At 38.5% G+C, this 276,736-nt stretch overlaps 5 protein-coding genes and 1 long non-coding RNA gene across 6 annotated transcripts; 1 reads left to right on the forward strand and 5 right to left on the reverse strand.

Moving 5' to 3' along the window:
- Window positions 1-2,642: 2,642 nt before the first annotated feature.
- Window positions 2,643-4,279, reverse strand: LOC135785564 (C-C chemokine receptor type 3). The gene has a single exon (XM_065295015.2). It carries the CDS (start codon window positions 4,275-4,277, stop codon window positions 3,306-3,308), a length of 972 nt encoding a protein of 323 aa, XP_065151087.2. The 5' UTR covers window positions 4,278-4,279; the 3' UTR covers window positions 2,643-3,305.
- A 2,379-nt stretch (window positions 4,280-6,658) lies between these two features.
- LOC135785266 (uncharacterized) lies at window positions 6,659-133,930 on the reverse strand. Its single transcript, XM_073813123.1, has 29 exons — window positions 133,797-133,930; window positions 122,064-122,194; window positions 120,142-120,696; window positions 118,952-119,117; window positions 44,709-44,931; window positions 41,822-41,995; window positions 41,440-41,517; window positions 41,217-41,228; window positions 41,060-41,131; window positions 37,179-37,232; window positions 36,959-37,012; window positions 36,812-36,865; window positions 36,504-36,557; window positions 36,053-36,106; window positions 34,758-34,811; window positions 26,072-26,125; window positions 23,639-23,683; window positions 19,965-20,018; window positions 19,147-19,200; window positions 18,736-18,789; window positions 18,532-18,603; window positions 17,481-17,516; window positions 16,704-16,748; window positions 10,772-10,804; window positions 9,590-9,736; window positions 9,300-9,354; window positions 8,386-8,580; window positions 8,221-8,298; window positions 6,659-7,735 (listed from the first exon to the last, which is right to left on the reverse strand). Exons 2-29 carry the CDS (start codon window positions 122,143-122,145, stop codon window positions 7,593-7,595), a joined length of 2,751 nt encoding a protein of 916 aa, XP_073669224.1. The 5' UTR covers window positions 122,146-122,194; window positions 133,797-133,930; the 3' UTR covers window positions 6,659-7,592.
- LOC141281426 (uncharacterized) lies at window positions 62,973-65,904 on the reverse strand. Its single transcript, XR_012335751.1, has 5 exons — window positions 65,604-65,904; window positions 64,028-64,084; window positions 63,826-63,886; window positions 63,477-63,538; window positions 62,973-63,317 (listed from the first exon to the last, which is right to left on the reverse strand). It is a non-coding gene; the product is annotated as an uncharacterized lncRNA (long non-coding RNA).
- LOC135785269 (uncharacterized) lies at window positions 72,732-118,918 on the reverse strand. Its single transcript, XM_073813223.1, has 26 exons — window positions 118,890-118,918; window positions 118,512-118,734; window positions 117,754-117,927; window positions 115,800-115,877; window positions 115,349-115,360; window positions 115,174-115,263; window positions 114,442-114,495; window positions 114,217-114,270; window positions 114,070-114,123; window positions 113,762-113,815; window positions 112,040-112,093; window positions 110,745-110,798; window positions 96,512-96,565; window positions 92,306-92,350; window positions 83,828-83,881; window positions 83,014-83,067; window positions 82,809-82,862; window positions 82,609-82,680; window positions 81,769-81,804; window positions 80,979-81,023; window positions 79,223-79,255; window positions 77,680-77,826; window positions 77,401-77,455; window positions 76,480-76,674; window positions 76,315-76,392; window positions 72,732-74,325 (listed from the first exon to the last, which is right to left on the reverse strand). The coding sequence occupies exons 1-26, from the start codon at window positions 118,916-118,918 to the stop codon at window positions 74,183-74,185; spliced, it is 1,995 nt and encodes a 664-aa protein (XP_073669324.1). The 3' UTR covers window positions 72,732-74,182.
- A 14,033-nt stretch (window positions 133,931-147,963) lies between the features above and the next one.
- On the reverse strand, window positions 147,964-183,931 carry LOC135785270 (uncharacterized). Its single transcript, XM_073813176.1, has 28 exons — window positions 183,802-183,931; window positions 180,607-181,164; window positions 179,571-179,736; window positions 179,110-179,332; window positions 177,626-177,799; window positions 177,255-177,332; window positions 177,014-177,025; window positions 176,826-176,927; window positions 175,659-175,712; window positions 175,443-175,496; window positions 175,303-175,356; window positions 174,995-175,048; window positions 174,286-174,339; window positions 172,985-173,038; window positions 163,449-163,502; window positions 159,571-159,615; window positions 156,876-156,929; window positions 156,046-156,099; window positions 155,643-155,696; window positions 155,437-155,508; window positions 154,079-154,114; window positions 153,307-153,351; window positions 152,063-152,095; window positions 150,342-150,488; window positions 150,051-150,105; window positions 149,222-149,416; window positions 149,057-149,134; window positions 147,964-148,251 (listed from the first exon to the last, which is right to left on the reverse strand). Exons 1-28 carry the CDS (start codon window positions 183,881-183,883, stop codon window positions 148,061-148,063), a joined length of 2,832 nt encoding a protein of 943 aa, XP_073669277.1. The 5' UTR covers window positions 183,884-183,931; the 3' UTR covers window positions 147,964-148,060.
- A 34,964-nt stretch (window positions 183,932-218,895) lies between these two features.
- vopp1b (VOPP1 WW domain binding protein b) lies at window positions 218,896-269,216 on the forward strand. The gene is made up of 5 exons (XM_065294837.2): window positions 218,896-219,146; window positions 242,952-243,010; window positions 261,285-261,362; window positions 262,841-262,974; window positions 267,979-269,216. The coding sequence occupies exons 1-5, from the start codon at window positions 219,084-219,086 to the stop codon at window positions 268,185-268,187; spliced, it is 543 nt and encodes a 180-aa protein (XP_065150909.2). The 5' UTR covers window positions 218,896-219,083; the 3' UTR covers window positions 268,188-269,216.
- The last annotated feature ends 7,520 nt before the right edge of the window (window positions 269,217-276,736 follow it).

Here is a 276,736-nt window from a genome sequence, read left to right on the forward strand (position 1 = left end):
TATGATATTTATGATATTTTAAGTAAGTTATCTCCAAAAGCAGCTGACCTCAGTGATGTTTATGTAGATTTCATGCACATCAAAGATATGCAAATAAGTCATTGATATGCATTCAAAGATGACTACTTACAGTTTTTCTCTATTGCTAAAACACTATAACCAGGCTATTGAACTTAAATTTCAAAACCATAACGCCATTTTTCAAGAACCACAATAATTTTGTCGAACTATAAACACTACTCCCCCACTTTAACACATGAGTCAGATTTGGTGAACTGTTACTTCAAAACTCTACACACAAATCTCTACATTTCTCAGTGCCTACACAATCTGATCATATGGAAAGCACAAGCATTCAAAACTCTTCACTCAAGTCAGCACAGTTTAGGCTCAAATAGCAAACAATTACCAAGGTGGAAACACTAAAAGTCAAAAATGAACACGTATCAATTAGATCCTTTAATAGATAGATAAAAGGGCCTGAATCAGTTCACTAAGTTTGCCATTTGATGCAAATGCTTGATTCTGACATGTGTTTGTGGCATTTTGAATGCAGTATTGCATTTTAAAGGAGATGTGAGCTACTTTGCGTTTTGTGCAGTTTTGAGAATTGTGTGTAGAGTTTTGAAAAAAGGAGACTTAGTTTTGAAAATGTGTTTAAACAATTGGTAAAAACTGTAAATGAATAACAATGTGCTAATGCATACATTGATTGTGTCTTTTGTGGTCATGTGAAAAGGTTTTGAGGAGGAGAACCACAAGCAACTTACCAGTTTTGGATATATTGTTTTGAATTTATTACACCAGTGTGTAATACTGTGTTGTGGTGTGTGTGTGTTTTTGAAAGCTTGTGTGTGTGTTGTCTGAGGGAAAATGTTGGTTTTGCAGTAAGAGTGAATGATTTTGATTGTAGAGTTTCATTTTGACATGAAAATATGATGTTTGGAGTATTGTCTGAGACGTAATGGAATTGTGTTTACTGTTTTGAGAATATGGGGCTTAGTTTCAAGAAACCGAGAAAAACATTCATTTAGTCATGATCAGGGTCAGAAGAAGAATTTGAAGCAAAGAAGGCAGAGTTATTCATTTGTGCAATATCAACCAATGTAGCAATACAGCCCACAACACAGGAACTTAAAAATTATTGCCCAATACTTTCATACAAGGTTCTCTGACATTATACAATATTACACCCACGCTATTTTCTTCCTGATTTTTTTTTGTGTGAATAAAACAGACAAAGAACTTAATTTCTTGAATAGTCTTAATATGTTACACCACACAATGTGTACACCAAAAATGCATGCGTACATACAGTACAGTATGAATTAAAACGATATCAGACTGGTTTTCGAATATATACATTTATTAGATTCATTTAAAACGATTCATGTGACCCCGTGCTGGCAAAATGAGTTGTAATAAGCACATTTTCTAATTTTTTGTCAATCTCTATTAAAATAGCTCATTGATCATTACATCCATACCTTAAAATCACTGGTAAAACAAAAAGATTTAGCACACACAAAGTAAAAATTGTTTGATTGACATTGAGACAGACAGCTTTAAGATCAACTGTAATGCAAGGATCTAATATAATGTTAAAATTTTCAGTCTATTCCAGAGATGGGAGTGTCTGTTTCATGCATTTGGCCGTTGTAGAAGATCACATGCTCTGGATACACGTGTTTGTAATGTTTGATATTTTGCAAATGTAAAATTATTACAGAACATGTCATTTATTAATTTAACTTTAACAAATCAAAAGAACTTTTACAAATCCTACTAAAGTAGCCTACATATTTTAAATAACTGGCTGCTTATAAGAAACCCAAAGAAATTAAGAAATAATGATTAATAACAATTTATTACCTTTATTAATTAACATTACCATTCCGGAGTTAAACAAAATAAGGTTCAGTTACCTTATACTAATATTATAGTGGCCAGTCTTAACAGTGTTTAATATACAGCTCGTCTTGATTTAATTATTTTATTTTGCCGAATTGTAAAAAACATCCATATCTGAATGAATGGGACTCATGAAGTACAATATAAGCGCGTTAGAAAGACCTTACGGCAGATCACGTTGGCCAAAACAGGACAAGAACCGTGTTTGCAAAAGATATTGGTGGCAAACAAAGGCCATTTGCATCCGGACGGGATTAAATTTCTCAGAGAACCTCTAAGTTTGGCGAAAAACAGTAGGTAAATTAGCTTTGGAATTTTTACGGAGGTCGTCAGAGAAAAAGCAGACGGCCGATTTGGACGGGATTAAAGACACAGAGGACCTCTGAGAAGCACGATTTAAAACGATTTAAAACCCTGTAAAACTAATCCCATCCGAATAGGGCTTTAAAGTACTATTCGGACGGGATAAGTTTTACATGGGGTAAAGCAATTTTTTTCAGAGCTTCTCAGTGATTTTAGTCCTGTCCAAATGCTTCATGTCAGTAATCATTACGGACATTTGCGACTTTTAACTTCTGTAAAAAGGTCCGGAGAAATTGCCTCAGGTAATACTAATCCAGTGCGAATAGACCAGCTGTGAATATACACGTAAATTGCCGCGTTTGACATGTGACATGTCCTGTGGTAAAATAACATTACGCCATCTGTAAAACTAATCCCGTCCGAGGGCTTAAAACATTAACAGATTATATATGGGTGAATTCTTGTCAAAACTGATATTTTTAAAACTGTAATACTGTGTATTTGTATATATATCGGAGTTGCGAGCTTGTGCATGTTTCTGATCCATCAGTCAGCATGGGGAAGATCGTTTTGATATCTTATCATCAATAAACTCTTTTAACATCAATCAGGTCTCAAACTTTTTCTCTCTTTATAGCCATTTTAACCTCAACTCCGGCACTCTATTTACTAATACCTGCATGTTTTAAAACCAAAATGTCACATGCATGTGCACGCATCTTTGTATGAGATTAAGTAGGCTGACCATACGTGCCATTCTTCCCGGATGTGTCCTGGCCAGGTGTCGTATTTGTCAACCGCATACTTACATTTCAGTTAAATACATAAGACATTCAATCATAGTTTTTATCTTACATTTAAATGTAACGGTTACTTAACCTGAAATAATAAACCTCGATTACTTATGCGGTTGACAAATACGACTTCTGGAAGACGCTCTCGAAATCCTGGCCAGGATGCGCCAGGAAGAATGGCACGTATGGTCAGATGAAGCATTTAGGATGGTAAACCAAAGGCTCAATGTACTGTACTTATTTCTATGAAAACCTCAATTTTGACCAGAATCTTAAGGTCTGACTGAGGGATCTTCTTTAATGTAGTGTTCTGCTGCTCGCACTGGATGATTCATATTGCGTTAAACACAATATTTTATTCGCTAACAGTCGTCTCACATGGTTCTGAAACTTCTTCCCCAGAAAGGTGTAGAAAAAAGGGTTAATACAAAAGTATAAGCGGGCAATGTTGTTACTAATGCGCAATGGATATTCAATACTGTCATCACAGTCTTCAGCATCTTTGTTACTATTTATCATCATTAGGATATTATACGGGCTCCAGAATGCAAAAAACATCAAGACAATTATAAAAATAAGCCTCACCGTTCTGTGTTTACCTACTATTCGTGTGGAGATGACTGTTATTATTATCCTAGAGTAGCAATATACAAACACAGCCAACGGGAAGAGAAAAAAAAGCACAAATTGTTTGTAAAGTGCAAACACTTTCCAATGACGTTCGCTCTTGTCTTCACAATCCAATCCGTACAACTGATTTTCAACCACGGTGTAGTGGACAAAGACTTCGAGGCTCGCAACAAGACTAATGCACCAGACGATTACAGACAACAAAACAGCATAGCAGCTCCTGCGTTGTCTGCTGGCTACTACACAGTGGACCACAGCCAGGTAGCGATCAAATGTCATGAGAGTGAGGAAGAGGATGGAGCTGTAGAAACCGAGATAGAAGCAACCATTCACCAACTTGCAGAGTAGCTCACCGAAGATCCATTCATCGGAATGATAAACAGCTTGGAATGGGAGAGTGAAGGTAAAAATTATGTTGGAAGCTATCAGGTTGATGAGAAAGATATTTGTGACCGTGTTGAGCTTTTCAAACTTGTACATGATACACAAAACTATTCCATTGCCGACCAGGCTGATGATGAAGATGATGTAGTACAGGGGAGGAAGATACTTTTTGGAGAAATCATTTATGTCAGTGAAATCGCAAATAGTTGGGTATTCGTAGTTTGGTGTTGTAAGTGTTTCCATCCTGTTGGTCATCTATAACCTGCAAGATAAAACAGTTTTATAAATTAACATGAAACTGATTTAACTTATTTGTTCAAAGTTTTTTTTTCACTTACCCCAATGCACTTCTAGGAGCAGTAAAAATCTGATGTGTCTGCTGATGAAGTGTGAATCATATCTTAAAACAATCTCTTACTTCCTACTTGATGACCTTAACATTTACTTACCCACCCTTCTTTCAAATGTGTATTCATACAGCATAAGCATCTGTTTTCATGAAACCACAGACCAAACTCCAGCAAAAAGTTCAATTTTATTGTTTTGTTGTACAAAGCAATCATTATAGCAACCCACAGAGCTTAAATATGATACATTAGTCAAAACATCAAAATCATTAATAATAATATTATTTCCTAGAAGCAACTTTTTGATCAAGCAACTTTTTGATCAGCAACAAGATGAACAACATAAAGCTAATATTAGATTTTGTAATATATTAAATATGCCTTTTAGTTTGTAACTCATTCACCAATGACAACACAATCAATGTACAAAAAATGTGTATGAAAAATAAACCCAAAGCATATATTTAGCTATTATTTTAAAGATCAAGTTTGAAAATTGTATAAAGCTTTCTTTACAAAGCTTTCAGTTTCAAATTTTATACCTTACATACTTTTACAAAGTGTATTACATTACACTTTGTACAGAGACCGGACCATTTACATCCGTTTACGTTGCACAGGGTTCTGTACAGGTACTGTTTTCACACTGCCAAAAGACGATCTCCCGCAAATGTATGTTATTGTTAGATGAACGAGTGTTTTGGTGGCATGAAAGTAAATTTTTTCAACATATGTTTTTTTTCTGAGTTGGGTGTGAAAGATACCAAAACCAATGCTATGTCATATTAATCAGTGTCTTGTTGACTAAAACAAAGTTAAATTATCTTTGAGATTTAGAAGAGTTTCTGTTTTGAGTTTTGTGGTTACCATCATTCAGAAGAGTGGTGCTTGTGGATAGACAATAGGTGACATGATGGAAATCATGATGTAAGTAGTAATTGTGCTTATGCCAGCACTGAGACCTACTGATTCTCTTCTTACTTGCTCAACATAATGTGGCTGTTAAATGTGGAAAGTTAAGATAAAAAAACGATTGAATTAAACTTAATTTTAGTATGTAGAAATTAAACCATTAAATTGATCTGGTTGCACATAATTAATTTTAGTGTACAGAACATTCTAAATTCTACTCAAAATAGTTGAGCTACAATTATGAATATAATTAATCTGAAATTAAAAGTACACTCAACTTAAAAAATATATCTGGAGTTAGATACATTTATTATGTGCATCTTCTTGCCATAATAAAATTAAGTAAATTCAACATAATATTTTTTTTCAGTGAATTATAGACAGATATATAAACAATATCCACTTCAAGTATATAGACAAGATAGTATTGAAATACTTGCAAACTTAATTTTTAGCAAGTGTTACAACTAACCCCCTGCCTGTTGCAATTAAACCCACCTATGGGGTAAGTTGTAACGTTTGCCCTTCTGTCACGTTTGGTGTAATTGTCCAAGAATGGTAAGTACTAGAAACAAACTTTAAATGTTTATTTGTAGCAGAGATGTGTGTGTGTTGCTTGTGTAAAATTATAATGAATCAAACTCAAAAAAAATTAATGATTGAGCCAAAACCAAAAAGTGTTAGGTTGTGCTCCCCCCTACAGAAAAATAAATTCACAAGTCCCTGAATACACACTATGCAATAAATACTGTATAATGGGTCCTATTTCCATATTATTTGAAATATAACAAACATAAGAAATAATTGAGGAGTTCAGATGCAAACCCTATAAGTGCATCTGGCATGTTTTTTTTTTACCAGATTCTTATGTTTAGGTTCGGCAATTCCATTTCAATGCAATGTTAAGGTTATTAGTCAGAAATAAAAATACCCTATTTTCACAAATGTCACTTGAGTCATTTCATTGCTAGTCAACAAATTTGACTCTCTTTGAACTGCATGCAAGCAAAAACCTGGCAAAAACTTAAAAAAATCCACTTCTTTTGGCAAGACATAGTAAATAGTTGCAAAATCACTAAAGATGCAACTAGAAACAATGCAAATGATAAAAGTCAAAGTGTAAAAGTGAAGAAACTGAACAAGATAGATTTTTGTGTTACACATATTTTTATTAAATATACATGACTATGACCTCGTTAATATATAACTGCAAACATATTTTGTAATTTACCTTTGTAAAAAATAATACAATTACATTTTTTATTTTAAATTTTAGTTTTATTAAATGATTCAAAAGCAACAGACAGTACAAACTTGAATTGTTGAGAATAAAAAATTTTTTTGAACAAAATTAAATTAAATCAAATATATTTTTTTCAACATATACCACAATATTAGCAGAGGGACAACAATAACAAGTGTTTCTTTCGTCCCGACAGGATCTTCTCACATTTAAACTCGATTTACTTTTATTTTGAAAAACTCTGAGAAGTCAAACTTCAGGATGTGTTAGAGCACTAAATAACCTATGGATTGATCAGTACTCCAACACATGAAACGAAAAACACAACACGTTTATTAACATTATTTGATTAACATAAACTGTAATTATTCAGTTCAATAAGAAACTATGATTGTTGTTGAGACTTAGTTATTCAGTCTAAATCTTTCCAGACAAATCACAAGAAACCTCTACCTTCCTGCAAACAAATGGAAATGTCTAGATTTTTTCCATGTTATTTTTAATGCCTGCATTGAAGTAATAAATGAAATTCGTCAATTAACAGCCAAAATATGCACCACCTTATTTTTTTAGCGAATGTAAAGGGTTGGTGTTTTTTTGTTATTGCAAACTGCAAAAGTAATACAATGAAAGGTTTCAACATTAAGCTATTAAAAATTTTCGCTGTCTCTGATAATCGTTCACATCAATAGTGCAATTATTTGTTATTAATAAGTCATACCGATACATATGCATGTTCCTGACACATTTATGGCATATTACCATCCATTCACACATATTACCATACCAGACATATTTTACATCTATTCTAATTGTTGCCCAACCATATGTTGTGAAAGCAAACACTATTAAAAGTTTCTCTTCTTAAAATGTTAATACAATGTCGATAATTTTATCTGAAGACTGCTAATATAATACTGCATCATGTCAGTGCGCAGAAAAAAAGTCCAGAGGCATGTCAATCATTTCCTGTGGATTTACTGTGACGCTTCTGGTGATCTGCAAGCTGAGCCCATGTGTTTCTTGAGTGTGTGTTAGAAATCAGGCCCTTTACTGTAGGTTGTAGGCTTATGGGCAGATGGACGTGTCGCACACACCAGGTGACCCAGGAGAACCTTGCTGCCCTCGAACACCTGGCTTTCCGGATTGACCCGGTGGTCCTGTAGGACCTGGTATACCAATGCCATCACTACCGCGAGGACCCTGCATCCCTGTGGTTGTCCAAAGAAAATGCAAAAGTCTTAAAATAACAAAAATCTTTTATCACATGCTGAATATACATCTATGCAAAACAGATTTGTAAGATAAATATTACATTTTATTTAAATTGTTATTTTTAAATAAACTGTATATTGTAAATCTGTCTGTCGTTTGTAATTTATATTTTATGCATTTGGCAGACACTTTTATCCAAAGCAACTTCTAGTGCATTAAATATATACATTTTTTCAGCATGTTTGTTCCCTGCAAAGCTTTGAGCTGCTAACACAATGCTATTCTTTACCAATTAAGCTACAGAAACAGTAAAGTTATTGGAAATACAGAGGGTAAACAGAATCCGAATGTCCTAGTCTCAAACCCGTGCCCCTCGTGTGAGCTCAAGGGCTCTAATGTGTTTTGGCAGAGCCTCTTAACACCCATGCTCTTGAAAGCGAAACAGATGCCTCAGCTATCTTATATAATAATGGCACTGTACCTGTGTCTCCTAGAGGTCCTGGGTGTCCTGGCCTGCTCTCTCCTTTACTGCCCTTAATTCCAGGCAGACCTGTGTAACCTAAAAGAATGCCAATCACAGTATTGAATTAAAATTCAAAGCCAAAGTCCAATGCTTTCCACAACTCTTATCTTGCATCTTTGTCACCTTTGAGTCCTGGGGGCCCTTGGATACCTGGGGGTCCAGGGTAGCCCTGAGAGCCAGGTCTGCCGGAATGACCGGGAGGCCCACAGGAACCTTTAGGCCCTGGAGCTCCAGTTTGTCCCGGGGGTCCTTTAACAATTTCAGACGGAGCGATACAAAACTGTGGCACCATTTTCGGCAGTAGCTCGAGCAGCTGATCTGGAAAAAAGTTGGAGGTTATTGGACACTCCAAGACGCCATAGAATGCATTGAAAATTCATTGTTCCTTTTTGCCACATTTTTGTACAGTATGTTTCTGGAGAAGCCAACCGTGACCCTGTCTGTCCAGGCTTAAGTCTTATAATCCAATGAGTTTAGGTGTATCAAATTTTGACATTTAACATTAATTTCAATCTTTGACATGACCTCACTCGATCAATATTAAATAAATCGAGGTTATATTTCACAGGATGCTCTTTACATTATGTAAGATAATTTTATGTAGAAAACAGTAAGGCACAATAGCTGTTTTTTTTACAAACAGGTCAAAAAATGTTGGATTTTGCTATTATGGTTTCATTGTTAGGATGTTGTGTATACAGGCGGTAAGGCAGCTTATTAAGTTCTGAAGCAAAGCTTGTAAGTAGACCACAGGGAAAAAATACAATGATAAAAGAATGCATGATATGACCGCTTTAATACAAAACTGAAAAAAAGTAAAAGCTCAGCAAATGTATTTAAAAATAGCTACTTTATAGCCCACTTGGGTTTTATCAGCGATAACAGCTTTAATTGGTTGTCTCATAAAGCTTAGTTCTTTATGCATTAAATTTATAAAAATACATCTGACATCATATCAACGTTATATTATAAATAGAACAAGAGGAACTGCCATGGCCATTCACAAGTACTGACCTTGAACAAGGTCGTATACTTACTTCTCAAAACGTCCCCAAAGAGTTTAATCAAATACTCATCAGATGGAGGTTTACCCTGGAACACAGATTGAGTGACTCATTACATTGTGTCTGTACATGAAGAACACATTTAGCTTTTAAAGACAAGGTTTCGTAGATAATAGCAGAAGAAAGTCTGTGTAGACGAAATTGCGCAGTCTGTTCCTGTACTCTAGCCCCATCCCACACCACACTTTGTGTTTATTATTTGGATATTTGTTGTCAAAGAAAATACATGATGAGTATAATATAAATTTAATAGATGGACTTACAGGTTCTCCTTTATTGCCTATAGTGCCAGGTTGCCCCTTTGATCCATCAAGACCTGGATTCCCACATGGGCCAGTTGCGCCAGTGCGCCCCATGTCCCCCTTCTGTCCGTCTGTACCTGGTACTCCACGGTAACCTGGAATACCTTTCTAATAGATAAAAACATCTTTGAGATGAATGGATTCCAGTATGTGAGGTACATAAGATGTATTTAAAACTTTTCTAATGTAACTACTACAGTTTAGCCGAACTCAGTTATTACATTACATGACAACAATAAAGACCAAAAGAAAATTTACAAATACTTTTACGAATTAAACGCTTTACAATGTATCCCATATTTCATAGTAACCAAACAAACATTATGAAAAATAAAAGAAAAATTTATTTAATTTAATGCAACAACATTTATCTTTCTTAAAGCGATGATTCAGCCAAATATAAAAATTACCCTATAATGTACTCACCCTCAAGCTATCCGCTATACACATGTCCATCATCAACACATTTGGAGTTATTTAAGTAAATGGCCATGCTTTCCGTGCTTATAATGGGGGAAAACAGGAATCAGGAAACATCTGACTTTGAAGTCCAAAAGTGCATTCATCCTTCACAGAAGTAATCCACACGGCTCAAAGGGGTTAATAAATGTCTTTTGTGGGTAATCGATGCGATATTGTAAGAAAAAAATCCATATTTTAAACTTTACAAACTACAATAACTAGCTTATGATCACCACACGACGACGGGGTAACTTTGATATTTGGCTGGAGTATCGCTTTAAATACTTGATGGGTCCATGTTATATGTACACTGTACTGCATCTATATGCATAGTAAATATATTGCTTAGAATTAATTTTCTCTTTAGTAGTGAAATTCTGTGTTATTTTAAAGGTACTGTAAACAGTTTATTTGCATATGTCAGGTCTTACAAATGCATAAAATGACTGTCCTCTAGTTTACACAATAATATCCAGTTTTCCCCTGGGGTTTGACTCCATGCAACCAGCTTTGTATAACTGTCAAGTTGTCAAATGTAAATGCTTTGTGGCCATGCTTCAAAGGGCTTTCAAGCGCTCTGTCGTCCCCTGTTACTCTCTTAGCAGGCGGGGCCGATCTTGTTTCTCATGTAAAATACGGTGGAAGGGTTTAAATGTGATGGAGCTCTGCAATTTTACAAACCTCTCCTTTGCTACCTCCGGGTCCAACGTTGCCCTGGTTTAGAAAGAAATAGAGACAGCAGAAATAACTTTTATGACAATATTAGGGAGAAGAGACTACTTTAAACATAGTTGCTCAATAGTCACAGTGTGTGACAGGAGGAAAAGACAATGATTCCACTTCAAACTGATGCTCCCCCTGGCTAAAGGAAGACCCTGAAATGATTTTTAAATCCTGCATGTGTTTGCCAATGGACTAAAGATATAAAGCACATGGATGTCTAACTTTGAAGTTATTTATTATTCACAAAATCTTTAGGGATGATTATGCTTTAAGGGGCAAAGTGAGTTCAGGTTCGTATGCAAGCATTGTGGAGGGATCACTAAATAAAAGTAGACACTTTTTTGATGTAATCCATCGGAAAAAACATCCAGTGCGTAGTGAACACACACACGCGGAGCATTGGGCAGCTATCAATGCAGCGGCCGGGGAGCAATTGGGGAAAAGGTGCCTTGCTCAATGGCACCTCAGTCGCAACCTGTCGACCACATGACTCAATCCGGGAACTTTTGTGTTACAAACCCCGACTCTCTAACCATTAGGCTACAATTGTAGAACAGTCAATTCCAAAATAATTGCCACCCTTGGTAAATATAAGCAAGAGGGCCGTGAAAGTAAATCTGTTTTGTTTATCATTTTGATCTTATATTCAAACATTCGAATACGAAATATGTAAATATGAATGGGATTATGCTCCAGAACAATTTAAATCATAAGAATTTTTAGAGGTGCCGATAGTTACAGCCAAAGTTTTTTGAAAAACAAAATTTATTTTATAATGCGATTTCCCCAACTTTAATTTTTTCTAATGAATGTTGTATTTGTGTGTGGTTTTTATTTTTAATTATAGATCAGATGGATACCCAATGCAGATTTATTTTCACAGCTGTGTGCCAATTATTTTGGAGATGACCGTACATCATGTTGTGTTTCATGATGTACGGTCATGATGTACAACAGCAGAGCAAGGTGAAGAAATGATGAAATGCTGTCCTCCACAATGTCCCGTATCAAATTGATTCAAGTAAATTGGTGAACAAATGGTGCATACAGTAAACTGGTTCACATCTGGATTCAGTGATTCATTTTGTGCCTTTAGAGAAGTCGATGTGTGTCATTTAGCACCATTTTTATGCATCTCATTATGTTTTCGAACCAGATGTATAAACATCCAATGCTATCTCTCATATCAATTCGTATGTATTTTATGAGGTGGCTAATTCGTATTAATTTATACGACCACATTCATACATTTTTGTACGATTTGCCTTTGCCCCTGTGGCACTGGGGTTAGGGTTGGGGTTTCATTGTTGTTGTGTCACGGTAGGAAATCCACTGTTTCCACCGTGTCATGTGTGTGTGTGTTTGTTTGTTCACTCACCCCAGCCATGTGCTCGTTAGAGCATTTCCCTTCACCTGTGTGTTGATTGTCTCGCTCCAGCTGTTCATCATAACATCACCTCCATAAATACTCACCTGACTTTCTGTTCCCTGCTAGATTCTCACTTTGTGTTCGACACTGTGTTGTTTGGTTGTTCCGTGTTCTGTTGGATTACGTTTACAGTTGGATGTTTATTGTCGTCGTCGTCTTCGTGTGGATGTTCCCGTGTTCAGCCTGGATTTCACCACTGCTTACCACTCCACCAACGTCGCACTCAAACATCAACTTCCACCGTAGTCTTCGCCACCATTGCCAAAGACAAGAACACCGGACTGTTACTTCCGCATTGACTCTCAATACTCTCTCTCTCTGTTTATTTTTAATAAACATTGTTCAATTATTCCCCTGCAGTTGTTTCCACTCCTTACGTGTCATTACAGAAGAATCTGGCCAACATGGAAGCAGCGGGGGAACAACCCATTTAACCGTTGGAGGAGTTTCTCCAGCGATCGTTGGCTAGGATGGATCATCAGGACAAAGCAATCGACGATATGCGGAAGGCCGTCCATGCAATGGTGGCGAAAGTGTCCGAGCTCTCCCAGCGATCTCCACACACCACGCTACCCACTGCGCCACCCACGCCGCCCGCATCATCTTCACCTCCAGGGGGTAGTTCTTTTCCAGAACCCCGATTACCCATCCCAGATAAATATTCCGGTGAGCCCAAGTACTGCCATACATTTCTCTCACATTGCTGTCTTCACTTTGCCCAACAGCCCCGGTCATTCTTGCTCGAGGAAACTAAGGTCGCGTTCACGCTCTCACTCCTGACCGGCAAGGCTGCCCTCTGGGGGACGGCGGTGTGGGAGAACAAGGACATCTGCTGCTCCTCGTTCACCCTGCTATCCCAGGAGATGAGGAGGGTCTTCGATCGCTCCGTCGCCGGGAAGGAAGCCGCCCGTCTCCTCACGGAGCTTCGTCAGGGGGAGCGGTCGGTTTCGGACTATTCCATCGAGTTCCGGACCCTGGCGGGCTGGTGGATTTGGCGATACGGGTCGACGCTCGACTATCCATTGCCGCCCGTAGGAAGTCCTCCGCCACATCCCAGTCACGTACCGAGGTTTCCCATCTGTCCAGCGAATTGGCCATCCCCAGAGTCTCGCAAGGCCCTGCAGAGATTTCTGGGGTTCGCCAATTTTTACCGGCGCTTCATTCGCAATTACAGCCAACTAGCCGCACCTCTGACCGCCTTGACTTCCCCTAGTTTGACGTTCAGGTGGTCAGACGTGCCAAACTGAAAAGCTGCTTTGTTTCAGCTCCCATTCTCGTCACCCCTGATCGCTCACGTCAATTCATAGTGGAGGTTGACGCGTCAGAGGTGGGGGTAGGAGCAGTGCTTTCCCAGCGCGCATCCTAAGACGAAAAGGTTCATCCTTGCACGTATTTTTCTCACCGTTTATCTCCTGCGAAAGTTAATTATGACATTGGCAATCGAGAGTTGTTGGCTGTCAAGCTAGCACTGGAGGAATGGCGTCACTGGCTTGAGGGGTCGGGTGTACCTTTCATTGTTTGGACGGACCATAAGAATCTTGAGTACATTAGAACCGCCAAAAGACTCAACTCCAGGCAGGCTCGGTGGGCACTTTTTTTCGGACGTTTCGATTTCACATTATCTTACCGGCCGGGTTCCAAAAACATCAAACCCGATGCTTTATCCCGTCTTTTGAGCGTTCCAATCGCACTGCTACTCCTGAGCCCATTTTACCGGAGACCATCATTATCTCCGCGCTCAGATGGAAGGTCGAATCGAAGGTTTTGACAGCCTTAGAAGGGGTAACGCCCCCGGCTCTGTGCCCACCGAATCGTTTGTTTGTGCCGGAGAAGTTACGGTCTGACGTCCTCCAGTGGGGTCATTCTTCCAGTGTTGCTTGTCACCCAGGGGTTAGTAGAACTAGGTTCCTAGTCAAGCAACGATTTTGGTGGCCTGGTATGGCTCGTGACGTCCACGACTTCGTCTTGGCTTGTTCGGTTTGTGCCACTGGTAAGACTTTCAATCAACCTCCTGATGGGTTACTCTTACCGTTGTCTGTCCCTTCGAGACCCTGGTCCCATATATCGCTAGATTTCATTACCGCCCTCCCACCCTCTAAGGGTAATACGGTGATTTTAACCGTAGTGGACCGGTTCTCGAAGGCGACTCATTTCATTCCCTTGCCCAAATTACCATCAGCCAAGGAAACAGCGGTAGCTGTCATTGACCACGTCTTCCGGATACATGGCCTCCCGACAGACGTGGTCTCTGACAGGGGTCCCCAATTTGTGTCCAAATTTTGGCGAGAATTTTGTAAACTGCTAGGAGCAACTGTTAGTCTTTCATCCGGGTTCCATCCCCAGAGCAATGGTCAAACCAAACGAGCCAACCAGGATGTCGAAAGGGTGTTACGATGTTTGGTTTCCAAGAATCCTTCGTCCTGGTGTCAGCAGCTCTCAATTGTGGAGTACGCACACAATTCTCTGCCAGTGTCATCTACGGGCATGTCTCCATTTAAGTGTAGTTTAGGGTACCAACCACCTAATTTTGTCAGTACAGAATCCGAGGTGTTGGTACCCTCCGCACACGCACTAGTCCAGAGGGGTCACCGTACCTGGACCAGAGCTCGCAGAGCTTTGCTCCAGGCAAGGTCGCGCATCAAGGCCAAGGCCGATCGCCACCGGTCAAAGCCTCCCCGTTACGTCGTCGGTCAAAGAGTGTGGCTTTCAACCCAGAATATTCCGATGCGTTCCGTTTCGAATAAGCTTGCTCCCAAATTTATTGGCCCGTTTTCTGTTACCAAAATCATTAATCCGGTAACAGTGCGTCTGAGCCTTCCACCGGCATACAGGAGGGTTCATCCCGTCTTTCATGTTTCCAAAATTAAACCGGTGATTTCATCCCGTCTTAATCCGCCTGCCACGGTCCCCCCCCCGCCTCTTATCGTTAATGGGGAGACCACTTATTCGGTTAACCGTATTCTGGACTCCAGATGGAGGGGACGCGGATTTCAGTACTTACGGTCCGGGTTACGGTCCGGAGGAGAGAAGGTGGGTTCCTGCTCGGGACATACTGGATCACCGCCTTATCGATGACTACAATCGACAGGTAAAGCAGGCTGGGAACGTCAAGGGGCGTTCCTAGGGGAGGGGGTACTGTCACGGTAGGAAATCCACTGTATCCACCGTGTCATGTGTGTTTGTTTGTTCACTCACCCCAGCCATGTGCTCGTTAGAGCGATTCCCTTCACCTGTGTGTTGATTGTCTCGCTCCAGCTGTTCATCATTACATCACCTCCATAAATACTCACCTGACTTTCTGTTCCCTGCCAGATTCTCACTTTGTGTTCGACACTGTGTTGTTTGTTCCGTGTTCTGTTGGATCACGTTTACAGTTGGATGTTTATTGTCGTCGTCGTCTTCGTGTGGATGTTCCCGTGTTCAGCCTGGATTTCACCACTGCTCACCACTCCACCAACGTCGCACTCAAACATCAACTTCCACCGTAGTCTTCGCCACCATTGCCAAAGACAACAACACCAGACTGTTACTTCCGCAATTGACTCTCAATACTCTCTGTGTTTATTTTTAATAAACATTGTTCAATTATTCCCCTGTAGTTGTTTCCACTTCTTACGTGTCATTACATGTTGTTTTTGTTAATGATAATCGTACGTTTTTGCACAATAAACTTTGTATGAATTTATACGATTTAGCCAGCATCGTAAAATATGTACAAATTCTCATGAGAACAGGCTGAAATGTATGTGATTGTTAAAATAATAATAATGTAATATGAAAGCTTTTCTTACTTAAAAAAGTTAAAAATTAAAATGAGTAATATTTTCGGATGGTAGTGTGGCTATTTACCTTCTTTGGAAAAATAACTTCAGCAGTTACAAAATTGAAAGCCACTGTGCAGGAAAACTACAAATTATTATATTTTATCTTATTTACACCTTTTCTACGTTTGCGAGTGATGAAAGAGCTACTGTACAGTGTCGTTTTGTAAGTCAATGTCTGTGAGTCAGATTTCTATGAAGATGTGCTAAGCAGTAATTCCAAGAAATTAGGACCACATCCCCACCAAATTTACTTCATACTGTATTTCAGGAGAAGTGATGAAGAGAGAAGTTGAGGTTAAATCTCCATTCACTGAGCCAATACACATACTGGGTAACCGGTTTGAGTTTTATTTTGATCTTGATGACAAATTTGATCCATAACTCTAATATGATTATAAATTTAAGATTGCTTTATTGTTTTTTTCTCACTTTTGTGAGTCGCTTTGGATCTAAATGTAAAGTTAAAATACATTTTAATGGGTTAAGAAATTAAGAGTACTTGGAATTCTCATATCTAACTGTTTATCAGGAAAAATATACAGCAAAAAATAAATAAGCCTAACTATCAATGTTGACCTATTCGAGGGCAGTCCATAACAAGAGCCCCCTAATGGATGTAAGGTGTATGTGCACTTACTGAAGGACCAGGTGCAGCAGGTAACCCACTGTTGCCTTTCTGACCCTGCAAAGTTAAAGGTGTTTTGTGTTAGCTAGGGTGTCAAATGTTATCATTAGCATTCAATATCAACAGGAGGCTTTGGCATATAACTGAGCGTATAACTGAACTGAGATTGTCACGATAAAGTACACAAATCATAGCAGTAGCAGCTGGCCGTGTAGTTCAAACAAAGCAAAACTCATTAATATTCAGTTATTAAAGTGCTTATAGGCAGCGCTGTCTCTCTAAACAAACATGTTATGTTTACTGAAGCTATTAGCTAATAGCAGACATTGTTTAAGCTTTGTTTTGTATGTTGTTTCAGTCTTAGGGGCCGTTTAAAGAAGACACAATCTTGCATGCATCTGTGCTTTATTGAAATTAATGCTCTGTGTAAATTTGCACAGGATTGATGTTGCAAAATGCCTATTTTACTTGTTTATTTTACTTCATCTAGTTGCTGTATCAAGGTGAATGTCTCGTGTGTGATGGCCCAAACAATGTGCTTTTGATGCTTTGGAAACACACATTGCCGTAAGACAAAGCAAATATAGTTATAATATTTGTAGTATATAGCAACGTTATTTTATTTTTTACGGTTGGTAATTGTCTTGGATTTGAGATCTGAGATAGATTTAAATTTGAGTTGAAGTCAAATCCAAATCTTTAATGAATCATTTTTACAGTATATATCTCTGAACAGTTTTAAACGTTAAAGAGATCATAAAATGCACTGAAGGAAATTCTGGATTTTACCTGAATGCCTTTGCAACCAGCTACCCCTCTCCCTCCCTGAAAAATAAAACACATAGACATCAACTCAACCTTACTCCTCAGTAACAGAGGAAGATGATGTTATGCAGCATGTCAATCAAAGGCTAAGTGTCAGATATGAGCCGCAAAACCCACAGCTATAGATCAGATATTGTTCACACAAGCAGTTATTACCAAACATACTCAAACATATTAATAAAATGCATTTGTTACAAAAACATCCCTCCTGAATAAACCTGACATTATGTATATTCATATTCACAGGAACAATAGCATAGATCACACCTTACTGTTGATCTTAAAGCTTTCTGCCAAGATATTTGACTGTTATGCAGTGGCGGCCGGTGACTTCTTTTTTGATGTATGTAGCCGTCATGTGTGTGGTTCGTAATTTCAAAAATATGTGTTCGGTGCGTCGAGTGAACCTCATGTGCATCACGTGTCTTGTCAAAATAAGTGAAAATCTATCACATGTATGTCTTTAAACTAAAACTTTCCTAGTTAAAATGCAGACTATGTTTCAAAACACAGCTACCATCATAAAACTGGATTTTTCATTTGGGAATGATGTACCTCTCCAGATTATGAAGTCCAATATGATCAAACAGATGCTAAACATACATTAATGTATTCATCAGATGCTTTTATCTTATGAAAAATTCAAGGTAGCCTTAAACGTGTTTATAAGATGGTGTGTTCTCTTTGAATTAATGGCCTTGCCATTGTTAGCAATATATCTTGGTTAAAGGTGGGGTGCATGATTTTTGAAAAAAAAAAACACTTTGGAAAAGGGAGTCAGGCCGAGTACCAAAACACACTTGTAGCCAATCAGCAGTAAGGTGCGTGTCTACTAACCAACATCATTGCCTGGGTTGCGTATGTGTGGTGCGGGTCTATCAAAAGAAAGTCCAGATTCTTTTGGGGTAGGGGCGTGTTTGTTTAGGTGATTTCAAATGTAAACATTGGCTTTTAGAGATCATGCACCCTGCCTTTAACTTACTAAGCTTGCTATGTTTTCATTCATCAGAATTACCTTGTGTCCTTTAATTCCAGGAAGGCCCATAGGACCTTGATGTCCTGGAAACCCTAATTCACCCTGGTCACCCTGTAAGAGTCAGAATACATCAGAAATTAATCTTACCATTATCCTTATTTAATTTATGTAGGATATTAGTCGACAATTGTGTAAAAACTGTCAAATAAACCAATGAAAAGAACCATAAAACGTAACTATTACCTTTAGACCTGGAGCACCTGAAGAACCCGTACCTCCCTTATTACCTGCACAACCCTGAGCACAGACAGAAAAGTGTGTGAATTTAGAAACAAACGTGCACACGCATGCATAAAACAACAGACACGTTATATCTCTATTTTAACTCAACCAGAGGCACCCATTGGTTTCCAGAAACTGATAAAAGACTATTACTCACTTTAAACATTAATGAAACCTTAAAGAAAAAACTATAAGCTATTACAAAACCAGAAAGCTGGTGTGAAATGGTTTCTTAAGCATTCTTTCATAATCCATTTGATAAGAGCAGAATTCCAGGAAAAGAGCAAATGCAATCTCGGCCAAGCTATTCCCAAAAGAATCAGGTCGACGTATTAGCATAATTGCTAAAGGTGATGTTTGAATCAAACCAACCTTGGGGCCGACAGGTCCATCAGCTCCTGGGGGCCCTACGAGTCCTGGCGTGCCCTAAAGGATTTAAGCAGAAAGGATGCAGAATTAAATAACATCTGAGTGAAGTAGCGAAAACTGATAACATGGCCTCCTCTGTGGACTACAAATAGAGTTTCATCACAACCAGTGGAGATATGAAAAATAAACAAGGGTCACTTCACTATCAAAGTCTATGCCCTCCAAAGGATCACTTACAACACCTGTCGGGTTGTGTTTTGAATTTCTGCGTGATTATTGTTGTTGGTTGAATGTTAAATGGGGAACATCATCAGTCTTCACCTCGACTAACTGTTGCATCTGTTTATGTGCTATGTTTGAAAAAATAAATAAATAAATAAATAAATAACTTATTCAAGAAGATTTACAGTAAGTGAACGTGGATCCTTCATTTTAAACATTATCAAAAGTGTAATTTCCTTACCTCTGTGACTCTCAATATCTAATACACCACCAGGTGGCAGCAACACATCCTGTGAAAGATTACAGACAAAAGCCAGCCAAATATTTGTTTCTCACCAACAGAGGTCAGCCTAACATTGTTTACCCCCACTGCTCTGTTACACAGTTTCTGCACTGATCACTGGTTAACTTTTGACCTCTGTCCAAATTGCCCTTTTTCTTTTCTCACTCCATAGCTGCAGATCTGATGCGCGGCTCTACAGCTGCCCTGGATACGTTCCAATCCAATTTCTCTGAAGTATCCAATTTTACTGGGTCAGTTGACACAATAAGGAGGTAGAAAGGTAAGCTTGAAGTATCCCAGAGAGACGTTTACTCACTGAAGATCCTTTTGGTCCAGGTGAACCTTTAAGGCCGTGATATCCTCTTGGCCCCTAAAACCCCACAAGAGATGAGGTCGATAAAATCAGTGTAATGCATTGTGTTATGATTAAAGATACAATGTGTGTAGCCACAGCTTTATGTCTCTTACCTTTTGAAGAGTTGTTATGGGGTTGCTTGTGGTTTAACTTTGTGGTGTTTATTGTATTTATTTGATTGCTAAAGTGATTGTTTAATTAGTTATAGGCTACATTTTTGAGAATATGAATATGCTTATATATATTTTATATTGAAAGTGCTTATGGTGATTCATTGTTTTCTATATAAAATCATTGTAATCAGCGTAATAAAGATTAAGTCAAAATATAACCTTGATATCTTTAAAGGAAAAAAACACCGCTTTCATTATTTTACTATGTTCTTACCTCAACTTAGATGGATTAATATAGAGCTGCACGATTCTGTATAAAATGAGAATCACGATTATTTTGCTTAAAATAAAGATCACGGTTTTCTCACGATTGTCAAGAACTTTGTTAATTTTAAAGATGTACAATCCCTGAACATTAGTTTAACATTAGTTCCCTTTCAGTCGGTCACTACAACATCACGTCGTGACTGACGAATTGGGAACTCGCTTAGAGAGACGAAATTAGCTTTTTCGCTTCGAAAGCCGGCATTATCTGCTACTGAGAAGCTACTTTCTGCTCTTCTGGGAACGGTTGCTGAAGTTGGTTGACAAGCAGTACTACCACAGCGGACGCCGCAGTTCCACTGCTCTTCTTCATTATTTTGAGTTTCAGTGTGTGCGCTGCCTCTCCCTGTGCGCATCATCAGCTGAGCACCTATAGAGTGATTTCCCTAAAAGAGTAATACAGAGAGCTTTGTGTCTTGTTAAAGACAGCCACCCTCTCGTTTATTCGGAGATCAGCGTCCTTTTCAGGATAGCTTTTCGTCCGTGCGATCTTGGATGCGAGAAGTACAGGGGTTCCTGAGACAGTCACGAGCGCTGCACTCTGAGGCTGCGTTCGTGGGTTTTTTTTTGTTCTCTCTGTGAGAGCATGACCCTCTTGGATTGCGGAGACGACTGTCGTTTCTACGGGAACGACATCCGCGCCTTTGCAGTGCTGAACGCTGCCATGGTGCGGCTGCGAAGCGCTCGCAGGACGCTCTTTGCATCACTATGCTGAGCAGGTTGGGGGATGTGTCCTCCACCTCCCAGCCTCCTCGTCCTCAGCCGGTTGAGGTTCCGATGGAGACCGCAGAGTCGTTTTCTACGATTTCTGCCGAATCCATTGGACTTCCTTCTGATCCCGCCACTTCAGCAGCATCAGAGGGGGCCCCCTTTTCCCTCCGAGGCGGAGTTCGACCCGGAGATGGTGGCCGTGCCCGCTCGAGCGACGGAAGCGGTAGGGTTGGATTGGATTAACCCCCCTCCTCCTGAACCAGCCCGTCTGCATGATTGGTACTTCGGAGCTGCACGGGCCTCTCGGTCCTCACCTCCTGGGGCTTTCTTTCCCGACGGCATGAAGAGCTGACTCGAACATGGAATTCCAGCCATCTACGGCCATTCAGCCTCCACCCTTCACTTCCCTCGCTGATGGAGCCGCTAAGGGTTATGTCGGCATCCTTTCGGTGAGCGTGGGGTCGCGTCGCCACTGTGTCAGGCAGACGCTGCGCGAACACCGAGACTTAATGCTTCGGCATCTCGCTCGTTTAAGTCTGCGGGTCATCTGGGAAAAGAGCAAACTTTGCCCCGTGCAGAGGATCTCTTTTACTAGACTTGATCAATTTTTTGGCGTGTTTAACAGAAGCGCGCACCCAGTCAATCCGGACTTGCCTCGATTCATTTCGAGGGAAGAACGCGGTCCCTCTGAAACAATTTCAGAGGCTCCTGGGGCATATGGCAGCTGCCGCAGCTGTGACACCGCTCGGGCTGCTCCATATGAGACCGCTTCAACGTTGGCTTTACGATCGAGTCCCGAGGAGAGCGTGGCGCACTGGCATACACCGTGTAACCATTACACCTGCGTGTCAACGCCCCGCCGGCCCACGGCCCACTCCGGGAAGATCTTGGCCTGACCCTATTAGTTATCACTAAAGTGTGTCGTGGGTGAGTCGTGACTTTGCTGAATGTGTACACTTGATACTGTGCAGTGTTGTGCTGTGTATTTGTTGTCAGGAGCCATTACAGTGAGCTGGCCGTGAGAGCAGACGCCGTGCGGTGGGCGAAGTGCTATTTATACAGTACATCTGCTGTGCAGTGGTTGGTGTAGAGACTGGTGTGGCATCACGAGCCCCTGTCGTGGAGTTGGTGCAGTTGGTGGTGGATTATACTGAAGGCCCAGACCCTGGTGTGAGTAGTTCGAATGCTGATGTGTATGAGAAGGAAAGCACAGTGTGTGTAGAAGTGTAGTAACCTGTTTGTCACGGAGCCTCGTCAAGGGTGCGCCCCTGTCCAGATCTCTGGAGTTACACATACGGAGAGGAGAGGGAAGCGTTCGGCTCGTCGGTGACAGTATTCCACCCCCTCGTTGTGATTGAGGACTTGGAGGTAAAAACCACAAGAACCCATCTCACCACGGGAGGCCTGTGAGTAGATCTATCCACTGCACCCACACCTTAGGTTACAGCGCTGAGCCTCTAAAGAAGGAAGACGACTAAATAGTTACCTGTAAAAGTACTCACCACATTTACTGCTACTCACCACATTTACTGCTAGGTGATTTATCGCAAACGGTATCTAACACAATCACTGCAGCGCGAGCGGCGTCTACTAGACACGCGTAAACGCTTAAATAACCTGTTCGTCGTCTAGTGCTCTTGGCAACACGAAACCCCCGAGAATGCCCCATTAATGTCGTGCTTTTATACCTTCAGCACCGGTTGGAGTGTAGGCTGTCACCCTCCACCATTAAAGTTGCCGTTGCCGCCATATCTGCACATCACTCTCTAATAAACGGCAGTTTATTAGGTTTTTAAGAGGAGCTTGAAGGCTGAACCCTTTCACAGCCTCCCTCTATTCCTTCTTGGGACCTGTCCATGGTGCTGAAAGCCCTGCAGGAACCTCCATTTGAGCCTCTGCAGTCTGTGAGTCTGGAAGTTTTTGGTGGCTTCTAAATTCATCCCTGTTTGGAGCCATAGGAGTGAATGGAGATAGGCTAAATGCTGACACATTCACGAGGTGCTGTACAAAGTTTAAGTGCGTGCATTTAAATAAAGATAGGTATGTATTAATTTGTCTATGTTAAGGAACGAACATAGTAAAATATTGAAAAATGTTGGTGTTTTACTTTAATATTGACTGAGTAAAGTCATGTCAAAGATTGAAAACTTTGATGCTCCAATCTCATAATTAGATTATGAGACATTCCCTGGGATTTGTCACATATTATGACAATTGTCCTAAAAACAGGTTTACCCACCAACATCCAAATTTATAGAGCATTGTGCAAGCTAATCTAAGGTAATGGGTTTGATTCCTGAGTAACAAAGTGATTAAATGTTTAGCAAGACTGCACTGTAAGCCATTGAGGATCAAAGCTCCTGCCAAATGCATCAATGTAAATGCAATTTATTCTGTACACAGTAAAGCCCAAATCTCTGTTATTCTGGTTAAACTCGTGAACAACATGTGCATATTACCCACAATGTGTGAGAGTTCATACAGTACCTGTGGTCCGCATGGCCCCGCCACACCAGGAGGCCCATTGATACCCTGGAGAAGACAATATACATCATCGGCATGGTACACATACGTTTTGATTGACAGGACAAGTGGAGTTAATGACCTTGTGCTGTATTTTGTACACAAAGTGAGGTTCATGGCCCCATTGAAATGCCATCATTTATCATGTTCTTCTTCTCCAATTACTGTTATTACACCATTACCAAAATGCCAGTCAATTAATCCTATGCTTTGGCAAAGCTATAGCTCCTCAAATGGTAGCCTGCCAAGAACTAGACACAATTGACTTTCTGACATTCACACATTTTCACTGTCTGTTTTTCTAGTCTACTAAATGACTTTAATTGAGATCCATTAAGAACTTCCTCCACACATCTGCTACCTCTGAGGGTTTATTAAGTGGCAGTGATGCACCTCATATACTGTAATGCTACAGGAAACTTTTAAGAGTAAAGAGTGGAGAAACTGCACTTTGGGCTTAAATGTGTTATTTAAAGTCAGATTGAAGATCATGTTCGTTGTTAATCTTTTATGTTGATCTTTTCACAACCTTACGCCGGCATTCCTTCCTGTCACAAATTGAATAATATCTTCCCACACCAAGCCTAATACCCTGATGAGGACCTACTGTAAAGAAAGGCTACAATGTGTGTAACCAAAAAACATCTACGCCTGGGTGCGAAGTCTGATCGTTTCAGAGGCCATTTGTAGAAGAGGGGCATCGGAGCAGCTCTGCAACACACTAATCATTTCAACACCTTCTGCTGTTTGCCCAAATATTTACTATAAAGAGACAATCGGCTTTTTATTCTGAGAAACAGCGAACCGGATACACGTGGACTCATGTGTGAAAATCTCTATTCACAGGTTAATAAAGCACCTACAGCAGCTTGCTGAAAGACAAGCAGATGCGTGGAGGAAACATCAAGGGCCGTGTTTGATTCCAGCACCCCTACAGACTGATAAAACCAAGGGTTTAAAAAGACAAGAATAGTTGCACACCTTTGAAATGGAGATGCCTGTATATTACTCGGCGTTAATGAATAATTTGGCAGTGAGAGACCCCCATCGATTCTTCTTTTAAGGCTGAGTTACATCAAAAAGCAAGAATATTCAGACATCTTTAAAGTTTTTTAATTTGAGAGGCAACACACTGCATAAATGTAATTACATGAAAGATGAAAGATGTCAAACCTGATGAGAAAAAAATTTGGCACTTTAAAACCGAAGGATTAGTGGCAGGAAATGACTTATTAGCAAATCACAGTCAAGCTTTCAAGTACTGTGCAATATTGTCTAAATATGCTGATTGCCGACATAGTGATTTAGTCGAACCTGCTCATTATCTGCGAAGAATAGTTATCAACTTTTAACAATAGAAATTAGTAATTTAACTAGATGCTGTCATGTAGATATACATTCCTCAATAAAGGAACAGTTCGCAGAAAATCCTAACATGTATAATTTCAGTCATAAGACGTTCCAGAAGATAATGCACGTCATGAGTCATGGGGTGCTTTTATAAAACTTAAGACTGTACAGTATTTGTCATTTTGTTATTCATTCATAATGAAAATAGATACACAGAAAAATTAATTGTTTGCTCGTCGTGATTATTTGAGCTTCTCTGATGCTGCCAGCATATTTAAATAAAACGCAATGCTAGCATGCAGTGATTAGCAGTGTTAGCATTTTTTGGACTACAACAATAAAAACTTTGATATCATATATGCTTGAGGCATTGAAGGGGAGCAGTTGTTCATTTAAACTGGCAAGTCATACAGTGTTTTATTACTGTAAGTATGTGGGTAACATCAACAAGAAAACCAAGCTTGTATATTGTTGTTTTTTGCTCCCAGTTTCTATAACAACACTGCTGCTTTCACACGTTCTGCTTGATGTTAATTTGATATGCATCTCGTATGTTAAAATGTAATTACATAACTGTGTTTATGCATCTAACCAAACAGAAAATCAGTTTTTCTCTCATTTCTGTATATTCCTTTATATAAACCAAAGAAAGCTACAGTAGTAATGCTAACTGATTACAGATGCTCCAACATTGAGATTTTAGATAGAGTGTAATTAGCAGTGGCGGCCGATGACAAGTTTTAAATGGGAAAATAGCAGAGGACTATTTTCAGCTGCTGCATAATATCATTGCACCTGCTGCAGCCAGCAATGCTAATGGTCTAATCAGATTCAATGAATTATGCTAAGCTATGCTAAAAGTGGTACCGCCAGACCCGGAGATCACCTGAATTGATTCGAAAACGGTAAAAATAAAATATTTAACTCTAGGGGGGCTGGAAAATAAATAAAAAAAAAAACAGTGGAATGTCCCGTAAAGGGGTTTGTGTCCCAGCAAACATCTCAAACAAATGCAACCATAGAATATAAAAGGTAAAATTGACTCACTGGCACTCCTTTTTGTCCATCTGTACCTGGCAATCCAACATATCCCTTTTCTCCCTGAATAAGATAAACAAGAAATAAGTGATTTTCAGATTTTTAACTGTTTAAAGTTGTGGAACTCAGCATTGCTTTTAGAAGCGCCTTTATATCATACTCCATAAGAAATAAAAATGCAAAGCACTATGAGTGTAAATATAATAAAAAGTGTATATTTCACAGTACAGACAAGTGAAGTAGACAAGTGTACAGTCTCACTGGACACATAAAGTAAAGCAAAGAAAGCTAGCAAATTAGTAAATGAAACAATCCAAAATGTATATTATTCCATCATGAAACAACACTTTGTCCCATTTTCTTTGTACTCCTAGAATTTAGGCAATGCACAACACATTTTTATTGTAATTTGACTTTGTACATTATTAAAACTAATCCAGACACGTTTTACAAATATGCACTTCAGTATCTCATTCTAATTCGTAAATCATTAGAGAAAGAAATCATGTTTTTGTTGTTGTTCTTGTGGGAACCATTAGAGAAACTATAAATATGTTTGAAAAATGATCATCTAACATAAAATCAACCTAGCATGAAAATGAACTTGTGTTATTCTCGGTTCTGTCTTAAAATGAATTTAAATGTGCAGTATTAACTTTTTATAAATCCATACAACAAATAAAGTCATACAGCTTCATAATTGTAACATACATTTTTGTAGAATTTTTATTTAGTCTTGACTAATTATAAAAACAATGTTTAATTTGCTAACGTTTTCAGCAGAGCCGGTGCCAGACCATAACTAACAGGGGGGCACTTGGCTTCCAACGGGGGGGGGGCACGCAATAGCAACAATAACTTGCAAAAAAAGACATTAAAACAACAAATACAGTGCAAGCACACACTCATACAACTGGTACAGACTGTCAGCTCATTTCCTGTATAAAGTGCAAAAGACCACAAACTATGCCTAAAACTATTGAACTTTGACCGCGGCGTGAGCGCAAGCTGAGCTCCGCTGCGCTCGCGCTTTGCTCGACGCAACAACAAACCGCCCTCGCGCGGCGCAAGCCATTGAAATGAATGGGTTTCATAGCGCAGCGCACACGCGTCCTAGCTTTAAAAAAGCCGCTTTACCATAATCACGTCGTAATGCTGTTAACGGGCTATAGCCACACTTCACATTTAAGCTTACGTAATTTAAAACAACGCTAACTTACATTTAAAATAGCTAAAGACGGTGTGTACGAACATTAAACTTCCTTAAAACAGTGTCCTGTAGATTTGTAAATTCCACCTCGACCTCTAATCTCCGAGTTTGAGCCAGTCTGTGTTTGCATAAAGTCAGATGAAGCAGGCGGTGCTGGTTCGTTCTAAATGTTCTAATATCCATATTTTACACGATCCATAAAATGCAGCGAAAAAACACGTTGCTAGTATCAAGTCACAAATATGCTAAAGACGTAAAACGGGTGAGACGCGGCAATACAACCAGAGAAACTGGTCTATTTTAAATAAAGAAAACATATATCAACTATATTTTCCTCATTTGATTACATTACAAGTCATGAAACATTCAATGTTTAATTTATTTTAATTATTCTTGATATATATTAAATTAATAAAAACCTTTGTAGGGGGGCACAACAACCTGTTTGGGGGGGCACTGCCCGCGAAAATGTCCCCCTTGACGCCGGCCCTGGTTTTCAGGTCAAGCTTATGAATATTCCTGTCATTAAATGTACACTATAAAAAATGCACCATCAAGTTTAAACAATTTCGGGGCGGTTTGCCGTACAGGGATTATCTGAAGCCTTAGTTAAATTAAGATATTTAAATCAATTTTTAAAAGCATAATTTATAAATAAACATTACTGGTGTGCATCTTCAGTCACAACACTCGCACTGATATATTTTAAGATATGTCAGAGCAAGTTGTTTTCGATAAAGACAACACTATTTAAGTTAGTCTGGGAAACCACCTATTGATTTTGCAAGTCAGTTCAACCTAACTTTTTTAAGATTTGACATAACTTAGATACAGAAGTTGAAATTGTTTAACTTAAGTTTTTAAGTTAAAATAGCATAACAACTGTGCACTTTCCCCAAAAAAATTTGGGATATTTTTAAGCCATAGCTGGGTCAAAAAGGGATGAACCCAACCATTAGGTTATAATTTATATCAATAAAATATCATAATTAAATATCAATGTTGGCAGCGGGTTGCAAAAATTGGGAACTTTATGGTAAATTGGAAGAAAATTAAACTACTCAAATATAATTTAGCTTGAACTTCCAATGATGCTGATCATGATTCTCAGAAGGTTGAACAGTAATGGACTATCATTTTTAAAAGATAGATAATAGCTGGCTTAACCTAAAATGTATTTGAGAGTTTCATGTCACCATGAAGAAGACTTTGAGCTGGGCCATTTTGCTATATCACAGGTGAATTCAGGCATTATGTTCAAGTGTGAGTCGTGTACCCTTAAGCAAAGAAACAAAAAGCATCAAGCTCACTTACTAACACTTTGTCAAGCAGTTTGAAAGGCTGACCAGAAGGAGAAACTAGACTTTTCTAACGAGCTTGGTCTTCCAGGAGACATTTAAAAACATTTAAGCAAGGAAGTCTCTCATTATACAATGCACCGAGTCTGTTAAAGAAACAACATAAATGTGAACTGTCTTGGCATGTGTTACCGCTTCGAAATGGGCCAAACATCTCTAGGTGTGTTTGGCTACACGGATGTCTTTTATAGTGTGCTAACAATCACAGCACGGAGTTAGCATACGAGATGAACAATCCTGTCTGAACATAAAACCAGGCAGCCATACCATCAATGTACAGTACAGTATGTCTGGTGGTAATCCAAGCAGAAGGACTAACCAAGAAACTACTGACAGTCATGTATAGAGCATGTACTGTATAGCAACCATGTCTGTTGTCATGGTAACCTCTTCGGGTCAATGAATTGATGTTCACAAATGTGACACTGGACCACAACAAGTAGCACAGGTATATTTTGTAGCAATAGCTAACAATGCATCGTATGATGATCACCAGAAATCATTAGGATATTAAGATGTTGCATTTTTGTAAATTTCCATAAAATATATGTAAAAATTGATTTATCATTAGTAATATGATAAGGACTTTATTTTGAACATTTTAAAGGCGATTTTCTCAAATTTTTGAATTTTGTGCATCTTCGGATTCCAGCCATTCAATATTGTCCAATCCTAACAAACCCTTTTTATTGACCTTTATTAATGGTTTTGTGGTCAGTTGTGGTCAAATATGTGACCTCTTTAAAAAGGTCCTTATATGTACTATTAGCTAGTTCTTTGAGGTATACTATAAACTCAGAACTTTCAAACACTGTTTTCCTGCTAGGCTTCAATTGAAAGTGTCTTACTGTAAACATTTTTTCTATTTAAATAGTTTGACCTATTGATGAATGCCCTCCATTAAGTTATAAATAAAATGTTCCTTCTAACAGCTTCCCTTGATTCACCCTTCACTTGAACTTCCACAAGTGTCCTTATGTGTAAAGTCCTGTTTGCTTTTTCCTCCTTTTGCTAAATTCCTTGGCAACTTGGTTATTTTGACACGGAATGGTTTCCTGTGTATTAACATTCCTGTGGTCCGAAATGTTTAATTGCAAGGATTCAAACATTGATTTTGGCCAATGATTTAGTTCCATTCCATAAAACTGCTTGTCCAAAGAACCACTGTAAAAAAAAAAAGATTTTCCAAAACATCGCATCTTGTGTCTTAACCTTCCTGATGTCCGAAACTTTTAATTGCAAGGATTCATACATTTCATTGATTTTGGCCAATGATTTTGTTTCATTTCATAAAACTGGTTGTTCAAAGAACCACTGTAAAAAAAAAAATATATATATATATATATATATATATATATATATATTTTTTTTTTTTTTTTCTCCAAAACATCGCATCCTATGTCTTAACCTTCCTGATGTCCGACATTTTCAATTGCAAAGATTCATACATTGATTTTGGCCAATTTTTTTCTTCCATTTCATAACTCTGGTTGTACAATGAAGCACTGTGAAAACATTGCATCCCGTTGCTTAACATTTCTGATGTCCGAAACTTTTAATTGCAAGGATTTATACATTGATTTTGGCCAATGATGTTGTTCCATTTCATAACACTGGTTGTCCAAAGAACCACTGTAAAACTATTTTCCAAAGAATTACTAAAAATATACTCCTATAAATCTATCTTAGTGAAACATTTGTTTACATTTGTGGCAGAAACAATAATGGTTCAGTCTGCGACTGGCTCGATGGTTTTAAAGTGTATTTTATTGACAAGTCAATCATTCATCTATTTGTTCCTCACCTTTGATGTCTTCGCAGGTATGTTTAAACACACACATCTCTGATTCTGACAACCATATGGGGTAGACTAAACACGTCTGTACATTTAATAAAGCCCTATTGTGTTGATGCTATAAAATATAGCTGTTTATGCCTTCTCCTCAGCAGTCCAATGAAGTAAGATACACAGCTAAAATAATATATGCCTATCCAGAGCTGTGTGTTATAGCAAGATGTCTTTACTCATGCAGAAAACAAAATGGGTGCTTCTCCCCATCCTACTATGTAGTTCAAATGACTGGAGCATTATCTGATGTTTATCATTAAAGAGACATTTTGTTAGAGATGTTGTGAGCCTTCCTATTTATAGTTACTAGAATGTATAAAAGTGGACTATCAAAGTGTTACCCTGAGCACTTATAAAACTATCCATCTGGATATATAGTAGACTGAAAAGGGTAGGATAGAATAAAGTTATACATAAATATAACATTAATAATCTGATTGGTGGCAGAAAGTGCACTCTTTAGGGCGCAAACCTCAACGGGAATAACGGGAATTAAATGATGCACTGTCACAATACAGAAGAGCTGTGTCTGCGATCACTAATGATTGATTTATATGTTCTCATTATAGTTGCGAAAACTTTTATTGTAGTACTTATGCGCTTCGTAATGTGCTAAAAAAGACTGTCTGAGTGAAACCTAGCAACGCATCTCTCTAAAAGCAGCTGGTGAAGTCATTTTGTTCTTAAATCACAAATATATACTGTAAACCAAATATATACTGTACAATTTGACTATACTGCGTAAAACAATTGAAATTGTCTGTGGGCGTAGCTGTGAAGGATTTAATCTTAATAATGGGAGCCTTTAAAGTTTTGGTAGACAGCTGTGTGTAAATGAGGGCTTAATTATAATAAAACGTATGTGACCTTGGTATGTCTAAATTTTAAATGGTGCATATATTTAAGGGACAGGAAAGGAAGAGTCAGTAACTGTGTTTGAAGGTTATGTTAATGCAACCCTATGGCGTGTGTTTTGCCGTGTGCAATATGTGGGGTATATGATTTAAGTCTGAATGGGCTGAATGGGTCTGAATGTTTCTGAGAGGTAAAACCTCAGCAGTAAAACTAAAATGCCACATGAATGTTACCAGAAAAGACTGGTTATCTAGCAACTCTGTACAAGAGAACCGAGCATCATCAAGTTATACACAGAAGCTTTTGTGGTCTTGAAACAGTTTTGTAATCTGAAAAGGGAAGGTTTTTGACCTAGTTTTGGGTTATCAACAAACTTGTTTTTCTTAGGGGGTTGTTTTAAGGAAATACACCACAACGTAATTGTTAAAAATTTAAAAAAGTGAGAAGGCTTTTGTCTGCAAGCCTGAAGTGTTAAGACAAACTTTATAGTAGAACGCTATTAAACTCAACCAGAATGAGACAATTCGACGTTGACTGTGCAATAAAGACATTTGTAAGTAAATGTTGTTGCTGTATTTACGCAATGCTCTAGTTGAGCTACAGGAAACCTATTCAGGGTTTAACTAGATTTCAGAAACCACACACTTAACCACTGCTAGATAAAACACACATTTGTGTAGTTGGGTTTATGACTGAAACCCTGTTAGTTACTTGAAATTGCTCATGTGGGACGCACATGAATATCCCAGTGCATTGAGAAACATTGAGAAATACAGTATCTAAACTGTTTGAAAGAAGTTTTTGTTTACAAAAATGAAAACATTTAAACACCTGCCTGTACTTCATCTACTGTATATTAGGTGGGTCAAATTTTGCACACAGAAAATAAACAAGTGGCTTGAATAATTCCCAATGAAAATTATGCAACTTGGCATCATCTAACAAACTTCAACCCTACCCTGTTCAAACAGAACTAATAGTTATGACCACTTGTCAGCTCAATGGGAAAATGTGTTAACAGCTTCAGATATTTTTAGCAACAATTTCCTTTTTACATAAGTCCTTTCCATCAAATAAAAAAAGGGAGTAAAGCAAAGGAGATTATTGGGGTTGCATGCCAGGACGCGCAGACTAAAAAGCTGACAACACTGACACTGACTCTATGTTTGGAGAATTGAGGCTAGAAATCAATAGTGAAGATTTCACATGAACATCCAAAAACTACAGCTGGCACTATAAGCACAGACAAGCTGTCTGGCCAATGATGCATCTCTACGTGGGTGGAGCCCTTGATGGAAATAAATCTTATTCAATTTTAGTGATCTGAATGAAAACATTAAACGTTACATAATCACTACAACACCTACATCAATAAAAGCGCACCACATAGCAAAGCACTTGCTAATGCATCTTATATAAATAGGTTAGGCTGTTTGCAAAATTTGTTTTTGCTGAAGTGTGGTAAGCCAGGTGCGTAGGATAAAAAAATCAGGGCAGTAAATCATGACTGAGAAAAAGAAACATTTTCTGTTAAGGTTTTCTATTAATTTTGTTTTGGGTGTGTTTTATAGCATTAAACTAAATATAATTAATTACCGACACCATTACCAACAGAATCATGAGTTTTAAAGATGATTTCCAAAATGCATTGGCCAGGCAAACCAATAGTCGAACCATAAACTCATGCTTTAGTCAGTGTTGCTACAGTATGTGTTATTATGCACCAATGTGATCTTATGAGAATCTATGTCTAGATTTGCTTACATTTTAAACACATTTTCATTTTGTTAAGGGACAAATTTCTTATATAAATATCTGAATGATACCATTTGAAGAATACTTTAAACATGGTTTTTTTCTTCAATGGTTGGGACTTAGAAAGTGAAATATACACTTCGAACACAAGATGATGATTTCAGGCTGTTTCGTCTAATTTGCATAACAGGATGATTTGTCTCGCCTTATTGAGATTGCAAAACTTTACAGATGAAACATTTTCTGACCTTAACTTAGTGGGAAAATGATCCTGACATGTTCAAGTCAACACTGATTGTTTTGACGTGCGAACTTTATGTACATTTGACTTTACAAGATCTGTTTGGGTCGTGTAAACTAATAGGTAGTGCAATGTTCCTTGAAACTATATCATAGAAAAGTTTATTTATTGTCTTAGTGGTATTTAACACCAGATGAAATGTTGGGGAAATGCAGATAAAACCAAATTGGTTCAGAAAAGTAGATTGGTGGAAACTATTGGTGCATGCACATAATGTATGCATAAGACACTCTTAATAAGATATTATACAAAAACTTTATGGTAAATGCAAATCTGCAGACAATAAAGACTAGCACATGCTTTACATCAATAACAACAATTGCAAACTAGTTTAACAAAAGAGAGTCATTACAGCCATAAATGTCAACCCACACAGAAAAGACATTTATGGATTACAATTTAAATCCATTCGGTTTTATTATAATAACAGGAACGATTCAAAATTTGCAGAGATGCAACAAACTGCTGTAAATCATTATACCTTTTATAAGCTCGACTGCGGAGAGTGATATTGTGAAGGGATGCTGTGAGTCTTAAATCAAAATTTTTATGGCATTACATTGACCAAAAGCTCCTTGGTTGTGGTGCATTTTACAGCTTTCACTAAAATGCTTGAGCCATTTGGTCAGACTGCCGGCGAATGTGACATTTTTATTTGACTAAACAATTTCATTTGAATAATGCATCCTGCTTTATGTACGCTTAAATTAACAAAAAATGGAACATTTTTTATTATTTATACATAAACAATTTTGTTCATGTAGGGTTTTAATATATAGTTTCTGTATATTGCAGTAAATCAATAGAATATCAGTTTACTGTTTTTGATTTAGGGAACTTTAAAGGCGATTTTCTCAATATTTTGGTTTTTTGCACCCTCAGATTTCACATTTTCAAACAGTTGTATCTAAATATTGTCCTATATTCTAACAAAATACATCAATGGAAAGCTTATGTATTCAACTTTAAACAATTGACCCTTATGACTGTTTCTGTCGTCCAGGGTCACAATTTGAAAAAAACAAATTTATAGCTTTAGAGATATTTGAGGAAACTGCATCATAATTTTTTTTAAGTGTATAACTTCTGTAAAATAAGACAACTTTTATCAATTTATTCCACATTTTGTGGATAGATGACTCTTTTTATTTAGGCATTCCCAATTTTATTGATATGGAAAAGTGTAAGTAGTTGAGGAAATGAAATAAGTTTCAAGTAAGTTTCAGTACTGTTTATAACACAGAAAAACCCTGCTGTGAACCAAGAGGCATAGTGTCTTTATAAGAAAACTAACATGAGTTGGTCTTAAATTGCAAAGTAACTGTCTGAATTACAACTAATTAAAATACTTTTTAAAGTAGACTGACCTTTGGTCCCATGAAGCCAGGTGGTCCTTGACTGCCGGGGATTCCAGATTCCCCCTGAAGAAACATGACAGTATTTTAGGTCCCATTGGAGACTCTTTTGGAGTTTAAATGTCATTGATGTGAGGAAGAAGTTAAGGAGCTATTTAATTGGACTAATGAGCTAATTGAAGGGTTAGGATTTAACTAGTACTACCCTCGGTCATGCATACACACCACTTGACACCAGACACAGTGGGTCATGGGAAATAGTAGCAGTAATTCTGTTGAACATTCCAAAATTAACACAACTGTGTCACAAATACACTGGTCATGTTGAAATATTGAAGCTTCTCAATTGCTATGTTTACATGCACATAATTTTAACAATCCGACTGAATTTAATCCGATTGTAGGTTACGACAATATAGTTAACATGCACCCTAAACATTGCAATCTGATTAAAATGTTCATTTACATGTACATTCTATGTAATTCGAATCAAACGTCTGCACAAGTGAACAGCCAGGGTTGCCAGATTTGTGTATCAAAACCATCCCAATTGACATTCAAAACTAGCCCAAAAGCATCCCAATGACTATTTACAGCCCAAATACCAATAACTAATCAACATAATCCTTTCATCTGTAATCCGCAGAGAAAAACTATTGGTGGAAACAGTTAAAAAGTAGATGATTTGGCAACCCACACTGCGCACAGCATCTCTCGTTGAGTTCATGCTTTATCTCTGGATAAAAACAATTTTCGAAAGACACAATGCTATTTTTTTACTTCATGTTGCCTAATGTTTTAAAAGTACACATAAACGCTGCAGAATGTACATCGCGTGACCCCAGTAACCTTATTTTAATAATGCGTGTTGCCATTGCATGTGTGTGACGTGAATCATGTGTAAATATGAGGTAAATATAAGATGTGAACTTGAGAAAAATTGTTCTGTGCATGTGCACAATGTATTTTTGCATCCGATTGAGTTAACATGCATTCTTTTCTCCTGCTGATTGGATCACAGATCAGACTATGCCACCCCTTTCAAAACGATCCAAATTTGCATCCGTTCGACCTCAATCGTATTGATTAAGGTGTTTACATGAAGACTTTTTAATACGATTGAGCCATCAATAGGATTTCAAACGGATTAATTGGTTGCATGTAAACGTAGCTAGTGACACCTTTCTCATGTAGGTAACTTAGTGAATCTATGAAAAGCTATTAAAGAACCTGTAGTCTAGTCTAGTCACGTGTCTGGCCTGCGGTAACAAGGGCACACAATTTTGGCACATAATGTTTACTCTTACCTTTGGACCAGGCCCCCCGGGAGATCCTTGTCCACCTTTCTTCCCGTCCGCTCCCTATTAAACCACACAAATTAAAGAGCTGTTAATCACCATGAAAACTGTGTCATAAGGCACTGCAAGAGTTCATATTAGTATGTCAGAGGTACATATTGGTATCAAATGTAACATATCATGGAACATACTGTGTTAGTTTTTTTTAAAGGGTACTGCTTGGGACCAGGGGCAGAACCCTTGAGTCCCTCCACTTGCTAATTCTCAATATCTCTTACATCCATGCCTTTTTATAAATTGCTATTTTTCTTCTGTTATCTTTTTCTATGCAGGTCCAACCAACATCTGGTACAGTGACCATGCTTAAAAGAAACCATTGACACATTCAGGCCAAAAATTGGTACTGTGCACAGGCCTGGCAAAGGGATTGGAAATTGGCTCCAATTATTTGATGTCTTACCTTATGTCCTGACAGGCCTTGTTTCCCTGGCAACCCTTGTCCTCCACGTTCACCCTGGATAAATAAAATAGACTGAATATGACTTTCAATATTGGAAAAGACAAGCTCATTGAATTACATCCAGGAAGCAGTAATTACAGTAGGATGCTGAAAACACTGAGCTCCACCAGTGTGGCAAGAAGCTTTTTTTCTGCCAAACAAATGTTTTATCTAAATTTGAGAATGAGCAAACAGCATCTGCTCCATTCACAAAAAGAATCACTTTGTAAGAATGGGAGTCAATTTATTTATCCTGATACAAGACTTACTCTCAAACCTTTCAGCCCGCGTTCACCCTGTAGCCCTGGTGGACCCTTGTCACCCTGTGATAAAAAGAAAGCAGACCATACAGAGCTTTGCTCATGTAAAGATACAACAATATTGTTAAACAGCATTATAATGTAAGAACATATTACCTTCTGTCCAAGTTTGCCCGGCTCTCCTGGCTCTCCTATTTCACCAGGGAGCCCCTTTATTGAGAAGATGTATAAACTTCAGAACCTAATCATAGATCAGCTAAGGTTCAAACAATCTAAACGCAAGTACATCAATGCAAAGTTTTCCAACTTCACAGACTCAATTTTCCTGCTGTATGTAATGCCATGAAATATCCTGATATATATGGGGTTTACTCACAGTTCTACCATCTTGACCTGGAGGCCCTTCCTCTCCCTTCTCACCATAGGGACCCTGTCGAGAAGCCATCAGACTTTCATTGTAAATCAGTCCAGTTCACCTAGCCTGATCTCACCATAATTCCTACATATTTTACAAGTAGGCTAATTTGTACGATGTCGTACGAAGTTAATTACGTACAATTATCATAAAAAATAATAACGAAACTCCATCCCTAACCCCAACATCACAGGGGCAAAGGCAGGTATTAGCCACCTCGAAAAATACGCTCAAACTGTCATGAGATAGGGATGGTTCACCCCAGACATTAGCCCAAATTTTACTCAACCTCAAGCCTTCATTGGTGGATCTGACTTTCTTCTTTTAGCCAAACACAAACGACTTATATTAAAGAACCAATGAGTGTCTTACATCCCAACTTGATGTCGACATGCCAACATTTTTATGAGTTTACAATCAAATCTTTCATATTGATTGCTAAATACACTCAAAATATTAATAATTGTCTTTACAAACGTACCGTTTTACTTCAAAAGATACATATTAACCCACCAGAGTCATCAGATGGATTATTTGAAGAGTTTGGTTCCAAAACGCGCTAAACGCCATTTAAAAAAAAATGAGTTACTGTCAAAATCAGTATTATATCAGGTCAGTATTTAAAAGTAAATTCTTAATTTTACGCAAAATACAATATCCGCTGTGTTATTCTGTCATCTTTTCTCCTTTTTTTCCCCAAAATGCAATAAACGCCACTCCTCCTTTTCTACAGAATGCAATAAATCCGCTCAACAAATCACAGCGCACCATTCCACACATTGTAAACAAACAATGGCGTCGCGTTATGTATGGAATCCTAGTTTTCCTCATCTTGTACTTGTACAAAAACAAAATAATACATTAATGGCATTGATAAACCTGTGGTGGTTTGGTGTTACGGGAAAGAAATGTAAGCCATCAACATCTAATAATTTACGCGAGAGGCACTCAAGAGACGGAAAAATGCCTGCTGTTTCTTGTTCTTCCGATATCATCAAGCTTCTCTCATGCCAACACATTGACCCCAGAGGATCTAATGAAAATCTTTCCATTATTTTACTGAAGGTCGCAGAAAATCGAGCAGGACCAAAACATTTTACAGCTAATCGCTGCGAAAAAAGTTCAGCGACGACATCCCAAGGATGACAGCAGCAATGACAGTGTCCTTAATATGAAAAAGTAAGTGTTTTGATTAATGCCATTAATGTTTTTTTAATCAGTGTATACCACTAGTCTATAACTAAATCAATATAACATGAATGCACATTTATGTATTAATTCAATAGATTTATAGCATTGTGAAAAAAGCTTGTCCGGGATTTTCAAGTTATGGATTTGAATTTTTTATGTTTTTATAACCTAAAGATTTGAGGCCCTATTTAAACGATCTTAGCGCATTATCTAAAGCGCACAACGCAACGTCTAAATGGGCGTGTCCGAATCCACTTTTGCTAATTTAACGATGGGAAAAATGGTTTGGGCGTCGATCGCATGGTCGAAAAGGGTTGGTCCTTTTTTTAAGGAGTAATGGGAGTATTTTGGGCGTAACATGCAATTAATCAATGCGAGTCTCAGCTCTTATCCCTTTTAAAAGCCAGTTGCACTGGCGCTATGTCTAATCCCTATTTAGATGACGGACTTTGTAAACTGAAAAATTAAGCGGAGGAAGAAGATCCCCAGTTTAAGATTAATGTTAAATAATTGTGATGTTTTTCACTTGTATTGAAATTGTTATTTTTCATTAAAACCTTTAAAACCCGTTTTCTTTTAGTCACGGAAGTAAAAAAGCAGGCTTTTAATTGCTTTAAATGTATGGCTATCCAATATCATCAAAAAATTATTTAGAAGTATGTAAGAAAAGGTTTCTACTGTAAAAATACTTTATTTGTAACAAACAGGAGATAAAAATGTACGTCTCTCCGCACGTTTCAGCACTTGGAATGCGTCACAAGTTTTTTTTAAGCATTACTTAATGTTTCTCATCTCAACATATCCACAGGTACAGAGTCATCATATCAGGGCCGGCGTCAAGGGGGGGCATTCGCGGGCAGTGCCCCCCCGAACAGGTTGTTGTGCCCCCCCTAAAAAAGTTTTTTATTACTTTAATATATATCAATAATAATTAAAACAAATTAAACATTGAATGTTTCATGACTTGTAATGTAATCAAACAAGGAAAATATAGTTGATATATGTTTTCTTTAATTAAAATAGACCAGTTTCTCTGATTGGATGTATTGCCGCGTCTCACCCGTCTTACGTCTTTAGCATATTTGTGACTTGATACTAGCAACGTGTTTTTTCGCGGCATTTTATGGATCGTGTAAAATATGGATATTAGAACATTTAGAACGAATCAGCACCGCCTGCTTCATCTTCATGCAAACACAGACTGGCTCAAACTCAGAGATTAGAGGTCGAGGTGGAATTTACAAATCTACAGGACACTGTTTTAAGGAAGTTTAATGTTCTTACACGCCGTCTTCAGCTATTTCAAAGGTAAGTTAGCGTTGTTTTAAATTACGTAAGCTTAAATGTGAAGTGTGGCTGTAGACCGTTAACAGCATTACGACGTGATTATGGTAAAGCGGCTTTTTTAAAGCTAGGACGCGGTGTGCGCTGCGCTATGAAACCCATTCATTTCAATGGCTTGCGCCGCGCGAGGGCGGTTTGTTGTTGCGTCGAGAGCGCGAGCGCAGCGGAGCTCAGCTTGCGCTCACGCCGCGGTCGAAGTTCAATAGTTTTGCGCATAGTTTGTGGTCTTTTGCACTTTATACGGGAAATGAGCTGACAGTCTGTACCAGTTGTATGAGTGTGTGCTTGCTGTATTTGTTGTTTTAATGTCTTGTTTTTGCAAGTTATTGTTGCTATTGCGTGCCCCCCGTTGGAAGCCAAGTGCCCCCCTGTTAGTTATGGTCTGGCGCCGGCTCTGCATCATATACAATAAATCCGTGAGGTAGCATTTAAAAAAAATGAAATTTAAAAACAGATGCATTTTTTTAAAGCAAAGCATTTATTTACTTACCAGGCTACAGGTGAAGCAGCTCTTTACAACTTCTAACGTCTCATAATTAGTCCTCATTTATGTCCAAGAGACTCAATAATAATCTTTTACATTCAATCCTTTAATCTTTCATATTTAAAAGCGTTTTTGTGCTGCTGCGCATTCATGTATGTGATAATCGAAACCGCGTTGTCCTCCCGTTTATAGGCGCATATTACTAATGTGCTCTTTAAATAACAAAAAACATATGCGTAGTCTATTTTAGTTGCCTCAAAATAGCAACGCGCCAACAATGCGCCTGAACACACCTCGTTTTCAGACCAGAACACCTATGGGCACAAAAGGGGCCGCAAATGCATTTGCTATTTAAACAACATGGCGCTAAACGTGAAAATTATAATTGTGCAGGGTGGAAACTAGCAAAAGACACTTGAGTCGCGAATTGCGCTGCATTGCGCCGGGTGTAAGATAAAGCCCGCTATGTGAAAGTTTGTAACAGAAAATAGTGGTTTTTATCTTGTCACTTTCTTTGTATAGAGGTATAGAGTATATCTAGTTTGTCTATGAAATCATCTTGAATTTGGTGGTTACATGACATTTATTTATTTAATTTTTTGGGGGGCTATCCTTAGACAATATGGTTCAAATTGTTGCCTTGTTTTAGCCTAGATGCTGTGTTTGGACACCCATTAGATATCTATGCTGGGAAGTCATATACACCTAGGATGGCTTGAGGGTAAGTAAAATATAGGCTATTTTTATCTTTGATGAACTATTCCTTAATAGATGCTGTGTTTACAACTAAACAAGATTTTTAGTTATGGAGAACTTGATTGACCCTTGGTCCTTGAATTCCAGGTGGTCCTATCGGCCCAGGACATGCGTTAGGGGGCTGACAATTCGGAGGGCACTGCAGAGGGAAACAAACTACTGTTATGTGAACCTTATTGACATGACTGTTGATCCATGACAATAATATTAAAAATCTAACTCACCCTTTCATCATCCTGTAAAACAGCAAAAGGGATAGGAGAGAAACATTTAGACTCCAAAAACAAACATTTTTAGATACAAAAGTTTTATATGCAATACATGCATTTTTAGCTTTGGTTCAAGAGAATATTTTCCGCATTCATTTTCTTCATAGACATACTATACATATATTTATTACTTAATTGATTTCATTGATTATAGTGAAGAAATGATTGGATCGCCTACCATGCAGATGATCTCACATGCTGTCTCTCTCTCACATTGCTGTGGATCACAATAAAGTCTCAGTTTCTGGATTTCTATCTGCAAGGAATTAAAAAATAAAGAAAAAAAATCTAAACATAGCTCATAAATTGCAACACAAAGATAACTAAGCCATAACAATAGAATTACTCAATTGGCATATTGTGAAGGTGAAATTCCCACTATTATATTGTGAATGTGAAATTTGCGATATCTTGGAAGAAAAGCAAGACACGAATGCAATAGATCAGTGTGGTATCGTAAAAATAACCATACAAGATGATTTTGATTATTAATGCTGTAATTAATTTGGCATACAGCGATTCTTATGTGGTTAGTTAGCGATCTGGTCAATGCCACTTACAGAAAGTGTAGCATTAGACTCAAAGCGTTTGGAAATCTGAGTCTCCCCATTGATGTAGATGGGCACAACAGGTTCCAGAGCTTTGCCCTGAATCTGCTGGTCATCCAGGAAAAAGGTGACATTTTGGGGTCTAACCAGAACCTTCAACTGGTGCCAGCTTTCATCAAAAAGTTTCTGTAAGATTTCAGATAATGAGAATTTAGTACATGGTGCTACAGTATGATAAATGAGTTGTTGAACCTTAACTCTTTTCCTCGACATTGACGAGTTAACTTATCAATTAACTCTTTCCCCGCCAGCATTTTTAAAAAAGTTGCCAGCCAGCGGCATCATTTTTCATGATTTTCACAAAAGTTTAATACCTTCCAGAAAATGTTCTTCTTTATATATATATATATATATATATATATATATATATATATATATATAAACATACAATATATCAAATGAAAGAACAGACCCTCTGCTTTAAAAAAAAAAGTTTCATCCTACCTTCATTAGTACTTTTCATAGTACTTTTTATCACCTCTCAAATATGGGTAGGTTTCTTCAAAAAACACAAAATTTTGAGCAAAAAGCTGAGATAATTCCATTTTTGTGAAGGACTTTTGATAGAGATCAGATGCAGGGCGATCTTTAAAACACACACAGAGTTCTTTCTCTTTCACGTGAGGCGTTACTTCAGAGTTGTAAAAGTTGAGGACGTGCGCCACGTGATGGATAATAGCGGTATTGCGGAAAGCCGGAAATTCTCGTCATTGGCAGGGAAGCGTTTTCTCCTAATTGACGAGATAACTCGTCAACGGCGGGGAAAGAGTTAAGAGAAAACGCTTCCCTGGCAAAAGCGAGTATTTCCAACAATACCGTTATTATCTTCCTCAACGTATACAACCCGTAAATAATAACGCCTCACGTAAAAGAGATCAGATTCAGAGGGATCCTCAAAACACACACGGAGTTCTTACTCTATAAAAGTCCTTCACAAAAATTGAATTATCTCAGCTTTTTACTCAAAATTGGGTGTACCTACCCATATTTAAGAGATTACAACAAGAGTAATAATGAAGGTAGGATGAAACTTTGTTTTTTTTAAGGGCAGAGTCTGTACTTTACCTAGCCCCTAAGGTGACATTGGAGTTAAAAAATCTAAAGTTTAGTTTCATGTGCTCATGTGAAACTTTCATGTGCTCACGCTAAACCTTCATATGCAGATTTTTTTTTAAAGTTTGGTTGCGTGTGCACGTGAAACTTAACGCGATAGTTTCACCTGCACATGCGAAACTAAACCTTATTTAATTTTTCCTCCATGTCCCCTTAGGGGCTCCTTAGTTCTTTCATTAGATACATTGTATGTTTATATATTTAAAAAAGAACATTTTCTGAAAGGCGTTAAACTTTTTTTGAAAATCATGAAAAAATGCTGATGCTGGCTGGCAACTTTTGATTGTTTACTCACCCTTAACTCTTTCACCGCCATTGACGAGATATCTCGTCAATTAAGAGAAAACGCTTCCCCGCCAATGACGAGATTTCGCAACTTTTTAAACCCGGAAGTATTGCCCTATGGCAAGCTGCTGCATGTCCGTGTCTGTTTTAAAGATCACTCTGAATAGGATCTCTATGAAAAGTCCGTCACAAAAATTAAATTATCTCTGCTTTTTTCTCAAAATGTGGTGTTTTTGCAGAAACCTACCCATATTCAAAAGCTGATAATACAAAAGAACCACTGAAGGTAGGATGAAACGTTTTTTTTTTTTGTTTGTTTGTTTGAAAGCAGAGGGTCTGTTCTTTCATTTGGATATTGTATGTTTATATATTTAAAGAAGAACATTTTCTGGAAGGCATTAAACTTTGGTGAAAATCATGAAAAATGCTGGTGCTGGCTGGCAACTTTTTTTTAAACTCTGGCGGTGAAAGAGTTAAGTTGTTACAAACCTGTATAATATTCATTCTTCTGCTAAACACAAAGGAAGATATTTTGAACAATTTGACTTTCATAGTATTGTTTCCTTAAATGGAAGTCAATAGTGCTTCTGCTTTCTGCTTGATTACAAATAATCTGTTCAGCAGAACAAAGAAATGTGTACAGGTTTGGAACAACTTGAGTGTGAGGAGAGGATTACAATATTTTCATTTTTGGGTGAACTATCCCTTTAAGTTTTGGATGTCCCTCAATAAACTTCATAGATATATACACTAGATGTCGCCTTGGGGTTCTAACCATGCATCAAAACCGCAGCCATCTTGGAACAGAGGTCTTGTCATAGGAAGTAGCTAGGTAAATCTGTTATCTCTGCCTGTACTACGAATTCGTGGACAATGCTGGACTTTTGTGCTGTGTATGGATGTTAGGCCTACTAGCACTATGCATTATAGTTAGAAAAAGTAGATTTTCATAATATAAAAAAACTTTCATTTTTTTCTGGACTCAATGCTAAATACATGTCTGACTGTTGAAAACCAAAAGAAAACCAAGAAAATCGCATTCATGACGATTTATGGTGATTTTATTTCCGTTACACCATTGCCTACAATGGCGCTGATGCGGGGTTCCCCTGTTTCAAGATGGCGGCTCTATTTGACGCATTCGGTCCAATGAACTGCCATAGCCAAGGCGACATCTAGTCTACATATCTATGTATAAACTTTAGTGAGACTTAATTATGCGAGAAACAACCCACAACAACACACTTTTTTGGCATTATGAAAGTAAGAAAACATGAAAGTGATAAAGATGACCATTGCTGCAACATCAAAAGATGAAAAAACTCTTTTTATCACAAATATAGACAGAAGTAATGAGCTAATTTTTACATTCAGTCCTCCACACACTCTGGTCTCTGTAAGGAGCCTTGTTACGGTAGTGTACTGTGAAAGTTTTACAAACCTCAATGCCTCTATCAAAAGTAATGATCTGTTGGCCATTAAGCGTGTTGGTGGTTGTGAAGCTGACAGATTTTTCATTTCCACTTAGTGTGACAGCAGCTTGAACTTGTCCATCTTTAGACAGCACCCTCCACACATCAAACTTTTCTGTGTTTGAGGGTCCTCTCAACCTCAAAGTTGCCACAAACACATAGGATGGTGGAAGGCCTTCTGGAAAGATGTCCCTTTAAAACAATTTGCAAACCCCCATTAGTTGGATTATTACACGTATTGTATTATAAATTTAGCTCTATTGGGATTTATAGAGAAATCTTTATACACATTTCAATGAGTGACGATTTTCTTCTTACTGCCAAATGGCAAGTAATTACATATTAAATTGGTCTGCCTTAAAAATCATTCGGATGAACAAATTAGCATTCATTTTAAAACCGACCTTGTGTTTTCGGTAACATCAATGTTTTCGTCAAGCAGATAGGCTGTCTCGGACACTAATGAGCCCTGTATCTTCTTAGCCTTCTTATGGATCTTCATTCCCAACATCAGCTCAAAGCCTTTCTCATCCCGGGAAGCCACAGAAATACGTGTGGGACATACAGATTCTGGGTCAGGAGACAACGTCAATTATCAAGATGATCGTGGTACCACACAGAAACGGTGTCTCATTCATTTTCTAAATCTTGCCTCACATCTAATTGAATCAATATGTTATGTGACGGTGCTTTATGATAACCATGCCAACTTTTATAAAGAATGATTAAAAGCATATCTCAAAGCAAAAATCCCCCCGTGGTGCCGAATATGATTTATATTAAAGGACTCCGTCAATGAAAATATTTCCATTATTCGTGTTATTTCAATCTGTTATTTCTTTATCAATAAAAATGCTGGGTTATGGGTCAAAAGGGACGAGCCCAAACCCTTGGATAGTAATTTAACCTATTATGGGTTGTTTCAACCCAAAATGCTGAGTTGTTATAACCCATTGTTGGGTCAAATATAAATATTTTCTGGGTTAATTTATCCCAACGGCTAGGCTCATCCTTTTTTGACCTAATGCTGGGTTGAAAATAACCCAGCATTTTTTTTAAGTGTAACCTCGGTTTCATCGGATGCACACGCATTGTCACGGTCTAGCAAAACTTTCTATTTGCTCCAAATTTAATCTCATTGTCATCCAAGAGAAATAATCAAGATAATAAAGAGATCTCATCTGTGATTTTTTCCTTATATGATGAAACCACATTCCTGCTTCTCCTGACATATTAACACTTCCAAAAGTATTGTGGTTGGCAGTAGTCATATCAAATCTGTTTCCTGCTAACCATCCCCACTATTCCTCCCTGCCATGGTCTCATGCCGCTGGTTTGCCCCACGAGCTCTGTGGCTTTTCTTGTCACGGGGCATGAATGGAGTGCGGTAGTTTGGTGGATTCCCTGTTCTTTAATGCTCTTGCTCGCCAAACGCTGGCTTTAATGTGGTTAATGTTTATGGGGCCGGTCGCACGCATGCAGATCTTACCCTCGCACAGCTTTTGCTTCATGGCATAGTTCACCCAAAAATCAAGTTGTTACAAACCTGTATAAATGTCTTTGTTCTGTTAAATTATTTGTAAGCAAGCAGAAAACAGGAGCACTATTGACTTCTATAGTAAGAAAAAAATACTATGCAAGTCAATGGTGCTCAAAGACTGTTTGGGTTACAAACATTCCTCAAAATATCTTCCTTAGCGTTCAGCAGATCAAAGAAGTTTATACATTTTTGTAACAACCTGAGGGTAAGTGATGACAGAATTTTTATTTTTGGGTGAACTATCCCTTTAACACCAGATCAAAGTGTCAAATGGTGCATCAAAGAAACTCCTGTAATCGAACACAAGAAACATACAAGAAATAGCCCATACCAGCTCGAATATCATCATCCTCTCCCGCTTGTGAATAGGCGAGAAAGAGCAGTGCTGTAAAAGGCCTCAAAATCCACAACATTTTAAACTTAGGTTTTAGTCCTTTCCTCGAAGTGTCAGTCTTTAGAGCCCTGAAAAAACAAAAAAAAATAAGATATGTTTGTTTTGGATGCATAGCCTCATTTCAGTTTGTAATTATTTTAAATGGCTGAGAATCAGTTTGCTTACATGATTACTGAAAGATGGCGTTTTCATTTGATTATAGCTGTAATGTTATACAATCACTTAAGCTAATCAGATCAGTACAGACATTTGTACACAGGGTGTTAAGTTGGCTCCTCCGAAACAAAATCAAGTAATTACATCTGGGATTGAACATCTAGTATAATGTAAAATAACCACTGCTAAGTATTGCATGAGTAAATAACCACAAGTGAGGCTCTTGACCCATATTCTCAAATTAAACCTACTGTGGTACAAACTGGATAACAGTGTCCAACCAACAAAAACTGATGATTTTTGTAGATATCTATCATCAAATAATCACAAAGGTAGGCCTTACAATTGGTCATTGTTATAGACTTGATACAAAACCATTAAATGCAATATAACTGTAAATAACTGGAGTATGGAACCTTATAAAGTTAGAAAAAAACTAACAACTGCATATCAGTGCCCAGCCAACAACCATAACACGCTAGCATCATCTTAGGCTCACTTATATTTAACTTACAACTTTTACATTCCCCGATGGTTGTTAACATTTATGTCAACCAGAAGTGGTCTAAATAATATGCATTTAAATTGCATAAATAAAACTTTACATGTGTCTAGATATTGTGCTAGCATTTCATTGGCAGAGCAACAAACTCTCTTTAAGTTCACAGACTACGACTATTGCCTCTTTTATTCAACCTTGTAAAAGTCTCCTCGGTCAGAGGACCGTTTTGCACAGTACCGTACGACATGTGGTCTTATTTTCTCGCTTCGGTGATGTCGAATTTAGCGTAAAAAGCTGCTCAGCTGAACCACAAGCTGCAGCCAAACAAAATAACAGCGTAAGCAAAAAGCCAAAGAACACAACATGGAAATAAACATGGCATGCTGCCGTTTACGAGTAGGCGTTTTCTGAGATATGTCAATGCAGTACACAGCCACAGGTCTGTTGTGTACAGTATGTATTGTGCTGTATAAAAGTCTTATGCCACCATTAGATTTTGTTTTTGCAATGGTTTATTATGTTGGCTTGAGAAAGCCAACATACTGTTGTTGCACTTAAACTTATTATTATGTTGGCTTGAAAAAGCCAACATACTGTTATTGCTTTTAAACTTATTATTATTATTCTTTCTTCTCCTCCCAAAATTTCTGACACTAACTCGTCCTAGAGCTTTCAAGCTACATGCACCAAATTTTCCACAGACCTTCAGACTGGTCTGACTTAGTGTGCTATATCTTTTCTAACTGATGGGACCTTCCGAATTCCTAAACGGGGGGCTCGAACACCCCAAAATTTCCATTGACTTAACATTGAGACAAACTTTGACGGGTCATAGCTGTGAGTGAGAAACTTGTAGAAACTTGTGGCTTACCACATTTAAGGTGGCTGACAGGCTCTGTAAGAACATACATCACAATGGGGTGTAAGCTATACCCCTGGGGTGTAAGAGGCCCCCAAAATTTCCCATTGACTTATAATGGGGCAGGAAACATGCCCATATAAGGGAATAAAAGCGTCCCAGATGGAATATCTTTACTTTAGAGTGTCGTAGAGACATGGGGGTGGGCTCATTTTACTCAGTCATCCAATCAGTCTCTTAGGATCGCCCCAAAGCTATTTAGCCACGCCCCTAGCAACAATTTTGGGTACCCTAGCAACATCTCCCATAGACTACCATTATAAAAAGCCCAGATGGATATCTTTGCACCAGAGTGTCATAGAGACATAGGGGTGGGCTCATTTTACTCAGGCATCCAATCAGTCTTAATAGGATTCTTATTGAGGTGTTAAGCCACGCCCCTAGCAACCAAATATGAGCACCCTAGCAACATAATAAACAAAGCCTTATATCTTTGGATCTGAACATCATAGAGACATGGGGGTTGGGTCTTCGGGTCATGTTAGCTTCATGCTAGCTCCATGCTAAGTCATACTAGCTTCATGCTAGTTTCATGCTAGCTTTATGCTAATTTCATAATATAGCTTGCTAACTTCATGCTAAATCATGCTAGCTTCATGTTAAATCTTGTTAGCTTCACGCTAAATAGTGCTAGCTTCATGCTAATCATGCTAGCATCATGCTAATCATGCTAGCTTCACGTTAAATCATGCTAGCTTTATGCTAATCATGCTAACCTCATGTTTTCTTCATGCTAATCATGCTAGCCTCATGCTAGTTTCATGCTAATCATACTAGCATCATGCTAGCTTCATGCTAATCATGCTAACATCATGGTAGCTTCATGCTAATCATGCAAGAATCATGCTAGCTTCATGCTAATCATGCTAGCATCATGCTAGCTTCATGCTAATCATGCTAGCATCATGCTAACTTCATGCTAATCATGCTAGCATCATGCTAGCTTAATGCTAATCATGCTAGCATCATGCTAGCTTCATGCTAATCATGCTAGCATCATGCTAGCTTCATACTAATCATGCTAACTTCATGCTAGCTTCATGCTAATCATGCTAGCATCATGCTAGCTTCATGCTAATCATACTAGCTTCATGCTAATCATGTTAACATCATGCTAGCTTCATGCTAATCATGCTAGCTTCATGCTAATCATGCTAGCTTCATGCTAATCATGTTAGCATCATGCTAATCATGCTAATCATGCTAGCATCATGCTAGCTTCATGCTAATCATGCTAGCATCATGCTAATCATGCTAGCATCATACTAGCTTCATGCTAATCATGCTAGCATCATGCTAGCTTTATGTTAATCATGCTATCATCATGCTAGCCTCATGTTAAATTATGCTAGCTTCATGCTAGCTTCATGCTAAATCATGCTAGCTTCATGCTAAATCATGTTCGCTTCATGTTAAATCATGCTAGCTTTATCTTAAATCATGATAGCTTCATGCTAAGTTGTCAAACTCTACTCTCAGACTAGGCTTTCTCAAGCCAACATAAAGTTTGTTCCGACGAACTTTTCTATCTAGTTGACCATATATAATTATTTATCAGTCTCTTTATTAGAATACAAATAGAAAATACATGAAATTTGAAAAAATACAGAATAAAATGAAAGCTAAAGTGTCAGGTGTTTAGTGTGATTTCCTCTTGCACTTGATTAATAACAAGGCTCTTGATAGCAGGCTCTCTTAAACCTAAATAAAATTAAATCGTAATTACTGTATGTATGCATACAGTACAGTATATATATACACTGTAAAAAAAAATCCATAGAAATTACAGTGTTATTGCAGCTTGGTTGCCGGTAACTTACCGTAGATTTAAATTTATGTTATTTACTGGCAACATTTTGTTCAAAGTTAAATGAACATTAAACATTTAAAAGTCTTTGTCTTTACATAGTAAAACTAAAGTAACAGCATTAAGCAAAACATTCTGGGAAACAAAATCTGAAGCAAAAAACAGAAAAAAGTTGATGATGATTTCTGGTTCCCAGAATGCTTTGCATGAGGCTGTTATTGTATAGTTTTATTCTGTAAAGATAAAGACTTGTTAATATAAAAAAATTATTTAACTTTGAACAAACTCTTGCCAGTAAATATCATAAATTTAAATCTACGGTAAGTTACCGGCAACTAGGGATGTGCCCGAAGCCGAATACCTTATTCGGAAGGGCACGGATAATACCTTCAAAACGAATAATGAATTCATCCGAATAACACGAGCACGAGTAATGTGAATGTGAAGTGATTGAGTGCAATCTATAAAATGACATGAATGACATTTTCGGCGCAACCCTTATTTAGAAACGCGAGTTGTTTTGGAATTAGTTTAAAATCTTAAAAACGCTGTTAATATCAAACTTCTTTAAACCCAGCTGTAAAAAATGACCCTTTTATTTTTTTTTCGTTTCATTTAATTACACAAGACCAAAAAAGCTTGATAAAATGCTGCACTCTAATAATAAAATATTCGTTAATAACTCTGTGTCTCCGTGTGACTCCTGTAGATGATCTTTTAATTACTTCTAGTCGAAGCAAGCTTTATTGTCAATCTATAGGTGGATATAAAATAAATAAGTAAATAGTTAAAATATTAAAATAACATTTTAAAAGCAAAATTTTAACTCTAGATTACTATGACTTGAATTGCAATTAACATAAAAATAACGTAAGCAAATAACAACTAAAACATTTGAATTAAATGTATTGCTTAAAATAATGTTGCTTGTTTTGAACTAAGTCAAAACTGATTTTTAAATAACAGAGCATACTGTTATTTGAAGTTTTTAAACGAATATCTGATTATTTATTGATTTAGATGAAGATTAATGAGAAAGTTTTTTTAAACAATTCGTTATGTTCGTTCAAACGCTATATGGACATAGATAATAATGAGCTCAGCAAGTTTGTTGTAATGCTTATTATGCTTTCGTAAATTCTTGTCAAAACAGAGGTTTTTCAACTATTTTGTGTATATAGTGCCGCACTTGCGTGTCTGCGTTGCATTTCGGATCTGTCAGTCAGCGCGAGTTTGTCGATCTTAATACCTTTTTTACATAAATCAGTTCCCGAACTTATCTCCCTTAATAACTCTTTAAACATCAAGCAAGTCCTGCATTTTATTTTCAAATTCCTGCATGTTTTTAAACCGAAACCAAGATGTCAGACGTGTGGATGTATGAGTAGTATTAGGTTATATTTCACTCTCAGAAAACTTACAAATAACGATCATTTTAGATTTTTAATTATTTGAATCAATAGACGAGGGATTAATGTAGGCTACTTATTTTATTCTGAAAAAAATCTCACTTATTAAGACAGAATGGGTCTCATGGAACTGTGCTGACAGGCACAATAAACGTTTAAAGGTGATGTAGCCTACAGTTTTGTCAACGTGCTCTCAAGTTTGTAATTTTAATGCTACAATACAATGATGCATAGCACATAGGCACAAGCTGTATGAGGCTTTGAAAATGAGATGTTTGCTTTCTATGCGTATTAGTAATGAGAATCAAGTTATTTGTCTTTTTGATTAAAATTTTGTATTATTGTTATTAATAAATATTTAGTTATTTAAGTTATAATTATAATAAAAAGCAAAAATGCATTTAAAATGCCATTTTCGTGTAATATGACAAACTTCCAGTTTAAGACCCGCCCACTTCATGTTCCATCTGAATACAGATACAAATAATTTTGAGATTGTTACAGATACAAATACAGATACAAATACTGACTCTGCACACCCTTACCGGCAACCCAGCTGCAATAACACTGTAATTTCTACGGATTTTTTTTTTTTACAGTGCAGTACTATACATACAGAACAGACGTCAGCAGTACATGTGGCTGTGTACCGCATTGACATATCCAGCCTGATCTTACGAGAATGCGTACGTATTTTACGAGTTGGCTAATTCGTATGAATTCATACAAAGTTAATCGTGCAAAAACGTACGATTCTCATGAAAAAAACAACAACAACGAAACCAAACCCCTAGCCCCGCACCTAACGTCACAGGGTTCAAGGCAAATCGTGCAAAAAATTACTAAAGTGGTCGTGAGAATTAATACGAATTAGCAAACTCTTAAAATATGTACGAATTCTCGTGAGATAGCGTTGACATATCCCATAAAACATCAGTCAAGATAAAGTTACATGTGGCTTAGGTCTTGACCCATTCTCACCAAAAAGCGTACAAATGACACGCAGTGTGATTATCGTGCAATAGATACGCCAAATTCCGATTTTGCGTGCATATGATACGCCAGTCCTTCACATTCACTTTTATGGCGAATCGTTTTGTGACGTTTTATTTATTGTTTTCTCATTTGTTTTCTGTTTTTTTTACCATTTTCGCTTGGGTTTAGGGTTAGAACAACTTTTTGTAATATAAAAATGACATCCTAACCCAAAACCTAACTCTAACCCCAACTCCAAGCGACCATGGCTTAAATATAGATAAAAACTTAGAGAAACCTGCACTGTAAAAAAAAAATCTGTAGAAAAGACAATGTAATTGCAGCTGGGTTGCCGGTAATTTACCGTAGATTTAAATTTATGTTATTTACTGACAAGAGTTTGTTCAAAGTTAAATAAATTTTAAATATTAACAAGTTTTTATCTTTACAGAATAAAACTATACAATAACAGTCTCATGCAAAGAATTCTGGGAACCAGAAATCATTATCAACCTTTTTCTGGGTTTTGCCTCAGATTTTGTTTCCCAGAATGTTTTGCTTAATGCTGTTTTTTTAGTTTTACTCTGTAAAGACAAAGACTTGTAAATGTTAAATGTTCATTTAACTTTGAACAAAATGTTGCCAGTAAATAACATAAATTTAAATGTACGGTAAATTACCGGCAACCCAGCTGCAATTTCTACCGATTTTTTTTACAGTGTGTATATTAAATAACCTGCTTAAACAAATGTGAAATTTAACCCTAAACCCAAGCGAAAATGGTTTAAAAAACAGAAAACAAATGAGAAAACAATAAATAAAACGTCACGAAACGATTCGCCATATAAGTGAATGTGAAGGACTGGCGTATCATATGCACGCAAAATTGGAATTTGGCATATCTATTGCACGATAATCACACTGCGTGTCATTTGTACGCATCTTGGTGAGAACGGGTAGACATGACACTTGGTCTCTGGGCTTGGTCTTGACTCGGATATACTGGGACACTGCAAAATACTGACTTTTTCGTGAAAAAGCCATTTTGTTCTGTGTGAGTTGTTTACATTTTGTCACCGGACGGTAACGATAAATTTATGCTAATTCACTTGCGCAAATCACTTGCCTTTAATGGCATTAACTAATTTTGGATATTCCTTGTAATAAAAACTTTTGCAATTGTTTACATTTCACTGAATATATAAATATGCTTGTCCATTGTCGTTTCAAGTGTGCGTGCACTTGAAGTTCAAACAGATTTGGTTGGCTGTTAATGGTTTATCATTAGGTAGGGGAAAAATCACTCAGAAAGTGATCCCAACGATACCGTTCGTTGTATCTTTTTCATTATAGTCATGGTGTGAACTATGATAACTAAAAACTTTTAATATAAAACGATTTATATTTCAAAACTATATTTTTCACAGTTATAGTTATCGTTATAATGTGAACGGCCTTTTACAATGTTAAGTCAAGGCTGCAAAAGCTACATGCACCTGTCGTTGCACTACATGAAAATATGCGGTAGCAATATATGCGATGGCAGCTTGGCAAGTTAACCCACAAACGTAAAAGAAACAGCAACATCATGGGGTATGATTTAAGAAAACCAGCAATGATGGAAGTAAACGATGGAGTTTACGAACAACTATAAATTGGGCTTTAACATAAATATTTTGAGGTAAAACAAGCCTGACCAAGGCCATGGCTTTGTGAATGGCAAACAGAACACATCTGTGGAATCTGTGTTGGACTGTTGTGACGATATTTGTCAGCGCATGGCAACCGCTTTGACTGCAAAAACCGTGTCGACACAACGTGCCACCTGACAAGAAGAACATGGGCCATTTGAAGAAACTTCATGAGTATGCGAGGAATGTTTATTGCTAACTCTGCAAAAAGAAAGCAAAGTGCTTTTGTTCTGAAACTTTACAGGAAGTTTATATTGAAGAGAAAACCACCAGAAGCCCAGATCCCAAAACTGAGTGTTGTACCACATTAAACTGTCAATCACTGAAACCGGCTGAGGTACCTTGGGCACTCTTACATTGTTTGAATGTTCTGCCCATCAATTCTATCAAAAAACTATTCAAGAGAGATTTTTGTTTATTTACTAGATTCACATTCAAAATAAATTTTGTAGGTTACTAAATCCATTTTATCTATTTCATGCTTTAACTCCTACTTGGTGTCAGAATTCAGATCCAAAATAAACAAAAATATTTCAGGAATACATTTTCTTACAATCTACGTTCTATTTATTTACTCAAGATTCACATTTAGTTTCGAAATAAATCTAACTTCAACCAAAATCCATTGGTGAGGTAAAAACTACATCACCAGAAGCAATGGCTAACTGATTTGATAAGTAACAAGTTTAAGACACTGTTGTCTCTCCTGCGGCCATTGATTAGTCATCATTTTCATCAGTTAAGAGCTTGTGATTGTGGCACAGATGGGGAAGTCTTGGTGTTTGCCTTTACCAGATGTGCTGTGGTATAGCAAAAACCTGCATGCTGTTTAAGGAAAAGGCAGTTTTCACAAAGAATGATTTAATAAAAGTGTTAAATCATGTGTTTGACACGAGCCATATGCTAAAATGATTTCAAAAGTTAAGATACAAACTCTGTATTTGGGATATTTTAGCTATGGCTTTCTTTTAACATACTAATGTATTATTGCAGTATTAGGCAATTTGGTGGCAATACAACCCAAATGTGGCAGCCTCACGCTTCACAGCGCCCCCTAATTTGGGTTCAGTTTCTTTATTTTTACATTTTTAAATCAGACTTTTATCTTTTCTTATGTTTCTAGTTGCACCTTTTAGTCATTTTCCAACTGTTTACCATGTTTTTATTGCATGCACTTAGAGGGTTTTGCAGCGAACAAACAATTAAAGAGAAATATTAGGCAATTTAGGTGGCAGCCTAAGAAGTACCCAAAAGAAAGACAAAGAGATGTACATCTGTTTATATGACTGCTTTACCTCGACAAATAAATATTTCACTTGATATTGAAATTTTGAATGTCTTCAGTAGTATGGACCACTGTTAAAACAATACAAGACATATGTGTATATAGATGTAATATATATAACTCTAATAAAGTTTCCTTATGTGTGATATTTTAAAATGAATTATTTATTTCCATGAGTATGTTTACATGCCATCTAGTTAGATAAAATATTTAATATTTCTCATTCTTTGTCAGTTAGATAATTTCACACTTCCTGGTACTGTATTCAGTCTTAACCTTCATAAAAAATGGGGCAAATGTTATTTTTAATTAAATAAAATCAACATAAATACAATGTACATTTTAAAAAACCTGATGCATGTTTATAAACATGTTTTTTAAATTTCTAATTTTATAATGTTGACAAACCAATTTTGTCCCTGACACACATGAGGAGCTCAGATGCAAAAGCTACTAAATGTTACTTCCATCAAAAATGAGATTTTGATATTAACCGAATGCATTTGGCATGTATTATACATTCATCAAATACTTTAGCTTGAAATCCGCTTAATCCCACCTCACACTGAAAAAAATTATTCCTTTAATTTACTCAAATTTTTTTAAGTGGTTGCAATCAATTTATTTAAGCTACATTTAAACAAAAGTAGTTTATTTTATTTTACTTTACTAATCTTTTTTGTTTAAATGTAGCTTAAATAAATTGATTGCAACCACTTACCTTAAAACATTGAGTAAATTCAATGAATCATTTTTTCAGTGCAGGCCATTCAGAAATATCGGATTGTTGGCAAAATACATTGATTTTTCAGCAAAGTACTCAAAGTGTTGGGTCCCTTGTGAGTACTTGGACCTGAATACAACCAAAATGTGACAGCCACATGCTTAACAGCGCCCCCTAATTTGGGTTTAGTTGCTTCATTTTTACATTTTGAATTCAAACATTTATCATTTCTAGTGTTTCTAGTTGCACTTTTTAGTCATTTTGCAACTGTTTACCATGTTTTTATTGCATGCACTTGGATGGTGTTGCAGCGAAAGAACAATGAAATGACTAAAGTGACATTTGTAAAATATGTCATTTTAACTACTGACTAATAACCTTTTAATTGCCATTGAAGTGAGAATACTGCACATAAACATAAGAGCCTGATATGATGCACTTAGAGGGTTTTGCATCTGAACTCTTTATTCATAAAGTGTGTGAATTTATTTATACAATACAAATAAAAAATGGCACACTCTATATGGCTACTTTGATTATTTGTTTTCTACAGTATGTGACCAAGCTGAGCCAGATTAGTGGCTTTTTCCCATCTGGTGAGCATGGCCCTTAGCCACGGCCATTTTTTTGTTAGCAGTAAACAGACTGTTTAACCACAGACTTACTTACTCTAGAGATTACCGCACATGTATGAACTCTAAGGACAACATCCGGATGGAAAATTCTCACAGGGCCATTTAAAAAAGGCAACCGTTCCAATTACACAGATAGTTAGCAGCTCCTTAAACTTGCTCATTCAACCTGAACTGCTTAAACCAGGAACAAAAACACAGGAGCTTGAACACACGAGTATGATGCTGACACCTCCGCTTGCAATAAATATGTTCAGCTTTTAGATCATCTAAAAATACTCTAGCGTTACACTGGCATGAAGATAAACAAAATGTTCTCAGTGCAAATTTACTGTGAAAATGAAACATCTAAATATATAGCAGCATTCAGCACCAATTGTATGGATTTGAAACATGCAAGAAGGACAGCATTCATGCTCTGCATAGTAACAGGCACGTCACATTGAATTGATGAAAAATGTAGGCTTCAGTTTTTTCTAAAATATACAACATCATGAACCAAAATACATTGCTGTGTGTTAAATTACAGATCAACGCTCTCCACCCTTTGTAACTGAAGGTTTGCTCACTTCATAACTTATTGCCCTCATACTGTCCTTACAATGCTGCCAAAATGTGGTATGAAGTTTTATTGTATTAAGCAATCCAAATGCGCAGAGGCATCATGCCCATTGAAACTGAGGGCACGTGCCCCCTCGGTTTTTTGAGCCAAATGGATTTGCATGCAACCTCAAAATCAAAGAAGCGTCCATTATTCTGTTACTTGTATTTAAATCTGTTTATTATGCAAAATATTATTAATTCTGTGCTGCATCTGTGCAAACATCCTTTCAGAGATGTTTGCCGTTTTGATAGTATTTTCATCTGAAGACAGTGCAGTCGCAGACGTCATTAGCGTGAGCTGCATTTTGCTATCTGAGGAATTAAAACATGTAAGAAACGCTCACAACATTTCCAAACCCACGTACGGTAATGTGCAGTTAACTTCCACTGTGTAGAAAATGTATGGTTTAAAATGTGACCGTCTAGACATTATATTAGTAGATTTCTAGATTCATCTTGTTACAACGCCAAAGTTCGCCAGAGTTCACGCGGGTGCAGAATCACACATGCTCACATACGAGGTAAAATTTAATGCAAAAATCCGTTCCTCTAATAATTTTATGTAAACTTTTTTTTTTATTCATTATTGAACATTAAAATCAATCATGTGGCTATAGCTTATGTCATGTTCGTTGTTTATATACTTAAAAAAGTTGTTGTGCAAAATGCATTAATGACACAATTAAACAAGTCATTAAAAAAAACGTAAATAAACAAAACATGCCGTTTCACATGTAAATATGATACCAATATGTCATTATTCCGATTGAATAGTATTTGATATGAAAGTTTGTCAACACTTTTATTTTGGAGGTTTTTGCATGGAGGCGCTCAAATTGTTAGAAATGTAAGTGTCATTGAAAAGACTGAAAGCTTTATAATATTTTGTTTGATGTCTGTGTATGCACAAATTTCTGTGAGCTGTGCCCACTGTGCCCCCGTTAAAATTGGTGCATGACACCCCTGCAAATGTGCCTGCTTTTTATTGCCACATACATTTGTAATGATGCAAAATAGAAGATGAATGAGACAGATATTTCACTACTACTAGTACCTGTCCATTAGAGGGCGTCTTTATTGTCATGAAATCTTTTTATCAGCACATTTTGCATACATCAAGACTACTGCAGCTTATAGGTTTCATATATTTTATAACAAGTACAGTATAAAGTCAGGATATATAATATTAATCATATAGATAGGCCTATACACTGTAAAAAAATGCAGCATGAAGTAAAAACAACTTGGTTTTGCAAGTCAATTCAACATACGATTTAAGTTTTGACCTGTGATAAGTTGACATAACTTATAAAAACAAGTTGAAATTGTTTAACTTAATTTGTTAAGGATATATGTTGATTTGACAAAAATGCTGCATTTTTTTTAGCAAATATTGTGTATAAAGTACAACTTATTTAATTAGAAAATTAAAATGTGGGTGTTCTGAGATTACAAGATAATTTTTATTAAATATAGTTTTAATGTAATGTTTAATGCATTCCGTTTCATTACCCGAAATGAACATCTTGAAAAATTTTGTTTCTTACCTTAGTTTTGAAATTTGCTTGCAGAAAGTGATAGACTTGATTTGAGAATTCAACTTTATAAATGCTTACATTACTCAGATAAATTCTCTGTCCATTAAAGGAGCCATAGACCCTGTCAGCACTTATAGTTTAGAGCTAGTGACGTCAGAGAGACACACCTGCTTCCAGCTGCCCAAAATAACCAAGAGAAAATATATACTTTTTATTTTTTTTGTGTGTCTGTACAGGTATTGCATAAGAAGTTTTCTTTCTTTATTATGATTATTTTTATTTTGTACAGGAACACACATGGATAAGCCTTGAAATTATTAGAGCAGATTTATATATATTTAAAACCTAGAATTTACAGTATTTTATTAATCTGTACTATTAATATGTGTTATGTGTCATTCTTAATACCTTAAACCAAGTGGTTATAGCATCACTTGTATGACAAATATTGCTGTTCTCAATATAATATAAATACATAGTGCACATATATGTTAATTATTTAGTATTTGCTCAAGCAAAAAAATAATTTTAATAGACAAATAGTCTTTCAACTATGTTTATCTTCACTCTAAAAAATGCTGGTTTATTTTTAACCCATAATCAGTAAATATTGGACAGAACACATGCTAGGTTAAAATTACCCAATGTTGGGTTGTTTTTTTTGTAGCTATGGGTTGTAATCAATGTTTGGGGAAAGTGCTGGTTACTTTTAAAAGTAATGCATTTCTAAAAGTAATGCTCCCATAAAACAAGCTGTTTCTGCATTTCTAATGTTCATCTGGAGTACCTATAGAGTAGAATTACATCATTTATATCTCCGAAGAGTCTTCATTTTAATCAGATTTATAAAAGACAGATCAACTTGACCAATTCTTTCCAATAACGTATGAAAAAAATCAGAAGGCGGAGTTACTACTTTGGGATTAGCGAGTATGAGTCATGCAATACTATACAACACTGTTTAACTCATGATTAAATACATGTTTGTTTCATTTATATAATATGCACTTACGCACCTATTTTCAAAAAATATAACACAGAAGTCTTACTTACCGCATGCAACTCATGACCCAGTTGGGATTTTTCAATAAAATACAGCATTAAACAAACCAAAAAGGCAAAACTTCACTGCAACCCCGGATAAACAAACTATATCCATTGTTTCCATAAGGCTACGATGTCTGTAGAATTTGTTGTGCCTCCCTCTAGGTCCACAGCCTCCGCAACATCCGAGGGTGGGCCCCCTCCCTCTGAAGTGGATCCCGACGTCCTTCCTCCCTCTGGTCGGGTTGCGATGCCGGAGTTCGATCCTGAGATGGTGGCCGTGTTATCTCGAGCGGCGGAGATGGTAGGGTTAAAGTGGGTTAACCCCCCTCAGCCCGAACCGTCCCGTCTGGATAATTGGTTCTTCAGAGCTGCCAGGGCTTCACAGCCCTCTCCTCCAGTGCCTTTCTTCCCCAAGGTGCATGAGGAGCTGACTAGAACTTGGAAGTCCCCGTTTCAACCAGATTATGTCCGTTTCAGCCCTCCCCCCTCACCTCCCTCATCAGCGGAGCCGCTAAGGGTTACACGGGGATCCCTCCGGTGAAGCGAGGGGTCGCGATGCAGCTGTTTCAGGCCACCGCTGCCTCTTGGAAGGACCGCCCAACCTTCCCCTTCTGTGCTTGCAGACAGTCGTCCGGTTTAACGGGTGCTACCCAACCAGGCATGCAGAGAGGCGGCTTTGGCGTTGTTGCAGGTTCATCAAGCGAAGGCCTTGAGGGATCTGCACGAGGGAGGACATGATTCGCCTGTCCTCTCGGAGCTCCGGGCTGCCACTGATCTGGCTCTCCGTGCAACGAAGGTGACAGCGCAGGCGATTGGTCGTGCCATGTCCACACTGGTGGTCCAAGAACGCCACCTATGGGTATGTCTAGCGGACATATCGGACGCGGATAAGAACAAGTTCCTAGACACTCCAGTGTCCCAGACCGGTCTTTTCGGTGAGTCGGTGGAGTCCTTCGCCCAGCAGTTCTCTGCGGCTCAGAAGCAGACGGAAGCGATCGCTCAGATCATGCCCCGGCGCAAGCGACCTGCATCTCGCCCCCCAGCGCCGGCTGCACCGTCTGCTCCTCGCCGAGGGCACCCTGTGGCAGCTGCCCCTGTCCCCCCTCCCAGGACGTCATCCAGGAATCGGAGGGGGACCAGCCGTCGACAGCCCGCCCCGCCCGCTCAACTCGCTTCCCGTGGCAAACGGAGATCGACGCGTCCCTGAGATTCGGATGGGATCACTCTATTGGAGACGGTGAACGCACCGCTCCTTCCCCTGGAGGAGGGCCGGGTGGAGAATCTTTGGTTTCCTTTTGTTTCTGTTCCGCCGGCTTCTCAGCCGGCACACACAAAACGACAAAAAGAGTGCATTCCTATTCCTTCTCCAGGTCTCCAAAGGATCGAGAGAGACGTGAGCGGGCATTCACATGCTCATCCTCCCTCTCCTCTATCGCCAGTGGGTGTTTCTCGGAGTCTGCGCTCTCCGCTGAGGAGACCAGACGACCCTCACCCTCACCGGAGTCTGCGCTCTCCACTCAGGAGACCAGACGACCATCACCCTCAGCGGACTCAGATCAGTGTCACACACACACACTGTAGATGTTCGTGCTCTCACTGCACACGCACCGGCAGTCTCACCTGTTTCGCTTCGCTGCCCCACCGCTGGTACACCGGTAGTGCCGTTAATCCCTCTCGTGCGGTCTCTGGGTGCTTGGCTTCAGCTTCCCAACCCGTCTCGTTGGGTTTTACGCACGGTCCGCCTCGGTTACGAAATACAATTCAACCGGCACACACCCAAATTCTCAGGCATTCGTTTCACCACGGTGAAAGCGTCCGTTGCACATGTACTGCCTGCAGAAGTCGATGTCCTGCTGGGGAAGGACGCAATCGAGCCGGTCCCTCCAACCAAGATGAGGTCAGGGGTTTACAGCCTGTATTTCATAGTACCCAAAAAAAACGGTGGGCTACGTCTGATCTTGGATTTACGCATTCTGAACAGAGCTCTTCAGAAGAGATCCTTCAGGATGTTAACGCCGAAGCAAATATTTCAATCGATTCGCCCCCAAGATTGGTTTGCAGCAATAGACCTGAAAGACGCGTACTTTCATGTGTCCATTCGCTTTGCGTTCGAGGGGCAGGCATTTCAGTACCATGTTTTACCTTTCGTGCTGTCTCTCTCTCCCTGTGTGTTCACAAAAGAAATGGAGGCGGCGTTAAAGCCCCTGAGAGAGAGCGGCGTTTGCATTCTAGCTTACATCGACGATTGGCTTATAATAGCTCATTCTCGGCGCCAATGCAGCCGAGCTCCGCCTATGTATGCGCTCTATCAGAGCCCGTCTACATTCTGGCACTCTGCAGTTTTGTGTCAGGTTGACGCTGGTCCAGTCAGTGAGTGAGCAGCGACAGTGAGTATGGCAAGTGGTGGTGTTCCACAAGAGTTAAACGCTCCGGCGGCCTCTTTAAGATCGCAAGTTTGGCAAAACTTCAGTTTTCAAGTCAGTTACACACTGTTAACGATTTCCCTGTATTTTTACAGTACGGTACTGGCAGCACGGTTGCCAGTAAGTTACTGTATTTTGGTTTTACAGTACTGTACTGTAATACCATTTTACAGTACACAAACTAGTACTGTATAGTTACAAAGCAGTACTGTACTGTAATTTTACAATATTTTATTACAGTAGTCTATTTTTACAGTAATTTACTGTAATGTCTATATTGACCCATAAATACTATTTATTACTTATTACAGTTAATACAATAATATTATATAAAATAGCTAGAGATTTAGGTTTAAATCTATAGTTATTAATATGGTAAAAATGCTATCCTTGACATGACATAATGAATTAAAAGGCAATCCAAGCAATGTTTGTATCAAAATTTTATTTAAAAAACATTTAATCGAAACAAAACATATTTAAAACAAGATTTTAAACAATAATAAACATATAATCAAGTACCATAAAATAAAATCAACAAGTATAAACCAGTTTGGAGACCCCTGCTGTAACATAATAACTCTGGCAAATAGAACACTGTTCCATAGTTTGAAGTTTTCAGTTTAAAGTCCATCATCGACTAAAAGGTAACATTTCACTGTGGTAAAAAGAACACTGGCCCATAGTTTTAAATATTCTACTTGAATTTCATTGAACACTAAAAATAAATTAAAAATTAAACTGTGGCAGACAGACCACAGTGGCCTTTACTTTGAAGTCATCCATTCGAACTCAATCAGGGACTGCATGAAGCTGTTCACATGGGGGTTAATGGCCACAGCTTTTCTCTGCACCAAGTTCCTTGTCTTTTTGCTAGCTCCTTGTCTGGATGTGCACTTTTTCCCATCTTTGGAATTAATTCTATCCAGAAACCTGTTAGAAATGTCATAAACATTAAGTCAACAAATATAAGATAGAAAAAGATTCTTAAAAAATTAAACTCAGCCTTGAATTTACCCCTATTCTGAAACCTTTTGCTCTTATTCTACTGTTCCACACCTAATTACATAAAAATACAGAAGATTCACTTACCGCTGAACAAACTCTTTCCTCAATGGACAGCATCCACATGGATCATGTCATGATTGAATGTCCTGAACAGAAAGTACAATTGTTACTGATTTGGACACAACTTTTTATTCTGAAAACAAAATCTTTTGTCAATAAAGTCCAGGGACACCTCTACTAAATAAATACAATTATTAAATTAAATTTCTTATAACCAAAGTCTGAATATTTCTGTTTGTATATTTCTACATGGCAAACTAAGACAATTGTGTACATGTTGTGTATGGTCGTGTTACAGTGTTGTGTGTGGGAATTGTGAATGAGTGTATACATGGGTATTTAAAGAAACTGTAGTGGTAAAGTGCAAACTTACCGAACAATGTGCTTGGTGTGTGTCTGGTGTCACCCGTGTGCCTCCACATCTGCCTTAACTCCTGAAAAGTGCAATGACACTCATGTAAACTACAAATAAAAAGTGATCAGCACATTCCTGTGTACTTTTACATGTGACGTGAAAGCATTTAATATTGCAGTCAAAAAAATACATGACTTGTAACTGTACATCATGTACTTGCCTGGTGCCTTTAAAGATGATCCATCTTACCCAATCCGACTTACAAGCAATGGTAAGACTGTAAAAAAGACAAATGTTACAAAATCTGTTAGCCATAGAAATAAGTAGACATTGTAAAGGAAATGGTAAAAGAAAACTTAGTAACACTTTACTATAAGAGTTTATTCCTTAACATTTGGTAATGCCTTAGCTAATATGAACTAACAATGAACAATATATTTTACAACATTAATAATATTTGATAAGGTTCATTGTGCAGAGACAAAGTGATTGATTTAAAAATGTATTAAGTGTTTAAATCTAATATCATGCTATGCTAACAAATAAAACATTACTGTAAGTTTTAAGTCAGTTGTAAAACAAATATATTATATATATATATATATATATATATATTATATATATTAGTTGTTATATTATATATAAATATCTAAATAAGTCTTTTCTAATTATTATTCTATAACATCTTGTCTACAGAAAATCTCTGAAAATGTCTCGTTTAGTGCAGAAAATAGCGATTTATAGTGACAAGGTAAAAAGACTGTCCCTTTAATGTTTTACCCGGACGGCTGCGGTGTAACACTATTTCACGCAAAGATTTTTAACAAGTTAGTAGCTAGCTGCTCACTTTAAAGATAAACATGATCGCCTAAATCTGAGCAATCCTGGTGATGCCAGTTTCCTACACGATGTTATAATGGACTATTTTACATCCAGAGTTGAAGAATCAGATGACAGAGACGAGAAGACAAAGGTACGTAAATGCGGAGCCCATTCTCTTTTCGTGCATTGATTTGATGCGTTTTGGAAACTTATATATACAGCGTGTAATGCATCTGAAGTGGTGGAAACAATATGCCATAAAAATGTATTGGACAACTTACTGGGCGTGTAAAACGCTTAAGAGAAGATATTCTCTGCTTTTGTTGATACACCGTAATATAATAACAACAACAATAAGCGCGGCAATCCCTTTCGTTCATCTGATATTAAGATGAGCCCAGGTCTGAATTATATTTGGTCGAAGTTAAAGCTGCGATGAGTTCGATGCATGTATCCAGTTAAATATGAGGTTTCTTGTTTCACTTCTGTGGAGGAGGACTGCGGTACTACAGTATGATGTGTACGGCGTGTCAAGTCCTATCTGTTTACAACCACGAGTCAGCCTTGCCAAACAGTCGAACTTAATACTTTTCTCTGACGCTAACTGAACGGATGAAACGCCGAGATAAACGACCATTATGTTGGGACCGCAAGACCGCGCTGGCGGGTTGTCTTTGTCCATTTCGTTAAAAATAGTTTCATTGTCACCACACTTTCAACACAATATAAACTCACCAAACCGTCATAATTTAGTTAAAACAACCCTATATTCATTAAAAAAAGGTGTAAAGCGAGTTAAAGCAGCGGTAGACATCTGTGTGTAACGTTAGCTTACTTTCTGAGGGAGATTAAAACTTTGTTGGCGACCGTTTTTCTCTCTCATTGCACGTTTAAAACAATATTGTGACAAACTATTGACAACATTCTTAAACTAAAAATTAAGTTTTCATGAAACAGAAATATTTCAAACTTACCGAACTGACAGAAATCAATCGTCCTCCTTCAGCTGCAGCCAAGAGTTGTGCTCTCCCTCTGTCTGTGTGATATGACGTTGGCGCACTTTCTCTGATTATTGCAAGTACACCTGGCACATTACAGCAATGGCTACAGCAAGGTTACATCAAGACCAAAATATACTGTAACATTTTCCCGCTCAAACAAATTTACCCAGAATGCATTATGAACTGCAGTACTGTACTGTAATGTACACATACAGTATAGTACTGTGGATTTTTACAGTACAGTGCTGCTAAATCTACAGCGACATCTAACAGTGCAGTAGTACAGGCGAGAGAGTGGTAGAAAAGAAGAGGACTGTGCGTCGGCGTTGTTCAGCAGTTGTTGGGTATGTGAGTGTAAATACATCTAATCAGGGCTCTCAAGTCTCACGCATTCACCTTGAGACACACGCATTTCAGTCAGTTCACACGCTCACACGCCACACTTTGTATTTCTCACGCTGAGAAGTAGGAGATAAATTGTCCCGCTAATATACAATTAATGGACGAGGCGCAGGCATACGAGGGGCAGTTCTGTCGTTTTTCAGCTGCTTTTTTTAAGTGTGCTCAACTTTACGCAGTGCCATCAGCAACAGAGTACCCCGAGAAATCTTGCGGAGGAGGCTGATTTCAAATCGCTCTCGCGTTACTGATGTCATCCACTTGTCGTTTCTTGCAGCGCCTCGTAAAGTCGTACACACCTATTAATTCATCCTACAAGCCTATTTTTTTGTTCTTTAGTACATTAATATGAAATAAGGGCAACATGTAATTTTAAAATGTATTTAGGAAACACTTGTAATACATTTGAACCCATATTTGTATGAAAGATGAGTACAAGATTACTTAAAGTGGTATACATTTTTTCTAATACGAGATAGTATGTTAAATGCATTTCAGTTCATATTCATGACATCTCAAAATAACACCGATAAGGACACCTATGTTTTTAAGATTATCTTAAGTACTAAAAAAATTGCCTTCTTCATTTTTTTTTTTTTTTGCTTTTCCCTCTATTGTACCGAAAGTGAATCGAACCGTGACACCTGAACCGAGGTACGAACCGAACCGGGACTTCTGTGCCCCGTTCCACCCCTACCCTTTACTGTTATTTTAGTCATAAAAAGAGTGTGCCTTTAATGTTAATGATTAAAATGTAAATGATTTGGGGAAAAACTGGATAACACGATTACACATGCACATACACGCGCACACACACACACACACACACACACACACACACACACACACACAACTCAATTCAATGCATTATTTAGTGTTTTTGCAGAAGGCTACAACAAGGTGTCAAAGCAGTGTTGCCTTCAGAAGTGCCTTAAACATATCGGTCCAGCGGAAAGCAATACATATTTTATACAAGATCGCTTGAAATGCATATATAACTTTACAAACATACACAGGATAGTAATCTGACTTACGACAGCATTAGCGTGCAGCTCTTTGCACGAGCGAGCGAAAGAGAGACAGAGAGCGGCGCCATGATGCAGATGATTATATTTTAAATGCGAGGGATAGTTCGTTTGCCTATAAGCTCGCTTGAAATGCATAAAACTGAACAAATACATGAGGATTTGTGTTCGGACTTCGGACAGATGCAAGAGCTTGTGCACGTGAGAGAGGTGCACTGAGACAGACGTGGATGAGAGAGTGCATGTATCTTTGCGCTCACAGTGAACAGAATGTTGACAAAACTTACAAAATAACAGTTCTCCGGTCACATAAAAGTCATGTGAGAACTGCTCGGAACTGAGTGCTTAGCGTCAAATTTCTTATTTTTTTCGCTGACGAAAGCAGAGTCATGGAAAGCCGCTTCGCCATGGTTTCAGTGTTTTGGAGGTGGTCTGAAACGATGGGAGGGGCTGTGTCACCCAGATTTACTTCCCCTGGTCTGCATTTCCCCAGACATACGTTCGTTTCCCACACAAAAGCAGAATAAATATGTAAAATTCCACGAAATTCCGCGTTCATACTAGATTCTGTGTTAATTTGCCAATTCCGCGATTCCATCCGCGACTCCGTGATCGCTGAAATTATAGGGCCGTATTTAATGCACTGTAAGTTGCATGGATGAAAGTGTCTGTCAAACGCATTAATGTAAATAAGTTGATTTTGGGTGTATATCACCTAGAAACTGAAAATATATAACACATTTTACATATTCCTTAAATATTTATTTATTTATTCATATTTACTATTAAAAAGCAAAAGGGGCAGCATCCTTTCAAAAAGCACTCCTATATCTGCACCTAAATTGTACAGAGTAGGACCTTTAAAGACCACCAGATGTAGTTTTATGGTATGTACTGTAATGTTTGAGTTATTAAATAGCTTAATGGAACAGCCCTCACGGTTTCTCTGTATTTCTGCCATGTGGCTGTGGATAGTATCTTCCATCCTATATATTAACCCCAGCTGTATTAACATGCTGAGTGGGCTGATAGAAGTGAGAAGTTAATTATTCATGTTCAGATTCAAATATGCTGACTGACTCTCTTACACCGTTCAGCTTTTGGGGTTGCTAATCGAAATGGGGCTTTTCCAAGAACCGATAACCCAGGTCTCTTTATCTCAGAAAGACCAAAAACAGCACTTCCACACCAGCCAGACCTGTGAACTCTCAATGCAGCAAAGCATACATTTAAGGAAGTCTGATGTTAAATGACCTGTCATGCTTCAATGGCATCTGCCAGCAGACTTTCAAAAGGGCAACTCCACACTGCCATCTTCAGGCACATGTAATCAGAATTAACTATTAGACTGCTTTATATTTATGCTGCTTTTAGCAGACAACTCTTCAAATGAATATTAATGCAGTGAAGATATCTTAATGATCATTTAATTGTCACTCAGAAAGCCATTTATGTTTCATTATGTTTCGTGTCTTGCTGACATTACACAATTCTTCAGATTTGAAGACCTGAGAGGAGAGAGATGAAAGATCAATGCAACATTTGAGATGAAAACTTCACTATATGAGTGTAAATGAATACATTTTGTTAACATCTTACACAAAAGTTTAATAATAAATATGTATAATAATAAATTTGATGAATGGTGAATAAGTTTATAAATACAAAAAATATCATAATCTCATACTATACTCATACTAATATAAATTTTTAATGGATAAGGGCATAGAATTCACATCTGTTTTCTCCAGCCTGATACGAATTGCCATGAGATTACATCATTATTGTGATATGCAGTTCTTTTACATCGTGTTAATCATAATAACTGCATGTTGGATTAGAGATATAGTCAATACCATTTTAATAAGTACACCTGTGCACATAAAGAGTTTAACTCAGAGTTACATACTGGAACAGTGTAAGAAACAATTTACAAAATGTACAGAAAAACAAAGTAAACAAAAATTAAAGGCATGTGACTGGGTTGGATTGGGTAGTTTGTTAACCCTCTGGGGTCTAAGGGGTTTTTAGGGCCCTGGGGAAGTTTTGACATGCACTGACATTTGTGTCCTTTTAGTTGCTTAAAAACATAATAATGGCAAAAGTCTCATAACACTGTGTTCATCACAAACTGGGCTACAATATTATATGATCAACATGTATGTACATGTTTGTATTTTTGAGAGAAAAATGTTTATGCGTGGTTTTTGAAAAAGCAAAATGTTTAAGTCACTGATATAACTCCACAAAACTCATTCTAAACATGTTTTTCCAAGACTTTTCAAAACAGGATCTAGTAGTCTAGAGTTTTTTCTTCAAAATTATGTCAAAATCATTCGGCCTGCTCATTCACATAAAACAATATTGATTTACAATTTCTAAGACACTTAGAGTCATAGAACCCTTAGGGTAATTGACACATTGTCCCCACCCTTTTGCAAAACAGTTAACACGGATGTCATTCAAGCAGTCCAAACTTGTTTTAGCTATGGTTGGTAACCAAACAGAAACCATCTATTCTTAACTATTAGAAACTACTAGATCAGTATGAAATCATTGAAGCACCTGTTTGACACTCCTTCACACAAATCTTTAAATAGCAATCAGTCTGCAGGCCTTATAATAAAGGTGCAATGTCTGTGTTGTTCTTTGCCAGAATGGATGGAGGAGGTCTAAGGCTTTCCACCACTCTCGCCTTGTCAATGGGTGGTTTGGGGTATACCCATGATGATGCTGTTCCTCCCAGCACATATTCCTCATTTCTCAGTTCTTCATATATATATACTGTATATATTAATCTCAACCTCATTGGGGGCTGAAACTTAGGTAACCTCGAGAAAAAAAAGATAGAGATAGCGATGAGTTAGAAAAATACAGTAAAAGGTGCATAGTTAGGGCCCCGACACACATGGTTTTGCCTTGGGACCCCAAATCACTAAATCCGCCCCTGATGCTATTGGTTAAAAAGGCATTACATTAAACACTTGCCTATAAGACAAAGAATGTCATAAAGACTTTGAAGGATAAAAATCTGCTGCTTGAAAGTCTTTTAAGGCACCCACTGAGAAGAATGAAGTCAAAAAGCAGAAACTGTATGAATACTGCATTAACTGAAGGTAAAGTTGGCTACTGTATCCCACAGCTTAAATCCCATAATGCAAAGTGCTTAAAAGAGCACTGATCTAAAATTTTTTAAAGCTGTCTTGTCTTTTTTGATTTTACTGTAAATTTTGCCTCTATTGTGAATCAGGAAACCAGCGCTGTCAGTGGTACCCTCAGGGGTTTATTTTGCATTATACAATGTTGTACTGTTTGGGGTACAATATTATACCCCAAGGACTTTTAATTGTATGTTTTTGTATGACTCACTTTGTACAATACGGATACATAGGAATCTTGATATAAACCATAATACAGAAACCTAGAGAAACACCTACTGTAAATAATACGTTTGAAGCTGCTGTTAAATGTTATTTTTCGGATGTATACATGCACATAGGAATGACCTGGAATCAAACATTATGGTGACTCCTTAGTTTCTGCTCTTGAAAGAAAAGGAAAGTAAAAGAAGAAAAGACGATGGTGTGTGTGCAAGCGCTGTCTATTGACATTGCCTATGTTGTTTATAGTGGAATGTCCTGTCACAAAAATGTCTTGCACATGAACTGTTGAATGTGTACCATTCGTACGATCTCAAAAATTGGATTTTGTTTTTTAAGCAACAATTTTACCAGTTAAATTTTAGGTGTGCAAAACAGTAGGTCCTTAAGGTACAGTAGCCTTGTATTATGTTTTGTATACCTGTAGATGTACAAAACAGAACTTTAGGGTACCACCCCAGTGAAAGAAAAGGTAGTTTTGTACTTTTTTTCTAAAGGGAGCAGAAGGTTTTGGTTTACACTGCATGGCATCTGCTAAATTAATAAATGTAAATGTAATGTAAACAAGAATGGACTATATGTTTTGCTTTAAGCTTCATATCTGTATATGTCTAACCTTTTTGTGTTAATAAATGATAAAATAAATTTTAAAGGGTTGCTTGCTGAATAGCCTGGTTGAGTGTAAAATGTAATGCTTATTCTGCATTTGCATTGGTGGAGACAAATGCCTGCTTAAATAATTATATCCTCTAGATGGCAAACTTGATCCATAAATATCTTGAGCTGTGGAAATTAAATAATGAGGTTGATCAGCAATAAATAAACAAACATAATAATGAGAATAAATAAAATAACTTCATTCATTTGAAAACAATAATGTCAAGGATATCCTATATCATACAAATATATAAAATAGTCGGGTTTTAATACTGTGTAAGAATTCTTAATCTTTTTTTATTTCATTTCATTTAAGTACAGTAAGGACCATGATCATCATGAGATGCATAAAAGCTTTAATGGAAATATGTAAATTCGGAAAAAAAAAATGTTTTATAAACAGCATTTTAAACTGCATAATCATACTGTCTGTTGACTGTTACAAAATCTTTAAAACTATTTAATGAAATTCATTTTATTAGTAGTTTTATTAGTACTTACATGTGGAGGATGCATCTCTGCTATTTACAGTATATTCACAGGGGTCTGGCTTTCCAAAAACCCACTATGTTATTTATATGCCCGCAATGGTCTTTTAAATAGCCAAGGATACAGTATTCTGACAAAGTGTGCTATTTTAGCTATCTTCCTCTTTAGACAAACAAATTGCATGGCAATAGGTGAAATTACACTGGGCAATGAGCTACACTATTATAACTATTGACCATTACTGTTTCTGATTGTTAATCTGTTTGTGATTATTTCATAGTGGAAAATACTGATAGTATTATTTTAAAAAACTTTACCATTGGTTAAAGGCACTTTGTTGTACCTCTAATTTATACCAACAGGGGGCATTAGTGCACCTTTTCAAGTACTAAACTTAAGACATAGGTAATGTGCTGTGACTTTTATTGTATTGTATTTTATAGTTATTTGTGTATTTTTCAGCATTTGTTGGAGATGTTACTCATGTAACTTACATAATCATTAATTTATTTGCATTAATATAATTGCTATGCTAAATATCAAATATTATATTTGGATTATGAAAGATGTATTTGGCTTAAACAGAATCATCCGAGTGTGTCTGCCCTTACAACAGTGGTGTAATGTTTTTCTACTTGATTAGTAGTATTTGCATCACAACAATGGAGAATATACTTAGCATGAAAAGCAGGTAAAATGTAAATGCATCTAGAGAGTTCAGTTCCAATATCAGGCAGAGAGATGTAAAAATAATGTTTTTCTCTTTTTGAAATTATGTGAATGGATTGTAAATGTTCAGAATATGAAAAGGTAAATCCAGATGCAATAACTGGTTCAAAAATCATATGTTACTTATTTATACATGTTTAAACATTTTTATAAACATTTTGTAAATGCATTACACTGTACATACTTTACACTTACACATCTTCACACTTTCACACTCAAACTTAGATATCCAACTTCCACATCCACTATTTTTGTAATTTAGTAATTTGTTCCTGTGGTTTGTGTGCTTATTTTTTGACATTTAGGTTGGTAGAGGTTTCACAGAGTAAGAATTTCATTGTATAGTTCAACAGAGTGTTTAGTGATTGCAACATATGTAACAAGTACAAGTACATTTTACTTGAATCATCACGTCAAGAACATTTAAACGTAACTTAATTTATTGCTTCTTTGAAAAATATCCAACGTTTCAACATTACAATTCAGTCAATTTACAAAGCTGTTAGGTTTCGGATTTTCAGACTGTATTTTTCTTGAAGGTTACCAGTATTTACAGACCAAACGTACAATCTGTTTTATTTTATAAAACTTAGTTAATAATCTTGTGTATTGTTTACCTGTTCTCATAACTCTAGTTCACTGTATATATTTGTTCATGTTTTATACAGGAATAAGTCGATGCCTTAACTTTATGCCTTAACTCGTTCCCCACCATTGACGAATCAAGTTATCTTGTCAATTAAGAGAAAACATTTGCATAAAAAAAAAAAACGTGAGTCTGATCAATTTCTATGTTATCTGCAATACTGCGATTATCCAATTTATGAAAAAACTGAAGCCAAAATGTTATGTACTCATTTTAAACTCTGTGTATGTTTTGATAATCGTTCTGAATCTGATCTCTAATAAAATTTCTTCACAAAAATGTAATAATTTTAGCTTTTTGCTAAAACATTTGTATTAAAAAAAAAACAATCCATATTTAAGAGTTTATAATCAAAGAAAAAACGTTGATAGGACGAAAAGGTTTTTTTCCCGTTGGCTGCGGGGAAAGGCTTAAGGATTTGAAGCGAAGGTATTTGATAAAAGTAAAATCCATACTGTGAGCATTTATATTATTATCCCATGTTTGACGTAGGTGGTGTTTAGCGGCTCTTCAATTGTTGTTCTGGATCTAACCAACACTGTAATTATTCAGTTCAATAAGCAACTGTGATTGTTGTTGAGACTTAGTTATTCAGTCTAAATCTTTCCAGAAAAAATCACAAGGACTTCCTGCAAACAAATGGAAATGTCTAGATTTCTAGAGGCCATGCTATTTTTAATGCCTGTCATTGAAGTAATAAATAAAACTTGTTACTTCAATTAACTGCCAAAATACCTATATTTTTAGCAAATGTAAAGGTTTGGTACATTTTTGTTATTGCACACAAGGAACTGCAAAAGTAATACAATTAAAGGTTTCAACATTAAGCTATGATTCATTTGCGCTGTCTCTGATAATCAATTATGCAATTATTTGTTATTAATATGTCATACAATACATATGCATGTTCCTGACACATTTATGGCATATTACCATCCATTCACATATTACAATACCAGACATATTTTACATCTATTCTAAACATATGTTCTTAACGCAAACTCTATTAAAAGTTTCTCTTCTTGAAATGTTAATACAATGTTTATAATTTTATCTGAAGACTGCTAATATAATACTGCATCATGTCAGTGCGCAAATAAATGTCCTGAAGCACGTCAATCAATTCCTGTGGATTTACTGTGACGCTTCTGGTGACCTGCAAGCTGAGCCCATGTGTTTCCTGAGTGTGTGTGTTAGAAATCAGGCCCTTTTCTGTAGGTTGGAGGCTTATGGGCAGATGGACATGTCGCACACACCAGGTGACCCAGGAGAACCTTGCTTCCCTGGAAGACCTAGATTTCCGGATTGACCCGGTGGTCCTGTAGAACCTGGAATACCAATGCCATCACTACCATGAGGACCCTGGATCCCTGTGGTTGTCAAAAGAAGATGCAACAGTCTTAAATGGGACATTTCACAAGACTTTTTTGAGATGTCTAATAAATCTTTGGTGTCCCCAGAGTATATTAAGTTTTAGCTCAAAGAACCCCACAGATAATTTATTACAGCATGTTAAAATTGTGAGCAAAAATGTGGTATTTTGGGTGTGTCCTTTAAAATGCAAACGAGCTGACAAAGCACTAAATCTCAGTGCCGTGGTTGGATAGTGCAGATTAAGGAGTGGTATTATTCCCCATCTGACATCACAAGGGGAGCCAGATTTCAATTATCTATTTTTTCACATGCTTGAGAGAATGGTTTACCAAAACTAAGTTACTGGGTTGATCTTTTTCACATTTTCTAGGTTAATAGAAGCACTGGGGACCCATTTATAGCATTTAAGTCAGTTTTTCAAGATATGTCCCCTTTGAAATAACATAAGGGGCCCTATTTTAATGATCTGAAACGCAAGTGCGAAGCGCAACGCGCAAGTGAGTTTGTGGGCAGATCTTGGGCGCTGTTGCTATTTTCCCGGCGTGAGAAATAACTCTTGCGCCGGGCGCAAATCAATAAGGGGTTGGTCTGAAGTAGGTTCATTATTCATAGGTGTGGTTTGGGCGTAACGTCAAATAAACCAATCAGAACGCTAGCCAACATTCCCTTTAAATGCAAGGGCGCAAGTTCCATGGCGGGTTGCTATTATTATGACGGATTTACCAGGCGCACGCCAGGAGCGGTTCACAGCCGAGGAGACCGACGTCCTTGTACGGGGGAATCCCACGCTAGCCAGCATAAATCGGCCACGCCGTGTAAAGGGAGGTGGATCTGCCTCTACACAGACGCCAGCAGAGGACATCGCTGCGTCCACCCTCACCGCTGAAAGGGTTTGGGGGCTTTGAAATTGGACCCAAGAAACGCAAGCAAGGTCCAACCCCAAAGTACTCTTACAAATCAAGTTCATATACATTAAGGTTTCTTATGAAAACATTTTAATTATTATTTACATAAAATAAACGTAATACAGCCACACAACAAACTTATGAAAATATTTTAATCGTTATTTGCATGAGAATAAATAAAAACTATCACCACAATGCTCACCACTATGATTCCCCTTATCTCGTGTATTAATATTTTTAAGTGTAACAATTTATGATTTGCAAAAATAACTGTTGCATCTGTGTAGATTAGATAAGCAAAGTGTGCGCGCGTTGTGCAAGCTATACATTATGGTCACGCATGCGCCCTTAAAATAGCATAATGAACAACGCGCAACGCGCCACTGACTTTAAACTTTTTCTGGTCAGTGGCGCAATTGTTTTTTGAAACTGCAAAATAGCATCAGGGATGGTTTGCGCTGGAACACGCCTCTTTTTTTTGCGCTGAACCACCCAGGGAGCGCAAGTTCATTCCCTAGTTTGCCGACGTGCTTCTGTGACAGGAAAAACCCGCTGTGCACCGGGGCAAAATACGAATGATACATGCGTCACGGACAAAGTCAATTGCGCTGGGTGCAAGATAGAGCCCAAGATCTTTTATCACATGCCGAATATCCATCTACTGTATGCAAAACAGATTTGTAACATAAAAAAATAAATTTTTCTTTAAATTGTTATCTTTTAATAAACTGTATATTATAAATCTGTCTGTCGTATGTAATTTATATATTACATTTTATGCATTTGGCAGACACAAAAGCAACTTACAGGGCATCAAATGTATACAATTTTTTCAGGATGTGTGTTCCCTGTGAAGCTTTGAGCTGCTAATGCAATGCAATTCTCTACCAATTAAGCTACAGAAACAGTAAAGTTATTGGAAATACAGAGGGTAAACAGAATCCGAATGTCCTAGGCTCAAACCCGTGCCCCTTGTGTGAGCTCAAGGGCTCTAATGTGTTTTGACAGAGCCTCTTAACACCCATGTTCTTGAAAGCGAAACAGATGCCTCAGCTATCTTATATAATAATGGCACTGTACCTGTGTCTCCTGGAGGTCCTGGGTGTCCTAGCCTGCTATCACCTTTACTGCCCTTAAATCCAGGCAGACCTGTGTCTCCTAAACGAATGCCAATCACAGTATTGAATTAAAATTCAAAGCCAAAGTTCAATGCTTTGCACAACTCTTATCTTGCATCTTTGTCACCTTTGAGTCCTAGGGGCCCTTGGATACCCGAGGGTCCTGGGTAGCCCTGAGAGCCAGGTCTGCCGGAATGACCGGGAGGCCCACAGGAACCTTTAGGCCCTGGAGCTCCAGGCTGTCCCGGGGGTCCTTTAACAATTTCAGAGGGAGCGATACAAAACTGTGGCACCATTTTCGGCAGTAGCTGGAGCATCTGATCTGGAAAAAAAGTTGGAGGTTATTGGACACTCCAAGACGCCATAGAATGCACTGAAAATTCCTTGATCCTTTTTGCAAGAACTGATTTTAAGAAATTTTTGTATGTTTCTGGAGAAGGCAAAAGTGACCCTGTCAGTCCAGGCTAAAGTCTTATAATCCATGATGAGGTTAGATGCATCAAATTTTGATTTAACATTAATTTCAATCTTTGACATGACCTCACTTGATCAGTATTAAAGATATCAAGGTTATATTTTCACAGGATTATGTAGGATAATTTTACGTAGAAAACAGTCACAATAGCTGTTTTTTTTTACAAACAGGGTCAAAAAATGTTGGGTTTTGCTATTGTGGTTTCATTGTTAGGATGTTGTGTATACAGGCGGTAAGCCAGCTTATTAAATTCTGAAGCAAAGCTTGTAAGTAGACCACAGGAAAAAAATACAATGATAAAAGAATGTATGATATGACCCCTTTAATACAATACAAACTGAAAAAAAAGGGGAAAGCTCAGCAAATGTACTTAAAAGTAACTACTTTATAGCCCACTTGGGTTTTATCAGCGATAACAGCTTTAATTGGTTGTCTCATATCAAGCTTAGTTCTTTATGAATTAAATTTATAAAAATACATCTGACGTCATATCAACGTTATATTATAAATAGAACAACAGGAACTGCCATGGCCATTCACAAGTACCGACCTTAAACTAGGTAATATACTTACTTTTCAAAACGTCCTCACAGAGTTTAATCAAACGCTCATCGGATGGCGGTATACCCTGGAACACAAATCGAGTGATTCATTACATTGTGTCTGTACATGAAGCTTTTAAAGACAAGGTTTCGTAGATAATAGCAGAAGAAAGTCTGTGTAGGCAAAATTACGCAGTCTGTTCCTGTACTCTAGCCCCATCCCACACCAGACTTTGTGTTTATTATTTGGATATTTGTTGTCAAAGAAAATATATGATTAGTATATTATAAATTTACTAGATGGACTTACAGGTTCTCCTTTATTGCCTATAGTGCCAGGTTGCCCCTTTGATCCATCATGACCCCGATTCCCACATGGGCCAGTTGCGCCAGTGCGCCCCATGTCCCCCTTCTGTCCGTCTGTACCTGGTTCTCCACCGTCACCTGGAATACCTTTCTAATAGATAAAAACATCTTTGAGATGAATGGATTCCAGTATGCGAGGTACATAAGATGTATTTAAAACTTTTCTAATGTAACTACTACAGTTTATCCGAACTCAGTTATTACATTACATGACAACAATAAAGACCAATAGAAAATGTATAAATACTTTTACGAATTAAACATTTTACAATGTATCCGATATTTCATAATAACCAAACAATTTTTTTTGTGAAAAATAAAATTGTATTTAATTTAATGCAATGACATTCATCTTTCTTAAAGCGATACTCCAGCCAAAATATTAAAATTACCCTATAATGTACTCACCCTCAAGCTATCCGCTTGGCGTCAATATTTGACGACACTTGACCATGCGTCAATATGTTGACGCGGAGGGTATACCTTTCGCGTCATTTTTTGACGAACTGGGGACTTCAATACTATTACGTCCGTTGCATTCTCTTTCCTATTTTCTTACCATTTTCGCATCGGTTTAGGGTTAGATTTACATAATGACATCCCTACCCAAACCTAACTCTAACCCCAACGCCAGGTGACAACTGTTTAATTTCGCGTACCTAACTCTAACCCCAACGCCAGGTGACAACTGTTTAATTTCGCGTACACTGTTTAATTTTGCGTAATCTAATCCTAAACTGACGCGAAAATGGTAAGAAAATAGGAAAGAGAATGCAACGGACGTAATAGTATTGAAGTCCCCAGTTCGTCAAAAAATGACGCGAAAGGTATACCCTCCGCGTCAACATATTGACGCATGGTCAAGTGTCGTCAAATATTGACGCCATGGGGTGAGACTGTGTAGGCTATACACATGTCCATCATCAACACATTTGGAGTTATTTAAGTAAATGGCCATGCTTTTCCAAGCTTATAATGCGGGAAAACAGGAATCAGGTACAAACGTCTGACTTTAAAGTCCAAAAAGTGCATTCATCCTTCACAGAAGTAATCCACACGGCTTCAAGGGGTTAATAAAGGTATTTTGTGGGTAATCGATGCGTTATTGTAAGATAAAATCCATATTTTAAACTTTATAAACTATAATAACTAGCTTACGATCACCACACAACGATGGGGTAACTTTGATATTTGGCTGGAGTATCGATCTTACTTAATGGGTTGCTGTAATATGTACACTGTACTGCATCTATATGCATAGTAAATATATTGCATGGAAAATGTAATAAACGTGTGTTAATTTTCTCTTTAGTACTAAAATTCTGTGTTATTTTAAAAGTGCTGTAAACAGTTTATTTGCATATGTAAGGGCTTTCAAGCGCTCTGCCGTCCCCTGTTACTCCCTTAGCAGGCGGAGGCGATCTTGTTTCTCGTGTAAAATACGGTGGAATGGTTTAAATGTGATGAAGCTCTGCAATTTTACAAACCTCTCCTTTGCTACCTCCGGGTCCAACGTTGCCCTGGTTTAGAAAGAAATAGAGACAGCAGAAATAACTTTTATGACAATATTAGGGAAAAGACACTACTTTAAACATAGTGGCTCAATATTCACAGTGTGTGACAGGAGGGAAAGACAATGATTTCACTTCAAACTGATCCTCCCCCTGGCTAAAGGAAGACCCTGGAAATGATTTTTAAATCCTGCATGTGTTTGCCAATGGACTAAAGATATAAAGCACATGGTGATCCAGTGCTTAGTGAACACACACGCGGAGCATTGGGCAGCTATCAACGCAGCGGCCGTGGAGCAATTGGGGAAAAGATGCCTTGCTCAATGGCACCTCAGTCGCAACCTGTCGGCCACAGGACTCAATCCGGGAACTGTTGTGTTACAAACCCCGACTCTCTAACCATAAGGCCACAATTGTAGTACAGTCAACTCTAAAATAATCCCAACCTTGGTAAATATAAACAAAGAAGGCTGTGAAACTAAATCTGCATTGTTTATTGGTTTGATCTTATATTCAAACATTTGAATAAGAAAAATGTAAATATAAATGGGTTGTGTTGCAAGGTGAAGAAATGATGAAATGCTGTCCTCCACAATGTCCCGTATCAAATTGATTCAAGCAAATTGGTGAACAAATGGTGCATACAGTAAACTGGTTCACATCTGGACTCTTCGTGTTAATGAACCAGCTAAAAATGATTCAGTGATTCATTTTGTGCCTTTAGAGAAGTCAATGGGTGTCATTTAGCATCAGTTTTTTTATGCAGCTTATTATGTTTTCGACCCAGATGTATAAACGTCCAATGCTATCTCTCATGTCAATTCGTATGTATTTTACGAAGTGGCTAATTCGTATGAATTTATACGACCACATTCATACATTTTTGTACGATTTGCCTTTGCCCCTGTGGCGTTGGGGTTAGGGTTGGGGTTTCTTTTTGTTGTTGTTTTTATGATAATCGTACGTTTTTGCACAATTAACTTCGTATGAATTCATACGATTTGGCCAACATCGTAACATATGTACGAATTCTTGTTAATATGAAAGTTATAGCTCACTTAAATAGGTTAAAAGGTAAAGGTGTAGCGGATTTTCTCAAATTTTAGAAAAGAACTGCCTTCTCCACTTTTTAAAAAATGCAATTGCGCAACACTCCTGATTGACAACTAGGAGGAGCAATAGTCTTGATGATCCACCCGGAAAAAGAAAATTCTCCGGAATACCTTTAAGCTATTTTAGGATGATAGTGTGGCTATTTAACTTCTTTGAAAACTACAAATGATCTCATTTACAAATTTCTTAAGTTTGCAAGTGATGAAAGAGCTACAGACATTTTGTTAGTCAATGTCTGTGAGTCAGATTTCTATGAAGATGTGCTAAGCAGTAATTCCAAGAAATTAGGACCACATCCCCACCAAATTTACTTTATACTGTATTTCAGGAAAAGTGATGAAGAGAGAAGTTGAGGTTTAATCTCCCTTCACTGAGCCAATACACATACTGGGTAACCGGTTTGAGTTTTATTTTGATCTTGAGATGACAAATTTGATCCATAGCTTTATTACGATTATGAATTTAAGATGGTACATTTTAAATTAAAAAGTAGAATTGCTTCTTTGATTTTCTTCACTTTTGTGGGTTGCAGCAAAAAATAAATAGGCATAATTATTAATGTTGAGGGCAGTGCTATAACAAGAGCCCCCTAATGGATGTAAGGTGTATGTGCACTTACTGAAGGACCAGGTGCTGCAGGTGACCCACTGTTGCCTTTCAGACCCTGCAAAGTTAAAGGTGGTTTGTGTTAGCTAGGGTGTCAAATGTTATCATTAGCATTCAATATCAACAGGAGGTTTACTGAGCGTAACTAAACTGACTCAGTCGAGGTGATGCAACCCACAGAGATTGTCACGATAAAGTACACAAATCATAGCAGTAGCAGCTGGCCGTGTAGTTCAAACAAAGCAAAACTTAATATCATTAATATTCAGTTATTAAAGTGCTTATAGGCAGCGCTGTCTCACTATACAAACATGTTATGTTTACTGAAGCTATTAGCTAATAGCAGACATTGTTTAAGCTTTGTTTTGTATGTTGTTTCAGTCTTAGGGGCCGTTTAAAGAAGACACGATCTTGCATGCATCTGTGCTTTATTGAAATTATTGCTCTGTGTAAATTTGCACAGGATTGATGTTGAAAAATGCCTATTTTACTGTTTTTTTTACTTCATCTAGTTTGAGTTGCTGTATCAAGGTGAAGGCCCAAAAATGTGCTTTCGATGCTTTGGAAGCATATAGATTGCCGTTAGACAAAGCAAATATAGTTAAAATATTTGTATTATTTAGCAATGTTATTTTATCTTTAACGGTTGGTTAAGATTTGTCCCACATTTTCATGAGAGTAAATGTCTTAGATTTGAGATAGATTTAAATTTGAGTTGAAGTTGAAAATCATTTTAAATAGCTCTGAACATTTTTAAACATTAAAGAGATATAAAAAGCACTGAAGGAAATGCAGGGTTTTACCTGAATGCCTTTGCAACCAGCTACCCCTCTCCCTCCCTGTAAAAAAAAAACATATAAACATCAACTCACCCTTACTCCTCAGTAACAGAGGAAGATGATGTTATGTAGCATGTCAATCAAAGGCTAAGTGTCAGATATGAGCCACAAAACCCACAGCTATAGATCAGATATTGTTCACACAAGCAGTTATTACCAAACATACTCAAACATATTAATAAAATGCATTTTATTAAAAAAACATCCCTCCTGAATAAACCTGATATTATGTATATTCATATTCACAGGAACAATAGCATAGATCAGACCTTACTGTTGATCTTACAGCTTTCTGCCAAGATATTTGACTGTTATGCAACACCACCGAAAAATTACCCTAGTACTGTATTTTTATAGACTGAAATCTATCACATGTGGTTTTAATTAAACTAAAACTTTCCTAGTTAAAATGCAGACTATGTTTCAGATCACAGCTACCATCATAAAACTGGATTTTTTCATTTGGGAATTATGTACCTTTCCAGATTATGAAGTCCAGTATGATCAAACAGATGCTAAACATACATAAATTTATTCATCAGATGCTTTTATCCAAAAATTCAAGGAAGCATTATACGTGTATATAAGATGGTGTGTTCTCTTTGAATTAATGGCCTTGGCATTGTTAGCAATATATCTTAAACTTTAAGTCAGTTGGTTAAAGGCAGGGTGCATCAAAAGAAGGTCTATTGGAGTAGGGGTGTTTTTGTTTAGGTTATTGCAAATGTCAACATTGGTTTTCAGAGATCATGCACCCCACCTTTAATTTACTAAGCTTGTTATGTTTTCATTCATCAGAATTACCTTGTGTCCTTTAAATCCAGAAAGGCCCACAGGACCTTGAAGTCCTGGAAACCCTAATTCACCCTGGTCACCCTGTAAGAGTCAGAATACCTCAAAAAATATATATCATCATTATCCTAATTACATTTATGTAGGATATTAATTGACACTTGTGTAAAAACTGTCAAATAAACCAATGAAAAGAACCGTAAAACTATTACCTTTTGACCTGAAGCACCAGGAATACCCATACCTCCTTTATCACCTGCACAACCCTGAGCAGATAGACAAGTGTGTGAATTTAACGGCACACTCATGCATAAAACAATAGACCACATTATATTTCTCTATTTTAACTCAACCAGAGGCACCCATTGGTTTCTAGACACTGATAATTGCTAAAGGTGATGTTTGAATCAGACCAACCTTGGGGCCGACACGTCCAACAACACCACGGGGCCCTACGGGTCCCAGCGTGCCCTGGAGGATTTAAGAAGAAAGGATGCAGAATTAAATAACATCTGACTGAAGTAGCAAAAACTGATAACATGGCCTCCTCTGTGGACTACAAATAGAGTTTCATCACATCCAATTGAGATATGAGAAATAAACGGGGCTCACTTCACTACCTATGCACTCCAAAGGATCACTTACAACACCTGTCTTATTGTGTTTTAAATTTCTGGAGGTTTATTGTTGTTGGTTGAATATGTTGAATGGAGAACATCATCAGTCTACACCTTGATTATTAGATATAACTGTTGCATCTGTTTTATGTCCTATGTTTGAAACAAATTAATTAATTAATAACTTATTCAATAAGATTTAAGTGAATGTGAATCCTTCATTTTAAACATTTTCAAAAGTGTAATTTCCTTACCTCTATGACTCTCAATATCTAATACACCACCAGGTGGCAGCAACACATCCTGTGAAACAGATTACAGACAAAAGCCAGCCAAATATTTGTTTCTCACCAACAGAGGTCAGCCTAACATTGTTTACCCCCACTGCTCTGTTACACAGTTTCTGCACTGATCACTGGTTAACTTTTGACCTCTGTCCAAATTGCCGTTTTTCTTTTCTCACTCCATAGCTGCAGATCTGATGAGCGGCTCTACAGCTGCCCTGGATACGTTCCAATCCAATTTCTCTGAAGTATCCAATTTTACTGGGTCAGTTGACACAATAAGGAGGTAGAAAGGTAAGCTTGAAGTATCCCAGAGAGACGTTTACTCACTGAAGATCCTTTTGGTCCAGGTAAACCTTTTACGCCGAAAGGTCCTCTTAGCCCCTAAACCCCCACAAGAGATAAGATCGATAAAATCAGTGTAATGCATTGTGTTATGATTAAAGATACAATGTGTGTAGATATAGCTTTGTGTCTCTTACCTTTGTAGACTAGTTATAGGGTTGCTTGTTGTTTAACTTTGTGTTGTTTATTTTATTCATTTGATTGCTAATTTCATATTAATCATAAGTGATTGTTTAATTAGTTATGCTACATTTTTAAGAATTTGAATATACTTATATATATTTTATATTGAAAGTGCTTATGGTGATTCATTGTTTTCTATATAAAATCATTGTACATAATGTAAAAAATGAAGATAAAATATAACCTTGGTATCCTTAAAGGAAAACGTCTCGGTTACTTATATAACCCTCGTTCCCTGAAGGAAGGGAATGGAGACGTCACGTCGTGACTGACAAATTGTGAGCGCGCCTCGCGGGACCAACCTACTTCGAGAAACTACCAAACGCCAATGAACTTTGCGTGCAGGTATTTGCATCTGCCGACGCCGCCCCGCAGTTGAGTATTTAACGACTGGCAGGTGCAGCTACCAAATCACTATTTTTCGCTGCGAAAGCCGAGTATCAGTGCCTGGCAGGTAATCAGCAGTGGAACCGCAAACCGTGGTGACGGGACGTGACGTAGGGGACGCAATGTGGAGGCTTGAACCCAACACATAGTATCACAGGGATGCAGCTAGTGAGAGGCTGACAGCCGATGCTCCGCAACATCAGCCGCCAGGGCAGTGGAGGATGGTCAAAGAAAACATTCGCGTTTTTTTACCGTATGGCCTTCCATACTGGCACTACAGTGTAGCACCGGTACGGGGCTGCAAGCCAACATGCAAGCTGGTTCTCAGTGCTCCACCAGATGAGGAGAGAACAAGAGAGAAGACCAGCTCGACACGAACACTATAAAACCTAGTGAACATGTTAGGTATCGCGAAACCAGCAGCTCTGCAGATGTCTGTCAGAGAGGAACCACAAGCAAAAGCACTTCTGGAGGAGTGAGCTCTCAAATTAAAGCAACACCAAAGAGTTTTTTTTACCTTAAAATAACGTTTCCAAAAAAGTTTCAGTGGTTCATCCACTCAAAAAAGGGTGAATGGCACTTTCACATTCGCTTTGCAGCCCTCTATCGGCCAAAACCGCACTAAAGAAGTTTCCAACCGTCGGGTAGTGGTCCTGTAGTTCGAGTGACAACTACAAAAACTTGCTTTACGGCAGACCTACAATCCAATCAGAGCCAGCTATGCTGCAGTATTTACGACAGTTCTAATGAACTATTACGCGTCTAACCTGTAGGGGGAGCAAAGAGCAATAACTCTTTAGTGTTGCTTTAAAGGGTCATGGGGTGCCCTGCAGTTTATAAGCTAGGACCGGGCGTTTTTTCCCTTAAGGGGGCTTTTTCCCGCATAGGCCCTGTATGGACACCTCTAGGGGAGCCCTCGTCATTCGGGGTAGTCCCGCGGCAAGCCTATTCATCCACCTGAGCGCCTACCATATGTTATATGGGGCCCGCGGGAAGCCTATTCATCCCCCTGACCGCCTTTTTTCTTCATCTCGTCCACCAAGCGCCTACACGTCCCCCTGACCGTCGACCCTTCACCGTAGTCTTCCTCGCTCCCGCGGAAAGACTATTCGACAGCCTACGCGTCCCCCTGACCGCTTATTTTTCTTCATCTCGTCCAGGGAGCACCTATTCGTCCCCCTGACCCCCTAGCCTCACCGGAGTCTTCCTCATCCCGCGGAAAGCCTATTCGTCCCCCTGACCGCTTAGTTTCTTCATCTCGTCCAGGGAGCGCGGCTATTCATCCCCCTGACCCCTTAGCCTCGCCGGAGTCTTCCTCATCCAGCGGAAAGCCTATTCGTCCCCCTGACCGCTTATTTTTCTTCATCTCGTCCAGGGAGCGCCTATTCATCCCCGTGACCACCTAGCCTCACCGGAGTCTTCCTCGGTCCGCAGACGTCCTATTTCATCCCCCTGACCTCCTACCCATCCCCCACACTCCCGTCTACTGTCGAATAAGCGGCGGACGTACGGCGGCGTATCTAGGCGACCGTAGGTCGTGGGGCCTCGAGACGGGGCTCGTTTTTCTCTTCGCGAGCCACCGGCCCCGCATATAAAGTTCCGCGGGCCCCGTTAAGCGCTCGATCGGCCCCAAAAGCCAGCAACAGCCTATTTTCTTAGGCTGTTACAGGACGCCACGTTTCTCTAAGGTCGAAGGTCGCGGGAGCCTCCAGATTTGGGTCGGTGGCACCTGAGGGGCCCCCGAACTGGCCAATGAAATTTCGGCCCTCTGCGTCGTTCCTAAGTATGATTTTTTGCCTCTTATGCAAAAATTAAATTTTAGAAATTTTTTGCCATTCAAAAGGGTCTGGAGGGTTTAGGCTGACAGAGCACACGAGAGATGTCTTTGCAAGGGTCAAAATTTTTTCCCTGCGAACCAGGAAGTCACGCCCGTAACTTATTAGGCGGCACACGGAAAGCTCTATATCTTGGGGGTCGAAGGTCGCTGGGGGCCCGAAACTCGACACAGCGTATCGACTCGGGAACATGGGTCGGGGCCCGGTGTTCCGCGTCTCCTGGCCCTTCCGGAGTGCGTTTCGTGGCAAAAAAACGCTCCGCGAGCACATGGTGCTAGGGAGACCATGTGGTGCGGAGGTGTAAGAACGGATGACGAAAAACACTTTCTCGCGCCTGCCGTCCATCGAGGGCCGCGCAACGTAAACACGTGCGACGTTTGGGGCCCGTCGGGCCCTCGGGGGCCGTACGGGAGCCGCTTCCCGCACGGCGTCATATAAGTCAGGGGTGGATCCCGACCGTATCTTAATACGCGGCAGGCGGGAAACCTCCGTATTTCAGGGGTCACAAGGGGCACAGGGGCCCGAGGTCACAGGGGCCCGAAACACGGCTAGATTTCTCATCGCGAGCCACCGACCGCGTCTCAGAAGTTCCGCGTCCCCTCGGGTTCGTTAAGCGTTCGTCAGGCCCCAAAAGCCAGCAACAGCCTATATTTCTAGGCTGCTTTTGGACGCTCTGTTTCTCGGACGTCAAAGGTCGAGGGGCTTCGAAATTTGGGTCGGTGACACCTGGACGGACCCCTGAAGTTTCGGCCCCCTGCGTCTTTCCTAAGTATGGTTTTTTTCCTCTTAGGCAGAAATTAAAATTGTAGAAAATATGCCATTCAAAAGGGTCTAGAGGTTAGGATTAGGGTTAGAGAGACTTCTTTGCACGGGCCAAAATTTTTTCGCCTAGCTCCCAGGGAGCCGGAGCTCGGGTATGACGCCCCCAACTTACCTGTAACTTATTAGACCGCAGACGGACAGGCCTATATCTCAGGGGTCGAAGGTCGCAGGGGCCCGAAACTCGGCACGGTGTAACGGCGAGGGCCCACGGGTCAGGGCCCGGAGTCCCACGGCTCCAGGCCCCTCCCGACCCTGTTTTTTACCGTGAAGAAAAGGCCTTCACGAGCACATGGTCTCATAGAGGCCTATGTAAGGCAGAGAGACTTATGAAAAATTATAAAAAATACTTTTTTGCACCTCAGGGACGCGACTCCGGCGTACATCGTCGAGGGCCACACGACGCAACTTTCTGTAAAGTTTGGGGCCCTTCGGGCCCTCGGGTGCCGTACGGGAGCCTTGTCCGTTTGGCGTCAAACAAGTGGTCGGTGGGAGTTTCCTGTTTGGCAGGAAGGTTGCAGGCACGTCACACCGCCTAGGGCCCCAGAGTCGGGGCCCCGAGTTTCACAGCCCCAGGCGCGACGGGAAGTCCCACCTGTAACTTATTAGACGGCAGACAGACAGGCCAATATCTCAGAGGTCGAAGGTCGCAGGGGCCCGAAACTCGGCACGGCGTAACGGCGAGGGCCTCCGGTCTGGGGCCCAGAGTTCCACGGCTCCTGGCCCTTCCCGAGCTTGTTTGTTATTGGCTAATATTTTACAACTGGAGATGATTACTTAAAAAACTGTCCAAAACAGCATCCCACTCGTAACTTAAATGCCATCCCAGTCATGGCTTAATTTACTTGAAATTAACATCCCAGTCATGGCTTAAATAATCTGCAAATGTACATGATGTGCAAAAAAACCTTTAAGTCCAAAACAGCATCCCAGTCGTAACTTAAATGCCATCCCAGTCATGGCTTAATTTACTTGAAATTAACATCCCAGTCATAGCTTTTCAGCTTAAATTCCATAAGCTGTCATTGTACATCCCGACTGTAACTTAATCAAAAGGGCCTAAATAGGCTGTCATTGTACATCCCGACTGTAACTTATTTGACAGGGCCCAAATGGGCTGTTGCTGGACAAGCCGTTTTTAGCCTAATTATGCATAATTAAAATATGCAAATTACCCTATGACATAAGACACGCCTTCCTGTACGCGTGTGAACGAAAAAAACACCGTTGGAATTATGAATTATGACGAGTTAACCCTTTATTTAACACTGTCCATCAACAGCCTATTTGGGCCCTTGCGAATAATTTACAGCTGGGATATACACCGACAACCTAATGTGGTAGCGTCAAATAAGTTACGGTCGGGATGTCCAATGGCAACCTAATCGACCATGTCAAATAAGTTGCATTTGGGATATAAATCCCGGTCGTAACTTAAATTGCTTGTGAGTTTTTGCGTAAAATAGGTTGTGGTCGGGATGTCCAATGGCAACCTATTCAACCATGTCAGATAAGTTACATTTCGGATATAAATGTTAAATATCATCCCGACCGTCACTTATTTGATGTTGTCGAATAGGCTGTCGCTGTTTAGGCCTTCCGCGGGAGGGAAGGTGTCGATAGGTGGCGAACGGGACGCAGGGCCGTCGGTTAAGTTGCAGGCGGGCCCTTGCGAAAGCGCACCAAGGGGGACGATAGGCGCTCGGTGGACGTGCCGGCCGTCACCTAAACTGATCGGTCGCCTAAGCTGCGGCCGGGAGGCGGTGCGCCCCCCTGTGGCGACCGCACGCCACTGCGGCCACCCCTTGCCAAAAGCGCACCAAGGGGGACGATAGGCGTTACGTGGGATAACACCCCCCACCTAATCGACGACGTCGATTAAGCTAAGGCCGGGAGTGGTGGCGCCACCCCATGGCCGAGGCCCGAACTTCACCTTTTCTTGCGTTCCGGGGGCCGTTTTTGGAAATTCGCCACGGGACCCCCGTGGGGTCTCGGGCCCTGAAAATCTCTCCGCGTCGTGCCAGGGGTGGGGTACTACCCCCCTGCAGCGTTTTTATGGGCGGGGAAAAATCATCTAGGGGGCGGCGCACAGCGTCCAAGTCAAGCCTACCGTTCGCTGTCATTTAAGCAGTCCAGACTCCCCTGTGCGATTTCACTGTCCTTAGGCGAGAAGGTGCTTCCTCAGGGGAATCCGCCAGGGAGGGGCTGTCGCGAGGAGCATGAGTTCGGGAAACCAGTACCTGGTGGGCCAATAAGGAGCAACCAGTAAAATGTTCTCTCCGTCCTCCCTGAATTTTCCTAGTGAGCCCTGTGCCAGTGCATCCACGCCGAGTGAAACATCGGTTAGTGAATAAAGCAGGCAACAATGGGTTGTGTCTGGAGAGGCAAACAGATCTATTCGCGCTCTGCCAAAACGCTTCCAAATCACCTGAACCATCTGTGGGTGGGGTCGCCATTCGCCAGGGCGCGCTGCTCTTGAGAGCACGTTGGCCACTGTGTTGATTGACCCCGGGATGTGACTGGCACGAAGAGACCTCAGATTCTTCTGACTCCAAAAGAGGAGATGACAGGCGAGATGCGACAGGTGACAAGAGCGCAATCCGCCTTGGCGATTGATATAGGCAACGGTCGCAATGTTTTCAGTGCAAAGTAATACATCTTTTCCTCGTAGCTCTGAGACGAGATGAACGAGTGCTAGATATACAGCCCACAGCTCGCGGCAGTTGTGCCAGTGCAGTTTGGGTGCTGGCCACAACCCCCAGACAGCTAGCCCGTCGTACGTGGCCCCCCACCCCGTGTTGGAGGCATCTGTGTGTACTACAGCATGCCTGGAGACCTGTCTCAAGGGCACACCAGCCAGAAGAAACGCCAGTCTATCTATGGAGTGAAAGTGAGATGGCAGGCAGGTGTAATGGTCACACGGTCTGCGCCGCTGTGCCACGCTCTCCTCGGGATTTGGTCATGAAGCCAATGCTGTGAGTGGTGTCACAGCCATGGCTGCTGCCATATGCCATATCAGGGGGACAGCTGACTTGCCTTTGAGAGTTTTCAGACACATTAGGATAGACTGTACACACACTTCAGTTAGGGGCGCTGTTAATACGACTGAATCCAGTTCCATACCAAGAAAAGAGATCCTCTGCACAGGGCAAAGTTTGCTCTTCTCTCGGTTTGACCCAAAGACCCAAACGAGCGAGATGCCAAAGCGTTATCTCTCTGTGTTTGCACAGCATCTGCCGAGAGTGAGCTATTATAGGCCAATCGAGAGACAAGTCAGAATGCAAACACCGCTCTCTCTCAGGGGTTTTAACACCGCTTCCACTACCTTCGTGAAGACACGGGGAGAGAGAGACAGCCCGATGGTAAAACTTTGTCCTGATATGCCCTCCCCTCGAACGCAAAGCGGAGAAACGGCCTGTAGCGAGGGAGAATGGACACACGAAAGTACGTGTCTTTCAGGTCTATGGCTGCAAACCAATCTTGGGGTGAATACATTGAAAAATACTCTTTGGCAGTATCATCCTGAATGGCATTTTTAGAAGTGCACGGTTCAGTATACGCAAATCCAAGATCGGACGTAACCCACCGCTTTTTTTGGGTACTATGAAGTACGGGCTGTAACACTGACATCATCTCGGTTGGAAGAACCAGCTCTATTGCGTCCTTTGCCAGTAGGAAGGCATCTTTGCAAGCAGTACTTGTGCGTTGGCATCTTTCACCGCGGCTAAATGCATGCCCGAAAATGTGGGGAAGCTGGTCAAATTGAATCGTGTAACTGAGGCGGATCATGTGTAATAACCCATCAGAGTCTTAACCTTACGTACATGCAGCAACGCCATGGCGTGTAGTGTAGAGGGCGCCTCCCCGAAGGGGGAAGCAAATCCGAGTTAGCCTCAGAGACATACGGCCCACCTCCAATGCAATGACACGTATGGGGGGGACCAACATATACCGGAGGCGTCGTAGAACACGAGCCAACCATCTCCATCAGAACCGCCATGAAACGAGAGAATGGCTGTCTTTAATAAGACACAAATTCCACCCGTGTTGCTCTTTTAAAGGAAAAACACTCTTTAGCTGTGTTGAGTTGATGAAAGCGCGGAGGGGAGAGGCAACGCACACAATCAGACTCAAGTTCAAAGCTGAGAGAAAGAGGTGAAGATCTGCGAGCTTCCGCTGCAAAGAGCTGGATCGGAATCCTCAATCAACTAAGAGCCAGCAGCGTCTTCCCGAGCAAGTAAGAGAGCTTCTCAATAGCAGTTGATCTGCCGGCTTTCGAAGCGAAAAGTAGTGATTTGGAAGCTGCACCTGCCTCTCGTTAAATACTCAACCGGCGGGCCGGCGCTGGCAGATGCAAATACCTGCATGCCAAGTTTATTGGCGTTTTAGTAGTTTCTCGAAGTACATTGGTCCCAGAAGGTGCGTTCCCAATTTGTCGGCCAAGACGTGACGTCGAAGTGACTGACTGAAAGGGAACACCACTGTTTTCAATATTTTACTATGTTCTTACCTCAATTTAGATTAATTAATACATACCTATCTTTTTTCAATGCATGCCCTTAATCTTTGCACAGTGCTTCTTGAATGTTTTAGCAGTTAGCCTAGTCCCATTCATTCCCATGGCTCCAAACAAAAGTTTCATTTTGTGCCACAATACTTACTCGCCTAACTACTCATGTAACTAATTAAATAGAGGAAACATGGAAGTGTTTGGTGGCTTCTAAATTCATCCCTGTTTGGATGCTAAGGAATGAATGGGGCTAGGCTAAATGCTAACACATTCACAAAGCGCGGTGCAAAGATTAAGTGCAGGTATTGAAAAAAAAGATACTTATGTATTTATTTGTCTAAATTGAGGTATGAACATAGTAAAATATTGAAAAACTGTGATGTTTTCCTTTAATATTGACTGAGTAAGGTCATGTCAAAGATCAATGTGAAATCAAACTTTGATTCTCCAATCTCAAAATAAGATTATGAGAAGTTAGCCGGGATTTATCACATATTTTAACAATTGTCCTAAAAACACCAACATCCAATTTATAGAGCATTGTGCAAGCTAATCTAAGGCCATGGGTTTGATTCCTGGGTAACAAAGTGATTAAATATGTAGCAAGACTGCACTGTAAGCCTTTGAGGATAAAAGCTCCTTATTCTGTACACAGTAAAGTGTTATTCTGGTTAAACTCATGAACAACATGTACACGTTACACACAATGTTTGAGAGTTCATGCAGTACCTGTGGTCCGCTTGGCCCCACCTCACCAGGAAGCCCATGGATACCCTGGAGAAGACAATATACGTCATCAACATGGTTCACGTATGCTTTGACTGACAAGACAAGTGGAGTTAATGACCTTGTGCTGTATTCTGTACACAAAGTGAGGTTCATGGCCCCATTGAAATGCCATCATTTATCATGTTCTTCTTCTCCAATTACTGTTATTACACCATTACCAAAATGCCACTCAATTAATCTTTGGCAAAGCTATAGCTCCTCAAATGGTAGCCTGCCAAGAACTAGACACAATTGACTTTCTGACATTCACACATTTTCGCTGTCTGTTTTTCTAGTCTACTAAATGACTTTAATTGAGATCCATTAAGAACTTCCTCCACACATCTGCTACCTCTGAGGGTCTATTAAGTGGCAGTGATCCACCTCATATACTGTAATGCTACAGGAAACTTATTAAGAGTAAAGAGTGGAGAAATCAGATTTAAGATCGGTTCGTTGTTAATATTTTAAGTTGATCTGTTATTGTGTCAATTCCGATACTGAATATTGAAAAAATATTAACAGATTAATGCTACCACTATTTTTTTCACAACAAAATATAAGAACCTAACGCCCCCATTCCTTCCAGCCACAAATTGAATAATAACTTCCCACACCAAGTCTGATACCCTGATGATGACATAAAGAAATGCTACAATCAAAGTGTCTAACCAAAAAACATCTACGCATGGGTTCAAAGTCTAATAGTTTCAGAGGCCATTTGTAGAAGAGGGTCCCGCATCGGAGCAGCTCTGCAACACACTAATCATTTCAACACCTGTTGCTGTTTGCCCAAATATTCACTGTAAAGAGTCATTCGGCTTTCATTCTAAGAACCGAATACACGTGGACTCATGTGTGAAAATCTCTATTCACAGGTTAATAAAGCACCTACAGCAGCTTGCTGAGATACAAGCAGATGCGTGGAGGAAACATCAAGGGCCGTGTTTGATTCCAGCACCTCTACAGACTGATAAAACCAAATGTTTAAAAAATGAATATAGTTGCACACCTTTGAAATGGAGATGCCTGTATATTACTCTGCGTTAATGAATAATTTGGCAGTGAGAGAGAGACCCCCATCGATTCATTTTCGATTGAAGGCTCTTCTTTTAGTAAGGCTGAGTTACATCAAAAAGCAAGAAAATGTCTTTGAAGGGATTTAATTTGAGAGGTAACACTGCAGAAATGTAAATTTTTTTATGTAATTACATGAAAGATGAAAGATGTCAAACCCGATGAGAAAAATGAGGCTAGCATCAATTTTCCACTTTAAAACTGAAGGATTATTGGCAGGAAATGACTTATTAGCAAATCACAGTCGAGCTTTCAAGTACTGCGCAATATTGTCTTAATATGCTGATTGCCGACATGCTCATTATCTGCGAAGAATAGTTATCAACTTTTTAAAATAGAAATTAGTCATTTAACTAGATGCTGTCATGTAGATATACATTCCTCAATAAGAATTTAAATGAACAAAAAATCCTAACATGTATAATTTCAATCATAAGACATTTCAGAATATAATGTACATCATGAGTCATGGGCTGCTTTTATAAAACTTGAGACTGTAGAGTATTTGTGATTTTGACATTCGTTCATAATGAAAATAGATATGGAAAAATAAATTGTTTGCTCGTTGTGATTATTTAAGCTTCTCTGATGTTGCTAGCATTTTCAAATATAATCCGATGCTAGCATGTTTTATGCTAGCATGCAGTTTTCAGGATGCTGTTGGCATGATTAGCAGTGTTATAATTATGATGCTAACATGTTTTAGTGTGACGTAAAGAGCAACTGTAGTCTGATTCACGATTTTAGATTTCCTTTGGTGTGTAAGTGTGTATTAGTTCATGTTAACGATATGCAAAAGGTACAAACCCCAAAGTAAATGCGAGTCATCATTTCCAAGAAATCTCTTTTCTTGGACTACAACAAACGCACGAATTGTAGGCTAAGGTGATGTAAGGGTTTTGTCTTGTGTTTGGGTGTGTTTTGTACTTTTATTTTGATACCCCGTTCTGTTCTGACTTTTATTTTGATATCATGCCATGTCACACTTCACTTCCCACTTCCTGTTTGTTGTGTATAAAGCCACTTCAGTTCGGTTCAGTCATTGATTATTATTACTTAGTATGTCCAGCCTGTTTGTTATCCTGTTTACCTGTTTTCCTGAATCCTGTTTTGTGTTTGCCTGTTTTTGACCTGTGCCTGTTCTTTGGAAATTGTTTGTTTTGCTGCCTGCCCTGACCTATTGCCTGTTTTTGGATTGCCCCTTATTGTTTGCTTGAACCTTTTGGGAATTACTTAAACCTCTTTTCGCCATTTTCGCCTGGGGTTATTGTTAGATTTCAGATTTGTTTAAGCAGGTTATTTATTTTAAAGGTTTCTCTATGTTTTGTCTATATTTAAGCCATGGTCGCTTGGAGTTGGGGTTAGAGATGGGGTTTGGGTTAGGATGTCATTTTTATATAACAAAAAGTTGTTCTAAACCCAAGCTAAAATGGTAAATAAAAATGAGAAAACAATAAATAAAACGACACAAAACGATTCGCCATATAGGTGAATGGGAAGGACTGGCGTATCATATGCACACAAAAGCGGAATTTTGCGTATCTATTGCACGATAATCACACTGCGTGTCATTTGTACGCTTTTTGGTGAGAATGGGTTCATTTGAAGACAAACTTGTTGTTGTAAGTGTTATAATCTTTTGTTAAACACAGAGCTTATTTTGCAATATCCAAAAGTCTATGGGAAAAAATAATGGAACCAGTGTCCCGCAAACTTCCAGGTTTGCCAATAAAATATGTCATCCCTGTGGCACTCCAGAAGACAACTGTGTCAAGATATAGGAGAGTGTGGGGTAAGTTTCACACTAACATTTAGTTGTAATAGAAGCAGGGTATTCTCTAGCAAAAATGTAGCACTTCTGTTCAATCTTTCTGATTTTAGTAAATCTTTGTAAAAGTGCCTTTTAAAATATTTATTCAAATAAATACTTTACAATAATTTGAGCTTCAGCCTGGTTTACTGTAATTGCATTTATATTAATGTCTTTGGTCAAATTAAGCTGTAAAATAAATAGTTTATCCCTTTAAAAATTCAATGGATTTTGAAAGATAATATTATCTACAAAAAACGTGTTTTTCTCAGGTTTTTTAGTTGGAAAAAGAGGGCTGACAACCTAAATGAACCCCAATTCAAATGTCTATATCTTTAAAACCATTCAAGGACTTTGACTAGGATATCATTTGAAAGCTTACAATCTCCTCTTTCCATTGATACCAAAATCTCAATTTTGAAAATTGGGTCACTGTGACTCATTTTTCATGGATCAGGTCACATTTTAGTTCGGACTAACATAAGAGTATATAAATGGTTATGGTAGGGTTTTTTGTTGCTGTTTTTTTGCAGGGGTTAACTGTTTTTTAGTGTATTATTTTATGGTCTACCATGACAAGTTACGACCTGACATGATGGAAAATGGCTGAATGCCACATTTAGCACTTGTCAACCTATCATCTTTAGGATAGAAACTTTGATAGCATTGGGGCACTGCGGGGGAGCAGTTGTTCATTTAAACTGGCAATGAATACAGTGGTTTATTACTGTAAGTATGTGGGTAACATTAACAAGAAAACCAAGTTTGTACATTGTTGTGTTTTTCTGCCAGTTTCTATAACACCATTGCTGTTTTCACACGTTCTGCTTGATGTTAATTTGATATGCGTCTTGTATGTTAAAATGTAATTATATAATCTTAACTGCGTTTATGCTTTTAATGGTACATAAAAGTATCAAAGAAAGCTACATTAGTAATGCTAACTGATTACAGATGCTCCAACATTGAGATTTTAGATAAAGTGTAACAAGCAGTGGCGGCCGATGACAAGTTTTAAATGGGAAAATAGAAGAAGACTGCTGCATAATATCATTGCGCCTGCTGCAGCCAGCAATGCTAATGGTCTAATCAGATTCAATGAATTATGCTAAGCTATGCTTAAAGTGGTACCGCCAGACCCAGAGATCGGCTGAATGGATTCCAAAACACTAAAAAGAGCATATTTTTAAAAAAGTGGAGTGTCCCTTAAAGGGGTTTGTGTCCCAGCAAACATCTCAAACAAATGCAACCATATAATATAAAAGGTAAAATTGACTCACTGGCACTCCTTGTGGTCCATCTGTTCCTGGCAATCCAACATATCCCTTTTCTCCCTGAATTAGATAAACAAGAAATAAGTTGATCATTATTTTCAGATTTTAAACTTTTTAAAGTTGTGAAACTCAGGATTGCTTTTAAAAGTGCCTACATAACATACTTTAAAAGAAATAAAAATGCAAAGCACTATGAGGGGTTTGAAACAAGAAGTATATTTTTCACAGTACAGACAAGTATATGGAAAAGAAGTGTTGTTTTGAGTGCTTGGTCTCAATGGACACATAAAGCAAAGCAAAGAAAGCCAGCATATTAGTAAATGAAACAATATATGTTCCAAAATGTATATAATTTCATAATAATAAAAGAATTTACGCAATGCACAACACATTTTTATTGTAATTTGACTTTGTACATTATTCAAACTAATCCTAATTATGTTTTACAAATATGCACTTCAGTATCTCATTCCAATTCGTATATCATTAGAGGCAGAAATCATGTTTTTGTTGTTGTTTTTGTGGGAACCATTAGAGAAACTATAAATATGTTTGAAAAATGATCATCTAACAGAACCGAGAATAATACGGGCTCATTTTCATGCTAGGTTAATTTTATGTCTAAAAAGGAATTTAATTGTGCAGTATTAACTTTTTGTGAATTCATACAACAAATAAAGTCCTACAGATTCATAATTTTAACATAATATATTTAATATTCATTTTTTGTAGTATTTTTATTTATTCTTGACTAATTATAAAAAACAATGTTTAGTTTGCCAATGTTTTCAGGTTAACCTTATCAATATTCACTTTAATTTAATTTTCATTAAATGTACACAAAAAAAAAAACACTTAGTTTTCCCGGACAGGGATTATCTTAAGACAGGACTAGGCCTTAGTTAAATTAGGATATTTAAGTCATTTAACCTTTCGGTTCAATGAATTGCTGTTCACAAATGTGACACTGGACCACAAAAAGTAGCACAGGTATATTTTTAGCAATAGCTAACAATGCATCGTATGATGATCACCAGAAATCATTAACCCTCTGGGGTCTAAGGGGTTTTTAGGGCCCTTGGGAAGTTTTGACATGCACTGACATTTGTGCTTTTTTCAGTTGCTTAAAAACATATTAATGGCAAAAGTCTCATAACACTGTGTTCAGCACAAACTGGGCTACAATATCATATAATCAACATGTATATACATGTTTGTATTTTGAGAGAAAAATGTTTATGCATGGTTTTTGAAAAAGCAACATTTTTGAAGTCACTGATATAAGTCCACAAAATTCATTCTAAACATGTTTTCCCAAGACTTTTAAAGGACAAGTTCGGTATTTTAGACTTAAAGCCCTGTTTTCAGATTGTTTATGGTGAAATAGAATGGTTTTGACTGAAATTTCGACATTTGCCGCTGCCCTGAGAATTTTCGCGTGTTTGTGTTTCAGCTCAAACCTCTACAATGGGTTTAATGGTGCACTGGAACAATCCTTCCTAAAATGCATTAAACTTTTGTTTACAAAGACGTGAAACTCACCGAGTGGTCAGGGGTGTTCACTGATATGCTCACACAAAAATCGCTGCAAAAGATGCTTTCCAACAGCTGTTTTAGCATTCATTGTTAACTTGTGGACCTATTTTTCCAAACGCCTCACACCCGTACATTCTTCCGCTTAGAGCTTGAATAATAGACACTCCAGCCCAGGTGGTGGCGCTAATCTGCCATTGCCAATTGCAAGAATAGAAACAAAGTTCCCGGCGCGGAGTAATACCGTACCTCACAGGACATCTAATACAAGTCCATGGAGCTGGTAAAACTACGATAAAACCTGTTGGAATGCGTCTTTTGGAGCGATTTTTGTGTGAGCATACCAGTGAACACCCCTGACCACTCGGTGAGTTTCACGTCTTTGTTAACGAAAGTTTAATGCATTTTAGGAAGGATTGTTCCAGTGCACCATTAAACCCATTGTAGAGGTCTGAGCTGAAACACAAACACGTGAAAATTCTCAGGGCACCCGCAAATGTCGAAATTTCAGTCAAAACCATTCTATTTCACCATAAACAATCTGAAAACAGGGCTTTAAGTCTAAAATACCGAACTTGTCCTTTAAAAATATAATCTAGTAGTCTACAAAATGATGTGAAAATCATTCTGCCTACTCATTCACATAAAACAATATATTGATTTACAATTTCTAAGACACTTTTGCTTGGGAAAGGTCGTATGCGTGGAGGCGGGAAAGCTCCTGAATAATCAGTGATTGACAGCTGAGAAACAAAAGAGTTGCATAATGAGCCACATAATGAGCCTTGTGGGGATGTTCAACAGGAATGTAACTTTCTCTGTAGTAAAACCATGATAAGGTTTACTTGGGTATTTATAACAAAAAATTTCAATAGAATGTAAACACACATTTCAAAGTATACCTTTAAAAACCATGGTAAAGGGTACTGTTTGGCCATCGTAATGAACACAGGGTTAGTGTTTGGTTGGCCAGCAAGAGGTTTACTTTTGTGCAGTAAAAAGCTCAAAAGAACAACTGCCTATCGTTGTCTGGACTCTTATTTGTGTTTTTGTAATCATTAAGGTCTTTACACACCGGGACGTTTTTCGTGCGCGTTTATCGTCGACGTTTAACGTCTCGTGACTCAAGAACGAGCGCCAATGTGAGTGCGCACACCCACGCGAAAAGCGCGAGGCGCAAATGCGTCATTTTCAGAAAAACGCGTGGGACACGTTTTTTTGGTTTGACGCGGCGCGTTAAAAGTTGGCCGACCAATGAGATTGGCGCTTTTGTTCACGTGCCTGGCGCTGCTGAAGTTCCAGTAAAACACGACTTGGTGGCGCTCAAGCACAAAATGGTCTTGCAGAGCACGTGGAACAGGTAAACACACAAGGAAGCATCGAGGCTGTGGAGGTTTATGAAGGTGTCGGAGTTCCTCACAACATCGACTGAATTTCGAAGGTAATGTGATATATATAAGAACATAACAACACATAGCTGTGTGGGCTATATGACTAGATTAGATTTAACTTTATTGTCATTACACAAGTACAAGGCAACAAAATGCAGTTTAACGTTAGGTCTAACAGGAGTGCAAAAGCAGTATAAAAAGTGCAGGATATCAGTATTTGCATAGGTGCAGGATTATGTAATCCGATGGAACAATTTACTGTGGGTGGTACTATGAACATAATATACAGAAATTTACAAATGGATATGTAAATAATAAATTAAACTACACAGAACAGGAGTGAAATTAATATTTAGGTAGTGCATGAATGAATTTGGATTGTAACTAGTCAGTTAAGAGTGCAATGGCATAAGTTATTGTGCAGTGAATAGTTATTCTAATATTCATTACATAGTACAGAGGTGTAAACGATGCAATTCAAGTAGTCCAGCAGTGCAAATGAACAGGGAGTATGAAATAGACAGTCCAGTAGTGTATTGAACGGACCAGTAGTGCAAATTTACATTATAACTGTGCAAGTAATAAAAATGAATATTGGTGCATTACATTATGATATGTAATGCACTGACATTGAACAGTGATTAACTTCATACCATGCATGTTCCATGTACACCGTGTGATATCACGTTTTGTTGTTTGCACCATAATACTTTGTGTGTAACTGGAACCTGTTGTACACAAACGTGGACAATTACACAGCTTCATGTTCAAAGAAAAATATTTGGTTATTATATTCATTGCTTCTTCCTAACCCCAAAATAACTGGAAGAAATCTAAAATGCAAGCCAAACCAAAGGTCGGGTTTTAGGAGGTTAATTTGTGTTCTGTGTATAGGTAACCTAGTTTGTTTAGTCAGATGAAATACCATGAATCTAAATTACATTTGTAATCAAATATTGGCCTCATGGATATCGTGGCATGGCCCTCAGTGTGAAAGATTGATTCTGATGAAAACTACATTTATCTTTACAGTGTTCACAGCAATATTTCTGCTAAAAATGATGTGAGCAAAAGTGAGGAGGCCCTAGCAAGCACGTCTTCAGGATCATCCAGCACCAGCCGTGACAAGGTCCAATCTAAACAAAAGAAAACAGTCCGAGACAAACCTCTGGAGAAGTACCTCTTATTAAAAGATGGTAAAGGGAAAAAATTGAAAGCAGTGCACAGAAGAAAGAGGAGCACAGAAGGAGCGCTCTGCCAGTTTTTGGTCACACCTATAGATGTTTATTATATACCATTTTATTTAGTTTTTTTTTTATGTTTATACATTCAAGAAATACAGTTGAACATGTACATTTCATACATATGTTTATTTGCACTACAGTTCACTTAGACTTCTATCATTGTGACTTTTTTGCTCTACAGCTCTGCCAGTTCTTGTTCACACAAATTAATGTTTATTATATACCAATTTACTTATGTATTTTAAGTGATTATACATTTAAGAAATTCATTTGAAAATGTCTAATTTCTAAATGTTGATTTGCACTACCGTTCAGTTGCACTAAAGTCATTGTGACTTTTCTGGACCAACATTTCTGACTCCTGTTTTATTTGATTTTACTGTCATGTCTCTGATTGTTATTGCAAACTGCAGTTCATTCACAAAAATAAATGTTTGATTAAAAACGAATTGTAAATAACGTGCCATTTTGACACTATGCATATATTTGTACATCAGTATTGTTGACCTCTTATTGTAATAACTACATACCTACTTCTTTAGCCAAATCACAAAATACAATACATTTGGGAGGAAATGTGAGAAAATTGTTAACAAGAGAAAGTGCTTGTAAAAGATTAGTTAAAAATACACACATCGGATCACCCATTACCTTATATTTTGTGAAAGAGCTTTAATTTTGATATAACGTGTTCTATCAAAATAGTTAATTTTATGTGGAGAGTGCTGATAATAGAATCGAATTATTTGATCAAATAGATTTGATTTAACAAATGTATTTAAGTTCACGGAGATATTGTTTGTACAAAGAATATATATATATACCGTTAACACACCGTTTTCAAAATGGCAATTATAATGACTATAACACGAATGCACAGTTTGCTTTTATCTGAGAAGATCATGTTTCACATGATCATACTGTCAAGTAGCTGATGGTGAGTCCTGATGGTGAGTTGAAGTAGTCTTTGTATAGTTGATGCTGTTAGAAATCGAGCTGCTACTAGTAATATCCATGTTTTGTTAAAAGCAAGCATATGACTTGTTATTGACTAGCGTGTGGCTTTCTTCTTCTGTGTGACAAGTGAGTGTCAGAACAGAAGCATAAAGTTTCGCTGCGCCCCCTTGTGTACCGGCATAAATCTGTTTTGTATTAAGCGCCATCTAACGTCCAGGGGTGAATTTGCACTTCACTCGGCTCAGCGCCAGTAAAAATCGTCTGGGTGTGAAAGCAAAAAAACGTCACGTTAAACGCCGACGATAAACGCGCACGAAAAACGTCCCGGTGTGTCAAGACCTTTATAGTAGAAACACAACAAGGGACACGCGTGATAAACTTATCAATGTTTGTTTACAGCCGCCGCCAATGCCATTACCTCACGTGTTGATCATGAAAGCAGTAAATGTGTGCTCATGCGAGTGATCCTGTGTTTAATAAACTTGCTGTGTGGAGATATTCGCTTAGACGCAACTAAATAAGAATTGCACTGTTTGCAATCGCGTATTTTATAAGAATACCAAAAAGCGCGTCGAGTTTCCTGACTGTTTGTGTATGTGCATTCGGGTCGGTAAAATGTTTGACGGAAGGACGAAGAAAACACTAGCGTCTGGAGATACTGACACACATACGCAAGTAAATAAGGATCTAGTTGTCATGTTTGATGTACTCGGATGAAACAACTCAGCATAAGGAATGGAGAGACTGGATTGTGGATTGCGTATCCATTGACTGCAGGAGGCACGAGTCATGCATATGGATGTTTCTGCTCGTACACTTCAATGGCGCGGGGGTGTGGCGATCTCATCTCATTACAGATAATGAGGTAACAGGAGAAAGACGGTACCTCTCCTTCTTCTCATACAGTTTACACCGAATGACAATATCTGTTTTCTGTCTTTAAGGAAAATTGTTAATTATTGCCTTGTTTGAGGTTGTAACAATAGGACAGATCTAGAAAAACATTTGGAATACTATCGTATTTCAAAAGTTATTTAATACCAGGGAAAGGATTGCAAGAAATTATCAGAGGATCGGCGCTTGTGGCTGGCAAAGCTCAGAAAAAATAGTATTGTATTAGAAATATGATTGAAGTAAATAAAGTATAAAACAAGTATGCTTCTACTTGTTGTGTTTTATTTAAAGAGTATTTAATATGTACTTTTTAAAAGTATGTTTAGTGTATGCACAAAATGTACTTAAACACAACTAAAATTTGCGCTGCCATGGTTTTTGTGTTTAAGTGCTTAGAACAAGTTTTTCTCGAAATACAAGTCCTTCCCTATATGCCTTTGCATCTTAGACGTGTTTTCTGTTTTCTGTTTCTAAATTCACTTAAAGTATCCAAAGCGCACAATACTCCATTGTACTCCGTTCAGTTCTTTACACCGAGTGCCTCCACAATGGCCGCGCATCCGGGTTACCGCCCAGAACGTGATGTCGGTGAAAACCCTCTATGACAAGTATTCGTTAAGTTACAGTTAATTTTTCTGACACGTTTCTGAAAGGACTTCACTGAGGGAGAGAGAACAAAACGCGCATCATGTTTATTTAATTACTTTTGCGAAAAGCGTAACATTCTGTTTTATTGGGAGTGGACAGAAAAAAACTAGACACTTTAACGTTTTAAATGATGTATAAATCATATCTGTATGTCCAAAATCAGCAGAGCAATCTAAGTCTCTTTGCGGAGTGATTGAAAAATAAAGAGTTTGCGGCGCCCGCGCCACAGTCGATCCCAGAGTGTTAAGATTTTAGGTTCATGTTACATGAAAAGTTTTTGTACATTTCCGTAAAATATATGTCAAATTTATTTATCATTAGTAATATGTGTTGCTAAGGACATTATTTGGAAAACTTTAAAGCCGATTTTCTCAATATTTTGAATTTTTTTGCATCCTCGGATTCTAGCCTTTCAATATTGTCCATTCCTAACAAACTATTCTTTCTATTGACCTTTATGAATGGTTTTGTGGTCAAACATGTGTAGCGGTCAATGGGGCAGTACTGTTTAAAAAGTTCCTAATATGTACTTTTAGTTAGTTACAGATATATATTTGGTACCAATATCTCTGAGGTACTAAATGAACTCTGAACTTTCAAACACTCTGGCCTGTTTTCCTGCTAGTCTTCAATTGAACGTGTCTTACTGTAAACATGTTTTTCAATAAAATATTTTGACCTTTTGATAAATGCCCTCCTTTAAGTTATAAATAACCTGAATACTGCAAATTTTCCTCCTTACAGCTGCCAATGACCCACCCTTCACTTTGAGCTTCCACAAATGTCCTCTTTCTCGTGTGAAAAGTCCTGTTTGTCTATTTTCTCCTTTTGCTAAATTCCTTGTCCAGTTGGGGTCAGGTCTCAGCATCGCTTCCTGTGTATTAACATTCCTGTGGTCTGAAATGTTTAATTGCAAGGATTCATACATTGATTTTGGCCAATGATTTTGCTCCATTCCATAACACTGCTTGTCCAAAGAGCCACTCTTAAACAAAAACAAAAAAAACTATTTTCCAAAACATTGCAATGTTGACATTTGAAATCGCCTAAACAACCCAATAGAACCTAGACGTATAGAATCTGGACGTTCTTTTGATAGTCCCGCCCCACACATACACAACTAAGGAAACAATGTTGGTTAGAAGACACGCCCCTTACTGCTGACTGGCTACAAGTGTGTATTGGTAGTCAGCCCGTCTCCCTTTTCCAAAGCGTTTTTCAGAAATTGTGCACTCTGCGTGTAATATGTCTACATTTTAAATGCATATATTTGAAGGGCGGGAAAGGAAGAGTCAGTAACTGTGTTTGAAGGTTATGTAAGTGCAAGACTATATGGGGGGGGTGTTTGGTCCACTGCCAGCGCCACACAGTCGGGTGGTTGAGAAGTGTACGGAGCCGACGCGTTAATCAGCTATATACCTACAAACTAACGTTTCCCATCACTTATAAGTTTAACTTCATATGTTTTAAAACGGGACTATTTGGACATATAAACACGAACATATTTCGTTTTATGAGAACAGAAGCAGATAAACGAACAAGAAAACATTTTTATGCATTCATGCAGAGGTGAGGCAGAGCTGAAAGTAACAAATTACATTTACTCACATTGCTGTAATTGAGTTTTTTTTTGTTTGTGTGTGTACTTTTACTTTTTTGAGTAGTTTTAAAATCTGTACTTTTACTTAAGTATGTTTTGTTTAAAGTATTGTAGGCTACTTCGCTACTTTTTTTTACTGAGTAAAAAAATAAAATAAAAAAGCAAGGTGATAAGAAGCGCCACAAATGATTGATTGATGGGCAGGGGAACACGCAAAAAGAGCCATGGAGAGGGACGAGACAGGTGCGGGCTAATGCAGACCCTCAATTCAATTCTTATGAAATAAACCCCTGGCCATTGACGCGAAGCAATTGTTTCATTCAGGTAGGATTCATGCTCTTGAATACGGAATTGCCGACCGGGTTTTTACCGCTAATTTGCATGACGCGTTTTTAATACATGCACATTATCCTTCGAGGTCTAGCAGCTTCGCGTCAAGTCAAACAACTTAAGAACGTCATCGGGAATGCCCAGGTCATAAAGGGCGATTTATGGTCGTGCGTAGGTGCTACGCCGTAGCTACGGCGCAATCCGTAGCCTGTGCGTAGTAGAGATGCGCGGATGGGCTATTATTTCATCCGCAACCGCATCACAAAACTCATCATCCGTCCGCCATCCATCCGCACCAACGTTTCTGACCAGTTTTCAAAACCGCACCCGCCCGCCATCCGCTGACTGGGCTATGTGATGACAGCCGCGAGACTAGAAAGCTCTAGAATATCAGCAGTGAACTCAGTCTCCGATCGGCGCACACGGGACAAAAATAAATAAATAAATCAGTAATGCCTAAATTAAACGCACAAATTACATAGTCTGCACTGGTGTCATCCTGATTTACCACTTTGTAAAACTTATTCCAGGCAAACCTTTTCTGCCCTTCTATTTCCTTTGTTTTTAATTCTCATTTTTTGAGGCGTTGATAAGAGCTATGTCAAAATGCGTCCTCATTTCTCTGCGCTGTTAATGATAGAACGAATGGATTCTTAACATGCCGAGGCTATCCCAAACAATTAAAACCTTTATTAAATAAAAGTGTATTAGAAAACTTTTTCTTGTCACTGTTTTAGTATTATAAGTTATGTTTTGTGTTAATATTATTCTGTTTATGTTGCGTATATTTGCAACATAAGGTTGATTATTTGATATACTGTTGAATAGTTTAATCTACATCAATGTGTCATATTTTCTAAAATAAATTAATATTTTTGATTACATATTTATTTTAATAAGTCAGAAATGTCTCCGCTGTTTTCTGCTGACAGGCGCGGTGGGGGCTACTGGGGGCGCGTGCAACAGGTGACGCAAATTATGGGTCCTCAGAAGGCTAGACCGTCTCATTTCAGTTCTCTTTGAGAACTTCTGAGGCTGCCACCCTGAAAGACAGAGTGCTCACCTTTTAAGGTTGCATGCTTAGAAGGACACAGCTAACAAGCAGTCGATCCGCCACCCGCCCGAATCTAATTAAAATATTATTTTTCGTCACGTCATCCGCCCGATCCGCGGTTTATCCGCGGAGTCCGCGGCTGTAACCGCCAACCGCGCATCTCTAGTGCGTAGCTCTGCGTAGCCTGACGCGCACCTCACAAAATTCCTAACAGCGTGTCGGCTCTACGCGGACCGCAAGCTCTTTGATTGGTCCACCAGAACCCCTCCCGTCAGGTAAAAAAACTGCGTCATAGGTATTTCCGGTTGAGACGGTGAAAACAAAGATGAGCCAAGTTGATTTGAGTGATTTTTTGAGTGATTTAACTCAAACTGCAACATAAGTCGCTGTTTATTTACTTCCATCATTGCTGGTCTTTTCAAATTATACACAAAAAGTTGCTATTTCTTCTTCTTTGTGGGTTAACTTGCTTAGCTTCTTCTTCTCTGACAACTTCTGCTGCTACTGTGGTTACACGCGTGATTACTGCCAACCAGCGGTTTCGCGTTTGTTTGCACGTCGACGCGGACGGCGACGCTCAAGTATAAATGAAAACCGACGCGGAACCTACGCCTAGCTGCTACGCCGTAGGATCTACGCACGACTATAAATCGCCCTTAAGACATTGCAGAGAGGGAGAGAGAGAGAGAGAGAGAGAGAGAGAGAGAGAGAGAGAGAGAGAGAGATTGAAAGACATCAGGTACACAGGTCTGGGAATACAATAAACGTGTAAAGGATAAAAGTATATGGCACTCATCTCATTATATGCTCATTTAAACTAGGTATATAGTTTAATAAAATAATGTATGTTACCAGCAATACATCAATTACAACCTTACTATAGTGATTGTATTTACTAGCTGCTGACCTCATATTATTTTTGCTTCAAAAGTGCATAACTCACCAGTAAAAATCATTAAAAAATTCCATAAATGTTTCTTAGTTATAAAAAAGCTTTTTATTTTATTAACTTTTTGTTATTGCACTTTAATTGTAAAGATGATCCTACAATTAAAAACAACTAGTTTGAGATTTATATTTCCTTGTCCTTTTTGAACTACAGTAGAAACCTAAAAAAAAAACTTTTACTTAAGTAAAATATTATTAAAGTAACTTTAGTTTTACTTAAGTAGAATATTTTATTACTCTTTGCACCTCTGCATTCATGTGTATTGAAATTAAATTTGCGTCCGTTCATAGAGAAAGATAAACGTTTTCTCTCTGTACACATTTCCTTTGCAAGTACAATTTTGCCTTTACCCTTCAAAATTTGTTCTTGAAAAATGTTATGTTTATTGTCCCCCCCAACATTTAGATGAAATTTTCGCCCCTGGTTGGCTGTACAATAAAGACATTTGTAAGTAAATGTTGTTGCTGTATTTACGCAATGCTCTAGTTGAGCTACCGGAAACCCAGGGTTTAACTACATTTCAGAAACCACACACTTAACCACTGCTAGATAAAACACACATTTGTGTAGTTGGGTTTTTGACTGAAACCCTGTTAGTTACTGGAAATTGCTCATATGGGACGCACATGAATATCCCAGTGCAAACATTGAGAAATACAGTATCTAAACTGTTTGAAAGAAGTTTTTGTTAACAAAAATGAAAACCGTTAAAACATCTGCCTGTACTTCATCTATATTAGGTGGGTGAAATTTTGCACATAGAAAATAAACGAATGACTTGAATAATTCCCAATGAAAATTATGTAACTTGCCATCATCTAACAAACTTCAACCCTACCCTGTTCAAACAGAACTAATATTTAGGACCATTTGGAAAAATGTGTTAACAGCTTCAGATATTTTTAGCAATGATTTCCTTTTTATGTAAGTCATTTCCTTAAAATAAAAAAACGGAGTAAAGCAAAAGATATTATTGGGGTTGCATGCCAGGACGCGCAGACTAAAAAGCTGACAACATTGACACTGACTCTATGTTTGGAGAATGGAGGCTAGAAATCAATAGTGAAGATTTCACATGATCATCCAAACACTACAGCTGCCACTATAAGCACAGACAAGATGTCTGGCCAATGACCTGGGTGGAGCCCTTGGTGGAAATAAATCTCATTCGACTTTAGTGATTTGAACGAAAACATTACACATTGCATCATCATTACAACACTGAAAGCCACACCACATAGCAAAACACTTGCTAATGCATGTTACATAAATAGGTTACAAAACATCAGGTTGTTTACAAAAAAATGTTTTTGCTGAAGTGTGGTAAGCCAAGTGCGTAGGATCAAAATTACAGGGCAGTAAAACGTGACTCTGAAGAAAAAAACATTTTCTGTTAAGGTTTGCTATGATTTCATTTGGGGTGTGTTAGGATTTAACAAAACAACATTAATTATGGACAGCATTACAAACAGAATTGCAAACAGAAACATGAGTTTTAAAGATGATTTCCAAAATGCATTGGCCAGGCAAACAAATTGGCGAACCATAAACTCCTGCTTTAGTCAATGTTGCTACAGTACGTGTTATTATGCACAAATGTGATCGTATGAGAATCTATGTCTAGATTTACTTAAGTTTCAAAACACACTGAAATCTATAATATCAACGTTCACAGGACTAATGCGTTTATTATTTATGTATTAACAGCTTTACAGACAAACAAATTTGTATGTATTCCTATTCATAAATATTAAAAACACGGGCACTGGTGTTTCTTACTTATATTAATGACATGTTTTAGTCAGATTTTTAATTTTAATTTATTTAATACAGTTTATTACTTAATGAAATGTTTGTGATATTCAGAGAATTACACAATATTAACCAAGACTACACTTTAAAACCTTAAAATGAATCATCATTTTGTAATATTTAGTTTGTTTGCCATGACACATTTTCTCCTATACTGTCTCTTTCTATGCAGTGATAATTACACCAAAACACAACATAAATTCACAAAAAAAAAAATATTTGATTAATTTGCTGCAATCCACATCTTTAAAATGCATATGATTGCAAGGAACGGATCGAAATTCAGCCCTTTATTCAGCAATCTTCATCAGATTTGCGATCAGATTTGCGACATTTCCCTCTTTCAGTCGCTGTATGTTTGAAATTTGAAATGCTCGCCTTGACAGAGAGAAGCTGGATTAATGTTCTTGTGGATTAATAACTTTAACATTCCTTTGTACTTCATACTCCAGAGAGGACCACGGTTGCAGCACATCGTCATTTTAATTACTTTTAGTATTGCTTTTGAAATTTCATAATAAATAAGTTATTGTGATTACAATTGTCTGTCTGTTATACTTTTTATTTCTAACAGTACAACTGTTTAGGGTAAGTTTAGGTCTAGAACTGTATCAGCGGCTTAAAATTCTTTAAAATGCTACAGTATATTGTTACTAAAGTCGAGTTGCATGATATAAAACGAATACATTACGTATTAAAAAGTGTTTGGGTTAAGGCTAAAGTTATTTTCAGCAGTTGGTACATTTGAATTTACAAGAATGGCTGTCTGTTTGGGTCCTGTAAACGATAGAAACTATATCAAAGAAAACTTTATAATGGTTAACAAGCTTGGTGATACTTTATCACTGTTGGGAAATGCAGATAAAACCAAATTGGTTCAGAAAAGTAGATTGATGTAAACTATCAGTGCATGCACATATTGTATTCTGCATCAGGCACTATTAATAAGACAGTATAAGTCTTAATAATTCAACAAAAGAGAGTCATTACAGTCATAAATGTCAACCCACACAGAAAAGACATCCACTCGGTTTTATTATAATAACAAGAACAATTCAAAATTTGCAGAGATGCAGCACTAACTGCTGTAAATCTTTGTACCTTTTATAAGCTCGACTGCAGAGAGTGATATTGTGAAAGTATGCTGTGGGTCTTAATCACCATTTTTTATGGCATTACATTGGCAAAAAGCTCCTTAGTTGTGGTGCATTTTACAGCTTTCCTTAAAATAGTTGAGCCATGTGGTCAGACTGTCTGTGAATGTGATAGCCACACATTTTTATTTGACTGAACAATGTCGTTTGAATAATGCATCAGCAGTTGCGCTTAAATAAATTAAAAAATATATATATTGCACGTAGTCCATGTAATAATTATGATATTGTAAAAAAGCATTCATATTAATAAAGCAATAAGCCGCAAGAAGCAGTGGGTTACCAGTGCATATTATAACAGCTAAGGGGCGTTATTAGGCATGACGCGAAGGAAACCTTATTTATTCAGCTTTAAACTTTTGACACTTATGACTTTTAAATTTTTTTTAAAAAAGTGTATAACTTGCGGAGTGTAAAATAAGACAACTTTTATCAATTTATTCCAATGTTTGTAGGTAGATGACTCTTTTTTTATTTATTGTAAAAATTTATTGTAGAATTTTAAATTCTATTGAAAAGCGTAAGTAGTTGAGGAAATGAAATAAGTTTCAAGTAAGTTTCCATATGTCTATAACACAGAAAACCAACCCCTGCTGTGAACCAAGAAAGAAAACAATACATAAGTTGGCCTTAAATTTACACCTAATTAAAATACTTTTAAAAGTAGACTGACCTTTGGTCCCATGAAGCCAGGTGATCCTTCACTGCCAGGGATTCCAGATTCCCCCTGAAGGAACATAACAGTATTTTAGGTGCCATTGGAGAGACTTTTGGAGTTTAAATGTCATTGATGAGAGGAGGAAGTTAAGCAGCTATTTAATTGGTCTAATGAGCTAATTGAAGGGTTAGGATTTAACTAGCACTACCCTCGGTCATGCATACACACCACTTGACACCTGATACAAAGGGTCATGGGAAATAATAGCAGTAATTATGTTGAACATTTCCAAAATTAACACAACGGTGTGACAAATACACTGGTCATGTTGAAATATTAAAGCTCTTCAATTGCTATGTTTACATGCACATCAATCTGACTGAATTTAATCTATCCAAGCTTGCGAAAAATACAGTTTACATGCACCCTAAACATTGCAATCTGATTAAAATGTTCATTTACATGTATATATCATTCGAATGTCTGCGCAAGCGCAGCCAGGGTTGCCAGATTTGCGTATCAAAACCATCCAAATGGACATTTAAAACTAGCCCAAAAGCATCCCAATGACTATTCACAGTCAAAACCAATAACTAATCAACGAAATCCTTTCACCTGTAATCCGCAGAAAAAGACTATTGGTGGAAACAGTTAAAAAACAGAGGACTTGGCAACCTCACACAGCATTTTTTCATTGAGTTCATGCTTTTTCTCTGGATAAAAATCTAACCTGAGTTCGAGAAAGTTGTTCTTAAGAAGTTTTCAGATAAAGGTAATTAAACAAAATTTTATTGCTTCATGTAGCCTAATGTTTTAAAAGTACACATAAACGCTGCAGAATGTACAGCGTGTGACCCCATTACCTTAATAATGCGTGTTGCTATTGCGTGTTTCTGTGACGTAAATCATGTGATACGTAAATGTGAAGTAAATATAAGACGTAAACTTGAGAACAATTGTTCTGCATGTGCACAATGTTTTTGTATCTGATTGAGAAAAAATACTACAATTCACGTGTTTACCTGTGTACTTTTCTCCTGCTGCTCGGATCATAGATCGGACTAAACCACCTCTTTTCAATCATATTGATTAAGATGTTTACGTGAAGGCTTTTTAATACGATTGAGCCATCAATACGATTACAAACGGATTATTTGGTTGCATGTAAACGTAGCTTGTGACACCTTTCTCGTGTAGGTAACTTAGTGAATCTATGAAAGCTATTAAAGAACCTGTAGTCTAGTCTAGTCACGTGTCTGGGCTGCGGTAACAAGGGCACACAATTTTTGGCACATAATATTTACTCTTACCATTGGACCAAGCTCTCCGGGAGATCCTTGTTCACCTTTCTTCCCGTCCTCTCCCTATTTAACCACACAAATTAAAGAGCTGTTAATCACCATGAAAACTGTGTCATAATGCACTGCAAGAGTTCATATTAGTACCTCAGAGGTACATATTGGCAGTGTTGGGTAAATGTATTTTTAAAATTAATGCATTATTAAGTTACTTCCCAAAAAAGTAACTAATTGCGTTACTTAGTTACTTCTCATGGAAAGTAACACTTACGTTACTTTTGTGTTACTTTTGCGTTACTTTTTCTTACTTGGCTGAGGCTTGATCTCTTTCAAGCCTTGTAGGTGTTTTTTATGACTGAGAAGTTCTGCATTCAGAAATTGCATATTTCCATCGCAAAAATGTCAAGTTCTGGCCTGCTATCTCCAATTCTGACTCGAACTGTTCATGCTCAGGCGCGCACGCATTAAGTGCGTAATTCTAAGTGACTATATTCAGTTTAATTCAGTACTTTATTATAATTTTTTTAAATCAAGTTAATTAAACTGAAAAGTAACTTGCATTACTTTAAAAAAAAAAAGTAACTCAAATATTAGTGTGTACATTTATAAGTTACTTTAGTCGTTACTTTAGAAAAGTAATTTTTTATTATTATTATTACGTAATGCATGTTACTTGTAATGTGTTACCCCCAACACTGCATATTTGTATCAAATGTAACATATCATGGAACATACTGTATTATTTTTTTTTTAAGGGTACTGCCCTAGACTTAATATTTTATAAGGTGATTTTGGTTCTCAAATTTATCTTGATTTAATAATTTTCATAGCCTAGAAATCTAGACGCACCCTAGCGGCCGCAAAATATATTTGCTGCCAGGGTTTAGTCTAGGCACTCACAATACACTTAACCGGTCCAAAAACCAAAATTTGGTCAGGCCAATCACATCGTGTGTAGCGTCTGTGGGGCGGGCTTAACATGATGACGACAGAGCTGCAACGGTTCCTACTTGAAAACAGAGAATGGCTGCTGCTGCTGGCGAACAGCTATCTTTTGAAGCGGCTTTGGCCGCGACTCTGGAGGACTTAGACTTATGTTTTTGTTTGAGAGAAGAGCAAATAAACCCTAATGAAGTCCTTTTTAAGCAAGAAAGATGTGTTTGGAGTTTTGCCGACTGGTTACGGTAACTACGTCACCTTCTTCGTTGCTCTGATCCGTCATAGTGCTATCCTATTGCGTGCAGAGGCATTTTGAGGGACAACCTTATATCCCGCCCCTTGCATTGAGCCGTTTGTGTGAAGAGTTGCCAGACCTTACATCTTGATGTAGGTCTGGCTAACCAGGCTATAATTTTCAAAAAAATTTACTGAAATCTATTTTACAGCAAACAACTCTTAACCTACTAAACTAAAAAAATTTCTGCTCTGAAATTTCCATAAAAATTATTTTGGGGTAATATACAGTAACATGTTCATTTTATTTTATGCATTGTTTTTACCTTTTTTCCTTATTATACACAAAATCAACATTATATTGTTTAAGTCCCTCCACTTGCTATCTGTATATTTCTCTTACATCCATGCATTTTAATACATTGCTATTTTTCTTCTGTTATCTTTTTCTATGCATGTCCAACCAACATCTGGTACAGTGACCATGCATAAAAGGAACGATTGACACATTCAGGCCTGGCAAAGGGATTGGAAATTGGTTCCAATTATTTAAAGTCTTACCATAGGTCCTGGCATGCCATGTTTCCCTGGCAACCCTTGTCTTCCACATTCACCCTGGATAAATAAAATAGACTGAATATGATTTTCAATATTGGAAAAGACAAGCTCATTGAATTACATCCAGGAAGCAGTAATTACAGTAGGATGCTGAAAACACTGATCTCCACCAGTGTGGCAAGAAGCTCTATTTCTGCCAAACAAATGTTTCATCTAAATTTGAGAATGAGCAAACAGCATCTGCTCCATTCAAAAAAAGAATCACTTTGTAAGAATGGGAGTCAATTTATTTATCCTGATACAAGACTTACTCTCAAACCTTTCAGTCCGCGTTCACCCAGTAGCCCTGGTGGACCTTTGTCACCCTGTGATAAAAAGAAAGCAGACCATACAGAGCTTTGCTCATGTAAAGATACAACAATATTGTTAAACAGCATTATAATGGAAGAACATATTACCTTCTGTCCAAGTTTGCCCTGCTCTCCAGGCTTTCCTATTTTCCCGTGGAGTCCCTTTATTGAGAAGATGTATAAACTTCAGAACCTAATCACAGATCAGCTAAGGTTGTAAACAATCTAAACGCAATTACATCATTGCAAAGTTTTCCATCTTCACAGACCCAATTTTCCTACTGTACAGTATGCAAAGCCATGAAATATCCTGAATATATGGGGTTTACTCACAGTCTTACCATCTTGACCCGGATACCCTTCCTGTCCCTTCTCACCATCAGAACCCTGTCGAGAAGCCATCAGACTTTCATTGTAAATCACCCCAGTTCACCTAGCCTGATCTCACAACAACTTCTATATATTTTATGAGTAGGCTAATTTGTATGAATTCGTACGAAGTTAATTACGTACAATTATCATAAAAAATAATAACGAAACTACATCCCTAACCCCAACGTCACAGGGACAAAGGCAGGTATTAGCCACTTCGTAAAATACGCTCAAATTGTCATGAGATAGGGATGGTTCACCCCAGATTAGACATTAGCCAATATTTTACTTAACCTCAAGCCTTCATTGGTGGATCTGACTTTCTTCTTTTAGCCAAACACAAACGAGTTATATTAAAGAACCAATGAGTGTCTTATACATACTGACTTGATGTCAACAATTTTATGAGTTTACAATCAAATGTTTCGTATCAATTGCTAACTCAAAATATTAATAATTTTCTTTACAAACATACCGTTTCACTGAAAAGAATACATATTGACCCACGAGAGTCATTAGATGGATTACTTACTTGATAATTAATGGGCTTTAAACAAGCGGCCATTATTCAGTTCCATTACAAAGTTATATTACGAAGTCATATACACCTAGGATGGCTTAAGTAAAATATAGGCTATTTTTAATCTGTGTTTACAACTAAACAAGATTTTAGTGATGCAGAACTTGATTGACCATTTGTCCTGGAGGTCCGGCTGGACCAGGTGGTCCTGTTTGCCCGTGAATGCAGTCAGGTTTTTGGGGGATCTTACAATTCGAAGGGCACTGCAGAGGTAAACAAACTACTGTTATGTGAACCTTATTGACATGACTGTTGACCCATGACAATAATATAAAATATCTAACTCACCTTTTCATCATCCTGTAAAACAGTAAAAAAAGGATAGGAGAGAAACATTTAGATTCCAAAGACAAAAACAAGTGTTTATGTGCAAAAGTTTTATATGCAATACAGGTATTTTTAGCTATAGTTCAAGAGAATATATTCCCCATTCATTTTCTTCATCGACATACCAGTTTTTCAGTGAATACCCACTTCTAGTCTAAGTAGATGTTAACTACAAAAAAATTCAACTAAAAATTATATATAAAAGCATATATCATGACTTAACAACATTATTCATTGTAACTCAGTCTGTAAGTTTATGACTAAACCCGACTCCACCTGATCTTGTAAAATTTTGAGAAAAGCATACTGTATCAATTTACTTTACTTAATTGATTTAATTGATTATAGTAAAGAAAGTATTGGATCAAAAGCACTCATAACATGACCAGTCTACTTCAATCAGATCGCCTACCACAGAGTAGATCTCACATGCTGTCTCTCTCTCACTTTGCTGTGGATCACAATAAAGTCTCAGTTTCTGGATTTCTATCTGCAAGGAATTGGAAAGAAAAAAATCTAAACATATAGCTCATAAATTCAGCCCATCCTCACCCCATGGCGTCAATATTTGACGCCACTTGACCATGCGTCAATATGTTACGCGGAGGGTATACCCTTCGCGTCATTTTTTGACGAACTGGGGACTTCAATACTATTGAGTCCGTTGCATTCTCTTTCCTATTTTCGTACCATTTTCTTACCATTTTCGCGTCGGTTTAGGGTTAGATTTACATAATGACATCCCTACCCAAACCTATCCCCAATGTCAGGCGACAACTGTTTAATTTCGCGTACCTAATAGTATTGAAGTCCCCAGTTCGTCAAAAAATGACGCGAAGGGTATACCCTCCGCGTAACATATTGACGCATGGTCAAGTGGCGTCAAATATTGACGCACTGGGATGAGGATGTGTTGCATAAATTGCAATAAAAAGAGATCTTAATACTTATTTGGCATATTGTAGTCAAGACCACCTAAACCAAGTCATGACCAAGACCAAGACAGGCCGAGACAGAGACAAGACCAAGACATTTTACCGAGTCAAGAATAAGACCAGTGCAAGTCACTGCATTAAAACACTTATGATAAAATGTGGAATATGCATATGATTAGGCACTTCTTGTGCGTGCGCGTGTGTGGATGTGTGTTTGGCATTGCAGATATGTGGGAATTTATCTTTGTCTATAAGCAAATTAAAATTGAACAAACACTAAAGAGCTGAAATCAACTTAACCATTTAATCTGAACTGTCTTTCAATGGCTTGCCATCCACTTAACACAATGCAGGTGTTTTTAGTAATAAAATTAGAAAAACTGTCATTGGGAGAAACTTAAACAATGCTTAAACAATGCCAACATCATATGCCAAACATGAATAAACTGCATAAAATTAATGATAAAAAATACATGTGATGTGCCACTGCAAAAAATGATTTTCAAGAAAAACAATTCTTAGTATCTTTGTCTTGTTTTCAGTAAAAATATAAAAAAAAAATCTTAAATTCAGATGCTTTTCCTTGATGAGCAAAACACCCAAGAAAATAAGTCTAGTTTTTAAAATATCAAATTTAAGTGATTTTATTAATAAAACAGGCAAAAATATCTGCCAATGAGTTAAGCAAAAAAATCTTGAACTTTTTTCTTAAACACTAAATTCAGGAAACATTCAAGGAGTTTTTGCTTGTTTTATGCACAAATTAACTAAATTTGATATTTTTGCTTTAAAAACTAGACTTATTTTCTTGGGTCGTTTTGTTCATCAAGAAAAAGCATCTTAATTTAAGAATTTAAAGATATTTTTACTGAAAACAAGACAAAAATAGTAAGAATTTTTGCAGTGTGCCATCAGTTGTGGTCTTGAGTCTCTTGACCGGTCTTGAAATAAAATTCCGAGTCCTCTTTGTCTGAGACCGAGACTGAGTAAAAATGCGGTCGATTCCAAGACGAGACCAGAACTTTAAAAAGAGGTCTTGAGACCCGTCTTGAGACCGAGACCAGTCTCGAGAACTACAACACTAGCATATTGTGAATGTGATATTCCCAGTATCATATTGTAAATGTGATATTCCCAGTATCATATTGTAAATGTGATATTCCCATTATCATATTGTAAATGTGATATTCCCAGTATCATATTGTAAATGTGATATACCCAGGATCATATTGTAAATGTGATATTCCCACTATCATATTGTGAATGTGATATTTGCAATATCTTAGAAGAATAGCAAGACACGACTGCAATAGATCAGTGTAGGATTATAAAAATAACCATACAAGATGATTTTGATTATTGATGCTGTAGTTAATTTGGCATATAGAGATTATTATGTGGTTAGTTAGCGATCTGGTAAATGCCACTTACAGAAAGTGTAGCATTAGACGCAAAGTGTTTGGAAATCTGGGTCTTCCCATTGATGTAGATGGGCACAACAGGTTCCAGATCTTTGCCCTCAATCTGCTGGTCATCCAGGAAAAAGGTGACATTTTGGGGTCTAACCAGAACCTTCAACTGGTGCCAGCTTCCATCAAAAAGTTTCTGTAAGATTTCAGATAATGAGAATTTAGTACATGGTGCTACAGTATGATAAATGAGTTGTTGAACCTTAACTCTATTCCTCGACATTGACGAGTTAATTTGTCAATTAAGAGAAACGCTTCCCTGCCAATGGTGAGTATTTCTGACAAGCTGCAATACTGTTATTATCTTCATAACTTAAACAACCCAGAAATAACGCCTCATCAAAGAGATCTGATTCAGAGCACTCCTCAAAACATACACGGAGTTCTTAACCTTCATGTGCAGAATAATATTTTAATATTTAATAAGTAATATTTTAAACTATCCCTTTAAGAGTTGGATAATGTCCATCAATAAACTTTAATGAGACTCAATTATGCGAGAAACAACCCACAACAACACACTTGATTTTGGCATTATGAAAGTAAGAAAACATGAAAGTGATAAAGATGACCATTGCTGCAACATCAAAAGATGAAAAAACTCTTTTTATCACAAATATAGACAGAAGTAATGAGCTAATTTTTACATTCAGTCCTCCACACAGTCTGGTCTCTGTAAGGAGCCTTGTTACGGTAATGTACTGTGAAAGTTTTACAAACCTCAATGCCTCTATCAAAAGTAATGATCTGTTGGCCATTAAGCGTGCTGGTGGTTGTGAAGCTGACAGATTTGTCATTTCCACTTAGTGTGACAGCAGCTTGAACCTGTCCATCTTTAGACAGCACCCTCCACACATCAAACTTTTCTGTGTTTGAGGGTCCTCTCAACCTCAAAGTTGCCACAAACACATAGGCTGGTGGAAGGCCTTCTGGAAAGATTTCCCTTTAAAACAATTTGCAAACCTCCATTAAATGGATTGATACACAATATGGTATTACACATTTGGGATTATGGGATTTATAGAGAAATCATTGGCTTAAAATACATTAAACACTTTTTATACACATTTTACTGACTGTCAAATAGCCAGTAATTACATATTAAATGGGTCTGCCTTAAAAATCATTCAAATGAACAAATCAGCATTCATAAAACCGACCTTGTGTTTTCGGTAACATCAATGTCTTCGTCTAGCAGATAGGCTGTCTCGGACACTAATGAGCCCTGTATCTTCTTAGCCTTCTCATGGATCTTCATTCCCAACATCAGCTCAAAGCCTTTTACATCGCGGGAAGCCACATGAATACGTGTGGGACATACAGATTCTGGGTCAGGAGACAACGTCAATTATCAAGATGATCGTGGTACCACACAGAAACGGTGTCTCATTCATTTTCTAAATCTTGCCTCACATCTAATTGAATCAATATGTTATGTGACGGTGCATAACCATGCTAACTTTCATAAAGAATGATTAAAAGCATATCTCAAAGCAAAAAGCCCCCCATTGTGCCGAATATGATTTAGATTAAAAAACTACGTCTGGCAAAATTGAAAATGTTGCCATTATTCGTGTTATTTCAATTTCTTTATCAGTAAAATGCTATGTTATTTTTTTACATAGCACTGGGTCAAAAAGGGACGAGCCCAGACCCTTGGATAGTAATTTTACCTATGTCGGATTGCCTAAACCAAAGTGGACTTTGGTTTTTCTGCATTTATTTATCGGTTTAGCAAAACCCTATTTGCTCTCAATTTAATCTTATTGTTGTCTAGGAGAAATAATCAAGATATTAAAGAAATGTCATCTGTGATTTTTTTTTATATGAAGAAACCACATTTCTGCTGGTGCAGTGTGTAATTTTTAAAAGGATCCCTTGACAGAAATGCAAAATAATATACAAAACTATATATTTAGGGGTGTATAAAGACCTTTTTATAATGAACCGTTATGTTTTTATTTCCATAGAATGAGATGTTTTTATCTACATACACTGAGTGTCCCCTTACGTGCAAGTCGCCATTTTGTTCGGCCATGTTTCTACAGAAAATTACACACTGCACCTTTAACACTTCCAAAAGTATTGTAGCTGTATTGTGGTTGGCAGTAGTCATATCACATCTGTTTCCTTCTAACCATCCCCACTACTTCTCCCAGCCATGACCTCATGCCGCTGGTTTGGCCCACGAGCTCTGTGGTTTTTCTTGTCACTGGGCATGAATGGAGTGCGGTAGTTTGGTGGATTCCCTGTACTTTTATGCTCTTGGTCGGCCAGGAGAGTGAACATAACAGCAAAAGGGGCAGGTCGCACGCATGCACGCATGTTTAATGGGGCATGCAGATCTTACCCTCGCACAGCTTTTGCTTCATGGCGTCATGAATGCGGTCGATGTTGGCGTAGCCCTCCGCATAAAGCAAGTACTCATCTGTAGGCTTGTTGGCAATGGTCACAAGCTCTGACTTGACGATCTCCGTTCCCACACCCACCGCAAAAAGTTTGATCCCTTGCTCCCTCGCCTCCATGCTGGAGGCAGTAACATTATCCTGTGACTTTCCATCAGTCACGACCACAGCAATGCGATTCTTCACGCCACTCCGCTGTGAGGATGCAAAGACGTGGTCCACGGCAAACTTGATGGCACGGCCTGTCTGCGTGTTTCCACCCAAGTAGCTGATGTTCTGGATGGCTTCAATAAGATCAGGAGTGGTCTTGTGAACTCCAAGTGGGATCTCCAATCTCGGGGTGTCACTGTACTGTACTAAACCCACCTGTGAGTAGTGTGGACTCACGTCGAAGCCACTTGTGACATTGACCAACCAGCGCTTGGCAGTTTCGAAGTCATCTCCAACGCTCCAGGAGCCATCAATGATGTAGACCAGGTCATTAACTGCTGTGCTACAGCCTATGGAATGAGAAAAAAATACTAAATTCTGCACAAAAGGACAGTTTAACTTTGTTACGCTTTATTTTGATGGTGCCCTTCAAAAATTATTGTTACGTGGTCTGTATTAAGCCTCTACCCCATAGAAGCATCAGTCTTTATGGATTGATGATTGGTTCTTTTAACTGAAAGGCGGGACTTCCTTCACCAGACCGGACATGCATTGTCTCCGATTTGATTGTGTCAAAATACCCACACTTGCACTCTTTGCACTTGACCACTTGACTACTTACATGACGTATTTCCTGTATTTGACCCAAGTGTTCTAGTGGGCGTGAAGATCCCAAGCGTGCATGCAGAATTGTTCACCCGGTGGGACACACTTAGCAAGTGTAAAAATGTCAATCCAGGTAGTGGCACCAATTTGCACCAAAACGTATTCGTTTTTATTTAGGTTACCTAAAATATATATTTTTAAGTTTTTATTTAAATAAAATGAACACATAAACATATAAATAAATAAATAAATGAACATTTAAATATTATTATCTACACGTATCTGAAACTTTCAGAAGCAGAATTCTTTGCACCTTTACAAAATCTTCATTTTGTGCATGCAGCTTTATTAAAGTTTATTATTCAGTACTCCCTGAATAAAGGACACCATTAATGTTGTTTTAATTTGATAAAAGCAGTTGCAGTTTACAAAACACATTACAATGGTTGCACCAATAAAATGTGGAACACTTTCCATTTTACTACCAAAGTATGTCAAATCCAATTATTAACTTACAATTAAAAGTTTCCACGACATCCAGAACATGATGCATGCAAGTTACGCTTAGCCTTGAATAGAGGGTATGCACATGACAGCATTAGCATGTAGCGTGAAATCTGCAAAAACGCGTCTAAAATGAGGGAAGTTGTTGTCTGATCTACTGTGCAAACAGATTTAACAAGAATTTGTAACTATCGTTGGTAGTATTAGGCAAGACAAACATATATGTTGGCAAAAGAGATGTCTGGTCAAATGCTAAGATCCCCGGACTAATGGTTGTTTGGCAAGTTGTTAGGGTCGCTGTAAAGGCCAACCAAATTAAATTTAAAATAATAATTGTCAGTTATACTACCGCTTTCTATTAAATCCAGGCACAATGTTTTGCCGCTCAACAGTGCGAACTCCGGCATGGTCACGTGGAAAACTGACATTGGATTGTCATCTGATCAAAGAGGTTTATAGATGTTTGTAAAAACCCGAGGGTAAGTGATGACAGAATTTTTTTATTTTTGGGTGAACTATCCCTTTAACAACAGAACAAAGTGTCAAATGGTGCATCAAAGAAACTCCTGTAATCGAACACAAGAAACATACAAGAAATAGCCCATACCAGCTCGAATATCATCATCATCTCCCCCTTGTGAATAGGTGAGAAAGAGCAGTGCTGTAAAAGGCCTCAAAATCCACAACATTTTGAACTTCGGTTTTAGTCCTTTCCTCGAAGTGTCAATCTTTAGAGCCCTGAGAAAAGAAAAAGATTAAAATATGTTTGTTTTGAATGCATAGCCTCATTGCAGTTTGTAATTATTTGAAATGGCTGAGAATCAGTTTGCTTACATGATTACTGAAAGATGGCGTTTTCATTTGATTATAGCTGTAATGTTATACAATCACTTAAGCTAATCAGATCAGTACACACATTTGTACACAGGGTGTTAAGTTGGCTCCTCCGAAACAAAATCAAGTAATTACATCTGGGATTGAACATCTAGTATAATGTAAAATAACCACTGCTAAGTATTGCATGAGTAAATAACCACAAGTGAGGCTCTTGACGCATATTCTCAAATTAAACCTACTGTGGTACAAACTGGATAACAGTATCTAACCAACAAAAATATTGATGATTTTTTTAGATATCTATCATCAAATAATCACAAAGGTAGGCCTTACAATTGGTCATTGTTATGGACTTGATACAAAACCATTAAATACAATAACTGTAAGTACAGCTGGAGTATGAAACCTATAGTCCAATATAAGTCCAATATAAAGTGTGCTTTTTGACTTGGACTAGTAAGCAACCACCTAATAACCACCCAGAAAAAAACTAACAACTGCATATCAATGCCCAACCAACAACCACAACACGCTAGCATCATGAAGACTGAACCCTGCACGTTTTCTGTGCTTACTTATATTTAACTTACAACTCTCCCCAAACTTTTACATTCCCAGATGGTTGTTTACGTTTATGTCAACCAGACGTGGCCTACATAATATGCATTTAAATTGCATAATAAAACACTTAACATGTGTTTAGATATTGTGCTAGCGTTTCATTGGCAGAGCAACAAACTCTCTTTAAGTTCACAGACTACAACTATTGCCCATTTTATTCAACCTTTAAAGTCTCCTCGGTCAGAGGGCCGTTTTGCACAGTAACGTACAACATGTGGTCTTATTTTCTCACTTTGGTGATGTCTACGAGCTTTCATTTACCGTTAAAAGCTGCCCAGCTGAACCACAAGCTGCAGCCAAACAAAAAAGCCAAAGAACACAGCATGGAAATAAACATGGCATGCTACCATTTACTGGTAGGGGTTTGTCAATGTAGTAAACAGCCACAGGTCTGTTGTGTACAGTATGTATTGTGCTGTACAAAAGTCTTATGCCAATGCCACCATTAGATTTTGTTTTTGCAATGGTTTAGTGACCATATATAATTATTTCTCAGTCTCTTTGTTAGAATACAAATAGAAAATACATGAAATTTGAATGCAGTAAAATACAGAACAGAATTAAAGGCTAAAGTCTGAGTGCCCAGTTGCATGAAAGTCCTTAAGCTAAGAAATCCCTTAAATATAAGGTTAAGGGTACCCTTAATAAAAAATGGGTTGCAAGAAAAACCCTTAAGGGAACGTCTCGGTTACGGATGTAACCCTCGTTCCCTGAAGGAGGGAACGGAGACGTCACGTCGTGACCGACGAATTGGGAACTCGCTTAGAGAGACCAATCTGCTTCGTATACTACTAAAACGCCAATGAACTTGGCATTGAGATATTTGCATAATGCTGGCGCCGCCCCGCCAGGTGCGTATATAAGCAGCAGGTGCAAATAGGGAAATTAGCTTCTTTTCGCTGAGAAAGCCGGAAAGTTTGACCGGCCGTAACAGCAGGTGGCAGCACCTGTGGCGACGGGACGTGACGTCTCCGTTCCCTCCTTCAGGGAACGAGGGTTACATCCGTAACCGAGACGTTCCCTTTCAGTCGGTCACTACGACGTCACGTCGTGACCGACGAATTGGGAATCCCTACCAAAACGCCACTAGGGGCTGACCTCTTCCAGTGTCTGCGTAAAGCCCTCCGGTTCCACTTAAGGAGGAGGAGATAGGTTTTAAGGCAGAAGGCCGGGCACTAGATGTTCCATAACCCCACAGTAGTGCCAGCGACTGGGAAGCGCCCTATCTGAGCGGTATAGGAACGCTGCGGAAGCCACCACCCGTCTTAAGGGCTAATGGTGGGCGAAAGTCAACCGTAGTTGAGGAATAAAGACAGCCGTGGCTGTGTAAGCAAAGCAGTGCTCTGCTAAGGGAAACGTGGGCTGGTAGGATTAACCCCACGGAAAAATACTCACAAAGGAACCCGGTGGGACACAATGTGGAGCCCGAGCCAGACACGTAGGTTCGCGAGGATACAGCTAGTGAAAGGCTGACAGCCAATGCTCCGCAACAAAGGCTGCCAAGGCAGCGGAGGAAGAACAATTCAAACCATTACGCATTTTTGTTCTGAAGGCCTTCCATACTGACACAGTTATGAAGCATCAGTTGGAGGCTGCAAGCCGACCTGCGAGACTGTTCTCCGTGCTCCCCCTGGTGAGGAAAGAACACGAGAGGATACAGGCTCGATACGAACACTGTAAAATCTAGTGAACGTATTAGCTGTCGCCCAACCAGCAGCTCTACAGATGTCTGTTAGCGAGGAACCACGAGCTAAAGCCCAAGATGAGGCAACACTCCGTGTGGAGTGCGCTCTCAAATTAAAGGGGCAAGGAATACCCTGAAGATTATAAGCCAGGGCGATAGTATCAACTATCCAATGAGACATCCTCTGCTTAGTGACAGCTTTCCCTTTCTGCTGGCCACCATAACAAACAAAGAGCTGGTCTGAGGTCCTGAGGCTTTGCGTGCGAACCACGTAGAGTCGCAGTGCGCGTACGGGGCACAACAAAGCCAAGGTTGGGTCTGCGTCCTCCGGGGGCAGCGCTTGCAAGCTCACCACCTTATCTCTGAAGGGAGTGGTGGGAACTTTGGGCACGTAGCCTGGTCTGGGTCTCAGTGAGACAGCAGGACCAAACTAAAGCACGAATCGTCAACAGAGAATGCATGTAAATCCCCTACTCTCTTCATGGAGGCCAATGCTATCAGGGTCAGAGTTTTCATTGATAAAAAACATCAGACTCGTAGACTGCAAAGGCTCAAAAGGGAGACCTGAAGGCTTCAGCACCATGGACAGGTCTCAGGCGGAAAGAGGGAGGGCGCGAGGGGTTTAGCCTACGAGCACCTCTTAAAATGTAATAATTAAATCATGCTGGCCAACTGATCTGCCGTTGATAAGTGAGTGATAAGCAGAAATAGCGGCGATATCAACTTTAATGGCGGAGGGACAGCCTACCATCTAACCTATGTTAAAGATATAAAAGCACAATGTTAATGGGCATTCTCTGGGGTCCTCGCGTTTGCGAAGAGCACCGGGTGACGAAAAAGGTTTCATTAAGCGCGTAAGCCCGTCTTGTGGACGGTGCTCGAACCGCGTCGATGGTGTTATATACCGCTTGCGATAAATCACCTAAACCTTGCGCGCGCTCAACGACCATACATGGAAATCCCACAGGTCGGGGCGCGGGTGCCATAATGTGCCCCTTCCTTGAGAAAGAAAGTCTTTCCTCAGGGGAAATCGTCAGGGAGGGGCTGTCGCGAGGAGCATTAACTCTGAAAACCCATTCCTGGTAGTCCAGTACGGGCGACTAATAAAAAGGCTCTCCTCGTCCTGCCTGACTTTGCACAGTGTCTGCGCAATAAAGCTCACTGGAAGGAATGCGTATTTACGCACCCCCCGCGGCCAGCTGTGTGCCAACGCATCCACGCCGAGGCTGCCCTCGGTTAGTGAATAAAATAGGCGACAGTGGGTATTGTCCGGCGACGCAAACATATCCATCTACGCACAACCGAACTTCTTCCCAATTAGCTGGACTGTCTGGAGGTGGAGTCGCCATTCGCCGGGGGCGCAGCTCGGGAAGCGCGTCTGCCGCTGTATTGAGCGAACCCGGGATGTAAATGGCACAAAGGGACCTCAGATGCTTCTGACTCCAAAGGAGGAGATGACGAGCGAGATGCGACAGGTGACGAGAGCGCAAAACCGCCTTAACGGTAAATAACGCAACAGTCGCAATGTTATTGGTGTCGGCTAATACATCCTTCCCTCGCATCTCCATAGCGGAGCGTACAAGTCCCAGATATACAGCGCACCGCTCGCGGCAGTTGTGGTGCTATGCACACCCCTGAGACTGCAAGCCCGTCATACGTGGCTGATCATCCCGTGCTGAGGGCATTGCAATATACAGAATGCCAGGAGACCCCTCAGGGGCATATCTTCTATCGGAAATGCCGGGTCTACCACGGGGAAAAATTGAAATGACACGCAGGTGCAATGTTTACACGGTGTATGTCGGTGTGCCACGCTCTCCTCGAGACTCGATCGTAAGCCAACGCTGAAGCGGTCTCATATGAAGCAGCTCGGGCGGCGTCACAGCCGCAGCATGCTGTCATATGTCCAGGAGCTTCTGAAATTGTTTCAGAGGGACCGCGTACTTCCCTCGAATTAAACCGAGGCAAGTCAGAACTGACTGGTTGCGCGCTCTTGCTAAACACGCCAATTAGTCGATCGAGTCTTATTTCCATACTGAGAAAAAGGATCCTCTGCACGGGGCAAAGTTGCTCTTTCCCAGTCGACCTGAAGACTTAAACGAGCGAGATGCCGAAGCATTAACTCTCTGTGTTCGCGCACGTCTGCCAAGAACGGGCTATTATAAGTCGACGTAGAAAAAAGCAGAATGCGAACAACGCTCTCTCTCTGACATTTTAATGCCGTGACTAGCACATGGAGACACGGAGAGAGAGAGACAGCTCGAATGGTGTACTTAGTATTAATATGCCCACCCCACGACGCAGAGCGAAAAACGGTCTAAAGCGAGGGGAGATGGACACATAAAGTACACGTCTTACAGGTCTAAGGCTGCAAACCGATCTGAATATTGAAATACGAGCCTCGGCGTTATCATCCAAAAAGAACATCTTCGTAGAGCCGGGGCGTAAATCAAATCGATCGTAACCCGCCGCGTATTTTGGGTACTATGAGATAAGGCTGGAAAAACCCTATCATCATCATCATCTCGGTAAGAGGGACCGGCTCGAACATCCTTCGCCAACAGGATATCGACTTTTGCACGCAGTACATGTGCATCGGACGCTTTCACCACAGTGAAACGAAAGCCCGAATTTTGGGGTGTGCCGGATTCGTAACCGAGGCGGATCGTGCGTAAAACCCAACGAAACGGGCTGGGAACTGAAGCCAAGCACCCAGGCACCGTACGAGGAGAAATAACGACACTACCGAAGTACCCGCGGTGGGGCAGCGAAGCGAGACAGGTGGGACTGCCGGTGCATCTGCTGTGACAGCATAAACATCTACAGTATGTGTGTGTGACACTGACCTGAGCCCGCTGAGGGTAACGGTCGTCTGGTCTCCTCTACGGAGAGCGCAGACTCCGATGAGGGTGCTGGTGGTCCGGTCTCCTCAGCGGAGAGCTCGGACTCCTCAGGTCACCCGCTGGCGATAGAGGAGAGGTAGGGGAGCTGGTGTGTACCCGCTCACGGCTCTCTCGATCCTCCGGAGACCTAGAGAGGGAAGAGGAATGCACTCTTATGTGTGGTTAAGTGGGTACCGGCCGAACAGCCGGTGGAACATATGCAAACCAAGGATTTTCCACCCGACCCTCTATCGGGGGAAGGAGCTCCATCTCCTGAAGAGTGATCCTCTGCCAATCCGGGTCGCCCTTCACTGGCCACTTAAACTCCCGAATTTCACTGGAAGCGGCTAAGCGGGCGGGGCGAGCTGCTGACGACCGGTTCCCCTGCGCTGCCGAGATGGGGTCCGAGGAGGGGAACGGAGGTGGTCGCCGCAGGACGCCGACGGCGAGAGGCAGACTGAGGAGCCGGCGTGGTGGACCAAGGGCAGCTCTCTTCCGCCGGGGCGTGACCTAGGAGATCGCCTCAGTCTGCGCAGCGGAGCTGTACGACTCTCCTGGCTCGCCGAAGAGGCCGGTCTGTGAGACAGGAGCATTCAAGTTGTTCTCGTCTGCGTCCGTCATGTCAGCCAGACACAGCCAAAGGTGGCGATCTTGAACCACTGTGGTGGACATCGCACGACTGAAGGTCGCGGCCTCCCTCGTAAATCCTTGGTGAGCCTGCAGCAACGTTATTGCGTGCAGGGCCGAAGCCGCCTCTCCGGCATGCCTGATGGGCAGCGTCCGTAACCGGACGACTGTCTACAAACACGGGAGGGAAGGGTTGGGTGGTCCCTCCAGGAACGCATCCCGCTCCACTGAAGGGGTCCCCGCCCTTAGCGGCTCCGTTGGTGAGGGAGGTGAGGGGTGAAAGCTGAACGGCCGGACGGCCGCAATAACGTCAGCTCTTCGTGCCGTCGGGAAAGAAAGGCACAGGAGGAGAGGACCGAGAGGCCCGAACAGCTCCGAAGTACCAATCATGTGGGCGGGACGGTTCGGGCGGAGAGGGGTTAACCTTTCCAACTCTACCGTCTCCGCCGCTCGAGCGGGCACGGCCGCCATCTCCGGAACGACTCTGCCTCGGAGGAAAAATGGACACCCCTCTGATGCTGCAGAAGTGACGGGACCAGAAGGAGGTCCAATGGATTCGGCAGACATCGTAGAACACGACTCTGCAGTCTCCACCGGAGCCTCAACCGGCTGAGGATGAGAAGGCCGGTAGGTGGAGGACGCATCCTCCGTCCTACTCAGCGTAGTGACGCGAAGGGCGCCCTGCGAGCGCTTGACAGCCGCACCATGGCGGCGTCAGCACTGCAAAGGCGCGGACAGCGTTCCCGTAGAAACGACAGTCGTCTCCGCAATCCAAGAGGGTTATGCTCTCACAGAGAGAACAGAAACTCTCCACGAACGCAGCCCCAGAGTGCTCGATGCCTGAGCACGAAGACAGCGCTCGTGACCGTCACTGGAACCCTTATACTTCTCGCATCCAAGATCGCACGGCGAAAAGCTATCCTGAAAAGGACGCTGATCTCCGCATATACGAGAGAGTGGCTGCCTTTAAAAAGACACAGAGCTCTCACGTATCACTCTTTTAGGGAAATCACTCTTTAGGTGCTCAGCTGATGATGCGCACAGGGAAGGCAACGCACACACTAAACTCAAAACAAAAAAGATGCAGAGCCGTGGAATACTGCGAGCGTCCGCTGTGTCAGTACTGCTTGTCAATCAACTTCAGCAACCGTTCCCAGAAGAGCAGAGAGTAGCTTCTCAGTAGCAGATAAAGCCGGCTTTCGAAGCGAAAAAGCTAATTTCCCTATTTGCACCTGCTGCTTATATACGCACCTAGTGGGGCGGCGCCAGCATTATGCAAATATCTCAATGCCAAGTTCATTGGCGTTTTAGTAGTATACGAAGCAGATTGGTCTCTCTAAGCGAGTTCCCAATTCGTCGGTCACGACGTGACGTCGTAGTGACCGACTGAAAGGGAACCATAGGCTGTCAATAAGTATTTACCCCTAAATGCTAAAGTATTACCTTAAGTTCTGCTATGCGTTGCTACAATGTCCTTAAGTCCCATTTTCCCTTGAAAATTTAAGAGACTATTAGAGTTCCCTTAATGTCACACGCGATGGCTGGTTTTATGGTTATTTAAGAAAATGAAGTATTAAATCTTATTTCTAACTATCAAAATAATCCCTTAGGAAAAGTGATGCGCATTTATTAGGAGAATAGGGGTTTGATCGTCAGTCAATCCAAAGTGCTTCAAGTTTAAATTAGTTTGAGGTTTTAGACATGCGGTACTTTACTGTCTGTCTGTTACTTGCAACGTTTCATTGTATACAAATCCACCCTCTGTTGAGCTGCGTACTTTGATTTGTTTACGCAGTAAGATTTTGACTGAAAGAAATAAAGTAATTTCACTATAACTTCATGGTATCACGGCTGTAAAATACAGTATTGCCTGTACCTACTTAATTTCTCAGCTGTGTTGATATAAACCGTTTCATCGGGTGACGCGATAAGCATCTGGTTCGAACTCTATTTCCGGTTCAATGGTTTTATGGTATGACTAGTTGCTGAAACTGAACTCTTAAACAAATACCTCGTCGAAAATAACAAATGTTTTCTCTGCTTCGTGTCAAGCCACATTACCACCTTTGGTCTGCATTATTTTTGAATAATTCAAAGGACCGGAATAAATTTTTCTTACATAAAGTGCTACCAAATTAGTTTTAGATTTTATTGCATGCTGAATTAGGGGAAGAGTAAAAAATATTTTTAACCACAGTTACCACAGTAGCAGCGCGACTGTCAATGAAGAAGCAGCTTGGCAAGTTAACCCACAAACAAAGAAAAAACAGCAACTTTTTGTGTATGATTTGAGAAGACCAGCAATGATGAAAGTAAATAAACAGCGACTTTTGATGCAGTTTGAGTTAAATCACTCCCCAACTTGGCCCATCTTTGTTTTCACCGTGGCAACGGAAATACCTATGACACAGTTTTTTACCTGATGGGAGGGGTTTTGGTGGACCAATTACAGCGCTTGCGGTCCGCGTAGAACTGATGCGCTGTTAAAAATTTTGCAAGGTGCACGTCAGGCTACGCACAGGCTACTGATAACCTAGAGTTTACGCACAACTATAAATTGGGCTTTAACATACATATTTTGAGGTAAAACAAGCTTGACCAAGGCCATGGCTTTGTGTATGGCAAACAGAACACATCTGTGGAATCTGCCATAATGAAATGTTAGAGGTATAGTTTGCATTGCTTACAAAGGGCATTGAGGATATCTGTCAGAGCATGGGAACTGTCTGACTGTGGCTTTGACTGCAATAACAGTGTCGACACAACGTGCCACCTGACAAGAAGAACATGGGCCATTTCAAGAAACTTCATGAGTATGTGAGGAATGTTTGTTGCTAACTCTGCAAAAAAGAAAGCAAAGTGCTTTTGTTCTGAAACTTTACAGGTAGTTTATATTGAACAGAAACCACCAGAAGCCCAGATCCCAAAACTGAGTGTTGTACCACATTAAACTGTCAATCACTAAAACCGGCTGAGGTACATTGGGCAGTCTTACATTGTTTGAATGTTCTGCCCATCAATTCTATCAAAACAATTTAACAGAGTTTTTTTTTAAGTTACTAGATTCTCATTCAAAATATTTTTTTAGGTTACTAAATTCATTTTATCTATTTTATGCTTTAACTCGCTCGTACTTGTCAGAATTCAGATACAAAACAGACACAAATCTTTCAGGAATACATTTTTTACAATCTACATTCATTAAAATCTATTTATTTATTCAAGATTCACATTTAGTTTTGAAATAAATCTAATTTCAACTGGTGAGGTAAACACTATGACCAGAAGCAATGGTTAACTGATTTGATAAGTAGCAAGAAGAGACACTGTTGTCTCTCCTTCGCCCATTGAGGAGTCTTTTCATCAGTAAAGAGCTTGTGATTGTGGCACAGATTGGGAAGTCTTGGTGTTTGCCTTTACCAGATGTGCTGTGGTATAACAAAAACCTGCATGCTGTTTAAGGAAAAGGCAGTTTTCACAAAGAATGATTTAATAAAAGTGTTAGATCATGTGTTTGACAAGAGACATATGCTAAAGGTCTTTTAAAATTTAAAGGACAAGTTCAGTATTTTACACTTAAAGCCCTGTTTTCGGATTGTTTGTGATGAAATAGAATGGTTTTGACTGAAATTTGGACATATGATGCTGGGCCGAGAATTTTCGGTTTCTGTGGTATTACCCCACCCCCACAATGGGTGCATAGGTGCACTGGAACAATCCTTCCTATAATCCGTTAAACTTTCATTTACAAAGACGTTAAACTTATCGAGTGGTCAGGGGTGTTCACTGATATGCTCACACAAAACGAAAGTGTAAACGAAAGTTTAATGCATTTTAGGAATGATTGTTCCAGTGCACCTATGCAGCCAACAAACACCCGGAAATTCTTGGGCCAGCAGCATGTTCAAATTTCAGTCAAAACCGTTCTGTTTCATTATAAACAATCTGAAAATAGGCCTTTAAATGTAAAATACCGAACTTGTCCATTAAGATACACAGTCTGTATTTGGGATTTTTTAGCTATGGCTTTCTTTAAACATACCAATGTATTATTGCAGTATTAGGCAATTTAGGTGGCAATACAACCCAAATGTGGCAGCCTCATGCTTCACAGCGCCCCCTAATTTGGGTTCAGTTTCTTAATTTTTACATTTTTAAAATATACTTTTAAAATTTCTAATGTTTCTAGTTGCACTTTTTAGTCATTTTGAAACTGTTTACCAATATTTACCCAATATGGGTCAAAAATAACCCAGCCATTTTTAGAGTGTATAGATAACTCGAATAAAGTCTCTTTACGTGTGATATTTTAAAATTGATGATTTTTCCATGAGTATGTTTACATGTTTACAAAAATAAAATATTTAATATTTCGCATTCTTTGTCAGTTAGATCATTTCACATTTACTGTTACATTATTCAGTCTTAACCTTCATAGAAAATGGTGCAAATGTTATTTTTAATTACATAAAAGCAACATAAATGGACTATGTACATTTTAAAATACCTGATGCATGCTTTTAAACACGTTTTTAAAAGATTTTTGGATTTCTGATGTTGCCAAACCAATTTTGTCATTGACACACGTATACATAGTATGTGAGGAGCTCAGATGCAAAAGCTGCTAAATGTCACCTCCATCAAAAATGACATAACATGACATGATATTAACTGAATGCTCTTGGCATGTATTATACGTTCATCAAATACTTGAGCTCAAAATCCACTTCTCAGACCACTTAGAAATACCATATTTGTTGGCAAAATCCATTGATTTTTTTCAGCAAAGTACCTTTCAGCAAAGGTCCCTTGAGTACTTGGACCTGAATACAACCCAAATATGGCAGCCACATGCTTCACAGCGCCCCCTAATTTGGGTTTAGTGTCTTAATTTTTACATTTTGAATTCAAACATTTATCATTTCTAGTGTTTCTAGTTGCACTTTTTAGTCATTTTGAAACTGTTTACCATGTTTTTATTGCATACGCTTAGAGGGTTTTGCAGCGAAAGAACAATGAAATGACTAAAGTGACATTTGTAAAATAAGTTATTTTAACAACTGACTAATAACCTTTTAATTGTTATTGAATTAAAAATACTGCACATAAACATAAGATGCACTTAGAGGGTTTTGCATCTGAACTCTTGTAACAGGCTGCTAGATCACAATCTATAGTGTGTGAATTTATTCGTACAATACAAATAAAAAATGGCACACTATTTATGGCTACTTTGATTATTTGTTTTCTACAGTATGTGACCAATCCAGTACTGAGCCAGATTAGTGGCTTTGTTCCCCTCTGGTGAGCATGGCCCTTAGCCATGGCCAATATTTTTGTTAGCAGTAACAGACTGTCTGACCACCGACTTACTTACTCTAGAGATTACCGCAGATGTATGAACTCTAAGGACAACATCCGGATGGAAAATTCTCACAGGGCCATTTCAAAAGACAACCGTTCCAATTATACAGATAGTTAGCAGCTTTATAACAAGTACAGTATAAAGACAGGATATATAAAAATAATAATATAGATAGGCCTATAAACTGTGCATTTTAACAGTGTATAGACTGTAGCAAATATATTTTATAAAATACATACAATTCAAGATCATTTTGATTAAATAATGTTTAATGCATTCTGTTTCATTAACCAAAATTAAAATTGTACAAATTTTGTTTCTTACCTTAGTTTTGAAACTTGCCTGCAGAAAATGATTGACTTCAACTTGATTTGAGAATTCAACTTTATAAATTATTACTCAGATAAATTCTCTGTCCATTGAAGAAGCGATAGACCCTGTCAGCCCTTATAGTTTAGAGCCAGTGATGTCAGAGAGACACACCCGCTTCCAGCTGCCCAAAATAACCAAGAGAAAAAAACTGCATTTATTTTTGTGTCTGTACAGGTATTGCATAAGAAGTTTTCTTTATATAAAACCTAGAATTTACAGTATTTTATTCATCTGTACTATTATTATATGTGTTATGTGTCTTTCTCAATACCTTACACCAAGTGGTTATAGCATCACTTTTTTAACAAATATTGCTGTTCTCTGTTTAATATAAAGACATAGTGCACCTACTGTACAGTATAGGTTAATTATTTAGTATTTGCTCAAGCAAAACATTTTAATAAACAAATAGTCTTATCTTCACTCCTGGTTTATTTTTAACCCATAATCAGAAAATATTGGACAGAACACATGCTGGGTTCAAAAATTACCCAATGCTGGGTTAAAATTACCCAAATGTTGGGTTGTTTTTGTAACCACGGGTTATAATCAGTGTTGGGGAAAGTTGCTTTTAAAATTAATGCACATTATAGTACCTAGAGTAGTATTACATCCGTTATATCCCTGAAGAGTCTTTAGTTTAATCAGATTTATAAAAGAAAGATCAACTTTACCAATTATTTCCTAAAATTTAGAAGGAGGAGTTACTAAAGTGGGAGGAGCGAGTATGAGTCATGCAACACTGTACATGATTCACTACATGTTTGTGTCGTTATATAATATGCACTTGCGTGCCTATTTCCAAAATAACACAGAAGTCTTCCTTACCGCATGCAACTCATGACCCAGTTGGGACATTTTAATGAAATCCAGTTAAACAAACACACACGCAAAACTCCGCTGCTACCCCGGATAATTAACTATATCCATTGTTTCCATAATGCTGGTTTACTTCTCCCTTCATCCAAAAACACACTTCCTCATTCGTGCCATTGTTGAGTTTTGAAATTTAACTAAGCTGTGTGGCATGATGTGATGTTTGTAAGTTCCCTTTCAGTCGGTCACTACGACGTCACGTCGTGACCGACGAATTGGGAACCGCTTCGCGGGTGACCTATCTGCTTCGAGAAACCTTTAAAACGCCAATGAACTTGGCATGCAGATAATTGCATCTGCCGGCGCCGCCCCGCCGCGCAGGTATTTAATGAGCGGCAGGTGCAGTTATCAAATCAGCTTTTTTAGCTTCGAAAGCTGGCAGTGACACTGCTCACGAGAAGCTGCTCTCTCTAAGGAATAGATCTCGGCGTGCTAGTTGGTTGGGCGAAGGCACCACAGCGGGGCTCGCGAGTGTTTCCACCTCTCTATCTTTTTGTGATCTCTTTCACATTTTTTTGTTGAGTGTGTGCGTTCTCCTCCCTGTGTGCTTCATCAACTACACAGCTAAAAGAGTGATTTCCCCTAAAAGAGCTGCAGTTGAACTTGCGTCTTTTTAAAGACAGCCGTTCACTGCTCACGGGCGTTAAGCGTCTTTTTAAAGATGTCTTTTCGTCCGTGTTCGACTCCTGGATGCGATAAATATATGAAGAGTTTGGTTCCAAAACGCAATAAACGCCATTTTTGAAAAAAATGAGTTACTGCCAAAATCAGTATTATATCAGGTCAGTAGTTAAAAGTAAATAATTAATTTTACGCAAAATCCAATACCCGCCGTGATATTCTGTCATCTTTTCTCCCTTTTTTCCCAAAATGCGACAAACGCCACTCCTCCTTTTTTACAGAACGCAATAAATCCATTCCTGATATAACAGCGGACCATTCACGCAATGTAAACAAACATGGCGGCGCGCTGAGTACACGGAATCCTAATTTTCCTCATCTACTTTGTACTTCGTAATCAACAAACAAAACAAAATAATACTTTAATAGCATTGCTAAACCTGTGATGGTTTTCTGTGACGGGAAAGAAACGTAAGCCATCAACATCTAATAATTTCCGCGAGAGGCACTCGGCTGCTTGTTCTCCAGACAGCATCAAGCTTCTCATGCTAAAAAATTGACCCCAGAGGATCTTATGAAAAACTTTACATTATTTTACTCAAAGTCAACGAAAATCGAGCGGGACCAAAACATTTTACAGCTGATCGCTGTGAAAATGTAAAGAGACGACGTCAAATATAACCGCAGCAATGTGTTCTTAACAAAGTAAGTGTTTTGGTTAATGCCATTAATGTTTATTTTTTAATCATTGTATACCTAGTCAACTAAATAAATATAAAATGGTAAAGATGAATGCACATTTATACATTGATTTAATAGATTTATAGCATTTTGAAATAAAAAACTGTCATGGATTTATTGCATTTTGTGGAAAAAATAATTAGTTTTTATAATAAATCTTTGAAAATCAAGTTATGGATTTGAATTTCTTATGTTTTTATAACCTAAAGATGCTATGTGAAAGTTTGTAACAGAAAATAGTGGTTTTCATCTTGTCACTTTCTTGGTATAGAAAACACGTTTTTACCGAAATTTGTCAAAATGGATTTATTGCGTTTTGGAACCAAACTCTTCATATGATTCCTCGTGATGGACACGATCGCTGTCTCTCGTGTTTGGGTCTCCAACACGCTGAGGCGGCTTTCGTGGGAGGGACATGCTCCGCTTGCGAGAGCTTGACTCTTGCGGATCTGCGGGGTCGTGTGGCGTTTCTCCGGGAACGCCGCCCTCCGTTGCTGATCGCCCCTAAGAAGGCGGCTGTGAAGCTACGGAGAGACGACCTCCGCCTCACGGTGCTGAATCGGCGAGCTGGTCCGTCCAGCAGCCCTCAGCCACCGGATCCGCAACCATCCGAGGTCCCGATGGAGACGGAGAGCGCGCGTTCTGCGTCGCTTTCTACCTCTGTCGGGCCTCCCGAGGATTCGGTATCTATCGTAGCATCGGAGGGGGGGCCGTCATTTTCGGACGTTGATCCGGATCCTCTCCCTCCTTCGGGAAGGGTTGCGGTTCCCGATCTCGATCCGGAGATGACTGCCATGCTCGCTCGGGCTGCGGAGACGGTCGGGTTGGAGTGGAGAGCTCCTCCCCCTCCCGTACCGTCCCGCCTAGATGATTGGTACTTTGGGGCTGCACGGGCTTCACAGTCTTCCCCTCCAGTACCTTTCTTTCCCGAGGTGCATGATGAGCTGACTCGGTCGTGGAAAACCCCGTTTTCCTCCCGGAACCGGCCGCATCAGCCATCACCCCTCACCTCCCTCGATGGCGGGGCTGCTAAAGGGTATGCCGGTATCCCGACAGTGGAGCGTTCGGTAGCGATGCAGTTGTGTCCTGCCGGCGTTTCCTACTGGAAGGACCGTCCGACCCTTCCCTCACAGGCCTGCAGACATTCGTCAGCTCTGACGGAGTCTGCATACCGGGCTTGTGGGGAGGCAGCCTCAGCCATACATGCCATGGCTTTGTTGCAGGTTCATCAGGCTAAGGCTCTGAAGGACCTGCACGAGGGAGGTCACGATTCGGCGGTCTTTAAAGACCTACGTGCGGCTACGGATCTGGCGCTACGTGCGACTAAGACCACCGCACAGGCCGTCGGTCGTGCTATGTCCACTTTGGTGGTCCAGGAGCGCCACCTCTGGCTGTGTCTGGCGGACATGAGAGACGCCGATAAAACCCGGCTCTTGAATGCTCCGGTGTCCCAGACCGGCCTGTTCGGCGAGGCAGTAGAAGACTTCGCACAACAAGTCTCAGCCACCCAGAAGCAGACTGAGGCCCTTGCCAACATCATGCCGCGTCGGAAGAGACCAACACCTGCCCCGTCGACATCGGCACCTCAGTCTGCCCCTCGCCGAGGGCGTCCTGCAGCGGCGGCCGCCTCCGTTCCTCATCGGGGCCCTCCTAGGAAGCGAGGAACCGGCCGTCAGCAGCCCGCCCCGCCCTCTCAGCCCGCTAAGCCTGGTGGAAAGCGTAAATCCAAGCGGCCCTGAGACGGGCGACCTGGAGGTGGAGGGGATCGCTCTTCGGGAGATGGTGAACGCACCACTCCCCCCCCCGGAGGAGGACCGGGTGGGGAATCCTTGGTTTTCTTTAATTTCCGTTCCGCCGGCTTTTCAGCCGGCACCCACAAAACCACAAAAAGAGCGAATTCCTCTTCCTCCTCCAGGTCTTCAGAGGCAGCCGGGGGTGACGGATGGGCTCATAACCCTACGTCCTCCCTCTCCTCTTTCGCCAGCGGATGTGTCGAGCGCACCGAGACATCTTCATCAGGGTCTTCTCCGCGCAGCCATCCATCAGCGGAGTCTGGTGAGTGCTCATTTACACAATATACATATCAACGCAGCCCAAGAGAGCGCGTCATCGAGCACCCCTGTTCCGCTCGCCGCGGGTACTACGATCGTGCCGTTAATTCCCCTCGCTCGGTATCTGGAAGCTTGGCAGCAACTTCCCAGCCCGTCGCGTTGGCTTTTACGCACGATCCGTCTCGGCTATGCAATACAATTCGCCCGGCGACCTCCCAAATTTACGAGCATTCGTTTCACTTTAGTGAAACCCGCCGATGCGCACGTACTACGTGCAGAGATTGCCGTCCTATTGGCGAAGGATGCGATCGAGCCGGTTCCTCCAGCCGAGATGAGGTCAGGGTTTTACAGCCCTTACATTATTGTACCCAAGAAAAGCGGCGGGTTGCGACCGATCCTGGATCTGCGCGTTCTGAATCGAGCACTTCACAAGATGCCGTTCAAAATGCTTACGCAGAAAAACATATTTCAATGCATTCGCCCACAGGATTGGTTTGCAGCCATCGACCTGAAGGACGCGTACTTTCATGTCTCAATACTTCCCCGACACAGGCCGTTTCTTCGCTTTGCGTTCGAGGGTCAGGCATACCAGTACAAAGTCTTACCGTTCGGGCTCTCTCTCTCTCCCCGCGTCTTCACGAAAGTCGCAGAGGGGGCTTTAAAGCCCCTCAGAGAGAGCGGTGTTCGCATCCTGGCATACTTGACGATTGGCTTATTATAGCACAGTCGCGTCAGATGCTTTGCACCCATCTGGATCGGGTGCTCAAACACCTCGCCCGTCTCGGTCTTCAGGTCAACCGAGAAAAGAGCAAACTGTGTCCTACACAGAAGATCTCTTTTCTCGGCATGGAGTTGGATTCGGTCAATCTTACAGCACGTCTCACGGAGGTGCGCGTTCAGTCGATTCTGGCTTGCTTGAATACATTTTCGGGCAGGACTGCGGTCCCTCTGAAACAATTTCAGAAACTCCTGGGGCATATGGCAGCAGCCGCAGCTGTTACACCGCTCGGTTTGCTACATATGAGACCGCTTCAGCATTGGCTTCACGACCGAGTCCCGAGGAGAGCGTGGCTCACCGGCTTTCACCGTGTCACGATCACACCGAAATGCCGTCTCACTTTCACCCCGTGGTCAGACCCAGCCTTTCTCAGGGCGGGGGTGCCACTGAGGCAGGTCTCCAGACATGCAATAGTATGCACAGATGCCTCCAACACGGGGTGGGGAGCCACGTACGGCGAGCTTGCAGCTTCAGGAGTGTGGACATCACCCCAGCTGCATTGGCACATAAATTGCCGAGAACTGTGGGCTGTATATCTTGCGCTCGTCCGCTTCAGCAGCGAGTTGAGAGGCAAAGATGTATTAGTTCGCACAGACAACATTGCGACTGTTGCGTATATCAATCGCCAAGGCGAAGTGCGCTCTCGTCACATGTCGCATCTCGCCCGCCATCTCCTCTTTTGGAGTCAGAAGAATCTGAGGTCTCTTCGTGCCATTCACATCCCGGGGTCGCTCAACGCAGCGGCAGACGCGCTTTCTCGAGCAGCGCGCCCCGGCGAGTGGCGACTCCACCCTCAGTCGGTCCAGCTGATTTGGAGACGTTTCGGCAGAGCGCAGATAGATCTGTTTGCATCTCCAGAAACAACCCACTGTCACCTATTCTATTCACTGAACGAGGGAACACTCGGCGTGGATGCATTGGCACACAGCTGGCCGAGAGGTCTTCGCAAATACGCATTTCCCCCAGTGAGCCTCATTGCGCAAACATTGTGCAAAGTCAGGGAGGACGAGGAGAAAATTATTTTAGTTGCTCCATATTGGGCCACCAGGAGTTGGTTTCCAGAGCTCACTCTCCTCGCGACAGCCCCTCCCTGGAGGATTCCCCTGAAGAGGGACCTTCTGTCTCAAGAAGGGGGCACATTATGGCACCCCTGTCCCGATCTGTGGAACCTCCATGTGTGGTCTCTGGACGGGGCGCGGAGGTTCTAGGTGATTTACCCCAGGCGGTATCTAACACCATAGCTGCAGCGCGAGCGCCGTCTACGAGACAGGCGTATACGCTGAAATGGAACCTGTTTGTTGTGTGGTGTACCTCTCAACGAGAGGACCCCCGAGAATGCTCGATCAGTATTGTGCTTTCATATCTCCAGCACCGCTTGGAGAAGAGGCTGTCACCATCTACTATTAAAGTAGATATCGCGGCAATATCCGCGCATCACGCACCCATAGACGGTAGATCTGTAGGTCAGCACGATCTGGTCATTAGGTTTTTAAGAGGTGCGCGGAGGCTGAATCCTTCACGCCCTCCCTCTATTCCTCCGTGGGACTTGTCCATGGTGCTGAAAGCCCTTCAGCACTGCCCTTTCGAGCCTCTGCTCACGGTGAGCGTCAAGTTTCTCACTATGAAGACTTTGATGCTCCTCGCATTGGCTTCTATTAAAAGGATAGGGGATCTTCATGCATTTTCGGTCAACGATTCGTGCCTTCAGTTCGGGCCGGCTGAATCCAGCGTTACACTGAGACCCCGGCCGGGCTACGTGCCTAAAATTCCCACCACTCCCTTTAGAGATCAGGTGGTGAATTTACAAGCGCTGCCTTTGGAGCAGGCAGACCCAGCCATGGCTTTGTTATGTCCTGTTCGTGCACTACGTGTGTATGTGGATCGTACTCAAAGCTTTCGGACCTCAGAACAGCTCTTTGTCTGCTAAGGTGGTCAGCAGAAAGGGAAAGCTGTCACTAAACAGAGGATGTCTCATTGGATTGTAGACACAATCGCCCTGGCGTATGAGAAACAGGGCATTCCTTGCCCCTTTGGTTTGAGAGCCCATTCAACCAGAAGCGTGGCTTCATCTTGGGCTTTGGCTCGTGGTTCCTCACTTGCAGATATTTGTAGAGCTGCTGGCTGGGCGACACCTAATACGTTCACTAGATTTTACAGTGTTCGTGTTGAGCCGGTATCCTCTCGAGTTCTCTCGTCAGATCAGTGAGAGCATCGAGGGACGGCTCCTGTGTCGGCTTGGTGCCTTTCTTTTCGGTGCTGCACGACCGCACCATTATGGAAGGCAGTTAAGGCAAAAACGTTACAAAAAACTGTTTTTTGTCTCCTCCACCGCTTGGTGGCCGATGTTGCGGAGCATCGGCTGCCAGCCTCTCACTGGATGTATCCTTAAGAACCTGGGTGAGGCTAGCGTCCACAATGCGCCCCCTAGTGGTTTCTTTGTGAGTATTCCGTGGAAACTTCTGATTTACCACGTTTCCCTTAGTGGAGTTCATTCCACGCCTCTCTAGTGTACTAAGAGAGAGTATTTTTTATAGACCTCGTGTCTTTTTTATCCATCACCTTAGTGGTAGACCCCTAGAGGGTTTTCTTTCCGCAGCGATCTTAGTCCCGCCTGACGAGTTCGCTTCCCAGTTCGCCTAGTCACTATCGTGGGTTAAGGAACAAGTAGTGACCGGCCTCTGCTTCAACCCCATTTCCGTTCCCTGAATAGGGAGAGTCGGAGGGTTTACGCAGGCACTGGAAGGGTCAGCTTCAGTGGCGCTTTGGTAGGGATTCCCAATTCGTCGGTCACGACGTGACGTCGTAGTGACCGACTGAAAGGGAACGTCTCGGTTACATATGTAACCCTCGTTCCCTGAAGGAAGGGAACGGAGACGTCACGTCCCGTCGCCACAGTTTGCTGTTCCACTGCTGATACCGGCCGGACCCTTTCCTTCTGTCCAGCTTTCTCAGCAAAAAAATAGCTGATTTGATAACTGCACCTGCCGCTCATTAAATACCTGCGCGGCGGGGCGGCGCCGGCAGATGCAATTATCTGCATGCCAAGTTCATTGGCGTTTTAAAGGTTTCTCGAAGCAGATGGGTCACCCGCGAAGCGGTTCCCAATTCGTCGGTCACGACGTGACGTCTCCGTTCCCTTCCTTCAGGGAACGAGGGTTACATATGTAACCGAGACGTTCTGGCGTCTCCCGCTGATTGACGAGTGGGCGGGGTTTTATGATGGAAGTGCCCATAAAAAGAAATGATACGTATAGAAACCCCTGAAACGTAAGCTGGACCCGTAATCGAAAAAAAAACTTGATAAAAAATGATAAAAAATGTATAGCTTTAATGCACTGTTGTTTTGGATGAAAGTGTCTGTCAAATGCATAAATGTAAGTAAGTGGCTTCTGTGTGTATATCAGCTACACATTTTACATATTACTCAAATATTTATTTATTCGTATTAGTACAGTATCTTCCATCATATTAGCGCTAGCTGTATTAACATGCTGAGTGGGCTGATAGAAGTGAGAAGATAATTATTCAGGTTAAGGTTATGCTGACACTCTTATTAAACCGTTCAGCTTTTGGGGTTGCTAATCGAAATGAGGCTTTTCCAAGAACCGATAACCCAGGTCTCTTTATCTCAGAAAGACCAAAAACAGCACTTCCACACCAGCCAGACCTATGAACTCTCAATGCAGCAAAGCATACATTTAAGGAAGCCTGATGTTAAATGACCTGTCATGCTTCAATGGCATCTGCCAGCACACTTTCAATAGGGCAACTCCACACTGCCATCTACAGGCAAATGTAATCAGAATTAACTCATAGACTGCTAGACTACATTTATATTTATGCTGCTTTTGGCAGACAACTCTTTAAATTAATATTAATGCAGTGAAGATATCTTAATGATCATTTAATCGTCACTCAGAAAGCCATTTATGTTTCATTATGTTTCGTGTCTTGCTGACATTACACAATTCTTCAGATTTTAAAACCTGAGAGGAGAGAGGTGAAAGAACAATGCAATGTGTGGGCCAAAAACTTCACAATATGAGTGTAAATGAATACATTTTGTGAACATCTTACACAAAAGTCTAATAATAAAGTATAATTTTTTAGCATGATGTGTAGTTGTTTTCCCAACAACCATCTAATTTGTTCATTTTCTCTATAAAGAGATTGGGTAACACTTTATTTTACAGTATATTTGTAACACTTTGCATTGAATTATAATAGTAATATTAGTAAATTATCCTAAACACTATGATAATACATGATGACCTGACATCTTTCTTTTACAATTGCCAGCTAAAACCGTTTGTGGACATTTACTGTTTTCTGTAACCTGGATCTGGTTTTGCCCTCATAATACATCTGACAAATTTTCCTATCTTTTCAAACCAAATCTATGTCGTTACATTGGAGTTTAATATTTTCACTTTCATTTAGATTTTTGTCTTTTCATGCAGTGAACCTAACAGAATTCCTAATGAATAACCAAGCCAACTGTTATTGGAATAAAACAATCTTATATTCAAATCATGACCAGACTGTAAGCAGTGCTAAGTTTCATGGTTTTTACTTAAGCATTTTAAGTAAATCAGAGCGGTGCAGATTAAGAAGGATTTTCCTGCTTGTATAAAAAGTTTACAACTGGCACTTGAAAGGTTAAACATTTAATTGAATTATTAATAATGTTTTGTTTCTAGTGCAGATTTTAGTGTAGATTCTGCCTATATTGTGAATCAGGAAACCAGCACTGTCAGTGGTACCCTCAGGGGTTTATTTTGTATAACACAACACACTGAAATGTAGCCTTGTATTATGTTTTATATACCTGTGAAAGAAAATGTAAAGTTTTGTACTTTTTTCTGAAAGGGAGCAGCAGGTTTTGGCTTACACTGCATGGCGTCTGCTGAATGAATAAATGGAAATGTAAACGAAAATCGACTAAATTTATTGCTTTAAGCTTCATATCTGTACATTTCTAACCTTGTTGTGTTTATAAATGACTGGTTTGTTCAGAGAAATTTCAGAAAAAACGCTTGCTGACTGGTTGAGTGTAAAATGTAATGTTTATTCTGCATTTTGGTGGAGACAACTGACTGCTTAAATAACTGTATCCAGATGGCAAACTTAATCCAAATATGTTTCTTCTATGAGCTGTGGACAATAAAATAATGAGGTTGATCAGCAATAAATAAATAAAGATAATAATTAGAATAAATAAAATCACTTCATTCATTTTAAAACAATAATGCAAGGGATATCCTACAAATATATCAAATATATAGTGTCGCGTTTTAATACTGTGTAAGAATTTTTAATCTTTTTTATTTAGTTTAATTTGAGTAAGGATTAACTATCTTGTTCTTAGACTACAAAAAAATGCATGGCATTAGGTTAAATTACACTGGGCAATGAGCTACACTATTATTGAGCATTACTGTTTCCGATTGTTAATCTGTTTGTGGTTATTTCATAGTGGGAAAATATGCAACATTAAATGTTGTGCTACTGATAGTATTAGTTGAAAAACTGTACCATTGGTTAAAGCCACTTTGTTGTACCTTTAATTTATACCAACAGGGGGCATTAGTGCACCTTTTTCAAGTACTAAACTTAAGACTTGACATAGGTAATGTGCTATGACTTTTATTGTATTGTATTTTATTGTTATTCGTGTATTTTTCAGCATTTGTTGGAGATGTAACTTATCTCCTATAACTTACATAATCATTAATTTATTTGCATTAATATACTTGCTATGCTAAATATCAAATATTATATTTGGATTATGAAAGATGTATGTGGCTTAAACAGAATCAAGTGGGTCTGCCCTTACAACAGTGGTGTAATGTTTTTCTGCTTGATTAGTATTATTTACATCACAACAATGGAGAATATACTTAGCATGAAAAGCAGGTAAAATGTAAATGCATCTAGAGAGTTCAGTTCCAATATCAGGCAGAGAGATGTAAAAATAATGTTTTTCTCTTTTTGAAATTATGTGAATGGATTGTAAATGTTCAGAAAATGAAAAGGTAAATCCAGATGCAATAACCGGTCCAAAAATCATATGTTGCTTATTTATACATGTTTAAACATATTTAAATTTATACAATGCATTACACTGTACATACTTTACACTTACACATCTTCACACTTTCACACTCACACTTAGATATCCAACTTCCACATCCACTATTTTTGTAATTTAGTCATTTGTACTTTTGGTTTTGTTCTTATTTTTTGACATTTAGGTTGGTAGAGGTTTCACAGAGTAAGAATTTCATTGTATATAGTTCAACAGAGTGTTTCTTAGTGATTGCAACATATGGCATCTACTTTTCCTTTGTCATGTATAAAAACAGTGCTTCACTGGATGAATTATTGTTAGTACAAGTACATTTTACTTCAATCATCACCAGGACAATGTCAAGAACATTTAAACGTAACTTCATTTATTGGTTCTTTGGTAAAATATCCAAAGTTTCATCATTACAATTCAGTCAATTTATAAAGCTGTTTGGTTTAACATTTTCAGACTGTGTTTTTCTTGAAGGTTACCAATATTTACAGACCATAATCCTTTTTATTTTATATAACTTAGTTAATAATTTTGTGTATTGTTTACCTGTTCTCATAACTCTAGTTCGTTGTATGTATTTGTTCATGTTTTATACAGGAATAAGTCTGAAGCACACCATAAAGTAATTATATATATTCATACAGGGCTAGTAGGATGCATGTACAGCTGTATATACAGATACACACCCAGGTAAAAACGTGAGCCTGCAATACTGCGATTATCCAATTTATGAAAAAACTGAAGCCAAAACGTTATTTACTCATTTTAAACTCTGCGTATGTTTTGATGATCGTTCTGAATCTGATCACAAAATTCCTTCACAAAAATGCAATTATTTCAGCTTTTTGCTAAAACATTTGTATTTTTAAAGAAAAATACCCATATTTGAAGCAACACTATGTAGTTTCCATGTATAAATGACTTACAGCTCCCCCATGTGGTTGAAAAGCACAACAGTGCCTGGTATCAGACACTCTTCTGCAGGCAGGGAGAGGGGCGGGGCTGTGTGCTCTACCCTCCACCGCCACTTTCAGAGTGTGCTTGTAGCAGCTAGGAGGTTGCTCAGGTTGCAGCAAAAGTACAATTTGTCCAGTTAAAAGTTGTTCTATCACTGAAATAATTTTAGAGACATTATTTAAAGGTAAAAAAACTACATAGTGTTGCTTTAAGAGTTTATAAGCAAAGAAAAAATATTGGTAGGATGAAAAGGTTTTTTTCCCCGTTAGCTGCAGGGAAATGGTTAAGGATTTGAAGTGAAGGTATTTGATCAATGTAAAATCCATACTGTGAGAGTTTGGTTATTATTATTATCCCATGTTTGACGTAGGTGGTGTTTAGCGGCTCTTCAATAGGCCTATTTCACAATATGGCGGCCGAGACCGGATGTAGGTAGAACGCTTTTCCGGTCGCCGTCAAGGATCTCATTCATTCATTCATAATCATAATGGACCGAATTTATAATGGAATTTATAATCATAAACAGCTCGTTTTTTCTCAGACATTAACTAATTTACCTAAAGTAAGAATAGCAGATGTTGTCCGTTTTGTTGATAGTTTTCAGGGAGAGGTAAGAAGATCAAAATTAGATAAAGATTCAATTTTTTTGAGCGATTTAGTTTCGATTATCAAGGTAGGTATTATGCTAGGCAGTTATCATTGCAGAATGATCAATGTTGTTTTATGGATGATTTAAAAGTGTTCTTAATAAAAATAATTAAAAAAAACTTGTTAACTGTGTATGGTTGTGTGTGTTCAGTCACAAACATTATTTCAGGGAAAGTTGTTATTAGGGCCAGGTGTTATAGGTCGTTACAAAAGCGAGAGGAACCACATCAGCTTGAGGTAAATAATAAGTTACTGGATGTAATGGTATGTTTTCTGATAAATAGATTGTTTCCAATGTATTACTTATATCAATGTATGTATTAAAAGAAGCTAAATAGTTTTGTAATAACAGCACCAACTGCAGTTACCATTAACATAAGCTTTTACATTATAATGGTCATTGTAACCATTGTACATTGTTTAGGGCATTTAAAATTGTATTAAAAAGTTGATACTATAAATGTACACACAAAATAAGTAAATAAATAAATTAGAATGATGTCATTGTATGTTAGTATGAAATATGTTATTTTAAGTGTTTTTCCCCAGTAGATGGCAGCAAACTTTGACTAGACTGGGTCAATGCAAGTAGAATTATAAATATAAAATGTAGCTACAAATACACATTGTACTGTTGGGAGTAAATGGTTTCACGTTCTTCATATCACACTTGAAACCATCACCCCACCTGAACTGACGGCATATACACGCTCATGTGCTGCTGGAAGAAGTTTGTGCAACCATCTGGTTGCATTGCTTTATCAGACAGCACATTTTTATTAACACTGTAATTATTCAGTTCAATAAGCAACTATGATTGTTGTTGAGACTTAGCTATTCAGTCTAAATCTTTCCAGACAAATCACAAGGAACCCATACAGGAACTTACTGCAAACAAATGGAAATGTCTAGATTTCTAGAGGCCATGCTTTTTTTAATGCCTGTCATTGAAGTAATGAATAAAACTTGTTACTTCAATTAACTGCCAAAATACCTATTTTTTAGCGAATGTTAAGGTTTGGTCAATTTTTGTTATTGCACACATACAAGGAACTGCAAAAGTAATACAATGAAAGGTTTCAACATTAAGCTATGATAAATTTGCGCTGTCTCTGATAACCGTCCCCATAATGCAATTATTTGGTATTATTAATAAGTCATACCGATACATATGCATGTTCCTGAGACATTTATGGCATATTACCATCCATTCCATTCATATTTTACATCTATTCTAATTGTTGCCCAAACATATGTTGTTAACGCAAACTCTATTAAAAGTTTCTCTTCTTGAAATGTTAATATAATGTCCAACATTTTATCTGAAGACTGCTAATATAACACTGCATCATGTCAGTGCGCAGACAAAGTCCCAAGGCACGTCAATCAATTCCTGGATGGATTTACTGTGACGCTTCTGGTGACCTGCAACCTAAGCCCATGTGTTTCTTGAGTGTGTGTGTTAGAAATCAGGCCCTTTACTGTAGTGTTCTCTCCTGAGGTGGTAGGCTTGGTAGCAGATGGACATGTCGCACACACCGGCTGGCCCGGGGGGACCTTGCTTCCCCGGAACACCTGGAATCCCGGATTTACCCTGTATTCCTGTAGGACCTGGAACACCAATGCCATCACTACCGCGAGGACCCTGTATCCCTGTTGTTGTCAAAAGAAAATGAAACAGTCTTAAAGAGGACATTTCACAAGACTTTTTTAAGATGTCAAAAAAATATTTGGGGTACCCAGAGTAGATATATGAAGTTTTAGCTCAAAATATCATATAGATAATTTATTATAGGATGTTGAAATCGCCACTTTTTAGGTGTATGCGAAAATGTGCAGTTTTGTGTGTGTAGTTTTAAATGCAAATGAGCTGATCTCTGCACTAAATGGCAGTGCTGTGATTGGATAGAACAGATTAAGGGGCAGTATTATCCCATTCTGACATCACAGGGGGAGTTACTGGGTTGATCTTTTTCAAATTTTCTAGGTTGATAAAAGCACTGGGGACCAAATTATAGCACTTAAACATTGAAAAAATAAAGTTTTTAATTATATTTCCCCTTTTAAAATAGCATAACATATTTTATCACATTCCGAATATCCATCTTTGCCATACAGATTTGTAAAATAAATAAATATTTTTTTTTTTAAATTGTTATCTTTTAATATACTGCATATTATAAATCTGTCATTTTCATTTTATTTTCAAATGTATACATTTTTTTAGCATGTTTGTTCACTGTAAAGCTTTGAGCTGCTAACGCAATGCTATGCTCTACCAATTAAGCTACAGAAACAGTAAAGTTATTGGAAATACGGAGGGTAAACAAAATCCGAATGTCCTAGGCTCAAACCCGTGTCCCTTATGTAACTCATGTAGCTCATGAGCTTCTTAACACCCATGCTCCTGAAAGCAAAACAGATGCCTCAGCTATCTTATATAATAATGGCTCTGTACCTGTGTCTCCTGGAGGTCCTGGGTGTCCTGGCCTGCTCTCTCCTTTACTGCCCTTAAATCCAGGATTACCTCTATCTCCTAAAAGAATGCCAATCACAGTATTGAATTAAAATTCAAAGCCAAAGTCCAATGCTTTGCACAACTCTTATCTTGCATCTTTGTCACCTTTGAGTCCTGGGGGCCCTTGGATACCCGAGGGTCCAGGGTAGCCCTGAGAGCCAGGTCTGCCGGAATAACCAGGAGGCCCACAAGAACCTTTAGGCCCTGGAGCTCCAGGCTGTCCCGGAGGTCCTTTAACAGTTTTAGGGGGATCGTAACAAAACTGTGGCACCATTGTCGGCAGTAGCTCGAGCAGCTGATCTGGAAAAAAGTTGGAGGTTATTTGGCACTCCAAGGTGCCATAGAATGCACTGAAAATGCATTGATGCCCTCAAATGCACTGATTTTAAGACGTTTGTGTATGTTTCTGGAGGCAAGTGACCCTGTCTGTCCAGGCTAAAGTCTTATAATCCAATGATGAGGCTAGATGCATCAAATTTTGATTTAACATTTCCAATCTTATGTAGAAACAATCTTTTTTTTTACAAACAGGTCAAAAAATGTTGGGTTTTGCTATTGTGGTTTCATTGATAGGATGTAGTGTATGCAGGCGGTAAGGCAGCTTATTAAGTTCTGAAGCAAAGCTTGTAAGTAGACCACAGGGGAAAAATACAATGATAAAATAATGCATGATATGACCCCTTTAATACAAAGCAAACTGAAAAAAGGAGGAAAGCTCAGCAAATGTACTTAAAAATAGCTTTATAGCCCACTTGGGTTTTATCAGCGATAACAGCTTTAATTGGTTGTCTCATATCAAGCTTAGTTCTTTATGAATTAAATTTATAAAAATACATCTGACGTCATATCAACGTTATATTATAAATAGACCAAGAGGAACTGCCATGGCCATTCACAAATATCGACCCTAAACAAGGTCGTATACAGTACTTACTTCTCAAAACGTCCCCAAAGAGTTTCATCAAATACTCGTCAGATGGAGGTTTACCCTGGAACACAGATCGAGTGACTCATTACATTGTGTCTGTACAAAAAGAACGCATTTAGCTTTTAAAGACAAGGTTTTGTAGATACAGTAATAGCAGAAGAAAGTCTAGGCGAAATTACGCAGTCTGTTCCTGTACTCTAGCCCCATCCCACACCACATTTTGTATTTATTATTTGGCTATTTGTTGTCAAAGAAAATACATGATGAGAATAAGATAAATTTTATAGATGGACTTACAGGGTTTCCTGGATTGCCTGGAATGCCAGGTTGCCCCATTGATCCATCCTGACCCGGAATCCCACGTGGGCCAATTATGCCAATGTGCCCCATGTCCCCCTTCTGTCCATCTGTACCTTTGACTCCAGGGTCACCTGGAATACCTTTCTAATAGATAAAAACATCTGTGAGATGAATCGTTTTCAGTATGTGAGGTAGATCTTTTCTAATGTAACTACTACAGTTTATCAGAACTCAGTCATTACATTACATGACAACAATAGAGACCAATAGAAAATTTATAAATACTATTAACAATTAAATGTTTTACAATGTATCCGTTATTTCATTATACCAAATTTTTTTATGCAATGACATTTATCTTTCTTAAAACGATTCTCCAGTCAAATATAAAAATTACCCTATAATGTTCTCACCCTTAAGCAATCCGATATACACATGTCAATCATCTTTCAGACAAACACATTTGGAGTTATTTTACTAAATGTCCTTGCTTTTCCATGCTTGTAATGGAAGAAAACAGGAATCAGGGAACAACGTCTGACATTAAAGTCCAAAAAGTTCACAGAAGTAATCCACACGGCTTCAAGGGGTATATCTTTTTTATTTTGTGGGTAATCAATGTGATTGTGTAAGAAAAATATCTATATTTGAAACTTTATAAACTAAAATAACTAGCTTCCGATCACCACGCGTTCATGGGGTAACTTTGATATTTGGCTGGAGTATCGTTTTAAATACTTGATGGGTCGCTGTAATATGTACACTGTATTGCACTGTAAATGTACACTTCATGAAATCAATTGCATAATATACACTCACCTAAAGGATTATTAGGAACACCTGTTCAATTTCTCATTAATGCAATGGTGTAGGGGATGTTTTCTTGGCTAACTTTAGGCCCTTTAGTGACAATTGGGCATCGTTTAAATGCCACGGCCTACCTGAGCATTGTTTCTGACCATGTCCATCCCTTTATGACCACCATGTACCCATCCTCTGATGGCTACTTCCAGCAGGATAATGCACCATGTCACAAAGCTCGAATCATTTCAGATTGTTTTCTTGAACATGACAATGAGTTCACTGTACTAAAATGGCCCCCACAGTCACCAGATCTCAACTCAATAGAGCATCTTTGGGATGTGGTGGAACGGGAGCTTCGTGCCCTGGATGTGCATCCCACAAATCTCTAACAACTGCAAGATGCTATCCTATCAATATGGGCCAACATTTCTAAAGAATGTTTACAGCACCTTGTTGAATCAATGCCACATAGAATTAAGGCAGTTCTGAAGGTGAAAGGGGGTCAAACACAGTATTAGTATGGTGTTCCTAATAATCCTTTAGGTGAGTGTATATGCATAGTAAATATATTGCATGGAAAATTTAATAAACGTGTGTTAATTTTCTCTTTCTGTGTTATTTTAAAGGTACTGTAAACAGTTTATTTGCATATGTCAGGTCTTACAAATGCATAAAATGACTGTCCTCTAGTTTACACAATAATATCCAGTTTTCCCCTGGGGTCTGACTCCATGCAACCAGCTTTGTATAACTGTCAAGTTGTCAAATGTAAACGCTTTGTGGCCATGCTTCAAAGGGCTTTCAAGCGCTCTGTCGTCCCCTGTTACTCCCTTAGCAGGCGGAGGCGATCTTGTTTCTCGTGTAAAATACGGTGGAATGGTTTAAATGTGATGGAGCTCTGCAATTTTACAAACCTCTCCTTTGCTACCTCTGGGTCCAACTTCGCCCTGGTTTAGAAAGAAATAGAGAGAGCAGAAATAACTTTTATGACAATATTAGGGAGAAGAGACAATATTCACAGTGTGTGACAGGAGGGAAAGACAATGATTTCACTTCAAATTGATGCTCCCCCTGGCTAAAGGAAGACCCTGAAAATGATTTTTTTAAGCATGTGTTTGCAAATGCTCTAAAGACATTAATCACATGGTGATGGATGTCTAACTTTCAAGTTTTTTATTATTCTAAACCTTCGTGGTAGGGCCACAGAAAAATGTGGAGAACCATGAAAATGCCACGGAAAAATGAGCAAAAAATTAAGTGACTATCCCACAGAACTTTGTTAAAAGTTAAAAGTTGTTTGATATTATTACTATAGCTATAGCTACCTCTTTTAGGATGGTGTGGCTATTTAACTTTGTTAGGTAAATAACTTTAGCATTTTCAAAATTGTAAGCCACTGCCCATGAAAACTACACATGGTATTTGGTAAGTTTGCGAGTGATGAAAGAGCTACAGACGTTTTGTTAGTCAATGTCTGTGAGTCAGATTTTTCTGATTATGTGCTTAGCAATAATTCCAAGAAATTAGGACCACATCCCCACCTTTAGGGGCTGGACACACCAAAACTTTTAAACGCGGCTTTTAAACTTTTTTCAGCCGAGCGGTCTGGTAGCTGTGATACTTCAGCTGTGAGCCGGTTGGTTGATGTGGCAATGTCCCGCCCATCCTCCACTGTAATTGGACGGCCATGTGAGAACTGACATTGACGAGTGGAGATTTTCACTCAAAGTTGAATATTTTTGAACTCTCGATGCTATCAATGTAAATACACTGAAAAAAAAATTATTCATTCAATTTACTAAATTTTTAAGGTAAGTGGTTGCAATCAATTTATTTAAGCTACATTTAAACAAAATAATTTGTAAAGTAAAATAAAATAAAAAACTTTTGTTCAAATATAGCTTAATTAAATTGATTGCAACCACTTACCTTAAAAAATTTGAGTAAATAAAATGAATCATTTTTTTGGTGTGTGTATTAAAATACATTTTCATGGGTTAAGAAAAGTTCTGAGAGTACTTGGTATCCACATATCTTACTGGTTCATCAGTAAAATATGCAGCAAAAAAATTAATGGGCATAATTATCAATGTGACATCTTTGAGGGCAGTGCCATAACAAGAGCCCCCTAATGGATGTTAGGTGTATGTGCACTTACTGAAGGACCAGGTGCTGCAGGTAACCCACTGTTGCCTTTCTGACCCTGCAAAGGTGGTTTGTGTTAGCTAGGGTGTCAAATGTTATCATTAGCATTCAATATCAACAGGAGGCTTTGGCATATAACTGAGCGTATAACTGAACAGAGATTGTCACGATAAAGTACACAAATCATAGCAGTAGCAGCTGGCCGTGTAGTTCAAACAAAGCAAAACTTAATATCATTAATATTCAGTTATTAAAGTGCTTATAGGCATCGCTGTCTCGCTATACAAACATGTTATGTTTACTGAAGCTATTAGCTAATAGCAGACATTGTTTAAGCTTTGTTTTGTATGTTGTTTCAGTCTTAGGGGCCATTTAAAGAGGACACAATCTTGCATGCATCTGTGCTTTATTGAAATTATTGCTCTGTGTAAATTTGCACAGGCTTGATGTTGCAAAATGCCTCTTTTACTGGTTTTACTTCATCTAGTTTGAGTTGCTGTATCAAGGTGATGGCCCAAACAATGTGCTTTTGATGCGTTGGAAGCATATTGTTGTTAAAGCAAATATATAGTATTAAGAAATGTTATTTTATCTTAAACTGTAAAGTTTTGTCCCACATCTTCAAGAAGGTAAATGTCTTAGATTTGAGATCTGAGATAGATTTGAATTTGAGTTGAAGTCAAATCGAAACCTTTAATGAATCATTTTTACAGTATATATATCTCTGAACAGTTTTAAACATTAAAGAGATCATAAAAAGCACTGAAGGAAATGCAGGATTTTACCTGAATGCCCTTGGAACCAGCTTCTCCTCTCTCTCCCTGAAAAAATAAAACACATAAACATCAACTCACCCTTACTCCTCAGTGATATTTTTTAGATATTTTTCACGCAAGCAGATATTACCAAACATACTCAGACATATTAATAAAAAACATCCCTCCTGAATAAACCTGGGATTATGTATATTTATATTCACAGGAACAATATCATAGATAACACCTTACTTTTGATCTTACAGCTTTCTGCCAAGATATTTGACTTATGCAACACCACCGAAAAATTATACTGTATTTTTATAGACTGAAATCTATCACATGTGTGGTTTTAATTAAACTAAAACTTTCCTAGTTAAAATCCAGACTATGTTTCAGATCACAGCTACCATCATAAAACTGGATTTTTTCATTTGGGAATGATGTACCTCTCCAGATTATGAAGTCCAATATGACCAAACAGATGCTAAATATACATGAATTTATTCATCAGATGCTTTTATCTAAAAATTCAAGGAAGCCTTAAACGTGTTTTTAAGATGGTGTGTTCTCTTTGAATTAATGGCCTTGGCATTGTTAGCAATATATCTGAATTTTGGCTTTAAGTCAGTTGGTTAAAGGCGGGGTGCATGATTTTTGAAAAACACTTTGGATAAGGGAGTTGGGCCAAGTACCAAAACACACTTGTAGCCAATCAGCAGTAAGGGGCGTGTCTACTAACCGACATCATTGCCTGGGTTGTGAATGTGTGTGGCGGGTCTATCAAAAGAAGGTCCAGATTCTATTGGAGTAGGGGTGTGTTTGTTAAGGTGATTGCAAATGTCAGCATTGGCTTTCAGAGATCATGCACCCCATCTTTAACTCTTTCCCCGCCATTGCTAGTTATCTAGTCAATTATTAAAAAAAATATATAAACATTTGCATAAAAAATGTGTTTCTGAAGATTTTTAATTCAATATGCAATACCGCGATTATCCATTAGATTTACTCATTTTAAACACTATGTATGTTTTAATAATCGTTCTGAATCTGATCTCTTACAAAATTTCTTCACAAAAATGCAATTATTTCAGCTTTTGGCTAAAAATATATTTTAAAGAAAAATATCTATATTTAAAAGTTTATAAGCAGATAAAAAATATATAGATAAGATGAAAAATTTTTCCCCATTTTGTTTATTTGTTTATTGTTTTTTTGAAAGCAGAGAGTCTGTTTCATTTAATTTGATATATTTGTATGTTTATATATTTTTAGATTTTTTTTCCTGGAAAGCATTTTCTGAAAATCACAAAAAAATGCTGGCAGGCAACTTAAAAAAAAATTAGTTAACTTACTAAGCTTGTTATGTTTTCATTCATCAGAATTACCTTGTGTCCTTTAAATCCAGGAAGGCCCATAGCACCTTGAAGTCCTGGAAACCCTGATTCACCCTGGTCACCCTGTAAGAGTCAGAATACCTCTAAAAATGTATCTCATCATTATCCTAATAACATTTATGTAGGATATTAGTCGACAATTGTGTAAAAACTGTCAAATAAACCAAATGAAAAGAACCGTAAAACTAAGCTATTACCTTTTGACCTGGAGCACCAGGAATACCCATACCTCCTTTATCACCTGCACAACCCTGAGCACAGACAGATAAGTGTGTGAATTTAAAGGCACATGCATGCATAAAAGAATAGACCACATCATATTTCTCTATTTTAACTCAACCAGAGGCACCCATTAGTTTCCAGGCACTTATAAAAGACTATTACTCACTTTAAACATTGAAACCTTAAAGAAAAAACTATAAGCTATTACAAATCCAGCAAGCTGGGCCGAAATGGTTTCTTAAGGGTGCTTTCATAATCCATTTGATAAGAGCAGAATTCCAGGAAAAGAGAAAATGCAATCTCGGCCAGGCTATTCCCAACAGAATCTGGTCAACGTATTAGCATAATTGCTAAAGGTGATGTTTGAATCAAACCAACCTTGGGGCCGACAGGTCCATCAGCTCCGGGGGGCCCTATGGGTCCTGGCGTGCCCTAAAGGATTTAAGAAGAAAGGATGCAGAATTAAATAACATCTGAGTGAAGTAGCGAAAACTGATAACATGGCCTCCTCTGTGGACTACAAATAGAGTTTCATCACAACCAGTGGAGATATGAAAAATAAATGGGGGTCACTTCACTATCTATGCACTCCAAAGGATCACTTACAGTACAACACTTTTCTTTTTGTGTTTCTTATTGTAAATTTCTGGAGGTTATTGTTGTTGAATGGGGAACATCAACAGTCTTCACATCAACTATTAGATGTAACTGTTGCATTTGTTTTATGTGCTAAGTTGGAAAAAAATATAAATTAATAACTTATTCAACAAGACTTAAGTAAATGTGGATACTTAATTTTTTTCTTTGGGTTGTCATTTTAAACATTTTCAAAAGTGCCATTTCTTCCTCTCTGTGACTCTCAATATCTAATACACCACCAGGTGGCAGCAACACATCCTGTGAAATAGCTTCCAGACAAACGCCAGCCAAATATTTGTTTCTCACCAACAGAGGTCAGCCTAACATTGTTTACCCCCACTGCTCTGTTACACAGTTTCTGCACTGATCACTGGTTAACTTTTGACCTCTGTCCAAATTGCCCTTTTTCTTTTCTCACTCCATAGCTGCAGATCTGATGAGCGGCTCTACAGCTGCCCTGGATACGTTTCAATCCAATTTCTCTGAAGTATCCAATTTTACTGGGTCAGTTGACACAATAAGGAGGTAGAAAGGTAAGCTTGAAGTGTCCCAGAGAAACGTTTACTCACTGAAGATCCTTTTGGTCCAGGTGAACCTTTAAGGCCGTGTGGTCCTCTTAGCCCCTAAACCCCCACAAGAGATAAGATCGATAAAATCAGTGTAATGCATTGTGTTATGATTAAAGATACAATGTGTGTAGCCACAGCTTTATGTCTCTTACCTTTGTAGATTAGTTATAGGGTTGCTTGTTGTTTAACTTTGTGGTGTTTTTTGTATTTATCTGATTGCTAATTTCATATAAATTATAAGTGATTGTTTAATTAGTTAGGCTACCTTTTTAAGAATATGAATATACTTCATAGACTTTCAATATATATACTGTATAAAACACATCACTGTATCCTAACTAGGGCTGCACGATTAATCGAAAAAGAATCACGATCTCCATTCATACATATAGGCGATCTTCATTTTAAATGACGGCGATTCACTTGCATTTACAGTATTTCCCTGTATTCAGTTTCTGCGTTCAAGTGTTCACGTATTTACATTACAACAACCCAAGAATAGCAGTCAAACTTGCTAACACACACTCATACAGGGTAAAACCAAACCCTATTCATTCACCAATCAGACCCGATCGTTTCTCTCCTCTCTCTCATCTCATTTGCGGCGTTCCGCTGTCACTCGCGTGACGTATAACAAGGCGGCAGACCTAAACACAGTCGTTTACTTGGTGGATCTGGAGCGGCAATTTTCACAAAAAAGAGAGGATAAACGAGTGTCACTGTGGAAAATCCTGGTGGCGACGGAGAAAGTGAAGATGCAACAACATTGGTTTCGAAAAAAGGCAAGGAAATTATTTACCTCAGGCTGCGGACGTTTCTAAATCGGAAGGCTGCAACCTCAGGAGGTCGCATGCAGGCTGTATACGTCATCAAGCCTGGTTCATTTGAGTTAACGGAGCATTACATTCGCAAGTCATTAACATACTTCAACAATTTATTATTAACTAAAAATATTAGTCATCTTTATAACGTTAATTGTTAATATTCTGAAATTAGACAGTCTTTATGATGCGCAGTTTAGAAATGCGACCTCCAGAGAGGCTGCAGCCTTCACATTGAGAAACGGCCTCTTTGCATTCCCCATTAGAAAGGGTTTTTCGCACGAGGGGAACATTGTTACATGTCTGCGTTTCTCTCTGATGCCTCAAAATGTTGATCTTTTAGTCTTTTAAAGGTTTAACGTTAGTGTTTTTAAAGTTTTAAGGTTGGCCAGTTTGATAGTTCAAAAAGCACAGGTGCAATTTAACAGCTAACAAATTTTAAATTATTCTAAATTTTAAGGGGTCTAAAATATGAAAAAGAGACTTTTAAGAAACGTTATTATAACTGAAAGTCCTGTAGCACATTTTTTAGTTAAGTGCATAATAAATGTTTTTGTTAAAATAAAGAGAATCGGGTGAGAGAATCGGGATCTCAATTCCCATGGAAAAAATCGGGATTCACATTTTAGCTTGAATCGTGCAGCCCTAATCCTAACTTTGCATGGCCCTAAATGAGAAAAAGTGACAAAATGTCTGGAAGAAAACGGTAACTTAAGTAGTATTTCATATACATTGTAAATAGAAATGATAGCTCACTTTTACCATCTGTGTCTGTAAAAGTCTTTTTCAGTACTAAAAAAGAGTTAGGAGAAGCATTTTTACCCCCATTTCAGGATAGTAAAACACCAATATAGCAACAAACACTTTATATAAAAATATATATTTAATTTAGGTCTATACAGTTGCTTTGGAACAAAACAAAATGCGGGTCAAATTGACCCGCGAACCTCAAAATCGTCACAAAATTATTTTGGTACACTTGAACACATATCAGCATGTCCAAACTTTGCATGCATGTTAATGGCCATAAAAGAGAAAAAGTCACAAAATTTAAAGAATAAAATCACAGGTTTACTGGTTTATCCGACAGCTTAAAAATCAAAACGGGTCAAATTGACCCGGAACATAATATGAGGATTAAAGGAAAACACCACAGTTTGTCAATATTTTACTATGTTCTTAACTCAACTTAGATGGATTATACATACCTATCTTTTATCAATGCGCGCACTTTTAATCTTTGTACAGCACTTCTTGAATGTGTTAGCATTTAGCCTAGCCCCATTCATTCCTATGGCTCCAAAAAAAGTTGTATTTTGCACCACCATACTTACTCGTGTAACTACTCATGTAACAGTCTTTAAATAGGGAGTTTTTGGTTCTTCAAGTATTCATTCCTGTTTGGATCCTAAGGAATGAATGGGGCTAGGCTAAATGCTAACACATTCACAATGCGCTGTGCAAAGATTAAGTGCACGCATTGAAAAAAGATGTACTAATTTGTCTAATTTGAGGTACAAACATATTAAAATATTGAAAAACTGTGGTGTTTTCCTTTAATATTGACTAATATTAAATTTAGATTATGAGACGTTAGCTGGGATTTGTCTCATATTATGATAATTGTCCTAAAACAGGTTTACCCACCAACATCCAAATTTATAGAGCATTGTGCAAGCTAATAACATATTGATTAAAAATTTAGCACGACTGCACTGTAAGCCGCTGCAAATAAAAGCTCCTGCCAAATGCATCAATGTAAATGCAATTCACTTGCAAAGTGTACTCTGTTTAGTATATCCCAAGTCTCTGTTATTCTGGTTAAACTCATGAACAACATATACATGTTACCCACAATGTGTGAGAGTTCATACCTGTGGTCCGCTTGGCCCCGCCTCACCAGGAAGCCCACGGATACCCTGGAGAAGACAATATACGTCATCGGCATGGTTCACGTATGCTTTGACTGACAAGACAAGTGGAGTTAATGACCTTGTGCTGTATTCTGTACACAAAGTGAGGTTCATGGCCGCATTAAAATGCCATCATTTATCATGTTCTTCTTCTCCAATTACTGTTATTACACCATTACCCAAATGCCACTCAATTAATCCTATGCTTTGGCAAAGCTATAGCTCCTCAAACTGTAGCCTGCCAAGAACTAGACACAATTGACTTTCTGACATTCACACATTTTCGCTGTCTGTTTTTCTAGTCTACTAAATGACTTTAATTGAGATCCATTAAGAACTTCCTCCACACATCTGCTACCTCTGAGGGTTTATTAAGTGGCAGTGATGCACCTCATATACTGTAATGCTACAGGAAACTTTTAAGAGTAAAGAGTGGAGAAACTGGGCTTAAATGTGTTATTTAAAATCAGATTGAAGATCATGTTCGTTGTTAATCTTTTATGTTGATCTGTTATTGTGTCCATTTTGATCCTGAAAATGGAAAAAAAAATATTAACAGATTACTGCTACCACTATTTCTTTTCACAACGAAATATAAGAACCTAACGCCCCATTCCTTCCTGCCACAAATTGAATAATAACTTCCCACACCAAGCCTAATACCCTGATGAGGACCTAAAGAAATGCTACAGTGTGTAACCAAAATACATCTACGCATGGGTGCAAAGTCTAATCGTTTCAGAGGCCATTTGTAGAAGAGGGTCCCGCATCGAGGCCGCTCTGCAACACACTAATCATTTCAACACCTGCTGCTGTTTGCCCATATTACTGTAAAAGTCAATGTGCTCTAGCGGCTTCCTTTCTGAGAAACAGCGAACCGGATACACGTGGACTCGTGTGAAAATCTCTATTCACAGGTTAATAAAGCACCTACAGCAGCTTGCTGAGACACAAGCAAATGCGTGGAGGATAATTTAATGAATAATTTGGCAGTGAGAGACCCCCATCGATTCTTTTTCGATTGAAGGCTCTTCTTTTAGTAAGGCTGAGTTACATCAAAAAGCAAGAAAATGTCTTTGAAGGGATTTAATTTGAGAGGTAACACTGCAGAAATGTAAAAGTTTAAATGTAATTACATAAAAGATGAAAGATGTCAAACCTGATGAGGAAAATGAGGCAAGCATCAATTTGCCACTTTAAAACTGAAGGATTAGTGGCAGGAAATGACTTATTAGCAAATCACAGTCGAGCTTTCAAGTACTGTGCAATATTGTCTAAATATGCTGATTGCCGACATAGGGATTTAGTCGAACCTGCTCATTATCTGCGAAGAATAGTTATCAACTTTTAAAAATAGAAATTAATAATTCAACGTCATGTTGTCATGTAGATATACATTCCTCAATAAAAGAACAGTTCGCAGAAAATCCTAACGTAGCATAACAATAATTTTAGTCATAAAATGTTTCAGAATATAATGAGTCATGGGCTGCTTTTATAAAACTTAAGATTGTGTTTGTCGTTTTGTCATACGTTCATAATGAAAAATAGATACGTAGAAAAATAAATACGTTTGCTCGTTGTGATTATTTAAGCTTCTCTGATGTTAATAGCATATTCAAATATAATGCTATTTAAAATGATGTTAGCATGTTTTGTGCTAACATGCAGTTTTCAGCGTGCTGTTGGCATGATTAGCAGTGTTAGCATTTTTCATTAAGATGCTAACATGTTTAAGTGTGACTTTAAGAGCAAAAAATTCACGGTTTTACATTTCCTTTGGTGTGTAAGTGTGTATTAGTTCATGTTAACAATATGCAAAAGGTAAAACCCCCAAAGTAAATGCGAGTTATCATTTCCAAATGTAAATCTCTTTTCTTGGACTACAACAAAAACACGGATTGTTGTTTACTTCCTGTTTCTGTTGACGCGGAGACGCCGGTCATTATCATAATTCATCCCGCTTTGGACTCACAGCCTGTTAGTTAACTCCTGTCAGCATTGCATTGTGAGTGAATCTTTCAAACAAGAGCGTCACATTTACGGCCGATGTCAGAGGTATTCAGGCCAATCACAACGTAAAGATTAGCTGGCCAATCAGGGACACAGAGCTTTTCAGATCGATGAGCTTTGTACAAAATCAGAGCGTTTGACGAAAGCAGGATATCTGGAGCTACAAAAATGTACCATATGTGGAAAATATATCATCACATAAAGTGGCTATTTAATTTTTGAGAGAGTGCCTCTAATGTTGGAGTTATGAACAGTGTGACAACTTACCCCAGTGACAACTTACCCTGCTCTCCCCTACTTCAAAATCATTTTTGGGGTCCATGGAAAAAGTGCAAGTGAAGATTGGTTTGGACTGACATAAAAGTATGTAAATGGTTAGAGTTTTGTTGTTGTTGTTGTTTGCGGGGGTGAACTTGTGTTTTAGTGTATTACTTTATGGTCTACCATGACAAGTCACGACCTGACATGATGCAAAATGGCCGAATGCCACATTTAGCACTTGTCAACTTACCATCTTTAGCAAAAAAACTTTGATATCATATATGCTTGAGGCACTGAAGGGGAGCAGTTTTTCATTTTAACTGGCAAGGCATACAGTGGTTTATTATTGTAAGTATGTGGGTAACATCAACAAGAAAACCAAGCTTGTATATTGTTGTGTTTTGCTGCCATTTTCTATAACAACACTGCTGCTTTTGATTGATGTTAATTTGATATGCATATTGTATGTTAAAATGTAATTACACAATCTTAACTGCCTTAATGCATCTAAACCAAACAGAAAATCAGTTTTTCTGTCATTTCTGTATATTTCTTTATATAAAAGTACTAAAGAAAGCTACAGTAGAAATGCTAACTGATTATAGATTCTCCGACATTGAGATTTTAGATAGAGTGTAATTAGCAGTTACACGCGAGGGCGCATAATGCGAAGCTCGTCAAAACATATCGCAAAAAAATGCCCCCATATTGATATAACAAAAAATTATATATTATTTTGCCAGCAGTACAGGATGTTTTGACATAAATTTAAATGGCAGTATGGTAAAGGTGATTGGAATGTAAGATGTTCTTCATATCGACATGCTGGCTTTACTTTAATGATCTTTGAAAGTCTGGTCGTGTCGAGTGTGCTGTTTCATCCTGCCTGTAGATTTTTAAACATTGTGTGGTTGGTGCAGGACTTTATTTGAAGTGGCAGTGACACACACTCTTATTTAAAGAATATACTTCCTTATTTCTCTTTTTTTTGTTTTGACACTTTTCAGTATGATCCCAAGGGTGAAGCATGTTTGTTTAGAGAAAAATGGATAATAAACTGTTGTTTGAGATGCCCAAGCTTAATAGTTTCTTAATACATTTTTTTATTGTTAAAGGGACACTCCACTTTAAAAAAATATATATATTCTCAGCAGACGATAATAGTTCTCTGCGATTGAAAGTTACGAAGAGGACTATTTTCCAGCGCTGCGTAATATCATTGGGCCTGCAGCCATGTTAAGGCAGCAAAGTTCTTGATTATTACGCCAGAATGAGAGTATGGTTCCTAGCCATATCTGCATAGAAAAATGCAACTTTTAATTTTTCATCGGTTTTAGTACACAATGTAACTACAGAAGATTTTTTAATGGGGAAAATATCGAAACTCCATGTTTATTTTTGCAGCTATGCTAAAAGTGGTAACGCCAGACCCAGAGATCGGCTGAATTGATTCCAGAACAGCAAAAATCAAATGTTTAACTCTAGGGGAGCTGGAAAATGAGCATTGTGGAGTGTCCCTTTAAACATTTCAAACAAATAGAATATAAAAGATAAAATTGACTCACTGGCACTCCTTGTGGTCCATCTGTACCTGGCAATCCAACATTTCCTTTTTCTCCCTGAATTAGATAAACAAGAAATAAGTTGATCATTATTTTCAGACTGTTTAAAGTTGAGAAACTCTGCATTGCTTTTAAAAGTGCCTTCATAACATACTTTAAAAGAAATAAAAATGCAAAGCATGAGGGGTTTGAAACAAGAAGTATATATTTCACCGTACAGACAAGTATATGGAAAATAAGTGGCTTTGAGTTGTTTTGAGTGCTTGGTCTCACTGGACACATAAAGAAAAGCAAAAAAGCCAGCAAATTAGTAAATGAAACAATCTATGTTCCCAAAAGTAGATTATTTCATAATAATAAAAGAATTTACGCAATGCACAACACATTTTTATTGTAATTTGACTTTGTACATTATTAAAACTAATCCAGACACGTTTTACAAATATGCACTTCAGTATCTCATTCCAATTCGTAAATCATTAGAGGCAGAAATCATGTTTTTGTTGTTGTTTTTGTGGGAACCATTAGAGAAACTATAAATATTTATGAAAAATGATAATATAACATAAAATTAACCTTGCATGAAAATGAGCTTGTGTTATTCTCGGTTCTGTCTAAAAATGAATTTAAATTGTTTGAAAGCAGAGGGTCCGTTCTTTCATTTGATATATTTGTATGTTTATATATTTAAAGAAGAAAATTTTCCTGGAAGGCATTTTGTGAAACTTTTGTAAAAATCACAAAAAATGCTGACAGGCAACTTAAAAAAAATGGCCGGGGGGTAATGAGTTAAGATGTGTCATGGCAAGTTGTTTTCGGCAAAGACAACACTTCACCAAAAAGTTAGTCTAGGCCTAAGCCCTGTCTGGAAAACCGCCCCTTAATTACAGTATGCAAGTCAGTTCAACCTACCTTTTTAACTCTTTCCCCGCCATTGACGAGATATCTCGTCAATTAAGAGAAAACGCTTCCCCGCCAATGACGAGATTTTCCGTCTTTCTGCAAAACCGCTATTATCCACCAGGTACTTTTTAAACCCAGAAGTATTGCCCTATGACAAGCGGCTGCATGTCCGTGTCTGTTTTAAAGATCGCTCTGAATGGGATCTCTATGAAAAGTCCGTCACAAAAATGGAATTATCTTTGCTTTTTGCTCAAAATGTGGTGTTTTTGCAGAAACCTACCCATAATCAAAAGCTGATTGCAAAAGAACCACTGAAGGTAGGATGAAACGGTTTTTTTTTTTGTTTGAAAGCAGAGGATCTGTTCTTTCATTTGGTGTATTGTATGTTTATATATTTAAAGAAGAACATTTTCTGGAAGGCATTAAACTTTGGTGAAAATCATGAAAAACGCTGGCGCTGGCTGGCAACTTTTTTAAAAAACGCTGGCGGTGAAAGAGTTAAGATTTGACTTGATTTTGAGTTAAAAATAGAAAAATAAGTTGAAATTGTTTAACTTAAAGGTGTAGTGGAGGATTTTCTCAAATTTTAGAAAATAACCGCCTTCTCCACTTTTTTTACAAATGCAATTGCGCAACACTCCTGATTGACAACTAGGAGGACCAATAGTCTTGATGATCCACCCGGAAAAAGAAAATCCTCTGCAATACCTTCAATTTGTTAAGTTAAAATAACATAAAAATGTATGTTGATATAATATGTTGAGTGCACTTTCCAAACAAATGCTGGGATATTTTTAAGCCATACTGTAGTTGGGTCAAAAAGGAATGAACCCAACCATTAGCATATAAATTAATATGTTGGCTTGGTTTAGCCCAGAATACTAGGTTGTTATAACCCTTGGTTGGGTCAGATATATACATTTTATTAATTAAACCTAATGGTTGGGTTTGTACTTTTTGACTTTTGACTTTAACCTAGCATTTATAGTAAAGAAATGAAACTACTGAAATATAGCTTGAACTTCCAAGGATGCTGATCTGAATTCTCCAAAGGTTGAACTGTGATCGATGATCCTTTTTAAAAGATAGATAATAGCTGGCTTAACCTAAAATGTATTTGAGAGTTTCATGTCACCATGAAGAAGACTTTGAGCTGAGCCATTTTGCTATAGTATCACAGGTGAAGGGGATTCAGGCATTATGTTCAAGTGTGAGTCGTGTACCCTTAAGCAAAGAAACACAAAGCATCAAGAACACTTACTAACACTTTGTCCAACAGTTTGAAAGAAGAAACTAGACTTTTGTAAAGAGTTTGGCCTTCCAGGACACATAAAACATTTAAGCAAGCAAGTCTCTCATTATACAGTGCACCGAGTCTGTTAAAGAAACAACATAAATGTGAACTATCGTGGCATGTGTTACCGCTTTGAAACGGGCCTGACATCTGTATGTGTGTTTGGCTACACAGATGTCTTTTATAGTGTGCTAACAATCACAGCACGGAGTTAGCATACGAGATGAACAATCCTGTCTGAACGTAAAACCAGGCAGCCATACCACCAGTACAGTATGTCTGGTGGTAATCCAAGCAGAAGGACTAACCAAGAAACTACTGACAGTCATGTATAGAGCATGTACTGTATAGCAACCATGTCTGTTGTCATGGTAACCTCTTCGGTTCAATGAATTGATGTTCACAAATGTGACACTGGACCACAACAAGTAGCACAGGTATTTGTAGCAATATCTAATAATACACTGTATGATTATCACAAGAAATCATTATTAAGATGTTACATGAAAATATTTTGTACATTTCCGTAAAATATATAAAAAATGATTTATCATTAGTAATATGTGTTGCTATTGGACAACTTTAAAGGTGATTTTCTCAATATTTTGAAGGTCGTAATATGTACTATTAGTTAGTTACAGATACATTTGGTACCAATATGTATCTTTGAGGTGCTTATATGAACTCTTCAAAAACAAACTTTCAAACACTCTGACATGTTTACCTGCTAGTCTTCAATTGAAAGTGTCTTACTGTAAACATGTTTTTCAATAAAATATTTTGACCTTTTAATAAATGCCCTCCATTAAGTTATAAATAACCTGGAATACTGCAAATTTTCCTCCTCACAGCTGCCCACGATCCACCATTCACTTTGAACTTACACAAATGTCCTCTTTCTCATGTGTAAAGTCCTGTTTGTTTATTTCCTCCTTTTGCTAAATGCCTTGGCCAGTCAGTGATTTGGACACGGAATCGCTTCCTGTGAATTAATATTTCTTAAAACGTTTAATTGCAAGGATTCAAACATTGATTTTGGCCAATGACTTTCTTCCATTTAATAACGCTGGTTGTCCAAAGAACCACTCTAATACAAAAAAAAAACTATTTTCCAAAACATTGCATCCTGTGTCTTAACCTTCTTGATGTCCGAAACATTTAATTGCAAAGATTCATACATTGATGTTGGTCATTGATTTTGTTCCACTCCATAACACTGGTTGTCCAAAGAACCATCTGTAAAAACTATTTTCCAAAACATTACTAAAAATATACTCCTAAATATCCATGTAAGTGAAACATTTGTGGCAGAAACAATGTTAGTTCAGTCTACGACTGGCTCGGTGGTTTCGAAGTCAATCATTCATCTATTTGTTCCTCACCTTTGATGTCTTCTCAGCTATGTTTAAACACACACATCTCTGATTCTGACAACCATATGGGGTAGACTAAACACGTCTGTACATTTAATAAAGCCCTATTGTGTTGATGCTTTAAAATATAGCTGTTTATGCCTTCTCCTCAGCAGTCCAATGAAGTAAGATATATATACACAGCTAAAATAATATCCAGAGCTGTGTGTTATAGCAAGATGTCTTTACTCATGCAGGTGCTTCTCTCCATCCTACTGTGTAGTTCAAATGACTGGAGCATTATCTGATGTTTATCATTAAAGAGATGATTATCATTTTGTTAGAGATGTTGCGAGCCTTTCATTTGCTGTGTTTATTTGTTTTCTGACATGGTACCACTGGATTGATTTGCACTGATGATGTTGAGTCCCATGTTGAATTTAATGCAACTGGGCTGTGGGGTGTTCTCTTAATCCGTATTTTAATTCAATTTGGTCATAATGTGCAATGAATTTATCACTGTGGATTATATTGGTGGCACTGCAATGATGTACATAAAAAAATGAAAATTTAAATTTTTGTTTTAGATTGGTGGTGAATTTATATCACACTATGACTAGGGTCCTGGGTAAAAAATTTGGCTTATGCATTTCCCAACAGAACAAAATAAAAAAAAATCTAATTTACATTTGCATTCAAAGATTAAGAGCTGATTCTGTAGGCTATATCTAATCCCAGTTAAACCAAGTGGCATACGTACAGTAGCTATAAACTGTGTCCATGAAGCTCTTGAGACCAGACAGTTGGAGAAATTATCTTTATAGTACATATAAACATAGACATACACCGTGGCCTTATTGTAAAACACTTCCACCCAATTGTTCACACATGTGGTTTATGCATTGCTAGTCTGGTCTAAGCATCACACTGTAGCAGTACTGAATATAAACATTTCACAGTAAATGAAAGAGCTTCCTACAGTTGGCTAGACATGGATCAGAGAGGACAATTATTTCAATCAAAGCCATAACCACATCCTGAACATTGGGGGGTAAAACATTCAGGGCTATACGCATGTATATTAAAAAATGTTTTTACTGTTTCTGTCCAATCAAACATGTCCCCCTCAATGTCTATTCTGGTTACTGCCCTGATCTAAATACACAGTAAACAAAAAAAATCACCAATTCACCATTGTGCTATTGCCTTTCCTTTATAGAACATACTGTATAAGTTAACCTTTTAATTGTGAGTTTTGAATTTCATAACTTATGAGCATAAGCCATTTTTACTGCACGTGAGTAAAGGGGGAAGAGCGCAGCTATGAACCGAACACTTCAACTTGTTTCGATAGTCCACTTTAGACATTTTACTAACTATACGCTCTAAAAATGATTGGGTTATTTTTGACCAATGATGGGTAAATATTGGACAGAAAACATGCTGGGTTAAAAATGACCCCATGTTGGGATAAAAATAAGCCAATGATGGGTTGTTGTTATGCAGCCATGGGTTATATTAACTCAGCATTTGGGTTAAAACAACCCATTGGGTAAATTTTAACCCAGCAGTGTGTGTTTTGTCCAATTTTATCCAGCATGACTTAAAAATAACCCAGACATTTTAAGAGTTTTTTGTAAGTACGTTTACATTTATCACTTTATCAACGTGTGTTCCTGGATTCAAACCATAGACTGTAAAAAAAACATGGATGTAGTGTCGTCACCCATAGGTTCCTGAAGATCGTTTTTAAGCCAATAGTAGGCGGTGCCTGCTATCGCCATCTTGGCCGCATGTCACAGCCCATAATTCGCGGATTTCTGAAAATGGTTAAAGAGGCGGGACTTGGGTGAAGCTGAGGTGGCTGGTTGCTCAAACCACACCCACCTACTTCGACTCTAGTGACAGCAGTGGCTGTTCACCCATCACTCAAGTAAATTTTAAATGGTGCATATATTTGAGGGACAGGAAAGGAAGTGTCAGTAACTTTGTGCGAGGGGGTTATAGAAGTGCAAGACTATATGGGGTGTGTGTTGACGTGTGCAGTCTGAATGGGCTCAAGAGGTAAAACCTCAGCAGTAAAACCAAAATGCCACATGAATGTAACCAGCAAAGACTGGTTATAGCAACTCTGTACGAGAGAACCGAGCAACAAGTTATACACCGAGGTTTTTGTGGTCTTGTAACAGTTTTGTAATCTGAAAAGGGAAGGTTTTTGACCTAGTTTTGGGTAATCTACAAACTTCTTTTTCTTAAGGGCTTGTTTTAAGGAAATACACCACATTGTTAAAGTGAGAAGTCCTTTGACTGCAAGCCTGAAGAGTTAAGACAAACTTTTTAGCACAGGAGTGGGGAACCCTGGGTCCTTGAGGGCCACTGTCCTGCACAGTTTAGTTCCAACCCTAACCAAACACACCTGAATTTCATTTTCAAGTAATACTGAAGACTTGAATTAGATTTTTCAGGTGTGTTTAATTAGGGTTGGAACTAAACTCTGCAGGACAGTGGCCCTCCAGGACCAGGGTTCCCCACCCCTTTTATAGCATAATGCTATTAAACTCAACCAGAATGAGAAAATTAGATGTTGACTATGCAATAAAGACATTTGCAAGTAAAATGTTGTTTTTATGTTGTGTGACCTAATCAAACCGATGGCATTTTGCTATATTAACGCAATGCAATGAGCTACAGGAACACTATTTAGGGTTAAACTAGATTTCGGAAACCACACACTTAACCACTGCTAGATAAAACATACATTTGTGTAGTTGGACTTTTTACTGAAACTCTGTTAGTTACTGGAAATTGCTCATGTGACAACTAGCTGGTCTTCCACATAGCCTATATGAGAAGTGATGGATGCACATGAATATCCCAATGCAAACATTGAGAAATATAGAAACTGTTTCAAAGAAGTTGTTTACAAAAATGACAACATTTAAAACATCTGCCTATACTTCATCTCTACAGTATTTAAGTGGGTAGAAAGATGTAAAATATTGCACACAGAAAATAAACAAGTGGCTTGAATCTTTCCCAATGAAAATTATGTATCTTGGCATCATCTAACAGAACCCAGAACTAATATTTAGGACCATTTGTCAGCCCATTGGAAAAATGTGTTAACAGAGTCAGATATTTTAAGCAACGATTTCCTTTTGACGTAAGTCCTGTCCATCAAATTTAAAAGGGGAGTAAGGTAAAGGATATTATTAGGGTTGCATGCCAGGATACACAGACTAAAAAGCTGACAACATTGACACTGACTCTATGGTTGGAGAATTGAGGCTAGAAATCAATAGTGCAGATTTCACGTGAACATCCAAAAACTACAGCTGGCACTATAAGCACAGACAAGATGTCTGGCCAATGATGCATCTCTACATGGATTGAGCCCTGGGTATAAATAAGTCTCATTCGATTTTAGTGATCTGAACGAAAACATTACACATTACATCATCACTACAACACCTACATCACTGAAAGCCGCACCACATAGCAAAGCACAGGCTAATGCATGTTGCATAAAATAGGTTACAATACATTAGGCTGTTTGCAAAAATGTTTTTGCTGAAGTGTGGTAAGCCAAGTGCGTAGGATAAAAATTACAGGGCAATAAAACGTGACTGGGAGCAAAAAAAAAAAAAAAACATTTTCTTTTGAGGTTTTCTATGATTTCGTTTTGGGTGTGTTCTATAGGATTTAACTAAACAACATTAATTACAAAATTCAGCCCTTTATCTTAATCCCAGCTCTCAGCACTGACCGTAAACGTCAAATCTTGCATTTAAATTCAAATATTGCACCTCAAGAAGCTTTTCGACACATTGCTTGTGTCGGCAGTGATATCAACCGCTCATTGGCTCTTGCGTGTTACTTCACAGATTTGTGATTTTTGCATCTTTCAGTCGATGTACGTTTGAAAAGTGTTTGGGTTTAGGTCAAGGTTTGGGGTAGGGTTAGGGTGGTAACATTATTGATAAAAGGGTTAAACTGAAATTTCAGCATCTACTTAAACGTACAAAAAAGTATGTTTTACATGTTAGTACTATGTATTAACAGTGAGACCAGGTTAGATGCACAGAGCGACAGAGCAATATTTTGGAGTTATTATGTTGTCTGCTTGTGTTCCTGTAGCTCAATTGGTAGCAATGGGTTGTTTGGTCAAGAGCCAAACAACAACATTTTAAGTTCACCAAACTTGGAGTTTGTACAGTGCACTTAAACAATTAAGGTTACTTGGTGTTCATACAGACTGAAATTAAATTGTCATTTAACTTTATATAATAATGTGTAATGAAAGGTTTCAGGACTGACTCTATGTCCATCAATAAATAAACTTAATTCTCCACAGAAGCACACAACAAACTGCACTGTTCATGTGTATCTTCCTTATAGTATAGATGGTTTCATCGGACGCACGTGATACACGTCTGGATCCGAACCTTACTTCCGGTTTCGTTTTTTTAATGGTCTGACTAGTTGCTAAACTGATCTCTTGAACAAATGCCTCGTCGAAAATAACAAATGTTTTGGTTTCCTAGGTAATCTATGTGTTGTTTTGTTTGCTTGTTATATAAATAAACTATGTTTAAAGAATTTGTTGTTATTTATTTTTAGCGGAGTTTACCGGAAGTTACGTGCGGACCGCGACAGCGGCTTGTTTATGTTGTTACCGCTGAAACGGTCTATAGAGAAATACAGTAAATGTGGTGCATGCATACCAAAGAAAAACACTGATCACCTGAAAAAAAACTATAATTTACAAAAAAAATATGTTACAAAGAGTGTAAAACTCTAAGATGTGTTATTAACTGGTTTATATCAGTTGTTCATTCAAAATGTTTAGACGCAAGGGCTTATGAGTATTTCTTACAGCATTTTGAATTGATAATGTTAAGTTAATTACACTTGATTTTTTTAAGTTTAAGGTTTATGTAAATTAATCCACTCATTTTTAATAAGTTTAATGAACAAAGATAGTTAAGTTATGGATCCAAAATGAAAAATTTAAGATATGTTTGCTTGCGGCGGTAGAGTGATTCAATGTTAAGTCAATGTGAAGACGCATTGACGTGCTTCTGGAGGTCTCGCGGCGCGAATGAGGCGTTTAGCGTGGCGCGGTAGATGCAATTCCGCCTCTTTCGTGTGTCTAGTTCTAGTTAAGGCGAGTTGAAAAATTTGAACTTTGGTGGAATCAGGAGCTTGATTACAGAAAGCGAGCGGAGTTGCAGAAGCTCCTCCCATGACGCGAATTTCCGCGTAAATGTCTCGATGACTAGAATTTCACACGCGGCTTTCACGAGCAAATAAAGTGAGTAAACTAAAAATATTCTTTCTTTTTTTTTTGACGTCTTAAACGCAGCTGGTGTGAACCCACAGTTAGGGCTTTCAGTTTGGCTTAAAGGAAACTTGCGCTTTCTTAGTTTATCGATATTTTAGTACTGACGTGTGAATAATATCTTACTGGTAAAAAGTGGTATAACGTTGCTTGCATGAACAGCACATTTTTGTATTTACTGTCATTCCATGTCATCTGTCCCCAAAAATGATGAATGATCTAATTAATAATTCATAGCTTCGTGGAAACATTTTGATTTGGTTTAGAGACTCTCCAATGGGTTCGAGTCAACAGTGACTAACTATATGTACATTTTGACTTTACAAGAATGGCTGTCTGTTTGGGTCCTGTAAACTATTAGCTAGTGCAATGTTCCTTGAAATTATATCAAAGAAAACTTTATTTATTGTCCTAGTGGTATTCAACACCAGATGATACTTAGTTTCAAGTAAGTTTCAATAATGTCAAGTAAGTTTCAATACTGTCTATAACACAGAAAACCCTTGCTGTGAACCAAGAGGCATAATGCCTTTAAAAGAAAACTAACATGAGTTGGTCTTAAATTGCTAAGTACCTGTCTGAAAATACAGGCATGTACTCTGTTTTACACTATTACACCTAATTAAAATACTTTTTAAAGTAGACTGACCTTTGGTCCCATGGGGCCAGGTGATCCTTTACTGCCGGGGATTCCAGATTCCCCCTGAAGAAACATGACAGTATTTTAGGTGCCATTGGAGAGACTTTTGGAGTTTAAATGTCATTGATGAGAGGAAGAAATTAAGGAGCTATTTAATTGGTCTAATGAGCTAATTGAAGGGTTAGGATTTAACTAGTACTACCCTCAGTCATGCATACACAGCACTTGACACCAGACACAGAGGGTCATGGGAAATAGTAGCAGTAATTCTGTTGAACATTTCCAGAGTTCACAAAAAGGAGTAACAAATACACTGGTCATGTTGCATTGAAGGTCTTCAATGGCTATGTTTAAAGGCACATAATTTTAACAATCCAACTGAATTTAATCCGAAGATTATGACAATACAGTTAACATGCACCCTAAACATTGCAATCTGATAAAAATGTTCATTTACATGTATATTCTATATTAACCGAAACCGAACATCTGCGCAAGCGCACAGGCAGGGTTGCCAGATTTGTATATCAAAACCATTTAAATGGACATTTAAAACAATCCCAAAAACATCCCATTGACTATTCACTGCCCAAATACCAATAACTAATCAACAAAATATTTCTTATCTTTAATCCACAGAAAAAAAACAATTTGTGGAAACAGTTAAAAAAGCAGAGGACTTGGCAACCCCACATTGCACACAGCATTTCTTGTCGCATTCATGCTTTATCTCTGGATAAAAGTCAAAGCTCAGTTGGAGAAAGTTGTTCTTAAGAAGTTTCCAGGTAAAGGTAATGTAAACACACGTTTTTTTGCTTTATGTAGCCTAATGTTTTAAAAGTACACATAAACACTGCAGAATTTACAGCACGTGACCCCATTACCTTAATAATGTGTGTTGCCATGATGTGAATCGGTAAATATAAGATGTGAACTTGAGAACAATTGTTCTGCGCATGTGCACAATGCATTTTTGGATCCGATTGAGTTTACATCTTTACTTTCTCCTGCTGATCGGATCACAGATCAGACTACGCCACTCTTTCAATACAATCAAAACTTGCATCCAATCAACCTCAATCGTATTGATTAAGATGTTTACATGAAGGCTTTTTAATACGATTGAGCCATCAATACGATTTCAAGCGGATTATTTGGTTGCATCTAAACGTAGCTAGTGACACATTTCTCGTGTAGGTAACTTAGTGAATCTATGAAAGCTATTAAAGAACCTGTAGTCTAGTCTAGTCACATGTCTGGCCTGCGGTAACAATGGCACACAATTTTTGGCACATAATATTTATTCTTACCTTTGGACCAGGCCCCCCAGGAGATCCTTGTCCACCTTTCTTCCCGTCCTCTCCCTATTAAACCACACAAATTAAAGAGCTGTTAATCACCATGAAAACTGTGTCATAAGGCACTGCAAGAGTTCATATTAATACCTCAGAGGTACATATTAGTATCAAATGTAACATATCATGGAACATACTGTATTAGTTTTTTTTAAAGGGTACTGCCCCAGCTTGGGACCAGGGGCAGAGCCAGGGTTTGTATACATTGGGGGCTAAGCTCAAATTTAGGGGGTCTAGGGGCATGGCCCCCCTGGGAGATTTTTTTCAGAAAGCAAGACTTAATATCTCATAAGGTCATGTTGGTTCTTAAATGTATCTTGATTTAAGAAGTTTAAAAATTTTGTACTGAAATCTATTTCAAAGTGCAAATACTCTTAACCTACTAAACTAAACAATTATTCTGCTCTGAAATTTTCATAAAAATGATTTTGGAGTAATATAAAACTTAAACATGTTTTATTTCATGCATTGTGTTTACCATTATCCTTATTTTACACAAATAGAGAATTTTTCTTCTGTTATCTTTTTCTATGCAGGTCCAACCAACATCTGGTACAGTGACCATGCATAAAAGAAACCATTGACTCATTCAGACCAAAAATTGGTACTGTGCACAGGCCTGGCAAAGGGATTGGAAAATGGCTCCAATTATTTGATGTCTTACCATAGGTCCTGGCCGGCCTTGTTTCCCTGGCAACCCTTGTCCTCCACGTTCACCCTGGATAAATAAAATAGACTGAATATGAATTTCAATATTGGAAAAGACAAGCTCATTGAATTACATCCAGGAAGCAGTAATTACAGTAGGATGCTGAAAACACTGAGCTCCACCAGTGTGGCAAGAAGCTCTTTTTCTGCCAAACAAATGTTTCATCTAAATTTGAGAATGAGCAAACAGCATCTGCTCCATTCCCAAAAAGAATCACTTTGTAAGAATGGGAGTCAATTGATTTATCCTGATACAAGACTTACTTTCAAACCTTTCAATCCTGGTTTACCCTTTAGCCCTGGTAGACCTTTGTCACCCTGTGATAAAAACAAAGCAAACAGTTTTGCTCACGTAAAGATACAACAATATTGTTAAACAGCATTATAATTGAAGAACATCTAACCTTCTGTCCAGGTTTGCCCTGCTCTCCAGGCTTTCCTATTTTCCCTTGGGGTCCCTTTATTGAGAAGATGTATAAACTTCAGAACCTAATCACAGGTCAGCTGAGGTTGTAAACATCTAAACGCAAGTACTTCAATGCAAAGTTTTCCATCTTCCATCTAATTTTACTACTGTATGTAAGGCCATGAAATATCCTGAATATATGGGGTTTACTCACAGTCTTACCATCTGGGCCCGAAGACCCTTCCTGTCCCTTCTCACCACGGGAACCCTGTCGAGAAGCCATCAGACTTTCATTGTAAATCAGTCCAGTTCACCTAGCCTGATCTCACAACAATTCCTACATATTTTATGAGTAAGCTAGTTAAGGAATAATTGACAACGGCCTGTTGAATTATTAGAAAAATAATGCACACCCGAGGTGGTGATGCGGCCACAACGCAAAGCAGAGTTTGTGTGAAGACAGAGATTGTGTGAACGAGGCTACCTCTGTGCGTCTCCAAACAGCGCTGTTATTGCCTCAGAAAATTGTCTGTCATGTTGTTTTTGTTAGTCTGTTATTACAGACAGTGGAACTGTAATGCAGTCAAGAGAGCTGCCTGGAACTACGTTCGCCATGTGTTTCCCAGAAAATAATTGCACACCTCAGAACGTTCATCGGCCAATCAGATTCAAGCATTCAATGGACCCGTAGTATAATTTGCATTAATTCGTACGGAGTTAATTACACAAAAACGTACGATTATCATAAAAAAATTATAACGAAACTCCACCCCTAACCCCAACGTCACAAGGGCAAAGGCAGGTATTAGCCACCTCATGGAGTTGCAATGGAGTTGCAGCCTTCAACTGATGTTGATGTTGTCATGTTGCGTATTGGCCACTAGTTTCGTAAATGCAGTACCAGTATTGGCCACAATCCTACATATTGTTCCTTTAAATCACTTAAAGAGATTGGAAGGTTGCCCCTAGCTATAGACCCCATGTAGTTCGTCAATGATGACACTTCTAGCAAAAATAATATTGAATATGGTGGTTACATGCCGTTTTTGCCAAATAACTTGTGAGATGTTTGATATTCCATCATGTAAGCAAAGTCAACAATTATAACAAGGTGTTTGATTGTATTCATTTATTTAATGATTTATTTATTTATTGACAATCCTTAGACAATATGGTTAAAATGTTTGCCTTGTTTCAGGCTAGATGCTGTGTTTGGACACCTATTAGATATCTATAACATGCAAAACCGCTTGCTGGGAAGTCATATACATCCAGGATAGCTTGAGAGTAAGTAAAATAAAGTTTTTTTTTTTAATCTTTGATGAACTATTCCTTAAAAGATGCTGTAGTAAGATTTTTAGTGATGGAGAGCTTGATTTACCTTTAGTCCTGGAGGTCCTGCTGGCCCAGGTGGTCCTGGCTGTCCTTGATCGCAGTCACATTCTTCTTCTGTGTCGTTGGTGGGCTTACGGTCCAAAGGGCACTGCAGAGGTAAACAAACTACTGTTATGTGAACCTTATTGACATGACTGTTGACCCATGACAATAATATAAAAAAATCTAACTCACCCTTTCATCATCCTGTAAAACCGTAAAAAGGATAGGAGAGAAACATTTAGACTCCAAAAACAAACATTTTTAGATGCAAAAGTTTTACAGACATTTTTAGCCTTAATTCAAGAGGATATTTTCTGCATTTATTTTCTTCATAGACATTTATTACTTAATTGATTTTATTGATTATAGTGAAGAAATTATTGGATCAAAAGCACTCATAACATGACCACTCTACTCCAATCAGATCGCCTACCACAGAGTAGATCTCACATGCTGTCTCTCTCTCACTTTGCTGTGGATCACAATAAAGTCTCAGTTTCTGGATTTCTATCTGCAAGGAATTGGAAAGAAAAAATATAAACATAGCTCAAAAATTGCAATACAAAATGATTAAACCATAACAATAGAATTACTCAATTGGCATATTGTGAATGTGATATTCCCACTATCATAAAAATGTGAAATTTGCAATATCTTAGAAGAATAGCAAGACACGACTGCAATAGATCAGTGTGGTATCGTAAAAATAACCATACAAGATGATTTTGATTATTAATGCTGTAGTTAATTTGGTTTACAGAGATTCCTATGTGGTTAGTTAGCAATCTGGTAAATGCCACTTACAGAAAGTGTAGCATCAGACCCAAAGCGTTTGGAAATCTGAGTCTTCCCATTGATGTAGATGGGCACAACAGGTTCCAGAGCTTTGCCCTCGATCTGCTGGTCATCCAGGAAAAATGTGACACGTATGGGTCTAACCAGAACCTTCAACTGGTGCCAGCTTCCATCAAAAAGTGTCTGTAAGATTTCAGGTAATGAGAATTTAGTACATGGTGCTACATACATGATAAATGAGCTGTTAACCTTAACTCTTTCCCCGCCATTGACGAGTTAACTCGTTAGTTAAGAGAAAACGCTTCCCTGCAGATGACGAGTATTTCTGGCAATCAGCAATACCGCAATTATCCACCAAGTGGCGCTCTTCAGCAACTTATACAACCCGGAAGTAACGCCTCACGTGAAAGAGATCAGATTCAGAGAGATCCTCAAAACATACACAGAGTTTTTACTCTATCAAAAGTCCTTCACAAAAATGGAATTATCTCCATTTTGAAGAAATCTACCCATATTTGAGAGATGATAACTAGAGAAAAGGTAGAGAGAAAGTTTTTTTTAAACAGAGGGTCTGTTGTTTATTTAATATTTTATTTGATATTTTGTATGTATTTACACAAAAAAAACATTTTCTGGAAGGCAATTAAAGTTTTGTGAAAATCATTAATGCAGGCGCTGGCTGGAAACTTTTTTCAAAAACGCTGGAGGGGGAAAGAGTTAATAAAGGGGTAAACAAGGATTTTTTTACTCACCCTTATAGGGATAGTTCACCCAAAAAAAAAAATTCTGTCATCATTTACTCACCCTCATATTGTTACAAACCTATATAAATGTCTTTGTTCTGATGAACACAAAGAAAGATATTTTGAGAAATGTTTGTAACCAAACCGTTCATGGGCCGCATTCACTTCCATAGTAGGAAAAAAATATTCTATGTAAGTAAATGTTTGGTTACAAACATTTCTCAAAATATCTTTCTTTGTGTTTATCAGAACAACAACATTTATACAGGTTTGTAACAACATGACAGTGAGTAAATGATGACAGAATTTTCATTTTTGGGTGAACACAAAGGAAGATATTTTGACCAATGTTTGTAACCAAACAGTTTTTGAGCACCACTGACTTTCATAGTTTTATTTCCTACTCCCGCTGTAGAGGCATCAAGCGCGAGTGATTTCAATGTTTAGTCAATGTAAAGACACGTTGATGTGCGTCTGGAGGTGCGAATGAGGCGTTTACCTCGGCGCGAATTGAGTGTTGCCGCGGGAAATGCACGAGTTGAAAAATGTGAACTTTGGTGGAAAAACGCGAAGTTGACGCAAATTTCCACGTGAATGTCTGGATGACTAGAATTTCACCTGCGAGTAAACTCAAAATGTTCAAGCGACAAACTACACACGGTAGACGCAAAGTTGACGCCTTAACGCGCCTGGTGTGAACCCACGGTAAGGAGCCTTGTTACGGTAGTGTACTGTGAAAGTTTTACTAACCTCAATGCCTCTATCAAAAGTAATGATCTGTTGGCCATTAAGCGTGTTGGTGGTTGTGAATCTGACAGATTTGTCATTTCCACTTAGTGTGACAGCAGCTTGAACTTGTCCATCTTTAGACAGCACCCTCCACACATCAAACTTTTCTGTGTTTGAGGGTCCTCTCAACCTCAAAGTTGCCACAAACACATAGGATGGTGGAAGGCCTTCTGGAAAGATTTCCCTTTAAAACAATTTGCAAACCTCCATTAGTCGGATTGATACAAGTATTGCATTACACATTTGGCTCTATTGGGATTTATAGAGAAATCATTGGCTTAAAATACATTAAACACTTTTTATACACATTTCAATGAGTGACGATTTTCTTCTCACTGCCAAATGGCAAGTAATTACAAATTAAATGGGTCTGCCTTAAAAATCATTTGAATTAACAAATCAGCATTCATTTTAAAACCGACCTTGTGTTTTCGGTAACATCGATGTCTTCGTCTAGCAGATAGGCTGTCTCAGACACTAATGAGCCCTGTATCTTCTTAGCCTTCTTATGGATCTTCATTCCCAACATCAGCTCAAAGCCTTTCTCATCCCGGGAAGCCACAGGAATACGTGTGGGACATACAGATTCTGGGTCAGGAGACAATGTCAATTATCAAGATGATCATGGTACCACACAGAAACGGTGTCTCATTCATTTTCTAAATCTTGCCTCACATCTAATTGAATCAATATGTTATGTGATGGTGCTTTATGATAACCATGCTAACTTTCATAAAGAATGATTAAAGCATATCTCAAAGCAAAAAGCCCCCAATTGTGCCGAATATGATTTAGATTAAAGGACTACATCAGGCAAAAATGACAATGTTGCCATCATTCGTGTTATTTCAATCTGTTATTTCTTTATCAGTAAAAATGGCAGGTTATTTTTTTAACCCAGCATTGGGTCAAAAAGGAACGAGCCCAGACCCTTGGATAGTAATTTAACAAATGCTGGGTTGTTATAACCCATTGTTGGTTCAATTTTAAATATTTTCTGGGTTAATTTAACCCAACGGCTGGGCTCATCCCTTTTTGACCTTTTTTAAGTTTAACCCCAGTTTCATCGGATGCTCTAAATTTAATCTCTTTGTCTATGAGAAATAATCAAGATATTAAAGAAATCACATTTGTGATTTTTTTTCTTATTTGAAGAAACCACATTTCTGCTGCTGCTGACATATGAACACTTCCAAAAGTATTGTAGCTGTATTGTGGTTGGCAGTAGTCATATCACATCTGTTTCCTTCTAACCATCCCCACTACTCTCCCAGCCTCATGCCGCTGGTTTGGCCCATGAGCTCTGTGGCTTTTCTTGTCACTGGGCATGAATGGAGTGCGGTAGTTTGGTGGATTCCCTGTACTTGTATGCCCTTGTTCGCCCAGGAGGGGGACAATAACGGCAAAAGCTGGCTGTAATGTGGTTCATGTTTATGGTCGCACGCATTCAGATCTTACCCTCGCACAGCTTTTGCTCCATGGCGTCACGAATGCGGTCGATATTGGTGTAGTCCTCCGCATAAAGTAAGTAGTCACCTGCAGGCTTGTTGGCAATGGTCACAAGCTCTGACGTGGTGATCTCCGTTCCCACACCCACCGCAAAAAGTTTGATCCCTTTCTCCCTCGCCTCCACACTGGAGTCGACAACATCATCCTGCGACTTTCCATCGGTCACGACCACGGCAATGCGATTCTTCACATCACTCCGCTGTGAGGATGCAAAGACGTGGTCCACGGCAAACTTGATGGCACGGCCTGTCTGCGTGTTTCCACCTAAGTATTCGATGTGCTTGATGGCTTCAATAAGATCAGGAGTGGTCTTGTGAACTCCAAGCGGGATCTCCAATCTCGGGGTGTCACTGTACTGTACTACACCCACCTGTGAGTAGTGTGAACTCACGTCGAAGCCACTTGTGACATTGATCAACCAGCGCTTGGCTGTTTTGAAGTCTTGATCTCCAACGCTCCAGGAGCCATCAATGATGTAGACCAGGTCATTAACTGCTGTGCTACAGCCTATGGAATGAGAAAAAAATATTCAATTCTGCACAAAAGGACAATTTAACTCTGTAACACTTTATTTTGATGGTGCCCTTCAAAAATTCAGTTGACTATACAGTAAGTCAGAAATCTCAGAGTATTGATAGATTGTTAAAGGTGGAGATAAAGGTTAGTACACTCTCAGAAATAAAGGTAAAAAAGTTGTCACTGGGACGGTACCTTTTCAATAATGTCCTAAAATGTACCATTTTGGTAAAGATATGTACCTTTGAGGTATCACATTTTGTTTCTTTAGCTCAAACTGCGCTAAAACACCTTTCTTCAAGGTGGTTTAAGCTACTATGTGCACAGGTTGTCAAGCACCTTACGTGGTTTGTATTAAGCCCCTCCCCCAGAGAAGCATCAGTCTTTATAGATTGATGATTGGTTCTTTTAACTGGAAGGCTTGCACCTGTAAAAAACTCTTAATTTTGTGCATGCAGCTTTATTAAAGTTTATTATTCAGTAGTCCATGAATACACTTTACCATTAATGTAGTTTCAATAAGATTAAGCAGTTGCAGATGTTTTACAAAATACATAACAATATTTTCCCCAATGAAATGTGGAAAACTTTCCGTTTTACTACCAAAATATGTAAAATCCAATTATTAACTTACAATTAAAAGTTTCCACGACATCTTGCGAGGTTCTCACGATTAACATCCAGAACATAATGAATGATGGGATACGCTTAGCCTTGAATACCACTCCGAAGCGGGTTTAGTGTGGTTTAAGGGCTCTGCACTTTGCCAGTTTTAAGACATAGGAAAGTCTTGCACACTTACTTTCTACTCGAGTGGACAAGACCGCAAGTGTGGGTATTTGGACACAGCCATAGTAATAGCAGTGCTCAATCTTATTATATCCATCTTTGCTTGTATATGCATGTGTATGTATAACAATGTATAACAATATAAATGTAAATCACAGAAGACCTATAAAGTGACTGCCTATGTAGAGATACCTTATGAGGAAGAAGTTTTAGATGGCATCTTCCTGTACAGGTGGTAGATAGCAAGGCGGTCGTGTGTTGTGTGTTGTTGTGTGCTGTGTTGTTGTGTGTTGTGTGTTGTTGTGTGCTGTGTTGTTTTGTGTTGTGTGTTGTGTTGTGTGTGTTATGTTGTGTGTTTTGTTGTGTGTTGTTGTGTTTGGGTGTTTTGTGTTATGTGTTGTGTTATATGTTATTTTGTGTGTTGTTGGGTTGTGTGTTGTGTTTTGTTGTGTGTTGTGTTATGTTGTGTGTTGTTATGTTGTGTGTTGTTGTGTTATGTGTTATGTTGTGTGTTGTTATGTTGTGTGTTGTTGTGTTTTGTGTTGTTTTGTGTGTTGTGTTGCTTGTGGTGTTGTGTTGTTTTGTTTTGTGTGTTTTATTGTGTTGTCTTTTGTTGTGTGTTGTGGGTTTTCTTGTGTTGTTTTATGTTGTGTGTTGTGTTTTGTTGTGTGTTGTGTTGTGTTGTGTTGTGTTATGTTGTGTGTTGTTGTGTTATGTTATGTTATGTTGTGTGTTGTTGTGTGTTGTGTTATGTTGTGTGTTGTGTTATGTGTTGTTGTGTTTGGGTGTTTTGTGTTGTGTTATGTGTTATGTGTTGTGTTATGTTGTGTGTTGTTGGGTTGTGTGTTGTGTTTTGTTGTGTGTTGTGTTATGTGTTATGTTGTGTGTTGTTGTGTTATGTGTTATGTTGTGTGTTGTGTTATGTGTTATGTTGTGTGTTGTTGTGTTGTTTTGTGTGTTGTGTTGCTTGTGGTGTTGTTTTGTGTTGTGTGTTTTATTGTGTTGTCTGTTGTTGTGTGTTTTCTTGTGTGTTGTTGTGTTGTTTTATGTTGTGTGTTGTGTTTTGTTGTGTGTTGTGTTGTGTTTTGTTGTGTGTTGTTGTGTTATGTTATGTTCTGTTGTGTGTTGTTGTGTGTTGTGTTATGTTGTGTGTTGTGTTTTGTGTTATGTGTTGTTGTGTTATGTGTTGTTGTGTTTTGTGTTATGTGTTGTTTTGTGTGTTGTGTTGTTTGTTGTGTTGTTTTATGTTGTGTGTTGTGTTTTGTTGTGTGTTGTGTTGTGTTGTGTGTTGTTGTGTTATGTTATGTTCTGTTGTGTGTTGTTGTGTGTTGTGTTATGTTTTCTTATGACAAAAGAAGATCTTATCCACCACTCTGGGCCGGATCCGCTCCGGATCTGTGCCGAAGTCAGCTCTGGCGCTGATCCGGTGCGGATCCGGCCCAGAGTCGTCTGCTGTCTGAATTTAAAAAGGCAAGGCTAGGGTTTGAAACAAAGTGTTGTTTTGACTGATACGTCTGTTGGTGCTTAAAGTGATAGTTCACCAAAAAATAAAATTCTGTCATTATAACACACCCTCAAGTTGTTACAAACCTGCATAAATGTCTTTGTTCTGTTAAACACAAAGAAAGTATTTTAAAAAATACTATGGAAGTCAAAGCTGCTCAAAGACTGTTTGGTTACAAACATTCCTCAAAATATCTTCCTTAGCGTTCAGCAGATCAAAAAAATTTATAGATGTTTGTAACAACCTGGGGATAAGTGATGACAGATTTATTATTTTTGGGTGAACTATTCCTTAAACAACAGAACAAAGTGTCGAACACAAGAAATAGCCCATACCAGCTCGAATATCATCATCCTCTCCCGCTTGTGAATAGGTGAGAAAGAGCAGTGCTGTAAAAGGCCTCAAAATCCACAACATTTTGAACTTCGGTTTTAGTCCTTTCCTCGAAGTGTCAATCTTTAGAGCCCTGAGAAAAGAAAAAGATTAAAATATGTTTGTTTTGGATGCATAGCCTCATTGCAGTTTGTAATTATTTTAAATGGCTGAGAATCAGTTTGCTTACATGATTACTGAAAGATGGCGTTTTCATTTGATTATAGCTGTAATGTTATACAATCACTTAAGCTAATCAGATCAGTACAGACATTTGTACGCAGGGTGTTAAGTTGGCTCCTTCGAAACAAAATCAAGTAATTACATCTGGGATTGAACATCTAGTATAATGTAAAATAACCACTGCTAAGTATTGCATGAGTAAATAACCACAAGTGAGGCTCTTGACCCATATTCTCAAATTGTGGTACAAACTGGATAACAGTATCTAACCAACAAAAAATTACGATTTTGTAGACAGCTATCATCAAATAATCACAAATCAGGCCTCATAATTGGTCATTGTTATGGACTTGATACAAAACCATTAAATACAATATAACTGTAAGTACAGCTGGAGTATGAAACCTTATAAAGTCCAATATAAACTGTGCCTTTTTTGACTTGGACTGGTAAGCAACCACCTAATAACCACCCAGAAAAACTAACAACTGCATATCAATGCCCAACCACAACACGCTAGCATCATAAAGACTGCACCCTGCACGTTTTCTGTGCTTACTTATTTGTAACTTACAACTATCTCCAAACTTTTACATTCCCAGATGGTTGTTTACGTTTATGTCAACCAGACGTGGCCTACATAATATGCATTTAAATTGCATAAATAAAACTTTACATGTGTCTAGATATTGTGCTAGCGTTTCATTGGCAGAGCAACAAACTCTCTTTAAGTTCACAGACTACGACTATTGCCCCTTTTATTCAACCTTGTAAAAGTCTCCTCGGTCAGAGGGCCGTTTTGCACAGTACCGTACTACATGTGGTCTTATTTTCTCGCTTCGGTGATGTCTACAAGCTTTCATTTAGCGTAAAAAGCTGCCCAGCTGAACCACAAGCTGAAGCCAAAGAAAATAACAGCGTAAGCAAAAAGCCAAAGAACACAACATGGAAATAAACATGGCATGCTGCCGTTTACTGGTACGTAGGCGTTTTCTGGGATATGTCAATGCAGTACACAGCCACATGTACTGCTGAGGTCTGTTGTGTATGTATAGTGCTGTATAAAAGTCTTATGCCACCATTAGATTTTGTTTTTGCAACTATATATAATTATTTCTCAGTCTCCTTATTAGAATACAACTTGAAAATACATGAAATTTTAATGCAGTATTATATAAGCTAAAGTGTCAGGTGTTAAGTGTGAGCTACTATTGCACTTGTTCAATTGCTGGCTCTCTTAAACATAAATGAAATGAAATTGTCATTTCTGTATGTACAGTACAGTATATATTTATACAGAACTATACATACAGAACAGACGTCAGCAGTATGTGGCTGTGTACTGCATTGACATATCCAACCTTATCTCACAAGAATTCGTACATATTTTACGAGTTGGCTAATTCGTATGAATTCATACAAAGTTAATCATGCAAAAACGTACGATTCTCATGAAAAAAAAAAAACTAACCCGTACCTAGTGCCCAGGGGCGTAGGAATGAGTTTAACATTGGGGGGGACACATATCGGAAACCTGACAGATCCGTTAATGATTTGAACAGAAATATGTCATACACTGCAAAACATTCACTGACATACTTTATTCTACTAAAATGATATAATTAACGTGTTCACTTCTAATCATGTTCAAACTTTCCTTTCATGATCAACAATCTAAAATCACCTCACCCTTCATATAACACCTACCTGGAGCTCAGTGCTAGCTCTCCCTGCATTACCCTCACCAGTGTCACCACTGTTAGTTTCCAGCTGAACTTCATCTGATCTCTAATATGAAAGTAGTGGAAATGGACAAGGTATAGAAAAATCCTGATGGGAATGTCATGAACAAGCAAAAAACACACAGACAGACTAACTCATCATGTTCTTTTACAATCATCATCCTAAATACTGTTTTTAGTGTCAAATCGCTTTTCTCCATTACATTACTGGAAAGTCTGCCATATTTTCGCCAGCCTTTGTTGGCTAGTAAGGTTAATAGTAACAACGTTTACCTAGCAAGAGTGTAGCGTTACTAGTTAAATGTTGAATCACAACATCAGCTTAATATCAACAAGTCTAAGGCATGGGTTAAAGTGAAAAAAAAAAATCACAACGTGGCAATTTTAACATGATAAATTATCTATATGGTATTTTGAGCTAAAACTTCACATATGTTCTCTTGGGACACAAAAGATTTTACATTTGAAATCTTAAAAAAGTCTTTTGAACTGACACTTTATGTAAATAGGTGAGACCAATAGCATTTTAAGGAGAGATGTTTTAAACTGCTTTAAAATTGTCAGTTTGCATATTTTAAATGCCATTTTTAATCTCTAAAATATACTTCAGTATTTACTTCAGTAAATACACTTTCAGTGCATGTTTATATTTTATTTTCTTCTGATTAATAGTAAGCTACCACTTTTTTTGCTATTAATGCAATATTGAAGTCTCATGTGGCATATATAGGGTTGCCAACTGTCACTATAAAATACAGGACCAAAGGTGGGCTACAGCAGCAGTGCAAGTATGGTTTTGTGTGAATATACATTGTATTGTTTTAAGCCATTTGTCAAAATGATAGTTAATCTCCTAATTTATAACTTTTATGCCTACAACATATGGTAGGTTTATTAATAGTTTGTTAATTTACAGCTTTACTTTTTACACAGTCCTTTAATTGAACCATTCCCTTTACTATATGTCTAAAACAAACTTGTGACTCCTGCACTAAGGGTTAAAAAAACGTTATCCCCTTCATGTTAATTTTTGTGACAAACTAAAAAAACATCTTACATAGATTTTGCTATTTAAAACACACGTACAGGCTGTGACTCACGCACGAAAATGTCCAAGCAAAGTTGGAAATGCTTTTGGGGCATTTCAGATTGAGGCGAAACAGCTACAGTAAATTACCCACTTTATAAAAAGAAAATATGAAATCGTATATCACCCCTGTAATGTACACTCGACGGGACGGGGTCTGTGATTGGATGACAGGTGTCGGTGATCATTATCATGTGCCGTGATCAGCAGCACTTCTGCTTATGCTGCGGGTTCGACTTCGGGCAGCGGTGCTGGAACCGACAGGCGGATGACATCAAAGTACCGTAAAAGCATTTCGATAGCAGTCTCCTCGTATGTTTTCTTGAATCGCTCTCACAGGATTTTGATGTCATCTGCCTCTAGGTTCTTGTGACGCCACATGAAGTTTAACAAACATGTACAGTCACTGATTAGATCAGCGTATCAGTTAAAAAACGGGACGCGAGTGGTCATGTAACGGGACAAATCCCTAGGCATACAGTGCAAAGACACCAATTTTACAAGCTTAACACACTACAGTCTGAAAACCCGGAGCGAAGTGATTACAGAATGCTTACAGTGAAGAGAAGAACATGCTTTTGCTCCACTCCAGGCTTTGATCAAATCCCGCTTAGCAAGGGGAATACACGTCGTCTTTATGAAAAGTGAATTTAAAAATTTTGCAATTGACGAAGAACTCCATGGCTTACGTTAGACATAAAATATAATTATCCTCCTGGACAGGCTCGGACTGGTAATCTGTACAACCGGGCAAATGCCCGGTGGGCCGGTCGACATGTGGGCCGGTGGCCTCTGAGATTTTTTTTTTATGCCAAAATGTTCAAGTTATTTACTTTCGGCCCGTCATGTATAAATGCAGTTGCATTTGGCTTGGAGGGCGGGTGATAGGAAAATATTTTCGGCTTCTTCAGGTTCAGTGTGTGTTACGATCGCGCCCCATGCCCCACCCCTCAAATGGATTTGTCCAAGCAGCCGCTGGGTTTATGGGGAAATACACAGTGATGATAGCACATCATTTAGCCTTGCACTTAAGAATTATAATTATGGACAACAGAGGCTCCAAAAAGAAGAAAGGGGGAGCGGAGAAGATCCGCGAGAAAAAGTCGCTTACCAATCTCATAGTCGAATCGTCGCAGATGTGTTATGAAATGAGGATCATTCAATTTTGGCCGTATATGGGTGCACACATTATCTGATTTCACATATAACAGCTTTCTCACAATATATAAATATACTGTATATTATGAAAATGCTGCAAATAATATGTGAAGTAGCAGCTTTAAATAAATATTTTTAAAATGAGTTAATAAATCCATTAACCCCTGTGACAGGGCTTCACGTCCATAAGAGGTCTCTATCTTAATAAAGCCTTGCCTCTTTGTTTCGACATTTAAAAGACAAAGCTGGCAAATTAAACTATGACTTTCGTTCTTTTAAAAATGTCTATATTTTATTTTATTTATAAATCACTTTGGGTTATCTGATTTAACTATTTGGCCTGTGTTTTGTTTCCGTGAACTTGAGGCATTTTGCATATTTGTTCTGCACTTTGTTACTTCTGACCTTATTTTATTAAAAAAAATTGTATTTATTATAAACGTAAATTCCGATCTTATTTAAGTATGTAAATTTTGGATAGCTTTTCGTTGTATCGATGTTGCGCTATTGCGTGCTGGCCATGCTTGCGCATGTAATTTAGCCGAACGGGTTAGGTGCTCTGCGTCTCATATTTAGGAGTTCATCAAACTAAACATTAAAAAACGGATGTTTTTCGACGAGTATAAGTTTTTAAAATGTATTTAAAACAGAGTGGTTATATTGTCTATATTAAAGTTAAACTACCAAACAGGTAAGCCGTTTTTTTATTTCGGTGATGAAACGTCTCGGTTACGGATGTAACCCTCGTTCCCTGAAGGAGGGAACGGAGACGTCACGTCGTGACCGACGAATTGGGAACTCGGTTAGAGAGACCAATCTGCTTCGTTTACTACAAAAACGCCAATGAACTTGGCATTGAGATATTTGCATAATGCTGGCGCCGCCCCGCCAGGTGCCTTTATAAGCAGCAGGTGCAAATAGGGAAATTAGCTTCTTTTCGCTGAGAAAGCCGGAAGAAAGTGTGACCGGTCGTAACAGCAGGTGGCAGCACCTGTGGCGACGGGACGTGACGTCTCCGTTCCCTCCTTCAGGGAACGAGGGTTACATCCGTAACCGAGACGTTCCCTTTCAGTCGGTCACTACGACGTCACGTCGTGACCGACGAATTGGGAATCCCTATCAAAACGCCACTAGGGGCTGACCTCTTCCAGTGACTGCGTAAAAGCCCTCCGGTTCCACTTAAGGAGGAGGAGGTAGGTTTTAGGGCAGAAGGCCGGGCACTAGATGTTCCTTTAACCCCACAGAAGTGCCAGCGACTGGGAAGCGCCCTACCTGAGCGGGATAGGAACGCTGCGGAAGCCACCACCCGTCTTAAGGGCTAATGGTGGGCGAAAGTCAACCGTAGTTGAGGAATAAAGACAGCCGTGGCTGTGTAAGCAAAGCAGTGCTCTGCTAAGGGAAACGTGGGCTGGTAGGATTAACCCCACGGAAAAATACTCACAAAGGAACCCGGTGGGACACAATGTGGAGCCCGAGCCAGACACGTAGGTTCGCGAGGATACAGCTAGTGAAAGGCTGACAGCCAATGCTCCGCAACAAAGGCTGCCAAGGCAGCGGAGGAAGAACAATTCAAACCATTACGCATTTTTGTTCTGAAGGCCTTCCATACTGACACAGTTATGAAGCATCAGTTGGAGGCTGCAAGCCGACCTGCGAGACTGCTCTCCGTGCTCCCCCTGGTGGAGGAAAGAACACGAGAGGATACAGGCTCGATACGAACACTGTAAAATCTAGTGAACGTATTAGGTGTCGCCCAACCAGCAGCTCTACAGATGTCTGTTAGCGAGGAACCACGAGCTAAAGCCCAAGATGAGGCAACACTCCGTGTGGAGTGCGCTCTCAAATTAAAGGGGCAAGGAATACCCTGAAGATTATAAGCCAGGGTGATAGTATCAACTATCCAATGAGACATCCTCTGCTTAGTGACAGCTTTCCCTTTCTGCTGGCCACCATAACAAACAAAGAGCTGGTCTGAGGTCCTGAGGCTTTGCGTGCGAACCACGTAGAGTCGCAGTGCGCGTACGGGGCACAACAAAGCCATGGTTGGGTCTGCGTCCTCCGGGGGCAGCGCTTGCAAGCTCACCACCTTATCTCTGAAGGGAGTGGTGGGAACTTTGGGCACGTAGCCTGGTCTGGGTCTCAGTGAGACAGCAGGACCAAACTAAAGCACGAATCGTCAACAGAGAATGCATGTAAATCCCCTACTCTTCTTCATGGAGGCCAATGCTATCAGGGTCAGAGTTTTCATTGATAAAAACCTCAGACTCGTAGACTGCAAAGGCTCAAAAGGGAGACCTGAAGGCTTCAGCACCATGGACAGGTCTCAGGAGGAAAGAGGGAGGGCGCGAGGGGTTTAGCCTGCGAGCGCCTCTTAAATGTAATAATTAAATCATGCTGGCCAACTGATCTGCCGTTGATAAGAGAGTGACGAGCAGAAATAGCGGCGATATCAACTTTAATGGCGGAGGGACAGCCTACCATCTAACCTATGTTAAAGATATAAAAGCACAATGTTAATGGGCATTCTCTGGGGTCCTCGCGTTGCGAAGAGCACCGGGTGACGAGAAAGGTTTCTTTAAGCGCGTAAGCCCGTCTTGTGGACGGTGCTCGAACCGCGTCGATGGTGTTAGATACCGCTTGCGATAAATCACCTAAACCTTGCGCGCGCTCAACGACCATACATGGAAATCCCACAGGTCGGGGCGCGGGTGCCATAATGTGCCCCTTCCTTGAGAAAGAAAGTCTTTCCTCAGGGGAAATCGTCAGGGAGGGGCTGTCGCGAGGAGCATTAACTCTGAAACCCAATTCCTGGAGTCCAGTACGGGGCGACTAATAAAAGGCTCTCCTCGTCCTGCCTGACTTTGCACAGAGTCTGCGCAATAAAGCTCACTGGAAGGAATGCGTATTAACGCATCCCCCGCGGCCAGCTGTGTGCCAACGCATCCACGCCGAGGCTGCCCTCGGTTAGTGAATAAAATAGGCGACAGTGGGTATCGTCCGGCGACGCAAACAGATCTATCTACGCACAACCGAACTTCTTCCAAATTAGCTGGACCGTCTGGGGGTGGAGTCGCCATTCGCCGGGGGCGCAGCTCGGGAAGCGCGTCTGCCGCTGTATTGAGCGTACCCGGGATGTAAATGGCACGAAGGGACCTCAGATGCTTCTGACTCCAAAGGAGGAGATGACGAGCGAGATGCGACAGGTGACGAGAGCGCAAAACCGCCTTAACGGTAAATAACGCAACAGTCGCAATGTTATTGGTGTCGGCTAATACATCCTTCCCTCGCATCTCCATAGCGGAGCGTACAAGTCCCAGATATACAGCGCACCGCTCGCGGCAGTTGGGGTGCTATGCACACCCCTGAGACTGCAAGCCCGTCATACGTGGCTGATCATCCCGTGCTGAGGGCATTGCATGCTAGAAAATGCCAGGAGACCCCTCAGGGGCACATCTTCTATAGGAAATGCCGGGTCTACCACGGGGAAAAATAGAAATGACACGCAGGTGCAATGTTTACACGGTGTATGTCGGTGTGCCACGCTCTCCTCGAGACTCGATCGTAAGCCAACGCTGAAGCGGTCTCATATGAAGCAGCTCGGGCGGATGTCACAGCCGCAGCATGCTGTCATATGTCCAGGAGCTTCTGAAATTGTTTCAGAGGGACCGCGTACTTCCCCCGAATTAAACCGAGGCAAGTCAGAACTGACTAGGTTGCGCGCTCTTATAAAACACGCCAATTAGTCGATCGAGTCTTATTTCCATACTGAGAAAAAAGAACCTCTGCACGGGGCAAAGTTGCTCTTTCCCAGTCGACCTGAAGACTTAAACGAGCGAGATGCCGAAGCATTAACTCTCTGTGTTCGCGCACGTCTGCCGAGAACGGGCTATTATAAGTCGACGTACATAAAAGCAGAATGCGAACAACTCTCTCTCTCTGATATTTTAATGCCGTGACTACATGGAGACACGGAGAGAGAGAGACAGCTCGAACGGTGTACTTAGTATTAATATGCCCACCCCAGGACGCAGAGCGAAAAAGCGGTCTAAAGCGAGGGGAGATGGACACATAAAGTACACGTCTTACAGGTCTAAGGCTGCAAACCGATCTGAATATTGAAATACGAGCCTCGGCGTTATCATCCAAAAAGAACACCTTCGTAGAGCCGGTGCGTAAATCAAATCGATCGTAACCCACCGCGTATTTTTGGGTACTATGAGATAAAGGCTGGAAAAACCCTATCATCATCATCATCTCGGTAAGAGGGACCGGCTCGAACATCCTTCGCCAACAGGATATCGACTTTTGCACGCAGTACATGTGCATCGGACGCTTTCACCACAGTGAAACGAAAGCCCGAATTTTGGGGAGTGCCGGATTCGTAACCGAGGCGGATCGTGCGTAAAACCCAACGAAACGGGCTGGGAACTGAAGCCAAGCACCCAGGCACCGTACGAGGAGAAATAACGACACTACCGAAGTACCCGCGGTGGGGCAGCGAAGCGAGACAGGTGGGACTGCCGGTGCGTCTGCTGTGACAGCATAAACATCTACAGTATGTGTGTGTGACACTGACCTGAGCCCGCTGAGGGTAACGGTCGTCTGGTCTCCTCTACGGAGAGTGCAGACTCCGATGAGGGTGCTGGTGGTCCGGTCTCCTCAGCGGAGAGCTCGGACTCCTCAGGTCACCCGCTGGCGATAGAGGAGAGGTAGGGGAGCTGGTGTGTACCCGCTCACGGCTCTCTCGATCCTCCGGAGACCTGGAGAGGAAAGAGGAATGCACTCTTATGTGTGGTTAAGTGGGTACCGGCTGGACAGCCGGTGGAACATATGCAAACCAAGGATTTTCCACCCGACCCTCTATCGGGGGAAGGAGCTCCATCTCCTGAAGAGTGATCCTCTGCCAATCCGGGTCGCCCTTCACTGGCCACTTAAACTCCCGAATTTCACGGGAAGCGGCTAAGCGGGCGGGGCGAGCTGCTGACGACCGGTTCCCCTGCGCTGCCGAGATGGGGTCCGAGGAGGGGAACGGAGGTGGTCGCCGCAGGACGCCGACGGCGAGAGGCAGACTGAGGAGCCGGCGTGGTGGACCAAGGGCAGCTCTCTTCCGCCGGGGCATGACCTAGGAGATCGCCTCAGTCTGCGCAGCGGAGCTGTCCGACTCCCCTGGCTCGCCGAAGAGGCCGGTCTGTGAGACAGGAGCATTCAAGTTGTTCTCGTCTGCGTCCGTCATGTCAGCCAGACACAGCCAAAGGTGGCGATCTTGAACCACTGTGGTGGACATCGCACGACTGAAGGTCGCGGGCTCCCTCGTAAAGCCTTGGTGAGCCTGCAGCAACGTTATTGCGTGCAGGGCCGAAGCCGCCTCTCCGACATGCCTGATGGGCAGCGTCCGTAACCGGACGACTGTCTACAAACACGGGAGGAAAGGGTTGGGTGGTCCCTTCAGGAACGCATCCCGCTCCACTGAAGGGGTCCCCGCCCTTAGCGGCTCCGTTGGTGAGGGAGGTGAGGGGTGAAGCTGAACGGCCGGACGGCCGCAAATCACGTCAGCTCTTCGTGCCGCGGGAAAGAAAGGCACAGGAGGAGAGGACCGAGAGGCCCGAGCAGCTCCGAAGTACCAATCATGTGGGCGGGACGGTTCGGGCGGAGAGGGGTTAACCTTTCCAACTCTACCGTCTCCGCCGCTCGCGGGCACGGCCGCCATCTCCGGAACGACTCTGCCTCGGAGGAAAAATGGACACCCCTCTGATGCTGCAGAAGTGACGGGACCAGAAGGAGGTCCAATGGATTCGGCAGACATCGTAGAACACGACTCTGCAGTCTCCACCGGAGCCTCAACCGGCTGAGGATGAGAAGGCCGGTAGGCGGAGGACGCATCCTCCATCCTACTCAGCGTAGTGACGCGAAGGGCGCCCTGCGAGCGCTTGACAGCCGCACCATGGCGACGTCAGCACTGCAAAGGCGCGGACAGCGTTCCCGTAGAAACGACAGTCGTCTCCGCAACCCAAGAGGGTTATGCTCTCACAGAGAGAACAGAAACTCTCCACGAACGCAGCCCCGGAGTGCTCGATGCCTGAGCACGAAGACAGCGCTCGTGACCGTCACTGGAACCCTTATACTTCTCGCATCCAAGATCGCACGGGCGAAAAGCTATCCTGAAAAGGACGCTGATCTCCGCATATACGAGAGAGTGGCTGCCTTTAAAAAGTCACAGAGCTCTCACGTATCACTCTTTTAGGGAAATCACTCTTTAGGTGCTCAGCTGATGATGCGCACAGGGAAGGCAACGCACACACTAAACTCAAAACAAAAAAGATGCAGAGCCGTGGAATACTGCGAGCGTCCGCTGTGTTAGTACTGCTTGTCAATCAACTTCAGCAACCGTTCCCAGAAGAGCAGAGAGTAGCTTCTCAGTAGCAGATAAAGCCGGCTTTCGAAGCGAAAAAGCTAATTTCCCTATTTGCACCTGCTGCTTATAAAGGCACCTGGCGGGGCGGCGCCAGCATTATGCAAATATCTCAATGCCAAGTTCATTGGCGTTTTTGTAGTAAACGAAGCAGATTGGTCTCTCTAAGCGAGTTCCCAATTCGTCGGTCACGACGTGACGTCGTAGTGACCGACTGAAAGGGAACGGAAGTATCTGCACCGAACCTATTTCTGCCTGACACGAATGTCTTTCTTGTGATTTAATATTATGGTGGGTCGGTGTTCACTTTCAAATGATAGCAAAGAGATTCCTGAAATAAATAATATCATCCGGTCTTTCTGTATCTAAAGTGAATACAGAGATGATCAAAGTCAAAGCAAGCAAGCAGGTATTTCTGTGCTAAATAATAACGCGTAGTGTCTATAAAATCATTTAATTTCAGTGTTTTTCTTGTTATAAATTAAAGTTTAATGAATTGTATATAAAGATAAGTTTTTATCATTTACAGTCACAATCACAAATTATTTATCATTTGTCGGGTTTTTTTGGTCATGACTGCTTTGACGCGCTGTATCTCCAAATTAAATAAAAACACTTAATTGTTGCCGGAGTTTCCAAGGCAGGATCAGCTTTGTTATTTTTTTAGTTATCAAAATGTATTTTTGTGTGATGTTCTGTAGATCGTGGCTTTAAAATGTTATGAGGAATAATTAAACAAATGTTGCCTTATTTTACCTTAAAAAAATATATATATAAATGCATCGTCAGTTTTGTCTTCGTTTATTACTTGAAAGACAGTTTTGGTCACTTTATCAGACAGTTGTTTATGTGTGCTGCTTGTGAAAGAAAATAAAAGTTACCAATTTGTACCTGGTCTGGCCCCCTCCCAACCCATGCACACAAACATAGATGATTCGACTATCGGTCGACTATAGAAAGATTCGAAAATTCTGATTCGAATATGTAAATCCTTAGTCGAGGACACCCCTAAGAGATGGTAATCTTTTAATCTGCAAGAGAGAAATAGAAAGAGAGGCACTAACTGCTTCTGCTCTATCTAATATAAAGTGAAGAAAGCTACATAAACCATTATAACACCGGTCACATTTATAATCTATAGACCTATTTATAATCTATAGACCTGCACTGTCTATCATTAATATACTTGACATATTATTGTATTCAATAGAGTTTGATAAAAGGGGTCATCTACACAAGTATTGCTTCATATAACAGTGCAAAAATAGTAAAAGTGTTTTTGTGGTGCTTTGACAAACAGTGTCAGCTTTGTTCATGGCAAAGAGAGTTTGAGGTGGTTGAATTGTAACTATACTGTGAAATTAATATAAATGTTCAATAAATCAAAGCATTGGGTTGGGGGGGGATTTTGGTATCGGTGGGCTTGTGTGTGGAGTGGGGGGGTCATCGGTCCAGTGGTGGGCCGTTCCACGAGAAATTGCCAGGGCCGAATTTTGTTCCCAGTCCGACCCTGCTCCTGGACAAAATTTATACCAACTAACATTTCCTTTCTTTCTTTTCTTCCCCAGTAGAAAGAAATCATTTAAACTGAACTGCTGCTGTCTCTTCATATTAACCTCAGACGACCTGTCGCCAGCTTCAGACCCCACTAACTGTTGAGTGGGTGGGGCGGGCCGGTGAAAAGACGCTGTGTTGCGCTTTCAAAATAAAAGCACGCGAGTTAAAGATTTTAAAATCAAATATTTTTCAAATAATTTTTGGGGGGGACAAATGAATATCTGTCTCCAATGTCTCCAATATTGGAGGGGACACGTCCCCCCCGTCCCCCCCCCCCGGTTCCTACGCCCTTGCTAGTGCCAACGTCACAAGGTTCAAGGCAAATCGTACAAAACATATGAATGTGGTCGTATGAATTAATAAGAATTAGCCAACTCATAAAATATGTATGTATTGGTCTTGACTTGGACTCGAGATGGACTTGACTACAACACTGCTAAATACTGACTCTTGCCTAAAGAAGCCATTTTGTTCTGTGTGTTTTTTTACATTTTGTGTACATATTTTCTGTTTCTTAATAGTTATTAAAACCTTTCTAAAACAACAAAGCTGGTGGTGTCCTGGCTGGCTGTGAGGACTGACTTCTGTATGCATTCCGACATGTCAACACACCAAACTTTAAGGAATTAAATTCATTTACAACATGATTTAAATACTTTAAAATACATTATTGATAATATACTTAAAATGAATACAAAGTTACAGTTTTAAGTCAAGACTGCAAAAGCAACATGCACCTGTTGCACAACATGAAAATTTGTGGTAGCACTTTGGAATAATTGACGATGGGCCATTGAATTATAAGAAAATAATGCACACCCAAGGTGGTGATGTGTCACTACGCAAAGCAGGGTGCATTTACACCGCGGGTGTGCATTATTTTCGAATAATTTAAAGGACTGGAGTCAATTATTCCTCTTATACCATGGTTACCACAAACATTGCTCTGGTGCCTACTTTTAAGACATTTGACAAGTTAGGTGTGCGGTTTACAGAAAAATAATCAACAGCCATTGAACATTTCAACAGACCCGTGGTATAAAGCTTGGTAATAACTGGGCAATGTTATAGTTATACATCATTTCTAGGTAATATTATTTTAGACCCGTGGTATAAAGCTTGGTAATAACTGGGTAATGTTATAGTTATACATAATTTCTAAGTAATATTATTTTTAAACCACATATTACAAGAAACAACTGTAACAACTTTAATTCAAAGTTATTATAGAATGATAACACTACAAACTGTAATTCGTACTGTAATATGTACTTACTAAAATGATAAATGTTCAGGATTTACTTATTGGGAAGTAATATTTTTGTAATTACACCAGACTAGTGGTGTTATAAAGGAGTAAAATGTTTGTAAGTACATGGTTACTTTTAAATGTATTGGAATCAGAGGCGTCATGCCCATTGAAACCTCGCTTTTTTGAGCCAAATGGATTTTGCATGCAACCTCAAAATCAAAGAGAGTCCATTGATCTGTTACTTTCTTTTAATCTGTTTAAAATGCACAATATTATCAATTCTTTGTTGCATCCTTGTCACTTTTTCGGAGATTTTCGCCGCTTTGATGGTGTTTTGATCATGTTACATTACTTTATTCTGGCAGCAGGCACTGCAGTCAGCGCACCCGCAGACGTCAGCATCTGAGCACGCTCACAAGCTTTGCTGTTGCTGCTGCATTTGGCTATCTGAGGAATTAAAACGTGTAAGAAACGCTCACAACATTTCCGAACCCCAGTACCGTAATGTGCAGTTAAACTCCTCTGTGTAGAAAATGTATGGTTTAAAATGTGACCGTCTCGACGTTAGTAGAGATTTCTAGATTCATCGTGGTACAGCTAAAGTTCGCCAGAGTTCACAGGGGCGCGGAATCACACATGCTCGCATGCGAGGTAAAATTTAATGCAAAAATCCGTTCTTCTAATAATTGTATCTAAACTTTTTAAAATCATTATTGAACATTAAAATCAATCACGTGGCTATAGCTTATGTCATTTTTGTTGTTTATATACTTTATGGATTTAAAATTACATAATTTTATAGGATAATGCAGTTGTTGTGCAAAATGTCATTTATTAAAACTTAAATAAATAAAACATGCCGTTTCAGATGTAAATATGATACCAATATGTCATTATTCCGATTGAATAGTATTTGATATAAAAGTGAGTCAAGGTTTTTGCATGAAAGCAGGGGTGTTCAGATTGTTAGAAATGTAAGTGCCATGGAAAAGACTGAAAGCTCTATAATATATTTTGTTTGATGTCTGTGTATGCACAAATTTCTGTGAGCTGTGCACACTGTGCCCCCTTAAAAAAAATGGTGCATGATGCACCTGCTTGTAATATGTGGTTTAAAATATATTACCAATACCCAGTTATTAACGATTTTTATACCACAGGGCTGTTTAATAATTTATTCTGATTAGCTGAGAAATGTCCATGGGTGTTGATTATTTTTCTGTTTCTGCTTCGCGTCGTGCCACATTACCACCTTAGGTGTACATTACTTTCAAATATTTAAAGGACTGGAGTCAATTATTCCTTCCGTAAAGTCCTATCAAATTTGCTTAGATTTTATTGCATGCTGAGTTAGGAGAAGAGTAAAAAAATTCTTAAACAGCCAACCTTTAAAACACACACACACACACACACACACACACATGTAGGACCTTTGGACTAAACATACATATTTTGAGGTAAAACAACTTGACTTAGGCCATGGCTTTGTGTATGGCAAACAGAACACATCTGTGGAATCTGTGGTGGACTGTTGTGCCATAATGAAATCCTATTATAGTTTACATTGCTTACAAAGGGCATTGAGGATATCTGTCAGAGCATGGGAACTGTCTGACTGTGGCTTTGACTGCAATAACCGCGTCGACACAACGTGCCACCTGACAAGAAGAACATGGGCCATTTCAAGAAACTTCATGAGTATGCGAGGAATGTTTATTGCTTACTCTGCAAAAAAGAAAGCAAAGTGCTTTTGTTCTGAAACTTTACAGGAAGTTTATATTGAACAGAAACCACCAGAAGCCCAGATCCCAAAACTGAGTGTTGTACCACATTAAACTGTCAATCACTGAAACGGGCTGAGGTACATTGGGCACTCTTACATTGTTTGAATGTTCTGCCCATCAATTCTTTCAAAAAACTGTTCAAGAGAGATTTTTTTTAAAGTTACTAGATTCACGTTCAAAATACATTTTCTAGGTTACTCAATCCATTTTATCTATTTTATGCTTTAACTCGTACTTGGTGTTATAATCTTTCAAGAATACATTTTCTTATAATCTACGTTCATTTAAACATATTTATTTTCCTTAAAATTCGCATTTAGTTTTGAAATAAATCTAATTTCAACTGGTGAGGTAAACACTATGACCAGAAGCAATGGTTAACTGATTTGATAAGTAGCAAGAAGAGACACTGTTGCCTCTCCTTCGCCCATTGAGGAGTCTTTTCATCAGTAAAGAGCTTGTGATTGTGGCACAGATTGGGAAGTCTTGGTGTTTGCCTTTACCAGATGTGCTGTGGTATAACAAAAACCTGCATGCTGTTTAAGGAAAAGGCAGTTTTCACAAAGAATGATTTAATAAATGTGTTAAATCGTGTGTTTGACACGAAGCATATGCTAAAATAATTTTAACATTTAAGTTACAAACTCTGTATTTGGGATATTTTAGATATGCCTTTTTTTAAAACAAACTAATGTATTATTGCAGTATTAGGCAATTTAGGTTGCAATACAACCCAAATGTGGCAGCCTCACGCTTCACAGCGCCCCCTAATTTGGGTTCAGTTTCTTCATTTTTACATTTTTAATTCAGACTTATATCTTTTCTTATGTTTCTAGTTGCACTTTTTACTCATTTTGCAACTGTTTACCATGTTTTTATTGCATGCACTTAGAGGGTTTTGCAGTGAAAGAACAATTAAATTACAATATAAGGCAATTTAAGTGGCAGCCTAAGAGGTACCCAAAAAAAGATAAAGAGAAATACATCTGTTTATATGACTTCTTCTCCTCAAAAAGAAATATTTCACTTGCAAATGAAATTATGAATGTCTTCATTTGTATGGACCACTCTTGAGACTATGACCACCTGCTAATAAGCCTAAGGGGGGACAAGGGGTATGTTTCTGCGGGACAATGTGGGACACCACCTGGCGTGGCGGTGCCCCCAACACACGGGCAGACTTATTGAGAGTGGTTTACCCATTTCTAGCACATACCACCTTACATGGTATATTTATAATGCTCTATTCCCCTAAACATGTGTAATTGCTGATGTATGCTCATGAATAGGCTAAAAGCTACTAAATGTCACCTCCATCAGAAGTGCTCTTGGCATGTATTATACGTTCATCAAATATTGTAGCTTGAAATCCACTTAATCCCACCTCAGGTCATTCAGAAATACCGGTTTGTTTGCAAAATCCATCGATTTTTAGCAAAGTACTCAAAGTGCATGAAAGGCGGATGTAAAACAACCTCACATTCAAACTTGGGTCCCTTGTGTGTACTTGGACCTGAATACAACAGCCACAGCCACATGCTTCACAGCGCCCCCTCATTTAGGTTTAGTTTCCTAATTTTACATATTGAATTCAGATTTTTATCATTTCTAGTGTTTCTAGATGCACTTTTTAGTCATTTTGCAACTGCAATTTTGTTTACCATGTTTTTATTGCATGCACTTATAGGGTTTTGCAGCGAAAGAACAATGAAATGACTAAAGTGACATTTGTAAAATATGTCATTTTAACTACTGACTAATAACCTTTTAATTGTTATTGAATTAAAAATACTGCACATAAACATAAGATTCACTTAGAGGGTTTTGCATCAGAACTTTTTTTAGGTATGTAACAGGCTGCTAGATCACAATTCATAGTGTGTGAATTTATTCATACAATACAAATAAAAAAATTGCGCACTATTTATGGCTACTTTGATTATTTGTTTTCTACAGTATGTGACCAAGCTGAGCCAGATTAGTGGCTTTGTTCCCCTCTGGTGAGCATGGCCCTTAGCCATGGCCAATTTTTTGTTAGCAGTAAACAGACTGTTTGACCACAGACTTACTTACTCTAGAGATTACAGCAGATGTATGAACTCAAAGGACAACATCCGGATGGAAAATTCTCACAGGGCCATTTCAAAAGACAACCGTTCCAATTACACAGATAGTTAGCAGCTCCTTAAACTTGCTCATTCAACCTGAACTGCTTAAACCAGGAACAAAAACACAGGAGCTTGAACACACGAGTATGATGCTGATGCCTCCGCTTGCAATAAATATGTTCAGCTTTTAGATCAGCTAAAAATACTCTAGCATTACACTGGAATAAAGATAAACAAAATGTTCTCAGTGCAAATTTACTGTGAAAATCAAACATCTAAATATATAGCAGCATTCAGCACCAATTGTATGGATTTGAAACATGCAAGAATGACGGCATTCATGCTCTGCATAGTGACAGGCACGTCACATTGAATTGCTGAAAAATGTAGGCTTCCGTCAAAAAATTTTTTTCTAAAATATACAACATCATGAACTAAAAATCATTGCTCTCTGTTAAATTACAGATCACACACTCTTCACGTTTGGTAACTGAAGGTTTGCTCACTTCATAGCTTACTGCTTACATACTGAGAGCCAAAATAGGGTATGAAGAAGTGTTATTGTATTTAGCCATCCAGATGTGCCTGCTTTTCTATTGCCACATACATTTGTAATGATGCAATATAGAAGATGAATGTGACAGATATTAAACTGTTACTTACAAAAAAAGAGTACCTGTCCAATAGAGGGCGTCTTTATTATCATGAAATCTGTTTATCAGCACATTTTGCATACATCAAGACTACTGCAGCTTTGAATGTTTCATATATTGTATAACAAGTACAGTATAAAGTCAGGATATATAATAACAAAATATAATAATAATAATATATAAGCATATACACTGTAACAAAATGCAGCATGAAGTAAAAACAACTTTTGACAAGAAGTCAATCCAACCTACTATTTTAAGTTTTAACCTTTGATAAGTTGACATAACTTATAAAAACAAGTTGAAATTTTTTAACTTAATTTGTTAAGTTAAAGTAACATAAAAATATATGTTTTGACCAAATGCTGCATTTTTAACAATGTATAGACTGTAGCAAATATAACAACTAAAAAGATAAAATAGAAAATTAAAAAATGTGGGTGTTCTGAGATTACATTAAGATAATTTTTATTATATTAGGTTTTTAATTTGATTTTTAATGCATTCAGATTCATTAAAAAATAAAGATACAAATTTTAGTTTCTTACCTTAGTTTTGAAATTTGTCTGCAGAAAATGATTGACTTGATTTGAGAATTCAACTTTATAAATGATTACATCACTCAGATTAATTCTCTGTCCATTGAAGGAGCCATAGAGCCTGTCAGTCATGAGCCCTTATAGTTTAGAGCTAGTGACGTCAGGGAGACACACCCGCTTCCAGCTTCCCAAAATAACCAAGAAAAAAATGCATACATTTATTTTGTGTCTGTAGAGGTACTGCATAAGTTGTTTTATTTATTTATTATTATTATTATTATTTCTATTTTGTACAGAAATGGATAAGCCTTGAAATTATTTGAATATTTTTTTACCTATGATTTACAGTATTTTATTCCTCTGTGCTATGTGTCATTCCTTACACCAAGTGGTTATAGCATCACTTGTATAACAAATATTGCTGTTCTCTGTTTAATATGAAGACATCTATATGACTATTATTTAGTATTTGCACAAGCAAACAATTTTAATAGACAAATAGCCTTCCCACTTTTGGCAATGTTTATCTTTACTCTAAAAATTCCTGGTTTATTTTTAACCCATAATCAGTAAATATTGGACAGAACACATGCTGGGTTAAAAATTATCCCATGCTGGGTTAAAATGACTCAATTTTGGGTTGTTTTTATGTAACCATGGGTTATAATAACCCAGCAGTTAATTGAGTCCATTTTAACCCAGTGGTGTGTTCTGTAACTGTTCAATATTTACCCAACATGCATGGCATAAAAATATCCCAGAAATTTTTTGAGTGTTTAATCATCTGTAGTCTCACAAAATTTTGTTATATAGTCACATTCATTTTTTATTCTTTTTTCATGATATTATCACGAATTTCCGTTTTTTTCGTGATCATATAACGAATTTCTGTTTTCGTGTGATTATCACGTATTGGTTTTGTCCTATTTTCTTACCATTGTCGCTTCGGTTTAGGGTTTGATTTACATAAAATGACATCCTTACCCAAACCCAACTCTAACTCTAATGTCAGGCGACATATAAAAAACAACAATCCGAAAAAATAGTATAAACCAATATACAAAGTGACATTCTAATACAAACACCAAACCTGACCCTAAACCGAAGCGACAATGGTTTTAAAATAGGAAAAAGCAGTTAAGTAACCAATACGTGACAATCACACGAAAACAGAAATTTGTTATATCACGAAAAAACGCGGAAGTTCGTGATAATATCACGAAAAAAAGAATCAAAAATTTACGTGACATCACTAACCTCCGTGGGACTGTCACGACCTCCGTGAGACCTCACCATTTAGTGTTGATTGACCAAGAAGGAAACCACAATAAAAGAAATCTAAAAAAAAAATCTGGCAGGGATTTATGTAGCTCAGTTGTCAGAGTTGGCAAAAGTTTATTGGTTCGATTCCCCAAACATAATGATAAAAAAATGTATAGCTTTAATGCACTGTTGTTTTGGATGAAAGTGTCTGTCAAATGCATAAATGTAAATAACTGGCTTCTGTGTTTATATCGCATATAAACTGAAAATTATATAAAACACATTTTACATATTACTCAAATATTTATTTATTTATTCATATTAACTGTGAAAAAGAAAGGATACGAAAGCTGTCACTGGGGCAGCATCCTTTCAAAAAGCACACCTGATAGCCAACATATCTGCACCTAAATGCACCAGAGTAGGATCTTTAAAGACCACCACCAGATGTATTTTTATGGGTACTGTAATGTTTGTATCTTCCATCCTATATATTAACCCTAGCTGTATTAACATGCTGAGTGGGCTGATAGAAGTGAGAAGTTAATTATTCATGTTCAGATTCAAATATGCTGACTCTCTTATTACACCGTTCAGCTTTTGGGGTTGCTAATCGAAATGAGGCTTTTCCAAGAACCGATAACCCAGGTCTCTTTATCTCAGATTGACCAAAAACAGCACTTCCACACCAGCCAGACCTGTGAACTCTCAATGCAGCAAAGCATACATTTAAGGAAGCCTGATGTTAAATGACCTGTCATGCTTCAATGGCATCTGCCAGCAGACTTTCAATAGGGCAACTCCACAGTGCCATACTGCCATCTACAGGCAAATGTAATTAACTCATAGACTGCTAGACTACATTTAAATGCATGCTTTTAGCAGACTACTCTTTAAATTAATATTAATGCAGTGAAGATATCTTAATGATCATTTAATGGTCATTTAATCGTCACTCAGAAAGCCATTATGAAGATGAATGTAACTCACTGTTTAAAAAGTAAAATGTACAACTATAAATAAATAACTATTTGTAAAACAGACAGTTCTGGTCCTTCATGATTGGTTGAAACGTGTTCTAGCTGTGATAAAAAAATCCTTAGTAACCCCATGGTTCAAACCACATTACATAGCTTAAATATCACTGCGCCACTGTTGCGTACTGATTTATAAAAAATAAACCACAGTCTTTAATCGTATTTAAAATTTTCTACAATTGTACAATGAATGGCAATATACAGATAAATGTCAATAAACATTGTTGAGTTATCTTGTCAATTAAAGGCGGGGTGCATGATCTCTGAAAGTCAATGTTGACATTTGAAATCACTTAAACAAACACGCCCTTACCCCAATTGAATCTGAACCTTTTTTAGATAGACCCAGCCCACACATACGCAACCCAGGCAACGATATTGGTTAGTAGACACACCCCTTACTGCTGATTCAAGTGTGTTTTGGTAGTCAGCCCGACTCCCTTTTCCTAAGTGTTTTTCAAAAATCATGCACCCCGCCTTTAAGAGAAAATGCTTCCATGAGGAGTTTTTACCTCAAATCCATATTTCCGTTATTATCCACTAGGTGGCAATCTTACCCAACTTTAACACTGACGCATTCACTCAACACTAAAAAATCACTCTGAATCTGATCTCTATCAAAAGTCCTTCACAAAAATGGAATTATCTCTTAATGTTTTTTCAAACATACATTTATTTAAGTTTCACATTTACATTTAGCAGACGCTTTTATACAAAGTTTGGAAAAAGTTTTATCCATGTTTGCTAAAAGCAATTTGTAATCAATCTGAGGTATCTGGGTATCGAAACATAAAGAAACATTTATAAATAGCAAATACTGAAAAGATCTCAGGCAGATATTTCATCCAAAATATTTTCACGCACATGATTTTGGCAAAAATATATTTTTAACCTTCAGCCTAATGGGGTGCCTAAAGCATGACTCAATATTTGAGCTTAGCCTATATGGGTTGTATGCTATTGGTTTAATAAGAGGCATTACTTTATGACATTCTTTGTCTTATAGACGGTTTCAGCAGTAACAACATAAACAAGCGGCTGTCGCGGTCCGCACGTAACTTCCGGTAAACTCCGCTAATAATACATAACAACAAAGTTCTTTAAACGTAGTTTATTTATATAACAAGCAAAAAAACAACACATAGATTACCTAGGAAACCAAAACATGTGTTATTTTCGACGAGGCATTTGTTCAAGAGATTAGTTTAGCAACTAGTCAAAACGAAACCGGAAGTAAGGTTCGGATCCAGACGTGTATCACGTGCATCAGATGAAACCGTCTATAGGCAAGTGTTTAAAGGCTTTGAAGGATAAAAATCTGCTGCTTGAAAGTCTTTTAAGGCACCCACTGAGAAGAATAAAGTCATAAAGCAGAAACTGTATGAATACTGCATTAACTGAAGGTAAAGTTGTCTACTGTATCTCACAATGGTTTGCGTATGGTTCTCACCCTTTACTGTACATCTTTCTAATGCAAAGTACTTAAAAGAGCACAGATCCAATGTTTCAAAGCTGTCTTGTATTTTTCGTTTCTAGTGCAGATTTTAGTGTAGATTCTGCCTCTATTGTGAATCAGGAAACCAGCACTGTCAGTGGTACTCAGGGATTTATTTTGTATTTTACAACACACTAAAATGTTATATTATTTTAAGTACAATATTATACCCCAATGACTTAAGCAATTTTAGAGGTGCAAAACAACTAACTGCACCTTTAGAGGTCTTTGTACTATGTTTTGTATACCTGTAAATGTACAAAACAGAACTTTAGGGTACCGCACCAGTGAAAGAAAACGTAAAGTTTTGTACTTTTTCCTGAAAGTGAGCAGCAGGTTTGGGCTTACACTGCATGGCATCAGAGATGTAAAGTATTTGAGTAATTTTACTTGACTACTGTACTTAAGCATTCATTTTGGGGATATTTACTTAACTTGAGTACAATTAAAAATCAATCCTTTTACTTTTACTTAATTACATGTTTTAAGAAAAAAAAGTACTTTTTACTCCTTACAATTTGATTTACAGTCAAAAAGTACTTATTTTTTTAGAGATCACTTCATTCTATTTTCCCTTGCTCTTAGCAAACCAATTGCGCTGATGGCCAGTTTAATTTAAATGTTATTTATTCTGGAGCCTTTGGACCATTCTAAGGAATTGGCCAACAGTTCGTCTAATGTTGAAGATTTTTTCGCTTCTTTGAAAACGACAACATAGACGCCTGTGTTTCAGACACCAGGAAGCCTCTGCTCTCCAGGGGCCGTGCACAGGGGGTTGCCCGGGTGGCTAGAGCCACTGCCTTTCTGCCTTCATCAGCTGAGATGCCCTTCTCATCAACCATCACCCCCCCCCCCCCCTTTAAAGTGTTCTGTTACTACTCTGCTAAAGATCCACTTATTCCGATAATCCACTTCATCTTTTCCTAGCCGCTCCAGTGCATCTCTCACAATGTGTGTCCGGTCTTTGGAGAGTGGAGAGTTCCCTAAGCTTGTTGCATTCACAGGTAGATTGCTAACAACTTAGCAAGCAAACAGGTACGTCTGTAAGATGTCTGCTAAAGAGCTGTTTTACATACATTCTAAATCAAAGACTTCTTCAATATGACATATTTTAGGAAACGTCTCAGAGAGGTATTGCAGATGAGCAAACAATCAGAAAAACATCTTGCAGATGTAAATGCAAACATCTCCGAGATGCATGTGTGCTATCAGTACCTACAAAATATTCACATTCTTAGAATAACAATGCTTGTTTTCAGAGGGTTGCTTGCTGAATAGCCTGATTGAGTGTAAAATGTAATGCTTATTCTGCATTTGTATTTGTGGAGACAACTGACTGCTTAAATAATTGTATCCTCTAGATGGCAAACTTGATCCAAATATGTTTCTTCTATGAGCTGTGGACAATGAAATAATGAGGTTGATCAGCAATAAATAAATAAAGATAATAATGAGAATAAATAAAATCACTTCATTCATTTTAAAACAATAAGGAGAGGGATATCCTACCAATATATCAAATACATTAGTGTCGGGTTTTAAAATAATGTGTGAGAATTCTTAATCTGTTTTTATTTCATTTCATTTGAGTAAGGACCATGATCATCATGAGATGATTGACTGTAAATATTAGGCAAAATTAAACACATTTTTCAGAACTATTTAATCTAATTAAGTTTATTGACCCTTATGTGGGGGATGCATCCGGGTGATTCTCGCGAAATTAGACTTATGAGGTGTCATGAAGCATTTTGATAAAAAAGTAAAAGCATACAGTTACAAACATCACTTTTTTGCCCATGAATTCAAATGACATCCTACAAACCAATTTTGTTGTTTTTTTTTCCACATTTAAGGGGAACATTTTTATTACCGCAACGTGTCCGTGACTGGATTTGGGTTTTTTGACATGGAAATATTTATAATTAAAAAATCTAAAAAATAAAAAGCTTCAGTGCATGTTATACTATAAACATTTACAGTAAAGAAACATGTGGTATTTGGTGATCATTGGTAAATGTAGAGACAATAATAAGGAATATAAATGTGTCCAAGACCAATTTTCTCATCCTCCACAACAATTTTCAATCATTGTTTAAGCCCTCAAGGAACTAACATAAAAAAAATTGTTGGTAGGGACATAATTGACTGTGACACTCAAGATGGCTACCAGGTAAGCAGTTCTTATTTTTTCTCTTCAGATAAAAGTTGAAATTTTGTTTGTCATAGTATCTAGACAACTTTTTAGTTCTCATTACCAAAATATGAGTTCGTAAATGTATATATTTAATGTAATATCATGTTGCAGTATTGATGTGAAAAATGTAAATAATTCTATTGGAAATATTTTTTTAAATTCTCTAAAAATAACGGTTATAAGTTCAGACCTTAATCTTATATATGCAAAAAAGAAAAAAAGAAACATTGTCATCAAGGGCTTTTTAAACATTTGGATTGCATGAGAATCACCCATCTCTGCCATTTATATTCACAGAGGTTTCCAAAAACCCACATGGATCCAGACTATGTTATTTATAGGCCCGCAATAATCTTTTAAATAGCCAATTATACAGTATTCTGACAAAGTGTGCTATTTTAGCTATCTTCCTCTTTACAAACAAAATGCATGGCAATAGGTGAAATTACACTGGGCAGTGACCTACACTATTATAACTATTATCTATTTGTGATTGTTTCATAGTGGAAATTGTATGCAATAAAGTGTTGTTAAATCATTGGTGCTACTGATGGTATTATTCGAAAAACTTTACCATTGGTTAAAGGCACTTTGTTGAACCTCTCATTTGTACCAACAGGGGGCATTAGTGCACCTTTTTCAAGTAGTAAACTCAAGACTTGACATAGGTAATGTGATGTGACTTTTATTGTATTGTATTGTATTGTTATTCATGTATTTTCAGCATTTGTTGGCGATGTAACTTTCCTCATGTAACTTAATCATTAATTTATTTGCATTTTTGCTATGCTAAATATCAAATATTATATTTGGATTATGAAAGGTTGTATGTGGCTTTAAACAGAATCATCCGAGTGTGTCTGCACTTACCACAGTGGTCTAATGTTTTTCTACTTGATTAGTATTTGCATCACAACAATGAACTCTAAAAACATAAAATATAAATAAATCTAGAGAGTTTGGTTCTAATATCAGGCCTTTATGCGGGCAAAATCTTTGTAGATTTCACTCTACATTAGGTCATAGTCATCATAATGTTATGAATGTCTGCTGAATTCATCTGATCTGATTAAGGTTTAAAGATGAAAACCGTATTCTGGCAGGCATCCTCAGTCTCTTCATCCAATCGCCATGACAACCTGAATATCAGCTTGACTGTGATTGCCAATGAAGAAATAAAAGCAAACTCTATCTGTACGACCTCCAAAACATGCTGTGGCTTTGGTTACTTAAAGCAGAGCTGTCAGCTTTTTGCATTATTTATGTTGTTTGATTATGTGATATTTTATACGCTTATCACTTCTGTTATGTTCAAATTTTATCAACACTTTTAATGTTGGGGTCATATTGACCCCAAATAGTTTCATATATGATAAATTACTCAAATTTAAAAATGTGCGGGGTGGTTTCAACCCAAATGCTGGGTTGTTTTAATGCATTGTTGGTTCAAATATAAACATTTTCTGGGTTAATATAAACCAAGCTGCTGGCTCGTCCCTTTTTGACTCCACGATAACCAAGCAGGTGTACTCACACTTTACCTTCCCATTGTTTTAAATAAAATTTAAGGAGAAAGCATAGCTTTAAATATATATTTATATATTGTATATTTAATCGCTTTGTTCATATGGAAAAACAGCTTGTAGCACATGAATTTACTGTATATTTAGTTAAAATTAATAATAAAAGTAATACTGAAAAAAGTTTTTAACATTTATTGTATTTTGAGACCAGTCAGTTTTTCATATATTCATAGTAAAAACACTCCTCGGATTAGGCTTTGTAGGCAGGGGCGCTGTAAAGGGGGAGGGGGGTAAACAATGACGATTCTCGGGGCCCACTAGTAAGAGGGGGCCCAGAGAAGCCCCCAAAATTGTGGTGCTTAAAAAAAATATTTAATAGTAAAACACTGCAAAAAATGACTTTCTTACTTAATATTTTTGTCTTGTTTTCAGTAGAAATATCTAAAAATTCTTAAATTAAGATGGGTTTTCTTGATGAGCAAAATGACCTAAGTAAATAAGTCTAGTTTTAAGACAAATTAATATACAATTTAAGTAAAATTGTCCTTAAAACAATCAAAATTATCTGCCAATGGGGTGAGAAAAAAAAATTGTGAAATAAGATGTCTTTTTTCTTAAACACTTAATTCAAGTAAAATTTTCTCACCCCATTGGTAGTCAAAATACCATAAAAGCGCATGATTTTATGTAAATTAATATGAAAAAAGTCTCAGCTGTGTTGGGGGCCCTGTTAAGATTCTTTTCATTGGGGCCAAAATCCTAAGCAGCGCCCCTGTTTGCAGGATCATTGTTTGTATACTATATGTAGATTTACATTTATGCAGAAACTTTTATCCAAGGTGACTAACAGTGAATTCAAGCTAATTTTTTATCAGTATACCCAAGGTATACTCTGGCTGTCCATGTACGTGCACCATCCACATGGCGTAATTTTCATCATCATGAGGGTCCGCAGTCATCCACACATTTTTCAGCAATTTTTGAGACCATGCGAATGGTACGCATACAACAGTGCATGCGCAAAAAAATTTTTGAGACAGGACATTCCACTATAAACAACAAACACAATGACAATAGACAGCGCTTGCACACACACCATTATCTTTCCATTATCTTTTCTTCTTTTATTTTCATTTTCTTCCAAGAGCAGAAACCTAAGGAGCATTTCCTTCACCATAATGTTTGATTCCAGGTCATTCCTATGAATATGCATGTATACATCCGACACTTAACAGCTTCAAACTTATTTAATATTTAATATGTGATATAAGTTTACCATAGGTGCTTTGCAGTATTTTATTTTATTTTAAGTACTCTTTTATTTGCAAATTACTCTGGGTTTCTTGTATCATGGTTTATATCAAGATTCTTATGTATCCGTATTGTACAAAGTGAGTAACTTAAAAGCATACAATTATTAAAAAAGTCTTGTATGCAAAAATGTACTGTATGCATTTGGTTCATCCGAGTTAGCCACCTCGTATACAAGCAATTTTGGACCAATTGTTTGTAATCTGTAGGCAGTAACATATAGGGGATCTTGGCCTGCTCACAGGGCCTGTACATTCATGCATGTTAGAAGTGTTTAAAGTACACTGAAAACATCATTGCCATCACCATGGGGCACATCTGTGATGCTATATAATGTCTGGTGTTCACGTTGTTTTGGTAATAAAAGAAAATGATATATTACTTGAAGTGGAAACAGGGGAAATGGTTGGAGATTTACAGTCATATCAAAATGTTTTCCCTTGAAAGCACATGAGTCAGCCATTTCCAGGCGGATGAAAATAGGCCTCTCTATTCTCTATGACATGTTATATGCCTGAGCAGTTGGTTTTCTAAGTGATTGCAGGAACATGGTCAAGTGTTTGTTTCAAGTATTAAAATGGCCTATAAGACCATACAAAAACTGTGAGGTTAACCTCATCTAATGCATAATGATTTACAGGATGGATTTCTGCAGACCTTGATGCTGATTGGTCAGTAGCTGTGGTTTATTTATGATAAAGCTGTGACCCCATCAATAAGCTACAATTTCTTACATAGCGTTTTCTAATGTTAGGATTGCAGTTAATAATTTAAAAATAACATTTAAATGACATCAACAGCAATAAAAAAAATTAAAAAATGTTTACATGAAAAATAGTAGTGTATAGTAAAACTGTAGAGCCTTTCTTAGCAGCACAAAGGTTATGGGTTTGATCAAATGTGCTTGAATGCACTGTGGATAAAAGCATCTGTTCAATGCATAATGTAAAATAAACCTCATCAAAGTGAACCTATGTCGCCTTGTTTATATTCTGAGTACTTACAGTATGAGTCACTAAAATAAAGGCACTTTAAATCTATTAATCTATTAGGAATGCTTTCAGCATGTTGAATGGCATCTACATACTGGGGATAAATGAGCACTCACAGGTAGGCAGGACAGGTTGTTTCTTTTTCCATGGAGGGAGATTGGAAATAGATTTCCGTTTCCACTAATGGCTTTTTAGTTGTAACCCGCAGCACCAGTCGCTGTGTCAGCTCCTCTGCATGCCGTCGCAATATTCCCCATCCCCGAGGAGTCTGAGTCAGCACACAGGGAAGGGAATGCATTCAGAATGTCTATCGCATTCCTTTATGACAATATGAGCAAGTGTGTGATTATACTTGCAAAGAACTCACAAAAATTCAACCTAGGTTCCTAAATGTTCTTTGTGGAGCTGTATGGTTCCATAAAGAACCTTTAAAACATCTGCAGGAACTATGCCCTGCTGCAAACAAACATGACTTTGACCACAAAACCAGTCATAAGGGTCTTTTTTATTTAGATTCATACATCATCTGAAAGCTGAATAAAAGAACTTGAATTAATGTATGGCTTGTAAGGATAGGACAATATTTGGTGGAGAGAAACAATTATTAGAAAATCTGGAATCTGAGGTTGCCAAACATTTTTTTTATATATTTATGATAAGAAACATAATGTTTACTTAATATCATGGCATAAAAATCACTAATTTTGACCCTGTCATGGTCTGCCTTCATGTCTTAGTTTTTTCTCCTTGTGGCAGGATCATGCCAGGACCACATGTTATGTCTGGTAGCAAGTTGGTTTGTTTTCACTTATCTCATGTTCCCGCCTCCTCGTTTCCTCTTTACTTACCTTGTTATTGTTTCATTCATGTCACCTGTTGCCCTCTTGATTTTCTCTCTTATTTAATGTCCTTGTGTTTGGCTGCGTCCGAAACTGCATACTACACTGAATAAGATGAAGTACCTACTTACTTGCCGTTAAAACAGTAGGTACTGTATAGTATGAATCCTGGTAGAATGAATGAGATTCGGACGTACTACATCCACCATATTGCTACATCACGTGACATACGTCGTCGTCACGTCATGTCATTCCAGTGCGAAAACCACCGCATGCATTTTCTTCTTTGTTGGTTAACTCCTCTCCCGGGGCATAATGGGATAGTAAAGTGTCCATCGTATGCACACTGCAAAATCTAACCGGAAGTAGTAGGTCATCCGGGTACTTTTCGCATACTGTTTTTCGAATACTATGTATTCGGACATACTACTCGCCTCGCCTACTGCTTTTCGCGTACTATATAGTATGAAGTAGGCGGTTTCGGACGCGTAATATATGCGACTGTGTGTTTCGTATGCGACTGCGTGTTTCGTTTGCGACTGCGTGTTTTGTATGCTACTACGTGTTTCGTAGTGATGGGGGAAACAAACTGTTTCGAAGCTTCGAATCAATTGAACCAATTGCTTTGAAAATTAATTCAGTTTTTCGAAGCAGTTCGAAACACCACACACGCTGGTGACCCCTGCTGGTCAAAATAGTGTAAAAGCAGATATGTCCAAACATTTTACACTTCTTTTTACAAAATAATTGCAAAATTTTAAATATGTTAAAAAATTATTTAACTTAATTAAAGGAATAGTCTACTCATTTTCAATATTAAAATATGTTATTACCTTAACTAAGAACTGTTGAATCATCCCTCTATCATCTGTGTGTGTGCACGTAAGCGCTGGAGCGCGCTGCGACGCTACGATAGCATTTAGCTTAGCCCCATTCATTCAATGCTGCCATTTAGAGATAAAGTTAGAAGTGACCAAACACATCAACGTTTTTCCTATTTAAGACGAGTAGTTATACGAGCAAGTTTGGTGGTACAAAATAAAACATAGCGCTTTTCTAAGCGGATTTAAAAGAGGAACTATATTTTATGGCGTAATAGCACTTTTGGGAGTACTTCGACTTGCCTGAAAAGTCCGCTTCCCTTCTCACTCTCATAATGGGAGAGGGAGGGTGTTACTGCGCCAAGTCGAAGTACTCCCAAAAGTGCTATTACGCCATAAAATATAGTTACTCTTTTAAATCCGCTTAGAAAAGCGCTATGTTTTATTTTGTACCACCAAACTTGCTCGTATAACTACTCGTCTTAAATAGGAAAAACGTTGATGTGTTTGGTCACTTCTAACTTTATCTCTAAATGGTACCATTGAATGAATGGGGCTAAGCTAAATGCTATCGTAGCGTCGCAGCGCGCTCCAGCGCTAACGTGCACACACACAGATGATAGAGGGATGATTCAACAGTTCTTAGTTAAGGTAATAACATATTTTAATATTGAAAATGAGTAGACTATTCCTTTAAGACATAATTAAAAGTGTATTATGTATTTTTAGTTTTATTTGGGGCAAACTAATCATTAAAACTAACTACCCTTTTAATTATGCACATGTTTGTCATTAAATCTGTCTATAAACAAAAAGTAGACAAAATGGTAGTGTTATTAGTCAGAAGGATAAATGTTTTATGAACTTGCATAATAAAACTGACCCGAGTTCACCTAAACATATGATCAACTCCCCCTAGTGGTGAACCATCGGATTTTTGAACGTTTCGAAACAATTATGACGTAATGAAGCCTCATTTGCTAAAATCACATGACTTGGGCCAGTTTGAAACACGCTCCGAACCACTGATTTGAAACAAAAGATTCATAAATGTTTCGAAGCCTCATGTAGCAGTGCTTCGAAAATGACCATCAGTAGTGTTTCGTATGCTATTACGTGTTTCATATGCTACTAGGTGTTTCGTATGCTACTACGTGTTTCGTAAGCTACTACGTGTTTCGTATGCTACTACGTGTTTCGTAAGCTACTACGTGTTTCGTATGCAACTGCGTGTTTCGTATGCCACAGCGTGTTTCGTATGCCACCGCGTGTTTCGTATGCTACTACGTGTTTCGTATGCCACAGCGTGTTTCGTATGCCACCGCGTGTTTCGTTTGCCACCGCGTGTTTCGTATGCTACTGCGTGTTTCGTATGCCACTGCGTGTTTCGTATGCCACAGCGTGTTTCGTATGCCACCGCGTGTTTCGTATGCTACTGCGTGTTTCGTATGCCACTGCGTGTTTTGTATACCACTGCGTGTTTCGTATGCCACTGCGTGTTTCGTATGCCACTGCGTGGTTCGTATGCCACTGCGTGGTTCGTATGCCACTGCGTGGTTCGCATGCATCTGCGTGGTTTGTATGATACTGCCTGTCTCATGATGCTACTGCTTATTTTTGAAAGCAAAGTTTTTGAAAGTCAGTTTATTGTGTTTTATTGTCAAGTCTGTTTAGTGTTTAACCCTCTTGTCATTGCCTTGTTTTACCCCTCGTGAGTTTAGTTTTCCTTTTTGGTAATAAAAACTCTTTTGTATACCTGCACCTGGGTTCTGTAACTCACAAATCATGAGACCCATACAATGTTTTGTTGGTTATTGCTACAAATTTACTCGTGCTATACTTGGATATGTGGTTCAGGGTCACAGATGTATTAGATGACTATTTTCTGAAAGATGAGTAGATTGTATTATAGTGTAGATGTGTTACATGTGCTTGTGAATATATTAACAATAGAGTCTTCCTAAGTTCAGTATCAATGACATACATGCATTACACTTTTTATACTTTTATCCAAACGTACTGATAAAGTGCATTCAAACTATTTAATTCATTTAAGTATGCGTGTATGCTAGGACACTAACATTTGCAAGCAAGCATTATTATTTACTTAGTATTAAGTGGTTATAGTGTTGTATCCAGTGGCAGCCAGTGACTTCTTTTTTCGTCACAACATGTATGTAGCCGTCATGTGTGTGGTTCATAATTTCAAAATATGTGTTCTGCGTGTCGAGTGATCCAATGTGCATCATGTGTCTTGTCAAAATAAGTGCCTGCTGCAGTTGCGTCTAAAGGGTCTACGATAAAAGAAACGCTCACGTTTGCCTTATACTCGCATAATCTCATGCGTAATCAGAGTTTACTGTTAAGGGAGCGTCTTGCGTGTATTTTGTGAACGTGAGCGTCTCTTTTATCATAAACGATTTTGACGCGTGTGCAGCAGGCACTTATTTTGACAAAACACGTGATGCACATGCCATGGTATACATGACGCAACAAACACATATTTTGAGAACCCAAGAAACACACATGAGACTCCGAACACATATTTTGAATGTGCCCCCCTCGTATGAGCAGTCACGAGCCGCCACTTATTTAGTTTTGATGCTATACTCACTATTGCTGGCTTCTTTGTGATCATTATCTATATTTCAACTCTCTAGATAAGTCAAGGTTTAATGATTCCTGAAAATATTGCATTTTATTGGATTTCATTATATTGATGGTTTCCAGAATTATACATCTGTGCTGGTGGACTAATGTAATATTACTACACAAATATTTTAAGCATGTCGTGTACTGTTCTCTGAATAGAGGTTAAAAATAAGTTGAGAACATTATGCGTTATAATTCTGACAAATTCTCTAAGAGAAGTCTTTACTACCGACTTTGATAAGCCACTGCGAAGAAATCTTTTTTTAATACCACTATACAACAAATAACAGTGACAGCTGAACCAAAGGCAAAAACCAAAACAATAATCATGCGCTTTAACTATAAACATCATTTATTCATGATTCAATCCCAGCAAATCTTTCAAAATTGTTTAAAGTGAAATTGTTTGCTTGGTCCCTTTATTTTTAAGATTATTGTTTTTCTTTCTTGGCTAAGACTTTTGCTCTTATCAACTGCAGAATTTGGGCTTTGACATTTTGCTTCCTCCTCCTTTAGTCCTTAGTATTGTTCAGGCTTTTCTTAGTGCCCCTTACGTTTAATGTTACTGTACATTGGAGTGCTGTACTGTTGTTTCCATCACATAGTCAATGCTGAGTTGTCTAGGCAGTTGTATGAATTCAGAAGACCCAGAGGAGCTTATCTTTGTCATGTGAAGTGCTTGTTTCGGTTCATCCATGATTAGTGCCTCGGTGCTTTGAGTCCTGACTTTTCCAGCCACCAGATGTTTTCTCCTCTGACAATTATCAATCATTAAATTACACAATCCATGCATTCAATATTTATTTTCAAAGTATCAGGATTATTTTACCATAATACTGATTATTTTACAATATAGCATATACTGTAGGCTGCATCGACACCCATACATGACATTATTTGTTTAGAGAACAAAGACAGGGTTGTTAAATTGGGTTTCATGGACGCATCATGAGTACATTCAGCTTGAGTCACCGCTCACAGAATAATTGGATTCCCCATCCTTTCTTCAAAAACTCATGGCAACATAACAAGAGCTGGACTTCAGTTTATCATGGCAAATTATCTCAACTCATTAGGGCCTAAGTCATTAGTGAAGCTGTCCAATTAAATGAAAGAACATCGGCAGGACACAAACTAACAGTGTCTCTCTCTCTCTCTCTCTCTCTCTCTGTTTTGATAAAAGCTGCTGCCATGACAACGGACATAGGTAAATACACAGGAGAGAACAAGAACGTGATTCTAATCTTTGTTGCATGTCACCTTAGACCTTGTTTTCTTTGCCGTTTCATTCAAGATTACTTTTACTTGACAAGAGTACTTCCAATATGTTTATGTAACTTATGGCAAATAAGCAACTACAGTAACATAGTGGCTCTAGAAAAGCTTTAAGAAATACACACGACATATCCAGACTAGAAAATTCCTGCGACAAACATGTTTCCCTTTTCAATATGTATTCATTGTCAGCTACAAGTACATTAGTTGGAAAACTATACAATACACCGTAAAAAAACTGTTTGCCAGTAACTTACTGTATACATTTAAATGTATGTTATTTACTGATAACAGTTTGTTTAATAAACAATAATCCAATAAAAGAATAAAACTATAAAATAACCTCATGCAAAGCATTCTGGGAACCAGAAATCCTCATTTACCTTTTTCAGTTTAATCCCTACATATTTTGGTTCCCAGAATGCTTTGCATGAGGCTGTTATTGTAGTTTTATTCTGTAAAGATAAAGACTCGTTAATGGTTAATGTACATTTAACTTTGTACAAATTGTTGTTATTTTAAATCATTGTCGCTTGGGGTTTGGATGTCTAAAATGTAACAGAAAGTGATTCTAACCCCAACCCCAAGTGACAACGGTAAGAAAATAGAAAAACTATGAGAAAACAATAGATAAAATTAAACGGAAAAGAAAGTTGTGCAATGGACACGAAAAACTATTTATAGAAGTTCGTGCGACTGTCACGAAAAATACATTTGCGCTCAAGGCACGAATAAAAGCTGAATTTCGTGCAGTGGACACGAATAGATTAATCACATTTTTCGTGACCATAACACGACTTTCCGTTAGATCAGTCAGTATAGTAGCCTACTGTAATTTCTACAGAATTTTTAACAGTGCAGCGTAAAGTTGTATTTGTTAGCAGTTAATCTTAGTTCACATGAACTAACAATCCTTCTACAGCATTTATTTCTTTATTTATAAAATCAAAAGTTGTAACTGTTAACATAGTTAAATTAACTTACAGTAAATTAATCTTTGGGGTATTTGCGTAGAGTTTTTATTTATCCACTTAATACTACAATAATTTGTAAAATGTACTTATGTATTTAAAAAAATACATATTGAATTTACAGTGTAAAAAGAAAGAAAAGGAGGACCTGGTTATTTATACGGGTGAAGGACAGTAGCCTTCATCTGTTAATAGCTGTGCTGGTGGGAATCTGTTTCATTGTTGCGTGGGGATTTCGTAACAGAGAGAGGAGCGGAGAAACCCACAGCTGACTTACTGGCGCTGTTGTCTTCACACAGACAGACGCTATAGACACATACGAGAGCTTTTTTGCTGTGAAAAATCAAGGTTTTATGCTAGTATGAACCTGCCGTCCTGACACCATTTACATACAGTAATGCAGGAGAGGATGAAGGGGCACGCGGCGGGTGCGCTGCTGACACTCTGCGTGATTTTAGAGGTGAGTCGCATCTGTTAAATAACACAACTGTATGAAATGTCATATTGCGTGGTAAGGATGAACTTTATTGTTGCGGTTTTGACCCGTGCACTGTTAGATTGTCGTTTAAGAAGAGACACATAACTGTATTTTATATATAATGTGGTGAGCCTTTGTCTCCGCGGACGCTCCTCATAACAATACAACGCACATCCAGCTATAGCGATTTCACTACAGTAGATTGAGAAAATAGGCTACAGTAGATGTCTCTGTCAGTTGGGTTGGGTCGGGTCAGCTGTGAAGTCCGGTTGTATGGAGCTTTTTTGGAGCAACTTTATTATCGGGATTGTTTTTCTCCAAGCTAGTTTTTCTCGGAGCTGTTTGAATATGATTAGTCCTACCTGAAAAATACTGATAGTAAACTGAGGTAAAATTCCTAGATACGCTACTGTACAGTGTTTTTGAACCTTGGCATAGTAAATTTTAAACTACATAATTAATTACAGAATACATAATTTATCAATTTACAATACTATAGAATTGTAGTATATACATGTAAAAAACTGTAATTACTGTAATATAACAAAGAAGCCTATACTACAATTTACTATAGTGTATACTTAAGTATACTGTTTATCGATTCGTTATTGTTAATACTACAGCATATTCTATTATAAGCTACATTAACAGTGCAGCGATTACTGTAATGTATCACAATATACTACAATTCAGTATAGTAAATACTAAAGTACAGTATACTACTTACTGTTTATTAATTCTGTAGGCTAGTTAGGACTACAGAATACTCAAGTAGCCTATACATTAATTCCTGTAATATGGCACAGTATACTACATTTTACTATAGTAAATACTAAAGTATACTACAGTATCACAGTTATAGTTAATACTACAGCATATTCTAGTATAAGCTACGTTAACAGTGCAGCAATTACTGTAATATACCACAGTATACCACAATTTACTATAGTATACTAAAGTATACTACACTACTTACCGTTTATCAATTCATTATAGTTAATCCTACAGCATATTCTGGTATAGGCTACATTAACAGTGCAGTAATTACTGTAATATTCAACAGTATACTACAATTTACTATAGTATACTAAAGTATACTACACTACTTACTGTTTATCGATTCATTGTAGTTAATACCACAGCATATTCTAAGTTACGTTAACAGTGCAGCAATTACTGTAATATACCACAGTATACTACAATTTACTATAGTAAATACTAAAGTATACTACAGTATTACAGTTTATCAATTCATTATAGTTAATACTACAGAATATTTTTAGTATAAGCTACATTAACAGTGCAGCAACTACTGTAATGTACCACAATATACTACAATTTACTATAGTAAATACTAAAGTATACTACACTGCTTACCGTTTATCAATTCATTAAAGTTAATATTACAGCATATTCTAGTATAGGCTACATTAACAGTGTAGCAATTACTGTAATATACTACAGTACACTACAATTACCTATAGTAAATACTAAAGTATACTTCACTACTTACTGTTTATCAATTCATTAAAGTTAATACTACAGCATATAGTATAGGCTACCTTAACAGTGCAGCAATTACTGTAATGTACCACAGTATACTACAATTTACTATAGTAAATACTAAAGTATACTACACTACTTACTGTTTATCGATTCTGTCGGCTATAGTTAGGACTACAGAACACTCAAGTATAATTCCTGTAATATGCCACAGTATACTACAGTTAACTATAGTAAATACTAAAGTATACTACAGTATAGTTTATCCATTTATTATAGTTAATACTACAGCATATTCTAGTATAGCTACATTAACGCTGAAGCAATTACTGTAATATACCACAGTATACTACAATTTACCATAGTAAATACTAAAGTATACTACACTGCTTACCGTTTATCAATTCATTAAAGTTAATATTACAGCATATTCTAGTATAGGCTACATTAACAGTGTAGCAATTACTGTAATATACTACAGTACACTACAATTTACTATAGTAAATACTAAAGTATACTACACTACTTACTGTTTATCAATTCATTAAAGTTAATACTACAGCATATAGGCTACATTAACAGTGTAGCAATTACTGTAATATACTACAGTACACTACAATTTACTATACTAAATACTAAAGTATACTACACTACTTACTGTTTATCAATTCATTAAAGTTAATACTACAGCATATAGGCTACATTAACAGTGTAGCAATTACTGTAATATACTACAGTACACTACAATTTACTATAGTAAATGCTAAAGTATACTACAGTGTTTTCTCATGTGGGCTTCTTACAGTATCCTAATGGTACACGGTCTGTTGTTTCAACCCATGGTTTGATCAAATATCGACATTTTCTGGGGTAATTTAAACCAATGGTTGGGTTTGTAAATATTTTACCAAACCATGGGTAAAATAACCTAGTAACTAACAGACTGCAATGCTATTTTCATTTGTAAAGTGTTTTTCCTTTTCATATTTAGCTGGTCTGGTCTGATTTGATTTATATTAATATAGCTGATCTATTAATCCATCATACTGTAATGTACAGTAATAAAATGTGTTACAGTAATGGTACTGTATGTCAACTGCACATCACCTATTAATGTTTCCCAGTCAGAGAAGAGAGAGAGATACTTCAGAATAAATCAATATGGCAGCTTTTTCTTCTCATAAATCATTTTGCATAAAGTAAAAACAGACTGTCATTGTAATCGTAAAATTCTAATTCTTATAAACACACACAGACGCACACACGCACACTTATGCCTTGGTATAATAATGTGCCTGTTTGAGAACAAGCCAGATATTACTTCACCTTATGACAAAAATTAGGGCACATTTATACTTGTAAGTAACGTAATTCAGATTTATTGATGCTTGTTTAATAGAAAGTTAATCAGTTATTATAGGTAGAAACAGAGATTTATCTTTTGTCGTTTTTGGGAATGGCGTAAATAAGACCTTTACAACAACTTTGAATGCTATTGTGATTGTAGTTTAGTAAGCATTGTGGGTCACTAAGGAAGGTTTAAAAGGCCTTAATAGGACATTTGTATTCCATAAGCATTGAATTTGATTGTGGGTCGACATGATTTACTGTACTTCTGTTTGTTGTGTCCTACAGTGTGACCTGCTGTTCTTTAAACCTTTTTAGAAACATCAATTATTTTATAATTACTATGTATGACATCATAATAATAGAGAGAGTACATAATGTTAAAATTAATTTTTCATACTGTACCATACTGTGCAGTGATTATTTTACTGGTCAGCCAGTGTACATTCACAAAACCAAATTCTGAATCTATTTCCTCAATTTAATTCTGCTTTTCCCAGCTGTGCGTGTAGATCTAATTATAGCCATCATTTTATATTGTTGTAACTGTCTGCAGCAATTACACACAAGAATAAGAAATCTGTGTTTTCTGTGGCTTTGGCTCTTCGTAGAAACGCTTTATCTCTATCGATTCACGTCACTTATTTCTGTGAATTTGAGAAAAGAAATTTGCTATACTGTAGATTGCAGGATCATTGAGAAGTTGACGGAAAACAGCTTGTTTTAGAGTTGGCACACGTTGTAGCATTGATACAGGGATTTGCTCACTTGGTCCTGTGAATCTATATTTACTGAAGACAAAGGTATTAGCCTAATGCCCTCGGTTAATGCTCACTTAACAGCAGTCCTGTCTGCACAGATTACCATTCGCTCACCCTCTCGCTGTTGTTTGTTGAACATCAGCCGGTGTTAAACACGAGTCCATGTTAAGGAAGTAAAGTATGCTGTATGTCATTAATGCTACACCGTCAATGTTTGTACTTGTGCTGGACTGAAATGTTGTGCTCCTGCATAGCTCATTGGTAGAGTATTGCATAAGGTCATGGGTTTGAACCCAGGGAACACACGTGATAATTGTATACCTTGAAATGCACTTTAAGACACTTTGGATAAAAGCAAATGCATAAATATAAATATGTCGGGCTATTGGAAGTGCTCAGTGATGACCATAAACATTCAATCAGGAAGGACTAGATGTTTGTTCCAAAGCATTTTTTTTGTTTTTGTCTTTGAGTTTAATGAAGATGTATGGGCTTTTGTTGAGCTTCTTTTATGATTGGTCTGAAAAATGAACGAAATCCTCTATCAAGATACAAAGTCATCCATTAGTACTCTCATTTCCACTTTGTGCATTGTCTAAAACGCACAGCGCAATGTCTAAATGGGCGTGTCCGAATCCACTTTTGCTAATTTAACGACGGGAAAAATGGTTTGTGCGCCGAACGCATGATCGAAAAGGGTTGCTCCTTTTCTTTTATGAGTAATTTTGGGCGTAACGTGCAATAAACCAATGAGAGTCTCAGCTCTCATCCCCTTTAAAAGTCAGTTGCGCTGGCGCTATGTCTTATCCCTATTTAGATGACGGACTTTGTAAACTGAAAAAACTAAGCGGAGGAAGAAGAACCCTAGTTTAAGATTAATGTTAAATAATTGTGTTGTATTTCACTTGTATTGAAATTTTTATTTTTATTAAAACCTTTAAAACACGTTTTCTTTTAGTCATGGAAGTGAAAAAGCAGGCTTTTAATTGCTTTAAATGTATGGCAATCCAATATCATCAAAAAATAATTTACAAGTATGTAAGATAAGGTTTGTACTCTAAAAATACTTTATTTGTAACAAACAGTAGATAAAGAATTAACAAACGGCTCTCCGCACGTTTCAGCATTTGGAAAGCGTCAGTTTTTTTAAGCATTACTTAAAAAAATTTCTCATCTCACCATATCCACAGGTACAGAGTTATCAGATACAATAAATCCGTGAGGTAGCATTTAAAAAAAAACATTTAAAAACAAATGCATTTGTTTAAAGCAAAGCATTTATTTATTTACCAGGCTACAGGTGAAGCAGCTCTTTGTGCCTTCTAACGTCTCATAATCGGTCCTCATTTAAGAGACTCAATAATAATCTTTTACATTCAATCTTATAATCTTTCATATTTAAAAGCGTTTTTGTGCTGCTGCGCATTCATGTATGTGATAAGCAAACCCGCTTTGTCGTCCCGTGTATAGGCGCATTTTACTTATGCGCTCTTTAAATAACAAAAAACATATTGCGCCATTAACTTTAGACTTTAGACCAGGTTTTTGTTGGTCAATGGCGTAGTCTATTTTAGTTGCCTCAAAATAGCAACGCGCCAACAATGCGCCTGAACACACCTCGTTTTCAGAACGCCCATGGGCCCAAAAGTGGGCGCAAATGCATTTGCTATTTAAACAACGTGGCGCCAAATGTGAAAATTATAATTGCGCAGGGTGGAAACTAGCAAAAGACACTTGCGTTGCGCATTGCGCCGGGTTTAAGATAGAGCCCTTAATGTCTTTACTCTTTCCCCACCATTGACAAGTTATCTCGTCAATTATGAGAAAACATTTGCAAAAAAAAAAAAAACGTGTTCCTGATGAATCTTTATGTTAATCTGCTATACTGCAATTATCAAATTTATGAAAAACTGAAGCCAAAACGTACTAATTTTAAACTCTGTGTATGTTTTGATAATCATTCTGAATCTGATCTCTAACAAAATTCATTTACAAAAATGCAATTATTTCAGTTTTTTGCTAAAACATTTTTATTTTTTATAAGCAAAGAAAAAATATAGATAGGACGAAACGGTTTTTCCCATTTTGTTTGTTTTTGTTATTGTTTGTTTGAAAGCAGAGGGTTGTTCTTTCATTTAATATATTTGTATGTTTATATATTTTTAGAATAAAATTTTCCTGGAAGGCATTTTGTGAAACACTTGTGAAAATCACAAGTTCCCTTTCAATACGGTTCACTTCGCATTGCGTCAGTTAGCTGACGCTATGGGGGAAACTCCTGTTTACTCCGTGACTGAAGCCTATTGGTTAACGTCTGTACAAAGTACAGACCAATGACGTTTGAACCCGCGCGCGGGAGGAACGCGTCCCTATATAAGCGCGGTTCAATCGTCAGGAGCTCATTATTTTCTCCTTCAGCGCGAACCTCTCGCTGCTCCGAAGAAAAGAAGAAGCCTTACCTCGCCGTTGACAAAAGCCCTGCAGCGGAGTCCAGGCCTAGCGTCTTCCCCTGCCGTTTTCCGGCTGAGAACCGAAGATAGCAGAGTCCAGGTCTAGCGTCTTCCCCTGCCGCTTTCCGGCCGAGAACCGAAGATAGCCTTCGCTTGCCGTGGTACGAGCCCTGTGCAGCGGACACGCCTGACGAGGTCTCCCCTGCGGCCACCCGGTAAGATCAATATTTTTAATATAAAGCTATAAGCTAAAAGAGCAGGCGCTGTTGTAATAGCGTCCAGCACAGCGGCTCGGTGAGCCTCTCTGCTATGAATTTCCTCCGAGCGCGTTACCGGTCTGGCACCTCCCACGCCGGGACCGCGCTTATGCTTTGGTTGTCTTATCCATGTTTCGTGCTCCCCCTGCTGTTCCTCTCTCGCCGGGATGAACACACGGCGAGCCATGAGACTAGATGGATGCATAGACAAGCACACACGGACTAACCCCCCCTGTGTTCTGTCACACCGCAACCGTTCATGCTTACAGAGTCCCTTCGCTCCTCTCAAATTCAGTGGCGAGATCTCTGGCACATATATTAATCCCCCGAGTGCATCGGGTGATACCGTCACGACGCATGGCTGTTCTGTCTGTGTTGCTGCTCCCCTCTGCCGTTCCTCTCTTGTTGAGATGAACAAGCGGGGAACCGTAGACCTGGATAGATGCATACGACAAGCAAACACGGGCGGTCTGCCCCTGTCTCTGTCATAGCACAGCCACTCGTGCTCCACGCTCGCGGAGTCCCTCGCTCCTTTCCCCACAGTGGTGAGGTCTCTTAACGGCTTAGCTAGCGCGCGGTATTACGGCTCGCTGCCTCTAAATGCAGCTGTCCAGTGTTCAACGATTACAGAGCTTCATGCCCCTCCCCTCTGGAGCGGCGCGATCTCATTCGTCTGCTCGATAGGGCCGATTCGCCGCTATTGGAGCACCAAGAACACTCATTATAAGAGAGCTTCATGCCCCTCCCCTCCTGGAGCGGCACGATCTCATTCGTCTGCTCGATAAGGCGGACACGCCTCTATTGGAGCGCTAAAACACTTATTATAGAGCTTTACTGGCCTGAGCCGATCTCACTTCAGATAGCTCATTTTTCGTCTGCCTGGTAATTTCTCTCTGGTTTAGACGGAATCAGAGGCAGAACGAATTTGTTTATAATATAGCCTACTGAGGCCCGAATACCTCCCTTTATTCAGTCCCGTCCTATATCAGTGCGCTGAATATTGGTACATTCTTATATATATACCCGGTTTTTCTGCCCTTTTAATAAACGGCAAAACCGCGGGCCTCACGGCAGACTTCCTCTCTGCGATGGGTTCAGTCTGACATTAAACCACCTAGACGTACTGCTCTGCTCCGTGAGCCGTTCGGTCACCGTCACTACTGAGGCTTGTGCACCTGAACGGCTGAGCTCTGGTCTCCGCAGCACAGCTGCATCAACAGAGAACGAAACTGTCTGGGAGAAAAGGGGTTATGTCGCGCCTCGGCTGGACTGCCCTGTAATGTTTTCTGTGTGCTGTTTATCCAAACATACTGTGTAATACTGTCGGCTATGCGACCTCACTATAGTGGCGAACGGTATTTAATTCCTCTAAAAAGAGTAATTTCCGTGCTTACTATACTGTGTATTGACACCCACGGTTGTACGGTGTCTCTAAACACTTTATCGCCTTACTGACAAGCAATCAGTAATACGCACACACGGCCCGCTGTCCATAATTCTATCGACGCTAGCCGAAAAGACCCCGGTTTGGCCATATACTGTGTATTGACACCCCACGACTGTACGGTGTCTCTAACACCTTTCTGCCAAATTCGCTCGCAGCCCACCTCAGTTTCTCCGCTACGATGCTGATGGCGCAAACGAGCACGGTCTTACGGCTGTTATTCTCTCTTCCTAGAGGAAGGACAGCCTCAGACTTTTGCATGGCTCCAAGCGTTTGAATCGCGCCCTCTCCGGACGGCCACTCAAAGGCTTACAGCCAAGCGGTTTATGACGTTTTTCGGCCATATAGCTGATTTATATTAGCGGATCCGAAGACGCTCACACCTCCGCTCCAATACTCGGAGATATTAAGGGTAATATCAACCTCAAGTGAGCTTGCTACCCGCCACAATAAGTTTCAAAGCTTAAAGCGCGCGCACAGTCAGACGCGCGCGGCATCTCGTTTAAGACGGGCGCACGTACCCCTCTAACGAGCCTCAGAAAGCTGAATATCGTGGCATTCTGTTCATAAGTCCACTTCAGTTTTACTTAGCAAAGGTCCCGCCCCGAGCTGACGGCCGGGAAGCTTGCTTAAGTTACACACGGCTGCATGAAGTGCTGTCATTACGAGCTAGCCCAGCATTTGCTGTGGGTTGAACACGCTTTACGACGGCAATCAGCCTTCGGCGCGTGGAACGCCGTTTGTCTCATATAAATCACCTTGTACTGTGAATACGGTACATTATGAGGATGATTTAGCACTGCAGCACTCTAGACCGTGTTATTGTGATAATGCGGTCGGGCAATCTACGGTGGTTTCATTATTTACCGAACCAGACTGAGATCTCGCCCCCTGAACAAGCTGACGAGTCATCTCCTTTATAAACTCATTGCATCGCTTTATAAGCTATGTTCAATCAGAGTGATACGCATCTCATGCTTAAACTACCAATATTAACCCATTACGATGGGCGTGCGGAGATGGCATCCGTGGGACACGACCTACATTACGTGCCTTATGACACATTGACACAAGCTGCTAGGACCCCTTTCACGAGGCGTCCTTATGCAAAGTCTGATCCATTTTGTCTAGTGACATTTGAAAGTCAAAACCCCCCGCGAATCGCCGGTGGAACACTTTTCTCCTCACTACAGAGGCACGGCGGCTCTCTCCCCTACCTATATCTATGTGGCCGTGATAACAGCGAACCACGCTTTTACGACCGACCATTCATTTAATTCACAAGCCTGTCATCTCTCAGATGCGGACGGCGGCGGTAACAGCGAACCATGCTTTTACGGCTGGCCATTCACTTTATTCATAAGCCTGTCATTTCTCAGATGCGGACGGTGCCCGAGGCACAGCGCTCTGGAACTGTCCAAGGTCCTGTATGACACATACGTCTGACGTACATCAGACGATCAGCTGTTTATCTGCGTCACAGATCACTCACTAGAGCACCTGTCAATACAGGCTATTTATGGATCGTTGACGTTATCACCTCCCGTGACAATTATGCTCACTTGTCTTAGAGCATGGGCATGGTCTTAGAGGTTTCTCATTTGACAATTGTGACACGGCCGGCTGGTCCCCGCCGTCCACGTTGTCAGTTTACAGCTTCGACATCCCTGCTTCGCGCACTACTGAGGTTTGTTGCATTAAAGGTGCGCCCATTAGCTCACCTGTATGCACGATATGGGTTTTAATTATATGCGTCCACCGTGCGCTTAGAGAAGCTCACATGTACACGCTATAACATTTTGGTATACAATAAGATGCGCTTGGGAAAGCTCACCTGTATACACAGCTGTGTTATGCTTTGTGACACATACATTGTTGTTCATCTGTGTACGTTCACGGTGCGTTGGGTGCCCACCGTTACGTTCATCAATCATATCTGTACACATTCACGGCGCGTTGTGTGCACTGATTTATCTATACGCATTCACGGTGCACTGAAGAGTTCACCCGTGTGCGCACAATTTATTATCAGAACACATGACGGCGCGCTCGAGAATCTTGCCGGCCTGTGCATTATAACACTCTGATTCATCTATATGCATTCACGATGTATTCAAGTGTTCACCTGTGCCCGTGCAATTTATAGTCAATACACATTTACGGCGCGCTTGGAAAGCTCACCGATCTGTGCACTATAATACTACCTATATGCATCCCGATGCGCTCGAGGGTGCACCGGGGTTCACACTATTGTGGTATCTGTATAATCCCACGCTACGAACCGTTCTGCCGCATATTATAGTCAGATCGGCCGTTCGTGAGCTTCGCAGATCACTCACTACGTATGTCTGTTGCTAACAGTGGTTATTTAGATGGATCGTTGAAACCATCGCACTGGCTCACGCCCCTCTATGAGCTATGTTCTATATAGAGCCCACTCTGTGCGAGTTTGGCTTCTTCATGAACTTGGTCTACAGGGGTATCTATATCTATATTTAATATCTGCTACGCGGCCGGCTGGTCTTCGCCGTCTACGTTGTCAGATTGTACAGCTTAGACGTCCCTGCCCTACGAGCGCAGGTTCTCTCGGCTCAATCATGCACGCTCATGCGTTTTATGTGTAGCCTACACCACGGTGCGCTCAGCGAGCTCACCAACGTGACTCTGAATTTACTTATCTCGCACAGCCGCGGCGCGTACCTCGCCGTCTTGTGCTATGTTATGTGCCCCCGGTGCGTTTAAAACCCCACCGTGTGCGCGTCAACAATTTATATGGTGCTTACACATTTGCTTTTAAAGCTGTGAATATGCCGGGTAAAGGGCCACACGCAGTGTCTCTCCGGTAAGGCACTTCAGTACGTTGTGTATGCACGGCGTGATGGGATTACGTTCCCCCATAGCGTCAGCTAACTGACGCAATGCGAAGTGAACCGTATTGAAAGGGAACGCTTAGGTTACTCACGTAACCCCGGTTCCCTGAAATAACGGGAACGAAGCATTGCGTCTCTTGCCGTGCTACAAACGTCTACGCAGCGAGTGTTATTCGGCTGCGCGCTTCAGTCGAATAATAATGAGCTCCTGACGATTGAACCGCGCTTATATAGGGACGCGTTCCTCCCGCGCGCGGGTTCAAACGTCATTGGTCTGTACTTTGTACAGACGTTAACCAATAGGCTTCAGTCACGGAGTAAACAGGAGTTTCCCCCATAGCGTCAGCTAACTGACGCAATGCTTCGTTCCCGTTATTTCAGGGAACCGGGGTTACGTGAGTAACCTAAGCGTTTTCAAACAATGGCTGGCGGGGAAGAGCCAGGATTATCGCGAAGTAGTGATGGGATTTATGGCTCTTTCAGGGGATCCGGATCTTGGCGATCCGTTCCTTTCAAAGAGCCGTTCAAAAGAACGGCTCATTTGGCTCTTTTTAAATATTTAGTCAGTTTTAAGAAGCCAGCTTGGGGGCATCTCAGTTTATCCTGTAAAACTGTAAATAATCACTGGGAGGAATGATGAGGTTAGATTTGTAGTCAAATCATTAAAACTCAGATATCACACACCAATATCTGAGTTTGAATTATTCTGAAATATTGACCATTACCTCATTTGTCGTGTGTAGACTATATTCCATAGGGTTGCACAACATTAGACAGTGACATCACTATTTTGGATTTATCTGTAGTACAAAGTGTGTGTATGTGTAAAGCTACGTTGTCTTATGTTATTCATACAATACCTACTCACAAATAAATATCAAAAACAAAGCCTGCTGCAATGAATTTCTGTGCAAAATAGCTTTTACTACAAACACTTCCACAATTTAGAATAAATAAAATGGAAATGTCTACATACAGTCCAATATTACTACTATTACTAATGTAAACTTTGCAAATAGGACATCAGCCCCTTCAAGTCTTAAATGAACAACCCCTCCGCTGGGTGCGCCCCTCCCCCTATAACTGTTCTGTCTCGCGGAGGAGCTAATTTGTGTGCATCTGTGTGAAACACGCATAGGAAAAAAGAACGACAGAAAGAACGGCTCCCCTCCAGCCGCGACTCGGCTCCCATCGTTCATGTTTGTGAGCCGTTCAAAAGAATCGGTTCGTTCGCGAACGTCACAACTCTATCGCGAAGAAAAAGTAGAAATGTGATAGTAACACATTCTCAAACCTAAATGTTGTTATCTCCTAAACCAGTAACCCAGATCTAAATGTTTCTGTTGTTTCTCAAGATGTAGAGCAGCAGGCAAAGATCACGTGAGCACAAAAGAGACCTAAACAATTAGGGCATTTGCAATTCCTTGCATGTATTATGGTTTTATTCAAGAACAGAGCTGTTGAATATTGAAAAGCCTGACATTACTCCCTTTGCTGGTAGAGACATTGTTTCTCCACACAACACACGACTCCGACTCTTAACACTCAAAAACAGATTGAGAAAATCATTTTGTTTTCTCCCAACAATATTCCCTGGAGGGAAAGTCTTGAAATTTGATTGAATTCAGACCTGAAGCTACTGCAGTATCATTATGCACCGCCACCGACACAACAATACAAGAAGCCTTGTTAGTCATCACTTGGTGAGACCCTAAATTGTGAACTTTTGGATCCTGAACAGAAAATCATGTCTGAATGTGGATTGTTGTTGTTTTATTATTTAAGCATGCACATAATAACTTAAGCAGAAATTTGGTTGCATAATTATTAATAATACTGTATGGTAACTAAGTCAATCTGTATCAACCTGTAACCTACGTAAGCATTACATAACTCAAACAATTACGTCCCAGATGACCTTCAAATGTAAATTACCCGGCACATATTGAAGGTCCTGACTGGTGTGAAGTGTTAATTGTCAGTCTCTGACCTTTCTCTCACACTCAAATCCTCCTCACTAATAAAGTAATGGGGAAATGTTTGGTTTCTGGATAATTCATCTCACACGCATTGATCCCTCAAACCAATCATGTAGCTTCTTTCATTTTCACACCATTGTCTACCTTGAAACAAAAAGTCAGTGGTGTTGGTTGTGAAGAAAAATCCCTTTATAGGATATGACATCATTTACAGGTTTTTCGCATTACTGTACATTTGTAAAAGATAAGAGAACCTACAGTATATGTACCTCTGAAGACTCCAGGTGGGTTGCAGTTTTGGATACTGATGCCACTTGGAGATTAAGGTTTCTTGCAGGTTTCACTGTTAATTCTTCATCCTAATTCCCTTAAAGCTCTACTGTGTACTTTATTGAGGGACACTGAAGTTGCTACTTTATATCTTCTCCACAGGTAATTCAGCATATTCGTTTACATCTATACAGTCCATGTTGTAAACTTGAAGTTTTATAGTTCCTTGGCTAACTTTAGCATGATTATGCATAACACTTGTGGTTTAATGTGTTCGAACAGACACACGCCGTCTCTCCGCCACATTTATGTAATCAGAGGTACTGAGATAAATGTTTTTCATCTTTTCTGACCTCTAGCACAAACACACGGTGACAGCCCTATTTTAGGCTTTCGTTGATAAAAGCGTCTGATCTGCGCGTCTTTCGTTTCATTTTACAAGTGTGTGAAAGTTGCGCAATCTTTTTTCACCAATATGAGAGAAAGCGCTTACATATACACGGACATGTAACATGTTTACTTAAAACATAAGCATTGTACTTTGACATAATATTAGTTCGTGTCCATTTAAACCCGTCATGGTTGCTTTTTGTATGTGATTTTAAGCGGACATATCATGACAATCAGACTTTTTTTCATGTTAAACATAAATCTGTGTGCTTTGATGGATCACAGGCAAAGGACATTGCAAATTGTTCATTTTTTCTCATTGCTTTTGCTTTGTAGCTACTGGAAGCCATGTTAACCTTGGCATGACACGGCCGGGCCACCGTACAAGTTAAAACGCGTTCCGAATGGGGAGGGCTAGAAAGTAATATTCAGTTGCTTGTCATATAGACTTTCACCGCTAGATGGGAGTAGATCTTACACAGTGGAGCTTTAAATATATCTCTTGCAGTTAATCCCTTTTACTTTTCAACCTATTATTTATCACCCGGCTCTGCTGCCCCAATCAGCATTCTTGACTAATGGTCACAACTCAATTAAGCAATTTCTGTAGCATTGCATCTTTCTCATGGAAACTTTCATTGTGAATTTTACCTGTAATAATTGTAATGCACACCTGAATATAAGGCATTTTACTTCCAGTCCTCAACAACAATAATGCATCACTTGACTGTATACAAAATGTATGGTAGTTATTAAAGGCACACCATGGAACTTTTTGGTGACTAGGGGGTGATAGACATGTATTTTTCATGTCTAGCGCCTCTAGAGGCTACAAGCGCCGCAGCACTGTCGCAAAGGAAAAGAAGACAACTCTTTAGGTCACAAAGTGTGCCTTCCAGCATGTCATGTGTCATATAATATAATTTCATGGGTTTTATTTTTTTCAAATGCCAAAAGATCATGTAGCTCACGTTTACAAGTCTGTTGTAACGGTGGTCGCTTGGTTAAAGTTTATATTTAAAAAAATTGCCTTAAAGGGTAATCAAACCCTGATCACCCCGTGTCGTAGGTCAATAACGCCACCATGTCGCCACAATGTCACATGATATAAGTCTCTCTCTAAACTTTTCAAGTAACCTCCAGTAAAATTCACGTAAAAAATATTGTTCGAGCACCAGACAGAACTTAAGCATTATAACATTACTTACCAGTACAAAAGCATGAGGGCCAAGTCAGCATCGGTCAGGAACCCCTCCTCCTTCTTTAGTTTACGCCAGCGAGTGAACGCTGGCCCAAATACTGATCCTCGTCCTTCTTTTAATTCTCTCACTCTCCCGTTTTCTCTTTCTGGTCTCCTCCAACAAAACCTTGGGTTTCTTTTTCTTAGTTGCTGCTTCGGCCATGACAAAAACATAAGGAAAATAAATAGTTGCGCTCTCACGTCCAAATTTGAAAAAGTGGAGGAAGTGACGTAGCCTATGCCGTAAAGCAGATTTTTGTAGTTATTTGTTTTGTGCTTGGGTTACTACCCGAAACCCCAAGTTTAAAAGTACGAGTAAAAGTGATAGAGACCCGTCAGGCTATGGTGGACATGTCATTCAATCTATTTTAAGTCGATGTAGGGGAGAGTGGGGTAAAGTGAGACATTTTTTACATTTCCTCCCCTCTAAGCGAGCTAAAATGATATATCAGTCAAATTTACACATTTCCCATTAATTCAGGATGTTTCCTAGCTATGGAAATTACCAGAATGTATTCAGGACGAAGAGCAGTGAAAATATGATTGTTTTAAAAAAAGTGGTCTTGTGTCTCACTTTACCCCAGCTTAGGGGTAAACTGAGACAGACCAGAAAAATCAAGGGGGTAAAGTGAACCAGCTCGGGGTAAACTGATCCACTTACTTTTTACACTCTGAAACTACCATAACAGCACATATTGTAACAGATAAAATCCTGACTGCTAGCTTGACAACCACACATTCCAGAACTAATGTTGGACTAGTAACAGAATCAAGGGGATTGGTCAATTAAGAACATTATTTTTCTAAACACTTGAAAGTACAGTAACTCTGAACCAAAATCAAATACAACATAACATAATTCAAAAGTTATATTTTTTGGCCAGTTTTTGCCTTTATTTAACAGTGAGTTTTGGAGAGGACAGGAAAGTACAGGGAGGAGAGAAGGGTATTGGGATCGGCAAATGACCACGAGCCGGGAATCGAACTCCCAGAAAGTGTGAAAGCACCACATGTCGGAGCGCTGCCCACTGTAGACCATTGGCTCCGACAATTCAATTTTTTTTAATTAACATTCAAATGACATATAGAACCAGTTAGATTAAAACGCAGTCTGGGGGTCAGAACAAAGGACCCTTAGAGCCAGCTAGTGTCTGCGGGTCAGCGCAAAAGACAATCAGAACCATCTATCAATATTTCTATCCCTTGCAGCTGCTCTTACTGTGGGTTCACACCAGACGTGAGTTCAACGATTTGTGCAAGTAGATTACATTCAAAGTTAATGCAAAGACACGATCAGACGCATCCTCGCCTGGGGCGATGCGAATGACGCCATATGAGCGGAGCATTTGCCGCGAAAACACGCACTATTCACCTCAAACATGTCTTCGCCCAAGTTGAAAATATTTATCTCGAGGGAAAAATTTGCATGACACAATGTTAAATCCCGTGAGTAATCTAGAGTGAATAATGCTACGTACACACCAAATGCGGGGCAGTGCGTTACTTGATCTAGATTACTCGCAGGATTTAACATTGTGTAATGGAATTTTTCGCTCAAGTTGAATATTTTCAAATTGGGCGAAGACATGTTTGCGGCGAATAGCGCGTGTTTTCGTGGAAAACGCGCCACCCATATCACGTCATTCGCATCGCCACATGCGAGGACGTGTCTGATTGCGTCTTTGCATTGACTTTGTATGTAATCTACTTGCGCAAATTGTTGAACTTGTGTCTGGTGTGAACCCACAGTACCATGATGCCTCGCGTTTGGTGTGTACATAGCATTAGAGAATTCTTTCCTTCCTTGACCTAAGCAGCTGCACTCTCCATCTCCTCAAGGGGTGTTTTTCCCCAGGCTGTCTTCCTGACTAGGCATAATGGTTTTTCTGCAATGTTTATAACATTAAAAATAAAACATATGTAATGTAATATTACATTAAAATATGTTATACTAAACTGAACTTGTGCCTCATGTCTCACTTTACCCCACATCATTTGTCTCACTTTACCCCACCACCAAATTTTGGAAAAAAACTCTCTCTCTTGGAAATTCAGGCTAATCTTCAGCTAGCATCAATACAAGGTTTTATATGTTGGTAGTTCATAAACATGTGTGATATAAGTTTTTCTACCTGAATCAATTTGCTTTGGCACAACAGTTGATTAAGTTGACAGCAAGAAAATTTACTTTTACAAGCAAAAAATATATTTTTGTGAAAAAAACATGTCAACCACAGCAGCATGAGGTCCTGTCCTTCATGGCCAAGGGGAAATTTGAGGGGCTTAAAAACATAATGGTCATAGGACCACAAATGTGTTCAGTTGCCTAGATACAGGGGGTGTCTCACTTTACCCGATGTCTCACTTTACCCCACTCTCCCCTACCATCACAAGGGTCTTGAAAATATATTATGAAGGTTGAAAAACTACAAAGTGACACTTTAAGATCGATGTGGTTTGGAAATGGTAAAATGTGTTATCAAAATAATGACTTCTATGATAATTATGCATTGACTGTAGTGTTATATCTACAACAAAATAAGTACATACAATTGTACAGCACGTGATTTCAGCGGCGTGTATGCCCCTTTAAAAGAAAACACCATTGTTTTTCAATATTTTACTATGTTCTTACGTAAACTTAGACAAATTAATACATACCTATCTTTTATCAATGTGTGCCCTTAATCTTTGTACAGTACAGCGCCTCGTGAATGTGTTAGCATTTAGCCTAGCCCCATTCCATCCTTCGATTCCAAACAGGGATGAATTTAGGAGCCACCAAACACTTCCATGTTTTCCCTATTTAAAAACTGTTACATGAGTAGTTACATGAGTAAGTATAGGGGCACCAATTAAAACTTTTGTTTGGAGCCATAGGAATGAATGGGGCTAGGCTAAATGCTAACACACTGTTAGCATTGTACAAAGATAAAAATGCACGCATTGAAAAAAGATAGGTATGTATTAATTAATCTAAGATGAGGTAAATTTAGTTTTCCTTTAAGCAGCACAGCGAATATAGTAAACTAAAAACAGCAACAGAGTACTTAGCGCCGGGACAGAAATATTCCTACCACTCCGCAAATGATATCCCCACTATAACAGCAGTTATTCAGGACTCAGATTTGCTTGTATAATGTTCTGGCCTTCATGCTGCTGCTGCTAAAAAAAACACACAGAGAAAGCCTGCTTGTATAAATGCGTGATTATTGATTTTGTTAAAAGTGTAGAAATATAAATCACTTAGCTTTTTATAACTCCAGTAGGTGGAAACAGAGCCTTAGGATTGCTGTGCTGGCTGATAATGTAATCCCAAAGCATCAAATAGCATTCGTCATGCAAATTCACAATGTAAGACATGTAGGCAGTATAGTTTGGTTGTCTAATAGATATTCATCGTGGTCCAAAACTGCTTGGCAAAAACTTATGTTCAGATCAGTCTGTAAACTTTGACTCCTCTCATTCAGAGTATTAGTCATTTATTGTATGTAAGTAATGCTTAAGGAATCATTCATCATTCTGCCCTCCAACATTTTTCCTTTATCCCGCTGTCATCCCACTGACTGGATGTTGGAAAAAATATGCAGCAGGTTTCTCTCAAGCAGACACACGTTTTTAATGATCTGGCCGGAGTCAAAGGCATTCCTCAGTGAGATGAAGATGCCCCTCCGTCAGCTGTCTAATGGCAGGCGTTTGACAGCAGCTGAGGGATGTTGGCTGAGGTGTATTGATTATTGAACTGACAGGCAGTGCTGCACTCTGTCATAAGGGATAAATGAACCCCGGTGTAATGGGATATAGAAGAGTGTTCAACCTCCTGGAAGCAGAGGCAGGGAGATTGCTGTTTATTCCCGACTTTTCATCCTGTTAGATGGAGAAAACTACATCTAAAGCTCTTGGGTTCAAGTAAATGCTGCCAAACACAGCACAAACTAAACTGCAAACTCTGACAGCAGTGATAGTAACAGCCACCACGACCGAGAGAGATTTGCAAAGATAGCAGGGATTTCATCACACAACCTTGCTATTTATGATAATACACAATAAAAAAAATTACAAAACATTTTGTACAAAACTCATTGATTTGAAAGCGCTGTGACCCTGATTGGCCAGCTAATCTGTACATTGTGATTGGTCTGAATACCTCTGACATCAGCAGGAAATGTGACGCTCCTTACCATGTTTAAAAGATTCGGTCACAATGCAATGCTAACAGGAGTTAACTTAAAGACTGTGAGCGGGAGGAATTATGATCAGAGGTGTAAAAAGTACTCAAAAATTTTACTCAAGTGAAAGTACAAGTACTGAGTGTAAATTTTACTCAATTAAAAGTAAAAGTATCGGGCCAGAATCATACTTGAGTAAAAGTAAAAAGTACCACATTAAAATTGTACTTGAGTATTAAAAAAGTAAAAGTAACAGGAAAAATTTAAACTAGAGATTCTTGTTTAAGCTTTTAATCTCTAAAAACATGAAGTGAATGCACCACAAACAGGGTTTTATCCTGCTTTACAACTGTTTGCATTTAATTGTATTTCATTTTCAAAATATAAAACGACCTAATTTCAGTATGCAACATGCTACTTAAAGTTGTGAAACCTCAAATTTAACTAAAGCAGAAGCTGATTTTCAAAATTAAGTATCAAGCATCTCACAGACAGCCAGTGCAGAAAGAGTTGGATTAGTTCTTGTTCACACTGTCAGTCCAAATCTGATTTTGGTACATATTCGATTGGAACCCAATCACATTTAGAACGTGTGAACGGCTAAAAACCACATGAAATCTGTTTTTTTCTTTTCTGTTTCAAGCTATATCCAGAGGTGGTTTGAAATACTTTTCAAATCACATATTCAGAAATACATTTAAGTCTGACCGCTCTGATCGTATTTTTGTAGCTTTTCGGTCATGCTGTTGCGTCACGTAAAATGTAAACACGATTGTTGTGCCAGTGTGACGTCATTGCCATAGAAACAGTGCAGATAATTCAGAAAATAGCAAAACCCTACAGGACGCACAGATCGGATCTAAACAGTTGTGATACACAATGTGGACAGTGAGTCTGTCCAGTAAGACATGCAACAAAATCAGATTTGGACTGACAGCGTGAACAAGGACTTAGTCTTGATAGAGAGGCTGCAAATAGCAGGGAACTTGAGCAGAGACGTCCTGGTGTCTGAAACTCAGGCCAGATGTCCATCCAACTGTTTGCTGGCTTAATGTGTTGTCGGTTTCAAAGAAGCGAAAAAATCTTCATCCGACGAGCCCACTCACGAGTCTCTAGCCCTTTCTCGGGGGCCGAGATATGGTCAACCCTTCCCGGATTTTTCCTTGGCCTTAGCTCAGGCACCTTAAGTCCAGGGCGTTCGCCCTTCGGGTCCCTTATCCTACCTAAGAGGGCCTTTCCAACAAGCCACCCACGAGTCTCTAGCCCTTTCCCCGGCCGAGATACGGTGGTCCTTTCCCCGATTTTCTCCATGGCTGTAGCTCGGGCACCTTAAGTCCCCTCGGATATAAGCGACCCAAAGGCATCCAATCTACGGTCGTGGGAAATCAGGGGAATGACCGCTGTATCTCAGCCGTGGAAAGGGTTAGAGCATCTGGGTTGGCTCGTTGAAAAGGCCCTCTCGGGTAGGATAAGAGACCCGAAGGGCGAACACCCCGGACTTAAGGTGCCTGAGCTACGACCGTATGAATTTCAGGAAGTGGCACACTGTATCTTGGCCAAGGAAAATAAATAACATTTAAATTAAACTGGCCGTCAGCACAATTCAATTGGTTTGGTAAGAGTAAGGGAAAATAGAATAAAGTGATCTCTAAAAAATAAGTACTTTTTGACTGTAAATAAAATTGTAAGGAGTAAAAAGTACTTTTTTTTCTTAAAAAATTTAATTAAGTAAAAGTAAAAGTACTGATTTTAAATTGTACTCAGGTAAAGTAAAAATCCCAAAAAATAATACTTAAGTACAGTAATCAAGTAAAATTACTCAAGTACTTTACACCTCTGATTATGATAATGTTGGTCTTGTCCACGTCAACAGGGCGAGGAAGTAAACTGTTGCCTACAATCTGTGTGTTTGTTGTAGTCCAAGAAAAGAGATTTACGTTGGAAACAATAACTAGCGTCAATGTTTATACCTTTTGCATATCGTTAAAGGTCCCATTCTTTCTGTGTTTTAGAAGCTTTGGTTGTGTTTACAGTGCGCAATATAGCATGTGTTCGTGTTTCACGTGTAAAAAAAAAAGGCTATAGTATCTGTAGGCTATAGGATTGTTTTCACTGTCCTTTAAATGGTCTGATGTCTTCCTTGTTCAATGAAGTCTCTCCTTCAGAAATACGTATCGAGTTCTGATTGTGTAGCCTGTTTAGTGTGTTGTGATTCGATAGCAGCTTAGCTTGCGGTTAGCTTAGCTGGTGACTTAGTATAAATTAGTGTAAAGTTAATCATGCAAAAACGTACGATTATCATAAAAAAACAATAACAAAACCCCACCCCTAACTCAAACAAAACAGCGATCGAGGCAAATCTAACAAAAATGTATGAAGTTGGTCGTACCAATTTATACGAATAACCACTTTGTGAAATACATACGAATTGCCAATGGATAGTGTTGCCACTTCATATTAAAGCCACAACTTTTGCCTCTCTATCGCCATCTCTGCTTGAAACATAAAATTGGAGGTTACTTATTTTACATGAGTTGTCAAACAGCATTAACTGTCATTTCCTGTGAAATCATTAATTATTAATCAATAATAAACCAACAGTAAAACGTCCATTAAAAATCCATTAAGCTGTCAAGTAATGTCTAACATCTCAAATGTGTTGTCATTACTGTTGTGAATCCGTGTAAAATATGGAGGTAGTTTTCAACACAGATCTTTATATACTTAATAACTAAATAAATTGTTGTTTATTTTTACTTTCATTTAAGTTATGCTTCCACACACTTCACAGGTTAGTGGTTGTTGATCTCACTGGAAAGTGTTCATATTTTACAAGACAATAAAACTATTTTTTTTTGTTTTACAAAACAATAATGAAACCCCACCTCTAAGCTCAGCCCTAACCCAAGTCATGGGCGAAACCAATCAGGGCACAAAGTCTATATAGAACTTCCTTGAATTTCTCAAGTCCTTCTTTTAGTATGTTTTTTTCTGCTCATTTTATCATCTAAAGGGTAAAAGCTTTGAGTTTACCTCTCCTTAGCCAACTTAATTCAAGGAAACATTTATGTGTAAATGCCACAGTATAGGATTTGTGATTTGTTCAACCAGCAATATGAGTGATACTTGACTAGCGTTGTTAAATAAAGAAGCATTCATTAGTTTTGTGCCCCAAAACAGAACTTTTTGGTAGCCCAACATGCAAATGATATCTTTCAGGCGGTTTCATCATCCTGAAGCAGTGGCCCTTTCACCGTAAAGAGGATTCTTGCTATTTTTTTATTTCCTCTGTTATGTTTATTTTGTTATTTGCTCTTCCTAACGTTCTGCTAACCGTGAGAATTACATTTACTGCTGGAGGTCATTATTTATTTAGATAAATGCTTCAGAATGGTCCTTGCAAACTTTTAACGTGATTAAGAAATTTATGTCAGCTTCTTTGATCTGTGGTTTGTTTTGTTCAGTCTGTTAAGTTCTTCTGCTCTGTGAGATGATTTATTTTAGATCGATGACCCCAAAAGCTTGAAAAGATCTTTTAGTTTCTATCCTTAACTCTTTCCCTGCCAGCAATTTAAAAAAAAGTTGCCAGCCAGCAGCAGCATTTTTTATGATTTTTACAAAAGTTTAATGCCTTCCAGAAAATGTTCTTTTTTAAATATATAATCATACAATATATCAATTAAAAGAACAGACCCTCTGCTTTAAAAAAAAAAAAAAAACATTTTACCCTACATTCATTTGTTCTCTTTTATCACCTCTCAAATATGGGTAGGTTTCTTCAAAAATACAAAATTTTAACCAAAAAGTTAAGATAATTGCATTTTTGCATAAGATTCAGAGCAATGATCAAAACATACAGAGTTCTAACTGTTTGACCTAATGGGTTGCTTTCGGGTTTTATAAGTTTAGTAAGAGCGCCACCTGCTGGATCATAGCGGAAATACGAATTGCTGTAAAACTCGTCATTGGCAGGGAAGCGTTTACTCTTAACTCATTCCCCCCGCCATCCATTTTTTGAAAAGTTGCCCGCCAGCATTTTTTGTGATTTTCACTAAAGTTTCGAAAAATTCCTTCAAGAAAAATTTTCTTATAAACATAAATATATAAACATAAAAATAAATCAAATGAAAGAACAGACACAAACAAACAATAAACAAACAAACATAACAGGAAAAAAACATTTCATCCCATCTATATTCTATATCTATTGTCTCGGCTTATAAACTTTTAAATATGGGTATTTTTCTTTAAAAATATTTTTTTTAACAAAAAGCTGAAATAATTATTTTTTGTAAAGAAATTTTGTTAGAGATCAGATTCAGAATGATTATCAAAACATACATGGAGTTTAAAATTAGTAAGTAACGTTTTGGCTTCAGTTTTTTCATAAATTGTGTGTCATCTAGTGGATAATAGCGGTACTGCAGATTAACATAAAAATGATTCAGAAACATGTTTTTAAATGCAAATGATTTTTTTAATGACTAGATAACTCGTCAATGGCGGGAAAAGAGTTCAAGGGTTCATATCATGAAAAACTGACTTTAAGTGCTATAATTAGGTCCACAGTGCTTCTATCAACCTAGAAAATATGAAAAAGATCAACCCAGTAACTTAGTTTTGATAAATCATATTCTGCAAGCATGTGAAAAAATAGGTAATTGAAATTTGGCTCCCTTGTGATGTCAGAAGGGGACAATATTGCCCCTTAATCTGCACTATCCAACCACAGCACTGCCATTTAGTGCAGAGATCAGCTCATTTGCATTTAAAAGGACACACCCAAAAAATGGCACATTTTTGCTCGCACCTACAAAGTGGCCATTTTAACCTATATATTATCTGTGGGGTATTTTGAACTAAAAGTTCACATACACACTTTTGGGACATCAAAGATTTATTTGAAATCTTAAAAAAGTCCCCTTTAATTGACGAATTAACTCGGCAATGGTGGGGAAAGTGTTAAATGGCTTGACCTTATAGACAATGCTCAAATATAGTGTAAACTGTGTGCTTTATTTTTGTCATAATTATTGTATGTTTTATGATCATATGTGGTTCTTAAATTCTACATTTAATATATTTTAAATGCTATCTTTTTTTGCAGTGCATAGAAGCAAAGAAGTACTGCTGGTATTTTGAAGGAGGATATCCAATCTATTTCATGTAAGTGCAGTTACCTTATTTGCAAACTGTCTCCGCCTAATTCATCATCTGAAGACAGCTATTTTGTTTACAACCTCTGCTTTTTTATCATCTCTAACATCCAGTCAAGCACGTCCGCACCCACCATTACCATGCATTAACTTCACTGATCTCATTATGGGTCTGTGTAGTGAACATTCGTGACAGGCCTCATTTGCTTGACCCAGGAAAATCTGACATTGACTGCAAGTAAAGCCTACCATCTGTCAAGATTTATTCATTAACACTGTGCTTGCTTGTACGTGGAAAGATAACACGTAGGTAATGCGATAACACCACCCCAGAAATTACCAGCCGCAGGAAGTGAAGCAAGCTGAATTTTACATGCACTCTTGTAGCTTAAGTAAATTAAAGCAAGATTAAAAGACCCTGAAGTCTGCTTTGACAGTAGCGTAGATACAGAAACATAAAATCGGTAAATAAAAAAGAAATCCACTGAAGAGACACTTCCATCCATGTTATGAACTTTTATTAATTAGCATTTTAAACTCGCTTAAAACTAGGGTTGGCCAGGGATGTGTTTAATGAAATAAAGCTTTCAGGTGCGTGAGCCCATCAGTAGCACTTTTAGAGTCATACACATTACATGATCTTTATACAAAAAAGTAAATCGTTCAAAAACATACAATTATTTAAAAAAAAACCTCAACCCCACCCTAACCCCAACATGACAGGGACAAAGGCAAATGGTACAAACAATGTACGAAAGTGGTCGTACAAATTTAACCTTGTAAAATAAGTACGAATTGCAATAAGATAGGTTACCGTACCCTCTACGCCATGGGTTATGTGTCGGTTTTCATTTATTTTTCTGCATTGTTGTCTGTGTCAGCATGCAGTCCGCTAGTAGGAGGTGTTGACAGGCATATCGCTTGGGTATACACAGTATCTACATCAACAACTTTTGTTACAGCCTGAGTTGTTAAATATCGCTCTACAACTTTGTCCGTCTTTTGTTTTACTGTTGCATGCATGAATATGAGGAAATGTGGCACTATACAGGTGCTGGTCAATATCATTATTAGAATATCATTAAAAAGCTGATTTATTTCACTAATTCCATTCAAAAAGTTAAACTTGTATATTATATTCATTCATTACACACAGACTGATATATTTTAAATGTTTTTTAACACATCTTTTCCTTCCCTTCGCCTCTCTATTAATGTGCTTGGACACAGAGCTCTGTAACCAGCCAGCATCTTTTGCAATGACTTTTTGTGTCTTGCCCTCCTTGTGCAAGGTATTAATGGTTGTCTTTTGGACAACTGACAAGTCAGCAGTCTTCCCCATGATTGTGTAGCCTACAGAACTAGACTGAGAGACCATTAAAAGGTGTTTTGAGTTAATTAGCCGATTCGAGTGTGGCACCAGGTGTCTCCAATATTGAACCAATATTTCACAATATTCAAATTTTCTGAGATACTGAATTTGGTATTTTCTTTAGTTGTCAGTTATAATCATCAAAATTTAAAGAAATATACATTTGAAATATATCAGACGGTGTTTAATGAATGAATATAATATACAAGTTTCACTTTTTGAATGGAATTAGTGAAATAAATTAACTTTTTGATGATATGAATTATATGACCAGCACCTATAATCACTTACAGGACTGGAAGGACTGGCGTATCATATGCATGCAAAATTGGAATTTGGCATATGTATTGCATGACTTTGCAACTGCGTGCTATTTTACACGACGCAGACATATAAAGTAGGCTTGAGTGTTAGATAATCCCTTATTGATGTCTGCTAACCAATAGCATTTGATTTAAAGGAACACGCCCAGATTTTGGGAATTTAGCTTATTCACCGTATCCCCCAGAGTTAGATAAGTCCATACATACCTTTCTCATCTCGGTCCGTCCCGTAACTCTGTCTGATTCAGCCCCCGCTAGCTTAGCTTAGCACAAAGACTGGAAGTGAATAGCTCCAGCTAGCAAACTGCTCCCAATAAGTTAAAAAATAACGCAAACATTTTCCTATTTATGTGATTTGTATAGTCACACCATGTACAAATAACAAGGTGATATGAGACACAGTGATCTTTTAACAGTATACATACTGGGAACTATATTCTCAGAAGACGAAGCACTGCTACTGGGCGGAGTGATTTGCACAACTCTGACCGAACTCTCTGCTCCTTACCAGGGGCTTCTCGGGTGCTGCGAGCAAATCACTCCGCCCACGTAGCAGTGCTTCGTCTTCTGAGAATATAGTTCCCTGTATGAATACGGTTAAAAGATGGCTGTGTCTCATGTGACCTTGTTATTTGTACATGGTGTGACTATACAAGTCACAACACATAAATAGGAAAATGTTGGCGTTATTTTTTCACTTATTGGGAGCAGTTTGCTAGCTGGAGCCATTTACTTCCAGTCTTTGTGCTAAGCTAAGCTAGCGGGGGCTGCGTCAGACAGAGTTACGGTGACAGAGTTATGGGATACGGTGAATAAGCTAAATTCCCAAAATTTAAACAAAATGACAGTACCTCTAAACGAAAACACTGTCATCAGTTACTTATTTCATTTGAAACCACTGTGACTTTCTGTTACTCCTTGTAACACAGAAGTTGTTATTTATAGCAGAATGTCCTAGATGTGCTTTTGTATTGTATACAATGAAAGCGAATAGTGACCATGGCTGCCTTTTTACTCCAATAGCAGACTTATTTCAGTGTGTTGTTGGTTTGGAATGTAAAAATATAATGCCAAAAATGAATACTTTTAAGGGGCTGTTATGTCCTTTATGAGGCCTTGTTTCCATTCACTTTTACTAAATAAAACACAGCAGTGTTGAAATTTTTTAAAACCTTTTCTTTCTGGCTCTTTAAAGACAAATACAGCTCTAGAACAAGGAAGATGACCACATAATGAAAAAAACTTTATTTTTTGGTGAACTATAAAAGCATTTAGGGGCTTTGAGATACAGCAATTCACTGAAAGCCAGTAAGTAGTCCTCCAATTATAATGCTGCATGCTTCTCTCTGTTCATAACAAGCAAAGGGATTTGTAACAAATTGAACATTGCATTGCCTTGCTTTTATCTCTGAAAAAGGCATCATTTTATACCTGCGGTGGAGCTGATTGCATGGCTTTGCATTGCAATTTGAAGTTAATGTAAGAGTTGGATGAAGTGAAAAACTATGAAATAGTAATGGAGCGGTCACATCAAGTTCACATGAGATAGCAAACTTATCACGTAACCTAAGCCAAGACTGACAGAGACCTGAATTTTTATGTTTTCTGCTCACTTCTTCCATACCGGAAGCATGTTTCTCGGTTGAATGATGAAGAGACAAAACTTCTGGGTTATAAGACTTGACCTTAACATGATGCCCGAGGATATAAGCCTGTACGATGGCTTTGACCTTTATGTTTATGCATCGCTAGACAATTTAGCTTTTGTGTTAACATCCGAATATGTAATGGATGTAATAAATATAAAATAAAATATAAAAATATATTTTAAAAGATAATGTTTTATATATTGCGCCGGGTGTATGATAGAGCCCTTAAACTTTATCAAATAGTCTGTTGTGTAAAAGATTCTTTGAAATACAGCAATGATGCTTTCGAGGCAGTGCATGTATTTTATGCAAAACTGTAGGCATAATTTTTTTGATGTTACAGCTTTTTATTTACCGTCTCCATCCATTTACTTCCATCCTTCTTTAAAGATTTAACACTTATTTTAGGGGCTGAGAAACCCATCTTAGATCCAGTTTTGCACGGTTAAAGATGAGCCAGCCGTGTTGAGCAACAGAGCATAAATCACTGCCACGCAATGTCATAAATGCCTGTATTCAAATAAGATACTGTCATGTGGCCGTTGAGGAGAGATATGAGGGATTACTGACTCTGCTCCACAGTCCCCTTATTGATGTCTGAGTCATTGCATGATTTGCAGCTTTATTTATCATCTAGTCAAGGGCATCAGAGACTTAGCTCATAACTTTTTTGCCTCTTTCTTTGCTAAAAAATATTTGGAATCACTTAGATTGTGAGGTGAAATAGCGTAAAGAGACTCTGGCCAGTTATTACACCTTCTCCGTGTAAAGTGACCAACCATGGTTTGTTTAGTTTTTACATGGCCGTTGACCCTCAATTGGTCCTTGGGGTCTATATGACTCCAATCGACATTGCATTATTTAAAAAAGTGATTCTCTTCATCTCAGAGATACAGTATAAATTTCGTGACTTTTTTCTAAATAATCTATTTATACATACACAAAAAAACTGGGCTTGTATGGTATGTAAAAAAGTTTTATTAACCTAATGTTTATATACACAAAATGTATCACTAAAGTAGTGATGTGAGCAGTTGGCCATATCCAGTAAAATTAATGGCTTTCTATGGCCATCTGCTGGTCAAAGCTATTTCTTTAGGTTATTCCTTTAGGTTTATCTCTAACCAGCAAAAGTTGGAATTTTACATCTAACACCTAGATCAATATCCAGAAATACTTTAAATAAAATTTAGAAAATAATTTAAGTGATTTTTTTTTCACAAAAAAAGCTAATGGAGTTTTTTTTTTTTTTTTGTGGTAAATGGGTACAAAAGTACTTAAAATCTCTCCAAAAAAACTGCTTTATTGTATAGATGAGAAGTAAAAAACATATGATATTTGTATTATTTAAAATGTATATTTTTCTTACAATTATGCTTTTTAATTTTGGGGTCATATACTGTAGACCCCAAGGGCCAGCAGTGTAAACAGGAAACCAGGACCATTTAAGAGTTAAAGGCAGGCTAATCTGAAATAAATTATAGAACATTAATAACAGACAGTGGCTGGGGTTTAATTTACATAAGAGGAAAATGCATTTACCCTTATTAAAACTGCTTATATTACAGCTGTCAGGAGGAATTTTTTATTGGAAATGCCACAAACACAGACCTAAAAAGAGGGACTCGTGACATGCTTAAAATTGCTTCATATGAGGGAGTAGACAATGATGGAGAACCTTAAACTGGGGATCATTTTGGGCAGCATACACTATGTGAAAGAAATGGACAATGGTCCTAATATGTGCCATTTAGGTACACATACATTTGGTATACATATGTACCTCTAAGGTACTAATATGAACTCTTTAGTACACAGGTTTACTTTTTGAAAGGGTACCGTCCCCAGAGTTTTAATTGTAAAGGTGATTGTTAAATGGTGTGGTGATGTAAGTTGTACTAAGTTATAAGTTGTAAACCCTAAGAGACACGCATGGACACAGATAATGGTGTTGGATTCTACACAAGCATTTGAGCATCTTGTATGTCTCCTGCCAATAAATTTCTTTTTAATTTTGTGTTTCATGGTTTCATTTAAGTTAGATCCAACCTTTAAAGGAATAGTCTACTCATTTTCAATATTAAACTATGTTATTACCTTAACTAAGAAGAGTTGATACATCCCTCTATCATCTGTGTGCGTGCACGTAAGCGCTGGAGCGCGCTGCGACACTTCAATAGCATACCACCAAACTTGGTCGTATAACTACTCGTCTTAAATAGGAAAAACGTTGATGTGTTTGGTCACTTCTAACTTTATCTCTGTTTGATACCATTGAATGAATGGGGCTAAGCTAAATGCTATCGAAGTGTCGCAGCGCGCTCCAGCGCTTACGTGCACGCACACAGATGATAGAGGGATGTATAAACAATTCTTAGTTAAGGTAATAACATAGTTTAATATTGAAAATGAGTAGACTATTCCTTTAAGCTAATATCTTCAAATGGAAACATCTGCTTCTGTGTTAATGTTTTATATTTTGTACAATCTCTACTTATCTCTTTCAGATAGCTTTTGTGTAGATCGTCATGCATTATTTATTGCATGCAGCCTATGTGGTCCATGTCCCTTAAATATAGATCATAACTTTGCTTTGAATGCCTTTAGATATAGATATGACCCTTCTCTATTATTTATAAAGGCTGTCAAAGGATTTGACCACAGCCTTGCAATTCTAAATGGATGGAAAATCATATCAACATGGGTGCAATAATTCATACCTTAAATAATAAAAAGTTATCTTGCAGAAGTCTTAACAAAAAGCATTGCATGCATCATCTGGGATATTATATCCAGTCACGTGTAGTCTTGGCCTATATAGAGGTGTTGCTTACCTGGTCATGAGATTGACACACTTGGTTTTACTGTAAGGTCTCGAGAGTGTATCTTAATACATCTGTGATGCATTGTTCAGTGTTATGAATAGCTGAATAGGTAAGGTTGTGTCCTTATCTTGAAAATTATACAGTAGCTTAGGCATGTATAATAATAATTTCTAAGTGAAGGTATGCATTAAGACTTATAGAACATTAAAAAAGTATTTTATGGCTGTACCTACCTGTTGCAATGAAACATTTATGTAGAAACTACACATTTAGTATTGAATTACATCCATTGTTTCCAGCTGAACATGCCAAGAACTTCTCATTTGGATGGTGTGGAGAGGCATGTACAATCCATACAGGCTCTTCTGATAAAACAAGGCATTTTAGTCTTACACTTGATGGCAGGCAAAAGCACTCTCTTCACTTCAGTGGACACATCGACCTTTGCCGTCTCTTAACTTTGAGGCAGAAAGGCCGTCCTTGAGCCCAGGCTTGGCTCATCCTCTGTATCAGTTATTTGAAGCTGAACAATGGGAAATGAAGCCCACTTCAAACACTTGATTCGGTCCATTGACCCACTGCCTGCTTTGAATTGGACTTTATGTGAGTCAAATGCTCAGAGTTGACATCTATTGGATGTATCTCTCCATCTGTAAAAAATCGTACCAGCTATTGACTTGAGTTGCTTTGCTGAGTTTTTAGTCAAAATTTTGTAGGGTTCTTATTTTAACAGGGGGAACTTTGCTTCCCATTTTTAGGACTTGGATCATTGAGTTTTGACTGTAGTTTTAGTACATAGGAGAAGCTCATGTTTAGTGGCTTTGTCGGTGATGCATTACAACTCACTGAACTCACTGAGATCTTGCAGTAAATATTAAAAACTCAATATGAACTGTCATGCTGTTTGAAGAAAAGGCCAGAGAGAAACTTTTAGTCTTGTGGTTAATGAAGGCACTCAATTAGAGATGTTCTGTTGAAAGGTCGTGATCAATGATGGGTTATTATCCACTTCTCCATCCACAGTTACAGTATTTACCCAGCATGCCCATGTGTCACCCGCTATGTTATATTACTTTGCTTGAAGAAGACAAAAAAATGACTATTTCGAGTTTAACTTTTAAAATTGTGTCAAAAAAAAACATAACACAAAATAACATGCAAAAAAATGTGTATTCTTAATCCATTGTAATGCAGGAATGCAGTATGAAAACCATACATTGTATCCAGAGCCTGATTAACGCAAAGGCAAACTAGGCACGTGCCTAGGGCCCGATTGGCGGGATGGGGCCCAGACAGAGGGGGAAAAATGTACAAATGTCCCATCTACAACGTCGCTGTCGGGCGGAAACCTCGTTTGTCCAAAATTTGTCAATTTTATATTTTTTCACAAATCGATGCTATTGGTCAGTCCTCACGTGGGTTTGTTACTTTTACAATTCATTAACCAATCTAAAGTCCTGAAAAAGCTTCAGCGCAAACCTCTTAACTCCATTGGACATTTCAACTGTCTGAGAAACCTCGTAACTCCACCTCTTCTTCACTCCGTGGGAGAGCTTCGCTGCATATTTCTCTTCAAGATTGAGAATCGCAACGAAATCCTCGTCGAGCAACACGTCCACTTAGGTAAATGTCCTCAAAACACTGGTTATTTATGTTTCAGTTATATGAATTATATAATAACAGTTTTTATATTATGTATAACAGTTTTATCTCGAAGTAATGGTAGTGCTAAAGTCTAATGTATCGTTTCTGAGGCTGCTAGATTTTTCTTTACGCTATTCATGTTTGTGAAGTGAATTTAAAGCACAGATTGCTTGCAGTTGACTTAGTTAGCCACTATGCATTGGTTTTGTTATCATGTTTGGTGAGATATCTAACGTATCTAATATCTAAAGAGGCGGGACATGGGTGGAGCTGAGGTGCCTGGTTGCCAAAACCACACTGGCCTAGCTCAATGGTAGTGACAGCAGTGGCAGTTCACCTGTCACTCAAGTGGCCATGCCCTTAATTATGCAAAACTTCAAGGCTTAATATAATTTAAACAGATGAGTTAAAAAAATCACCCCCCTCACATGAATGGCAAACTGAGCTATATTGACCAAAAAGACCAGGCTGTAAACATATTTATTGGGGAATTTTAACATGCAGGGTCTATGGGATGGACAAGATGATGGATTGCAGTTTAAGGGCCTGTTTACACGAGAACGCTTGAGGGTGAAAAGGTAAAAATATTTTATTGGATGTGCCTTTCGTTTACACTGCGACAGCGTTTTTGGGGCTTAAAAACGCAAAAAAGTGAAACCACCCTCCAGAGTGGAAATCTTTAAAACAATCTACCATCGCGTTGCCGTCTTAAGGGTAAAAATGCAAAAGTCTGCTCACGGTGGCTCTCGTCGCGTATGCGTTTACGTCACAGGCATGCGCTAGTTCAGGTAAATAACAACAAACATATCGGATTATTTCCATACGTCGGACTTTCAAGTTGCCATAGCAGATCTGATAAATATACAGTATTTCCAGCAGTTGTACGAAATGTTCACAGCTAGTATTACTGATTAATGAGAAGGTGCATTAAAGAGATAGTTTGGTCAAAAATGATATTAAACCCATGATTTACTCACCCCCAAGCTGTCTGAGTTGCATATGTCCATCGTTTTTCAGACAAACACATTTTCGCATATTTTAGAAAAACTTTATTAACGTAAATAACTACCTTCCGGTAGCGCCACCATCTTAGACTCCTCTGTATTCAGGAGAGAGTATTAGCGTAGTGTATGCACTTTTCTTAGTGACGTATGACAAATTCAGAGGGCGGGGGCACAGAGCAGCAGCAGAGTAGCCTCAGTAGGCTGCGTAAGCTCTCATCCTGAATGCGGACGCGACTAAGATGGCATTAAAGGAAGGTAGTTGTTTACGTTAATAAAGTTTTAAATATGGATATTTCTACAACAACACCGCGCGGATTGCCCTCAGAAGACCTTTGTTTATCATCCTGGAGCCGTTTGGATTTATTTTGTGAAGGATGGACGCACTTTTTTTTGGACTTGAAGGTCGTGGACCCCGTAACATTACATTTAATCAACTGAAAGATCTAAAACATTTTCTAAAATATCCGAAAATGTGTTTGTCTGAAAAACGATGGACATATGCAACTCGGACAGCTTGGGGGTGAGTAAATCATGGGTTTAATATCATTTTTGGCCGAACTATCCCTTTTATTAACGCCATCAAATTTGTCGGAGGCAAACCAGACGGCTTTGGACGAGAACTGGGAGAACAAGGAAGAAGGTTGTACGCAGCCGCGCGGACTTGGTGTTGTTGTGTGTCATGCTTCACATTGTCACCTAGCCGTCTGGAGTGCATACTACATCGAATATCACACACTTTTGCGTCACCATATGCACGCAGATTTCCCCCTCAAAACACTCATATAAATACGGAATAAAAAGTGATAACGCAACGCCACTTTTTCTTTTCAGATCGTTTCTGTGTAAATGAAGCCTACATCACTTCCTTGTTGGCTTCATGATAGAGACCAGAAGGTTGCCCCGTGATACCACCCACGTGATCGCTCAGAAAACCCTAGCAACTGAATAGCAACCCACTTAAAGCACTTGTAACATTTTTGCAACTATATAGCACCACACAGAACCCCCTAGTAACCTCACAGCAACAATCAAAATCACTAAACACGTCGGAGCCAATGGTGTATTGGGCAGCGCTCCGACATGTGGTGCTATCGCACTTTTGGCGACCCGAGTTCAATTCCCGGCTTGTGGTCATTTGTCGATCCCATACCGCTCTCTCCTTCCTGTACTTTCCTGTCCTCTCCTTACTCACTGTTAAAAAAAGGCAAAAATGGCCAATAAAAATATTACTAAAACATATCACAAAAACATAATCAACAATTGCACCCTTGCTTCCTGCAAGCACTTTTCTTCAAATCAAGTTCAGTTATATGTCTTGTGGTCTTTTGCAATTGGTTTTCATTTTGTTCAGGTCTGAAATTGTTAACCTTTGCACATGACATTTGTAATATTGCTGTTATTATGGTGTGAAACGTGATACTCACGATGGGACACACAGTAACAAAGACTGACATAGAAAATTGGACTTGATAGTGCCTCATGTCTCCGTGACTCATTTTGTTTGCCTCAGTTGAAGAATAGAGACAGATTCACGGCAGCAGCCGAACAGTCGATGCTGTTGGCAGAGGGTACACAGCTGACTGTAAGATTAACTGCAAAGGCATCCACCAACACTGTGAACACAAGATCAAAGACTCTAGCTGTGTCAGCCAGATAGAGTTGCACCTATCATGATATTGGGAACTATTGGAATGTGACATTTCTGTATTAAGATTCATATTTTATATCTATTGCCTAGATGATGGTTTTATATGATTAGTACATCTCAGAGCATGTATATTTGTAAGATATTTAATCTTGATAATCTGGATTTTTGTTGTTGTTAAAAGTATAACTGTGCATGGACACTTGTCCCTAACACAATCACAAGCATCCATTCAGATTGTAGCGGAATTTGAAAGTTAAAGGGACACTCCACTTTTTTTTGAAAATATGCTCATTTTTCAGCTTACCTAGAGATAAACATTTGAATTTAACCATTTTGGAATCCATTCAGCTGATCTCTAGGTCTGGCGCTACCACTTTTAGCATAGCTTAGCACAATCCATAGAATTGGTCCTTTTTATTCATTTGTTTTTATACAGTAGACATTTATTTCTGTATTTCATTAACAACATGATACAAAGGCAAAATATCATATCGATCATTTATGAATAGGAGTTGCAAAGTTTGAAATATAATGAACAAAACTTTGTATTTAGGTCTAAAATGTCAAAAATTCATCATAGCATGTTCTTGCACACTGTCTCATACGATTAAAAAATAGGCTGTTTATATGCATATTTCATGGTTGGCAGGTGGTTTAAAGATTTGATGTATTTTAATTAGATCCTCACTCCAATTTTAACATGTCTTGGGATTTTTAGTATTCTGGCAGCAGACAATTTTAGGTACAGAAAATTCAGGGAGTGAAATGAGTGTTGGCACGTCTACATGCTCTTATAGAGTCTTAATTTAGCCCGAGTGGACTCTATTTGACTTATCTCTCCTGCTGTGGGGATAACAAAACTGGTTGGAGTGCTTCTGGACTCAATCAGCAATCCGTCTGTCCACTTAAGCGAGATGACCGACCCGAAAAAAATCACGCTTTGAATTCTCAATGTGTTCCTTATAATATCATAACATATAGGCATAGATAGTACATGAAGAGTATTGTGGTTTTCTGCACTGCTTTTGGGGGGGGGGCTTGTGTTCAGAAACTGCTGTCAGAAGTAGCGATGATTTTCATTGGGAAATAACATTGGCTTTTGTGTGTCTCGTAACAGATTGAATCATTACATCAGCTAAAAATGTGAAGCACTATTGGATTTTGTTTTTCTAAGCCATTCTGTTGTGGACTTGCTCCTGTGTTTTGGGTCCTTGTCCTGTTGCATCACCCACTTTCTACACAGTTTCAGCTGATGTATAGACAGTCACATTATCCTGAAGAATTTTCTGATATACTTGGGAATTCATCTTCCCCTCAATGATTGCAAGCTGGCCAGGGCCAAATCATGATGTTTCTTCCACAATACTTTATAGTTGGGATAACGTTTTCATTATAATATGCCGTGCCTTTTCTACGCCAGATTTAGCGCTGTGTGTTTTTTCCAAATAGTTTAATTTTAGTTTTATCAATCCACAAAACTTTTGCCAATACCGCTGTGGAGTGTCAATGTGCTCTTTTGCAAACTTCAGGTGTGCAGCAATGTTCTTTTTAGTAAGCAGTGGCTTCCTTCATGGTGTCCTGCCGTGGATACCCTGCTTGTTCAGTGTTTTACGTATTGTAGACCCATGGCTGTCAATTAGGGTTGTTTCTTTACCTCATTGATGAGCCTTCGTTGTGGGGTTGGTGTCATTTTGACTGGGTGTCCACTTCTTGGAGTAGCAACAGTCCCAAAGCGTCTCCATTTGTAGATTGTGTGCCTAACTGTAGACTGGTGAATTTCTGAAGTCTTTGAAATGACAGTGTAACCCTTTCCAGCTTTATGTAAAGCAACAATTCTTGATTGTAGCTCGTCTGAAAGCTCTTTTTGGTGAGTCATGGCTCACATAAGCGTGTTCTTCTTGTGCAGAGCAAACTACAAAAGTTTAAGGGGTTTTTATCAGTCAAAGAAGCTGCAGCTTTTCTTTGGTCACTAACTCAGGGGTTCACATACTTTTCCCCAAGCACTATGAGTTTTTTTTATAAGAACATGAAAGATCAGAATTTTTTGTGTAATTATTTTTAGACAAATTATGTTTTTCAATACCATTGACTTGTTTACAATATGACAAATTTATTCAGAAAATTATGAAATTCCAAATGGTTCACATTCATTGTATGGCTTTATTTCGCAAGGTTGAAACGCAAATGGTTGGTAATACTTTATACTGTTGTTTTTTTTTCTGGTCAATTTGAGCAATAAAGGCTGTACTTTTACTTGCGTGTTGTGAATTTAGATGCTCCAAAATATTTTTTAAAACCAAAAATATTTATGAAACCATTTCAAAATTTTTTAATTCATAAAATGAAATGCGTCTAAAAGGCAAGAACCTTAAAATGTAACCACGAATGTATAATCTGCTGGCCATTAGAGGGCACTGATCCCTTACACGTAGCTGATAGAAAATCTTAACTCCTGATATCTTCTCATTACTTATTGATGACATTATTTGTGAATTAATTTGCTTTCAGATGTCATTTTATATACTGTAGCCATCCTGTTTTGATTCTTGTTTGCTCCTCAAATTGAAACTAATAATTTTACCACCCTCTGGTCCCCTCATAAATGTGCCATTAAGTATGCTTATACATTTTTTTATAATTTTACATCATTTTAATGGAACTCATTTATTTCCTCTAACCACTATACAGTATACAGTATTGCACAGCTTGTGGAGAAAGTCTTTTCAGAAAGGCTTATTACATAATAAAAGCCTTGTCATTCAAATGAACGTGGAGTTATCTGCATTTAGCCCCCCTTAAAATAAAATACAGAGCTTTCGCATGTTTCAAGTGCTGGATTTAAGGATTTCTAGTATTCAAATTCTAACATTTGTTGTGTGCTCAGCCGTTTTGATGTTTTATTCTGAAGAAGCGAGTTTTATTTCTGCTTTTATGTGCATCTTTGATTGCAGAGTCTAAGTCATTAGAAAGCCATCGTTGAGGTAAAGCTTTCTGGCATGACAGCTTTTCTGTCATTTTAAAAGCTCACCCGGGAGGGGAACATCTTCTGCCACTAATCTCCATTTTATCCTTCAGCTTGCTCTCTACTCGCCTATCACAAGCCAGAATACTTGATGAAGAAACGGTCATTAAATATGAAATCAGCAGGCTTCTGAAGCTGTAAAGGCAACAGCTGAGATTTTTGTTTTTTGCTTTTCTTCACAGGGGTTTTGGAGTGCTAGAGAATTATTCCCATAGGCAGAAGGTGAAAGTTTAGAAAAGCTTGTGCTCTTTGTACTTCTCAGAGAAAAACCTTATGCTCAAAAGCCTTTCAGAGGAAAGAGACCATACTAAACAGATGATGTCGGATGATGTCAGATGATGTTCATTCAATAACTTTAGTTTTACTTAGTTTGCCAGTTATAGTGCTTGTAATATTAGGTAATGGTAAACAATAAAGCTACAGTAAATTACAGTTGTAAAAGAGATTTAGATTCAAGGTTAGTTTTAACTCATCTTCCGCCAGCCATTTTTTGAAAAGATGCCCGCCAGCGTTTTTTTTTTTTTTTTGTGATTTTTCACAAAATGCCTTCCAGGAAAATTTTCTTCTAAAAATATATAAACACAAATATATCAAATGAAAGTACAGACCCTCTGCTTTCAAACAAACAAAATGGGAAAAAGACCTTTCACCCAATCTATATTTATGGGTATTTTTCAAAAAAAAAAAAAAATTTTAGAAAAAGGCTGAAATAATTACATTTTTGTGAAGGAATTTTGTTAGAGATCAAATTCAGAGTAAAGCATTACGCCCCAAGAAACAGTGGGTTACCAGCAGGGGTTAAATTGGGATTTGTTATGTGGGGGGGCTCTGCGGGGAGGGGTACTTCAAGGGGTAACATGTTTAATACTGATGCAAAGCCACTGGTGTGTTTCAATGACATTCTGGACCTCTGATAGGATTTGATAAGTTTCAGCTTTAAAGCTGTGCCAGAGGTTGACCCAAAATATTTTAAAAAGAGCTTCTGAATTTTAAATGATGCAAATCTATGAGTTTGACGCCCAACTCGCGTCATTTTCATCGCCCCATGCGAGGACGCACCTGGTTGCGTCTTTGCATTGAGTTTGTATGTAATCTGCACGCGCAAATCGTTGAACTTGCGTTGGTAAGTATGCCCCATAATGAATGAAAACATATTATTCCCTTCGCGTCAGTGCACACGCACCAGCGCAGCGAGTACACTGGCAAGAGCAGAGCGCGACCTTCAGCCTATGTGCCGGGGCTTAGCCCCGGACGGCCCCGGCCCAATTAAAACCCTGGTTACCAGTGCATTTTATAACAGCTAAGGGGCGTTGTTAGCTGTTATAAAATGCACTGTAACCCCACTGTTTCACGGGACTTATTGCTTTTATAAAACGGTTACTTCACATACATAGCAGGATTTCATAAAATAAAACACAAATAAGTTGTAATTATATTAGTACAAATATTACTCTTCCGCCAAACAAAGTAGTTCCTCAGAATAAAGAGTTGCTACAACAGAGCTCAGTTCACAACAAATACAGACGCAGCAAAGACACAATGAAAATATGATTTAAGACTGTGGTGTTTATTTTATAAATCAACATTCATCTAACAATTTATACATTAACATTTATATCGTGCAACTGTTGAAGTGATGATCAAATATGCTTGGAAGCATGCTGAACTCTTTCCCCGTCAGCGTTTTTTTTTTAAGTTCCCACCCAGTTTTAGTTTAATGCCTTAAAGAAAAAATATCTTCTTTAAATAAACATAAAATATCAAATGAAAGAACAGACCATCCGCTTTCAAACAACAACAACAACAAAAAAAACGTTTCATCCTACCTTCATTTGTTCTCTTATCACCTCTCATATTTTCAGCTAAAAGCGGAGATAATTCCATGTTTGTGAAGAACTTTTGTAAGAGATCAGACTCAGAGCCATCAAAACGTACACGTCGCACTAAATCCACCACAAAGCTGTTGTTTCGAGTGAATGCGTCAGTGTTTAAGTTGGGTAAGATTGCCATCTAGTGGATAATAGCGAAAATATCTATTTAAGACAAAAACAACTCAGAGAATGTTTTCTCTTTATTGACGAAATGACTTAACAGTATATATACACATTGTGCAAATGTAGGTTTGAGGTTTATTATTTCAGTTCTATTTTAGAAAAGCAATCTTTACATGTTAAGGTAAGAATGAAACTACGGTTATGTCTTATGTTTTTAACTGAAATTTAATGCCTTCCAGAAAATTTTCTTCTTTAAATATATATAAACATATAATATACCAAATGAAAGAACAGACCCTCTGCTTTCAAACAAAAAAAAAAAACGTTTCATCCTACCTTCAGTGGTTCTTTTGTAATCAGCTTTTGAATATGGAAACACCACATTTTGATAAGAGATAATTCCATTTTTGTGACGGACTTTTCATAGAAATCCCATTCAGAGCGATCTTTAAAACAGACACGGACATGCAGCCGCTTGCCATAGGGCAATACTTCCGGGTTTAAAAAGTTGCGGAAGGGCGCCACCTGGTGGATAATAGCGGTATTGCGGAAAGACGGAAAATCTCGTCATTGGCGGGGAAAGAGTTAATTGACGAGACAACTCGAGTTCATATTTTTTTATTTATTTTGGAAGTGCATACTTTGTTATGCTTTGGGAATACATTTAAACCTTACTCAAATTATTACTCGATAAGAAAACGATTCTCATCCATGTTCTTTTGGTAAAAATTTGGAATTTTATTCCATTTAAAACATGCAGACTCTATGATGAGGGCACAAAAATCTAGTATCGACCCATATAGATATTATGCAGTGTCGCACCATAGACTGTAAAAAGAGATGGACGACGCCTGTTCGCTCTCTTCCATTAGTGAAAAGTGAAGCCGCCAGTGTCCCTACATGGCGCTGACATCTTGGGTCTTGAGTCTGCGCAGTAGCGATTTCGGGACCAGTCATGTGCAGTAGTGAGCAGGAAGTGAAGCCGCGAAATCAAAACCCTGCCCTCGCTCTCGCAGAATGCGCATATCACACGATATCACAGCTGTCAATCATGACATGACACCACAGTTTTTATATTATTAAATAACTAACTAAACACAAACCTATTTTAAAAACAAACATTTGAATGTACACCAGCATGATAAAAACTACATTAAATGACAGAAACCAGGTCTGGAAAAAAGATAATTGAAGTGTAATTAATTTTTTTAGTTGGTCTCAAGTCTCATTGAATAACATGGGGAGGCGGGGTTTATGACCTATACTGGGACCAGTCACTGGGGGGCGATCGATACGTTTTGGCTTCACTTTTCAGGGCTTGTGCGGCACGCTTGTGTCGCACTGAAGTTTTTATTGTTGTTTAGATGTCTTATGTGGTGTTTTTAAAATGCTTTAAGTCAGTATTTTCTAATTTCTGCAAGTTTAAATTCACCTTGGTTTTAAACGTCACAAATATGTAAACATTCGCATCATCATAGTTAAACTCATGGATCAGTAGTTGGGGTCTAATATTTATATGGTCCAAGCTGTGCAATTAAGTAGAGGCGGGGACTAATTTGCATATTCATTAATCCGCATATAGACGCGTTTCAGCTGACGTCACTCACTTGTCTTCCACCATTTTGAGTACCTGAAGCGGTCGCAAAAGAACTAGAAGCTATGCCTTCAATATGTTGTGAGCATCAAAATCGCTATTTTTACAACACTAAGAAGCCTCAACACAACATGATACTTTGCTCGAAGTATCGCCTGTGTCTCTACATGTGAACTCAAGCATTGAGAACATTGTTTGTGAACACAGAGTTTACTATAAACAAAGTTTTGAACAACTGACTTTGGTTGATTTGGCATCCGCTCGCCGCCATCTTCCCAGTCAAGATGTATGTGACGTAAGGAGGGAGGAGAGTATACATGGAAAGCTCCTACAGCATAGTTTCATAAAAATGCACGGATAATTCATTGTTTTGTTGCAAGTGAAAAACAATATTGACCTTCTAGATGAAAAAGGAGCCTCATATGAGATTCATTCATTCACATTCGGAAATCGATTATTTACGCTTGGCAGAGATGACGAGCGGACACCATAACAGCCAAAGTCAGTTAACAAAACCTTTATTTTTATTAAACTCTGTGTACACAAACAATGTTCTCAATGCTCGCGTTCATGTGATACTTCGAGCTAAGTTTCATGTTGTGTCGCGCCTTTTTATGTTGTTAAATAGTGGTAGTTCGGTAGCAGCGAACAGCGGCTGGAAGAACGCATCAGGGATCGAGTAGGCATCACACCCTAACCAAGATATTTTTTTTAAAGTAGCGTTTCTTTTCATGACAGTCGAGATGCGACATGTTGTCTTTCGCAGCCATTTACTGTATCCGTAAAAATCATAGACAGTAAAAGATAAGAAATCCGTAAATCATAGCAAGCTAGCCAATGCTTGTCAGTAGCCTACTGGTACTCGGTAGGTCCTCAAGATGGCTGCATGACGTAAAAGGTCACATGACTGAATTCCATCTATACTAAATGAGGAAAGGGTGTAGATGAGAAAAACTTTCATATATATGCTTTTATGATGCAGTTTTAACCAATAAAATGATTGACTACAGGGTGACTTTTATTATCAGCATTTCATTGGGTGTATTTCCCTTCACATCCTCAGCTGCATCATTTGTCATATGTCACTGTATGTGTTTTCCGTATCAGCTCTCATTATCCTCGGACATTTTGTTGAGAATGGAAACACATCACATCCTTCAGTCTCATTATTGTGACCTCTTGTTTATTTCTCATTTAATGTCTCCACAGATGTCGCTCATACGAGGACTGCTGTGGGACGCGCTGCTGTGTTCGAGCTCTCTCCATCCAGAGGCTTTGGTATTTCTGGTAAAAACTGCTTCCTTGATATTTTCTTTTTATTTCATTCTTTTTACAAAGCAACAAGCTTGTGGTTGACTCTTTAAAGTCTTTTTCCTCATTAAGTTCAAAGGGGACATTTCACAAGACTTTTTTATGATGTAAAACAAATCTTTGGGGTTTCAGAGTACGTATGTGAAGTTTTAGCTCAAAATACCATATAGCTAATTTATTACAGCACTTTGTAGGTGTGAGCAAAAATGTGCCATTTTGGGGTGTGTCCTTTTAAATGCAAATCAGCTGATCTGTGTAAATGGCAGTGTTGTGGTTGGATAGTGCAGATTAAGGGGCGGTATTATCCCCTTCTGACATCACAAGGGGAGCCAAATTTCAAATACCTATTTTTTCACATGCTTGCAGAGAAGGGTTTACCAAAATAAGTTACTGTGTTGTTGTTTTTTATATTTTCTAGGTTTATAGAAGCACTCAGGACACAATTATAGCAATTAAACATTTTAAATGTAAACATAATGAAATATTCTTTAGACTTTGCCAGAAACTATTGCCCGAGAATTATGTGTCACTCTGTGACAGAGACTCCAAGTAATCTTGGTGACACAGGTAACAGTTCAAAGGCTCTGGTTCAAAGATCTGATGTTAGTAAATACCATAGATTAACCCTGAAGTTTTATTTATCCAGGTTAGTGGGTCATAAGTATGTCATGCATTTCCTATCTAATAGGAAGACTTTGCTTTCCTGGATTAATGATGTTGTCAGAGACACTCAAAAAGGCACAAGTGGGTCATCTATTTATGTGTTTCAGGTGTCAGCACAGGTTTCTGATAGCATCAGCCTTATTTTGTCATTTCATCTCTCGCCGTCAGCTCTTCAAGCATTGCTATTCAGATCACCTTTTTCTTTATACGGGGGTCATTTCATTACCCTTCTGAATCAGTGCACATTATTACTGTGTCCATCAACAGTACAGTACAGTATGTGCAAACATCACTTTAGTTCATTCCCTTTCATCAGTCACAACTTTGATGGATTTTAACACCCTCATGTTCTGTTTTGGTTGATACTACATTACTTTTCCTAATCTGATTCAATTAAATATTAATTTCACGAACCAAACATCCAGTAATACTACAGTAGGTGTTTGGGGTCTCAGAAAGCCACCGAGCATGACCCCTAACACAATCCTGAGTATCCAATTAGGTTTTTGAAAGTTGAGAAAGACTGCAGCTTTTTGTGCAAGTGGGCGTGGTTTCAGTGCTCACAGCAGACACGCCCCCAGCATTTTAGAGCAGAGAATCCTGCCTGTTTTTACAAATTGTAATAATTTTTTTCATCTTTCAAATTTGGCTGGCTGGTTAATAACAAATTTTTCTGTGGATCTTTCGATAGTGGTGTTTTCTAGAACCACCGCGAACTCGCTTTTGTAGTTATTTGGGTCTTAATAGTGGTGAATGTAGAAGATCATTGAGATATTTGCTCCTACCCATAGGCTGTTGCTGATGATGGGCGTGCTTTTCTGCTGCGGTGCAGGTTTTTTCATTCGTAGACGAATGTATCCATCACCACTCAGCGAGGACCCCGCCTTTAACGTGTCCTTTACCAGACACCCTGTTAGTTCACCAGGTAAGTGTTTTGTCACCATTTAAAGGGGACAGAGAATGAAAAACCATTTTTACCTTGTCTTTGTTGAATAATGGTAGTCTACCCGCATTCACGAACATACAAAAAGTGCTAGACATGCTAAACATCTCAGTCTCATAGAAATTCCTCTTTTAGAAATGTCAGCCAGAAAACGGCCCAATCTGAAAAACTGATGCTTATGACATCACAGGCATCTTACTGCCCCTCCACTTTAAAATAATTGGCTACATTTTTTTGAGTGGCAGCAAAGTCAGCCAATCAGTAATGAGATTGCAAGTTAAGCCAGTAGGGGGAGCCAAATAGGTGCAAAACCACTTGTTTAAAATCCCCCACCCTAATAGAGCTATCTGAGAGAGGTTTTTAGGAAGCTTCTAATGCATTACAGACCCAAACAAAAAAATTTTTGTCTATATGTCACATCACAGAACAAGGATAAATACCCCGTTCAATCATTCTATGTCACCTTTAATTGACATTATGTATTCTTAAATACATGATTATCAGTGATGTGCGGGTCAATGTATAAAAACCCGCACCCGACCAACTTTTTCAACTAACCTGCCCGCAACTCGCCTGCAAATTTAAAAAAATATATATTGTACCTGACCCGATTCCTGGCCTGCATTTTTTAAAAGTAGTAATTATTTAAAATAGTTAATTGGCATCTTTATTTCAAACAACCCGACCGTCCATGGCCCGAATATAATTAAAAATGTAATTAGATGACTTGTAACCACGGGTAACCGTGGGTGACCACAGGCACCCGCTCATTTTGGATCAACCTGCGCATCACTGATGATTATATATAATTGTATACTTATAATATACTGTACTTAAGAGGAAAATCCAAAACATTGATCAAGTAACTGTTTAAGCAGTCTAAATAAAACAAATAAGAAACAGTGACAACAATAACAGCATAAATAAAGTCAGCAAACTCTAAAATAATAATCATTTTTAAATAATTTGAGCCACATAATTTAACATGCTGCAGTGCATGCTGCAAAGATTAGATCCTTTATAATGTACATTTGTTTGGACACATAGTTGAGTATTCAGTCCAGTCAACAAAATAATCTTTGTTAGCATACTGTGGATTAATCGTATTCAATATACCCAAAATGATAAAATTACTCTTTCTATTAAAAAATATTTTTCAAGTTATTTAGTTTGTTGGGAGACGATTTTGAAGTTAAGCAACATTTATAAAATCCACATACTGTATTTCACATACACTGTAAAAAATGTCTGTAGAAATTACAGTATTATACTAGCTGCCAGTAACTTACTGTAGATTTTACATTTATGTTATTTACTGACAACAGTTTCAAAGTTAAATGAACATGAAACATTTTCATTCTTTATCTTCTACAGTAAGTTACTGGCAACCAGCTGCATAATTACAGCAAATTTTTTACAGTGATCACGTTTTTGCACATTTGAAATTCATGTGAAATTCTTGTAATACAATGTCAGCCATAAGCTTTCATTTTGGCTCACAAGTATCTCTTTCATATTTAAACTCTGTATTTGGCCAGATGTTTCACTTCTACTGCTTTTACAGAAGATTCCAATCATTACATTGAGAAAAACTTGACATGGTTGAAATGAATTTGCTGAACATTGCTTTATTTATTTGGGTCCAGACTGTTATCATTAGTCTGCTCTTGCTAGTAGCCGGGGTTGGCATCTCACCACACACTTGATTTATTTCTCCATCTCTCTGTGCCAAACAAGCAGAACATTGCAAATGAGCCATTCTTGTGTGAGAGCAGATACATTGCCAACATATGGCTAACAATGTCCTTCTGTTGTGTGGAACCAAACATTATTTCTGCTCAACAAGTTTTGTAAATTGGTGCATTATGGTGAGCTTATGAGTTTGGTGAATTACTACAAAGGTGTTTCTTTTGTAAATATGCAAAATAAGAATATATTTTGGATCTGTAATTTACATGTTTATTACTTTATATATGTTTGCTATTAAAGTAAATAATGCAAATAAGTGCAGTCAGGTAGTAAATAAAGCATGTGTGTAACTAAATTATAAGTTATAATGGGTTGTTTCAAAGATGATAACAACCCAGCATAGGCTAGCCCAACATGTGTCCTGTCCAATTTTACCTAGCATTGGGTTAAAAATAACCCATCAGAATTAAGAGTGTATTATTATATTTATTTTTGGTGTTTTATTAAGATTTAAACATCACCTGAAAGCTGAATAAATATGAGTTTCATTGATGTATGGTTTGTTAGGATAGGACAATATTTGGTGGAGAAAAAACTATTTGAAAATCTGGAATCTGAGGGTGCAAAAAAATCATAATATTTAGAAAATGGCCTTTAAAGATGCCCAAATGAAGTCCTTAGCTACACATATTACTAATGATAAATACATTTGTATATATTTACGGTACAAAATTTACAAAATATCTTTAGGGAACACAATTTTTACTAAATATCCTAATGATTTTTGGCATTTTAAAAAGCTGATAATTTTCCCCCATACAATGTATTGTGTTGGATATTGCTACAAATATACCTGTGCGAATTTTGGCTTGATTTTCACATATATGTGTGAATTTTGAGACATCTTAAAAAACTTGTGGGTATAAAACTTTTCAAATAAACAAGTCAATAAAAACCTATACATTTTTATAGATGTCATATTTTCTCCATTTATTAACTTCAATACTAATCTGATGTATTATGCGCTCATGCTCTTTATTATCTCCATTGTGAGCTTTTATATAAGTATGCGCTGCTCTCCTGTCAGGGTACATACTCTTTTGTGTCAGTGCATAACAGTTGGATACCTAAAGTCATATTTGAATTTGTTTGCTGGATATCAGTAAAACTCTCATGAAATTGGCCGTGTAAAGAGCATAATGTTACCAAACATTAAAATGTGTTTTTGTAAGAATAACACAGGGCCGGGTTTCCCAAAAGCATCGCAAGGCTAAGTAGATCGTAAAAATGATCGTACGAATCATCTTAGAATTACGGGCCGTTTCCCAAAAGCTTCGTAGCTTAAGTAGCACTTGAAAATCATCGTAGATCTACGAGTGCTCTGGAGTAATCGATAATTCATAAGTGCATCGTAAGACAACAGTGTTACAAGGTCCCCCTGCAGGACAACCAGCAAATTGCACTCCTGCATTGAAGATAATGTAATGTTTTAAATGTATGCTTATTTATTGGGTTCTTCTTTGTTTATTTGTTTAAATTACTTTAATATAATATATTTAAAATTCAAATGAGAAATCTAAAATGACTAAACATAAATTAATAAATAAGGAAAAAAGTATTTTTGGACATTTTTGGTAAAAGTTTGTACTAGCAAATTGATAAACTGTTCCTACCAATTGCTGCTATAATGATTCTTACTAGGACTGGTTGTTAAAATCCCTAACTTTCAGCACAAAATTGATGTCATCTTGGGTGGAGTGGAATTTTCACAGAACTCATGGTGCCACCAGTGCGACACATCTTCAGTTGTGTGCCCGACCTCATTGGGTGTTTCGGCCACTTATCACAAGACACCCTCTGCCGGGGTTGGCCCACCACGGGTTGATCAGACCCAGGTGTGTGTCGCACGATGGTGGTACCAAGCGATCATCTATAATTCATCTACAGTTAAAAAAAAACATTTTGGAAGGGAAATTGCATCAAAGAAACCAAATAAATCTTACGGTACAATCCAATAATCCATAATACTAAATAAACATAGATAATAAACAAAAAATAATAATAATAATCTAAACTATTACATAAAATGCAGAAGGCATTCCGCCATGGGATGAGTCCTAACTTAATACGGAAAAGATTATTTCATTATGCACATCGGCTGCACTAATATTTTATAATATTTTTCATAATTGTTCATGACTTTTAATTTTTTATATTTGTGCATAATGAAATAATTATGCACATTGCTGACACATTAGCCTAAACAAGCTTCTGCTACAAATTCGAGTGATTCTATAGGTGACATTTCAGCAACAGCGACTCGTAAGTAGCACTTAAAACCCGGCTGCGAGCGATCGTTTAACATGCATCTTTGGGAAACGCACGTAAATGAAAAACGAATGTTCGTTAAGTAGGTCATAAAAAGCGCTCTTAAGTGCTAAGTTCAATCGTTATCGGGAAACCCAGCCCAGGACATTCCAACTCATTCCCCATCAGCCATATTTTAAAAAGTTGCCCGCCAATATTTTTTGTGATTTTCACAAACGTTTCACAAAATGCCTTGCAGGAAAATTTTATTCTAAAAATATATAAACATACAAATAATATCAAATGAAAGAACAGACCATCTGCTTTCAACAATAAACAAACAAACAAAACTGAGAAAAAGCGTTCCATCCTATCTATACATTCAGAACGATTATCAAAACATACACAGAGTTTAAAATGAGTAAATAACGTTTTGGCCTAAGTTTTTTTTTCATAAATTGTGTAAGTGCACAATCGCAGTATTGCAGATTAACATACAATTCATCAGGAGAGAACTCGTCAATGGCGGGGAAAGAGTTAAAGTTTAAAGTCATTAACATATATATTTTTTTTTTTGCAAATGTAATATATGACAATATAAATGTAATTGTATAATTAAAATACATCCTTTCATATTAAACACCATAAGTACACAATAACACTGGCTTTGAGCTCCATAAACCTTTTACAGTAGATAAAATCTGATTAAATCACATTTCAGATATGGTACAATACTGTTTACCCTCCTCTGTAAAACCCCGTGGCCTGTCATTCCCTTTAGTTTAATAACATCAGATTCACCACAATATACAATATAAGACCTTATTTTATTTATTTAACAAATGCTACGTAAAATGAGATGTTTAACATACAAATGCTCATTTTAGTTTGATCTATGTATTTCAGTTAAAGTAATACCTTACCAGTATTCCAGCAAATATATTTTGTTAAAAAAGATAACAAATGAACTCTTTTTATACTATCCAACAGTCTCCCAGCAGCCAGGAATGCAAGGCTACATGGACCCCTGCGGTGCCATGACAACGGCTTTTGGCCCTGCCCACCCAGGTCAACCCACCCCGCCGCTTATGATGAGCTCCTACCCGCCTCCCCCGTCCTACTGCAGTCACCCACCACCCTCTTATGAACAGGTCCTCAAGACCGCAGAGAAGAAGAACCACAATGAATCATCACAATGAAAAAGGAAAAACTGGCCAGTGACTTGAACTTACAACATACACGGCTCAGAAAAACTGCAGTATCTTTAAATGCGTCCTGAAGCTGATTTTCTTTTGGATTTGCTTCTTTCAGGACGACTCATTTTTGCTCGCTTTCCGTTTGTGGTGCACAACGGAGGGGCTGGCTAGATGTGAAAGAGGAATTTTGGACATTGAAAGAATAAATGGACTTGAATTGGAAAAACCTGTCTGAAATTCAGAAACTCAGTAGGAGCCTTTGACACTTTGTGTATTCTCATCCCCAGCGTATTTAAGATGTCATTTCGCCTAAAGCGGACCTCGGTTGGAGAGGCCAGGTGTAAGCAATCCGTCGTCCTCCGGGAGAACAGGTGTTTCTGAAGCAAACGATGAGATGCCATGGAAATTAAGCAGCGGGTACACAACATTAATTCAATGCCCCTGCAATGTCACGAACTTAAGACGGACCTTAAAATAGGCCTACTGATCTCAAGTTTTATTCAAACTACCTAACCTGCGAACGAGAGATTGGCTGTTGCTTACTGTAAATGGTTGAATGGGTTAAGAAACTCTGCTGTGAGTATGATACAGTATGAGACTAATTTGTTTCTTATGAGAAATGTGAAATAGATGATGAGCTCTTAAGGAGGGAGTCTGTTGATGCCCTGATAACACTTCACAGTAGGAGACAGATGATTAAATTCACATTTTGCAGTTCATTTCATCTATAATGCCTTGATTTTGCCGACAGGCAAAAACTGAAACATTTTATTTGGTTGAGCTCAATCCGTTGGCCCCTTAGTATCTCGTGATTAGTTTGAATCTATTTGGACAAACTTATTATTGGAATTATTTACCTTTAAATAATTGGGGTCCATTTACCCCAATGAAAAATATAGTTTTATCTTGGTATTTGAAGGAAGTGATTCATTTAGTTCAGTAACTTCTTAAAATAGCTCTGGGTTTACCATCTTCAAGTATTATTTAAAGGGATAGTTCGGCCAAAAATGATATTAAACCCATGATTTACTCACCCCCAAGCTGTCCGAGTTGCATATGTCTATCGTTTTTCAGACAAACACATTTTCGGATATTTTAGAAAATGTTTTAGATCTTTCAGTTAATTAAATGTGAAGGCACTGGGTCCACAACCTTCAAGTCCAAAAAAGTGCGTCCATCCTTCACGGTGTTGTTGTAGAAATATCCATATTTAAAACTTTATTAACGAAAATAAATACCTTCCGGTAGCGCCGCCATCTTAGACTCCTCTGTATTCAGGAGAGAGTATTAGCGTAATGTACGCACTTTTCTTAGTGACGTATGACAAATTTTGGAGGGCGGGGGCACAGAGCAGCAGCAGAGAAACCTCCGTAGGCTGCGTAAGCTCTCATCCTGAATGCGGACGCGACTAAGATGGCGGCGCTACCGGAAGGTATTTATTTTCGTTAATAAAGTTTTAAATATGGATATTTCTACAACAACACCGCGCGGATTACCCTCAGAAGACCTTTGTTTATCATCCTGGAGCCGTTTGGATTTAATTTGTGAAGGATGGATGCACTTTTTTGGACTTGAAGGTCGTGGACTATGGGTGGACCCCGTAACATTACATTTAATCAACTGAAAGATCTAAAACATTTTCTAAAATATCCGAAAATGTGTTTGTCTGAAAAACGATGGACATATGCAACTCAGACAGCTTGGGGGTGAGTAAATCATGGGTTTAATATCATTTTTGGCCGAACTATCCCTTTAAAGGTCAAAAGGTGTGGAAATAGTTGCAATTTGGCATCACAGGTGAAGGATAAACAAACACATTTACTTCTGTAAAAACAATTACACAGATTTGGAACTGTTTACAGAAATATTGGCAAACATTTGAACTGAAACGAAAATGTATACCTGCCATATTTTTGTTTTTCATTGTAGTTAATGTTATGTTGAATTATTGGGTATTTTGCGTACTGTATTAGTAAAGCTGCTATGTGTTAGTTTAATACTACATATTTTGATAAAATGGCCATACTTACTTACCCTGGTCCAACCAGACTCTCATACATTCATTTCATTTGTACAGACAGTCTGGCCACGCTCCATTGCAAAGCGTTACTTCTGTTAAGGAGGGTCCTCTTTTAAAGTTTAAAACTATTGGATCTGCCCAGAGTCACTCAGGATCTGCCATAGGCGATCGCTAACGTGTGGTCGTGACGTATATCATGCGCCGAAACCGAAGTCCGAATAATCAGACCAACAAAACTTAGCAAACCTGGTTCTTCCTCCAGCTTTAACTTCTGTATATTCGGCAGTTTTGCAACTACGGACCGAATAGCTTTTCTCACGTCTTTCTCCGCTGCCATTACTGAACTACAACTCAAACTGACGCACGACCTCAACGTCATCGTTCTTAGCCGCCCCCATCTGTTCGCTGATTGGACCTGCAGATTTTTGCAGGAGAAAACGAAACTCTACCCAGCAGTCCCAGACGTAGTACTGAAGCGAAATGAAAATTTAGCGGAAGCACGTAGGAGAGCGGAGCCAGGCTAATACTTACTGCCAGATGATTTGGTTCCCATAGAAATCACACTTTCCCTACAGCTAAAACGGGCACATTCTTCAGTACCCTTTTCATACCTAAAATTAAAAATGGTACTATGGTCTTGTGAACTTAACGGACATGTGGCAGCCATTGCTAGTCCACAAGCCCGCAGTTAACATGAAGTGCGCCATTTGCAGTGTTGGGGGTAACGCATTACAAGTACGCACATTACGTAATAATATTGCTTTTCTGAAGTAATGAGTAAAGTAACGCATTACTTTAAAATGTACACATTAATATTTGAGTTACTTTTTTTAAAAAGTAATGCGAGTTACTTTTCAGTTTAATTAATTCAATCTAAAAATAAAATAATGTACTGAATTTAACTGAACATATTAACGTAGAATTATGCACTCTGTGCGCCTGAGCGGGAACAGTTTGAGTCAGAAACGGAGATGGCAGGCCAGAGCTTAACATTTTTGCGATCATAAAAAACACCTTCAAGGCCTGAAAGAGATCAAGCTTCAGCCAAGTAAAAAAGTAACGCAAAAGTAACGTAAGCATTACTTTCCATAAAAAGTAACTAAGTAATGCAATTAGTTACTTTTTTGAGGGAGTAACTTAATATTGTAATGCATTACTTTAAAAGTAACTTTCCCCAACACTGGCCATTTGGGATGCAGCATTTGGGATGTTGCACGGCTGGACACGCCCCCTTTCTGTCACCAACGGTCACTTTCGCTCTTCGGCAAGCTTCTATTGAAATCACTGAGATCGCATCGCTATGCCCCTGCCGATATGCACGCAGCATTAGCTGTGTGGCTGTTCTTAGCTGGTTTTTTTTTTGCTGGTTTTAGATAGAAGTAGTTTTCCGAAGCTCGTCCTCCCAGCCAGGCAAACCCTGTAGAGCTCAGTGTGCTCCTGAAAAGCTCAGTGGTAGAGTATCGTGTAAGCAGGGCAAAAAGGAAATGGGTTTAAAACCAAGGAACACACGTACTGATATAAAAGCACGCTGTACCTTGTAATGAACAGTAAGTCGCTTTGGATAAAAGTGTCTGCCAAATGCATTAATATCAATGTAAAAACCCCTCCAACACCAGTCTTTTACACCAGCTAAAACCAGACGGCGAGAGCAGTTTTTCGGCAGAGTTGGGTTCAGGAAATTTCTTTGGAAATTATATTAAGGACACACCTGTGCAAGAAATATGGCGTCTATATTATCAATGTATTAAATACTGCTGGCTGGTTTTAAATGCATACTGTAATTGATGTTGTGACATTGAGGATATATATTACCTTTGGGAGCAAGAATGCATCAGGTTTTAACAAAATGTACAAATCTCTCTTGTGTGACTTGTTTGAGGGTTGAGTCTGAAATAGCACAAATGTCATGAAAGGCTTGAAGCTAAACAAAAATGAATTTCCCCTTAATAATAGGTGACTGTTATTTGTAGCCCCTATTAAACGCTGGAGAAAAATGTTGTGAGAGTTCTGAAAGTGTTGCTTTTTGTACTTGGTTGTGGTTACATTGTTATCGGTTTAAATCTTATCTGCTTGAATTTTAACTATGCAAAGGAGAGATGGTGTCTGTTTGCTAAATGTTAGAAACTGCTAGAATAGATTAGTACTTTGATTCAATGTAATAATTTGATGTGGCGTGGTTGAAATGATGGTTAAAATCACAGTTTAGGTTTTAACACAAGACCCGGTGAAATTTTACGGTGTCAAACATCTGCTTCTGTTGGAGTGACAAGTTGATAATTATGCAGCACTAAAAAACCTGCGAGCTGTCGCGGTGACATTGGACATGCAGAAACGTGGGTAGATATGGCAAGTCTGTCACATTACCTATACTGTCATTTACACATCAGCAGCCATGCCATATATTGAAACCTTTCAATGTTCGAGGTTAAGAAGTTGTTCATGAATTATAATAATAAAGTCCCTCTGTTTGAGACTTTTTGCTCAACTTTAACAGATGGCTTACTCTGCATTGTTCATTACATTGTGTTACAGGTTTGGGTATTTTGACTAATTGTATGCTCGCAGTTGCGTGGAAGTAAAAAATTATGCCACATTAAAGGATTAGTCAATTTTATAAAAAAAAATCAGATAATTACTCACAACCATGTCATTCAAAATGTTGATGTCTTTCTTTGTTCAGTCGAGAGAAAATTATGGTTTTTGAGGAAAACATTCCAGGATTTTTCTCATTTTAATGGACTTTAATGGACCCCAGCACTTAACATTTTTAATGCAGTTTAAAATTGCAGTTTCAAAGGACTCTAAACGATCTCAAACGAGGCATAAGGGTCTTATCTAGGGACACGATTGTCATTTTTGGCAATAAAAATAAAAATATGCACTTTTAAACCACAACTTCTCTTTTTCCTCTGGCTGTGTGACGCGCCAGTGCGACCTCACGTAATTGCGCAATGACACCAAAAGGTCACGTGTTACATATACGAAACGCAAATTTGTGGACCATTTTAAACAATAAACTGACACAAAGACGTTAATTAGTACACATACACATCCACATACAACATCGTCAGAACGGTCCTCTTTCTCAACACTTGTAAACACTGGGGCGTAGTTTCGATACGTCATCTGTGACCTCTTGACGTGATGGCGTATTGTGTGAGGTCGCGTTGGCGCGTCACACAGCCGAAGGAAGAAGAGAAGTTGTGTTTTAAAAATGCATATTTTTTATTTTTCTTGCCAAATGGTTTTGCTAAATTAGACCCTTATGCCTCTTTAAGATCATTTAGAGTCCTTTGAAACGGCAATTTTAAACTGCATTAAAACTGTTATGTGTTGGGGTCCATTAAAGTCCATTAAAATGAGAAAAATCCTGGAATATTTCCTCAAAAAAACATTTTTTTTTCTCGACTGAACAAAGAAAGACATCAACATTTTGGATGACATGGTGATGAGTAAATTATCTGGATTTTTTTTTTTAAGAAAATGGACTAATCCTTTAATTCAACCGTTAGGACAATTACATTGGATTGGAATTATTTTCATTTTGAAAATCACTATATTAAATACAAAATAATTGCTATATAGCTTAGAAAAGTTTTGCCATAGCTGATAATTTTTTTTTTAGCAAATTCACAATGAACTACCAATTTTCATTGCCTTGTGTCTGCCAAAAATACTATGTTAGTTAGATAAAAGTTAATAGTGCATGGTCTGAATTAGAGGATTTTTTGCCTGGCTCAGGAATTCATAAAAATCATACAATTTTTACATAAAGCATAAAAAGAAAAAACAAAATGCTAACAAAGTCAAAGGGACTACTTTGATTTAAGCCAATGTGGTTTTCTAGAACTAAATATGTAGGGTAAAAGTGTGAAATAAAAAAGGTTATTTTTATACCACCTGAAGGATGCACTGTAAAAAAATTCCGTAGAAATTACAATGTTATTGCAGCTGGGTTGCCGGTAATTTACCGTAGATTTACATTTATGTTATTTACTGGCAAGAATTTGTTCAAAGTTAAATAAATTTTTAATATTAACAAGTCTTTATCTTTACAGAATAAAACTATACAATTACAGCCTCATGCAAAGCATTCTGGGAACCAGAAATCATCAGCAACCTTTTTCTGTTTTTTGCTTCAGATTTTGTTTCCCAGAATGTTTTGCTTGATGCAGTTTTTTTAGTTTTACTCTGTAAAGACAAAGACTTGTAAATGTTTAATGTTCATTTAACTTTGAACAAACTCTTGCCAGTAAGTAACATAAATGTAAATCTACGGTAAATTACCGGCAACCCAGCTGCAATTTCTACGGAATTTTTTTACAGTGTGTCTATGTGCTCACCTCAGTAGCATGTCTGAATAGCCAACTATAACAATGTGGTAAAATTAGTCAGGAATGAGCCGTCAGTCTCAGCGCCCACTCATACTTCCTGTCAGCTTTAACACTGCAGTGGACGGTGGTAACAACTGGCACACACATACAGTAGTAAATATAAGTAAAAGGTGAGACTCTACATGCACAAACACACACATTTGTTTTTATACATTGCCATAAACATAATGACTGGCATACCTGTGCCTTAACCCAACCCCAAACCTAACCATCACAGAAAACATTCTACAATTTTATAAACATATTTTAGTATAATTAGCAATTTGAATTGTAGGGAATCATGCAGCAGTCCCCACAGTACATGTTATTAAAGGGGCCATGGCATGAAAATGTTGCCACTTTGTAGGTGTCAGCAAAAATGTGCCATTTTGGGTGTGTCCTTTAAAATGCAAATGAGTGGATGAAGTGCAAACACTGATGTTTTGTTGAACCCAAGGTTCTGCTTGAGGTGTAACAAGCTGTGTTCCCACATTGTTGAAATTGAAACTCAATTGTACTGTTAATTATTTTCTCCCTCTCTCTCTCTTTCTCTCTGCACTAAATGGCAGTACTGTGTTTGGATAGTGCAGATTAAGGGGCGGTATTATTATAATAAGATCTCCTTATGACATCATAAAGTTCAATGACCTAATTATTGCTCACACCTGCAAAGTGGCAATGCTAACATTTTCATGTCATGGCCCCTTTAAGAGTTTTACTACAATTGTGGGAACATTTGGACCCCATGATAAAAAAAAGTTCACACAAAATATTATTATTATCTCTTTAAAAGTAAAGCATACTGCAACAATATTTATGTAAAGGTGCACAACTTATTTTATTGTAATGTAATGCTTTAAGACATCTATATATTCACGTTCACATTAGTGCACAAGTGATACAAGCTATAGCTTACATAGATGTTTTAAAACTTGATTTCTTTTTAACATAAAAGTATATACTTACATTGTAAAAACAAACAAAAAAGTGGTTCACTGGCTCGTAATCATAGGGGAACCATTTTAAGTGCCATATAGGACCTATGTAGCACCTGTGTGGAACCATATTGTGCTCATTTATATAGAACCATATCTGGTGCTATAGTATAGCACCAGATATGGTTCTATATAAATGAGCACAATATGGTTCCACACAGGTGCTACATAGGTGCTATATGGCACTTACTATAGTGTTGCTTTATCACCTCCGGATGGTTCTTCATAGGTGCTATATAGCACTAAAAATGGATCCCCTATGATTACGAGGTTTTAGTGCTATTTAGCACATTTTTTTAAAGTGTTCTGTATATACACTGTAATAAAAGTCTATGTTAATGTTAGCGAATACTGTATTCAGTAGCACACTTAAAAACAATTTCTACATATAAGTTAAAATTATTTAGATTAATTACCAATGAACGGTAGAGCATCTTGAAGAGCATTAACCAAGATTATCCTAAGTCTATTCCTATAGGGACAGCAGAAGAAATACTTACTCCTATAGGCCACCTTAATAAAACTGTTATATGATCATTCAATTAGGGTCACTGGGTTTTAAACATTTATCAATTGTGCATTTTGAAAATCCAGTTCATGTTTTTCTGTTAAAGATTTCTCCACTTGAGTCTTCAACAGGCAGTCCGGGGACCCTTGGGGGTCTGTGTTGGTATTTCCAGTGGTCCTCTAAATATTGTTGGAATGCAATTTTTTTATTAAACTACGCATCAATAAAAATGTTATAGGCTGATAATGCATAATAAGCAGGCTAAAGCTCACACATCAATCTAAATTGGGTGCTCGACAAAAAAAAAAAAAAATAAAACGTAATAGTGTAGCAATGCAAAGTCGGCAACACCAAAGCTTCAAAAGTATGAAAAATATTTATTATTTAAAACTAGTGCATGGCATCAAGGTTACGTTTCGAGCACGCAGGTCTGTGGAAGAGCCTGCGTGCTCGAAACGTAACCTTGATGCCATGCACTAGTTTTAAATAATAAATATTTTTGATACTTTTGGAGCTTTGGTGTTGCCGACTTTGCATTGCTACACCATAGCCTGATAATGAAAAATAAAACTTTATTAAAATGAAGATCACAGCTTTTATCTATTCAGCATAATCAATTCTGTTAAATATACATATGTGACCCTGGACAACAAAAC

This window comes from Paramisgurnus dabryanus, chromosome 22, assembly GCF_030506205.2.
Source record: "Paramisgurnus dabryanus chromosome 22, PD_genome_1.1, whole genome shotgun sequence".
NCBI lineage: Eukaryota > Metazoa > Chordata > Actinopteri > Cypriniformes > Cobitidae > Paramisgurnus > Paramisgurnus dabryanus.

Coding starts and splice junctions, on each gene's coding strand:
- LOC135785564 (XM_065295015.2), bottom strand. CDS start 4,277: ATGACCAACAGGATGGAAACACTTACAACACCAAACTACGAATACCCA.
- LOC135785266 (XM_073813123.1), bottom strand. CDS start 122,145: ATGTTGTGGATTTTGAGGCCTTTTACAGCACTGCTCTTTCTCACCTAT. Junction 37,233..41,059: donor CTGGAATTCAAGGACCAAGG/GTCAATCAAGTT, acceptor GCTTCTCGACAG/GGTCCCTATGGTGAGAAGGG. Junction 36,866..36,958: donor CGGGCAAACTTGGACAGAAG/GTAATATGTTCT, acceptor TTTTTATCACAG/GGTGACAAGGGTCCACCAGG.
- vopp1b (XM_065294837.2), top strand. CDS start 219,084: ATGCAGGAGAGGATGAAGGGGCACGCGGCGGGTGCGCTGCTGACACTC. Junction 219,147..242,951: donor CACTCTGCGTGATTTTAGAG/GTGAGTCGCATC, acceptor CTTTTTTTGCAG/TGCATAGAAGCAAAGAAGTA. Junction 262,975..267,978: donor ACACCCTGTTAGTTCACCAG/GTAAGTGTTTTG, acceptor ACTATCCAACAG/TCTCCCAGCAGCCAGGAATG.
- LOC135785270 (XM_073813176.1), bottom strand. CDS start 183,883: ATGTTGTGGATTTTGAGGCCTTTTACAGCACTGCTCTTTCTCACCTAT. Junction 181,165..183,801: donor GGATGATGATATTCGAGCTG/GTATGGGCTATT, acceptor CTCATTCCATAG/GCTGTAGCACAGCAGTTAAT. Junction 173,039..174,285: donor CTGGGGGGCCTGGTCCAAAG/GTAAGAATAAAT, acceptor ATGTTTCTTCAG/GGGGAATCTGGAATCCCCGG.
- LOC135785269 (XM_073813223.1), bottom strand. CDS start 118,918: ATGATTTTTAAGGCAGACCCATTTAATAT. Junction 114,271..114,441: donor CGGGTCAAGATGGTAAGACT/GTGAGTAAACCC, acceptor TTCTCAATAAAG/GGACTCCACGGGAAAATAGG. Junction 76,675..77,400: donor CTGTGAGGACGTTTTGAAAA/GTAAGTATATTA, acceptor CTTTTTTTCCAG/ATCAGATGCTCCAGCTACTG.